General features: G+C 34.4%; 22 protein-coding genes across 35 annotated transcripts; 10 read left to right on the plus strand and 12 right to left on the minus strand.

Moving 5' to 3' along the window:
* Positions 1–2,696: 2,696 nt before the first annotated feature.
* On the minus strand, positions 2,697–20,269 carry LOC144843039 (exosome complex exonuclease RRP44-like). 2 transcript variants are annotated; one of them, XM_078699691.1, is made up of 21 exons: positions 19,905–20,269; positions 14,070–14,132; positions 12,837–12,931; positions 11,332–11,540; positions 9,866–9,954; positions 9,397–9,564; positions 8,822–8,977; positions 8,533–8,658; positions 8,168–8,305; positions 7,658–7,804; positions 6,982–7,098; positions 6,606–6,707; positions 6,160–6,309; positions 5,703–5,830; positions 5,512–5,598; positions 5,153–5,309; positions 4,531–4,751; positions 4,218–4,386; positions 3,729–3,887; positions 3,238–3,360; positions 2,697–2,901 (listed from the first exon to the last, which is right to left on the minus strand). In XM_078699691.1, exons 1-21 carry the CDS (start codon positions 20,121–20,123, stop codon positions 2,836–2,838), a joined length of 2,889 nt encoding a protein of 962 aa, XP_078555817.1. In that variant the 5' UTR covers positions 20,124–20,269; the 3' UTR covers positions 2,697–2,835. The 2 variants fall into 2 exon arrangements, with proteins under 2 accessions (XP_078555817.1, XP_078555818.1); XM_078699692.1 differs by lacking the exon at positions 14,070–14,132.
* Positions 14,971–18,961, plus strand: LOC144843059 (uncharacterized). Of its 3 annotated transcripts, none has more exons than XM_078699724.1 (2): positions 14,971–15,206; positions 17,021–18,961. In XM_078699724.1, the coding sequence occupies exon 2, from the start codon at positions 17,029–17,031 to the stop codon at positions 18,607–18,609; it is 1,581 nt and encodes a 526-aa protein (XP_078555850.1). In that variant the 5' UTR covers positions 14,971–15,206; positions 17,021–17,028; the 3' UTR covers positions 18,610–18,961. The 3 variants fall into 3 exon arrangements, with proteins under 3 accessions (XP_078555850.1, XP_078555852.1, XP_078555851.1); XM_078699726.1 differs by having other exon boundaries at positions 14,971–15,202; positions 17,012–18,961; XM_078699725.1 differs by lacking the exon at positions 14,971–15,206 and adding an exon at positions 15,773–15,852.
* Positions 20,270–20,318: 49 nt separating the features above from the next.
* On the plus strand, positions 20,319–23,073 carry LOC144843080 (nucleoside diphosphate-linked moiety X motif 6-like). Of its 3 annotated transcripts, none has more exons than XM_078699764.1 (6): positions 20,319–20,394; positions 20,796–21,041; positions 21,297–21,500; positions 22,025–22,080; positions 22,179–22,278; positions 22,659–23,073. In XM_078699764.1, exons 2-6 carry the CDS (start codon positions 20,831–20,833, stop codon positions 22,985–22,987), a joined length of 900 nt encoding a protein of 299 aa, XP_078555890.1. In that variant the 5' UTR covers positions 20,319–20,394; positions 20,796–20,830; the 3' UTR covers positions 22,988–23,073. The 3 variants fall into 3 exon arrangements, with proteins under 3 accessions (XP_078555890.1, XP_078555891.1, XP_078555892.1); XM_078699765.1 differs by having other exon boundaries at positions 20,327–20,453; XM_078699766.1 differs by having other exon boundaries at positions 20,331–20,385.
* Positions 23,074–23,519: 446 nt separating this feature from the next.
* Positions 23,520–28,043, plus strand: LOC144842916 (cytochrome P450 2U1-like). Its single transcript, XM_078699513.1, has 5 exons — positions 23,520–23,598; positions 25,298–25,564; positions 26,028–26,623; positions 26,984–27,311; positions 27,730–28,043. The coding sequence occupies exons 2-5, from the start codon at positions 25,303–25,305 to the stop codon at positions 27,924–27,926; spliced, it is 1,383 nt and encodes a 460-aa protein (XP_078555639.1). The 5' UTR covers positions 23,520–23,598; positions 25,298–25,302; the 3' UTR covers positions 27,927–28,043.
* A 1,121-nt stretch (positions 28,044–29,164) lies between these two features.
* Positions 29,165–32,106, plus strand: LOC144843491 (cytochrome P450 2U1-like). Its single transcript, XM_078700277.1, has 4 exons — positions 29,165–29,426; positions 29,839–30,440; positions 30,969–31,293; positions 31,522–32,106. Exons 1-4 carry the CDS (start codon positions 29,165–29,167, stop codon positions 31,716–31,718), a joined length of 1,386 nt encoding a protein of 461 aa, XP_078556403.1. The 3' UTR covers positions 31,719–32,106.
* A 1,586-nt stretch (positions 32,107–33,692) lies between these two features.
* LOC144843066 (vitamin D 25-hydroxylase-like) lies at positions 33,693–37,775 on the plus strand. The gene is made up of 5 exons (XM_078699742.1): positions 33,693–33,906; positions 34,364–34,655; positions 35,098–35,693; positions 36,650–36,974; positions 37,171–37,775. Exons 2-5 carry the CDS (start codon positions 34,394–34,396, stop codon positions 37,365–37,367), a joined length of 1,380 nt encoding a protein of 459 aa, XP_078555868.1. The 5' UTR covers positions 33,693–33,906; positions 34,364–34,393; the 3' UTR covers positions 37,368–37,775.
* An 864-nt stretch (positions 37,776–38,639) lies between these two features.
* On the plus strand, positions 38,640–42,595 carry LOC144842121 (cytochrome P450 2K1-like). Its single transcript, XM_078698498.1, has 5 exons — positions 38,640–38,741; positions 39,093–39,387; positions 40,369–40,970; positions 41,275–41,599; positions 41,762–42,595. The coding sequence occupies exons 2-5, from the start codon at positions 39,126–39,128 to the stop codon at positions 41,965–41,967; spliced, it is 1,395 nt and encodes a 464-aa protein (XP_078554624.1). The 5' UTR covers positions 38,640–38,741; positions 39,093–39,125; the 3' UTR covers positions 41,968–42,595.
* Positions 42,596–43,268: 673 nt separating this feature from the next.
* Positions 43,269–47,877, plus strand: LOC144842181 (cytochrome P450 2C44-like). The gene is made up of 4 exons (XM_078698580.1): positions 43,269–43,748; positions 44,892–45,490; positions 45,780–46,104; positions 46,764–47,877. Exons 1-4 carry the CDS (start codon positions 43,475–43,477, stop codon positions 46,946–46,948), a joined length of 1,383 nt encoding a protein of 460 aa, XP_078554706.1. The 5' UTR covers positions 43,269–43,474; the 3' UTR covers positions 46,949–47,877.
* Positions 47,878–48,384: 507 nt separating this feature from the next.
* LOC144843030 (sushi, von Willebrand factor type A, EGF and pentraxin domain-containing protein 1-like) lies at positions 48,385–75,827 on the minus strand. 2 transcript variants are annotated; one of them, XM_078699676.1, is made up of 37 exons: positions 75,355–75,827; positions 74,565–74,776; positions 73,980–74,162; positions 73,328–73,486; positions 72,583–72,768; positions 72,230–72,424; positions 71,311–71,505; positions 70,931–71,179; positions 70,358–70,600; positions 69,728–69,958; positions 68,886–69,184; positions 68,425–68,644; positions 67,576–67,737; positions 67,035–67,196; positions 66,423–66,584; positions 65,863–66,114; positions 65,185–65,339; positions 64,449–64,734; positions 64,002–64,266; positions 63,305–63,515; positions 62,675–62,825; positions 62,046–62,174; positions 61,740–61,856; positions 61,610–61,647; positions 61,339–61,437; positions 60,835–60,886; positions 60,108–60,344; positions 59,602–59,844; positions 59,137–59,379; positions 58,447–58,689; positions 57,715–57,951; positions 57,079–57,321; positions 56,434–56,676; positions 50,298–50,555; positions 49,856–50,179; positions 49,406–49,735; positions 48,385–49,229 (listed from the first exon to the last, which is right to left on the minus strand). In XM_078699676.1, exons 1-37 carry the CDS (start codon positions 75,813–75,815, stop codon positions 48,481–48,483), a joined length of 8,424 nt encoding a protein of 2,807 aa, XP_078555802.1. In that variant the 5' UTR covers positions 75,816–75,827; the 3' UTR covers positions 48,385–48,480. The 2 variants fall into 2 exon arrangements, with proteins under 2 accessions (XP_078555802.1, XP_078555803.1); XM_078699677.1 differs by lacking the exons at positions 48,385–49,229; positions 49,406–49,735; positions 49,856–50,179; positions 50,298–50,555 and adding an exon at positions 54,396–55,384.
* LOC144843043 (sushi, von Willebrand factor type A, EGF and pentraxin domain-containing protein 1-like) lies at positions 74,816–98,811 on the minus strand. 2 transcript variants are annotated; one of them, XR_013612217.1, is made up of 12 exons: positions 98,181–98,811; positions 97,384–97,595; positions 96,798–96,980; positions 96,219–96,380; positions 95,768–95,986; positions 94,825–95,022; positions 94,360–94,608; positions 93,967–94,209; positions 93,653–93,883; positions 92,446–93,404; positions 77,743–78,346; positions 74,816–74,850 (listed from the first exon to the last, which is right to left on the minus strand). XR_013612217.1 is itself a non-coding variant. In XM_078699696.1 (10 exons), exons 1-10 carry the CDS (start codon positions 98,639–98,641, stop codon positions 93,190–93,192), a joined length of 2,373 nt encoding a protein of 790 aa, XP_078555822.1. In that variant the 5' UTR covers positions 98,642–98,811; the 3' UTR covers positions 92,374–93,189. The 2 variants fall into 2 exon arrangements, 1 of the variants encoding a protein (XP_078555822.1); XM_078699696.1 differs by lacking the exons at positions 74,816–74,850; positions 77,743–78,346 and having other exon boundaries at positions 92,374–93,404.
* On the minus strand, positions 79,140–89,538 carry LOC144843492 (hyalin-like). Its single transcript, XM_078700278.1, has 11 exons — positions 89,361–89,538; positions 85,680–85,754; positions 85,330–85,560; positions 84,008–84,256; positions 83,608–83,850; positions 83,153–83,383; positions 82,705–82,896; positions 82,174–82,416; positions 81,771–82,013; positions 79,484–79,714; positions 79,140–79,219 (listed from the first exon to the last, which is right to left on the minus strand). The coding sequence occupies exons 1-11, from the start codon at positions 89,536–89,538 to the stop codon at positions 79,140–79,142; spliced, it is 2,196 nt and encodes a 731-aa protein (XP_078556404.1).
* Positions 98,812–100,665: 1,854 nt separating the features above from the next.
* On the plus strand, positions 100,666–114,255 carry LOC144843045 (uncharacterized). Its single transcript, XM_078699698.1, has 16 exons — positions 100,666–100,773; positions 101,421–101,705; positions 102,677–102,750; positions 103,233–103,353; positions 103,626–103,700; positions 108,035–108,123; positions 108,445–108,518; positions 109,531–109,771; positions 110,118–110,195; positions 110,504–110,564; positions 111,007–111,109; positions 111,682–111,800; positions 112,067–112,258; positions 113,264–113,383; positions 113,773–113,826; positions 113,973–114,255. Exons 2-16 carry the CDS (start codon positions 101,472–101,474, stop codon positions 114,201–114,203), a joined length of 1,866 nt encoding a protein of 621 aa, XP_078555824.1. The 5' UTR covers positions 100,666–100,773; positions 101,421–101,471; the 3' UTR covers positions 114,204–114,255.
* LOC144843078 (cyclic nucleotide-binding domain-containing protein 2-like) lies at positions 114,201–119,317 on the minus strand. Its single transcript, XM_078699762.1, has 10 exons — positions 119,229–119,317; positions 118,978–119,052; positions 118,624–118,715; positions 118,107–118,269; positions 117,700–117,783; positions 116,653–116,853; positions 116,298–116,373; positions 115,907–115,977; positions 115,188–115,331; positions 114,201–114,710 (listed from the first exon to the last, which is right to left on the minus strand). The coding sequence occupies exons 3-10, from the start codon at positions 118,695–118,697 to the stop codon at positions 114,570–114,572; spliced, it is 954 nt and encodes a 317-aa protein (XP_078555888.1). The 5' UTR covers positions 118,698–118,715; positions 118,978–119,052; positions 119,229–119,317; the 3' UTR covers positions 114,201–114,569.
* Positions 119,318–122,720: 3,403 nt separating this feature from the next.
* Positions 122,721–174,945, minus strand: LOC144843058 (TBC1 domain family member 19-like). 4 transcript variants are annotated; one of them, XR_013612219.1, is made up of 18 exons: positions 174,819–174,930; positions 173,692–173,808; positions 168,924–168,996; positions 167,852–167,973; positions 163,974–164,048; positions 159,886–159,949; positions 155,992–156,146; positions 153,893–153,965; positions 151,693–151,841; positions 143,890–143,964; positions 140,102–140,249; positions 138,839–138,916; positions 138,151–138,260; positions 136,859–136,950; positions 136,526–136,641; positions 136,020–136,183; positions 124,792–124,927; positions 122,721–124,602 (listed from the first exon to the last, which is right to left on the minus strand). XR_013612219.1 is itself a non-coding variant. In XM_078699722.1 (17 exons), the coding sequence occupies exons 2-16, from the start codon at positions 173,800–173,802 to the stop codon at positions 136,041–136,043; spliced, it is 1,584 nt and encodes a 527-aa protein (XP_078555848.1). In that variant the 5' UTR covers positions 173,803–173,808; positions 174,896–174,945; the 3' UTR covers positions 122,721–124,927; positions 136,020–136,040. The 4 variants fall into 4 exon arrangements, 3 of the variants coding, with proteins under 3 accessions (XP_078555848.1, XP_078555847.1, XP_078555849.1); XM_078699722.1 differs by having other exon boundaries at positions 122,721–124,927; positions 174,896–174,945; XM_078699721.1 differs by having other exon boundaries at positions 122,721–124,927.
* Positions 122,874–133,100, plus strand: LOC144842466 (cyclic nucleotide-binding domain-containing protein 2-like). Its single transcript, XM_078698912.1, has 17 exons — positions 122,874–122,957; positions 123,319–123,389; positions 123,783–123,966; positions 124,108–124,182; positions 124,293–124,381; positions 124,647–124,720; positions 124,918–124,973; positions 125,651–125,734; positions 126,171–126,235; positions 126,808–126,888; positions 128,248–128,308; positions 129,286–129,445; positions 129,986–130,116; positions 130,704–130,811; positions 131,088–131,135; positions 131,558–131,647; positions 132,957–133,100. Exons 1-17 carry the CDS (start codon positions 122,874–122,876, stop codon positions 133,098–133,100), a joined length of 1,605 nt encoding a protein of 534 aa, XP_078555038.1.
* Positions 174,946–175,384: 439 nt separating the features above from the next.
* Positions 175,385–195,468, plus strand: LOC144843072 (cholecystokinin receptor-like). The gene is made up of 5 exons (XM_078699752.1): positions 175,385–175,516; positions 190,185–190,583; positions 191,235–191,485; positions 191,825–191,942; positions 192,507–195,468. Exons 2-5 carry the CDS (start codon positions 190,199–190,201, stop codon positions 192,986–192,988), a joined length of 1,236 nt encoding a protein of 411 aa, XP_078555878.1. The 5' UTR covers positions 175,385–175,516; positions 190,185–190,198; the 3' UTR covers positions 192,989–195,468.
* A 2,210-nt stretch (positions 195,469–197,678) lies between these two features.
* Positions 197,679–201,672, minus strand: LOC144843029 (uncharacterized). The gene is made up of 6 exons (XM_078699674.1): positions 201,511–201,672; positions 200,823–200,855; positions 199,496–199,545; positions 198,811–198,976; positions 197,989–198,114; positions 197,679–197,795 (listed from the first exon to the last, which is right to left on the minus strand). Exons 2-6 carry the CDS (start codon positions 200,839–200,841, stop codon positions 197,767–197,769), a joined length of 390 nt encoding a protein of 129 aa, XP_078555800.1. The 5' UTR covers positions 200,842–200,855; positions 201,511–201,672; the 3' UTR covers positions 197,679–197,766.
* Positions 201,673–203,022: 1,350 nt separating this feature from the next.
* Positions 203,023–210,035, minus strand: LOC144841848 (kynurenine/alpha-aminoadipate aminotransferase, mitochondrial-like). Its single transcript, XM_078698108.1, has 13 exons — positions 209,915–210,035; positions 209,133–209,251; positions 208,365–208,464; positions 208,025–208,093; positions 207,782–207,911; positions 207,250–207,324; positions 206,826–206,938; positions 206,328–206,487; positions 205,927–206,009; positions 205,342–205,438; positions 204,844–204,970; positions 204,513–204,721; positions 203,023–204,137 (listed from the first exon to the last, which is right to left on the minus strand). The coding sequence occupies exons 2-13, from the start codon at positions 209,197–209,199 to the stop codon at positions 204,087–204,089; spliced, it is 1,281 nt and encodes a 426-aa protein (XP_078554234.1). The 5' UTR covers positions 209,200–209,251; positions 209,915–210,035; the 3' UTR covers positions 203,023–204,086.
* A 108-nt stretch (positions 210,036–210,143) lies between these two features.
* LOC144842350 (uncharacterized) lies at positions 210,144–223,236 on the minus strand. 2 transcript variants are annotated; one of them, XM_078698785.1, is made up of 19 exons: positions 222,937–223,236; positions 222,256–222,468; positions 221,899–221,998; positions 221,290–221,456; positions 219,349–219,531; positions 218,348–218,449; positions 218,078–218,200; positions 217,645–217,764; positions 217,247–217,402; positions 216,772–216,888; positions 216,327–216,443; positions 215,785–215,902; positions 215,230–215,307; positions 214,998–215,069; positions 214,458–214,523; positions 213,749–213,820; positions 212,474–213,498; positions 211,716–211,949; positions 210,144–211,180 (listed from the first exon to the last, which is right to left on the minus strand). In XM_078698785.1, the coding sequence occupies exons 1-19, from the start codon at positions 222,992–222,994 to the stop codon at positions 211,110–211,112; spliced, it is 3,192 nt and encodes a 1,063-aa protein (XP_078554911.1). In that variant the 5' UTR covers positions 222,995–223,236; the 3' UTR covers positions 210,144–211,109. The 2 variants fall into 2 exon arrangements, with proteins under 2 accessions (XP_078554911.1, XP_078554910.1); XM_078698784.1 differs by having other exon boundaries at positions 218,345–218,449.
* LOC144842467 (uncharacterized) lies at positions 223,116–229,174 on the minus strand. The gene is made up of 6 exons (XM_078698913.1): positions 229,129–229,174; positions 225,227–225,507; positions 224,652–224,793; positions 223,964–224,296; positions 223,226–223,350; positions 223,116–223,124 (listed from the first exon to the last, which is right to left on the minus strand). Exons 1-6 carry the CDS (start codon positions 229,172–229,174, stop codon positions 223,116–223,118), a joined length of 936 nt encoding a protein of 311 aa, XP_078555039.1.
* Positions 229,175–230,693: 1,519 nt separating this feature from the next.
* Positions 230,694–243,569, minus strand: LOC144843033 (NEDD4-binding protein 2-like). Of its 3 annotated transcripts, XR_013612216.1 has the most exons (15): positions 243,172–243,493; positions 240,342–242,253; positions 239,826–239,944; positions 239,015–239,103; positions 237,982–238,058; positions 236,081–237,354; positions 235,404–235,541; positions 234,982–235,235; positions 234,296–234,411; positions 233,875–234,052; positions 233,243–233,401; positions 233,061–233,128; positions 232,285–232,518; positions 231,036–231,774; positions 230,694–230,992 (listed from the first exon to the last, which is right to left on the minus strand). XR_013612216.1 is itself a non-coding variant. In XM_078699682.1 (14 exons), the coding sequence occupies exons 2-14, from the start codon at positions 242,222–242,224 to the stop codon at positions 231,717–231,719; spliced, it is 4,647 nt and encodes a 1,548-aa protein (XP_078555808.1). In that variant the 5' UTR covers positions 242,225–242,253; positions 243,513–243,569; the 3' UTR covers positions 230,694–231,716. The 3 variants fall into 3 exon arrangements, 2 of the variants coding, with proteins under 2 accessions (XP_078555808.1, XP_078555807.1); XM_078699682.1 differs by lacking the exon at positions 243,172–243,493 and adding an exon at positions 243,513–243,569 and having other exon boundaries at positions 230,694–231,774; XM_078699681.1 differs by having other exon boundaries at positions 230,694–231,774.
* A 1,120-nt stretch (positions 243,570–244,689) lies between these two features.
* LOC144841919 (polypeptide N-acetylgalactosaminyltransferase 10-like) lies at positions 244,690–264,963 on the minus strand. The gene is made up of 14 exons (XM_078698216.1): positions 264,910–264,963; positions 264,611–264,690; positions 263,994–264,199; positions 263,476–263,584; positions 259,004–259,148; positions 256,516–256,682; positions 253,745–253,930; positions 253,392–253,581; positions 252,179–252,299; positions 250,756–250,866; positions 249,232–249,453; positions 248,600–248,707; positions 247,894–248,043; positions 244,690–247,353 (listed from the first exon to the last, which is right to left on the minus strand). Exons 3-14 carry the CDS (start codon positions 264,171–264,173, stop codon positions 247,168–247,170), a joined length of 1,875 nt encoding a protein of 624 aa, XP_078554342.1. The 5' UTR covers positions 264,174–264,199; positions 264,611–264,690; positions 264,910–264,963; the 3' UTR covers positions 244,690–247,167.
* Positions 264,964–265,593: the final 630 nt, after the last annotated feature.

Genomic DNA, 265,593 nt, shown 5'->3' on the forward strand with positions numbered 1-265,593 from the left:
TTTGGGTGATTTTGCTAAAAATCCCTGTACTATAGTACAGGGATTTTTTCGAAAAATGACCAAATTTCGACCTTTTTATTTGGCGACATAAAGTGATCCCATGACACTATAAGATCATAATATGACACTATACGTGCACATATAGTAATATTAGTGCATATTAATTGGATTTTAAAAAGGTCGAAATTTTGGTGATTTTGCTAAAAATCCCTGTACTATAGTAAAGGGATTTTTTCGAAAAATGACCAAATTTCGACCTTTTTATTTGCCGACATAAAGTGATCCCATAACACTATAAGATCATAATATGACACTATACATGCACATATAGTAATATTAGTGCATATTAATTGGATTTAAAAAAGGTCGAAATTTGGGTGATTTTGCTAAAAATCCCTGTACTATAGTACAGGGATTTTTTCGAAAAATGACCAAATTTCGACCTTTTTATTTGTCGACATAAAGTGATCCCATAACACTATAAGATCATAATATGACACTATACATGCACATATAGTAATATTAGTGCATATTAATTGGATTTTAAAAAGGTCGAAATTTGGGTGATTTTGCTAAAAATCCCTGTACTATAGTACAGGGATTTTTTCGAAAAATGACCAAATTTCGACCTTTTTATTTGTCGACATAAAGTGATCCCATAACACTATAAGATCATAATATGACACTATACGTGCACATATAGTAATATTAGTGCATATTAATTGGATTTTAAAAAGGTCGAAATTTGGGTGCTTTTGCTAAAAATCCCTGTACTATTTTTATAGTACATGGATTTTTTCGAAAAATGACCAAATTTCGACCTTTTTATTTGTCGGCATAAAGTGATCCCATAACACTATAAGATCATAATATGACACTATACATGCACATATAGTAATATTAGTGCATATTAATTGGATTTTAAAAAGGTCGAAATTTGGGTGATTTTGCTAAAAAATCCCTGTACAGGGATTTTTTCGAAAAATGACCAACTTTCGACCTTTTTATTTGTCGACATAAAGTGATCCCATGACACTATAAGATCATAATATGACACTATACGTGCACATACAGTAATATTAGTGCATATTAATTGGATTTAAAAAAGGTCGAAATTTGGGTGATTTTGCTAAAAATCCCTGTACTATAGTACAGGGATTTTTTCGAAAAATGACCAAATTTCGACCTTTTTATTTGTCGACATAAAGTGATCCCATGACACTATAAGATCATAATATGACACTATACGTGCACATATAGTAATATTAGTGCATATTAATTGGATTTAAAAAAGGTCGAAATTTGGGTGATTTTGCTAAAAATCCCTGTACTATAGTACAGGGATTTTTTCGAAAAATGACCAAATTTCGACCTTTTTATTTGTCGACATAAAGTGATCCCATGACACTATAAGATCATAATATGACACTATACGTGCACATATAGTAATATTAGTGCATATTAATTGGATTTAAAAATGGTCGAAATTTGGGTGATTTTGCTAAAAATACCTGTACTATAGTACAGGAATTTTTTCGAAAAATGACCAAATTTCGACCTTTTTATTTGTCGACATAAAGTGATCCCATAACACTATAAGATCATAATATGACACTATACGTGCACATATAGTAATATTAGTGCATATTAATTGGATTTAAAAAAGGTCGAAATTTGGGTGATTTTGCTAAAAATCCCTGTACTATAGTACATGGATTTTTTCGAAAAATGACCAAATTTCGACCTTTTTATTTGTCGACATAAAGTGATCCCATGACACTATAAGATCATAATATGACACTATACGTGCACATATAGTAATATTAGTGCATATTAATTGGATTTAAAAAAGTCGAAATTTGGGTGATTTTGCTAAAAATCCCTGTACTATAGTACAGGGATTTTTTCGAAAAATTCCCAAATTTCGACCTTTTTATTTGTCGACATAAAGTGATCCCATGACACTATAAGATCATAATATGACACTATACGTGCACATATAGTAATATTAGTGCATATTAATTGGATTTAAAAAAGGTCGAAATTTGGGTGATTTTGCTAAAAATCCCTGTACTATATAGTACAGGGATTTTTTCAAAAAATGACCAAATTTCGACCTTTTTATTTGTCGACATAAAGTGATCCCATGACACTATAAGATCATAATATGACACTATACGTGCACATATAGTAATATTAGTGCATATTAATTGGATTTAAAAAAGGTCGAAATTTGGGTGATTTTGCTAAAAATCCCTGTACTATAGTACAGGGATTTTTTCGAAAAATGACCAAATTTCGACCTTTTTATTTGTCGACATAAAGTGATCCCACGACACTATAAGATCATAATATGACACTATACGTACACATATAGTAATATTAGTGCATATTAATTGGATTTAAAAAAGGTCGAAATTTGGGTGATTTTGCTAAAAATCCCTGTACTATAGTACAGGGATTTTTTCGAAAAATGACCAAATTTCGACCTTTTTATTTTTCGACATAAAGTGATCCCATGACACTATAAACTGAATATATGACTATACGTGCAGATATTTCAGGGATTTTTTCAAAAATTTCAAATTTTTTATTTTTCGACTGAACTGGTTACTATATCAAAAATTGGCATGCGCAGACACACATTATGTGTTGTGTTCTGTTATCTTAATGTTTGAAAAATCAATCAAAAAGGCCAAATTTAAACCATTTTATATTTTTACATAGAAACCTTTCAACAATATTTTCAAAAACACAGTTTTTGACTGCAGAATGCTGGATTATTATTAAGTATCAAATATCAAATAAGTTGACAATGGCCTTTCTGATAACTGTTTATGTTTTTAACTTCTTTGGTGGCGGCTCAGTAACATCAGCTGAACCAACACTGAAACCAGAAACCTGGATGAACACCATTTGAAAAAAATATATATATATTATACTATGTGCATGAGGTTTACACTCGTTTAAAGCTCTAGCTACACTAAAACATCAAACAAAAAAAGCGTGATATGCCCAAATATGGTAGTGATATGACATCATGTCTATATATGGGCACATCAAATTTTTCTGTAAAGTTTGATAGTGTAGACAGAGCTTAACAAAATATGTGCCAATTAAAAATAAATAAATGCCAATTTAAAAAACAAAATGTGACAATTTAAAAAAAAAAAACAAAAATATGGACCTAATTTACATTTAAAAACATACTCTCAAAACTTTACTTAACAAGCTTACCTTGGGTTTTACTAGTCTCAGCATTAACTTTTGATGCTGTACATCCGATGCATTGATGCTTAACTGAACAGTTACAGGATCAAACATATGTAACGACACATCACCAGCAGTTTGGCTTTGCTCCTAAAGAAGAGAAAAAACAAACATAGTAATCACAATCTTGATTGGTATAGCACTTTTCACATCAAAGCATCAAAATAAGTGGGTTTGAGTTAAGGCTCAGACAATATTGTACGACAAGGTATGACAAGTCGTCTCGTCGGGATTCAACTCCGACATCACTGACGCCAGGCCTCGTCGTACGACGCTGTTTGAGATGGTCTTTATAGTTACTAAAGCTCTATTATGCACTATTAAAACATTTATATGTGACAAAAAAATGTTATGTGCTCTGTGCACCATATTTGGCCACATCACACTTTTTTTGTCAAACTAGTTTGATAGTGTAGACTGAGCTTTAAGTAATTTTAAATTTAAAAATTAAATTTTACCTCTTCATTGTAAGTAAATAAACTTGATGCAGTTTTGTCTTCCGGCTTCAAAAACAAGGTGCCTTCTAAACCATATTTTGGGATGAAAACCTGCAGAGCGTTCTTTCTGACAAACATTACATAACCTTCCTCATCCTCCTGTTTGTTCTTGAAAAATATCTGAAAAAGCAAGAAAATACATGAAATGAGTGTCCATTGTCTACACTATCAAAGGAGTGGAGTTGTGGCTTGGTGGTTATGATGCTTGGCTACCACTCCAAGGGTCCTGGGTTCAAGTCCCGTCACATGTTGGATGGATCACCCTCATTAAATATGGTTAAAAAAAAAAAAAAAAAAACTAGGTACTTTGACAAAAAAAGTGTGATGTGCTCAAATATGGTAGTGATATGACATCATCATGTCCATATATGGGCACATCACATTTTTTTGTCACATAAAGTTTGATAGTGTCAGAGCTTTAGGGTTGGTGTACCCTTACGTGTTATTTACCTGTGTGTGTAATCCAACTGAAGCCCTACCAGCATACTGCGCCATTCGATGACGATAGTTGAGATTATTACATATAGCTTGGATCTTATTCTTTTGTAGAAGATCTGGATAAGACTTATCAGCTCTTATACACACTGCCAGCATACGATGCACCATTAAATCAGAATACCTATTTATATAGGAATTAAATCATCAATTTATTCTACTGCAGTTATTTTAATAATGTATGTCTTAGTTTGTTTTAAGGCCTATGAACAAAATTAATTAACATATTTTGTAGCCATATATCATATAAACTCCAAAATAATGTTACCTTCTAATGGGTGACGTGAAGTGAGTATAAATTGGAGCTGCTAAACCAAAATGGTGGTATTCTAAGTCGGGAAGTGTTCCACTACTAAAATATAACGCTTGTGTCATGCAACGCGTCGTCATCATTCGCAGTAACGTGTTGAAATACGGTAGATCTGGATTGACAGCCTTGTCTAAAGAATCTGATAAGGCTTTACCGCTGTCGATTACTATCGTGAAACCCTGTAGAAGAAGCATAACAATTCTTAAACAAGGAGCTTAAATGGGCACGAAAAACTATAAATAATAGTTATAATTGTATTCATGTAAGAGGTTTTAAGTAATCTGATTGGCTGATGCTGATGATGATGGAGTTAACGAGAAGTTAAAAACAGACGAGGCAGAAATGCTTTATATATAATTTGTAGGTGGTGAAAATTGAAAACTTCAGTCGAGTCGAGTGACTCGTCTGCCTACGGCTCTGAGTTTGACATTTTATAGCAAGTACAGGTTATAGTCACTGCTTTAAGATCCCACTATAAACCACTTATTTATTCTTTAATTATAAGGTAAGTAGGTTATGTATATAATTTAGAATTTTATTTAAAAAACTAAAAATCAATAAAAATTAATGCAAACTTCACCATAGATTTTGCAGCTTTGATAATTGTGTCAAAGTTTGACGGTGATGGGATCGGATGTCGACGTAACAGGGCACATTCTGGAAAACTTTGCAATATACGTTTTGCAACTGAGATGTTCGCAAGTAACATGAATTCCTCAACCATTGAATTGGTATCTCTATATGATAAGTGAGAAATATCATATCAGAATATATTAAACAAGAAATATTTCTTACAAAAAACTCTCATCTCATAATAACTACCGTCTAGCCTACATGCATCTCAATATTTATCAGCAAATGCATTCATAGATGCTCTTTTCCCAGACATGCTTTGGGATGTGTTCATGCACATTTAAATATAAATTATGGATGAAATACCTCATTTCCTTTGCTTGTACGTCGATTGGGTCGTGTGTCTCTGAGTCGATGTTAAAACGTATTTCAGCAGATGCTAATGTTAAAGCACTGTGAAGAGGAAACAATAACGATTACTGGTACTAAAAAATGTGATGATGATGTGATAAAACTACACACATCAACATTACAAAAGTAAAGGTTATGTTACATACCCATTGTCCATTCTTCCTCTTTTCAGAACCTTAGCTAATTTGTTTAGACTCCGTAAACTTTCTGTCAACGGATCTGTTTGTGATTTATCGTCGATCTTGAGTTGTGCTTGCTCGTATGTATAAGCACTCTGAAAAATATCATTTATTATTCTATTACGTAAAGGCACTCTGAAATACAATAACAGATGAAAATTCAAATAGATTTAAGCAAAAAGCTCAATCAAAATGATAAAGTAAAACAGCCAAAAAGAAATGCTAAGCTTTTGAAAAACATTATTATTACTTCATCAGGTCTGTAGTTGGAGACACATATAAAGCAGACATGAGCTGGATGAGTGGATAAAATAAAGGAAAGTAGAACAAATGAGGCACAGACTGGTGATGATATTTACATAAAAATTGATAATCATTTTACTAATCCCCTTGTTCCCCTTAATCCCCAATATGAAATATTTACCCTTGAGTTAATAACACTCTTGCAAAACCTTGTAGAAATGATCTCTGCGTCTTTCGTCACCTCCCAAAGACACGAGAATGCAAAGCGTTCTTCCTTCTCCCGTAACGAACATAGATTTGAACTCAGAAGGTCGGGAACCATGTCGATCCTCTAAATATACAAAAAACAGGTTATGAACAAACAAATTGTAAAAAGTAATGAAAAGAGCTTTACATTGAGTAACTATAAAAAGCATTCTAGACACAAAATAATCTCAAAATAAAACATGTACCAAGTACAATTAATTTTGTAATAGCAGATCTGTGCAGAAATGTTGCATATCTACGTTGTAAGATAGTACACAATATGGAGTCTTAATCAGATGCCATGAAACAAGATGGTGTCCACAACAACCAAGTTGTCCAAACTTCCTATATAAAACAATACTGTTTAGTAGTCAATTATACCTTGTCCACAAGATAAACAGTTGTTCCTCTGTTAGCTGCCTCATCGTCTAAAGCATTTCCTGGCTTGATAAAGTGACTAACATCTGCAATATGAACGCCAACCTTAAACAAATAATTTTTAGTTTTCATCATCATTACATTACAGTCTCAATCCAAAATTGTATAAAAAAACACAATAAAGATACATATAACATTTAGATCAAGAAGTACGCAGGTAATCAAGCTATCCAGGGCAGTCCAGGCCAATCTCCCAGACATGCTGCTTGTAAACAAATTACAATATGAAGGTTTGTTTTCAATAACTACCAGAGCTAAGGAATGATGGACGAAACCATAGTCAATACTTTCTATTGACTATGACGAAACTGATATTTACCTCAAAATGACCATTCTCTAATGTTCTACAATGTAAGGCATCGTCAATGTCAGTACAGCCCGGTGGATCAACACTGCATATGTCAAGATGACGCAAGTCTTCACGACTATCATAATCCTTTAAAAAAAATTATAAAATGTGTTTTTATTACCATAGCGGGAAACATAGACAAAGGGCTGCAGTACATTCATAACATAGATGAAATAATATAACTCAATTATTGAGGATATTTTATAATTTTAAATGTTTAAGTGAAATTTTTATTTTTGGATCTGATCTTTCAACTAGTGAAAACGATTTCTTGTTAATTCTGAAAGATTTGTTATCTGAGCAACTTGAAGCTAAGGTGGTTTCACCTTGTGTATTAATATTTATGCAAATTTTGATCAATGTTATGCTGAATTTTTGCAACAAAAGAAGTTTCCCTTATTATCATAAAAAAGGGCAGTATATATAATAAATATATTGGATATTATTTTCATCACTATATTTATGATGTGTTAAAATGCAGGTAAAAGCACTGTACCGAAGATTCCATTGACACGGTCCAAAAAGTTATACATATTTCCTTATTGAAGCTCTTAAACATTTTTTTTTTCATTTTGAGAGAACCAAACAGTTCATTCATAAAATAATAGTAATCATTTGATAGTCACAGAGACAAACACATTGCTACCTCTTGTGTGATGGCCCAAGGAAGTTTTGGCAAAAAGCTTAGAACGTTTGATGAAAACACTTCATGCGGGATGTCATGCTCGAGTAGAAGAACTTGGTTCTCTGTTTCACGATCTCCTACTTCACCCAGCTTCTTTACATAGTGACCCTACAATATCAATAATACAATATAAATTAGCAGAAAGCCATAAAATAACAATTTAAACATAACATGGAATTTTAGATGATAAAAGACTTTAAGCGGAATATATATAAAATGAATATAGGAAATTCTAGAGAAGCTAAGTTTGGGTGGAGGCCCGAAACCCAGGAATGCACTTTTTGTATGTGCATATGCAGTACACCAACTTTGGGATTGAGTTAGGTACAGTGAGAAGTTGTGATGAACTAATGACCTTAGATTAGAAGTACTTACTAAAGGATATCTAGATTCCTAGGCCAGCTGTCTATAGACACTACTAGTCTACATCCAAGTAGTGATTCCACTTGCCTTGTTTCTATTCATACTTACTAAAGGGTATCTAGAATTCCTAGGCCAGCTGTCTATAGACACTACTAGTCTACATCCAAGTAATGTTTCTGCTTGCCTTGTTTCTATTCGTACTTTTGGTATTCGTTTCTCAGCTGCTATAAACAAACGCCTCGTGCTCTAAAGAGAAAACAATTAAAATTATAAAATGATAAACTTTATTAAGCTCTGTCTACACTATCAAACTGTATGTGTCCATATATCGACATGATGATGTCATATCACTACCATATTTGGGCACATCACATTTTTTTGATATTGTAGACAGAGCTTTAGGTAAAAATAAGTTAACTTAGCTCCAAATATGTCAAGACACCTAAATTGCTATGGTATAATCTAGCACTCACTCCTTTTAGTAACGATTGTTGTAATATTCCACAGTACGGGCGCCAGTTGCGTTTGATTATACCAATCACTTTCCCAGTTGGTTCTCGGAGTTCCTTTCTCACCGGATTTTTTTTCCCATCAGATTCCTGTAGGACAGAAAGAATAAGGTAGGCTAAAGGATAGATAAAATATAGATTGGTAACAGAAATTAAAACACGAAGATATAATCAATATATATATCAAGTTTAAACAAATTGATAATTATGTAGAAACCATTAAAACTTAAGAAAGGCCAGCCAGCATACTTACACTTTCAAAGTCATCATCATTAAATTCATCTTTTTTTGAGTTATCCACCATTACTAGTGATGATGGACAAGTCCAGTCATCTTCTGGTAACATCTCTATGGCAACAACATCACCATGAACAGAACGGTTCAAATGGGACAAACCCTTGATAAATACCTGAGAGAAAAAAGCACAAAATTATGAAATTGGTAATTATATTGCGCAGATTTTGATAAAATTCCATAACTTTTCAGCTGTTTAATAACCCACCCATATGAACCCTGTTTAACGGACAACCTTATATTAAAAAAAATAAATAAATTGGTATTTTATAGTCCTCGAGAATAAACTGAGAAAATTCAGATTACGCCCTCTACAAACCCACGGCAGCCAGTAGTGCAGCGCATACCAGGAAGACGATCCCCTCTTTTTCGAATAGTATACTAAGTTATTTAAAATGCACTATATGTACACAGGACCAACGGCTTTACGTCCCATCCGAAGGACAAGGCAATGAGAGTAGAATACAATTAGTATGGTACAGATAGATTCGAACCCATGCCTATCGCATGCTAGCCCATAACACCATTACTCACTGCTTTATCTTGGTCCTGCACGTTTACGCTTCCTTCCGTGTAATTTTCTCTGCTTGCGTGAAACGTGCCTTGCAGGTACTTGCCGGATTTGATGCCAGCGTGAAGCACACTAGATATAACATATTCAGGAAACATCACTTTTCCTTGTACCATAATATCTGCATTTACCTTTAAGAGATCGAGTCAAAATCCATGTAATTACTATACTTGTTTAGGTACTTAGATTTCAAACTTAATCATATACTGGGACATATTTTGTTATTATAGGGGCGGATCCAGGGTGTTGGGCTAGTGGATTTTATTTGGATTTGGATATCTATCTTTGACATTTGTGTTTGCACTTCCACGTTTAGAAAATCCTGGATTCGCCTGATCTTCATAGATATTTTGTTAAACTTCCTTATTTTTTTAGGTTATTGCTTTACATAAAAAACGACTGCATAAACAATTAAAATGCTATTTTCTTTACCTTATCCATTTTTTGGTCATTATCAGTAATCAGAGCCAACCTATCAACCAGTTCTGGTTTACCAGTCAATGATTTCACATACTCATGAACTAAAAGAAGAAGTGTTAAGCCTTGTCTACACTATCAAACTGTGTGATGTGCCCATATATGGACATGATGTCATATCATTACCATACTTGGGCACATCACACTTTTTTTTGTCAAACTAGTTTGATAGTGTAGACAGAGCTTTATACAAGTATACAGCCTCTTTCACACAACCTTAGCAAAACTCTCTGGACATCAACACCAGGGCATCAACACAGGCATTTTGTATGGTGTGTGCCTTGGTGTATAAATTAAAGTTGTGTTTGGGGATGTTTAAACAAGGGGTATTGACAAATTTAAAGTACAACCTTTTAATACCATGGAGGTAAAAATAAAAGGAGAGAGCTTGGATGGTCACTCTTTTATCTATGCTGGCCGCAGCACAATTAAAAAGCAATAAAATTAATGGGATTACGTTAGTGTCCTTCTGATACTTACATCCAACACCCAAAAACACCCCAAAATCGGGACCGCGACGTTTGTCAGCTGGGTCTATTCATGGCGGTAAAAATTATTTTTTACCTCCATGCCTTTACTGTCTATCACTTTTAACCTTTATACAGACTAAAGTAAAGTTTTGCCTATATAGATATCATGTTACAATAAAAAGTTTACTTTCTTTTACCTATATAAAAATGAAATTATTGGTTTCTGTATTGCGCTGAATTTTGAATTAAAAATTTGTTTGTTTGATCGGTTTTTTCTTCTTTTTAATCTTTTTCACAACCACACACACAATGTCATGTGAGTACAACTGACCCTTTCACAGACTCTCTAATGTTTCACAACCTCTACAAACTCACACAGGTTTCTTGTATTGTAATTGCTAATTGAAACCATTATAGCAGTTTAGATTGCTTTTGTTTAAAGGTGACACAAGGTTGACAGTAGACAAAGGAAAGAATGTTTGAAATGTTTGTTTAGTGAGTGAGTGGCCGAGCGGTTAAGACAGTGGAACCGTAATTACGTAGCCATAACATCGGCAGGGGTTCGAGGCTCACTCACTCCATGGTTCTGGTGGTAGAACGAGTCTTCTCGGATAAGGACTATAAACTGTAGGTCCAGTGTACACATCTAGCTCGTGTGCACTTTAAAGAACCTAGTACATCTTTCGAGACGAGTAGGGGGTTACCCCGGTGTATTAGTACATCACAGCCACTGATCATAACTGGGCCCTCTGGGAGACCAGTCTTTGACTGAAGAGGTTACCCAGTATAAATATATATTTCAATCAATCAATCAAAATATATATATTTCATTCAATAGATCGCTCAAGTACTGTCCAAATATTGAATGAAAGGGTGTATACTAGGCTTATATGCATGTGCAGAGCACCGTCTCAAAAGATACACTTGCTATAATCAAAAGCAGTTGATTACTTGTATAAGCCTGCAGTCCATCTTCAACTGCTTTTTCTCTGTTGGCTTGATCATTTGTTAGAAGAATGACTTGAACCTGGTCCTGTTGATGATCAGGATGACGCTTGCACCCTTCCAGATGACCATTGAACCAGCTGGTAGCCTTTCTGATGGCACGGTCATTATAATCATTTGGAGTTTCTCCACCTTCCCTTTCTATATAGGTATCTCTAAAATATAAATATTATATAAAAAAAAACATAGTAAAGTTAAAAGAAATTGAAAGTTTATTCTTAATAGTAAGTTTACTTACCATCACTAAACATGTTTTCAGTTTCTGTTAGATTTTCGATAAAGTAATTAATAATAATAAAAGAATAGTATCGAACATATATAAAGCGCTTTTTACCGGAGTCTCACAGCGCAACATGAAAAGAATAACTATTGAAATAGGTGAGTTTTCAGGAGAGATTTGAATTGAAAAGGGAATGGCGTGTAACAGATGGAACGAGGAAGTTGGTTCCTGATCTCTGGTACCTGAGAAAAGGAATCCTTAGGTACAAACTTTAGGTTGGTTCTAGGTGGTGTTAACATAAGAGGATCCGTTTCAGAATGAAGGCCCAAAGTAGAAGGTTTAATGTAATGTTTATAAATTATTGGGTGGAACTATTTTTTATGTGTGAAAGGGGGTTAATTAAAAAGCAAAAGAAAAAACATTTAAATTTAGGTGTTTAACAGTGGTCCTAAAACAGACACCTAAATACTAGGGACCACTTTAATATATTTGAGTTAAAACTACCTGTCAGGTGTTAATACTAATATACACAGACATAAGTGACATTAAAATGGCATATTAAAAAAAAAATGTGTTTATTATATATATTATATTATTTTATATTTTTAGGGGTACAATATATCAATATATCTAATTAAGGTTTCTGCAGCTATTACTAAGTTTGATGTTGCTTATAAATTGGCATTTGTCAGTGCCTGATGCCGTACCAGCAAACATACTAATTTCTAATAAAAGAAAATGATCCGAGTTCTATCTTGGCATGTATTGTAGCCAAAGATAGACATACTTGGTTTTCTCATGGAGCATGGTTTTATTCAAGAGGAACTTAAAAACATTTTTATTTAAAATTATAAATCAATGTTTGATAAAACGTGTAATTATCGGAAGCTGTTAAAACGTTTATTGAGTGTTATAAATGATAAAACACAGGAAGTTGATTGATTGTAAAATACGATAATAGTTATTCACTTTGACCAAAAACTGGATCGAAAAAGAATGTAATTTAAAGCAAAAAATACTTAAATTGTCTGTCAGACAATGGTTTTTGGTTAAAATTAAACGTCTCTTTTGTCTTTTTATAAGTGAAATAATTTTTGTTTTGTTTCAGAAGTGAATAACTTTATTAAAACTGCAAAATGGCCTATTCAAAGTATGATTTTATTAATCTTCATTTTTCATGTTTTTTTTTCATCTTTAGACAGTTAAAAAAGAAAAAAAAACTTTTCCTTACTTGTGGTGTTCATTTGTAAAAACATAAAATCTCTTCTCTTTGTTTGCAATAATATCTTTTATTCTTTTGTATGCTGGTAAACTTCTATGCTTAACCTAAAAAACCAAAAAAATCTATATGATAAATTAGAGCATTAAAGGTCCACACAAGTACTATTAACAGTCTGTTTGTTTGTTTGTAATATTTATTGCTTTCCATAAAATACACAATACAATACAGTGTTTGAAATTATTAAAAACAATCATGTAGACCACTTTTTATAAAGCTCTGTCTACACTATCAAACTAGTTTGACAAAAACAGTGTGATGTGCCCAAATATGGTAGTGATAATAGGCCCAAATATGGTAATGATGACATCATTATGTCCATATATGGGCATATCACACAGACAGAGCTTTTAAAGGGGCTTATTTCATGATGTTCATTCTGCTGACAAAAGTGGGGTTATAATATAACCCCACTTATTTTTAAAAATCATTAATGTTGTTGCAAAGGTTTATATTTTATACTAAATACTAGAAATGTTATGCCCGGAGTCACCCTTTAAAATGAGAGAATAAGTGGGGTTATAATATAACCCCACTTAGTTTTTAAAATCATTAATGTTGTTGCAAAGGTTTATATTTTATACTGAATACTAGAAATGTTATACTCCCGGAGCTACCCTTTAAAATGAGAGAATAAGATAACCCCACTTAGTTTTTAAAATCATTAATGTTGTTGCAAAGGTTTATATTTTATACTGAATACTAGAAATGTTATACTCCCGGAGCTACCCTTTAAAATGAGAGAATAAGTGGGGTTATAATATAACCCCACTTCCTCACTCCCGGAGCTACCCTTTAAACTGCAATTTAAAATTCGCCTCAATTTGATATACAGTACATTTATTCAATCATATTTAAATTTTGCATTTACACTTTGAATTTTAAACTTGTTATGTTACATAGGTTATACAAACAGTGGGCTAATTCCTGATAGTATAAAATGTTATATATCATAATAAGTAGTACTCATGTTGACCCTTTGTCCCTGGCTAGTTTCCAATAAATATACATGAAGATATAAACTGAATACTGTACATTTATTTGCCATTGTTTTTACAAATTAAAAAATGACAAACACAAACAGTATTGGAATTATACAATGAAAACCATCTTGAATCAAGAATGATTTGAACACAAGACTATGATTTAGGAGGACATGCGCCAGCCTACAGTGCCATAACTCACCTCTTTCTGTACAGTCTGAAGGATGATCACATTTTTAATCAAGTCATCTTCTAGTATATCAATCTAAAAAATAAATTCATAATATAGAGTAAATAAACATTGATAATGTGACCTTTGTATTACATTAACTAATCTTTACTCGTCAGGGATCATCTAATTATTACTGAATTCATGTCGAACACTCTGCGACCTGTGATGTAAGAAAAATGGCAAAACACTCACACAGCACTAAGGTCGCTACGAGTAAATTTGTCTAAAAATGTTTTTTTCCATAAATTGCCATTGTAACATAACTAAATGTCTAAAGGGGATTAAAGGGTGCCCCCAACCCAAACGGTATGAGAATTGGTCATGTGGTTTAGGAGATCGAGAACAAAGTTTCTTTCTACGTAAATGACAATTATTATAATATAATAACAGTAGAAATCCTTTGGGACAGCTATGTGGGGGGGGGGGGAACACTTGGGGACAGAGGCAATGTATTAATAATATGGCCAGTCACTATTACTGGGACAATTTGTTTGGTCCTGAAGGTGTCCCCTTAATGGGTGTTCTACTGTTTATACTGTTTATACTGTATAAATTATTTTATGGTAACAACTAGAAAACACTTCAACTATGCAAAACAGGCGATTATAACCATTGTGATAATTCTTTAGTCTAATCATTGGCGCATAATCAAATTCAATACATGTAAAAATAATCTGATAATACCTGGACTGGAGGGTATCAACTAAACTAGCAATAAATCAATATAGGGTTCAAAGAAGGTCAATTCACACATATGCTTTCATATTTAATACAATCAATATAGAACATAGCTTGCTTCATTCAAAGTAAACAAGAGGTACCTTGGTTTCCGTTTGGTACTTCACATGTGTGGACAATGATTGGCTGCTTACCGCATGCTTAAATATTATTGAAAATCAGATATTACAGTGAAAACTACTAGGTCTTACTGATATCATACTATTTATGGTGTTTGTTTTTTTAAGGGAATTTCCGTAAATTGATCACAAGGAAGTCAGGTGTATTGAAAACAATCTAATTATCTGAAGGAGGAGGAGGTGGAGGACAGCTTACAGATAGTTTGCCATCATTTTTAATTTTTAACACAGAATAATTTCTTAAATGTAAGTCTTTAACTCCTTCAAATGCAATATTATAGTATTTTAGTAATATACATTGTCATAGGACAAATTAGTTTAGTTAGTTTTCATCTTTTTTTATTGAATTTTTCTGATATGATTAAGAGTATATCTAACGGCACTCCATACAAAATACATGAAGTTATTTTATCCAGATCATAAATTTAATTTGACCAATTTCAAACGCGACCAACGAACAAGTTAAAAACCATATGAGCAAAGTTTAATAACCATTAGGTGCATTTAGAGTAGTAAATTTATTTTTATCTATATTCATTTATTTACTGCAAACTGTTTCGTATTGTGGTCTATTTTCCAACACTTTGTACATTTTCCAAAATCGCAAAAAAAAAAAAAAAAATTTAGTTGATAATTGACATAAAAAACTTCTTATTAATTTTTAGAATGTAAAGATTTTTTAGAATGTAAAGATTTTTTAGAAATAAAGATTTTTTAGAAATTAAAATTTTTTTAGAAATAAATTTTTCCCCGCACTATGAATAGAACAATCTATACCAATTGAATTTGCTAAAGAATAATGTGATGCCATTAAACATACTAGTAGTACACACTCAGGAGTAAAACTGTGCTGCTGCATGCACATAACAAGAATATTAAGAAATCGCTACAGGTACGTTCATTTTAACATTACATCAACAAAATTACATTTTCCAGGGAAGCATACCATGCTAGCTAAAGCAGATAGCTACATAGGTAAAATAATATTATATGGTATGATATTATATGGTATAACACGAGATAAGATATCAATTATCATCAGTTTGTACTAGTGTGTATGTAGAATATGTGATGAGTAAAATTCAAGGGAAATACTAATTCTCTCCTTGCATTATGCAATTGATTTTACTGTATTTAAAAAAAATCAATTATAATCTTGACTACAATTGGTTAGAATTAAATGTGTGTTGATTAATTTGCATATATTAACATGAAAATTATTCAAATATTACACATACATGATATAATAATTAAATTCAATAGTAATAGAGAGGTTTTGCAACACTACGAATACGGTAACGAAAATGGATACGTCACACACCCGTATTCGTAAGCCAGTAAAAATCTGTTTCGCATGGCAACGAAATATTGACAAAATAGTTTTGTAGTTACGAATATGACTGGTGATATTTGTCAACACGAATACGCTTTACGAATATGAAATGGGGATCAGCTCAAAAGTTCACAAATGTGTGATGTATCCGTTTTCGTTATCGTATGGTTGCGAAATCTACCTGATGGCTATGAAACATGCCATTTGGTCGGCACAAATAAATTGAGTTTAAAAAACACATTTTTTGGCAAAAATTTACGTTCTAACATAGTCGAATGCTAAAAGGGTAATTAAAGGGTGCCCCCAACCCAAACAGGAGTAGTGGTCATGCGGTTTAGCAGCAAATAGAGAACAAAGTTTTGAGTTATAGATGTGTGTGTGTGTGACATTTTTAAAATTTGCTAAATAGCTAATATTAATAACCTAACAATTAGTATTTCCTGTCACCCATTGGTGTTTGTTGTTTTTGTATTATTCGATCACTTGGTTCCATGATGGTTCCGAAACGTCGATCTTCTTGTTTTTTGTTATTAAATTTTATTGTAAAGACTAGATATAGTAGAGATATATTATGTATGTACCAAAAAAAAAATTGCAGTTCGAATGTTGTCGAATGCCTAAGAGGATTAATAAAAATGGCACTTCCCATCTTGGGTATCTTTTCTACTAGTTCCAAATAATATAATAAATATTATTTATTATATATATTTTTTTTTTGACAGATTATACAGTATAAAGAATGGAATCGAATGTCTTATCTTTAGTCTGCTTTTGCTTGATGATAATGATGGCTGCATCCCAAATATGCACCGAAAGTGATACAGCGCCCTCGTGTACAGGAGGAACTACAAGTTGTATTTGTGAATTTGCAACCTGCATACCGAAAACGAATCCATGTCCTGATCAACAAAACTTAACCCTAGCGGTACCAATGTTTGGTATTATACCATCATACGCGTTTGAAAGTTACAAATCGTTGAGATACTTAGAGATAAGCAGTGGTATTGTGAACACTGTAAGTAACAAAGCGTTTTGGGGCTTGAGCAACTTAATAGCATTGAACTTACGAGATAATTTAATGACTGGTTTTACTAATGCTACCTTTGAAGGACTTGAATCATTGAGGCAACTCGACCTGTCTGGAAATGTTATTAGTGATTTTGATGACGGCCCTTTTAGCAGTATGAAAAACATCAGAGTTCTAAAACTTGAAAGGAACGTAGCAACTACTGTTATGAGAAGTACGTTTGCTGGATGTCAAAGGTTAGAATATCTTGACTTGACCAGCAATACCATCAGTCACATTGAAGGCGGAGCTTTCAACGAGCTTCAGAACCTCAAGGAACTACATCTGGGTGATAACTACCTTACTACCAGCATTAACCCAACAGCCTTTAGTGGGCTCACCTCACTTCAATACCTGATTCTAAATGGAAATTTTCTCCAGGGAATTCATCCAGGATCATTTAACTCGTTGGCAAATATCCGTTGGATTGATTTATCGCAAAACCAAATATCCATAATCCCAATGACGACTTTTGGGTCTTTGAAAAAACTTGAAACCCTCATTTTGAATTCCAATCAAATTGAAAGTATTTACGAAAAAACATTTGAAAACTTAACATCACTGACCACATTACATCTGTCATCGAACGAGTTAACATCGTGGTCTTTCGTCGACTTCCCGACGCCCTCAAATCTGAAGGACCTATTTTTATCAGACAATAGAATCTCCGAGCTTCAAGTGCCAACACACTCACCCAAACCACGATTCGCAAATTTACAATACTTGGACTTATCCAGAAATTCACTCTCAACATTTCCTGCGTTCTACTTGAACGATGCTCCGATACTCGGTCATTCTGATGGAACAGGTCACACCAGTCATACTCAACTTGATCTCCGTGACAATTTTCTGGGTTGTGATTGTGATTACAGAGTTCTGAATAGAACATTGGAGCAACTGGCTATGGAGTGTGTTGGTAATTATACAGAGTGCACCAACACATCAGTCACCTTTCTACCAAGTGCGAATCACGCTATTTACTATAAAGTATCTGGCAGCCCACTCCCTGTAGTAGTGTGCAAGGACTCCAATGATCAAATAGCGACAGGTATCTACAATGTCTCTGCACGAATCATATGGCTTTCTGCAGATAATATGGATGTTGATACTAGTTCGTACACGTGCATGATTTATGAAGACGACAGTGGGAAAGCCAACATGATGGAGACGTCTCCGACTGATTCCTCTTCCTACATCTTACCCTCGTTTACCAACATTATTACCTTAACTGCCATTCTGATTATGACAAAATAACTTGTAGTATCTGCATATAGTTTATGTACTATTTTGAAAGTAATAACTGTACTGTGGGATCAGACACAGTTTAGGTACCGGCCTTTTTAATGGGTTATTCCATTAAAAAAAGTAGGGGTGTGCATTGTATCCTTTGGTGTACGATGTATTTGGACAATATTTGACCCATACTCGACATGAGAATACTTAGTCAAATTTTCGCTTCAAAGTTTTCAACATTGTATATTGTAATTTTATGTATGATCACATATTTTGTGTACATAGGTTAATGAGTTTTTGCTATTGGCTAAATTCATTAAATAGATCTCTTTCGGTAGAATTTACAATGACCAGTTTTCGATCGATTTATATATAAAAAAAAATTGTTGTAATTATTAATTAATTGATTGATCAATTATGTGATTTTTTGGTGTACATATTTAATAAAATAAAGGAATGAGTATATTGACATGGCTAATTATATTTTCTCTTTAGTAAAAATTAAAAATTACCATACAGTGACCAATAATATAACATTAACAATCTTCTTTTTTATATTTTATCTTTCTATTCTAAAACCATCGACATCATGTAAATATTAACAATTTAATTAAATCAATTTAAAGCCCCCTTCCCTACGTTTTTTAGATCTAATTTAAGATCACAAACTATATTTAATGTAAAAATAATACTATATGGTCCTATTGCGATAACTTTTTTCGTCTTTAAACGGTTAAAAATGTGAAAAATAAGTCGATTCTAATAATTATAGCGGCCCGCTATAAATCCCAAAATGCATTGCGCGCGGATTGATATTTTTGTTTTTCACTTGTAATTCGCCCACTTTTCGATCGATCGTGCCGGCCAAAACAAATGGAAGACTCCTAACTTTTCAGCGAAAATACCGGGTTTTCCCCAATTTGTATCAACGGAGTCTGGCAAAAATAGAAAGACAATTAATGCAGCAACTATACAACGTCAGGCTAGGTATATAGCTAGCGTATGATGTTCGTACGTTACCGATGTTTACCAGCTAGGCCTACAAAACTAAGCCTAGCTAGGCTAGGCCTAAGACCGTCCACGAGAGGTCGATCGCCGCGAGCTACTTAGGTAGTGCATTGTTTCTCACTTTTTATCATAATTTACCATAAAACGTACATTTAAGACAAGGAATGACATGGTTTAATGTTTTTAAAGTGATATATATGTATTATTTTCCAAAAAACGTCCAAAATTGCAGGGAAGGGGTCTTTAAATAAAACTACACATACTAATCCAGACTCAGTGCCTAGAGAAGTAACTATAAATTAAATTACCTGATGAAGGAGTACATTTGTATCAGGAAGCAAGTAATGCGCAGTTTTCACCAGATCAGAATCTATGCTAGGCCTGGCTTCCAATGTATGCTCATCTTGACTGCAAGAACAACACAGCTTCGACCCGCACCAAATGTCGTCGCGAAGGTAGTGTTCGCGAACAACTTTTATAACGCCACCTTTACGGGTTTTCTTAACAAAACTTTTAGATTTTAACATTATACGATAATCAATCTATTTAATTTACTTGTGAATATTCTACGTCAAAGTTGTTTTAACCCATATAATAGCTTTTTTAGGCCATAAAGATGAAAACGGAAAACAGCAGCTAGGCCTAGGAATTCGGTGACCACATGTTGTTGTACATTAATATAACCCTTGACCTAGGGATCAAAGGTCATAATACATGACGGCGTGAGAAAGAAAGAGACGTGTTACGTAACGTCGTGGGAAGAAACTTTGTTTATAAACAAAACCATTAGTGTGTAGCGTGTGTATACCTCTGCAATTGTTATCTGATAATATTAATATAGGCCCTAGATAGTAGAGGTATGATGGAGGAATTAATTACGCTATGGTAGAGGAGACTAGAGGCCTGGCTGGTCGCTACTTACTACTCAGTACTCTAGTAGTAGTACTAGTAGTAGGTAGGCCAGGCCTAGGCCTAGGGGTGCTTGAGTTTAGAGAGTTAGCAGTTCCTACACAAGATGGACCAGTTTAATTAAAATATTAGGTGGCGCTAAAATTATATTATAATAGCCCCTTTATTAAATAGTCTACTAGCTTCGTAGTAGGGACCAGACCTGTATAAAATAGGGCCATATATGATATAGCATAGCTACAGAATTTCAGTGACATAAAATGTATTTTTTTATATTGTTGTTTTTGCAGATATAAACAGTCAGAATTGTTTTTTAATCTATGAGATGCAACATGCCAGGTTATTGAATTTTATAAAATGTAAACGCCATTTAAAAAGTAATAGGCCTAGTATCATTCATAGAAGACATATAACAACACATGATAGTAATGATATACTTGAAGGTGATGTTGACAGATTTAATGGCATCACCGTAGATGTCTCTAAGCTTGTTGCAAGGCAGGCGGAACATCAGCATTTTGGTGTCATACTGGCAGGTTTGTTAAGACATAATATTCTTCATATTTACACAGACCAATTGGACTTCAGCTTATTAAAAAGTTAGAAAATGAATGCAACCATGCATACTATTTAGAGATGAAAATTCAGTCAAGCCAAGAACATTTTTGAAACAATAAACTGAGCATAACTTTAGATATTATGATAATTTGTATATATTTTAAATTTTTTACAATTTTATTTAAATGTATACTGCTATTCAAATAAGAAATAATTGTTTTATTTTAAATTAGATTCAATCAAATCGTGGAATAAAGATGAACGTTCTTGTGCCTGGCTAAAAGTACCAATAGAATACAGTCATCTGATCAAGTCTGCGGCAGAACAGGGCTTCAAGTTGCACCATGCAGAGGGCGATTACACCATGTTGACAAAGTGGCTAGGAGCTGGGCCTAGCAGAGTACCAATGTATGCCACTCATCAGCTTGGTGTTTCAGGTACAGGACACATTGCTAGGATTGATACTCAGTGGGCAGACCCAGCAGTTGCACTAAAGGAGCGGGATCTCTACTTTTGACAGCTGAAATTAAATGACCACCACCCCTGAAACAGTGGCATAACGCAGAGGCCTCGAGGCCCTCTAACGCTAGAGGCATTTGTTTTTATATACTTTGGCAAATTGCCAAAGATAACCATAAGCGAATTCATTCACTATCCTTCTTAAAGGTGGCAATCTCGTTCACAAGACAAACATATACAAGATGCTCTACATAAACAAAGTCATATGACAGGACTTGAACCCAGGACACTTGGATTGGTAGCCAAGCATCATAACTACCAAGCCACAACTCCACTGTTGCATTGGGCGTTTTAGCCTTTTTCGACATCTTTTAATACCCCTTTTCCCTCCGAGCCCTGCTCAGGGGGCACTCATTAGCTCTGTGGCCCCCTGGGTTTAGGCAGTGAGTGCTCATAGCCGTTAAAAGTCACTGTTTAAATATCTATTATATTTTTAATTTAGGGTTTGTTTTAAATGAGGAGAAAGAGGAAGTTTTAATGGTACAAGACAGGCATAGAGTAAGTCTAGTTTTTTTCTATAAAGGTACTCATAATTACTAACAATTCATATTTTGTGTGTTATGTATTACCGTATAAATAACTATTCTTATTTTCAGATTTCAAGGTGGAAGTTTCCAGGTGGCTATGCAGATTTAGGAGAAGATATCTCAGATACTGCTGTCAGGGAAGTGTTTGAAGAAACAAATATACGGACAGGTGAATAAAAGCTAATTTACATACAGTACTTAACTAAATGTGCATTCACACTGCTAAATGTACTGAATTCACTGCTAAATGTGCATTCACACAACTAATGAGACATTCACTGCTAAATGTGAAATTCACACTACTAAATGAGACATTCACTGCTAAATGTGCATTCACACTACTAAATGAGACATTCACTGCTAAATGTGCATTCACACTACTAAATGAGACATTCACTGCTAAATGTGCATTTACACTACTAAATGAGACATTCACTGCTAAATGTGCATTCACACTACTAAATGAGACATTCACTTTAGGATAGGTTTTGTGTAATTCAAAATATTAATAATAGAAACATAAATATTACTATTTTTGTCTTATTGCAGAATTCCAGTCAATCCTCGCATTTCGACAACAACATTCTCTACCGTACAATTTTGGTCGGTCAGACTTTTACTTTGTTTGTCGCCTAAAACCTTTGACCTTTGATATCAAGCCATGTGAATCAGAACTGGTCGATGCACAGTGGTTAAAAGTGGATGACCTTCTAGCTTCCAACGATCATACACTTTTGTCAAAGCGTATGGCGATGCTCGTACAACACGGGTTAAAAAACCGGTTTAGTGACGTGGACATTGCAATGGACGAATTAAATTCAGTTTTTAAGGGTGCAACTTATAAATTGTTTCACAGAAAATTTACCTCAATTAGTTAACAATAATAAAAGTCTTCCAATGAATATTTAATTATAGCAATTACAAATCATATATAAACAGTATTCATGAATAATAACTTACATATCTCAGAATAAAATTTATGAAGAAAAGTATAAAGTGATTTTCTCATTTTTGATGTTGTATTGCGCCCTCTATAAATGGACATTTCATCCTAAGTAAAGTAAGTCTGAAGTTTTTTGTTTTGCTTATTTGTTTATTTTGTAAATTTATATAGTCTTCCAATTATTACAATTATACCAATTACTAATACTACACTACTTTGACATTGTTCATAAATAATAAAGTTATTTGCTTTTTTTGGCCTAAAATCATGTATAGCCTGAAATGATACGAATGATTTTTTTATGTGATGTATTGCGCCCTCTATAGAGATGAATATTATTCTGAAAAATGTGATTTGTTTGTATTAAAATGTGATTTTTTTTCTTTTTGTTTTCCTTCGGGAAGTTATAAACATACACACCTTGTTTATAGTCTTTATATCGTTATTATCTAACGGAGATGGTTAGATTGCTGACGAAATTTGAAGTGTTGACCAGAAACATATCTACCGTAAACTGGTTATTGAGAAGTTTTTATAGAATAAAAGGTAAGACAAATCTTGAAATAGTTAAACATATTACATGTTTTATTCTTATATATTGTACATTAAATATGTGTATATATGTATTATGTATGTGGGTACGCACGCATATGGATATAGATGTATGTTAGTATTGATATTGTGGTTGTATATATGTATTATATAATTGCTTTTTAGCGTTCTGTCTATACGTTACATTAGTGTCAATGTTTAGGAATGCTGTGTACATAACATACAAAATAAACTTGAATTATATAACCAAAACTATTAATGTTTGATTGTAATGATCAGTTCAAAGAAGGAAACAAATAAAAATTTAAAATGCTACAGTTATACCATTTAACACTCCTCAAAGAGAAATATATAAAAAAAAAAAGCCGTATTTACACTAGGGCGATAACAACCAACGATAAATAGATAGGCCTAAACATACATTTTTCTTGCATAAAACAAAAGAAATTATAAAAGTTTTCGTTCTAGATCATAATAATTTATGCTATTTGTTTTCATCAAAGACAGCGTAGATGGTTATCCTATAGTTCTAGAATGAAAACTGTTCAAATTTATTTTGCATTATGTATGAAAAATGCATATTTATCTAGTTAGTGTCGATTGTTATCGCCGTGTGAATGGGCCTTAAGTGTTGGTTTTCTTCCAGACTATTGATGGTTCAAAGAATAGTGTTGCATTTATTCCTAACTTGGCGCGCTAAGTGCAAAAACGCTATTTTACAATTTACAACAATGTTAAAACGCAGATTACAAAAACGTTGAAAAACAAATTTTTTAAATATTGTTAAAACGATTAATGTTGAAAATTAAAAACAAAAATGATAGTATAATAGATAATAGAATAGAATAAATCGTAGGACGTTTGTATGATATGCCTATATGAATGATATTTAAAACAAAGTACTTCCTTGTTCTACATTATATATTGGCTTTAAACTATAGTAATATAACGGATGAGGGAGTATCCTACTCAAAGAGAATAAATTATTCAATTGGATCTATGTTTACTTTATATTTGCCATTATTTAGTAAACTTGATGAGCTAGGCCAAGTAAGTTAAGTTGGCCAGACCTTACCCCTCTGATGTAAGAGTAGGGCAAACATCGAATTAATTAACTTTCCTCCGTCGACTTCTAAAAATATCATTTATGAAAGAATTTCTATTTTACTTCGTAGGACATCTTTTATTTATTATGGACCATATTCATGGAATATTATGCTTTTTAATCTTAAATTGTCAAATACTTTAGCTTCTTAAAAAAATATATAAACAATTATTAATTCATAGTTATGCAAATTATTGTTTGTTTTTTATTTATTTTTTTTCTGCACTTAGAAGAACTTATCTAAAGTGCATATCTTATACTGTTTTTCTACTTCCTTATTTCAGTCATCACCACATTTATTGGTAGGTTCTGACCTAAAGCCATTATGGCTTATTGTAATCTCCACACAACCTAATATTTCATTATTATTTATTAAAAAAAAATTGTATACACTGTGTTATATGTGAAATAAAACTGAAACTGAAGTAGCTTACTTATTTTGTGGTATGCCTATGTTGCGAGAATTGGTCAAATACCTTCAAAGATACAATCAAATGTTCTCTTGAAAGATTGGTGTTGGTGGTGGTTGTATAGTTGGGTAAATGTACAAGTATTGTTTTTTAAATCATCTCAATTTCTTAAAATCAGTAACCATGTCAGAAGAAACTAAGAAACTACCTGGACCTCGAGGAGGAGGACTCTTGGGAAGCTTAAGAGAGATCGGACCAAAGGCTCACGTGACTTGGACAAAGTGGTCTGCGACATACGGTCCTATCTTTAGAGTTGATCTTGGACCGCTGGGGGATAGTATAGTTCTAAGTGATTATAATGTACTCAAGAAAGCGTTTGAAGGCAACCCTGATGTGTTCGCTGGTCGATTCGTCTTGCCAGTTGTTAAGAAGGCAGGTTCGCACGGTAAGTTTACTTTTATCACATGACAAGAATCCATTACAAGTTAATGTGGAGGCATAGATGGAATTTAAATCCTGGGAGAATCTATAACTACTAACAGTAACATTACATGACGTGATAGAATATTTTACAATGTTAGCAAACAAAATAAATAATAACAAATAAATAAATACATAAATCAAAACTAACTGCTGTAACATAAAATAAATGAAAATATATTTCACTTAGGCCCTTACTGTAAGTTAAAAATGTTTGGGTTTGGTTGGCTACAACAATAAGATGGTTCTGGAGATCTGTTATTATGTGCAGTTGAGTTCAGTTGTCTTCATGAAACAATATCTCTGTAAGGATTGAGGCTCCTATTCCATGTCATTATACTCGAGGAACATGCAAAACGAAACATTTTATTTAACAGTATACACTATTACGTTTGGTATAACTGTACAAATGAACTGGTATTTTTTAGGAACGTTAAGTTGGGAAGTCGGCGAGATACATGAAAAACGTACACGATTTACACTGGCAGTTTTGGAGAAGCTAGATCTCAACAAATTGGCCCAGAATGAGGTGGAAGCATTTTGCGACATGCTTAAAGAGAGGCAAGATAAATCGCCTAGCACACTTTATGAAATGATCCACGAATCGAATATGAACATGGCACTCGCCTACACATATCAACGCGGTCAAAGATGTCCATACGATAATGAACAATTTCGACAACGAATGGCCTTAATGGACGATGTGTCAGAAGCGCGGGGGAACCTTATTGCCGAAAAAGTCAACTTTTTTCCATTTCTTTGGCACATAGGGTGCAGCAAGTTCAAACAAGTTCACGACGCCCTACGATCGAATATCAATCAAGAACTGTCATCACGTGATCCTTCTATAGGTACAGTGCAGGATCTGATGGATGGTTATTTAGCAAAGGTTGATGGGATAGATTTTCCAGCTAAAGAGTCTATTCCTCACATTATGAATTTCATTGGTGCTTCACTTTCGCTTAAGACCGCGATACAATGGCTATTACTACTTATCACAAAACACAAAGATGTCCAAACTAAGGTAGGCCTATATACAGCTACTGTATGTTGTTTTATTTCAACAAACTACTACGTCACATGATGAAAATAAGAGAGGAGTTGTTCCTTTTAAAAAAATATGATTTGTAACGTTATGATTCAGCTGATTTTGACAATTAACATTATTATAATAAATCAATTCAAACTTTGAAGCTTACCAAGTTAACAAAATGGTAAAACACAAACTCCGGGTTTAGCAGGAAAAGTTTTCCAAAGTTTGCTATTGTAGAGTAGACCTTGGCAAAGTTCGAAAAACTTTAGAAAAAAGTTTGCAACATTTGGTAAAGTTTGCTAAGTGTGCGGCATATATCAACATTATAGTAATTTTTGTATTTATATATAGATTCAAAATGAAGTTACGTCTGTGTTTGGTGATGAGGTTCCCACGATGGAGGGCATCGATAAAGTACCGTACACCAGCGCTACCATCCGCGAAACACTGCGTATCGCGTGTCCCGCTGCGCAAGTCGTACCTCACATGACACGAGCCGACGTCAAGTTCGAGGGCTATGACATTAAAAATGGAACTGTTGTATTTGGAAATATTTGGGGACTTCATCATGATACGAAATACTGGGAAGAGCCAGAGACGTTTAACCCGGACAGATTCCTGAACAATGAAGGGAAATTGGATCTCAAAGATGAAGAATCATATGTTCCATTTGGGCGAGGTAGGATATTTGTTTATATATCAAATATTAACAGGCGATTTTCAAAAGTTTGAGATAATACTACTGTAATAATGTAATAGAAGCGCAAGCATTTTAGTCTATGCAATGACATGGTTAAAATGTGTCATAGTCCAGTTATGAAATGTTTGTATTTTTTGCATTTGTATTTTACTCTTTTGGTGTCGTCTCTCTTTACCCATTGTATCATATTTTATTATGCTTTTTTATGTGACGACAAGCAAGAAGAATGTTGAGCCAGAGTGCTTGACGAAATAAATAATTGAATTAAGGGCGCTTCGTGAATGACACGCGTTTAAAAATGATAATTTCATTAGAATGTGTTGCTACGTTATCTATGAAAGAATAAACAACATGGCCTGAATTTTATTTATTGATTTATTGAAATGTTTTAATTTAGGAAAGCGAAGATGTCCAGGTGAGGATTTTAGTAAAAGAGTCATGTTTCTGTACATTACCAGCATCTATCAAAAGTTCGGATTTGAAGAGGTCGAAGGTCACCCACTTCCTGATGTCGATGATGGAATAATTCATGGAGGTCGACATAAACCTCCTCCCTACAAAGTTAAAATTGTTCCACGTTCAGACGGAAAATAAATAATATTTGATACTTCTTGTCTTTTAGTGGATTCTTCCCACTTTTAATTCATCAAAGATTTATATAAACATTTGTTTCTTCTTTACGAATTATTCTTTCTAAACATGTTTCCTAATTATGACTGACAATGGATTACCTTAAATATTTCCAAAGGTTTTTACAGGCGCGGCCTTGGTAAGATTATTCCTTAATCCATGGACTGACGCGCACGCCCTGTAGGAAAAAACTAAATTATTTTTTCTTGATTGGAACAACTCTTTTGTAAATTTATAATTAAAATTAATTGAATAAATGTTTTTCGTACAAAAATGTGTTTTTATTTCAAAGTCTTTTCTGATTTTTACTTATTTATACCGACACACACCGGTTAGTCTCTATAGGATATAATTCCATAAAATGTTAAAGGATTAAATATATATAATATTAATTATATAAATCCAAAGACAAAATACTGAACAAATGACAATGCGGTGGGTATCAGTGACTGGATCTCAATAGAGATACAAAAAAAAGCGAAAAGCTAAATCAAAACGATAAAGTAAAACAGCCGGAAAAGTTAGCAGAGCTTTCGGACAACACTAGCCCTTCATCTGTGCAAGTGAAGGTACCTGGACAAAGATAGATAGATATCTATATTCAATATCCGGGAATTATGGAGTAAATTATATTATTTAATACTTGTTGACCGTAGTTAAAATTATTGATTATAATCTTAACTTCCTAAATCTCCTTTAGATATAAAGGAGTGGTACAAAACCAGATGAAAAAAAAATTCTACATTCATACAGAACATGTAAGCGGACAAATAGGACACATTTTACTATCGTCGTACGTAGGCCTAAATACAACAAGATTATACATACAGGTACCGGTAGAGTATTGAAAGAACTATAGGGAGTATCCTACTCAAAGACAATTCAATTGAATCTATGTTTTTTTTATGTTTGCCATTACTGCATTTAGTAAACTTTATATAGGCTTGTTTGCCCTAAGGCAAACATCTGGCCAATTAACTCTCCCTGACACGAGAAGTTAATTCGCAGTAGTAGTTTTTTATATTTTAAGTTACTCCGTGGTATACCTATGTTTTGAGAATTTATCGAAATGTCTCTAATATCTAATAAGATTCTCTTGAAATACTGGTGTTGGTGGTGGTTGTTTAGTTGGGGAAATATGCAACTATTGTTTTTTTTTTATATCATCTCAATTTACTTACCGGTATTTACAATTAGTAACTATGTCAGAAGAAACTAAGAAACTACCTGGACCTCGAGGAGGAGGACTCTTGGGAAGCTTAAGAGAGATGGGACCAAAGGGTCACGTGACTTGGACAAAGTGGTCGGAAATATACGGTCCTATCTATAGACTTGATCTTGGATCGCTCGGGGATAGTATAGTGCTAAGTGATTATAATGTACTCAAGAAAGCGTTTGAAGACAACGCTGATGTGTTCTCTGGTCGATTCGTTTTGCCAGTTGTTGAGAAGGCAGGTTCGCTCGGTAAGTTTACTTTTATGGCATGACAAGAATCCATTAAGTTAATGTGAATGCATAGATATACTTTAAATTCTGGAACAATATATAACTACTGCAGTAACATTACATGACTTAAGTGATAGAACATTGTATTTGTTTGCAAGAAAAATAAATTAAATCAAAACTACTAACATAGAAAATATATTTCAATTAGGCCCTCTGTAAGTTAAAAAATGTTTGGGTTTGGTTGGCTACTTGTGGTATGATGGTTCTGGAGGTCTGTTATTATGTGCAGTTGAGTTCAGTTGTCTTCATGAAACAAGATCTCTGCAAGGATTGCGGTTCCCATTCCATGTCAATATACTCGAGGAACATGCAAAACAGTTTATGATGGTATACACTTGGTATAACATACAAATGAACTGATATTTTTTAGGAACGTTAAGTTGGGAAGTCGGCAAGATACATGAGAAACGTACACGGCTTACACAGGCATTTTTTGAGAAGGTAGATCTAGATCTCAACAAATTGGCCCAGAATGAAGTGGAAGCATTTTGCGACATGCTTAAAGAGAGGCAAGATAAATCGCCTAGCACACTTTATGAAATGATCCACGAATCGAATATGAACATGGCACTCGCCTACACATATCAACGCGGTCAAAGATGTCCATACGATAATGAACAATTTCGACAACGAATGGCCTTAATGGACGATGTGTCAGAAGCGCGGGGGAACCTTTTTGGTGAAAAGGTCAACTTTTTTCCATTTCTTTGGCACATAGGGTACAGAAAGTTCAAACAGGCCCACAGTGCCCTACGATCGAATATCAATCAAGAATTGTCATCACGTGATCCTCCTATAGGTACCGTGCAGGATCTGATGGATGGTTATTTAGCAAAGGTTGATGGGATAGATTTTCCAGCGAAAGAGTGTATTTCGCACATTATGAATTTCATTGGAGCATCACTTTCGCTTAAGCCCGCGATACAATGGCTAGTACTACTTATCACAAAACACAAAGATGTCCAAACTAAGGTAGGCCTATACAGTATGTTGTTTTGGTATCCACAAGTCACAGGAAAAAATAACAACTCTGTTAGTAGCTTTGTGAACATACTAAGATCTCACATGCTCGGTAGACATCTGCCATCTGGTAGACATCTGCCATCTGGTAGACATCTGCCATCTGGTACACATCTGCCATCTGGTACACATCTGCAATCTGGTAGACATTTGGCATCTGGTGGTAGACATCTGCCATCTGGTAGACATCTGCCATCTGGTAGACATCTGCTATCTGGCACGGCTCAGAGATAAATTAGCACACTTTACCAAACGTTTGTTTGAAAACTCTGAGTTTGTCACTGTTTGAAGAAGTTTGTGGCTTCGGAGTTTGGTAACATTGGTAAAAGACAAACTCGAACAAACTCCGGGTTTGCAGTAGTTTTCAAAGTTTGATATTGTAGTATAGACCTTGGCAAACTTCGCAAAAAGTTTGCAGAAATCTATCAATATTTGTGGGGTATATATTAACATTATAGTAATTTTTGTATTTATATATAGATTCAAAATGAAGTTACGTCTGTGTTTGGTGATGAGGTTCCCACGATGGAGGGAATCGATAAAGTGCCGTACACCAGCGCTACCATCTACGAAACACTGCGCATCGCGTGTCCCGCGCAAATCATACCTCACATGACAAGATCCGACGTCAAGTTAGAGGGATATGACATTAAAAAGGGAACAATTGTATTTGGAAATATTTGGGGAATTCATCATGATCCGAAATATTGGAAAGAGCCGGAGACGTTTAACCCGGACAGATTCCTGAACAGTGAAGGGAAATTGGATCATAAAGACGAAGAATCATATATTCCATTTGGGCGAGGTAGGATATTCGTTTATATATCAATTAATAACAGGCGATTTTCAAATTAAAAGTTTCAGATAATAACGAATACACTGTAGCCTATTGTAACGAAAACGGAAGGCTTTCAGCCAATGCAATGGCATGGTTAAAATGTGTCCCTTATTTGAGAAAGAATTAGCCTGGTGATGGAAGAGACTGATAATTATATTAAGCGGTCGTCAACGTTTTGTCAAATTTTATTTTTAGGAAAGCGAAGGTGTTTAGGTGAGGAATTTAGTAAGAGAGTCATGTTTCTGTACCTTACCAGCATCTATCAAAAGTTCGGATTTGAAGAGGTCGAAGGTCACCCACTTCCTGATGTCGATGATGGCATAATTCATGGAGGCCGACATAAACCTCCTCCCTACAAAGTTAAAATTGTTCCACGTTCAGACGGAAAATAAATAATATTTGATACTTCTTGTCTTTTAGTGGGTTCTTCCCACTTTTAATTCATCAGTGATTTATATAAACATTTGTTTCTTCTTTAGAAATTATTCTTACTAACTTAAATGTATTTTAAACTAATATTGTGACTACCGTATTTATATTTGGTCACACATGCAATTCGTGTATGAATTGTATATTTCACATGGCTATATAAATTTACTTCTACGCCTACATACATATATATTTAAATATGTTATACTTAAACGGCCGTAGTTTTACTGTATGTCATTTCGATTTGGGACGACCAAACTACGCCATGTGCGCATACGCACATATTGGAATGTGTCCGATTCTATGACCAGGCGTGACCACCGACGACACGTCGATTGTCACTTGACCTAGGTTGGTTGGTCCGTCGCCGTCGCAAATCAAAATTAGCTCCCTAAAACTGACACACTGATACAATAATTAGAACATCTTTTGTAAATTTATAATTAATTGAATAAATCATGTTTGCGTGCATAACAAAATGTTTTGCGTACAAAACTGTGTTCGTACATGAAAGAAATTCAGTTATACACAATCAATAGCTCATCTCATAGTCTTTTCTATTTATACATTTCTGACCGGAAATTACGACGAGATCAATAAGGATTTATTGCAAGATTTAGTGCAAGATTTTAATAATGGAATATAGGCCAATTATTTTTAAAAGATTTCTGGGCACCACGTTTTTTAAAACTGGTCGACAATTCAAAATTATTTTAGCTATTAACTTTAATTTGTTTCCGGACCGGAACCGTGCCGGAACAGGTATGAAAGACCCTTTATTCTTATAGTTTATATAGTAGGTTCAGAATGTGCGTGGTTAGAGTACTATGCTGGTGGATTATCTGTAACACAACAATACAAGTTGAAAGCTTCGAGACGTGTTCTGGAATTCGGCTTTAATGTTCCGTTACACAGGTGAAACTTTTTACTTATTATACCGAGACACACCGGTTATCTGGTCCTAAACAAGGGCACAATTCTGACAAAGTTTGTTTATTACATTTCTTCGATCATTTTGGTTATACTGACGTAGGCCTACATATATACGTTCAACAACGTAATGGCACAGTGTAGATCTAGTAGTTTATAGTCATCTATCACCCACTAACGTAACAACCAACCACTAAAGCTTGGTTCCCACTAGAACGTAACGCAAGGACGTAAACGCAACGCAAGCGTTTTAACCAATGACAAGCGAAGTTATAGACAGTTAGCAATCACAAGCGAATAAGCCATCGCTTGTGATTGGTCAATTCACTTGCGTTGCGTTACGTCCTTGCGTTGCGTCTCTAGTGAGAATCGAGCTTAATGTAACATTAACCGCTAACGTAACAAAAATCAACCACTAATGTAACAACAATTTAACCACTAACGTAACAAACTTCATTAACCACTAACAACAATCAACCACTAATGTAACATTAACCACTAACGTAACAAAAAATCAACCACTAATGTAACAATGATGGTCACTTACTTGAGGTGGTCGATTATAAGACGCGGTCCCTTACGAAATGTGGTCGATAATGTCAAAAAGCGGTCCCTTAAGAGAGATTGTGGTCGTTTAAGAGAGGTAACTTACGAGAGGTGGTCGTTACGAGGTGTTCGATTATGATAAGCGGTCCCTAATTAAGCTTGGTTCTCACTAGGATGCAACGCAAGGACGTAGGCCGCAACGCAAACGAATTGACCAATCACAAGCAACAGTTGGAATAAGCCTAGCTTTCGATTGGACATTTCGCTTGCGTTGCAGCTTACGTCTTTACGTTGCGTTCTAGTGGGAACCAATCTTTAAGGGAGGTGGTCGCTAATGAGGGTGGTTGCTTATGATGTATGGTCGTTTTAGGGAGGTAGTCACTTCACGAAAGGTGGAGACTGATAGCTATAAGTAAAGAGATTAGAACAGGATTTAGTATTCTTTGGGAAGTGCGTGGTAGGAGTATTATGCTGGTGGATTAGCTGTAATACAACAATAAAAGGGCATATGTAAATACAATGAATTGGAATGTGTTATTGCTCTTGAAAGCTTCGAACGAAACAGACGTGTTCTGAATTTGGGTGTAACGGTACAAACACAGCTGAAATCTTATTTATACCGAGACTGCTCTGGTCCTAAACCAGGGCACAATTCTGACAAAGGACACGTTATAAGTAAGTTTATTTGTTTAAGTTTCTTTGATTATCTTGGTTATACTAACGTACATATATATACGTTCAACATGCATAGTGTAGATCTAGTAATATACATATTGGGTGAGGGAAAACGCTTACGGAAAAAGTATTCCAAGATTCCAACACCTAGATCACGAGACTCGAATCTAACCTCCACAAAGACCACTGGTTAGCCTCATCAGTGTCAGAAACATCAATTTATTTGTAACATGCTTTCAGTATAAGGCCTAAAACCATAGCCTACATGTATTCCTACATTTATAACAAGGCCAACAGCCATTAAGTCGCGTGCTACAATGCATAGTGATACCGGACCGACAGACAGACCGACAGACAGACAGACAGACCGACCGACCGACCGACCGACATAGTGAACTATAGAGTCGCGTCCACGCGACTAATAATTAATCCTTATTTTATAAATCTCCACTTCTAGCCTACAGTCGTCAGTGGTAAATAAACAAGAATGTCAGAAGAAACTAAGAAACTACCTGGACCTCGAGGAGGAGGACTCTTGGGAAGCCTTAGAGAGATCGGCGCGAATGCTGACGTGACTTGGACAAAGTGGTCTGCAACATACGGTCCTATCTTTAGAGTTGATCTTGGACCGCTGGGGGATAGTATAGTTCTAAGTGATTATAATGTATTCAAGAATGCGTTTGAAGGCAACCCTGATGTGTTCGCTGGTCGATTCGTCTTGCCAGTTGTTGAGAAGGCAGGTTCGCTCGGTAAGTTTGCTTTTATGACATAGGATAAGAATCCATTACAAGTTAATATGGCGGCGTATATAGAATTTAAATTCTGGGAGAATCTATAACTACTAACAGTAACATTACATGGAATCAGTCATAGAACATTGCACAATGTTTGCAAACAAAGTACTGAAAATAAATATTGAAAAAAAAAACATAAAATAAAGAAAAATATATTTCAATTAGGCCATACTGTTAGCTAAAAATGTTTGGGTTTGGTTGGCTACTGCAGTAAGATGGTTCTGGAGGTCTGTTATTATGTGCAGTTTAGTTCAGTTGTCTTTATGAAACAAGATCTCTGCAAGGATTGCGGTTCCCCTTCAATGTCAATATACTCGAGGAACATGCAAAATTATATATATATATATGACAGTATACACTATTTGGTATAACATACAAATGAATTGGTATTTTTTAGGAACGTTAAGTTGGGAAGTCGGCGAGATACATGAAAAACGTAAACGCCTTATGCTGGCATTTATGGAGAAGGTAGATGTCAACAAATTGGCCCAGAATGAGGTGGAAGCATTTTGCGACATGCTTAAAGAGAGGCAAGATAAATCACCTAGCACACTTTATGAAATGATCCACGAATCGAATATGAACATGGCACTCGCCTACACATATCAACGCGGTCAAAGATGTCCATACGATAATGAACAATTTCGACAACGAATGGCCTTAATGGACAGCGTTTCAAAAGCTCGCGGGAACCTCATTGCCAACAAAGTAAACTTTTTTCCATTTCTTTGGCACATAGGGAACAGAAAGTTCAAACATGCCCACGATGCCCTACGATCAAATATCAATCAAGAATTGGCATCACGTGATCCTCCTATAGATACAGTGCAGGATCTGATGGATGGTTATTTAGCAAAGGTTGATGGGATAGAATTTCCAGCAAAAGAGTGTATTTCGCACATTATGAATTTAATTGAAACATCAAATTCGCTTAAAACCGCGATAGAATGGCTATTCCTACTTATCACAAAGAACAAAGATGTCCAAACTAAGGTAGGCCTATACAGTATGTTGTTTTGGTATCAAGAAACTAAATCACATGAAAATAAGAGATTCGTTCCTTTTAGAGAATGTTAGGAAAAAAATTAATGCAATTATGTTGGACGAATCCCACCCACTACTTAGTATTTAAAAATTAAAAAAGTTTAATTGAATAATTTTCTTTTTATATATATATTTGTAATTTTTATATGTATTTTTGTTTGTGTACGCCATTTGGAAAATTAATTTTCAACATTTGTTATGATGGACCAATAAATATTATCTTATCTATGTGAACATATAAAATCAAACATGTTCGGTAGACATCTGCCATCCGGTAGACATCTGCCATCCGGTAGACATCTGCCATCCGGTAGACATCTGCCATCTGGTAGACATCTGCCATCTGGTAGACATCTGCCATCTGGTAGACATCTGCCATCTGGTAGACATTTGGCATCTGGTGGTAGACATCTGCCATCTGGTAGACATCTGCCATCTGGTAGACATCTGCCATCTGGTGGTAGACATCTGCCATCTGGTGGTAGACATCTGCCATCTGGTGGTAGACATCTGCCATCTGGTAGACATCTGCCATCTGGTAGACATCTGCCATCTGGTAGACATCTGCCATCTGGTAGACATCTGCCATCTGGTAGACATTATTTTGCCACGGTTTACCCTTTGTTTGAAAACTAGTCTGAGAGTTTGCTCGAGTTTGCCAATTAAAGTTTTCTGTAAAGCCTAAACTACACTCTAGCAAAACTTTAGGCCTACCAATTGTTTGCAAACTCGAAGTTTGTCCTTGACCAACAAACTCTACTCGAGCAAACTCCGGGTTTAGCAAGAAAAGTTTCCAATGTTTGCTATTGTAGTGTAAAAACTTCGGTAAAAAATAAGTTTGCAGAAGTCTAACAACATAAAGTGTGGGGCATATATTAACTAGGTGTTTTTGTATTTATATATAGATTCAAACTGAAGTTACGTCTGTGTTTGGTGATGAGATTCCCACGATGGAGGGAATCGATAAAGTGCCGTACACCAGCGCTACCATCCGCGAAACCCTGCGTTTCGCGTGTCCCGCGCAAATCATACCTCACATGACACGAGCTGACGTCAAGTTCGAGGGATATGACATTAAAAAGGGAACAATTGTTTTTGGAAATGTTTGGGGACTTCATCATGATCCGAAATACTGGGAAGAGCCGGAGACGTTTAACCCGGACAGATTCCTGAACAGTGAAGGGAAATTGGATTTCAAAGACGAAGAATCATATGTTCCATTTGGGCGAGGTAGGATATTCGTTTATATAACAGGCGATTTTCAAATTAAAAGTTTCAGATAATAATACGAATACACTGTAATGTAGCCTTTCAACCGATGAAATGACATGATTAAATGTGTCTTATTTGATAAAGAATTAGCCTGGTGAAGCGGTCGTCAACATAAATAATTTGATTGATTTATTGATTTTTTTTTTTAATTTAGGAAAGCGAAGATGTCCAGGTGCGGAATTTAGTAAAAGAGTCATGTTTCTGTACATTACCAGCATCTATCAAAAGTTCGGATTTGAAGAGGTCGAAGGTCACCCACTTCCTGATGTCGGTGATGGATACATTTATGGCGGCCGACATAGACCTCCTCCCTACAAAGTTAAAATTGTTCCACGTTCAGACGGAAAATAAATAATATTTGATACTTGTCTTTTAGTGGATTCTTCCCACTATTAATTCATCAAAGATTTATATAAACATTTGTTTCTTCTTTACAAATTATTCTTACTAACATGTTTTTTTCAAATAATATTGTGACTACCGTATTTATATTTGGTCACACATGCAATTCGTGTATGAATTGTATATTTCACATAGTAATTGCTACGCCTACATACATATATATTTAAATGTTGTAGGCCCTATACTTAATAGAAAAAAAAGGCCGTACCGTAGTTTTACTGTATTTCATTAATAATAGGGAGCGTTCGATTTGAGACGACCACACTACGCCATGTGCGCATGCTACGTACTGTTAGATACAATAATTAGAACATCTCTTTTGTAAATTTAAAATTAATTGAATAAATCATGTTTGCGTGCATAACAAAATGTTTTGCGTACAGAACTGTGTTTCGTACAACAAGAAAGAAATGTATAGCTATACACAATACAGTAGGTCCTATCCAAGAGTATTGTTATACTTTCATGACCGGAAATTACGAAGGGTATACAATTAAGGATTTAATACTATTCAAGGATTTCGAAAGCCTTTTGTGCAAGTTTTTAGCATTACAACTCCCTGTTGTTAGCAACGGAATATAGGCCAATTATTTTAAGCCTATATTAAGGGTTGGAAAAAAAGCACCTGGGCACCAATTTTTTTTAACCTGTGCTTTTATTTATTTATTTTATTTATTTATTTAACAACATATTTATACAGGATAATACACAATCAAGTAGAAATATACTTTTGCATTGTGGTCCTGTCGTCAAAAACGGATACAAATTTAAATCTTATACAATTACAATTAATAATAATAGCAACAAAAAATAAAAACTGGAAGTTAAATGTTATGAAAAGAAATGAGATCTGTGCAACGATTCATAATAGCAAATTACTTACATAACTTTCTTGTGACACTTCATATTATTCTTGTAGTTTAGAGTTTCAGGATGTGCGTGGTTAGAGTTTTATGCTGGTGGATTAGCTGTAATACAACAATACAATGTATAGGAATGTGTTATTGTCCTTGAAAGCTCCGAACGAAACAGACGTGTTCTAAATTTGGATGTAACGGTCCGTTACAAACACAGGTGAAACTTTGACTTATTTATACCGTCAAACACCTTATTGGTCCTCAACCAGGGAACAATTGTGACAAAGGAAACGTTAGTATTTATTTTTCTTAACGGTTTTGTTTCGATAATCTTGTTGTTATACTGACATATGTTCAACAAAGGTATAGTGTAGATCTAGCTAGTACTAGCAGTAGTAGTCAACAACAATGGAAGAATAATCTAACTTTAGCTTCATCTCATTCTGTTATTTGCATTGTTGTTTTGGTAAATACGATGGGTAGCCTAAATACAATAGCCTTCTTATGGTCGAGTTTTAGATACAGTATGCCTCTGCTTACATTTGTTTGTTTGCCTAATAGTCCTAGTATATAATAATATGAATAATACTCTAGGTTTTGTTAGGGGGAGAACGCATACGAAAAAGTATTTTCAGATCCCAACACCTAAAGTGGATCACTCAACTCGACCGGAATCTAACCTCAATAAATGACCATTCATACATGGTTACTCATCTGTCTGAAATATTATCACTAGTTGAATTTATTTTTAACAGGCTTTCAATATAATGCCCAACTCTACATGTATGCCTAAATTTATCTTATAAAAATCTCCTAGCCTGCTGCAGTTGTCAGTGGTAAACAAACAAGAATGTCAGAGGAAACTAAGAAACTACCTGGACCTCGAGGAGGAGGACTCTTGGGAAGCCTAAAGGAGATCGGAGACAAGGCTCACGTGACTTGGACAAAGTGGTCTGCGACATATGGTCCTATTTATAGAGTTGATCTTGGACCGCTGGGGGATAGTGTAGTTCTAAGTGATTATAATGTATTCAAGAAAGCGTTTGAAGGCGACTCTGATGTGTTCTCTGGTAGATATGTGTTACCAATTGTCAAGAAGGCAGGCTCGCATGGTAAGACGCATACAATAGGGGCCTACCATCACATAGCCTTGAGTACAACTCAAGGCCATGTTGATTTGGAAAAAAATGACTAGCTCCAGTACAAATTGTCTTGTCTTACGGTAAGGTGGACGCGGTTATATAACTGAAGAAGGGAGGGGAAGAGCAGTTTTTTTGGTAGGCCTACATCGGAATGCGTAAATTGAAAATACTGTATAAACGTACTATAACCAAACGGATCCAAATGCTTTTACACATTAATGAACAAAGTTAAAATGAGGCCAAACCCGAATTATTCCTTCCTGTATTAGACAATACTGCAGTTTTACTGAAACTAAAATTATGCAAACATAATAACGAGCCAATTGAACGTTTGTTTACCACTTTCTAGGCCTTATCCTAACTTAAAAGCAATTTTTACATTAAAACAACAACAATTTGCACAATTAATAAAAATAATAATAAACAATATGATAAAAAAAGAAATTACAAATTAGTATTTAAATACAATATTGCATAGTTAACAGATGTTTAAACCTTTTAAATTAATTATTGATAATATATTTAACATAGTAGAATATGTAATATAAATAAACTTACTCTGTGTTATGTCCTGGAGTATACCCTTACACTAAACAAGATTTCTGCGAGGATCGAGGTTCTGGTTCAATTAGAAACAAGATCTCTGAGGGATCGAGGTTCTGGTACAATCAGAAACAAGATCTATGCGAGGATCGAGGTTCTGGTACAATTAGAAACAAGATCTCTGAGGGATCGAGGTTCTGGTACAATTAGAAACAAGATCTCTGAGGGATCGAGGTTCTGGTACAATCAGAAACAAGATCTATGCGAGGATCGAGGTTCTGGTACAATCAGAAACAAGATCTATGCGAGGATCGAGGTTCTTATAATGGTAATTAAGATGAACACTGATACAAAATACAATGGCATGTTGATGCGTGGTGATAGTATTACTAACTTTATTCATTATAGGTTCAATGGCTTGGGAAAACGGCGAGATATTTGAGAAGCGAAAAAACCTTATGATGAAAGCTTTCGAGAAGGCCGATATTGACAAAATGACTCAAAATGAAGTTGAAGCATTTTGCGACGTGCTCAAAGAAAGTCAACAAAAGTCACCTACCACTGTCTATCGAATGATCTACGAAGCGAATTTAAACCTGACTATCGCGTACTGCTTTCAACGCGGGAAAAGATGTCCATACGACGACGAAACATTCAGAGAACGGATTCGATTAATGAATAACGTTTTGGAAGCGAGGAAGAATCTTATGGCTGAGAAGGGGAATATATTTCCATTTCTATGGTCAACATGCCTGTACGGAAAATTTAGACGAATACACAACGAACAACGATCGTACATCAACCAGGAGCTGTCTGTGCGTGACGTTGGAGATATAGGCACAGTGCAGGATCTGATGGATGGTTACGTAGCTAAGGTCGATGGGATAGATTTTCCAGCTAAAGAGTGTATTGTGCACATAATGAATACAATGGGAGCTACGATTACGCTAAAGAACGCCATACAATGGCTAATATTGCTTATTACACGACACCCAGAGGTTCAAACTAAGGTAGGCCTACAGTTGTTTTTTGTTTGTTTACGATCGCGACGAATGCGTATAAATGCCATAGATGTCATTTCAGCGGATACGAATTAAGACGATTATGCTTTAAAGTGTAGGCCCTACACAACAACACACACTTAAAACATGCGCATGTACTGCAACAATGGACACATACCTGAAACATGCCTTATTTCTGGAAATAAAAACATAAAACATTAATCACTGACCTAAAAGGCCCTACGATAAAATCTTAACCTAATTTGAAATTTATAGCCTATATTTTAATGTATATCATGTTATTATCTTATAGATTCAAACTGAAGTTACGTCTGTGTTTGGTGATGAGGTTCCCACGATGGAGGGAATCGATAAAGTGCCGTACACCAGCGCTACCATCTACGAAACACTGCGTATTGCGTGTCCCGCTTCGCAAGTCGTACCTCACATGACACTAGCCGACGTTAAGTTCGAGGGGTATGATATTAAAAATGAAACCGTTGTATTCGGAAATATTTGGGGACTTCATCATGATACGAAATACTGGGAAGAGCCGGAGACGTTTAACCCGGACAGATTCCTGAACAGTGAAGGAAAATTGGATCTCGACAAAGAATCCTACGTTCCATTTGGGCTGGGTATGTAGACAATTTATGTATTTTACAGTACTGTAACGTATTACTTGTCATAGTACAACTCAATACACACGAAACGCCGCTTCCGATTCCTTCCTTTTCCTGTTAGTTTCATATAATTCAAATGCGGGAAACATTTATCAATTATTATTTGATCCATTTCAGGAAAGAGAAGATGTCCAGGAGAGACAATTGCTAAAAGGGCCATGTTTCTGTATATTGCCAGCATCTATCAACGATATGGATTTGAAGAGGTCGAAGGTCAACCACTTCCTGACGTCAATGATGGTGTGCTTTTCGCGGGCCTACATAACCCCCCTCCTTATAAACTGAAAATTGTTTCACGCTCAGACGACAAAAATAACAAATAATAATAGAATAGTATTGAATTACTTACTGATGAATAGGATTATCTTTAAACGTTAAAATACAAGAAAATAAGTACCTCGAAGTCTAAAATAAAATATTTTTCATTAATACATACTAATAATGTGAATATGAAACATTATACGGTATCTGGCTTCCAATTGTAAATTTTCTAAATTTTGTCTAAAAATACGTCTATCTATATTGTATTATTATATTATTAATCTGTAGTTAATAATTAAGCATGCATTACTCGAATAAAGCATGTGTCACAGAATCGGTTATTGTATTCCCATTTTGAAATTTAGTAACATAAAAGTTACAGAGGGGGAGAGATGATGCCATATATATGTTGTTTGTTTGTACATTGTAAATCTATTTTGATTGACAATAATTGGGTGAATTGAAAATGAACAATTTTTGGGAGGTGTGTGGCGTTTTGCCGAACCCATTGCAGTTCAGAATACGTACAACTGCACGGTAAACAGGCCTAGAATTTAAGAAGGTCGTACATTATACTTAAAGGGGAGCTCCGTGTATGCTCGTTCTGCTGTGCCGCTGACGAAAAATAAGTGGAGTTATTATCAATGTTTATATTTAGAATAAACAATACAAATTGTATAACCGGATCTACCCTTTAAGATACTAAAATAAAATGAAGTTTTCGAGCTTATTTCATTTCATGAACTGTTTATTATTTATGAGTGTTATTCAGTCTAGCGTGACCGAAAAGGAAGAGATTACCATAGAGCAGTACTCAGAACTTCACAAAGGAAAAGGCACTGTACTAAATACCACAACGAGGCTCTATTGTACGCTTGTGACTGCCGTGGTCACATACGGTAAACCACGACGCCTGAATATGTTATTGTGTTGTGGTTTTATGGTTGGCCTACTGATATTTCAATTATTATTCAAATATATGGCTTCTAGCAGTCATTTTAGTTGTAATATCAGCGGCATACTTCTATATTATATGTTTTCTTTCGAGGGGGCGGGAGGGGAGGGTGGAATGTCTTTAATTTTCATAGCTTTTAATGTCTATATTATAGTAATTCTTACTTTATCTCTTTTCACACATTGTCTTCTAAGGGAACAATATATGGGTAATGTAAATTCATGGAAATTACAAGCAAGCTGTTCTGTCCTCTCAGTCAATCAAAAGTTCCGTTAGCGCCACCAGTGAATGTTTTTTAAAAAGGGGATAATTGAGATCGCTGACCCTAAGGGAGTGTGATGTTTAAGTCGTATGACGTGTCATCCGGTGTTCCTCGAAAACACCCGGACATCATTTGACTTCCCTGAATACAATGAGGATTTGTCTTTCTAAACATTATTTATTTTTAAATATGGAGATACAATGGAAGTGGGATATCCCGGAACCGACCAATCAAATCGCAGAACTGAATACGTCACTATACGCTCTGTCTGAGTAATACATATTTTACGAGACAGAACGGCTTCTACTACTAGCACAGATAAACGTATGTTTATGTCAAACTAGTATTAATAATGGCAGACGGTAGTGATAAAGACAAGAGGGTTATCCCTGGACCCCGCCCAGCAGGCAGACTAGGGAACTTAAAGGACATAAAACCAAAAGCCCACTTAAGTTGGACAGAATGGTGTGCGGAGTATGGACCGGTGTGTCGAGTGGATCTGGGACCTCTCGGTGACAGTGTTGTACTGGGTAACTTCGATGTTATAAGGAAAGCATTTGAAGACAATTCAGATGAATTTTCAGCACGTTTTGTTCTACCAATCGCTAAAAAGGATGGAACAAGAGGTAGGCTAATTATTCAGTCGGTTTTACATCATTTGATGGGTTTAAGGAGGAATTAAGGGTGGGGTCAGATGGGGTTAATATTGGTTATCAGTCGACCATCCCTTAATTAAATTGAATTCACACTGAAAGCATAATAATCCCGGTTAGACCACAGGTTAAAGATATTTGAAGAAAGAGAGACTAAAGAAAGAGAAGAAGATTCACAATCACAGAAAGTGACGTGAATGTGTGTACCGGAAGTAAAAATATTCTAATGATGAGTCAATAAAATAAATAAAACAATTATTGTAGTCCTTCTATAATTCTAATGGTTTTGAATATATCAGTCAATTGATTGATTTTCTGCAATTGATTCCTTCGATATAAGCCTACTCAACAATTTTATTTTGAATTTGAATGTACTAAATCTGTCTACACTATCAAAAATGATGTGACCAAAAATGGTATAAATATATGGTCATGATGATAACTACCATTATTTGGGAATATCACTGCCATATTTGAGAAGGAAGGATATACTTATATCTCTATACTTCACTTAGATATACCGGACTTGTGTCCGAATAATTACTTGTGTTTAGCAATCGGAACTGTGCCGGAACTTATAATATTCCGGATGGAAATATCAGCTTGCTAGGCCTACAAGAATGGCATCTTACGAACACCAGTGCAATTTTCTAGCCTAAAATTAATTAATATTTCTCCATAGTAAAACCAAATGTGTAGGTCTAAACCTAAATGTTTGCGTCATCGACAAACTATTAGGGACGAGGCTGAGTGAACCCTAGCCTTCTCGCTTCTCACGTTGTATGAACTATGCCAAAATATGCAAAAGCCATTTTTACGATTCGCGGGGGTATATTTAACACATCTAACATTACTGAGTCAGAACAATAGTAGGTCTATATAGAATTGGTTCCACCAGGGTTCCCTGGTTCCACAAAGCCTCGTTTCGACAAACGCAAGCGACCAATCGCTACTGATTATTCAAATAAGTTGCGTCTACGCCATTGCCATGCGTCCAATTGCGAACCAAGCTTTATTATGTATAGGCCTAAGTACAAACACAGTTCATGTTAGTATTTTGTCTGCTTACTGCACACACACTATATAATCCCAAATCTTTTGTTATACAATATATAGGTACAATGACGTGGGAAAACAATGAAGTATTCAACAAACGCAGAGAATTATTAACAACAGTCATGGAACAAGTGGACATAGAGAAATTGGCGCGAAACGAGGCAACGGCAATCTGTGAAGTTCTAAACAAAAACAAGGATTCATCGTCTGATCTCGTTTATCGTCTGATGGAAGAAGCGAATTTAAACATGATATCAACGTTTTGTTTTCGACGAGAACAACGTTGCCCCTACGATGACCCGAACTTTTGTGAATTAAAGAAACGTATTGGTGAAATGAATAAAAAGCTGAAGAATTTGATGGCAGAACCAGCTAATTTGTTTCCAGCGTTGTGGGTTTTCTACTTCGGATTTCGAAGAGCGCGTAAAAACTTGCGTTGCCTTGTCGGCAAAGAGTTGGAGACGCACAAAGAAACGCTAGACGCGAACAGTGTACGGGATCTCATGGATGGATATTTGGCTAAGGCAGGTGGGATAGAGTTCCCCGCAGAAGAGTGTTTAGCTAACATAATGAACTTGATGGGAGCAACGATTACGCTAAAGAACACGTTTCAATGGCTTCTTCTACTTATCACCAAGCATCCAGAAGTTCAAACGAAGGTAATAATACGCTTCTATTTATCTGGCTTCTCCAGAGGCTCTACCGGTGGCGTAACGCAGAGGCCCCTAGAAACAACCCCAAAGTGGCCCTCCAATGCCTGTTTTTCCTCTAAACACTGCTCAGGGGCCCCAATAAGATCCGGGAGCCCTGGGTTTAGCATGTGAGCGCCCATAGCCGTTACGCCACTGCTCCTACCGGAATTCATATATCATAATGGTTCCTTCTTTTTCCCTGCCTAGACAAGTATAATTATTAATCGTAGCGGGTTGTAAATATTTTATTTTCTAGATTCAAAGTGAAGTCACGTCTGTGTTTGGTGACGACACACCAACGATGGCGAACGTCGACAAACTTCCGTACACTAACGCCACCATCTACGAAACGCTACGTTTTGCGTGCCCGGCGACGCAGTTCGTGCCGCACGCTACGCAATCTGATGCCAAGTTCGAAGGTTACGACATCAAGAAAGATACCGTTGTATTTGTAAACATTTGGGGACCGCATCGTGATGCGAAATACTGGGATGAACCGGAGAAGTTCAACCCCGATCGGTTCTTGGACAGTGAAGGGCAACTTGATCTCAACAAGGAGTCTTACATACCCTTTGGACTAGGTTAGTATCATTTATAACTTATTACCAGCTGGACGCGTACGCGTACAACAAGAATTAGTAATGTGACCAATCACGACGCGATAAATCGAACGAGCTGTCGTTGTGATTGGTCAGTTCACTTGTTGCGCCCAAGTAGTGGGAACACAGCTTTAAGCTACTTATTCACACCTTTCCGTTTTGTTAAATAATGAAAGATCAATACACTCGGAACTGATTCTTTTCTATACGCCAATGATTATGAACTTCTGGCAATGATTATTAATAAACATACCATATCTCGTAACCATTTCCGACACGGCTTCCTATAGTGTTTTGATTGTAAAACCATTAAGGAAATGGTAAAACAATGTGATAGATCGTAAAGCTATCCGAATACCCTTTTTTATATTATGCATTATCTACGCAACGTAAGAAAATGGCCTTCCAATAATTGTGTTTGCCCCCGCCTGCGTGAAATCAAACCTGCGATGTTTGCAGTACTGTTGCGTCGTCGGTTCCCACTTGTGATTACGCAATACAGCACTTTGCGTCGATACGTCGATGCGTTGCGTTCTAGTGGGAACCACGCTTAGGGAAATAATTTGATTGGCCTACAACGGAACGAGGCTGTGAAAAAACAGTTAATGTTGATAATTATTTTGATTTTGATTTAATTACAGGAAAAAGACGATGTCCAGGGGAGACGTACGCTAAGAACGCGATGTTCATCTTTCTTGCCAATATCTACCAACGTTATGGCTTCCAAGCAGTCGCTGGCGAAACGCTTCCAGACGTGGCCGACGGGACTATGAATATCGGACTTCATAACCCACCACCCTACAACCTGAAAATAGTGGCGCGATAAAAGTATACAAATATTACGGGACACATTTGCGTACAAATATTCAGTACCGCAATATGCTTTGACCGTCCTCAAGAGTGCTAATATACGTACGGTAGTGTACCGCAAACTTTACATTAACATTTGATTTCGCCATGCAAACCTTCAAACAATATATAATTCTCTTCGAGTTTATATGTTATAAGAACTTAAAATTGATTAGTTTAGTTTGATGTAATAATAATAATAAATGTTATATTGAGCTAATTGCCATTCCTTGCCGATTGTTTTAGGCATTACTCTTTATAGGCCTGGGTATGCCTGTCAGTCTGTCTGGACGTGGACACTAAACACCGGAAAGTCCGATCGTTAGTTTTGTGAACCGTTATAGGCTACTATAACTTATATGCCTATAGCCAGAAAAATGAGGTTATCTCCGTGAAAAAAATATTTAACACTGTGCTGTAATTATGTTCCAATTAAGGTCAGTATAAAGACTAGTTATGTAGGTACGACTGACACAATCTTGTTTTAAATATTTAAATCAATTATTTATTTCAAGTGTTCTTTACTTCGTTTTTACTTCACAATACTAAAAATATTGCAGACAGTAACAATGACATGTTTTGTCACTTGTGTGGCCTTGAGATTGAGATAATATCTAAGGTTTATTTAAACGCTTCATCGTGTCGTGTTGTTCAGATGAGGTTATAGTTGAATTCCTGCGCTGTGCCGCGGCGACAATCAAGTTAGGTACCTGTGGTATAATCATGGTGTAAAAAATACTCCATGGCATAATTATCCACGGGGCTAAAATACCAAACTTGACAAAACAATTATCGTATGACGAGCATCAACTCACAATTTTTTCGCCGGTATTTAGCAATCGAAATATTTCGATAAATGTTTCAGTATGTTTATATTTTATTTTATATCTTGTTTGTACAAAATAGTTGGAGAGGAAAATAAAAACATTGTTTCATGTGTATAACTTATGTAACCGTTCGCGGTCTTTGAACGACATATTTTTCTTACGCAGGCATATAATATATACGGTATAATAAACGGTTCTGCATGGTTTTACTTTTAGGCATCCTTTATTCGATCTAGACAAATAAAAGTGACGTCACTCAATCGGATCACAAAAAAAACATTTTAATAACCAAATACAAAGTTATCATTTCAAACAAACATATCGAAAAATACATCAGGATAACGATAAATACATCAGGATATCGAAAAATACATCAGGATAACGATAAATACATCAGGATAACGATAAATACATCAGGATATCGAAAAATACATCAGGATAACGATAAATACATCAGGATATCGAAAAATACATCAGGATATCGAAAAATACATCAGGATAACGATAAATACATCAGGATATCGAAAAATACATCAGGATAACGATAAATAATAACACTACAAACATCCAATTAGTAGACACAGTTAAAGTGGTAACAAATATGAGTATTTTAGTTACGAAAAAAAGTATTTGGTATTGCTTATCAAATTGTAGGCAATATCACTGAATAATGTTTAAACTATCATCTAATCTGTGAACATCTGACGTACGCTTGTTCGTTACTTGGGCAGTACTGTTCGACCCAACCACTGTGAACACAAAATGCAATCGAGCTTTCATCTCCGTCACACATCAAGTTATTAACCATTCCTTCGACGCATGACTCTCTATTACCCTTCCTATTTATATGTGTTTCACTGAAACTTTCTGGGTAACTGGACTCCGGGTAGCTGCGCTCGGCGTAGCTAGACCATTCTGAAGGAGGCTCCTCTGAGAAACCGACATCAGATCCCCATGCAGAACCTTTCGTGTGTTTGTCTTTCTTAGGCTTCTTCTTGCATTTTTTATCTTTCCTTCCTTTGCAATTGCTAGGAGGATATGTTTCTTCGGGAACACTAGGTATATCAATTGGGCCAGGTATATCTGAAAGACCTAACCCTTCAAGGCCTGATGATCCTTTTGGCCCACCTCTGGGAGGGTTCGGTCTTTCTCTTTCAGGCTCAGGCATGATGTCTTCTTCTCCTCTAGGCCTATCCTTTTGCTTTTTCGGACTTCTTCCATACCGTTTGTTGTAAGGAGCTCGACGTCGTCGTCCTCGACATTTTTTAGATGACGTCGTTGCTTCTAATACGCCTTCAAATCCTAACTGTTTACAAACGACCATGGCATCGTTTATATCCCAGTTATCTGCGCAGACTCCTGAGAATTCTCCATTTCCGTACACCTCTACCACTCCTTCATTTGGTGATTTACCTTTTCCTCTAATACGAACTATTAAATATAAGAAAAATGAAAATTATCAACATTTAAGTACAATTTGGTAATGTTCATATTCGTCAGGAATCACTGTTTAATAATAGCAATATGATATTGATTGATATTGATTGATATTGATTGATATTGCAATTATAATAATAGCAATATACTTAATGTTGACGTAACTGTACCTGGAATTGTGCACGTTATGCTGACGTCATCATCATGTGTGCAGCTATGACGTTTTGAAGAACCTCGTCTACAATTCATCAAGTGGCCTTCTCTGCCGTTACAATTCGCAGTCACTATGTGAATCGGACCGCTACCCGACGGGTAGTAGTTTGGTTCTGGCTGACTGGCTGCTGCGGAGCCAAATCCGAGCTGATTACACGCGACGTTAGCGTCAACTATGTCCCAGTTGTTGTCGCATACTGTTCCCCATTCATCGTCGTGGAATACCTCCAAACGTCCTTCCAGACGATTGTCTCCATCCATCAGCCTCACATCGCCTTCATATGCTCCTGTAATGATACAAGTAATCCATGAAAGCTGACAATAACACAACAAATATTTGTGTCAATATTATGTTTAATTACACCCTCTTAAAAATGTCAATAAAGATGGTACTGCAGGCTCTTTACCTTGGCATTTCACGCCGGCTACATTCCTTCTTTTGCTGCAGGAAGACGACAGATAATGCTTACAGTTCTCCAGGCTGGACTCAACGCCCGAGCACAACACCCGTTCTTCTACGGTATGACGTGCCTGTGTCTCGTATGAATTGCGTCGAGTTACAAGAATTGCACGCGGAAAGCCAAGCTGCTTGCAGACGACATTTCCCGCGTTGATATGCCATTCGTCGTCACATACGGATCTCCAGTAACTATCCCTGAAGATTTCAACGCTGCCTTCTTTGGCTCTGAATCCGGTAAGTCTTACAGGAGGTACGTCAACGTCGAGTACATCTGTGGGAAGAAAATGAGCCCGAGTATGAACAGTGAACAAAGACAACTTTTAAAACTTTAAATAGACCCTAATACAAAGTTTAAACTAGGTTAACAAATCATTAAAATGTCTACTTACAGTTTACGACGACTGTGAAGGTACAGGATGACGTCAGATTACTGCCATCTTGAGCAGTACACGTCACAATGGTTTCCCACTCACTACCAGCTCGGAATGGTGAACCAGAGCCTGGATCGCACCAGACGTCGGGGGTAAACAGTGAATTGTCCCTAGCAACTGGTTCTTCCCATGTTATGATCTGCGGCTTACTCTTTCTCTTCCATGTAACTGTGATGTTTACCGGGTGTGGACATTGGATCGATGGGGGTTGGGTATCTGTGGAGAAAGACATTAGGACGACATAATATTATGGACTCTTACAACCTCTTTGAATACAGGTATTTTTGAATTTATTAACTTATGATAATGTATTTGTTAATTATTAATATTATGAAATTAATATATTTTTAGTAATAAAAGAAAAAAAAAGTATTATAATTTAATAAATTATATGATATATTCTTAATTACATCGTCCTTTCATCTCCCCACCCCGTCAACCATAACCTCTAGACCACCACCCCAGCCTCGTCGTCATATATTTAGCACTTCACCAAAGGAAGGGATAATTACTATTCAGGTCAGGCAAAAAGGTGAAACATGCTACCTGTATTTATGTTAAATTACTTTATTTGTACGGTTTACGAAGTTCAGCTTCCGTGACCAAATTGTGTCAACTAATATAAAAGCAATCTATTCAGTAAATGTATACAGTGTTAATAACGAGACTTATACGATTTCTTTTTATTGTGAGTTGTTATAAACTTCAGGGTTACAATAACAAAGAATACCGAACACCATTGACAATTGTAACGCAATCAAAGGAGCGCTACATATTCAGGAAAGTTTACAAACTACAATATAAAACTAAGTTCCTCTTCTAGGCACAAATGTTCTTTGACAGGTTGGTGGTTGTAGGTTCCATACCAGTCACACAAACACTTCTCGTGCATTAAGACCAATTTACACAGAAGAGCGGTAAAGCGTGGTTCCTACTAGAACGCAACGCAGCGACGTATTGACGCAAAGTGATTTTGGAAACAAATGATCATAAGGAATAACATAGATTCTATATTTTTATTTCCGTTACCGGTTACTGTGTAAATTGGTCTTTAGGGGAGTAAATATGGGCCTCAGGGAGGATGATGATTCATAAATTCACTACAATTAGTGGTCAATATCAAGGCCGTGATTACCGATTCAGAAGGCTAAGTTCAATGTATTGATTGTTAAGAGATTAGTACATAGATCACGTACGGTACTTTGTGTTCTTCATGCATGGACTCAATATTTACGGTAAGTGGCGAAAGTGACAACGGCTTAAAATACTTGTATATTGCCTCCTAATTTCAGTAAAGAATACCTATACGGATGGTTAGTGAATTATTACGTAAAAATTGCAACGCAAGGACAGGATATGCACCATGCAAGTAGTTTGACCAATCACGACGCGATTGATCATCCGAACTGCCGCTTGTGATTGGTTAACTCACTTAAACTTGGCACCCACTAGCAACGCAATGACGTAACGCAACGTACGTGATTTGACCAATCACAAGCGATGGATCATTCGAACAGTGGCTTGTCATTGGTCTTGCGTTGCGTCTCTAGTGGAACCAAGCTTTACGTTGCGTCTACGTCGTCGCGTTGCGTCCCAGTGTGAATAGGTGTAACATTACAAACTTAGCAATTATTACTACACATGCTCTTGTACCTTATATAACTGGTAGTACAGTATACAAATACGATGTTTTGTGATTTACTATATCATCTACGGTACTGTACAATTTAAATATGTGGTAATTATGGGACTCTATAACCCATACATAACAAAGACGTAGCACTGGCCTACAAATACAAAGCTATGAACCTTTGCACTCTATTTCGACAAAAGTATACATAATATTAATTATTATTAGAGATTTGCTGTGTAAACGACTAACACGTCAGGTATAATATACTGTATTTATTAACTAGGTGAAGAGGAACAGAATTTCAATATTACAACGTTTCCTTGTCGGAAGCTATATTATTATAAATAGTGGACTAATGGTTTTCGTAGAGTTATGATAACTCGTAAAATATCAATGCAGTACTCAATTTACGGAAACTTAAAACTATAGTGACATGGTGTCATTATCATAAAAAACACCCTACTTTTTGTATCTTCCGGGTTTAGTGACGACACATAAGTAACAATGAGAGAAATCACAATAGGTTATAGTATCATTGGTTGAGTTAGGTCATGTAAGGGTCTATGGTACAGGCATGTGATGCTGTATCACGGAACTTGCCTATGATAATCGGCTACTGGAAGAAATCATCAGACGGTTTATAGGGGCTGGGTTCTAATACACGACGTGGTTAGGCTTAACTTACCCACCTGTATGCTAATTAATGTCACATTGTTCTGTATCACGGAACTTGCCTATGATAATCGGCTACTGGAAGAAATCATCAGACGGTTTATAGGGGCTGGGTTCGAATACACGACGTGGTTAGGCTTAACTTACCCACCTGTATGCTAATTAATGTCACATTGTTCTGTATCACGGAACTTGCCTATGATAATCGGCTACTGGAAGAAATCATCAGACGGTTTATAGGGGCTGGGTGCTAATACACGACGTGGTTAGGCTTAACTTACCCACCTGTATGCTAATTAATGTCACATTGTTTTTTCAGAGTTCTTTAGTTTTTAACTGTGACATGCAAATAATTTCATAGCGCGCGATAGTAACATTTAACTACTGTCACTTAATAGAGATTTTATTGATTAAATGCTGGTACGATATCACAGTACATCTCATTTATTTTAATACTCCGATGTCTCGAGAAATATTAGTCGTTCTTTCCAAATACGTTGCTTCAGTCTACCATCGCCTTCGTCATCCATGTTTCTTCATTATTCAATTACGCGTCTCTCAAGCTTCTCAAGTTCAATCTGGAAACTGTCCGGGCGTTGTCACATTTAGCATTTCCTTGAGAATCACACCTCAATATTTCCTTATTCCAGTACAAGTTCTCTGGGCATGTTTTTACACGATATCCGCAGTAGCTACAATGTATATATTTCGAACAATCCAAAGGGTGGTTGAGCGCAGCTCCATATCGATGGCTTTTGCATAAATTGAGCAAGTCAACATCAGCTACGGAAGCAAGATATTAATTGTTAGTGTAGGGTGCATATAACATGAGTCGTGCAGTGTGACGTGTACATGGAGGGGAGGTGGACAGGTACAGAGTCAATCTCCAGTTTTTAAACAAAAAATGAGAAGTGAGAAAAAATGAGAACACAACGATTCAGAAGTTACAGTAACGAATAATACGTACGCCGAGGAAATCGTACTCGGAATCTGCCCCGATGTTTCAACTAAAATCGGCACTTGAAAAGGCACACTTGAAAAGCCTAATTAAAAACCTGCGGTGATTTTTATTTTTAAATTAAATAGTACTATAATTATGTCAACCGTTATGTTGACCATTACAATAAAACAGTAAAGAAAACAAAAATACTTGGAAATTCCACCAAATATTGGCTCAGATGTGCAAAATAAGAATGTAAACGTTCATAAACATTAAAATAATATTATAATCGTATACACATAAATAATGCATATTCAAAAAGATAGAATCTCGACCGAACCAGAATTAAGTACACATTATTCAACGACATACATAAACCATGGAGAAATAAGTATATTCCACATTTAAATTAAAAAAGATAGCATCTTAGTCTAAACCAAACAGAATCAAATACATATTATTCAACGACAGATAGTTAAATAAATCACCATTAATAATGATGAATATTATTACGGATTAGACGATCTAAGATTATAATCGCACTATTAACAGTAAACTAACAATTTTAACGTTTGATACTATAATATCCAAGTCTAAAGGCCAATCTACACAGACGAGCGGTAACGGTAATACAAATATAGAATCTATGTTATTCCTTATGACCATTTATACACAACGCTGGTTCCGCTCAGGATAGATACAGATTGTACGTAGGACAAGCTACGCGGTTTTCCCTTTTACCGTTAGTCTGTGTATTAATAATTCAGATCTAATATTATTTTTCAACATAAACAAACAAGACAAAGAAGTGTTTCAGAAAAGCTCAATTTATTAACATATTTCAGAAAATAAAAAATTGCACGATTAACATGACAAAATACTAAATATATAATATTAAACAGCAAAAACACAGCACTATTTTAATCAAAAATGTATCTTCATTTCATTGGCTTAATACTGAATATTACCTATGTATGCATTACTTACTATGTTTTATTATTATGAGAAGCGAGGTTAAAGGTTAAACGACAATTACTTAGAGGCAATTACTTTTTTTTACCAACTGACAGTTTGGCTCATCATTTATTAGGGTGATACCATTATAAAAGTAGTTGAGATTATGTTATCTAATGTTACTCAGTAACAACAAATGAAGATTAACTTATAACAATACTGTGTAAAATTTCATTTAAGGCCAATCACATAATTTTAAGTCGTCCTTCCATACAGTTCCTGGTCCACATATGAAATGATACGCATTGCCGTACGAACACATATACCACATGTTAGGATCAGCAGGATCCGCAAACATCCCATCTCCACGTCCTGTACACGAAAACTCTACTATAGTGTTCTCGGTCTCTTCAACAGGCATCTGTCGATTCTCACAATCAACCAAATGCTCATGGTCGCAGACGGTTTTCTGGGCATGCCATTTGGTACCTTTCGGGCATGTGCGTACCCGTCGGTGGCCTTGCACATGACACAAAACAAACTTGGCACAATCAAAGGGATGTGGAAAATATCCGTAACGCTTTCCTTCGCAAAATGTATCGATGACACGTTTTTCCTCTGCCTTTTTCTCTTCATCTTCATTTACTGGTACGCTTATGACGTCACATTTTGCTATGCTTGGCCAATCACAGCGCCGTATATTCTCGTTCCAATGAAGGCCACTGGAGCATCTTCGCTTGTGGTAGCCGTAATATTTACATTGGATAAATTGCGAGCAATGCAACGGGTGGCCGAACATAAAACCATAACGTCGGTTTTTACACAGTTTCCGTAAGTCAACATCAGCTGGGGAAGTAAAATATTATTTGTTAGGGCAAAGTGCGTGTGCAGGGAAGGTTCGTGGATTAAATTTTTTAGTACAATTAATTCACAAAACAAGACAACAAGAAACAACAAAGTGCTGTGAAGACTGTGTTCAAACAAAAAGTAGATCTCGTAAGTCTCCCAATAATGGCGGGCGGAGTTTCCAGATATTTAAAGCAACCTCTCACCTTCCGCTACAGGTACAATTTCTCATGATTGGATATACAAAAGAAAAGATTTTGATAGCGCATACATTTCCCTTTTAAACCAACTAGGACCTTTTTGGTCAAGTAACTACTACACCACTCCACGCATTATACGGCCACCAAATACGTTGGGTCCTCTGGTACAGTATTGGAGTTTTTTAACTACACAAACAGAAACAGTCATTGCATAGCAGCCATGCACACTACTAAACCAATTAGCATAAATTTAATAATTCCAAAGTTGTTTATTGACGCTCTTTCCCCAAGGTCTCTTAAGGAAATCTACCAAGTTGCAGAATCTATCACATTAACTAGGACAGGTTCGTTAAGCATGCATAGCTGCGTCAATTACTGCTTGATACTACATAAAGTAATTATAAAACTCCCAGTGACAATTGGATAGGACAGGACGGTATTATAATTAGAAAATTACAGTGTTAGAAAAGTTCAAAATATTGGAATTGATAGAACAGAAGTGCTATAATAATTATTAATGATGAAATGCACTATTAAAGAGAGCGGTGAGTGGCCAAGCGGTTAAGACAGTGGAACCGTAATACCTTGCCATAATAACATCAGCAAGGGGTTCGAGCCCCACTCGCTCCTGGTGGTAGAACGAGTCTTCTTGGATAAGGACTATTAACCGTAGTGTACACATCTGGCTTATGTGCACTTTAAAGAACATAGTACATCTTTCGAGACGAGTAGGGGGTTAACCCGGTGTACTAGTATACACACAGCCACTGTCACTCATCAAGAGGGCCCCTTGATTAGGGTCACCCTCTATAAATAAGGTGTAATAAAATAAATAAATAAAGTGCTTACCTATAACTTTGACGTTGAAATAGCATTGGTTCTGATTCCCATACTTATCGATGGCGGTACAATTCACGACAGAGTCTCCGATAATGAAGCGCGAGGGCGACGTTGCATTGCAAAATGATTGTACTTCTTCGTTAGAGTTATCGGACACATTTGGCGCTTCCCAAGAAACTAATCCACGATTTGCGTTTTGCTCGGCGTCGACCGTGATATCATTTGGGCATTCAATAACAGGAGGTTCTTCATCTAAAAGTACAACGTTCAATTTATATATCATTATTTATTAATTTTATAATTTTTTATTTTTGCCCTACTGTAATTCCCAGTCTTAAAAATGTTATGACCTGCAGGATTTTATACCTCAAGTTAAATTTTTTTTATTTTATACGCATCAATTACACCAATCACAGGAGAGATAAGCTATAATTAAATACATATATAAATAATAATTTATCATTTTTATAAACTCGAGTCTCATTTAAGGCTTAGAGAGTGGAGTAGTATAGTTACAACCCTGGCACTATGTCAGGATTGAACCATGGACCTTGGGATTGGAAGGCAAGCATGTTAACCACCAAGCTACAGCTCTACTACATACGTTTCTTTATTATTAATCAACATATAAATGTAGGATTTTATTGAACTTACCAAAAACTTCAATATCAAACTTGCACACGGCGTAATTTCCAGATCTGTCAATCGCTTCACACATGGTTTCGGTTCGACCAATCGTAAACATGTCCAAGCGACCAGGAGTGCAATCAACGGTTGGCTCGATACCTGAATTGTCATGCACTCCTTCCAGGCTGAATTCCGGAATAGCCCACGGAACACCAGGTCTTGTTGGTATCCTCATTGGAGGTGGACAGTTTATAATGGGCGGCTCAACATCTATGTAAAAAAAATAAATTTGAATACAAATTTAGACCAAATATTTGATATCAACTCTACTTGACATGCAAAGGCTAACGTAAAGCTCTGTCTACACTATCAAACTAGTTTGACAACAAAAGTGTGATGTGCCTAAATATGGTAGTGATATAACATCATCATGTCCATATATGGGCACATCACATTTTTTATGTCACATAAAGTTTGATAGTGTAGACAGAGCTTTAGAGAGGTTTCGATTTGCCTAGGAACTAGTTAAATTTTTTTCACACGATTCCATGACACAGTTTGATTCTAGGTCCAAACAATGAACAATGACACCCTAGGTTGTCACAAATTGAAAACTCACTATTATCACTCAGCTAGGTAAAAAGGTCAAATAGGGGTCAATACCTTTTACAGTGATGACAAAAGAGCATGGTTGTACATTGCCAGATGAGTCGGTAGCCACACATGTAACATTAGTGTTACCAATCGGTAACCGTGGAGGCTCATCGCAGGAGACAGTCACGGGCAGATGGGAATTATCAGTCGCTTTTGAGACGTTGTGATTAGCATTGGCGTAACTCCTAGATGGAAGTGTGTTTAGTTCATAACTGGCTGGACACATTATTGTAGGATTCTCATTGTCTGTAAGATAATTGATTGGATGAGAAATAGTAGTCTAAAGCTCTGTTTACACTATCAAAATAGTTCCGACAAAAAAAGAGTAATGTGCCCAAATATGGTAGTAATATGACATCATTGTCTCCATATATGGGCACATCACATTTTTTTGTCACATAAAGTTTGATAGTGTAGACGGAGCTTTGATATCTACAAATAAAACACAGTTAACTATCTCTAAAAATCCTAAACAATATATAGATTTATAACCTATTACTTTATGTACATAAAGCTCTGTTTACACTATCAAAGTAGTTTGACAAAAAAAGTGTAATCTGTCCAAATATGGTAGTGATATGACATCATCGTCTCCATATATGGGCACATTTTTTTTGTCACATAAAGTTTGATAGTGTAGATAGAGGTTTGATATCTGCATATACAGATCTCTAAAATCCTAAACAATATATAAAGTCATAAACCTATTACTGTATGTACATAAATAACTTTTAGACTAACCAACAACTTTGACATCAAAGTTGCATTTTTCTGTGTTTCCGCTTGGGTCTTCTGCAAGACAGTAAACAGTCGTTGAACCAATTTGAAATTGTTGACCACTAATATGGTCACAAGCGACCTTCACAGTCTCTTGTGAATTATCATACGTAGAGAGGGCGTTCCATCTAGCGATACCATAATCCATTCTGGGTTCAGTGAAAATGATGACCTCTGCTGGACAAGTGATGGATGGACGTTGGTTGTCTGAATAAAGAAAATAGAAATATAAAGCTTTATTTTTTTGTTATAGCCATATTAAACTTTCAAAATTTATTTTTGAAATTTATAGATTATATTGTCTTGTACAGTAAATCCCATGTTTTGGGACCATTCTATCCAGGACACATCCCTATGAAGGGGACACTTATGAAAACAAAAAAATAAGAGATTATATATTTTAACACTATGGCCAAACCATACGAAGACATTCCTATATATTAGATTAACTGTTAGGCTTTTTCTTTTGTTATTTTATATATGTTTTTATATTTATATCTATATTTTCATCCTGTAATTAGTGTATACATGGATGTAAAAAAATAATTGTAAAAAATAAATAAAATATATGATCTATTAAAGGAATACAGCTGAGGGGAACTTTGTTGGGTACCAAAAGTGTCCCCCTAGAGATCTACTTTGTTTACACTATACCTTTAACATCTACATTGAATGCGCACTCTGCCTCGTTCTGTGCTGCATCAACTGCTTTACAGATTACAATACTCAATCCTATATCAAATGAACTGCCTTGCTGTTTGTTGCAAGTAACTACTGGGGCAAGCTCAGAGTTATCTTTAGCTGTTGGTGAATCCCATGTCGTGGTAACATATTGCTCATTAGGGAATGTGTTTAATTCTATGTCTGATGGACACTGGATATCTGGAGCCTGAGTGTCTGCAATAATAATTAAATTAAATGCAAGGTGCTTCAAATTGAGAAATATCAATATAATCAATATAACAAAATGATACTCTGTAAGTATGTATTATCCCCAAAAAACATGACAAAATTAGCTATTCCACTTATAAAAATAAAAAACGTTAAACTTGACCAAAAACCTGTTTACAGGTAAATATTTTTTTTTTAATCCAATTTTTCAAAATTAAATAAACTTACCAATAATAGTTACATTAAAGGAACATGTTCCGGTATTACCGCTGGAGTCGGTGGCCTGACAGTTGACCTTTAAACTACCAATTGATACGGAATGTCCACTAGTGTGATCACATGACGCTGTTAACAATTCAAATGAGTTGTCAGCCACTAATGGCGCTTGCCATGTGACTAAACCGTCGGCCTCGTCCAGGTTTGTTGGGAACGTTTGAGATGGTGGGCAGTACAATATTGGGTTTCCAATATCTGTAATAAAATGAAGTTTGAAATACTATATTATTAATAAGAAATATTTTTTGGTTTTGGTAAGGTATTTAAAAATTTAACTATAAGATAAATATAACTTTTTTTTTATTTTTATAAAAAATATTTTCTAAACTGTAGAAAGGTCCACAAACTGCTACTCATTTCAAGATAAAAGAGTTCTATGAGATTTGAACCAAAACCTTGTGATTGTAAAGCAAACAAAGCCCACCATAAAGCTACAATTCAAAATTTAACCTTGTTACCTGCGACATAAACTGTAAATGAACATGAGGCTGTGTTGCCATATCCATCAGTAGCAATGCAATTGACCTTTGACATCTGGAGCGGCAGAGCAGAACCGGACGGTGGGTAACATGCTGTTTTAACAGTACCCGAGTTATCATTAGCCTGTGGATCTTGCCATGTTACCTGTAATGTTGAGTCGACGGATGCTTTTGAGGTGATATTAGCAGGACAGGTAATTGTAGGTGGTACAGTGTCTAATAAAAGAAACAGATCAATCATTTATTGGGGGCAACTTTAGTTGCATTTATTAATATCATTTGCTTATAGTTGCTTTTTCCTAACCTTGGATCTGCCAAAAATTAACCGATCAAAATTAACCAATGAAGTGTTTTTTTGTTTTTTTTTATTTTGCTCCCGAAAAATTAACCAATAATTATCTCATTCAAATCAGATATTATCGAATAAATGTGATAATTTTTACCTTTGATTTGATGGATCGGTTAATTATTGGTAAATTTTTTTTATTTTGTAATAATAAAGGTTTCACAATAAAGAAAAATCAAGAGTATAAACAACAGAATAGAATAGATAGATATTAATAATGATAATTCTGATGTAACAAATAACAAATCATGTATAAATAAAACATGAACAAGGATTTTAACGCTTAAAAATAAAGTACTTATTCAAAAATAAAAACCTGTGTACGGACAAAACTGAAATATTTGAAATAATTGAGCCTACCTGCCACACAACATGTACAGCATCCGTCAGCACAGGTAGCTTCTATTGTTCCCTGGTAAAAAGTTATGATTTAGTTAAAAAACTGAAATTGCATCACAAAGATAAAATTAAGTTTTTACTTTTACTTAATGAATTCTTAGAACATATTAATTGAAGAGTGACTGGTGTACTGTATATATTGTAAATTGGTACACTAGTATTTTGTATATTGATCAAAATGGTGTATGTTAATAGGGAGGTTTTGCAACGCTATGAATACAATAACGAAAACGGATATGTCATACACACATATTCGTTTTCGTAAGCCAGTAAAAATCTGTTTCGCATGGCAATGATATATTGAGGGCACAGTCCAAAATATGACTGCAGTAAATTTCAACGAAGCTTAGCGTAACATCAAAGCGAGCTCCAATGATTCACAAATATGTGACGTATCTGTTTTCGTTATCGTATTCGTAGCGTTGTGAAACCTCCCTAATATAGTTTGATAAACTTAATACTTACAACAGGACAACTGATTGGCGGGCATTGATATGGGGTACACGTAATGATACCCCCTTGGCAGGTACATTGCTCACAGCCTACTCTCCAACTTTGATCATTCTAACAAAATAATAATCTATATAAATATTTTTCATAATGATTTGTTTTTTAAAATGTGTCTTATTATTATATTGTAAATTATCAATTTGTCTCAAATTGTTCTGATACATGAAATAAACTCTGAATGTATTTATTGGGTGAACAATTTATAAAATATACATATATTTCTTACCCTGTAAATTATTCCATTTTCTTCACAAAATGATGTATCTAAAAATAAAAAAAGTTAAATGTAAAAGTATATAAAAGTTGAAAATATATATACAGGACCATACTTATTACTATGGAGATATTATTATTACCTTTGCATGTGAGTCCCTGAAGGAAATAACCAGGTGGACACTGACATGTAAATGAGCCCATAGTATTTGTACATGTGTGACTGCAACCGCCATTATTAGTATCGCATTCATTAATATCTGAAAAATAACCAAAAATTAATCATTATAAATAAAATCTACAGCAAACGGTTGTTACTTTTAATAAATGCCTTTCAAATTATGATAGTGATGATAAGTTATAAATATATATATAAAAAAACAGGTAGAAAAACAGGTAGAAAAACGGTAATTAATTTGCCATAACATATTTGAAAATTTGATACATACCAAACTGACATGTCTTGCCTGCAAACCCAGAGGTGCAGTAACATTTAGCTATGATGCCAGATATGAGACAGCTAGTCCCTTGCTGACAGGTGATGTCACTACATCCAGTAGTGGGCACCACACAGGTTCCTAAAAAATAAAAATATTTTATGAAGTTATAAGATTTTGCAACCTCAAAAGTACAATGGTCTTACCACCACCATCACCACCAGTTTAAAGATAATTATGTTGTCCACCTGATAAAAATTTGTTTGTTGAATATGCTATTTTATTCCCTTTGACGAAAAATTTGATTGAACAAAATTATTTACCTGAAAAAACTGTAATTTAAAGCAAAAACACTGGAGGTCAATGGGGTTTTGGTTGAATTTATCAGTTTATTTTGTCTTTTTATAAGTGACAAACTTATTTTTTAAAGTTTGTTTTTCTACGAAAGTGATTGACTTTAGCAAAACTGCAAAATGACCTATTCAAAATCTTTTTTTTTTTAAACCTTCATTTTTCAAGTTTTGGGGGACAATACATCTTAAAGTTTTGCCTGTGAAGAGTTTGCAATGACATCAAAGGGACAAATGAGCTCAGTTTATAAGTTCTAACCTTCTAGGTAAAAATAAATAATATTATCAAACCTGCTGGTCGTGTTGTCGGTGCGACTGACTGAACATTGCCTATCAAACCTTCTTGTACTGCAGCCCATGCTAGGACATTTCCTGAGAACTTGCAGTCGGTGTATACAGAGTGGATCTCATTAGCAGTCATAGCATAATCCCATATATTCAGCTGAAAAACATAAGCACATTATTTATTGTACAAGTGTTGTTGGTACCAAAAATTAAGCACATACAGTTGGAATCACGGACAAGGTAAGTTATTACCTCAAAGTGTATGGCCCCCATCGGGGCTCTCGGCCCCTCTGTCGGGCAAATCCTGGCGCCACCACTGGTCACCAGGTAAATAATTAAGTCCCCCTTAAGTGGTTTGCATTAAAAACGTTTATAGCAGAAGAGAAATGTAAAGGTTCATTGGAAAATGAGGACTCTACAGACAAACCTTACACTAGAGTCAAGAAAGAAAGTAAAAGAGTGATGACAACAGAAGAGAAACAAAGAAAAAAGCTCTGTCTACACTATCAAATTAGTCTGACAAAAAAAGTGTGATGTGCCTAAATATGGTAGTAGTGATCTGACATAATCATGTCCATGCATGGGCACATAACATTTTGATAGTGTAGACAAGGCATAAATGCAAGTTATTCTTACCTGGTTTAGAGTACCAATAAATGCCTCATTGCGGACGAATGATCCTCCATAGCTATCCTGTTCCTGGCCTACAACAAAGATTCCTCCTCCTTTGATGACATGGCCGGATTGAAGGCCAGTTCCCTGTTTTTGTAGTACATCATTCATGTATATAAACCATGATCCGGATAGACTTTCCCAGGTCAATGCAATATGATGCCAAGCTGAGTTACTGTGAATATTAATGATTAGAGGTAGGAGTGGATAAAATTAAGTTGCAAAGGGGCTCCATTTTAGTCCTTTTTGGTATCCTCTACAGCTAGCTAATGTAATGTAGTTCGATTTATATAGCGCTTATACAATCAAAAGATTGTCCCAAAGCGCTGAGAGAAAAAAAAAAAAAAATTGCATTGGTTGGGATAAGGGTGTTGTGTTATAATTACACATGATACTAGATGTTGCACATCTAAATAATGTAAGTTTGTTTGAACTTTAATAATATACAAGACAAGTTTAAATTAAAATACAGTAGAACCTCTATTAAGGGGACACTTTCAGACCAGAAAGAGTCTTCTTAATAGGGATGTCCCTGAATAAGAATTGGCCATATAATATTGTTAAAACATATATTGCCCATTATTTTTTTAATAGAAAAGTGTGCTTTTACTTTTTGGCATGTCCCTAGGGTGTCTCCTTAATAAGGGGTCCCGAACCATACCTATTTGCTTGAACATATGTAAAAGCTGCTTCGCCATTGACATAGAAACTGAAACTATTGTAGTCTTGCAGCGCGAGTGCGTTGTCTACCACATCGCCCATGTCGTCCCTCGTTGAATACGATATCGGACAACCGTAGTTGTCTTTGTCTGCGGTTTTCATCCAAAATGCGATTGTAAACTCGTACAAGTCTGGGATGCCTCCTAATCGGCAATAGTTACTGACACTCGCTGACGGGAAATTTAAATCGTAATTTGACGTCAGTTCTGAAATGAAGAAAAAACAAAACATTGTAAATATAACAAGAATAGAAAATCGTAAGGCTGTGCAAACTTAGTTTTATTTATTTACTTCTTCTTTATACAAGCCCGTAACCACAAGGGGTTTCAAGGTTTCAACTTTTTTTCTTAAAGTGTCCTTTTAAACAAGAGAACAGTAATTGATTTACCTGTCTCACAGAATGTTCCAGAAAATCCAGAAACACAACGGCAGAAAAATGCATTGGCTCTGTCCTCACAAACACCACCATTTTGACAGACTACATTCTGGGTGGTGCATTCATCGATATTGACATCACATACAGCGCCAAGAAAACCTGGAGGACATGTACAAGTGAAAGCACCATTCGTGTTTAAGCACGTTCCATTATTCTGACAGGGGAAGTTGTCGCACTCGTTTTTATCTTGTTCGCAGCGTGGTCCTGTGTACCCTGGTGTACAGTAGCACGAGAAGCTCTATTAAAAAAATATTTATTAACAGCAATTTAAAAACTGTGATAATATTTGATTAAATAACTTAGGCATTCTAAAGCCCTGTCTACACTACAAAACTTTATGGGACAAAAAAATGTGATGAGCCCATATATGGACATGATGATATCATATCACTACCATATTTGGGTACATCAAAATTGTTTGTCAAACTAGTTTGATAGTGTAGAAAAGCTTTACATTGTTAAGGGAAGAGGGACATCAATTTTGCAATAGGTACTCAATATGATGCAATCAAATATATATATTAGAGGCACTACTTTAGCAATAGAAAATTTAGGTATGCAATATGATATATTAGAGGCACTACTTTAGCAATAGAAATTGGTTATTTATGATCTATGCACCATAGTAAAATAAAACACTATATTTAATGTACTAAGTATACATTAGTTCCTCTAGTAAGTAACTTACGTTAACTTCATCAATACAAGTAGCTCCATTAGTACAATTATGTGTAATGCAATCATTAATATTAACGGCACAGTTTGTTCCTGTAAAACCGGCTGCACATTGGCACTGGAAGGAGTTGACAGCATCGATACAGAGTCCACCATTGAGACATGAATCTATGAAAACAAGAGGTTATTGACAATGATCTACTGTATGGTTTCCATTATACATATTCATATTCTACAAATCTAAGATTTTTTCATTTCATTTCAATCTTTATTTCGTTAAAAAGTAAAACATATGAGTAAAATAAAAAGAAAATTAAAAATTACTGACGAAAATGGAACTAAAAAAACTTAAAATAGGTTGTACGAGTCCAGTTAAAATTTCAAATTTATTATTTTATTTATACTGGGTAGCCTCTTCAGTCGAAGACTGTTCTTGCAAAGGGCCAGTTATGGTTCAGTGGCTGTGTGCGTACTAGTACACCGGGGTAACCCCCTAATTGTCTCGAAAGATGTACTATGTTCTTTAAAGTGCACATTAGCTAGATGTGTACACTAGACCTACGGTTTATAGTCCTCCGAGAAAATTTGTTCTACCTCTAGAACCACGAAGAAATATTTATATAAAAGGTAAACTCAATGGGGATTTTTTTTTTAAATCTTTGAGAAATATATAATGTCCTTGATTTCATACCTAGTCCACAATCGTTGATGTTTATCTGACAATTGATCCCTTGGAATCCTACCGCACACAAGCAGTAGTATGTGTTTGTTCCATCTAGACAACTGCCACCGTTCATGCAAGGATTACTGAGGCACTCATTGACGTTGAGGTCGCAAGTTGAACCATAAATTCCGGGAGGGCACGAACACTGGAATCCATCAACAGTGTCGGAACAAGTAGCGTTGTTTTTACACGGAGATAACACCAAACAAATGTCAATATCTGAAATTATTAATATAAAATATCGTAAAAATTACCTTAAAAAACTTTTAAATACAATAGCACCTTTATTTAAGAGATAGCTTTGAATTGTCTCCTTAGTAGGGGTGTCCCTTAAGTATGGATTTCTCCACAGTGTTAAAATGTACATTTTCCTTTATTCATTTCACAAGTAAGTGTCCCCTTAATAGGGGTGTCCCTGAATAGGGATATCACAAAGAAGAGATCTAAAGTATCAAAAAGAAAGTTTCAGTAACCTGAAAAAGCATGATGGTGTCGTATAATTTAACTATTCTACGGCCAAAACTCACCTGCGCATTCCGAAGATGATGCCGCACCTTTAGCAGAGGTTGTAAATCCTTGTTGACAAGAATCGCATGACCTCTGACCTTCGTTGGATTGGTATTCACCAAGAGGGCAGAGTTCGCACGGTTCATAACCAGTTCGGGAGTAGTGTCCAGCTTGACAAGCAACTAAAATTAGAATAAATATTGTTTGCTCAATGATGGCATGATGGAAACTCGTCCTGTAAATGAGAGGTTGCTGGTTCAAATCTTAAATCAAGAAAAGCTTTTAAGTCAAAAAACTGAAAACTAGGGCTGGTATCAACCTTTCTGCTTACATCAATATAATTAAGAAGGTGAAAAGTAAAGTAACTTTAAATTTTAATGAATAATTTATCAAGAAATTTAAGATTTAAGAAACAAATCATGCAAAAATATTTGCTTAGGTTAATTTTTAAAATGACTTAAGCAAAATAAATTTCCTTAAAAAGCTTAAGATGATTTTTTTTCTGACAATCTGACCCCTGACATTTTAGACCAACAGAAAGTCAGGTTTAGGAGAGTTAATTGCAACATGTAATAACTGGAAGAAAATTGTTGAAATGCCTATCAAGTTTGAAAGATGTGATAGTTGCTTACCTGTGCAGTCTAATGCAGACGTAGTTCCAACATTCCATGTTGTCAAACCATCTGGACATCCTGCACACATGGTAAATCTTGGATTTGGTTGGAAGAAGCCTTTCATGCAGGCGACACAGGGTTTTAACCCGCTTGACGATGATGTTCCTGGTTCACAAGGTTCTAGTAATCAACAACAGAAAAAAATAAATAAAATAGAGAAATGCGATTTTGATCGAGAAGTAAATGTAAAGTTTCAATGGCAATAGCTTTGATATCAATCAAGAAAACTTCTTTTAGGTATTAGGAATTTAGGTAGAAGATTTAAAAAAAGTGTGATTGCTGTTATTAAATAATAACAAAATTGTATTTTTTAATTGAAAAACAAATTTATGTTAAAAAAAATAATTGAAAAAATAATTATAAAAAAATTAAATAATTATAAAAATTTTTTTTTTTCAAAATCAATAAAAAAAAAATCCTAACAAATAAAGAGAATAATAACTTTAGTTAAACTGGAAAGTTTTTAAGTCGTAATATTAATATATAATGTTTCTCTTACCTCTGCATTCAGACAATTGTTTAGTTTTAGTTGTCAGTGTATATCTATTGTTTGGGCACACTTTACATGTAGTCTGTGCTTCTATATCTTGATACATGTCAATTGGACAATCTTCGCAAGTTTGAGATCTAACATCAAAAAATGTTCCAACCGGACAGCTTACTGTAAAACAAATAGTAAAAAAGTAAAGAATTAAATATCAAACAAATATAAATAATATTTATTTTAGGCACATGTGGCCAAGGATTTAAGTCAGGTCTCGAACAGGCATGGTCCAACCACCCTCTAAAATTTGCGCCGTATTCGAGATTTGATGTCATTTTCAAGAGGGGCTTATAGGCATAGCCTAGCCTCGACTCCTTATCCAGAAAATGCTGAGATCCGGAAATAAGTAAGTAAACAAGGATTACCAATACTAAATTCATCACTGTTCTATCAGATACTGTAGGGGCTATTTGTGAACAAGTTCACTGGGGTAACTCCCTGCTCGTCTCTCTTAAAGTGCACATAATTGTGTACACTGGACCTAAGGTTTATAGTCCTTATCCGAGAAGACTTGTTCCACCACCAGAACTAGGAGCGAGACGGCCACAAACTCATGCCAATATTGTTGGATCCTCCTGGAGGTCCCTTTTATCTTTAAAAATATGTTTTACTCCTTGTTTGTTTATGAGGTGAATAAAGAGAAATTAACAGCGCCTGTCTTAAACGCTCAGCTAAACTAGTTCGACATACAAAGTGTGATGTGCCCAAATATAGTAGTGATATGACAACATTGTGTCCATATATGGGCAAATTTTGTTGTCACATGGGTAATGGTTGGTTATAAATAAATCAATTAACACTAACCACAACTCAGATTCCTTAGAACCTGTCCAACATCGCAATCAATTGTAATCTCTGACATCACAATATCCTGACTGGTTTCTGGAGCCAGAATTTCACCATCCAGTGGGATTGATAGGTTACCTGTTGTCACTAACTTTTGTATTGTGTTCACATATTCTTTTAGGGCACCTGTGACGTCTATTTCAGTTTCTTCAGGCATGTTACCCGACATCTTTTGTTGCTGTGGACAAAATATTTCATCATTTACATAAATAGTATTAAACGTTTTAAACCAATTCACAACTAAATTTCCTAAAGTGTATTCTCTTAATAAAGAGAATACAACTTTAAGAGGAAATCTTAAATTGACTTAAGTGAATAGGGGAATACATTCTGGCTACGTTATAGCTACTACTAACCTTTATACAGTATATAAACAAAAAACAAAATTATGATAAAAAATAGAATATTTCAAGTTTTACCTGGGCTGCACTGCCACTGACCGTTGCCGTGGCATTGACGGTAATCACATACAGGACAACTTGACGCCTTCTTCGTTTTGCTGACCCAACAGCGCCAGCACCGTCAGCTCCACAATACACATTCACGTTTTCCACTTTACACGTGTCGGGATCGTTACAGAGACCGGGAAAGATTGCATTTAAGTCTTGAAACTGACTGATCAAGTTATTCTGGATTTCCAATTTTCCTTCTGGTGACGCGCAATGGTCAGCATAGTACTGGACACTCAGATCAACATTAGCATTTGATGGAACCATTACTATTTAAAAAATAAATAAAAGTAAATTAGCCTGCTTGACAAATTAGAAATATTCATTGTAGAGTGGGGGTTTTCTTCACTTTTCCTGTGATTTGACAAAAATAATATAAAAATAATAATTTAAAATACACAAATACAATAGGTCTATTTAGAAGCATTCAATTTACCACTACTTAGGATCTAGTTAATGTAAATTAATTGTGTGCATATGAGGGTATTTGGCTATGTGGGCATTCTAGGCCACGTCATGACTGACGACGCAATATGTATCGCAAAGCAAAAGCTCCTAATTTTAATGGTATTAATGGGTATATGGTTGTGTGTATTCTAGTTCCCGTAATGATGACGCGATATACGGCATCGCACCAAAGCAAAAACTCCTTATTTTAATGGTATTAATCTTTTATATATATATAATATTTTGTTTTTGTTTATAATATAATTTCATACATAATTTATGTACAAATGGACCAGGACAAGTTTAATATTGATCTCAATTAAATTTCACTTTACGAACATTAAATAAAGATTAAATAAACCTACCAGAACAATCTGGCCATGGAATTACAAACTCCATTGTGGGATCTCTTGTAAATGATGGAAACAAAATCCATTCTGGCGTAGCACCAGTGGTAGAGCAGTAGTACAATTCCTCTGGCGTGCGTGAAAAGTCAAAATCCTTCTGACAGGAAGCGGTGCAGAATTGACCTCCAAGCCAAGTCTCACAAGCGAGAGCTCCATTCAGAGGAGAGGGATGGAATGGGCATGAATATTCTACAAAAAAAGTCATTTAATAACTATTAACAGTTCTTAAATATAAATAATTTTAATTGTACTTTTAATGAAATATATTTGTACTATTTTTCATATTTTAATATTGGAAAAAATTAATTAAAATTTTGAATCTGCAACAGTATGAATAGACTATGTGATGTGTCCATATATGGACATGATGTCATATCACAACTATATTTGGGTATATCACTACCATATTTGGGCACACAAACTACTTTGATAGTGTAGACAGAGCTTTAAGCTTTATCTACACTATCAAACTTTATGTGACAAAAAATGTGTGGACATGATGATGTCATATCCCTACCATATTTGGGCATATCACACTAGTTTGATAGTGTAGACAGAGTTTTACAGTAGTTATACATGTTTACTTACGTCTAACTTGTACAAAGAAAGTACAGACTTCTAAGTTACCAGCCTCATCTCTGCCCTCAATGCGTATTTCTTGTTTCTCTCCCCAGTAGAACTCGCTACCTGACTGCCTAAGGTGAGTGAGTATAACATCTTTGTTGGAATTATCAATAAACACTGGGTCTTCCCAGAATACATTTGTTTTAATTTCATTACTGCTTTCGGTTATATCTTCGGGACAGGATACTAAGGTTGGTTTTTCCACATCTGCCATGCACACAAAAGACAATAAAATAATGCATTTTATGACTCTGAAACTGCAAAATTGATGACACTTAAAAAATGCATTACAATACAGATCCCAGACAGGATCAAGTAATAACAATTGTATTTTTTACTTATATGTATATTATATGTTTTTATATTTCTGTCTATACTAAACCCTTTCTCTTTCCTTAATTAAATGAATTATTTACATGGCTGCAGTTCATCTATTGTAAAAAACACATTAATTTAACCAAGCTTGCCACAAAAGAAATGCCAATTCTTTAGTCTTCGTACTAAATTCTTAAATCATAAGAAACTTAAATTTCTAACCATTGACCGTTACTATAAAAGTACAAGGCTGCGACTCCAAGTTGTTGCCATCCGTTGCAGTGTATCGGACTGTCGTTTCACCGATTTCAAACGCATCAGCAGGATTGTGACTTGCAGTGATGACAGGTTGAAGGCCGGAGTTATCAGTCGCTAATGGGGGTACCCACATTACCACTGCTGAGCTTAAGCCAGGGTCATTGCCCTGATCTATATTGTCTGGACAGTTTGTCAGCTCTGGAGCAGTGGCATCTATTGAGAAAGAGAGAAACAAATCTTTGTTTTATCTTGGAGAGTTGAATGAGTGAAGAAAACAGTTGTCTAAGGTTAAAGACAATATTGATGGCAATGTTATTATTTCTTTTAATGACCACTTAACTTACCTTCACATTGTGGTGGCTGATCCTGTCCAGACCACGATTCATCAGCTTGACAGATGGTATTGTCAATGCCATTCAGGGTATATCCTGCTCTGCATCGATAGGTGCAAATAAACTTGTATTTCTGTTGTGAGCTCTGGCATTCTGCAGGACTTATTTCCACATTGGCAATTACAGGGAGAGGTGGGCATTCCCTTGCTGTAAAGATAAAATTGATAATAATAATTTTTTTTTCTATATTTCTCCTTTACTATGCCACCTAGATTGTTTTAGATCTAATTTAGTAGGACAGGAGGCGCCCGAGTCCGGGATGACAGAGACTGGTGCTGACCGGGGGTAAAATTAGACCGATCTCTGGTTAGCGATGAAGGAGGCGTATCCCTTTACTTCGGTTTGGCTTTTTTTGGAATGGTTGGAATTCCCTTTTTTCGTATTAGTTTATGTACAGCACTTAGAGGTTTCACAACATTAGGCGCTATATAAATCCAGGATATTATTATTATTATTATTATTATTATTATGTACAGTTTTCAAAAAGGATTTGAGACTACATAATAAGATCTTGAAATGTGCGATAATGGGAAAGAGTTAAGTTGTGATGTTAAGCTGTTGATTTTATGTACACGAAGAGAACATCTGCATAAAAAATAAGGGATAATTGATTTGTTGATTATGGGAAGTGTTTAATAATAATAGTCTGTGCTTTTGGATGAAGTGACCGTCCATGACTATGATCACTGTTAATGGATACTGGAGTGGAACACAGCAAGAATAAATTGTGTTTATTATTATCATTATTATTACTAGTTTAACATTAGGCTGTACAGACTAATTAGTCAAACAAGGACATAGTCTATTAATAGACTATGTCCTTGTTTGTTTTATATTCTTAAATGTTTGTAAATCTTGGAAGGCAACTCACCTACACACTGTGGTTCAACCCCTGACCATGTTCCAGTGTTATCTTGTGTTTGAGTACAAGTTCTTGTACTATCGCCCTCATTTAGTTCATATCCTTCGCTGCAGACCGTCTGACAGGTTGTGCCGATCTCAAGATCTGCGGATGAGCAATCACGCACTCCATTTGCAGGAATGGGCAGGGCGTCACATGTTATTCCTGTCAAAAACAAGGTGTTAAACAAAATGTTTTAAATAGTTTCAAGAGTAAATAAAGCACATATTCCACAAAGAATTTGGAACCATTTCCAGCTTATAAAGATCATTGCATGAAATCTTTTTTGCAGCCGCCAATTTGTAAAATTCAATTGAACTCACTGGTACATTGCAAGGGGTTGGCGGACCAAAGGCCATCTATGAGGCATGTAACTTCTGTAGCTGTTCCAGTAGTTTGTCTATATCCTTCTTGACAAAGGAATGAACATTTTGTATCAAGAACATTATCGCAGTCGGGTGGGAAAATATCTACTCCTGTGCGGCTCACAAGTTTTTCACATCTGATTGCTGGAGAGAGAAAAAATAATATATTTATTATTATATAATATTCTTTTAAATTAAACAATGCTAGCCCACATAAAACGAAAGTACACCGCCATACTGAGTAGGGCCCAGGCTAGAGAGAGGCTCTTGCCACCCCGACTCCCTCTCGATAAGCCTGCCTAGCTCTAGTAGGCTAGGCCTAGGAGGAGGAGGCTCACAGGGCCGATTATTTTATTACAACCTAATTACTAGAATCTAGAGGAGGCCTACTACTAGCCGTAGCAGCCTAGGCTAGTCAAAAAACTCCGTCTAAAAGTACTGTAGCCTCGAAGACACTCCTAATTGTTGTTAGGCTAAACTAGCCTAGTTAGGCCTACAGAAATATTTTTTTTTATTACACTTTAAAATACTTTTCAACTTTTCCGCGACACATGTTTCCCTCTCCGCCTCTAGAGCCAACAAACGCCCTCTACATTATTAGATAAGAAACAACTTTTAAAACTTTCTCTTCTGTTGCATGTGGTGGTCGTCGACTGGGGATCTGAAACCAGTGTTGTTGGTCCCCTATTTTTAAGTTACTCACCTTCGCATGGTACATCGGCTGATGGATCTCCGATGTAGCCGTCGACACAAGTACAGTCAGTTTTACTTGTACTTCCTTCAGATGCAGTGGTGGAATGCATTGGACATAGTGTACAGTCTTGATTGCTATAGGACCCTTTGTATGTTCCAATAGCACATTCTAATTGAGAAATCAATAAACATGCGAGTCAATAGCAGGCGATTTGTAACGTAATATTTATTGCTATACATTAAAGGAGAGAATAAAAGATCAAACAGCGTCCGATAGGCCTACAACAATCAAGGAAAACGTCTGATATTAACAGAGACTAATGGCCCTTTATAAGATTGGTACCCATTTGAACGCAACGCAAGGAGGTAGCTTGTGATTGGTTAAGTCATTTGTGTTCGCCTACGTCATTGTTTCGTTGTGTTCAAGTGGGAACCAATCTTTAAAGTTCGGAAGTTTGTTTCAGAAAGGTTTTTCAACATAAAACCAAGATATATTTACGAATATAATAATTTATACACAGAGAGAAATATAAATTTAAATAAATTTTAAAAAGGACAATTTTTTAAAATTAATAAATACATGAATTGACGCAGAATCTTAGAATTAAAAAGCCTACGATAGTATAACGAAACTAAGGTGGTAATAGATTAGGCCTACTTACTTGTACATTGTCCCTTAGTTCCTTCACCTGTATATCCTTCAGCGCATGCGCACTCTATGGAACCACTATTCGTAGCGCAAGCGCAAAGTGCGTTGGCATCACAACAGTCCGATCCAGCGCCACATATGGCATTACAAACAGACCCATCGATATTATAGTCCCACGAGTCCGAATCTTGCACATCTTAAAAAGGAAATAGACCAATTAAGTCACAGTAGTCCGAAGATAAACTAAGTATTTAGTACACTACCGTAAGTGGGAAAATTTCTTCTTTTTTCAGCTTTTCTACCTTGTTGATATTTTAAAAACAAATTTGGCTACTTACTAAATTTGGTAGTGCTAGTTTAGTTTTATGCGTTGGGCCTACAAATCAGGTTTAAAATTCTCATCAAGTTTAATTCAACCAAAACAAAAATTAGGGATGACTAGTCATCAGAGATATAGATAATATTGTTCTTTGCAAATACTTGTTACCTTTTTTAAAAACACATCCTAAATCTTGGCATTTTTGCACTTTAATCAATAAGGACATTTCAGAATATTATAAACTTAAAAGAAGTTAATACCAAATTAAGTTTGTCTCACCTCCTTTCAATCTAGAGGAAAGATCACTGATTTTCCCAAGTTGATCTAACAAGTATACGTTGCCCGGTGTAGCTATTCCAGTCAACTCGCCTTGGTTAATTCCTTCACCAAGCCCGATGGAAAATATCGTTATTCCTTTGGCCTTCATCGCGTTAGCTTTAACTACAGGGTCACCTCCATTCGATTGTCCATCAGTTAGAAGCATTACAAGCCTAGAGCATGCAATCAAATATATATGATCACACTTTTTTGTCACATAAAGTTTGATAGTGTAGACAGAGATTTACTTTAAAAAAAGATTGTGTCTTTAAAAACAAAACAATGGGCCTACATTGGTCGCCGAAAACACAAATATAAAGGAATACAAACAATGTGGAAAGAGAAAAGCACGAGTTGGTAAAAGTTGAAGAGTTACTGTGACAGTTTTGGAGTATCAAAGGTATCTTTAAAAAAAAACATTTCCTTCGGAGGATTAGGAGATTGAACCAAATCAATCAGTTCGGTTCTATACACCATGAGCCGGGATTAAACATAATCCCAGATAGAAGCCTATAAGGAAATACATTATTTTGTCAAGGAAGGTCCTGGAAAAAGGTAATATTAAAGATAGGACAATATTTGGAGAATTTCATGCCAACTTCCTTGTGTTCTTTTTTTCATACGCATCCAACAGCAAGTAACTCACCAATTACAGGATGGATAAAATATTAAACTAAGCACGTTAACCACCAAGCTACAGCTCCACTACATACTACTATATTTTGTCTATAAATATATTTTTCAGACTAACCTTGGAGCACCAGGCCTGCCATTTGCAAGAAGCTCGTCAGCTCGAGTAAGAGCTCCTAGAGTGTATGTTCCACCTCCAGTGTAAGGCAGAGCATCTTCAAGCTGTCCAAGAAGAGTACACTTATTTTTATCCGTCGCTTCAGTGATATGATCTATCCTCGTATAAATCTGCGTACCCGACGAGTACGACACGATCGCGACCCGAGCTGTATCCGCTGACACTGTGAATATTGTTGAAATCTGACGAACAAAGTCCACCTCTAAAGGCCATCTAGAAGCTCCAATACTACCAGAACTATCCAAAAGGAATACAATTTCACTTGGCGCGTTCTGGAATTCTTCGAGATTGGCTAGCAGTCTCAAAGCGTTTTCTTCCACTTGATCTTGGCATCGACCAAATGTTATAACAATTGCAAAACAGAGGGCCTGGCAGAGGCGGTATTTAGAGCCTAAAGACAACATGTCTTACGCTGGTGAACTTTACTGCTTTACTGTCCTTCGTACGTGATCCATTCTGCTTTTATACACTTCCTTAAAAACTTTCCTTGATGTACATTGTTTATTTTATCAATCGTTTCCGATTATCCCGGAAGAGGGGCTTGGTTAGGTACTTTGCAACTCTTTCCCGCACAGCAGACCGCATCCACTCCCTGGATTATAATTAATCCGAATGGACCTTAATTTAATTTGATTGATCGACATTTGTTCTAAACAGGGAGATGTATTTTACATCTCCCTGTTCTAAATAAGTAAAGGGAGAACTACGAAACACATATTCAAGTCAAAGTTAAAAAGCTTAAACAAATACAATGAATATATTATGTACGGTAAGAGATAACACAAGACAAAGAAGGCACGGTAATTGAAAAAAGTAAAAGATTATTTTCCTGCAAATTATGGTTTTGCTTGATACACACTGCCCACAATTATTAGATATTAAAACATCTGAAATAACTCTAGTAATGAAATAATCAGTAATATTGAAGAGATTTTTTTGTTTCGTACATTGTGGGACGTACTTCAGCTGCTCATTGTCTTTTGCTTACTCTGAGCATCTTCATGCTCTGAGCATGTGCATTTGCCCGCCGTGTGGAGATTAGATGCTACTAGATTATAAGCATTAGTTTTTAGACCCGGACACCATACGAATTGCAGAATTTTATATCACATTTATTTCTCCCAAAAATACGCAAAAAGAAAATGTTTTCTTATCGCACTGTACAGTTGCCTGGTTACACGTTATACAAGCACTCGCTTGAAACCAACGAAGCAATTACTATTATAGGCCTATTGGTTGTCAAAAATTGCTCTTTAAAGCTCTCTCTACTCTATCAAACTTTTATGCGACAAAATAATGTGATGTGCTCATATATAGACATGATGATGTCATATCACTACTATATTTGGGAATATCATTACCATATTTGGGCACATCACACTTTTTTTGTCAAACTAGTTTGATAGTGTAGACAGAACTTTAGATTGGTTCGCAAGTCGCAAGTGAGTTGACCAAGATCAATCACAGGCGACAGGTCGAATGGTTGATCACGTGTTGTGATTGGTCAAATTACTAGCGTTCTTGCGCTACGTACAAAGTGGGAAATCAAGCTTGAAATCAACGGAGAGAAACATGCATTTTAAAAATCTAAATGGACCTGAAGCAATAGAAACACCAGTATCAGGAAGTTGTACGAAATAATACCCGGATTTGGTCGAGGCAATTATTGGCAACTTTTTTGATAGATAAGGAAACTTTAATTTAAAACTTAAAGACTTACAAATGGGCAATCGGATGTCCAGACACTCGTTAATGCATCTTGTCACTAAAGGGATATTCCCAGTTTTGTTGTAAAAATAACGAATAATAAAAATGGAAAACAATCTTGTGCTTATTTCCGTCAAGTTTATTATAATGTTGACATACATGTTAACAGGTAAATGAGGAGGATTATGGTTAGGATATTTAAATATTCATTCAACATTTATATTAGAAACAGTTCAAGAAATAAAAGAAGCATCATTTACAATGTGGGATGGAAGTGATGGATGGTGGTGGGCAACCTAGAAATCAGTCTTCGGGCCGAAACCCTACATCAGATAAGATTAAATGTAACCGGGGAACAGCGAAATTTCACCCTTTCCAGCTGTAACATACCATTCTGATGAAGGATGGCGGGAAAACTATTATTCTAATCTAAAAAATGTAAACTTTATTTTCATGAGCAGAGTGACTTCCAGTTGATAAACTTCGGTAAACTGAAGAAAACTGGTCTAAACTTTTCTTGCCTAAAACCCTGTCTACACTATCAGACTAGTTTGACAAAAAAAGTGTGATGTGCCCATGCTATGACATCACCATGTCCATGGGCACATCACATTTCTTTGTCACATAAAGTTTGCTACTGAAGACTAGGCTCAACTCTTTCTGTTTTGGAATGAAACACACATGGGTCATAATGTGCAGTTTCTCATTAATTCGGGATATTCCCACATTTGTTTTTGACTTTATAAAGATAATGGAGAATAATTGTTTTCCCATGTCAGTGTAACTAATGACATTATGCTATATCCTGAAATGGGTTCTGTTAGTGAAAAGCAAAAGGAAAGAAATAGAAAACATTGGAAACATTATGACCTATTTCTAACAGCCAATATAAATAACATTAAGAAGGCAGTTTAAGCAATGAAATTGTAAACGCTCTTTTTCTTTCCGGTGTAACCTTTCGTAATTAGTCGTTCTCCTTTTTTCATCTTCGTGGAATAAACAAGGGAAAACACAAACTTCTATTCCTGTTTTCAAAAGGCCTAAATCTGTTTTACCAGGTCAGTGTAAAACACGGACCTAGAAATAATACCTATAAAACTTTAATAACAACTTAATTAAACTTGAACATCGGGAATAGTACATAAGTGAAAGGTATGAAGGAATGTGCAAGATCCTAAAGAAAAACAACAAAACAAGAAAACACATTTCAGAAAACAACTGCTTAGGCCTACAACATTATTACAACAAGTAGTATACGTGTTATTAGTTGAAATTTAAAATCTTGTTTTGTTTATAATATATATATAGATAATCAAAAATATCAAAATAGACAAACTACGTTATTTTGCTACCACTAGTATTTATAGATAAAGCCAAAATCAAAATACAGAAGCTATTGTTAATAATCGATCTTTTCAATAGCAACTTTAGTTCTTTCACCTGACGTGACTATGCTCCGTTTTATCTACGTCTATAGTTTTCATTGTAACATTACAGTATAATTCAACATCATTTCAGGATGCAATCTAGGAGTGTACGCCTCATAACATACGGTCTAATCCCGCCAATCCGTCCGGGTATAAAATCAGATATAAGCCGATAACATACACACGCGCTCATCTGCACGTAACAATTTACATGTACTAATTTCGATTGAAGAGATACGAAAACTCGATGGCAGAAAGGGAATTTTTTAAAATTTTAAAATAATAAATTTTGTAACTTCTGTGTCCAAACAAAAATCTGCATTTTCACCTTTCGGCAAATGTTAAAAAAGTTCAAACATCTTTTTTTCTTTATTTATTTGGTAGGCCTATTTTGACTTCCAATTTTGCAAATTAAAATACTATATTTGATACTATAGGCTACATTCGCTGATGAATGATAATCTAATTTGCAACATTATCCCAAGTCAACACCGTCACTTCCACAATTTGACGTTTTCCACTTTACACGTCTTCGGATCATTACAGAGACCAAGATAGATTGCATTCAAGTCTTGAAACTGACCGAACAAGTTATTATGGATTTCTAGTTTGGTTTTCCTTCTGTTGATGCGCAGCGGTCAGCATAGTACTGGACACGTTCGATGGAACCGTTACTTTATAAAACAAAAGTAGTAAATTAGTCTGATTCCACCATTTTCTTTAAGCATTAGTCATGGGCTTTATTTGGGTTTTGTGAATTTTACAAACAAATGTACCTGTATTACATTTTGTTTTCATCGCCGTGGAATTTAAAGTTTGAGCCCATTGCTTGTGTAATTTGCAAGTCTTCATGATTTAACAGTAAACATGACGTTAACATCTCAAGTAATCTTGATCTCAATAATTCACTATGATATAAAACAAATAGGATAACTTACCATAACAATCTGGCCATGGCATTACAAACTCCATTGTGGGATCTCTTGTAAATGATGGAAACAAAATCCATTCTGGCGTAGTACCAGTGGTAGAGCAGTAGTACAATTCCTCTGGAGTGCGTGAAAAGTCAAAATCCTTCTGACAGGAAACAGTGCAAAGTTGACCTCCAAGCCAGGTCTCACAAGCAAGGGCTCCATCCAAAGGAGAAGGGTAAAATGGGCATGAATATTCTACAAAAGAAAATCAGTGGGTAATTTAATTCACGAACCGTATGGTTTGACTGATGGGATGTTAAGCTGTTGGTTTTATGTACACAAAGAGCACATATGCACCAACAAAAGGGATAAGTTATGTGTTGATCATGGGAACAAACCGTATAGTTTGACTGAATACGTAGAGCGTGGCGTAGTGTGTTGAACGGCGCTCCGTAATAAACTGTTAATATCTACTTACGTCTAACTTGTACAAAGAAAGTGCAGACTTCTAAGTTGCCAGCCTCATCTCTACCCTCAATGCGTATTTCTTGTTTCTCTCCCCAGTAGAACTCGCTACCTGACTGCCTATGATGAGTGAGTATCACGTCTTTGTTGGAATTATCAATAAACACTGGGTCTTCCCAGGTTACACTTGCTTTATACGTATTACTGCTTTTAGTTATATTTTCAGGACAAGATACTAAGGTTGGTTTTTCCACATCTGCCATGTAAAAACAAATAATACTTTGTTTACCTAAGACTCTGAAACTCCAGAATAGATTGAAATGATACTTTTGACAAATATACAGATCCTGTAAGTAACAATATTACGTATATTGCGTGGTCATGCTGAAATCGTAAGAAACTGACATTCTTACCTTTGACCGTTACTATAAAAGTACAGGGCTGAGATTCCAAGTTGTTGCCATCCGTTGCGGTGTATCGTATGGTCGTTTCACCGATTTCAAACGCATCCCCAGGATTGTGACTTGCCGTGATGACAGGTTGAAGGCCGGAGTTATCAGTCGCTAATGGGGGTACCCACATTACCACTGCTGAGCTTAAGCCAGGGTCATTACCCTGATCTATATTGTTTGGACAGTTTGTAAGCACTGGAGCAGTTGCAGTTACTAATACATAAAGAATAATACATAATAGCCATAAATTGTTCACAATTTCATAATTCAGTTAGAATTTGAACTCAGGACCTCGAGAATGGCAATCAAGCATGTTAACTACCAAGTTATTGTGCCAATTTCCCAATACCATAACTACATTTTGCTGTAATTTAATAATAATTAATGCAACATAAAGGAGTTAAATTTAAACTTCAAATTAGCAACACAGATTTTTAGAAAACCGTAATTAAGCTAATCTATAAATTAATAATACAGGCAAATTATACCTCCACAATAAACATTCACGTTTTCCACTTTACACTTGTTGGGATCATCACAAAGACCAGGAAAGATTGCACTCAAGTCTTGAAACTGACTGATGAAGTTATTCTGGATTTCTAGTTTTCCTTCTGGTAACGCGCAATGGTAAGCATAGTACTGGACACTCAGATCAACATTAGCATTCGATGGAACCATTACTATTAAAAAAACCAAAAGTACTAAATTAGTCCGATTCCAACATTTTCTTTAAGCATTAGTCATGGGGTTTATTTGGGTTTTTGTGAATTTCACAAACATGTATTACATTTTGTTTTCATCGCCTTCGAATTTACAGTTTGAATCCATTGCTTATGTAATTTGCAAGTCTTCATGATTTAACAGTAAACATGACGTTAACATCTCAAGTAATCTTGATCTCAATAATTCACTATGATATAAAACAAATAGGATAACTTGCCAGAACAATCTGGCCATGGCATTACAAACTCCATTTTGGGATCTCTTGTAAATGATGGAAACAAACTCCATTCTGGCGTAGTACCAGTGGTAGAGCAGTAGTACAATTCCTCTGGAGTGCGTGAAAAGTCAAAATCCTTCTGACACGAAACAGTGCAGAATTGACCTCCAAGCCAGCTCTCACAAGCAAGGGCTCCATCCAAAGGAGAGGGGTAAAATGTGCATGAATATTCTACAAAAGAAAATTAATGGGTAATTTAATTCACGAACCGTATGGTTTGACTGATGGGATGTTAAGCTGTTAGTTATATGTACACAAATAGCACATATGCACCAACAAAAGGGATAAGTTATGTGTTGATCATGGGAACGAACCGTATAGTTTGACTGAATACGTAGAGCGTGTCGTAGTGTGTTGAACGGCGCTCCGTAATAAACTGTTAATATCTACTTACGTCTAACTTGTACAAAGAAAGTACAGACTTCTAAGTTGCCAGCCTCATCTCTACCCTCAATGCGTATTTCTTGTTTCTCTCCCCAGTAGAAATCGCTACCAGACTGCGTAAGGTGAGTGAGGTTCACATCTTTGCCAGAGTTATCAATAAACACTGGGTCTTCCCAGAATACATTTGTTTTAATTTCATTACTGCTTTCAGTTATATCTTCAGGACAGGATACTAAGGTTGGTTTTTCCACATCTGCCATGTAAAAACAAATAATACTTTGTTTACCTAAGACTCTGAAACTCCAGAATAGATTGAAATGATAATTTTCACAAATATACAGATCCTGTAAGTAACACTAATATTACGTATATTACTTGGTCATGCTGAAATCGTAAGAAACTGACATTCTAACCTTTGACCGTTACTATAAAAGTACAGGGCTCAGACTCCAAGTTGTTGCCATCCGTTGCGGTGTATCGTATGGTCGTTTCACCGATTTCAAACGCATCCCCGGGATTGTGACTTGCCGTGATGACAGGTTGAAGGCCAGAGTTATCAGTCGCTAATGGGGGTACCCACATTACCACTGCTGAGCTTAAGCCAGGGTCATTACCCTGATCTATATTGTCTGGACAGTTTGTAAGCACTGCAGTTACTAATACATAAAGAATAATACATAATAGCCATAAATTGTTCACTAATTCACAGCTAGTATTGGAACCCAGGACCTTGTTTGGAATGGAAATCAAGCACCAAGTAACTACCAAGTTACTGTGCCAATTTCCCAATTAAATATGCTTTTCCAAATACCATAGCTACATTTTGCTGTATTTTAATAATAATTAGTGCAACATTTAAAGAAGTTAAATTAATAATACCAGCAACACGATTTTTTAGAAAACTGTAATCACGCTAATCTATGAATTATACAGGCAAATTATACCTCCACAATAAACGTTCACGTTTTCCACTTTACACGTGTTGGAATCATTACAGAGACCAGGATAGATTGCATTCAAGTCTTGAAACTGACTGATGAAGTTATTCTGGATTTCTAGTTTCCCTTCTGGAGATGCACAATGGTCAGAATAGTACTGGACACTCAGATCAACATTAGCATTCGATGGAACCATTACTTTATAAAACAAAAGTACTAAATTAGTCCGATTCCACCATTCTCTGTAAGCATTAGTCATGGGGTTTATTTGGGTTTTTGTTAATTTCACAAACATGTATTAAATTTTGTTTTCATCGCCTTCGAATTTACAGTTTGAATCCATTGCTTGTGTAATTTGCAGTCTTCATGATTTAACAGTAAACATGACGTTAACATCTCAAGTAATCTTGATCTCAATAATTCACTATGATATAAAACAAATGGGATAACTTACCAGAACAATCTGGCCATGGCATTACAAACTCCATTTTGGGATCTCTTGTAAATGATGGAAACAAACTCCATTCTGGCGTAGTACCAGTGGTAGAGCAGTAGTACAATTCCTCTGGAGTGCGTGAAAAGTCAAAATCCTTCTGACACGAAACAGTGCAGAATTGACCTCCAAGCCAGCTCTCACAAGCAAGGGCTCCATCCAAAGGAGAGGGGTAAAATGTGCATGAATATTCTACAAAAGAAAATCAGTGGGTAATTTAATTCACGAACCGTATGGTTTGACTGATGGGATGTTAAGCTGTTAGTTTTTATGTACACAAATAGCACATATGCACCAACAAAAGGGATAAGTTATGTGTTGATCATGGGAATGAACCGTATAGTTTGACTGAATACGTAGAGCGTGTCGTAGTGTGTTGGACGGCGCTCCGTAATAAACTGTTAATATCTACTTACGTCTAACTTGTACAAAGAAAGTGCAGACTTCTAAGTTGCCAGCCTCATCTCTACCCTCAATGCGTATTTCTTGTTTCTCTCCCCAGTAGAACTCGCTACCAGACTGCGTAAGGTGAGTGAGGTTCACATCTTTGCCAGAGTTATCAATAAACACTGGGTCTTCCCAGGTTACATTTGTTTTAGTTTCATTACTGCTTTCAGTTATATCTTCAGGACAAGATACTAAGGTTGGTTTTTCCACATCTGCCACGTAAAAACAAATAATACTTTGTTTACCTAAGACTCTGAAACTCCAGAATAGATTGAAATGATAATTTTCACAAATATACAGATCCTGTAAGTAACAATATTACGTATATTGCTTGGTCATGCTGAAATCGTAAGAAACTGACATTCTAACCTTTGACCGTTACTATAAAAGTACAGGGCTGAGATTCCAAGTTGTTGCCATCCGTTGCGGTGTATCGTATGGTTGTTTCACCGATTTCAAACACATCCCCAGGATTGTGACTTGCCGTGATGACAGGTTGAAGGCCGGAGTTATCAGTCGCTAATGGGGGTACCCACATTACCACTGCTGAGCTTAAGCCAGGGTCATTACCCTGATCTATATTGTTTGGACAGTTTGTAAGCACTGGAGTAGTTGCATCTGTGAATACATAAAGAATAATACATAATAGCCATAAATTGTTCACAATTTCATAATTCAGTTAGAATTTGAACCCAGGACCTCGAGAATGGCAATCAAGCATGTTAACTACCAAGTTATTGTGCCAATTTCCTAATACCATAACTACATTTTGCTGTAATTTAATAATAATTATTGCAACATAAAGGAGTTAAATTTAAACTTCAAATTAGCAACACAGATTTTTCCTGCTTTTATTTTTGATGTAAAGCGCATTGAGAGCTTGCTTATATGCATTCGATGGAACCGTTACTTTATAAAACAAAAGTACTAAATTAGTCCGATTTCACCATTTTCTTTAAAGATGTATTGTCCCTTTGACTAATTCCATAAAAATTTGAAAAAAAAAAGATTTCGAAAAAAAGTGGGTATTTTTTAAGTATCATACTAGTTATTAACTTTCACAAAAAATTAGTCGAAAAAAAAATCATTTAACTGAAATACAGACGTTTTTTTGTTCAAAAAATAACTTTGACTTCCAGTCAGAGTTTTCGATCAAAACATCCCATAATGGAACGCGCTTGTTTGTTTGGCTACTCTGTATGATCTGTGTGAAAACACCTACTCAACCGTGACGAGTTGTAAACAATCCTAATTAGCATCATGCATAATGCATACTCGTGGTTTGAAATCTGTGTTTACTTTCGCTCCCGACGATTTTCCAGACGAAATGTAATCAAACTAATTTACCTGTTAATTACGTAAACTTGTTTTTGGCTCGAATTTTCGACTTAAAGTGAATAACTTTAATATTACTTTGATATGGCCAATTTAAATTTAGAATATTTTGACATTCATTTTTTTTGTGTTTCAAGGGACAATACATCTTTTAGTCATGGGCTTTATTTGGGTTTTTGTGAATTTCACAAACATGTATTACATTTTGTTTTCATTGAATTTAAAGTTTGAACCCATTGCTTGTGTAATATTTTATTTGCAAGTCTTCATCATTTAACAGTAAACATGACGTTAACATCTCAAGTAATCTTGATCTCAATAATTCACTATGATATAAAACAAATAGCATAACTTACCATAACAATCTGGCCATGGCATTACAAACTCCATTTTGGGATCTCTTGTAAATGATGGAAACAAAATCCATTCTGGCGTAGTACCAGTGGTAGAGCAGTAGTACAATTCCTCTGGAGTGCGTGAGAAGTCAAAATCCTTCTGACAGGAAACAGTGCAGATTTGACCTCCAAGCCAGGTCTTACAAGCAAGTGCTCCATTCAGAGGAGCGGGGTAAAATGGGCATGCATACTCTACAAAAGAAAATCAATAGGTAATTTAATTTACGAACCGTATGGTTTGACTGAATACGTAGCGTGTCGTATTGTGTGAAATATTAAAAGTAATCATACAATTACCCAACACGTCTTACTTCTTAATTGTCTCATGATTTTGAAATCCCTAATACATTCTTCGGGACCATAATTATCACTTTCACTTTCAACCGCTAAAAATACAATAAGAAAACTAATAATATTAAAATAGATGATTTATTTTGTCATAAATGTTACATTACGTTACAAAATAACAAATGAAATGATGATGAACATGTTAATAATGTAACATATTCTCGAACAAATCTATCTGGTTTCAAATGATTTATATTAGTATTTTTTTTACTTTTGGTAAACCATAAAAATAGACTTAGGCCTATTTTTGCTACGTTTCAGCCTTTAATTTTTAATTTTTTTATTAATTATTATTACTATTACCACTACCACTGTTATGTTTTAGCACTTCAGTGTAAGTGTAAGTGTCAGTGTAAGTAACAGTTTAGCCTACTAAATTATCTGTCACTGGTAGCGGTCCAGAGTAAGTGTTGGTGAGAGATAACCTGATAAGCAGAGTCTATTTAGAAAGATTCATTTTTACTTAAAGATGGTAAATCAAAACTTGGGTCCAAGCACTGTACATTAGATCCGATTACTAAGTAAGCGCAGGCCACTTACTGTTGTTGTATACATCAAACATCGTTCGTCATCCTAATAACCAACATTTAAGACAAACTTTAACAAATATTTACCATTATCCCCCAAAACATGGATCAGCAGGTAAAACCAAGAAAAAACAATCATCCTTGTCTTCAGTTCAGTTGATGTACAGTACACATGTCACATACAAAGTAATACGCTGGAAATGGTTGATTTCCCCAAAACAGATAATTATGAAACATTATGTATAATTCGGACGAATGGAATAATGTCACGTGATATTTAATGCATTTCTAATTACTATACCATCTTTATCATATTGTCTGAAATAAAATATTAAGTCAATTGTTTTTATTATTGATGAGAGAATCCGTTTTATAGATTATATTTCTATCAAAACAGTATTACTAAAAGCCACTATAGTCCAGTTCCCTATGTCAAAAAAAGTGCCTTCGTGTGCAGATCATGGGGAAAGTGTAAACATTGTGTTTTATGAATATTTGAATCATGCTGGTTATAAAAACCCATGTTGTCAAATTTCTAAAATTCAACTTTGACCTCTGACCTCAATTTGAATATTTTGACCCATTGAAAACAAAATGGTCATATCTTTGCAACGCTTAGATTAAATAAAATAATTTTAGTTTCAAATTATTTGGAAGATGCATATTAATATTCGGTCTAATGGAAAAGTTTATCCAAAAATGGCCGGAAGTATGATTTTTGGCATTTTTGACCTTTGACCTACATATGATATAACTTCGTAACTAACAGTTGGACAAACTTTAAATAGGGCTCAAATTATTCTGAAGGTATAAGTTTCTATTCAGTCTAATGAGAACTTTTTCAAAAAAATTACTTAAAATCTTTGTATTGACATTTGACCTGTACTGGTAGTACACATTCCTATAATCTCAAAAACTATTGGCCGTAAAAGGGTTTTTTTTGTGAAATTTTTCGAAAAATTTACATTTATATGTTGTATAATAACAACAGTTTATAAAAATGTAAAAAAATTCTATTTATGAAAACTAACTTTGTAATTTATTAACATCACTAGCGTTTGTTATAGTATTATAATGTGTTACATTTGCTGATTTTAAGCACTTCACATGAATTTATCAGAATTATGTGTATTTAATATGAAGTTTTATTTTTTTGATATAAAGAAAATTTAATTATCTATCAAATAAGACCATTTTCAAATTATTATGGCTAAAACTTAATTAGATACAGGGAAAAAAGTGTATTTTTACTTGTGTGAACAGCGCCCTCAATCTTCATTTTTTCCCTTAAAATACCACATTTTTATGTGGTTTCATAAACTTAGCTGGTTGTAACTTTGTTTCAAAGATTTTTTACAGTAACCTGTAATTTACATACCCCTTCTATAACATACTAGGTCAGTTTCTGAAAAAAATTTAGAAAAATATCCTGATAGCTTGATATTTTTGTTGAGGTTATTACATGATACATGCCAACAAAATATTTTAAATTTTGTGCTAAAAGTCCATCTTTTTGGTTTAATAAAATCTATCTAGCAGTATTACTACACAAATTTCATATTTTATTGGATAGATTTTATGATTATCTTTCCAATAAAATGTGCTGTTTGTGTAAGAATGTCTGTACAAGATTGTTTGTACTGACCAAAAAGATGAATTTTTAGCACAAAATCAAAATCCTTTTTAGCGTGTACCATGTAATAACCTCAAGAAAAATATCAAGCTATCAAAATGTTTTTTTCATTTTATCTCAGAAACTTACTTATTATATGGTAGAAGGGGTATGTAAGTTACACGTCACTGACAACAAATCCTTTAAAAAGTTACAACCAGCTAAGTTTATAAAACCACATAAAAATGTGGTATTTTGAGGGAAAAAATGAAGATTGAGGGCGCTGTTCACACAAGTAAAAATACACTTTTTTGCCTGTATCTAATTAAGTTTTAGCCATAATAATTTGAAAATGGTCTTATTTGATAGATAATTAAATTTTCTTCATATAAAAAAAATAAAACTTCATATTAAATACACATAATTCTGATAAATTCATGTGAAGTGCTTAAAATCAGCAAATGTAACACATTATAATACTATAACAAACGCTAGTGATGTTAATAAATTACAAAGTTAGTTTTCATAAATGGAATTTTTTTACATTTTTATAAAATGTTGTTATTATACAACATATAAATGTAAATTTTTCTAAAAATTTCACAAAAAAAAAACCCTTTTACAGCCAATAGTTTTTGAGATTATAGGAATGTGTACTACCAGTACAGGTCAAAGGTCAATAAAAAGATTTTAAGTAATTTTCTTGAAAAAGTTCTCATGAGACTGAATAGAAACTTATACCTTCAGATTAATTTGAGCCCTATTTAAAGTTTGTCCAACTGTTAGTTACGGAGTTATATCATATGTAGGTCAAAGGTCAAAAATGCCAAAAATCATACTTCCAGCCATTTTTGGACAAACTTTTCCATTAGAACGAATATTAATATGCATCTTCTAAATAATTTGACACTAAAATTATTTCATTTAATCTAAGCGTTGCAAAGATATGACCATTTTGTTTTCAATGGGTCAAAGTATTCAAATTGAGGTCAGAGGTCAAAGACAAATTTTAGAAATTTGACAACATGAGTTTTTATAACCAGCATGCTTCAAATATTCATAAAACGCAATGTTTACACTTTCCCCATGATTTGCACACGAAAATACATAGGGAACTGGACTACTATGCTAAAGGCCTGTGTAAGGTTGTGTTTGTTGACACAATTTCACAATTTCGTAGCGCAGGCGCAAAGTGCGTTGGCATCACAACAGTCCGATCCAGCGTCACATATGGCATCACAAACAGACCCATCGGTATTATAGTCCCACGAGTCCGAATCTTGCACATCTTTAAAAAGAAAGACCGATTAATTTGCATGAGGTAAGTCACACTATAGCATGGAGGTATAATACCTCCATGACTATAGTAAGACAAATCATTTCAGCCCTTCTTTTATTACTGTAATTAATTAAGCGAATATTACTTAGGCCTAATAGGTTTAATCAACATACGTATACACTAGTTATGTCACAAAATAAGTTCCAAACTACAAACATTTCCTCACCTCCTTTCAATTTCATAGAAAGGTCACCGATCTGTTCAAATGTATCTAATAAGTAGACGTTGTCCTCTGAAGCTATTCCAGTCAACTCGCCTTGGTCGATTGCTTCACCAAGCCCGATGCAAAATATCGTTATACCTTTGGCCTTCATCTCGTTAGCTTTGGCTATTCGATAGTCCATCAGTTAGAAGTATTACAAGTCTAGAAACAATAGAGGATTATTGTTGATTTGTTTAATAGTTCGAGCACGAATAAGCAGTGGTGGTCAATTCTTGACTTGTTCTTCGAATAATTCTAATATGTGGTATTACCTAACATTTATATTTTCTTATTTTAACGAATTTTATTCCATTCTATTTTAATAAATAAACTTTCACACTATGGATTCAATACCGTCGAAATAGATTGGTTCAGAAATTATCTGAGCAATAGAAAACAAATTGTCGTTTGCAACGGTAGTAAATCCAAAGCAACCAATATTGACATAGGTATACCCCAGGGAAGTTCGTTAGGTCCTATTTTATTTTTAATATTTATTAATGATATTTCACAGTACATCTCCCCTGGTTCTTGTAGTATATTTGCTGACGATGTTGCTATCTATGTTAATGAGTTCAACTAACGAAATCAATCAAAAGCTTCAAACTATTATGGATAATGTCAATACATGGTATGAGGGCAACAAACTAAGTATAAACCTAGAGAAAACAAAAGTTATGTTAATTCGAGGGCAACGTTCTAGCCCAGATGGTGATATTTCTATTTTCTTAAATGGTAAAAAGCTTGAAAATTCTAAGCACACTAGATATCTAGGTGTAGAAATTGACGAACATTTAACGTGGAACCATCATGTTAGTAATCTGTGTAAGTCAATTGGACACAAAATTACAACTTTTAACAAAGTAAGTAGATTTTTAAACAAAAGCCTGCTAGAAAAAATTTACAGAATGACTATACAGCCATGTAGCGACTACGCCATTTCTGTATGGGGAAATACATCTGCAACAAATATAAGTAAAATATTTAGGTTTCAAAAACGAGCGGCAAGAATAATTACAAAGAACCACGACTTCATAAACATTAGGGGTGAAAACATAGTTAAGCAATTATCTTGGCAAAGTTTTGAGCAGAGAAGAAATTACTCTCTTGCTACCCTTATGTATAAGTGTGTTCGTGGTGCTGCACCAGATAGACTTTGTAATGAAATCGAGATGGTAATAGACAGACATAGATATAACACGAGAGCTTCTGAGACATTAAATGTTGTTCCCCCGATACCAAACACGAATAAAATGAAAGAACAATCACTGAGGGTTGCAGGGGCAAACATATGGAATAACATACATTTTGACATTCAAAATTCAATTTCCATTAATGCGTTCAAATCGAGTTATAAAAACACTTTTTTTCTCTAAAGAAATACTTAAAAAAAAAAAAATTTAATCTGTTCAGTGTATTTTTTTATGTGGTGTATTCTTTTTTATGAACATCTTTTTAACTTTTTTTTGTATGGTATTTTTAATGTATGGTTCTCAAAGTTTAGTACTATTTTTGACTGTTTAATTTTAACATTTTTTACTATTTTAAGAAACTATGTATTAAATAATTTTATGAACATCTTTTTAACTTGGATTTTAATCATAATTTTGTATTTTTAATGTATGGTTCTCACATTTTAGTATTTTTTAGACTGTTTAATTTTAGCATTTTTTAAGAAACTATGTATTATATAATTATGTATATTGTTATGTTTTATGCTGGACTTTTTGAAAAACAACAATGTACCCTTTGTGGGACAACGTTGATATTGTCATCCAGTAGAAATATGTTTATAAATAAATAAATAAATTTAATTTAAAATACAAACTTGGCGCTTCAAGCAATATGACATTTTCAGTTTGAACAAAAATAAAATACTATATGGCCTATTTACTTTTTTCTTTTAACTGAATCTTTTTAAATACTTCCATGTATTTTCATACTAATGTAATGTAATGTTGTTCGATTTATAAAGCGCTTATACAATCAAAAGATTGTCCCAAAGCGCTGAGAGAAAAACAGAAAGAAATTACAAAGAAAAAAGATGGGTTTTTTGTGTTTTGAAAACTATGATAGAGGACGCATTTTTAATAGGATCAGGAAGATTGTTCCACAGTTTAGGAGCTGCAACTGCAAAAGCTCGATCACCATTAGGTCTTTTAAAAGGCGGCTGGGTGGAACAAAGTGCAGATGGATTAGTGGTCGACCTAAGAGATCTTTTGCAAACGGAAGATCTACGTATAATTAAATTGGAAATATATGATATACTAACTTTGGAGCACCAGGCCTGCCATTTGCAAGAAGCTCATCCGCTCGAGTAAGAACTCCTAGAGTGTATGATCCACCTCCAGTGTAAGGCAGAGCATCTTCAAGCTGTCCAAGAAGCGTACACTTATTTTTATCCGTCGCTTCAGTGATATGATCTATCCTCGTAAAAATCTGCGAACCCGACGAGTACGACACGATCGCGACCCGAGCTGTATCCGCTGACACTGTGAATATTGTTGAAATCTGACGAACAAAGTCCACCTCTAAAGGCCATCTAGAAGCTCCAATACTACCAGAACTATCCAGAAGGAATACAATTTCACTTGGCGCGTTCTGGAATTCTTCGAGATTGGCTAGCAGTCTCAAAGCGTTTTCTTCTACTTGATCTTGGCATCGACCAAATGTTAATAAAATTGCAAAACAGACGGCCTGGCAGAGGCGGTATTTAGAGCCTAAAGACAACATGTCTAAAGTCGATTTTCCACTAGGCGAATTTGTTCGCGCGAATCGAATGCGTCAGCATGCGTAGATAGGGATTTGGAAGATGGAAACATGAATACGCATGTGTATAAGCTGACGCTTTCGATTCGCGCTAACAAATTCGCCTAGTGGAAAATCAGCTTAACGCTGGTCAACTTTACTGCTTTAATGTCCTTAAAAACTTTCATTGATGCACATTGTTTATTTTGTCAATCGTTTCCAATTATCCCTGAAGAGGGACTTGGCTAGGTACTAAAATATAACAACTACAAAACACATTTCAGAAAACAACTGCTTACGCCTACAACATTATTACAACAAGTATATACGTGTTATTAGTTGAAATTTAAAATCTTTTTAGTGTGTTAATTAATTAATAATCAAAAATATCAAAATAGACAAACTACGTCATTGCTACCACTAGTATTTATAGATAAAGCCAAAATCATAATATAAAAGCTTTGACCTGACGTTGACTACGCTCCGTTTTATTATTCTACTAATGTGGGTCAAAGGTCAGAAATGGCACTTCCGGTCATTTTTTACAAAAATGTCCCATTAGACTGAATATATATATTTGTCAAGATTTAAGGACCTATTGGTGTTTGTTCTTATAACCTTTCACCCAGATATTTTGACCTTTCGCCACATTTTCAAAATGTGTAACCAAGCCAAAATGGATTGTTTGACCACCCTAAACCAATTTCTGAAGTCAAATTCTCTGGACCTCAAAGTGCATACGAAAGTTGATCTAGCTACTAGAGTAATACGAAAACCCGATGGCAGAAAGGGAATTTTTAAAAAATGAATATGCATGCGCACAAGTTGACATTGACTTCGTAAAGTGGAAGACGGGTTTTAGTGAGTAACATTTTGTAACTTATGTGTCCAAACAAAAATCTGCATTTTTACCTTTCAGCAAATGTTTTTTTCTTTATTTATTTGGTAGGCCTATTTTGACTGAAAATTAAAATACTATATTTGATACTATACTTTCGCTATATTTGAATGATAATTTAATGCAACATTTAAATCATATATAAAATTATCCCAAGTCAACACCGTCAGTTCCACAATAAACATTCACGTTTTCCACTTTACACGTGTTGGGATCGTTACAGAGACCGGGAAAGATTGCATTCAAGTCTTGAAACTGACTGATGAAGTTATTCTGGATTTCTAGTTTCCCTTCTGGAGATGCACAATGGTCAGCATAGTACTGGACATTCAGATCAACATTACCATTCGTTGAAACCGTTACTTTATAAAACAAAAGTACTAAATTAGTCTGATTCCACCATTTTCTATAAGCATTAGTCACGGGGTGTATTTGGATTTTTATGAATATCATAAACATGTATTAAATTTTGTTTTCATCTCCTTCGAATTTAAAGTTTGAATCCAATGCTTGTGTAACTTCATGATATAACAGTAACCATGATGTTAGCATCTCAAGTAATCTTGATCTCAATAGTTCACTATGATATAAAAAAAAAAGGATAACTTACCAGAACAATCTGGCCATGGAATTACAAACTCCATTGTGGGATCTCTTGTATATGAGGGAAACAAAACCCATGTTGGCGTAGCACCAGCTGTAGAGCAGTAGTACAATTCCTCTGGCGTGCGTGAAAAGTCAAAACCCGACTGACAGGAAACAGTGCAGAATTGACCTCCAAGCCAGCTCTCACAAGCGAGGGCTCCATTCAGAGGAGAGGGATGGAATGGGCATGAATATTCTACAGAAAATAAAACAAAAGGTAAGTTAATAACTATTAAAAATAGCAACAATAACAATAGACTGTGTAACATCTTTACTTACGTCTAACTTGTACAAAAAAAGTACAGATTTCTAAGTTGCCAGCCTCATCTCTACCCTCAATGCGTATTTCTTGTTTCTCTCCCCAGTAGAACTCGCTACCAGACTGCGTAAGGTGAGTGAGGTTCACATCTTTGCCAGAGTTATCAATAAACACTGGGTCTTCCCAGAATAAATTTGTTTTAATTTCATTACTGCTTTCGGTTATATCTTCAGGACAGGATACTAAGGTTGGTTTTTCCACATCTGTCATGTAAAAACAAATAATACTTTGTTTACCTAACTCCAGAATAGATTGAAATGATACTTTTGACAAATATACAGATCCTGTAAGTAACACTAATATTACGTATATTATTTGGTCATGCTGAAATCGTAAGAAACTGACATTCTAACCTTTGACCGTTACTATAAAAGTACAGGGCTGAGACTCCAAGTTGTTGCCATCCGTTGCAGTGTATCGGACGGTAGTTTCACCGATTTCAAACGCATCCCCAGGATTGTGACTTGCAGTGATGACAGGTTGAAGGCCAGAGTTATCAGTCGCTAATTGGGGTACCCACATTACCACTGCTGAGCTTAAGCCAGGGTCATTACCCTGATCTATGTTGTCTGGACAGTTCGTCAGCTCTGGAGCAGTTGCATCTATCAAAATAACGATAGCTCATTATTTTCAAACGATAAATACAATTAAAGCTATAATTAAGGCTGTAATTAAAGCCACAATTTTATAATCCAGAGTCAAGATTTGAACTCATTACTTTGGAAATGGTAGTCAGGCAACATGGACGACTAATTGTTAAGAAAAGCATATCTTACTAAGTACAAGTAAATCGTAAAACATCAGAGTCAATACAGTACCTTCAGTTCCACAGTAAACATTAGCATTTTCCACTTTACATCTATTTGGATCGTTACAAATACCAGGAAAGAATCTATTCAAGTCTTGAAACTGACTGATCAAGTTATTCTGGATTTCTAGTTTTCCTTCGGGAGATGCACAGCGGTCAGCATAGTACTGGACACTCAGATCAACACTAGCATTTGATGGTACTATTACTATTAAAAACAAAACCAGTAAAATTAGTCTGATTTAATTTAGGTTTTTATTATTTTTGTGCGGATTTCATTTCAAAAGTTTGAATATAATGGCAAATACATTTAGAATACGCGAAAAAAATAGTTTCACTTGCATATACAGTTATTATATTTCGTATATTGCTGTGATGGCGCAAATTAGAATTCGTTATGCATGAGTAAATTAATACATGACGTAATACATCCGGGCATAAATAGAGAGGATTGTGAGTAGGTAATGCGTCATGGTGTGTAAAAAGCCAAATATATAAAGGTGGAATGAATTAGCTGTACTTGACCGACATAAATTGTAGCTTTAATTTTGTGGTTTCTGCTTTTCTAATAAGAAGTAGTTTAATCTGTATGATTCGTATTACATATAAACATCAATGATATTTAACTGAACGCTGAGCTCGCTTTGCCAAGAGGGGTCCTTTGAGGTATGGCTGCGACAAATACCGACAGTACTGTACTTATTCTCCGCGGCGCTGTGTCTCTTAACCAAACATTTGAGGAAGCCAATTTATCTGAAAAATCAGTCATTTTGGATTATGTGATGCATGTACATTCATTCATGTAAATGTCATTTTTTGTACATTTCATTCATGTAAATGTCATTCTTCACCCAGAAGTTCAAATGCAACATACTTACACAGGACAATTCAATCTTAATTCACATTAATATAAACCATTTGTTAAAAGTACGACTAGGCCAGGACAAACTTACCAGAACAATTTGGCCATGGCATTATAAACGCCATTGTGGGATCCCTCGTGAATGATGGAAACATCGCCCATTTTGTGCCAGCACAAAAGTACACTTCCTCTGGCGTGCGTGAAAAGTCAAAATCCTTCTGACAGGAAACAGTACAGAATTGAATTCCAAGCCAAGTCTCACAAGCGAGAGCTCCATTCAAAGGAGAGGGGTGGAATGGACATGGGTAAACTACACGAGAAACAAAACGGTAATTTAGTACTGTCAACTTGCAGAGCAAAGTGACTCAAACCCAGAAAGCACTTTAACATTACTAAATACGGAAATCAGTCATTAACTTTTCCATCCTTATGTGTGTTTTATTATGGTAATTGTTGAGTTTTATCTTGTTCATGGTTTTCTTTTCATTATTCAAACAGATATTCAAATACTTGTAAAAGGTATCTAAATTAACACAACTTACGTTTTTGGCATGGTACATCGGCTGATGGATCTCCGATGTAGCCGTCAACACAAGTACAGTCTGTTTTACTTGTACTTCCTTCAGATGCAGTGGTGGAATGAATTGGACATAGTGTGCAGTCTTGATTGCTATAGGAGCCTTTGTATGTTCCAATAGCACATTCTAATTATGATTGGAAATAAGTTACAAAAAAAATAAATAAATAGCCTCAGTGAGAAATAAAAATTACATTAATAATTATTATATTAAAATGAACAATTATATATACTGTTTACAAAAACATTAAAAAAAGTCTCATTTTACAGCTCCAAGGTGCTTCCATGTAACTTTGTGTCTTGCTACTTCCCGAAGTCTCTGGAGATCACGACGATTTGACAGCTTGAAACCGTCTTTTCGCAACTCCAAGAAGATTTGTTTTGAGACGACCACACTTGGTTCCCACTACAGACGCACCACACGGAAGTAACGCAACGTTGACCAATCACAAGCGATGGCTTATTCGAACTGTCGCTTGTCATTGGTCAACACGCTTACTTGGGAAACCAAGCCTAAGTAACTGTTACGTCTTCTGTTACTTACGTGTACATTGTCCCTTAGTTCCTTCACCCGTGTATCCTTCAGCGCATGCGCACTCTATGGAACCACTATTCGTAGCGCAAGCGCAAAGTGCGTTGGCATCACAACAGTCCGATCCAGCGCCACATATGGCATTACAAACAGACCCATCGATATTATAGTCCCACGAGTCCGAATCTTGCACATCTTAAAAAGGAAATAGACCAATTAAGTCACAGTAGTCCGAAGATAAACTAAGTATTTAGTACACTACCGTAAGTGGGAAAATTTCTTCTTTTTTCAGCTTTTCTACCTTGTTGATATTTTAAAAACAAATTTGGCTACTTACTAAATTTGGTAGTGCTAGTTTAGTTTTATGCGTTGGGCCTACAAATCAGGTTTAAAATTCTCATCAAGTTTAATTCAACCAAAACAAAAATTAGGGATGACTAGTCATCAGAGATATAGATAATATTGTTCTTTGCAAATACTTGTTACCTTTTTTTAAAAACACATCCTAAATCTTGGCATTTTTGCACTTTAATCAATAAGGACATTTCAGAATATTATAAACTTAAAAGAAGTTAATACCAAATTAAGTTTGTCTCACCTCCTTTCAATCTAGAGGAAAGATCACTGATTTTCCCAAGTTGATCTAACAAGTATACGTTGCCCGGTGTAGCTATTCCAGTCAACTCGCCTTGGTTAATTCCTTCACCAAGCCCGATGGAAAATATAGTTATTCCTTTGGCCTTCATCTCGTTAGCTTTAACTACAGGGTCACCTCCATTCGAGTTTCCAGCAGTTAGAAGCATTACAAGTCTAGAACCAAAGATGATTATTCTTGATTTTTGTTTTAGTTTGAGCATGACATACAGAAATATAATGCTGACAATGGGGGAAAATGAGAATAAGCATTGGAATTGCTTTTTCCAGAATTCACTCTTTCTTGTTTTCTTTCTCGAATAGCCTAATTCTAAATGTAGTTGTTTTAGCTATTAGTGCAAAGGTTCATCTGGATCTCTGTATAGTATTGATAAATTTCATAAAGCTGTGTCGATGAACCAGCGAAAGCTCGAGTAAAAACATAAAAGTTTCCGATTTTATTCTCATTGGTTTTAGTTCTTTTTTAATTTAATGAATTTGATTTAAAATGCTTTCAAACAGTCTTGGCGTATCGTTTTTCACCAACAGCATATTTTGATAACAATATCATTCAAACTTGATCAAACAAGAGAATATCATTAGGCCTATTTACTTTCAACATTTTATATCCTTTTTTTATTTGATTGAATCTTTTTTTTTCTATTTGGTGGGTGTATCCCACATTTATTCTTTCCATTTATACATAAATTACATAGAATTATAGTCTTAATCCTGAATTATATTATTTAATTTTATACTAACCTTGGAGCACCAGGTCTGCCATTTGCCAGAATATTATCAGCTCGATTGAGAGCTCCTAAAGTGTATCTTCCACCTCCAGTGTAAGGTAGAGCATCTTCAAGCTGTCCAAGAAGCGTACACTTATTTTTACCAGTAGGTTCAGTGATATGATCTATCCTCGTATAAATCTGCGTACCCGACGAATACGACACGATCGCGACCCGAGCTGTATCCGCTGACACTGTGAATATTGTTGAAATCTGACGAACAAAGTCCACCTCTAAAGGCCATCTAGAAGCTCCAATACTACCAGAACTATCCAGAAGGAATACAATTTCACTTGGCGCGTTCTGGAATTCTTCGAGATTAGCTAGCAGTCTCAAAGCGTTTTCTTCCACTTGATCTTGGCATCGACCAAATGTTATAACAATTGCAAAACAGACGGCCTGGCAGAGGCGGTATTTAGAGCCTAAAGACAACATGTCTTACGCTGGTCAACTTTACTGCATTACTGTCTTTCGTAAGTGATCTATTCTGAATTTCATACCGTACACTTCCTTTCCTAGCAATCGTTTCCGTTCACCCTGGAAAAGGGGCAGGCTAGGGAATTTGCAAAACTTTACCGCACAAACCGCACACATTTTTGGGATTAGCCTACATATACAGTAATCCAAATGTACCTGAAATTGATATGGTTACCAATCAGGATTCTCACAAAATTCCAGTATGCATCAGCAAATACAAAACATACGATTCTGAAGAATGGCGATGGAACCATAAAAATAAACGGCCTACTATTATAGGTCTATTTTTTTGTTCTTGAGCAAGGGGAAAATAATTGTACAAAGCGTAACGATACGTCTAACTTTTTTGGGATGAAACACATTGGTCATCTCGGGATATTCAAAGATTTGTTTTTGATTGAATAAAGAATAAGAAGAAATGTTTAATCATGTGAAACATGACATACGTTATATAACGTCATAATTTTACACTGAAAATGCTATGCCAGATCTGTTTGTAAGAAGCAAATGGCAAGTAGAGAAAAAAAACCACGGAGCAGCATGACATTTCTTTTATTATTAACAATATATTTATATACAGTAAATCAAATTGGTTGAAACTAGAAAATAGGTATCTGAAGATTCTGGTGTAACCTTTTGTTACCTTTATGTTATAGAATGAACTCTATTTTGCCTTTGTCACTTGTTTTTATTTTTTTTTCATCCTAGGGAATAAAACTAATGTAATTATTTCCTTGTTCCTGTGTTTAAACAGATAAAATCCACCGGGTCAATGTGAAAAGGGCCATTATCCTTATCCTATCAAATATCCTGATCATATACAGCGATATGTGGTTATTATAAACGTGGAGTTTACTTATTGTGTGGAAAATGTTGTGAAATTGATAGGACCGAATTATTCCAATGAATGAGTGTGGTGAGTTTTTAAAAAATAGAGACAATTTTATCCATAATGGGGAAATTTCGTCCAGAATAAGTGTCCTAAATAGACAAACTGTCCAATATCAAAAAATCCGATTTGTTCAAAATGGGGAAATTTTGTTTAGAATAGCGAAAGTTGTACTACTGTATATTGCGTCACAAATAGAGAAACTATGTCCAATAGAGAGAAAAATCAAATTTGTCAAAAATTGGGAAATTTTGTCCAGCTAATAGAGAAAGTGCTGTGTCCAAAATGTCAAATATAAAGAATTGTCCCCTCAAAATGTATTTCCCTTCGTTCACTCCATAAAAAAAGTGTTTTCATCCTTGAATAAGGGGATCCTAAGGTTCTACTGTATTAGATAAACATTAGGACGGTACGGTAGTTTTGATGTATTGTTCGAAATGCGTGCTTGATAAGAGTGTACAAGTTATTGTTGATAAGATAATAGTGGTAAAATCCAAAGTAATGTGTTCGATAATAACAAGTGTCCACAATAGTATATATTTCAATAAACTTGTTTTACGACTTTTTAATGGCCCATTAAGTTATATTTAACATATGGGCATTGTTTGTTTTTTCTATTGAAGGCCTAAAAGTGAGAGATAGAATACTACAGTATATCCCGTCTTTGTGCGCCACAATAGTACCCTGCTAACCCACTACACACGGCACATAACTTACAGCAATGTTTTCTATGTCTTAAATAGTTCTTATCTCACACAATACAAACGTAAATATTGACTTGATAGCCAAAGAGCATTGATAATGACAATGAATAATCGATTAATATCAGAAGTATCGTAAACACCTCTCGACCTATGGTTCCATTCAGGCGATCAACAACAGATTGTGTTGTCTTCTTTAGTTTCATGTGTTGATATTCAATTTCTACAATCTGAAAAGTACACTAAAGATTTTATTGTATCACTCCCTTTCTATGTACATAGCGACCTGTGACTGGTTACTATGGAACATAAAGACAGGTAAATACTAGACTAGGTCACTACTTGACTATTATAGCGTTAGGCAAAGATTACGCTACCGTTATCTTTAGAACAGCGTGTTAACTTGTGTAAGATACAAGCTTTTGATGACCGCTCTACACAAACGGTAATCCACATTTCACCTTGTTCAAATCAAAGTGGATTTTAACTTGTATTTTCAGGTGAGTTGTCATTAACACATATTATAAATATATACAGTAAATCAGAATGTAAAAATGTATACTAAAATGCTTATTTTCAAACAAAATTATTATACAGTTATAGTTATTGAATGTAATAGATAATTGTAGAACGAGAGTGTAAAATTGAACTGAATTTCTAATTTTCAAACAAAAATTGAATGGAACTTAAACAATTACAGTAAATTAAGTTAAGGTACCATCAGGCCTAAACATAGAAAATTATTGACTATGGCCTAACATATATTTTTTGACAATTACTTTAAAAGAAATATTAAATTCTTTAAACAATAATAAAATTGGAAAGTTAACCAAAATGTTCAAATAATGGAACTATGTTTTTTGTTAATAAAAAAAAATGTTCTTGCCACTCACAATTACATAGTACAGTACTGTTGGTATTTGTCGCAGCCAGGCATAAGATCAAAGGACTGTTACGAGTTCCTATCTTGGCAAGGCGAGCTTAGTGTCCTGTTGTTAAATTTCCTTGGTTGTACCTACGTCTTTGCTTTGCGTCCAAGTGGGAACCAAGCTTTAGTTTCCATCTTCGATCACATCACATTTTTTGTCACATAAAGTTTGACAGTGTAGACAGAGCTTTACTCTCCGTGAATTACGTTTGTTTTCAGTCACTCAATCAATGCAGCTTAACACCAAAGACGCGTTCTTGTTGAATAGCAATGAATCTTGACACAGACCACGAGTTAGAACGCGTTCAACATTCGTCAACGCCGTACATCAAAAGACGAAATGCTGTTGGAGACATTACGGAAAATCTACACTCATCTCTACCAAACACACCAAACCACTACCACCACCATCCGGTAACACTCGTAGCACCAACCGGAAGTTACCATAGAATACCGGTACACAGACATACGCACCTCGCACGGAGTCCTATATTTGGAAAAAGGGTAAGCGACTGTTTAGGGTTTTCGGACAAAACCGGGAGGAAATTCGTCGTCAATCTGGATTTTTACGAAACATCTTGTAACTATTGATATACATTTTGTAACTAATTGTTTTTCTTCCTCAAGAGATCTGTTGGGACATATTAGCATAATTAGAATGGCGTAAAAACGTCAATATCTTGTAGGCTAGACTTGCCCTAAATCTGAATTGTCTTTTTTATGTTAGTCCACCAGTCAGCGTTGCGACGTCTGCCTGAAACAGAGTAGTATACACATGAAACGCTATATGTGCCAAAATATTTATGATTTTACTAAATATTAAGTCAAAACTTCGTCTAGAACCCAGACTACTTGTAGGCCTACACTTCTATAGTATTTCATAGCGGGTAAAAAGTTCTCAAAGTCATGTGTTTCTATATACAATCAAACGTTAATTTACAAACGACCTATCACGTAATATGAGATAACAAAAACAACTCAACCAGAAGAACACGCCTAAACATCACGCATTTCCGTTTACTGAAAGTTAATTTATCAACGTCAATACAATTAATGGGGTTTCAAATGTTATGTTCTATTTCTGGATGTACAATGTTCACAACATACACATTGACATCATGACGTCATGGGTCTTACATTACGTGTAAACATTCGTGACTTGAATAAAAGTTCATGTTATATCTGTACTAAACCTGAAAGACAAAAGGAAGTCGTATTCCGTCAGGCCATTCGTCAACAATGCCGATGGAAGTATACGCTAGAAGCCGCCGCAAACGGTTAAAGTATAAATCTGAACCAAAGATACTGTCATCCGATAATGGGAGCAGCGAGCTAAACTGTAAAAATGCAAACGTAAATATGTTGTATTGTTTAGGCCTAAGTATTTCTTATAGTATAGTTGTTGTTGACGGAATGGCACGTTAAATAAGTAACACTACGGCTGCATATTATTGCTATATCTTTTTTCTTTACAGGCAAAGATAAAGTTCATAAAAGCGGTAAAGGTCGTAATATGTTTAGTAAAGTTTTTCGCAATTATTTTTAAAAAGTAAGTTATGTCTAAAACTATTACGCCGTATTGTTATAGACCTTTTTTTTCTCTTTTGTGGTTAACCACCACCTTTATTCATTCAATCTTTCATACATACTTCGTTCACATTTCATTTTCGTACATTCAATTTCCGTTTTCTACTTTTTTCGTTATTTTCTGATTTTTACACTTTTAACCTTTATACATAGTGTTTTGATTTATATGCATACACATAAAAATCTACACTTCATTTTGTAAATGATATAATACATTTTAAAATACAGTATGTTTTGGAAACGTATGTCATGTCATTTCATAAATACAGACCTAGTGTAAAGTTTTAGCATCATTGATGGTAAATGGAAGGTTACAAATTTATATATACAATGTTTGTTTTTTTACAAGAAGTCAAATGGGATCTGACTATAAACGAAAGAGAACAATGTTATTCAACAAACTAGTCAACTAAAACATTCTAACATTTTTAATTTTTTTTTTAGAACTAAGAACCAACCAAAGGAGACAATGTCCTTTACTGAGATTGCGCAGAACTTAGAATCAGACACAATGAAATACTCAGGTCTGTCGTTTGACCCCAGAATGTACAAAGCTAAACGAGAGGTATGTCAGCAATATTAAACTAAACTGGTAACAAATTGGGAAGTGTATTTAACACATTTTTCATAAATTGAAAATGTTATAATAGACTAATCAATACTGAATCATGCTTGGTTTAATGGCGTAAATGAACCGCAAGCGAGTTGACCAATCACAAGCGACAATGTTGGTGTCCATCGCGTCGTGTGATTGGTCAAATTACTTGCGTTGCGCTTACGTCCCAGTGGGAATCAAGAATATTACTAATTATTTCGTAACATTTTGTATTTTGTTAGATAAATCTTAGTAATGATGTGAAGAACGTACTTACCGTTCCAAGTGTTTATAGATCAACAGAGCAATTACAAACGGTAAGAATTACACATTATTAATATAGTGATAAATAGTAATTCGGGACCCACAAAAGTGTCCCCTTAAAGACGTATTGTCCCCCCGAAAAATAATTTTCAACATTTTTTTTTTAATATGCCATTTTAATGTCGCCTAATAGTTATCCACTTGGACAAAAAATTGGATCTTAAAAAAAATTATTTACATGAAAAAACTGTAATTTAAAGCAAAAAATGGTCAAATTGGCTGCCAGCCAAAAGATTTTTGATTGAATTTAACCATTTATTATGTTATTTTATAAGTGAAAACATTATTTTGTTTATTTTTTTTCTACGGAAGTGATTAACTTTATTAAAACTACAAAATAACCTATTCAAAGTACCGTATGATTTAAATAATCTTCATTTTTCATGTTTTTGGGGGACAATACATCTTTAATAGAGGTTGGTCAATTTAACACTTTAAACATAAATACACATCTCCAACATTTTCAATTTTAATTATTTTTAATTTTTTGTTGTTGTTTTCATTCATCATATCATATTTTTTATCAATATCAGTTAACTTAATTTTAACCAAATGTTAAATTGCAATTTTGATTCTTTTTTTTTTTCTCTTTTTTAAGTACGTTAAGTCGTAGTTTTTTGTTTTTGTAACACATATATATTTTTTTTTTTTTTGGTATGTACTATGCAGATGATATAGACTCTAGCACCTCGGAACATGACCGACTAACCAACCTAATTTTTTCACCCTTTTTAAATGATTCTGACAATTTTACTACTAATATTGATCCTGATACACATTTTTTCTCTAACGACCAAAACTTATCTCAATACTACTACCCCAACTCATTCCCGAATACTAAATCTGACTGCTTTTCTACAATTCATTTTAACTCTAGAAGTATCCTTAAAAACATTGATCAAATTAAACAACTCTTAGAATCAACAAAGCATCAATTTGATGTCATTGGTGTAAGTGAAACCTGGCTTAAATATGATAACCCTCTTGTACAGCTCCCTAATTACCATTTTACTGCAAATCACAGAGACCATAAAGTCGGTGGTGGCGTTGCCATGTATATTCGTGATAGCCTTCAGTATTCCACAAGAAATGACTTGACTCTACACCCCTCTACATGCGAATCAATTTTTATCGAAATTACCAGACCAAATTTTAAAAACATCGTTATTGGAACAGTTTATAGGCCCCCCTCTTTTGACCCAAACACATTTTCAGATGAATTAGATTCTGTTCTTTCCACATTATCCAAAGAAAACAAGATTGTGTATATCCTTGGCGATTTCAATATTGACATTCTCAAATATGAATTTGATAATGAAGCCCGCCATTTTATAAATTCACTGTTTAGTAACCATTACCTTCCATGTATTCACAAACCATCCCGTATATCTAAAACCACTGCTACTCTGCTTGACAACATTTTTACAAATCAGTTCGATCATCACAACATAAGTGGTTTACTGTATTGTGATATCTCTGATCATCTTCCTGTTTTCAATATTTCTTTTATTAATAATATTCCAACTGGCTCAGATGGGGAAGAAATTCATGAGTTTAGAAAAATAAACTATACATCCCTGGAAAACTTTCGCATTGATGTGGCTTCACAACAATGGCTTTAAGTTATAAATACTGACGATCCCAACACTGCATATAACAATTTTGACAATAAATTAAAATCACTTTATAATAAACACTTTCCCCTCCAAAAATCAAAAAAAAAAAAATAAAATAAAATCCTGGATGACTAATGGATTGCTAAATTCAGTTAAATATAAACAGAAACTTTATTCTAAATTCCTCCACTGTCCTTCTGTCGCCAATGAAAAAACATACAAAAAATTTCGCAATAAACTAAATACTTTGGTCAAACTGGCTAAAAAATTACATTACAAGGACACTTTCATTAAACATAAAAATAATATCAAGGCAACCTGGAAAACCATCAATTCACTACTCAAAAACCCCAATAATCGAAACTCTGATATCTCTATCAACTGTAACGGTGAACTGACTAAAGATCCCAATACAATATGTAATGCTTTTAACAAATACTTTGTAGAAATCGGTCCCTCCCTTGCTAACAAAATTCCCAATGTCAACAACTCATTTAAAGACTTTCTGCCAAATCCAACTCATAATTCTTTATTTCTTAATCCAGTTGATGAGACGGAAGTTATAAAAATTATCACATCCTTTGAAACAAACAAATCCCCTGCCATTGACGATTTTAAAACTAAACCCATTAAATATGTCGCCAATTTGATCTCCTTCCCTTTATCCCATATTTTTAATCTTGTTTTAACTAATGGTGTGTTCCCAGACAGGATGAAGATAGCGCGCGTTACTCCTATTTATAAGTCCGGAAACAAATCTGATCTCTCCAACTATCGTCCTATCTCAATTCTTTCAATTTTCTCGAAAGCCTTGGAGAGAGTGATTTATGAACGTACGTCCTCATTCATAAATAAATACAACATTCTCTACAAAAAACAATTTGGATTTAGAAAAAGCCACAATACTGCATCCGCTCTAATCGACCTAACTAATAAAATTGTTGATGGTTTCGAAGACCGTCACCTCACATTAGGAATTTTTATAGACCTCTCCAAGGCTTTCGATACAATTGATCACAATATACTCTTATTCAAATTATCTCACTATGGAATCCGTGGCCCTGCTTTAAATCTCTTCAAAAGTTACCTCTCTAATCGTGTCCAATGCACAAAATTCTCCAATTCAATCTCTAATTTCAATCATGTAACTTGTGGTGTTCCCCAAGGCTCCTTACTCGGTCCCCTTTTATTTATTCTGTACATTAACGATATCTATCTTTCTTCCCCATTACTTGATTTTTACCTATACGCTGACGACACAACTGTCACTTATTCTCACCCTGAAATCCAAACTCTGTTTAATACTACCAACTCCCACCTAGAGATGTTGTCCCAATACTTTGCTGCTAATAAACCTTCTATAAACCATAAAAAATGTAACTTCATCCTGTTTGGGACTTCCCAGAAGTTAAAAAATGTTGACCCATCACTATACAATATTACCATTGAAAATATAAACATCCCCTCTGTTCAATCAGCAAAATTCTTAGGTGTCCATCTTGACTCTGGCCTGACGTGGAAAACACACATTAGTGTAACTGAAAACAAAATTTCCAAAAGCCTTGGTATTATTTTTCGTTTGTCTTCATATTTACCCCCTAATATCCTACGCATCCTCTATTGCTCTATGATTCTTCCCTATTTGAGTTATTGTAATATTGTTTGGTGCAACACATACCCCACAAACCTTAATAAATTGCATACCCTCCAAAAGAAGGCTATCAGAATTATATCTGGCGCGCCTCCGCTTTCCCATTCCTCTCATTTATTTTCAAATCTTAATCTCATCAAACTTAATGATATCAACTTAATTCAACAAACCATTTTTGTCTACTCTGCCTTAAACAACATCCTTCCTAACCATCTTTGTTATATATTTACTTCCAATTCCTTCTATCATTCCCATCACACACGTACTAAAAATAAATTATCTATACCCTCCCATAGAACAAATTTTTTCCAACATAACATTCGATACTCTGGACCCACCCTATGGAACAACCTACCACCCTCCATTTTAAAATCTGCTTCCCCTAAGATACTTCTCTCAAAATTAAAAAAATACACCTTTTCTACTTATTAAATATTTATTAATCGGTCATGTCTCGATCTGCAGTACCAACAGATTTTTTTTTTTTTTTTTCTGTTATTCATATTTTAGATTATGAAATTTATTATGATTTTCTTCAATGCATTTCTTTTCTTTTTTATTTGTGTTAAGGCTCGCCCAACACAAGATGTTACAAACATCTTTCTGGGCTTTTGCCTTCATTTTCTGATATACTTTTATAATTCTGTACAATCCTGTTTCTTGTTTTCCTACTGTATGTATTCAGATTTTGTAAATAAATGTCTATTGAATTGAATTGAATTGAATTGAATTGGTAGTGTTAAAACATATATACCCCTTTTGTCTGTTTCTAAGAAAGTGTTTTCTTAATAGGGTTCCCAAGGGTGTCTAGGAACTCAGATTTAGAAAACTCAGATATATCTGAGATATGAGTTTTCTAGACACCCGGTTCTCAATTGAGGAGTTCCATTGTAATAGGTGGTAATTCATTAATTTTCAATTATAAAGAAAACATTTTGTTTAAATAAATTCGTATTTATATGCGCATTCAAATTTTAGTAAAACAATTTAGCCGAAAATATAGCCTCAAAAGTAGGCCTTTCACGATTTTTTATTGGAAGATTCAATGCGGTTCTTTTAGGCACTTTATGGCTTACAAACAATGAAATCGTTTGCCGAGTATCCACTACATATGCAAGAAAAACTGGTGAAAGTGGCATGGTTTGAAAGGTAAAGGATTTGAACTTGTCTATAAATTATTAGTAATGTAACTAGGAAAGATACCCGTCCACCAGGGCGCACCCCTCCCCACTCCCCCAACCCACCTATGGGCGATTTTAAAGGAGGGGCTCTAATGTATTCAAATTCTTTATTGCAACAAGGTAAGCATTGTTGAATTTATTACAATATCAAGATAGCAATTAATAAAATAAAGAAAATAAAAAACAGCACTATGATCAAAAATTATCTGTTGAACATTTTTTTTTCATAAAAAATTTGTGCTTTTTTAGTGTACGGTATTACATCACGTGTTCTTTATTATTTTTACAGCGTACCTGCGAACAGGGTTATTATTCGGCAAGGGCATTACGCTGAGAACTTTTACTTTATCATTTCTGGATCAGGTAAGAACTAATTAGTCAATAACAATTTAACAAGGCCAACAGCCATAAGTCGCGTGCTAAAACGCATAGTGATACCGGACGGACCGACAGACCGACCGACCGACATAGTGAACTATAGAGTCGCGTCCACGCGACTAATAACTATGGCTAACATGATTAATTAACAGCTCTGAGACTCTCCTCAGTGCTCCCTTTTTATGTTTCACTGAAAGGAATAAATAAATAAAATAATAATACCAAATATTGCCCGGTAATACGAGAGAACATTATAGAAAGTACATACGCATTACTTCTCATATGCCGCTTACTATTTATAATCAACAAAGTCAAAATCATAATATAGGAGCTATAGTAAATAATGTTAGTGATCGTCAAACAAACGAAACTTTCAATATTTATTCCGCTGAGATTGATGAATAACTTGGCTGTCACCTATCGATCTATCACACATCCATCACACAAAGGGAAAGGTTTAAAGCCAAACTCGTTTAGGCGGCAGTGAGCAGGATAAATACAATATCAATTGTAAACATAGAAACCGAGGCGGTTATGTCTTTAATGTCGTGTTCCCCCAAGAGCTGGGAAAGAGCGTGACCCCATGATTTTAAAAAATATAATTTAAGCGAAGGACCTAAAGGTTACTTCTTTCATATATAAACATATTGAATTCCAACATTATTATGTTGCCATTCAATATGTTTAAATATTGAATTCCAACATATTAAAATATTCGAATAACACAATTTGTTTTTTAATTGTTACATTACACGGTTATTTTCTATATAAGAAGGCTGGATTCACCACACCAAAATATTTGTTGAGGGCATTTGTAGGGCATAGATCTGTTCACAGCAGTTACATAGAGTACCATCCAGAAAACTACCCTTGCGCAAACCGTGTGTCAATATAACATTCCGCGATGGATCGATTACGTAACTTACTGTTTAGAATAGCAGCTACTTCCTGCTAAATTTCTAATATAATATATATATACTCTTTACCTCCTTTTCAGTAATTGTTACAATATTAGAACAGAACCACACGACGGGTGAAGCAAGTCTCCGAACTGCTGCTGTTTTAAGGAAGGGTAGCTCTTTTGGAGAGCTTGCGTTACTGCACCATTCAAAGCGCACCGCTACGGTATCTAGCCAGGGAGCCGTCGAGTTGCTAGCAATTGGCAGGGACGACTTTTTTAGGATATTTATGAGAGGACAAAAACCCGGCGAAGAACCCGAACACATTAAATTCTTAAGGTCAGAAATAAAAAATATCTTCAAAGCATATTTAAAATACTTACTGATTATATAACTTTATTTGTATTACAATTATTTCGAAATAATCAATGCGACTACTGCCTTATAAAAAAACTCGAATGCGCATGCGTAATTATTTTCTAAAGTTTAAAAAAAAACGCATAAAATAATGGTTGCAATTTCGTAAATTAAAAAATAAAGAAAAATCATAAACACAATAGTATGCAAGTATTTTTAAAATATTTTTTTAAAATTTACACGTAATTTGAATGAATGAATAATACAAAAATATCACTACCAAAGTTTATTTAAATAAAAATAATTATCTTTTGTGTTTGATTCTCAGACCGTTACCTTTTATGAAAGAATGGCCAACGGAAACATTGATAGAGCACCCAGAAATGTGCTTATTTCACTTTTATAAGTAAGTAAAGAAATATATAAATACTGTACAAATTATACATTTCGGAAAAACGCCGAACGTTTTGCAAAAGAGCTTTTTCAACTCAATTTTATCTTAATTTGATTATGCTGTCGGAAGTTCGGCAACACTTCGATGTCAATCAAGGACGAAAGTTGGAAAAGCTCTCGACAAATCTGTAAAAGCAGCAGCTGATATACACCTCTTAAAAATCTGTAAACATTATTGTTACGTTTAAAACGTCATCATTACGTTTTACCTGATCATCCTTTCCGAAGCTTATTTTTTTCGAAATAATTAATTTTTTTTAGACGTGGACAAGTGATTGTAAAAGATAGCAACTCATCCGATTGGATTTATATTGTAAAATCGGTAAGTTGAAAGATTAAAAGTAATGTTGTGAATGTTTGTATAATGATATAAAATAGGCCTATGTACAATTATTGTAATGTTTTAGGACATACCGTTAAAACTTAGTTCACACTAGGACGCAAGGCAGGACGTAAGCTTAACTATTTGACCAATCACGACGCGATGGATTATTCCAATCGTCGCTCGTCATTCGTCAACTCACCTGCGTTTTGCGTACGCCTTTTCGTAGACTTGCCCCAAGTCTGAATTTTTTTTGAATTTCGATTTCTGTCTAAAAATGCAAACGCAAGTAGTATACGTATGAAACGCCATATGTGCCAAAATATTTATCTTTTTAGACTACTAGTATTAAGGCAAAACTCCGTCAGGCACCCAGACTAGCCCTTTCGTTACGTCCAATGGGAATCAGGCTTAAGAATTTCTACTATTGTTTGTTTTGCAGGGCAGTTGCCAAGTAATGAAACAACTCAAAGCTGTGAAACCAAAGATGCAACCATTAGAAAAGAAGAAGATTTCGTTACCAAAGATTCGAGATGATTTACAAAGTAAGGCTCTACATTTACACAATACATATTAAATGATGTTATACAATATTGTTGGTGAGAAGCAACAGGTTACCATACGCTAGTTATAGATACAATTTCAGTAAACAGCAAAACTGTATTACGGGGATACATCCGATACGAAGTGTCCACTTATAAGAGCTGTCCCATGAATAAAGAAATGTATCGTAGAATCATTCGTTTCACTGGAAATTGTCCTCTGAATAGGGGTGTACTCGGAGGTGTTCCCCGGAGGAGGAGGAGGAGGAGGACTTTGAAAATTTGGGCAACATTGAATCATGTAAAAAAAACAACGATATAGGTCAATGATAGAGTACATTAATCCAACATAATTTCAGGATGTAATCTAGGAGTGTTAGTAAGCCTAATAACATACGGTGTACATCCCGTCTATATCCGATCAATGTGCAGCCACTTGACTTAAATCCGTCCGGGTATCATCCGATTTGATACCAAGCAAAGTGCGCTCGCTATTCCTGAGTGAGATGCATCGATAATGCACAAATTGGAATTCAAATATGCATATCTTAAAATTGTACTATGTTGTTTTACAGGTACATCGAGTACAGATGACATACCGGTGAATGCAACACGCACAAAGCTAAGATTTGACCGAGACCACACTACACACAATTTACCAAGACCATCAATTGCAGAAAGCGACACAACCAGCGTAAGTGTTCATAACAAAGATCTCAAATAGCGTGCGCGACGCATGGTGGGAAGGGTTTGGGAGAAAACGTCACAACGCGTACGTCCGTGATTTGTTGTTTGTACGTACGCGTCGTGACGTTTGCTCCCAAACCCTTCCCATCATGCAATGAAGTTCCTCGGGAAATCAAGCAATTTGCGATAAATCTTCATAAGGTAGTGGTCTGATAATACTTTACAAAATAATGAAAACGATCAATAACAATTATAAAATCGTTTCTTTTCTAGATTTTTGATGACTTTAAAATACCTCACGATGTGTTTTTGACGCGATCTAAAACGGTAGAAAACATGTCTTATAACCAGTTTGACTCAAACAATAACATAGTTCCGACGTTAGACCCAATGAGAGGGATCAGACCGACAAATAAATCGTATTCTAAGAGCAACTTTCACCTAAACAAGACGTTGCCAGGCGATGTAAGTATACAGGTGAAGAACATCACCAATGAATAATCAAATCCCACAACGACGACCGATTTCACGACGAGTTGGAGTGTGACAACATCGTCGAAAAGATACTGTATCTTAGCACACGATACTGTACAAAAACCGAGCTTTCGTTTTAGAACGGCAGACGAAGAAGACGGCTGTGTAACGTGGACGTAATACCATGTTGTCTTCTTCATCTGCCGTCCCGAAAGAAAACGAATGCTCGCTTCTTTAAAGATGACATGAACAACTAAACAAACTCAGAAATGAGTTTGGTAAAGCTCTGTCTATCAAACTTTGTATAAAATATGATGTGCCAATATTATGGACACGATATCATACCATATTTGGTTATATCACTAGTCTGATAGTGTAAACAGAGGTTAAGAACAAATGCTATCAAGAAGGTCATGTCAGGCCTACATTGATAAGATAATACAGGAGGGGAATGGGCGTACGTACAATACATCACTTGTTAACCATTTTTTATGCTTGTCGTTGTAAACAGAATCTAAATGTTCGTTATATAAATCCACTGATCTGATTGGTCAATAGTCGTGTAGACTATTCCATTTCTGATTTTACACCAGTACGGTACGAAGGAACACCAAGGCCTTTATTCTTACTGTTACCTATATAAATCCACTGATCTGATTGGTCAATAGTCGTGTAGACTATTCCATTTCTGATTTTACACCAGTACGGTACGAAGGAACACCAAGGCCATTATTCTTACTGTTACTTATATAAATCCACTGATCTGATTGGTCAATAGTCGTGTAGACTATTCCATTTCTGATTTTGCACCAGTACGGTACGAAGAAACACCAAGGCCGTTATTCTTACTGTCACTTATATCAATCCACTGATCTGATTGGTCAATAGTCGTGTCGACTATTCCATTTATGATTTTACATCAGTACGGTATAAAGGAACACCAATCATTCGTACTGTTATAATACATCATTGGGATATTCGTCTTTGCCTTTTCAGATGGACACAGGGTATATCAGAATATTAGAAAACAAATCAAAACCGTGTAACTCAGCTACCGGTAAATTAGGTGTTGTCGTATTTGTGCACATAGAGACTCTTCAGAGAAAAGATGTTTTTGTGAGTATTATTTCATATACATATATACATTTTTTCATACAACTAAAAAATACGGAACTTTCGCCGATGAGCTATGCTCGACACGATCATGTTCCGAATATGAGCACTGTTTCTATAATTTGACAGTATTATTTATATACATAATTATATACATTAAATGTCAACGGCAAGTACGTCAAACCAAGGAAGAGGTAATTTTACTCTTCTTTGATAAAACATAACAAACTTGTCTTTTTACAATATATTGGCATTTTGGTATTTGCAGGGAAGTCATTTGTACAAACAGAAACTTATCAAGTGTGTGTTATTTCTATTAATAGAATATCGCTCAGTTTTTTGTTTTGTTTTTTTTTTCATTTATAATAAGTCTCTTATAATATATTTTTTAGGGATTATCAACAATCAGGCAAGAATTATTACACCAGCAGACTGGAGTAAGTCTGGTGAGTATTAGACTAAAGCTATACATTATATCCATCCATCTCCATTGGACAGATGACGTAATGCATAATTTACATAATTCCTAGGTCCTAGCAAATCGAAAGCTTCCCATTGGCTCATCATGTTTTCTTCTCTCCCATCCATCCAGGTCAGTAGAGGAGCCGAATGTGTCATGATAAACAAAGAGTTCTTTATAAAACATGCAAGCGAACGGGTTCTCAGGAACATTAGGAGCATATGTAACCCGTATCCTTCTTCAAGAAGACTCCAAAAACGTTTAGAACACCACGCTGTGTGGAACGAATTCAAAAACGAAGCTGTTGTCTCAATAATTCAGGACAAACGAAGAATGCGAGAACATACAACAATTCATAAATAATGACAAGAGAAAATAATTTATGATCAAAAAACGACATTTTAACTTACGCGGGTATTTAAAGCATTGATTTAGATATTTTTATAACGTCTATTCATTAAACCTCTAAAACTCAGACATCGTCGTACGACGAGGCCCGACTAACCGTCTCTTCGGGAGAAAGTTCAATATGTTTAAAGTTCTCCTGACGACCTAAAAACTACGTCTCGTCGAGATTCAACTCAGACAGCACCGACAAGTCAAGACGAATCGTCGGGCCTCGTCGTACGATGCTGTCTTTAAAAGGTGACATTTTGTTGGATCCAAAAGGTGTCCTCTTTTTAGGAGTTCTACTGTACTTACACATACTGGAATAAATCTACAAGACTGTTACCGAGGAGAGTCGCCTTCCTTAGTTTTAGTTCTAATTTTATCAACTGATTTCATTAACGTAGATTTCTTAAATCGTTCCCATTCGGCGTTGAGATGGAATTGATGTTGGAGCACATCCGGGCTAGGATATGGACGTATCTAATATGAAAAAGAAAATACGAAAAAAATACTTGATATTATGAGTAAATAAATGTAGACAGTCTCATGAAATGTTGGTTGTGTGTTTGACTCTTGGACGATACCGTATATAAGTATGCGGATAATATAGAGTTAAAGCTATGTTATTGGACATACGAATTACGGTAGTTTTTCCAGATTAGCCGACCTGTTACATTAGCCGACTTGACACATAATAATTCTCAATATTCTATATGGTGTCGTAATCTAAAGTGTTGGTTGTGAGTTTGACTCTGGGAAGATACCATATATTTATTATTATACTTTTCTGTGTATGCGGATATAGGGTTAGGGCTATGTTATAAGAGACACGAATATAGTTTTTCCGAGTTCATCCGATTAGCCGACTTATACAGAAGTTTATTAGAAAAAACACACATCGGTTTTCAATATTCTGTAATGTGCTATCATTGTGTCTTAATTTCTCTTAATACTCACCGTTCGTAAATAATGTTCCCGTAGATCATCTGAAAGGTGTTGGATAAAAAATCGCTTAGAGATTAAAATACACTCCGCTCCGTCTGACACAAGCGCCGAACACAAAGGAATTAGAATATCTTTGAAAATTAATTCCGCCATTCCCTAGCAAATTAAATTGTATTTCAAGTAAAAAAATAGCGTCATAGTTTTATAACCAATTTTTTATATAACAGTTGTTACTCGAACTATATAAAAATATCGCCTCTATTAGTAGAAGGCCTACAGTATTATTAAATATAGATATGTATAATTTGTAATCGCCTTGCATAACTATTATACAGAAGACGAAACATTCTCAACTTAATTTTACATGGTTCACACTAGGACGTAAACGCAACGCAAGCGTGTTGACCAATGACAAGCGACAGTTCGAATAATCCATCGCTTGTGATTGGTCAACTTACTTACGCCGCGTTACGTCCTTGTGTTCCGTCTCTTGTGAGAACCAAGCATTACCGCAAAGTTATTATAGCGAACTAGTAGTATAATTAAATACTTTCAAGTGGCTCAACACAGTTTCCGCTGAATAGGGGTTGGCCGTAGTTTTAAAACATATTATTGCCCCTCATTGTTTAGTGTTTCATTAATGTGGGTGTCCACTGAATAGGGTGCGCCAAATGAGGAGTTCTATTGTAATACAAAAACACACAAACATTTTACCTTATAATATTACTTACAAATATATCACCAACGTTAAGTTTCCCCAACTGGATATAGCAACTCCGACATATTATATCTTCAGTTGTCCCTAATATGAAGAAATGACAACTATAATATTTCAGAAGGCGGTTGTTACGTAACAACCGAAAACATCGAGACTTTCTCAAACACAAACTTTATTTATTTTTTGTACTGCAAACTTTAGACTTGGTTCCCACTAGGACGCAACGCAAAGATGTAAGCCGTGACGCAAGCGAATTGACAAACGACAGTCCGAATAATCCATCGCTTATGATTGGTCGCTGCGGCTTACGTCATTGTGTTGCGTCCTAGTGCAAACCAAGCTTTACTGACAACACAATACTGTACTATATCGTAATCAGAAAATGACTGTAGTACATTTTTTACCAAATTTATTATGATTTCCCACAGAGCAGTCAATACACAAGGACGAGTCCAGACGTTGTAAAATTCGGCACGAACCCTATGAAACAAAAAAGGGTTTTTTTTAACATAAAGGAACAGACAAGCGGTAACGATAGGCGGAAAACAGCGTAGCTTGTTCCACGTATAATCTGTATCTATCCTCAGCGATAACTGCCCGTCAGCTGCGTGCTGTGTGTAAATGGTCATATGGAATAACATTGATTCTATACTTTTATCACCGTTGCCGCTCGTCTGTGTAAAATGGCCGTTATGGTTTTCATTTTAACTTGTTCGCACAATAATGTTCCGTTGTCAATAAAATAAGGTTTTTACTTACCGATTTGATTACGTACAACCATTTTGAAGCCACGCTGTCGGGTGTGATGATCTTCCCCCGACGAAAGTAGGTAAATAAGCAAGTATTTGGTTTTTCGAAAGGTAGTTTATGAACTGGCCAATCAGAGAGTTGCTGGACAGTACGTAGGAATTCAATTACCTCAGGTGGCTGTTTGGTTTGAACGAAAATCGCCAAGAAATCCTATAATTATTATAAAATATGAATTGGTTAAAATGGAAAGCGAGTAATATAAAACTAAGGAAACCACGATATGTAGGCCTAAAACCCTTATTTCCAATGGCGTTCTTTACAAATTATACAGTGGTATACTAATAATACTTAGTTAAAGATGTATTGTCCCCCAAAAACATGAAAAATAAAGATTAATAAAATCAGACTTTGAATAGATTATTTTGTAGCTTTAATAAAGTTAATCATTTCTGTAGAAAAAAAAATGGGGAAAATTAATGTTTTCACTTATAAAATTACAAAATAAATGGTTAAATTCAACCAAAAACCCATTGGCTGGCAGCCAATTTGACTATTTTTTGCTTTAAATTGCATTTTTTTAGGTAAATACTTTTTTTTTTCGATCCAATTTTTGGTCAAAGTGGATAACTATTTGGTGACATTAAAATGGCATATTCAACAGAAACATTTTTAAGAATTATTTTTCAGGGGGACAATACATCTTTAAGCGTAACCTCACCTAAAACTAATGATTGAACTGAATAAAATGTGTAACTTAGTAATGTAGCCTATGTTACTCTACATACCATAAACTAATTTCTTCTAAATTTTCCCATAACCAGGGCAAATTTCTTTTCAAGATAAAGACTTTTGTTTCCGAACCTAACACCTAGCTCTTTGTAGACTATGCTTCTAATATAATCCTTAAGGATTATATTATATTACACAGACGAGCGGTAACGGTAAGTGGAGACCCCGCTCCGCGTTGCCATAACATAGATTCTATATTTGTATTACCATTCCCGCTCGTCTGTGTAAATTGGCCTTTAGGAAGAACATGTGTATAATGTATCTTACCTCTCTGTCAATGGCGAGCAATTCAACGTTATTCTGGCACCTGACGCTTGCATTACGGGTAGCATGATGAATTAAAGCAAGCTCCTAAAAAATAATAATGCTGGCTCTAAAAATGTTCAATAGTCTATTTACCAGGTGTCCCATCTTTCCCACGATTGTTTAAAGCGTGGCTCCCACCACTAACGACGTATTGACGCAAAGTGCTGCATTGCGTAATCATAAGTGGGAACCGACGACGCAACAGTGCTGCAAACATCGCAGGTTTGATTTCACGCAGGCGGGGAAAACACAATTATTGAAAGGACATTTTCTTACGTTGCGTAGGTTGCGTCGCTATTCAGGCTTTAAATCAGGTATATGTTTTCACAGAATAGATTTGTTCATAAAGAAAACAAACAAAGGCCTACCCCAAAACTGTCACCATTTCGTAGGAAAGCCACGTCATCAGTTCTCTTCTCGCCAGTAACCGGGTGTTTACTTGTGACATTCACAACTGCCGTCCCAGACAAAATTAGGTAAAACTGTTCGGCTCTATGTCCCTGGCGTATTATCAACCTTCCTTCTTCAAAACTAGGAAAGATTATTGAAAATTATATGGAGATGATGATAACATATAAACTCTATTTTGTCGTCATAAAAGAACAAACAATATACTTACGTATGATACTTTGTAACTACTAAAGGCCAATTTACACAGACGAACGGTAACGGTAATAAAAATATAGAATCTAAGTTATCCCTTATGACCTAATACATATTGAAATACATATAGTACAGCACATGTTTTCCTATTGGTTTACCACCCACTTAAGCGAGTTGACCAATGACAAGCGACTTTTCGAAAATCAAATCGCTTACGTTATGTTACGTCATTGCGTTGGTCCCTAGTGGGAACCAAGGTTTAGATTGTTCTTACAAACTCACCTCTCAAACCATCCTACTCGGACGATTGATTGTTGCATCTTGACGGGGAATTCCCTGAAGGTTGCCATACACATGTGTAAGGAAACCAGTGCCTAGAACAAAATATAAATAATAATATAATCTGTCTTATAAAATAAAAAGATTATACAGTATTTACTATTGGTTTGTACATTTAGAAGTGTATTGTAGGTCATAATCATTAGTACAGTATAATAATATGCGGCGGTCTTTCACAAGTTTTTACTTATTTGATTCAACTTCTCTTGATTTAAATACGTTTTTTCTTTTTATAATTTTATTTTGTATAAAAATAAATAAAGGTATATATTGATTCATTGATAAAATAAAACTTACGGTTTTAATATCTTCTTCTGAGCGATTTTCCGGCAATTGTATCAGTATTTGTTTCACATCTTTGTTCAGTTGTCTCTTTATAAAAAAACGAAAAAAAAATGGTAAACAGAATGAAATGATACGGTTAAAATATATCAATATAATCAGGAGTAATAGAATAGCATTATATACAAGAAACGGTCGCAGTGTAAATAGCCATTTCTGCAGATCTTTATTACGACTAGTTACCGTACAATGATGACGTTGTTTACCTGTCGTTTTGCTTTGTAATAGCTGACGTCAAAGGCCAATTCAGAAGTGTCTTCTTTGTTCGTAGTAGTGTAGCCAAATCTAAGGGCAATATTTTTCCTCCTAAAAATGAAATTAACAACTTTTTTATTTCAGACTATAACCAAAAATGTACATTTTAATGAGTACCTATTAGGACACAATAATAGAGTTTAGCTCTGTAGGTCTAAATGCCAATTTACACAGACGAGCGTTAACGGCAAGCGGAAAACCGCTTAAGCTTGGTTCCCACTAGAGACGTACGCCCAACGCAAGCGAGTTGACCAGTGACAAGTCACTGTTCGAATAATCCATCGTTTGTGATTGGTCAAATCACTTACGTTGCGTTACGTCCTTGCGTTGCGTCGCTAGTGGGAACCAAGCTTCAGGTGGTCCCACGTAAAATATGTATCTATCCTGAGCTCCGCGTTGGTTGTAAATGGTCAAAAGGAAAAAACATAGATTCTACCGTTACCGCTCCTGTGTAAATTGGCATTAACTTTTTACCGACGTTATGATGCGGATTTTATCCTACTTTTCTAAAAAATAAAATCAGTACACTCCTGTTGAATGGTCTACTACACTTTACCGGTTTGGATTTGCCGTCAAAATTATCTGAACTTTTCGTACTGCTTTCCGAAAACGGTCTAAACTCTGAAATGAAAAATTACCTAAGTTGTAACAAAACAATTAAACATTTCCAACAAATTTCATGGCGCAGTCAATTGTACTTTTGGACGGTATTATATGCCTAATACTTGTATATACAATACTATTGTGACGGTATAGGTACTTTTATACATTCATATTTATTCAGCAATACATTGTTATATTATACAAGAATTACAGGGATCTTACAGACAGAGAAATGTTTATTTTCTGTAGTCGTAAGACCCTTTGAAAAATAAATATCACAAAGAAAATCATGAAATAAAGTTATATACAAGTTGAGAAAGAAAAAAAAAATTAAAGTTAAATGACGTATACTCACAGTTACTTTATCACTACCTGTTCGGTGCTTGGTAACGGGTCCTGTAATAGCAAAATATGCTTGTAGCGAGTGTGCAGGCCAGGAAATCTGAGCATTGCGTCGTCGGCTTTCCATCGCAATAGTAGGCCTATATCACCACCAAGTAGGCCTAGCTCAGCAAACCAACAAGTTTATGGTAACCCATTAGCACCGGTTCGTTAAATCAACCTTCCACCATTTAGCACATCATTGAAATGTTTTTTCTTGTGTGTGCTTTAACATTATGGACAACTCACAGGTTGCCTGGGTTTTCAATGTATCTTTAAAAAATGTTAACATTTCTAACAACGGAGAAGATCCTTGATGGCCGAAAGGCGTGCTTATTACCACACTTAACATTGAGCAATGTATTGTTTCGTTTCGGGTTAGGTACCTGTCTTGGAGTATGTACCTTTTATATGAGGGTTTTAAGGAACCAGAAAGTTTACTTTTTAAACGGATGAGCTACAATTTTAATTTGAAGGTTATAATAAAGATCAGTTCGCCCTCTATATTTAATTTACTTTCTAAATATTTCTATTAGCGGTTGTTTCTTTTATTTCAACAAAAGGTTAGAGAACCTTTTTTGTTATCGTTGTCGCAACAATTGCGGCGGATTATTTTTAACGTGTTTCTTTGTGGATATGAAAAAAGAGAATGATTTCTTTACTCCATGCTTACACGAAAATTCAATACAAAGTAAACTTTTAAAGCAAATATGCCAAGAAACCAACTTATAGTTATGCAATCGGTATAATAAAGTATTATTATATTTTATATTATATATAATATATTATACTCAAGAACAACACGCCCACTTTCATATAAGTAACCTGTACATGAAACGTAAAGAAAGACAATACTGCATATGTAATCAATGAATAGAAATTGTTATAGTAATACATAAATCAAATGTAATTTTATGAGATATAAAAATGGTAATAAAGTAAAGACTATTTCGAGTTTCGTTATATCAAGATGCAATCTTTTGGTGTTTAAAACACCTTTCCCCCAATTCATCACATAACAAACTAATAATAAAATCGTTGTCCCCAGTGCTACATATTGCCTCGCAACCCCACGCCCAGGACCCAGCTACGTGTCTGCTTTTTGTTAACGGATTAACAACAGCACCGACAAGACTAAGAAATTGTTATATTGAAACATAAATAAAATATAATTGTATGAGATATAAAAATGTTTAGTAAAGACTATTTCGAGTCTCGTTATATCAAGATGAAAACACCTTTCCCCCAACTCATCAAATAACAAACTAATAATACAGTCTTTAGCCCAGTGATGTATCATTGTCCCCAGTGCTAACACATTGCCTCGCAACCCCACGCCTAGGACCCAACTACGTGTCTGCCTTTTGTAAACGGATTAACAAGACCACCGACAAGACTAAGACATCAGTATACCTAATCATTAAAGATTCATTAATAGTGTATACAGAGGTAGTCAAAGGAAAACAAGGGAGAGAATGGCAAGAGACACAAAAGGCACATTTAACAATGAACGATCGTTTCCCAATCAATAGCACAATTAATTACAAAATAACATGTAGGCCTATATGTTGAACGACCGAAGATGCAATACACATTTTAGAAGCTAATTACACACTGTACCTCAACTTAGGTAGTAACATCTACATTACCTCTATTTTATCTTTGTCTTTCTGTCTTTCCGGAGTTATTATTACTTATGTGCTTATAATCGAATATATGTAACCGTTTTTATAATAATTGTACCCTATTTCAGGGTCGTTATCTTGCGATTTGCGAATAAGGATTTGGCTGGGGTATGATATATGATATACAATAAAATTCGATACGGTAGCCGCTGAAAACACGATGTCAGGGAAGTTTAGGCGCTCTAGCACCAGGGTGAGCCCAGCAAGCTCAAATGACTTAAGAAGCAAGTAAGTATACACTATTATACGTGTTTTTACCCCCAACAGATCTAGTAACAATAAAGTGTAGATAACTAACCACTTGATCGATCCGGCAACAAAACATTTAAATATACTATTCACTAATGAGAGGTAACATGGTCATTAGGACTCAATTGCGAGATGTGTGTTTGTGTGGACATTTTTCACTGATTCTGTTTGTAGTAACTAAACTTGAGAATGCCTGTCAAATGGAAACAATATTTTTGTTAGTTCTGTGTAAATAAAATGGAAAGAAAGAACCTCGCTCGAAGGTAAGTTATCTGTCAGTAGAAACAAACAAACAAACATCTTAGTTCTACTTTAGTGACTGGCGTCCAACTATCATAACGAATTTAGACATAATTTGGAGTACGATTCTTAATCCTCTCCGTGTCTCTATACTTCTAGTTTAGCCACTCTATCATGACAAAATTAGAGATGATTTGTCAGAGCTGCAAGACTACAAGAGTCTCTGCTGCTCATGTTGTTATTTTTTTCTCAAAATACCACACACAGACGCAGAAACATACCACATATGCATTTAATTTTATTCTTTGTGAAAGTTGTCTTTTATTTATACGTTAAGTTTGTGATACGCACTGTTCCCATACAGTAATACATTATTATCAACATTATACTGTAATTATTAGACGGTCATTATGTATTGCACACGACGAAGCAAAAAAGATGGGGACATCGATCAAGGGGTGGCGGAAACATAACAGCTGGTCCGAAGACAAAAGAGGAAGCACACCGCAGGAAAAGCCCACAGTGAGTAAAATAAAAATGTGAATAGGATAGAGTGCTATATTCTAACAATCTTGTTCTTCGCATGCCCCAGAAAATCGTCCCCTTAATAGGGGTGTCACTTGTATAGGGGTAGGCCGTAGTGTTAAAATATATTATTGTTTATAGAACAGTGTCCCCTTAATAGAAGTGTACCTTGAATAGTGGTCGGTCGTAGTGTTAAAACATAATAATTGTACCTCAATGTTTCATAGAAAAGTGTCCACTTGGATAGAAGTGTACCTTGGATGGGGGTCGGCCGTAGTGTTAAAACATTATTGTCCTAAAGAAGGGAGTTATACTGAACAAAATATTATGTATAATAATATCTTGTCTTGTATTTTAGCCTTATCAGAGGTTTCGCCGAAAAGCAATGGCAGTGCGATGGCTCTGTAGAGTGTGTATATCAGTCATGAGGTAAGTATACACAGATGGTAATAATATATATGTATATAATAGATGTGATAAACTCTTTCCATCAGTTCCCATCAAATAAATGACGTAATAAAATGTGACGTAATAAATACATAACGTACGTAATACTAATCTAGTCACATTTACCGTTCAGGTAGACTGAAAACTGTTAAATTTACAGTTTTTTTATGTAAAAAAATTACATCCAACAGCTGTTTTACAAAAAACAGTAAATTTGTGTAAATTTCCGACGGATCACAACTTATTACTGTAAATTTCTGTACCTATTCGTTGGTTGCATTATCATTGATTGTAACTGTTTTCAAATGTGAGTATACCATACTCTTATTTCCTCTTCCGTTCCTAATCTTTCATTTGTATCCATCAATACTTCAGGGCTGCTTCTGAAAACGCGTTGAAAGGCAGCCTACTCGAGGTTATCGAGGAGATCGTGTCATCCGCAGAGGAGGAGGCAAGGCGAACCGGCAATGCTGGTCTTCTACAAAAAGGGATAGTCAGTTCGGCCTATCCTGATATGACATTCGACGCTTCAGACTTCCAAAGATTTTCAAAACGAGAGGTAAATTATTTTGCGTTTACAGTTGAGTAGTAACGCGTCATCTCTCGTGAGTACCACCGAATATCGCAACACTTTTATTTTGTGACGTATACAAATTTACACATAATAATGTTCTTTACAACCTTTTTGATTGTTTTTCAGGAAGGAGTTCCAAAAAAGACAATCGAATTTCTAAAACTACAAGAAGATGATCGAACACCAGAACATATTGAAAATGTAAGGTTCTTCAACATTTCGTCAATTACTACACGAATAAATTAATATCAAAACATTAAATTATTACAATAAAATATAAAACAACGGTGTTTGTTACTTTTTATTAATAGATTGTTCGTAACATGCAAACGGTCGAAGAGTTTGCCAAGTATCCTCCAGAAATTCAACGAAAGATGTCAGAGTTCGCGTGGTATAATAAGTAAGTACAATCGCATTGTTTCTACAAATGTCCCTGCTGCAGATTACCAAACCGATCGATTGTCATGTATACGGTTCTGCTCAGAACAGTGTACCAGTACCGAATCATTCAGTAATGATCAACAGATCTGCTGCTTCCATCTCTTTTACATTGTTTCTACAATGAGCATGCGCAGTAATATCTAGCATACTGAATCTCCTCTCTTACGCTTTCCTTCTATTCTTCAATGATATTAAATTACCATGCACAATTTCTATCCTTCCAGATTCGGACGAAATCGTGTTGTCATAAAAGAAGGCTATGTCGCGGAAGGGTTGTACATCGTGCTTTCTGGACAATGTATGTAAACTCAATATCAAATCATAATGTTATTACAATGATGTTGTTAGTACGAGTAAAGTAGGCGTTACCGTAAACATTATCCGGAATTCTTTGGTTTAACATATTTGGGTTTTCCCCGAAATCCTCCTGGAAAATCCTGTAGACTTGATCAGTTTGCATAGAACTTCCTTACATAATATTGTTGTATCTTTCAGTGACAGAAACCTATGGAGGACAAACATATATACTTAAAAAGGGAGATAAATTTGGGGTAAGTTAAGTTAAGCTCTCCCAAAACTGAACTCCCTCAATACAAGAAATCCTTGCGCAACCGGTCTACTAATAGAAATTTTCTCCCGCCACCGGACTCACTGAATATCGAGAACTCTCCCAAAATTGGACTCCCTGATCACCAGAAACTCACAAAATGTGTTCATATAATGTAAAATATATTCTGAAAGTTTTAAGAAAAAACATAAATTTCAGTCAAGTATCTAGGTGGGAGAGAGTTGAACGCAATTTAGTGCAAAGAGAAAAACTATGCAGTGAAAATGCTGAAAATGAATGTGTAAAAGAGTAAAAAGTAAAACTTAAACTATTCTTGTTGTTTGTTATATGTAAATGCAAAAAAAAGACGTCCCAACCAAACTTAAGCTCTTTCTACACTATCAAACTTTACGTGACAAAAAAATGTGATGTGCCCATATATGGACATGATGATGTCATATCACTACCATATTTGGGCACATCACATTTTTTGTTGTCAAACTAGTTTGATAGTGTAGACAGAGCTTTACACTCGTCAGTTCGTCATGTAGCTGCTCACAAGCAAAAGACAAATGGGGCTTGGGAAAATTTTTAGACAATAATATCAAATTAAATTAAACTGATGAATATGTTTATAGAATCGGACTTTACAAATAAATATCTTGCTTTTCAACTCCTCAGGAAAGTGATATAATACGTAACTGTAGACGAACTAGCACAGTAATGACAAAAGACGTCGTGGAGCTATTCTGCATCCACAGTGAAGTAAGTACAAACGAATAATAATTAGGCATTATCTCTTATTAAGCTGTAAAGTATAACAACAAAACACTTTATTCACTACGACACCTGAACTCAATCGGCGTATTCAATCGCGTTTACATTAAGTATATTGAGTTACACGGTCAATTACGCATTAAAGTTGGTCACGGCAACGCGTTCCATAATCGGAGTGAATGCTAAACACTCTAGTTGTCCTCGTGGGGACACTCGGAACTAATACGACTAATCATTTTTAGTAAACAGACCGATAAGCACATCGATTCGTTAAACAATCCAAGTAATCTTAACACATTAAAATTGAATGCGTCTCAATTCTAACGTGTGTCCTAGTTCTGGGAACGAGTTACGCGTCTGTAAGTGTGTTTCAATTACTCTTAACCAATATCCTTTTTAATATTATATGTGTTTGATTTTGTAGGATTACCCGGAAGTGTTTGACACGAAGCTGAACATCACTTCAGAGGATGTTATGAATTATGTCAGGTAGGAGGATAAAAATAGAAACGTAATAAAAACAATTAAACAATAAAGAACTTCCCTTTGATTGTTGCGCGCGCGCGCGTTCAAAGTTGACAATAATCTTACGGCTTTGTGTTTAGTCTGACGGATTTTGTCTACACTATCAAAATTTATGTAAAAAAAAAAGATGTGCCCATATATGGAGATGATGATGTCATATCACTGCCATATTTGGGCATAGCACTACCATGGGCACGTCACACTTTTTTGTCAAACTAGTTTGATAGTGTAGACAGAGCTCAAGTAAATAAAAAATGATTATGCTTGCGGTTACATCACAAACTATTCAAAAGACATTGAAAAAAATATTTGCCAGGACCACAATGCAAAACAGGTTTTTCTTTTACCTGATTGTGTAATCTTGTATAAAGATGTTGTTAATAATAAAAAATATCACGTCTAATGGTCGCATTATAATCTATTCGTTCTGGTGACGTTACATAGCTCTCATTGTGTCGAACAAATGTCCTCCACAAGTAGCAAAGTTATAGGAAATTGTAATCGTTTTGATCAATATTTTATTTGTTTATTTTTAGAAAGATTCCAGTTTTCAGTGTATGGCCCGGTATTGATAAACTGATGGATTCGCTGTTAAACTGGGGGATACAAAATTACAGGTTAGAACGGAAAGAAACATAGAATTAATTTTGATATGAGAAGGCCTAGAACCCATATTTTATCCTTGGTTGTCGCCTGGAACTGTACTAGAATCCGTCAAAATGGTGTCAAGGAATCGATTAAGATAAAGCGCGACGCAATGTCCTCGCATGCGCACAATGAATTACTAGAACGCATATGGTGTCGATGGTTGTCGCCTGGAACTATACTAGAATCCGACAAAATGGTGTCAAGGAATCGATTGAGATGAAGCGCGTCCCAATGTCCTCGCATGCGCACAATGAATTACTAGAACGCATATGGTGTCGATGGTTGTCGCCTGGAACTATACTAGAATCCGACAAAATGGTGTCAAGGAATCGATTGAGATGAAGCGCGTCCCAATGTCCTCGCATGCGCACAATGAATTACTTGACGTATATAGCCCAAGGCATCGGAAATTTAAAGCTCCCAATGAACTGTATTTCACAGTTAACAGAAGTATTTAATACGATAAATGTTGATATAAAGTTTGCAGTACACCACGTATATTTCCATCTATATACTTTGATCGTCCTCCTGATCGAAACGTCGAGAAACTCAACAGTTTTTTCAGAACTAATATACGTGGTGATGTACCGCAACATTTTTATATCAACATTTGATTGCAAACCTTCAAACAATATAATAACGATAAAGTAAACATTTGTTAACCGTGTACAGAATTCACTACAAAAAGCACTGTATAAAGGCCAATTTTCACACAGCAGTCGAGCGGCAACGGTAAGCGGAAACTCGTAGAATTTGTATTATCTATGCTGAGTGGAAACCGTCCCTCCGCGTTGTGTGTTAATGGTCATAATACTTGGTTCCCACTAGGACGCAACGCAAGGACGTAAGTGCAACGCAAGTAAGTTTACCAATGACAAGCAAATGTTCGAATTATCCATCGCTTGTGATTTGCCAAATCACTTACGTTGCGTTACGTCCTTGCGTTGCGTCTCTAGTGGGAACCAAGCATTAGGAATAACATAGATTCTATATTTTTAACCGTTACCGCTCGTCTGTGTAAATTGGCCTTAAATGTATGGTTTGTCCGACATCCTAGTCTCTAAGGCGTGGTTCCCAGCAGGACGCAACGCAAGGACGTACGCGCAACGCAAGCGAGTTGACCAGTGACAAGCTACTGTTCAAATAATCCATCGCTTGTGATTGATCAAATCACTTACGTTGTGTTACGTCCTTGCGTTGCGTCACTAGTGTGAATCAAGCTTTAAAGTAGAAATGCTATCTTTATATAACTGCATATATATAGGCCTAGGCCTAATTATGTAACGTAATGCGAGTGCTAGAAACTAACATTTTCATTTCTTTTAAAGGGCAGGGCAATTGATCGTAAAAGACAGTGAAAATAACGACTGGATATATATCATCAAATCGGTAATAATCAACGAAATAGAAAAGGAAATGTATAGATTATCTAAAAATAGTCTACAATGTGTATATTCCGCAGCTATGATTGTCTTATTTTTCTCTTTTTACTTTTACTACTTTTTTTTAAAGTATCTTTTTCATTTTCAATTTACCGTTCTAGTTTTTTTCATATAATAATTTTACGAATACCTATATCTGAAAAAATCAATTGAACAGTATTATTTGCAAACTCAACGGTAAATAATTTATTGTAATCCAATCCAATTCCCACAATTTATACACGTTTCGATTCGCAAGAAAACAAACGATAAATAAAATGATCAAGTCCATCAGAAAGAGCCTGAATCCCTGATAGAGATTTACTTTCCTCATTACGACGGACATTGAAACTTGGTATGATAAAATGATAAACCTAGCAAGCTGTCACAATAATACGTTGTCGGAGCAAATCATGATTAAACATTCCATTCGCATTATGATCGACAGAATATAACAAATGCCTGCTATTCCCGCTCATCTAACGAAACTCTCACCTCTGCCTACACTATCAAACTTGATGTGACAAACAATGTGATGTGCCCATATATGGACATGATGATGTCATACCACTACCATATTTAAGCATATCACTACCATATTTTGGCACATCACACTTTTTGATAGTGTAGACAGAATTTAAAATTTGGTTCCACCAGGACGCAACGCAAGGACGTAAGTGCAACGTAATGCCTGTTTTCCACTCTAGAACGCAGCGCAAGGACGTAAGCGCAACGCAAGTGATTTGACTAATCACAAGCTTCCGAGATTTGGTCAATCCACAAGAGATGGATTGTTCAACAAGGCCATATTATATGCATGGCTGGAACAGTCGCGTGCGCAAATTTGAGTTAGTGTTTACCGACCGACCGACCGACATAGTCTACTGCTTTGCGTTGAGTCTCTGGGAACCATTCTTAAATAATTGTAATCTGCTTACTCAACAGGGAAAATGTGACGTATTGAAAAAGTTAACACCGGGAGTGTGTACTTTAGACGAGAGCAGAAAGTTTTACAAACGATACAAAAAAGCGCAAAGTGCTCTAGCAATGCAAAGGATCCATGAACAACAAAGTAAAATTATGAATAAAAAGTCAGAACCTAAAGGTAAAATATTTCCTCAGATAAGAATATACCACTTAACTATAAATCCTCTGTCTACACTATCAAACTAGTTTGAAAAAAAGTTTGATGTGCTCAAATATGGTAGTGATATGACATCATCGTGTCCATATGGGCACATCACATTTTTTCGTCAGATAAAGTTTGATAGCGTAGACAGAGCTTCTTAAGTTGTTGCTTACAATCTACATAAGTATTTATTAGAAGTACAAATCCTACCAAACCCGTTAAAATCGTTATAAAAGTTGTATTTCACTGATGAAGATGCAGTTAGCACTCGTGTTAGCACGCTATAATTAAAATACGGCTGGTAGCATTTGGTGACTTGGTATGGTTTGGTATTTAGGAGGATCCCATTATATAACTGTTAGGAACCGGCGCGCGTAACGTATTAATTCTGACTGACGGATTTTAGTTTAAACAACATTGGTCGATACTCGATACGTCGATACCGTACCAAGCAAAGCTTACAATCTATTGAATGGTTAATGATGGGTTTCTATTTTGTTTTGTGTATTTCTTTAGTTACCTTCCTAACTCTTCCAAACTCAAGTCCAAAAAGAATACCCAAAATAGAATTGATGAATATTGATGAGGAATCTGAATCTGACAGACACCAATACCAAATGGCAAACAACAATGCGTTACTGGATATGGTATGCGTCATGTTCAATACATAAACTAGGTATAAACTAGAGGTGTAAACTAGAGGTATAATCTACGCATAACTTACATAAACTGAGGTATAAACTAGATATTACATAAACTAGATATAAACTAGGTATAACTTACATAAACTAGGTATATCTTACATAAACTAGGTATAACGTACATAAACTAGTTATAAAGTAGATGTTACATAAACTATGTATAAACTACGCATAACTTACATAAACTAGGTATAAACTAGATATTACATAAACTAGGTATAAACATAGGTATAACTTACATAAACTAGGTATGAACTAGATATTACATAAACTAGCTATAATCTAGGTATAACTTACATAAACTAGGTATAAACTAGATATTACATAAACTAGATATAAACTAGGTATAACTTAAATTAACTAGGTATGAACTAGATGTTACATAAACTAGGTATAAACTAGGTATAACTTACATAAACTGAGGTATAAACTGTATAACTTACATAAACTGAGGTATAAACTAGATATATAACGCTGTGCATTATATTTGGTATCAATTAAATAATAAAATGTGTTTGTTTGGTTTTGTTCAGACCGACATATCGGAGAAAGAAGTACTGAAGCAATTCGTTCAAGAAGGTAGTTCCATGACCACACCGTATTGCGTCCGTGTTGCTGAGTTGGAGGCCGGTGACGTGTTCGTAAGTACAGTAATACTATTATATAATTCTAATAGATTGCATGCCGTGTGCGAATCCTGTACCCGCGTGCGTCATTTGCATAAAGTTGGCCTAAATATGTACCACAGGTACGAGGGTTATTGGTGGTAAACAAGTAAGTTCAGACTAAATTTGAAATTGGACAAGCGACCGCACATTACATTATCGTAATTTGTATATCTGCGAAACCTCTACTCGATGAGCTGTTGTATTATTACGAGTGACGCCTAATTTATGTTTAACTTCTTTTTAATTCAGGGTCTTTTGTCGACAATTCCCGGATGCAAAGGGTCCCAAGTTAGCTTGGTGAGTATAAAATACCTTCTTAATTGTCTCACCATTATCTGGCTATTGTGACGATAGCACTCGTAGAATCCCTCCACTAAGAGGACACTTAACCGAGAAACAAACGAGAGGAAATATATTAACTGCCAGCCTCAGGGAACTTAGACGCAACCCAAGCGCACAGTAGTAGTTTTGACCAATCACGACGCGATGGATTACCCGAATGTCGCTTGTGATTGGTAAATATACTTAAAGTTGGAATTAAACTTTAGGGGACATTGTTTGGGGTCCGGAAGGGGCTCTACACACCACTGATTCGCCACCATTAATGTTGTAGTGCATTTTCTAGGTTCACATAGCCTACCACAGTTTAGTTACTACGACGTACGTCAAACATTGTTAGCTTGGTTTCACACATAATTATATTTTACCTATCGATATAGGTAAGCCAAGGAGCAGAAGCGATTCGTATCAATAAACAATTTTTCCTGAAATTTGCAGATGAAAGAGTATTCACACAGATAGAGATGAGGGTAATTATTATCATTGGATTATTTCATATTTCAGAGACATAATAGGCTATGTTATCTCAATGAAAATGCATTTGTATTGGCTGCAATATAACGACGTAAGCAATACACACTGGCTATCGATTTTGTGTACGTCGCGTATTGAGTTGAGAAATTCTCCTCTCTTAGTCACATCAATTCGACATGAAATCCCACCAAATAATAGGCGGCTTCGCATCTCTTTTGGTGTAAATCTCAACCTGTTATATTCTTACATTACACGACTTATTGCATCAACTAGTAATGCTCAACTTAAATTACATTTCGATTTTAGAATAATGTTCATTTAATCCCATTATGTTGCATGTTACAATGCCTGATTAAAATCAAATTAAACTAACGCAAATAAACGACGAGGGCTAGAAACGGGGCTTTCAAAGTAATATCGTAAACAAGTTTTTTTTAATAGGCTATTATTAATTCGTTATTGTGTTACAATATTTAAATTCTTTTAAACAATCAAAAATAAATATTAACTTAAAACTAACGATCACAAGAATTGGGTTTTAACCTAATATTGTAAACACGTTTATATTGATATAAAGCTCTGTCTACACCATCAAACTTTATGTAACAAACAAATTTGATGTGCACAGTGTAGACAGAGCTTTATAGATTTTTTTTCCCTTTGAGATGACGATTATATTCAAAAATCAAAATTTCTTTTTAAAACGGCATTCGCGACATTATTCTTTCAAATCTATTTCCCCCCCCCCCCCCCAAAAAAGTTTATTTCCCCCAAGGAAATTGGCAAGGATATTGCGAAATCTTTTTAAACACGTTTATGTTAATATAAAGCTCTGTCTACACCATCAAACTTTATGTGACAAAAAATGTGATGGGCACATATAATGGACATAATGATGTCAAATCACTATCATATTTGGGCATATCACACTTTTTTTTTGTAAAACTTGATAGTGTAGACAGAGCTTTATAGATATCTTTTTTCCTTTGAGATGACGATTATATTCAACATTTCTTTTCATTATTCTTTCAAATCCATTTCCTAAAAAAAAAATTTGCTTGAAGCTTACCTTAGCCAAGAAAATTGGCAAGGATATTGCGAAATTGTTTATGATTACATCTTCTTGAATACTTATTATTATTTCTTTTAAATATACCTATTTAGAACGAGGCTATACCTTAGCCAAGAAAATTGCCTCAGTGGCCTTCATACGACAAAATTGGCAATGAATGTTGCTAAATCGTTTATCGTTACATTTTTCTCGAATAATGCTTATTATTATTATTTCTTTAAATTATCTTTTAGTACGAGGCTTATCCTAGCCAAGATGATTGTCTGAGCGTCCTCGATATGACGAGTAAATGGCAGAAATGCAAACGCAACGAGTTTAACAAAACTGTACATGAAGTGCACACCAAGATACAGACACGGAAAGACTCAAGAAGATGAAAAAAACATCATAATTGATTTTTTATATTGATTAAATAATGATGAAGTAATAAATAATGTTGTGGTTATACAGTAATTAATACATAATACTGTATGATTAAATTAAGTTGACTGCGCACGTCACTATGCGCCGAGGAAACACGAGGGCGCGGTCAAGTATCCAATAATAATTGAATTCGATCTGACGTTTCTCCAGCGTGCGTTACGTATGAATGCACTAAACTTCCCTTTCTTCCGATGGTGGAAAAACCTTATTATTTAAGTTTACAAAATCTTGACATAAAAAAATATACCAGACCCGTGAACATCTGAATTCGGACGAAGGACGATATAGTTTTATATTGAGTTTTCTGCCACTCAGTGTAGGCCTATATTATTTTGTGCAGCAATAGAGTGGTACTGCATTGTGTAACATTTAGCTACGTAAAGGCCAATTTACACAGACGAGCGGTAACGGTAAGCGGAAAACCGCGTAGCTTGTTCCATGTACAATCTGTATCTATCCTGAGCGGAAACCTATGTTTATTACCGTTACCGCTCGCCTGTGTAAATTGGCCTTTAAACTAGCGAAGTACGGGGGTAGTAAGTCCGAAGTGGGAGTACAAGGTCTCACGAACCCACGTAAATAATGTTAACATTAAGCCTACGACGCATTCTGGAGTTTGTGTATAATAATATACATTGTGGGCGAGTTCAAGTCTCGGTTGGGTCTCTACTTTCACTCACAGCAATTTCTTATCTACAAGTATTTTAAATATTGTATTTCACTAATGCCACTGTGAAATTTATACATTTATCTTCAATAAAAATTCATACATATTAGAAGACCAAAAGATAAAACTAAATTTAAAAAAAAACATCATAAAAGTCGATTCTTGTTACTGCATCTATTTGTAATAATTATTATGTGATACAGCGTTACATGCGTGTATCATAAAACAAAGGTCACATGTGACACTATATACAACCGTAACGTGAAAAACAATCACATGTGACATAGGTTACTGTATGTGTATGATTTTGTTATTTACCTGGTTCCCACCCACCAAAGGTAGCAATAACCACGTCCATAACAAATTTAACCTAAGAAAATAACTAAGCATAGGCATAAAACAAATGACACATATCATAAGCTCCGTCCACACTATCAAACTAGTTTGACAAAAAAGTGTGATGTGCCTAAATATGGTAGTGATATGACATCATCGTGTCCATATATGGGCACATCACATTTGTTTGTCCCATAATGTTTGATAGTGTATGGAGCTATATATTCAGATTCATATATATTTTTTTTATATAATCTCATATGTTCTCTGTATATATTGTAACATTAAAAATTATTTCATGGCACTGCAATCACATTATTGTATGATTTGTATGTAAGATATAAGGGCCAGAGGCCTAAATATTGCGGAAATAAAACCCCGTTAGGGGAACGAACGAACATGTAACGCACATATGATGCTGTATCTGAGAACCTGTCTATGATACTGGACAAATATTGTAAATGCAGTGGAAAAAACATGTGTACCAAAGTTTTATGAATGTTCTGTAACAAAACCTCGCTGCAGAAAGAAAGATTTCTCCAAAACTATGAAGAAAATACAATTACATACGGTAGTAAGTTAAAGCGCTATGCTGACTTTAAGTTAAAGTGTCGCGCTGACTTTAATAGCAAAATAAATTTAAATCACACCTAAAACTTGATCAGGCTAAAGCAGATTTGTTTATTGATGGCAAGTTTAATTTGGCCGTAGCTTTATCAACTGTAATATAAAAGATATCCTGAGACGTCAGCAATTTAAATCACAATCTCTTTGTAAACGAGTTAAATAGCTTTATATATCAAACAAAACCAAATAGGACAGGACACTTGAAAAAAAATTAAGTGGTTAAGAAAGTCTTTGAAAGATTCAATTTCCTTCTAAATGGTTTTGTTTGCTTTCTATATAAAAATCTACCGTTTGTGATATAAACAACGATAGTGTCAATTTTGGAAATCAAAGTGAGCTTTTACCTTCTTCATTATATGTACCTTGCTGTTAAATTAAATTAAATACAAAACGAGGAGTTAGAGGTTGATTTATTAAGAGTGGACAAGTTTGGAGTCAGTTCCGGATCTGACAATAACACTCGACACTTTTCCCATTAATGGGACAAACTTTATCAGGAAAAACATTACAAAAACTTTTACTTGCATAAAAAAGTATTTGTACCGAGTACTTGGATATTGATTTTTAGAAGATGTTCCTCTTTTTTTTTTTCATTCCCAATATGGAAATTGAACAATAGTAACGAATCTGACCTGTATGAGGGCACGAGTCAATATATTCAATCTCATTACATTGTGCTTCAGATGGGACATTAAGACATTGGTCTGATGAGACAGAGGACTAAGTGCCATCTTGTGTCCACATGCAATATACTCAATCTCATTACATTATGCTTCAGATGGGACATTAGTGTCATGAGAAGACAGACGACTAGGTGCCATCTTGTGTCCACATGCAATATATTCAATATCATTACATTGTGCTTCAGATGGGACATTAAGACATTGGTCTGATGAGAAGACAGAAGACTAGGCGCCATCTTGTGTCCACATGCAATATACTCAATCTCATTACATTATGCTTCAGATGGGACATTAAGACATTGGACTCATGAGAAAATAGAAGACTAGTCGCCATCTTGTGTCCTCATGCAATATACTCAATCTCATTACATTGTGCTTCAGATGGGACATTAAGACATTGGTCTGATGAGAAGACAGAAGACTAGGCGCCATCTTGTGTCCACATGCAATATACTCAATCTCATTACATTATGCTTCAGATGGGACAGAAAGACATTGGTCTCTCTGACCGTTGAAATTTGACATTAAATAAATAAATAGTAATACTATTAAATATTTACCGTTGTAGCCAAGTAGATGCATCAACTATTTGAGAAGAGGAAGACTTGAAGCAATGGCAATACTTTCATCGTCGTAATGTCAGCTAACACGGCTTCAGCAGCGGCATACGATGACGTCTCCATCAAGTTCACACGACGAAAAGAAAATATAGCTGCTGCAAGGACTAAGAAAGATAACAACATCGATCTTGATAAGTTGATTGTTAAGACGTAAATTTGTTTATTAAAATAATAAGTAACCTGAGATTTATAATATCTTGATCCACGTAATATTAGAAGTTGCATTAAAATAATAGGAATTAAAGTAACATTAAGACTTCTTAATTCTCTACTTAGTAATTTATTTTCTCGTACATGATAATAAAAAAAAATTTCTTTTGAATATCATGCTTGAATTTTATGATAGAAAAAATGAAAAATTAGCTAATAAATTTTTCACATGTACATATTTAACTGCATATTTGATTCTTTTAACTCTACTTAAAGTGAAAAACATTGGTGCGTACCTGCTAATATTTCTAATGTACCATAAGCCAGAATACGATCCCATAAATATAGCAACTGATCAGCGGCCAGGTATCCTGAAAAAGCTCGCATCAACCATTTAAATGCAATTTTTAAACTGTAATAAAAGAAAATTATTATTTATAAATTGTTGGTAAATTCAATCCCAAAGGTAATAAATATCTTTATACACATGTAACTGCAGCAATTTGTGTATTATGTCATCCCATTTTAATGATTTAAAAGTACTATTGCATGTTCAGTTTTTTTTAATGGTTCTGCTCGATGGAAAGTTATCTGTTGCTATCCTTTAGGATAAAACATGAGCAACTTACGGATGAGCTCCTTTTTCTTTCAGATGCAAAAATAACTGCGGTTGTCGACACTGCAAAATAGTCTCAAACTGCACACAGATTGACAATATTCCCTAAAAAATAATAATAAATAATCCTATATTTTAATTAATAATAATAATGCATAAGATTCTGGAAATTTCAAATTTACTGGTAAAACTGATTAGGAAACCAAATTCCAAGGCAATCCAAAGTATTCGATGTAAGCTACAAAGCAAATACTAAAGCTCGGTCTACACTATCAAATGTTATGTGACAAAAAAATGTTCCCATATATAGACATGATGATGTCATATCACTACCATATTTGAGCATGCTGTATCACTACCATATTTGAGCATATCACTACCATATTTAAGCACATCACACTTTTTTTGTCAAACTAGTTTGATAGTGTGGACAGACCTTATTACATATGTTTTAAAACATAGCCTAATCAAATATCTCAATAAAACATAAACAAGCCAAAATATGAAATCATTATTCATAATTTGACTGCTTAAACTGCAAAGAAAAAAAAGACAATTTATTCTTTACTAACTCTAATAAAACTTGACAATGTGTCAAATGTGGTTCATTCAGTTGAGAAATTGTTTAATATCAAAGTTAAGCAGGTCAAAGTAAAACAGCACCTCATTTATGTATATATTACAAAACGAATGAAAATTCTTTGAGGTTTTTATTTACTTGTTTGCAATTTGTTAGCTAGTAGCCTGCGGCATCTTTTGAACATGTCAACATTTCGTAGGGATCTACAACTTGATAATGAATGTAAATTGACAGGGTTCTTTGAAGTACCCAATTAGAGAAAGTTATTAAATAAAAGAGGTTAGATTGGTTACAAGAATCAAGTGATTCAATTGTCTTTTAAACTATGTTTAAATTCCAATATGTGACTTTGGCAATAAAGTGGCACAAAGGTGTTTTGAGATATGGGTTAGTTATAACATGGAGGAATTATTTAGTAAATAATTTCTCCATGGTTTTAAATGTTTCCCTGGGTGTATCCAGGCCATTTGATTGGTTAATTACAATCACATGTCATTCAGTATTAGTTCCAATGAACAGTGATAAATTTAACAATGATAATGAACAGTACTATTGACCTTTTTGTAAATGCTTTAGGAGTTTTGTGAATTTTGTAATACAAATTCAAATTTTGCTAAGCACTTAATTTTAGTGTTTTGGTACATTTTGGTAGCATCCATAAACTCCAGTTTACAGTTTTGGTAATAACTATTTTTCTTTTAACTAATATTTTTAAAATGTCTCACCTGTTCATGAGAGGATATTGTGTGAAGTCGGTGAAAATGACGGCAATAAAGTTCACGAAAATTAAAATACAACTTCACTGGATCATCGAATACAAAACAGAGTGGTACAACTAATAAGTAAAAACGCATAACATTAGTTGAAACATTCAACTAAACCACTGAATTACTGTACATATATCTGGAGCAATATTGACTCGGTTAGTGGAACAATATTGACTCGGTTAGTGGAACAATATTGACTCGGTTAGTGGAACAATATTGACTCGGTTAGTGGAACAATATTGACTCGGTTAGTGGAACAATATGGACTCGGTTAGTGAAACAATATTGACCTGGTTATTGGAACAATATTAGCTCGGTTAGTGGAACAATATTAGCTCGGTTAGTGGAACAATATTGACCCGGTTAGTGGAGTGGAACAATATTGACTTGGTTGTGAAACAATATTGACTCGGTTAGTAGAACAATATTGATCTGGTTATTAAAGATTTAAAATCAATTAAATATCAATATTTATCTTTTTATTATTAAATCTTTAACTAGTCTTTAACTTAATTTACAAAGTACTTCTGGTTATTGTTACTGAATGAATTAATACAATTATTATCTGATCTGATAATTGAATGATGATAATAATATTGATGATAATGATTAAGATGATTGGAATAGCATTAACTACTGTACTTACGTAGCATTGAAAATCCATGGAAAGGAATGACACCATTAGGGGGGTAAACAACGGAATAATCGTCTACACCTAACATTCCTTAAAGTGAGAATAAGTATGTTAAATTATATAGTGTTACACAAGGAAAACACTTTAAAATTTAAAAAATCTCCTATCTAAGTGAATACAATTAAAGGGAATACTTAAAGATTTATTGAGTTAAGTGAAATACTTAATATTTAAGGGAAATATCTCACTTAAGTGTGATTGGTGAATACAGCCACCCTGGAACTCAAGGATTGAACCCTAGACTGTGGAATTGGAAGGCAGGCATGTTAATCACCAAGCTACAGCTCCGCTACTATTCTATTCACTGACTGACTTTAAATCTAAGGATTTAACAGACCTATACATACATTAGGCAGAAGTTTTGAAAATGTAAGAAAAAAAATATATATATAATCTCATGAATTATTCCCACTACCATACAAAAAAAGTGATGAAAACATTTGTTTGTCTGCAACGTTGCAGAAGACTAAAAAATAAGATTACGGCTGGCGATTGTGACAAGTATTACGTGAGAAAATTAAATAAAACTCCACTTGAATGTGCCAAGAAAAGAGCAATAATGAGAAGGAAATCTTCAGAGTCGTTTTAAATTATAGTGATGCATCGTCTACTAATAGAACCAGCACTTGCTTGATACCAATAATCCTACAACGCAGACCCTAAATTAAATAAATGAGCCGTGGTCGTTGACGTAAAGAACTCACTGGATTACGGAGTATACATTAAATCACTTTGATGCTATCACATTGAAGAGGTTGATGAAATATTTTCAACCATATATCAAATCACTTCTTTCACAGTAAAAGAATATATTTTCAATCATTGTAGATTAAAACACCGTTACAGTGGAAAATAATTATACAGAGATCATTGTATATCAATTCAGTGACAGAGTAAAGAATATACAACATCACTGTATATTAAAACCTTGTGCACTCACGGTGTCGTAAACAATACACAAAATCACTGTATATTAAACATTGTACTGACGTTGTCGTAAAGAACATACGAAATCACTGCATATTGTATCGACATTGTCGTAAAGAATACAAAATCACTGTATAATAAACATTATACTGACTTCATCATACAAAGAATACATAAAAATAACTAGACATATATAATAATGACCTGCTTTGCACTGAAGAACACACTAAAAGTTAATTGGTTGAAAAATAACATTGTTATGGAGTAAACAAATACAAAGAAACAAACCTCGTATATATGACTTAGCGGGAGTTGCGGAACTGTTAGCAAAATGTTTGAGGATGTACGTATCGCGACTAAATAGGAATAAAACTTGATAGAGATTATCTTCAAAGACAAAGTACTGGTCGTCATTTGTTGCCGTCAATTTTACATCCTGGAAAAAAAAATTTAAATCTAAATGTGTATGGAAAAAAATAATCATAAATGCGATGTGCTTTTTTAAAGATGAGGAAAAAAATCACAAATAAATTCCCTAACAATTTAAATTTTGATTGTGATAATTTGCACTTCTAAAGCTCTGTCTATCATAATCAAACTATAATTTGACAAAAAAAGTGTTCCCAAATATGGTAGTGATATGACATCATCATTTCCATGCAGTATATGGGCACATCATATTTTTTTTGTCACATAAAGTTTGATAGTGTCGGCTGAAGACTTTTCTTTTCCAACAAGCTTTTTCATTTCATTTTTTTTATTTTACTTCAATTTACGTACAGCACCCTGAGAGCCTGCCTATATGTGCTATATATAAGAATAGTAAAACTATTATATTTATAGAAAAAGTTCTCAATTTAAAAGATGTTTGTTATGGTAGTTTGAGCACATCTCCATATTTTCATAAATGTTAGTTATGGCAATCAAGTTCTTGTTGAATTCGAAACCGAAACCGTTCATACCACGAGTAGCACAATTGAAAAATCATAACTAAATCTAGTTTAAAATAACATGGATTCATTATAAAATTTTTACTAGTTTGACAAAAAATAAACATAACATAAAGTTTGATAGTGTAGACAGAGCTTTATATTGAATAAAATACAGTTTACCTCTTCAATATAAAATATACTAAAATCTCACTGACTTCCTACTATTAAACTTTACTGTATGTCGTGACCAAACACACTTTATTTTCTTCCGTTTCTTTGTTTATACATACTTTTCAAAAACAATTCCATGGAATTAAAATTATCTATCTATGAGAACATTCAACTTGTGATATCCGTCAAATAAATCCCTTACATCATGCTGGTATAATGCTTACATAAACTGAACAATTATTGAAGCTTACAGTTAAGTCTTAAACTCAACATAGGCCTTCAAAACATAATCTTTTTGTTTTAACTTTACATACAAAAACATAATTTACTTAAACTAATGTATTTTTTTTCTTTGAACTTTATATTAACTGTTGACTATGATCAACTATTCTTTGAAATTAAAGGGTAGCTTCAATTTGTTGCCAATTTAACTTTTTATTCTTTTTAATAACACAAACTGTAAATTGTCTTTAAATAAATAATAATCTTTACTTTATGCATAATATTTTTTTTCCCAACATTTTTGTAAGTCTTGCTTAAAGCTTGGTTCACACTTGGTTATATTGTTTATTATTTTTAAAAAATGTTTTTTTTTTTTAAATGGGCTTATGTCATGATGATCGTTCTTCTCGTTCACTTTAAAGTGATTCTTTATTCTTTGCAATTAAGGGGTAAGGGGACACTATCCTATGAAACCAACTGGGGCTAATATATGTTTTAATATTGTGGCCCCTATTCAGGGAACATTTTATTAAGTCCTGAATCTGTCCCCTAGTTAGAGGTTCTACTGTAGTAAGGAAGAACTTAAATCTATTGGTCAACTTAATATTGAAAGTCGGGTTAAACAATTAAAACTAAACCATGTTCACAAAATATTCAACAACCAAGCCATTCCATAAATGTACACACACTTCTCCAAGACATCCACCATCCAAAATATCACAAGAAGAAGCTCTCATACAATTCTACCTGTCTAAATCAGACACATATATCAAAGACACATTCTTCTACACAGCAGCACAACAATGGAACCTATTACCACACATTTTAAAAACCATTTTTAGCAAGACAGATTTTTAATTTAAAGTAAAGGAATATTTAGCAACGTCTCATGAATGAATAAATGACACTTGTATTTTAACTTACTGTAAGACTTTAAAGATGTATTGTCCCTTTGTCAAATTCCAAAAAAAAAAAAAAAAAAGATTTCGAAAAAAAAGTCGGTCATTTTGAAGTATCATAATAGTTATTAACTTTCACCAAAAATTAGTCGAAAAAAAAATCATTTAACTGAAATACAGACGTTTTTTGGTCCAAAAAATAACTTTGACTTCCAGTCAAAGTTTTCGATCAAAACATATCTCATAATGCAACGCGCTTATTTGGCTACTCTGTATGCATAATCATAAAACTTCCTCGCGATCTGTGTGAAAACACCTCCTCAACCATGACGAGTTGTAAACAATCCTAATTAGCATCATGCATAATGTATACTCATGGTTTGAAATCTTTGTTTACTTTCGCTCGCGACGATTTTCCAGACGAAATGTAATCAAATTAATTTAGCTGTTAATTACGTAAAATTTTTGTTTTTGGCTCGAATTTTCAACTTAAAGTGAATAACTTTAATATTACTTTGATATGGCCAATTTAAATTTAGAATATTTTGATCTTCATTTTTTTGTGTTTCAAGGGACAATACATCTTTAAAGAATGACTTGTAATATTATTTTAATAATCAATTTTATACAGTATGCTTTTATATGCTATGTTTTATTGTTTTACTGGTTTAATATTTTATTGTTTGTATGTATGTATATAATGGACCCCAATGGAAATAAGCTGGAATGATATTTACCGGCTTTTTGGGTTATCAATGGAAGACTACCATATGTTTTAATTGTTCTTGTTTACCAATTGTAATGTATATTTGTGTACTTCCGAATAAATTCAAATCAAATCATACTAAAGCTTGGTTTCCACTGGGACGCAACAAAAAGACGTAAGTGCAACGCAAGTGAGTTGACCAATGACAAACGACGAATAATCCATCGCCTGGGATTAGTCATAATACTTGCATTGTGCCTACGTCCTTGTGTTGTTTCCTAGTGGGAACCAAGCTTTAAGCAAAATATTATGCATTAAGTAAAGATTATTATATATTTTCAAGACAATTTATAGTTTGTGTTATTAAAATGAATAAAATGAGAAATTGGCAACAAATTGAAGCTTAGGACAGTAATAAAATATTTGATAACTTACAACTTACAACTTTACTTTTTTATAACATTTTTCAGCTAGAACTTTCTTAAATTTGCAATTGTAAACCTTAGGCCATGAGATTAATAAATAATTAAAAACCATAAAATAGTGAATGTATGTTCATCTGGCAGAAGGCTTTCATTAAAAGTTGATAACTTAAAAAATAATGATTGCTAATTAATTACCTTTGACCTTTGATCAATAATTAAAACCAATAAAATATCAATATTAATTATAGTACTTTGTATCAGTTCTGTTCGTCTCAAACAAACATATACATTGATTAATTAATAATGTTTAATATATATCTTAAAGGAGAATTTTGTCTCTTTTATTTGAATTTTTTTTTTATACAAAGTTATAACAAATAGTGATAAAATTGAATCATCATTTTTCCGGATAAACAGTGGAGCATTATTTTATCATTATGAGAAAAAATTAAAAAAAAAAAGTTTTATATTATTTAATTTATTTTGGTATCTTTTTTGCTTAAGCTCTGTCTACACAGCTATCAACTAGTTTGACAAAAAGTATGATGTGTCTAAATATGGTAGTGATATGACATCATCATGTCAATATATGGGCATATCACATTTTTTTGTCACAAAAAGTTTGATATTGTAGACAGAGCTTTAAGGATCGGTTAAAAGACAAATAAACCGAGGTGATTGCATGACACAGATATTACAATAAATATCTATAGTTTTATACCTTGTACATGAGGTCGTCCACCAACATGTCATGTTGTATAACATACTTCTTTAATTGCTCATAATAAAGACAATCCTGAAACAAAAAACAACAAACTCATTATCAAACTTTAAATTGAATTTGTAATTGCTTTGAAGAAATAACTATGAAGAAAAAACTCTTTTTATAACATACTGATTGAATTCATGTCAAATTTCCATTGTATGAAGCTAAGAAAAAAATGTTTGCATAAAGCCTTGTCTACACTATCAAACTTTATGTGATGTGATGTGCCCATAATATGACATGATGATGTCATATCACTGCCATATTTGGGATCACACTTTTTTGTCAAACTAGTTTGATAGTGTAGACAGAGCTTTAAGATAAAGTATAACTTAATTTATTCTAAACTTTAACTAGAAGAAAGAACATTAAAACTGATTAAAACTACACAGCAGTAACAACATTTTAAAATAAATAAAAATGTTAATAATCTAAATAATAGGCCTCTATTTTTTCTAAAAACTATATGGAGCTATAGTCATAATTATAGTTTACTAGTCATATTTATAGTTTTTTAGTCATTATAGTGACACACAGCTACGTACCTATTGTGTCTAAAAGTCATTCTGTACATGCTCAAATGTTTAGGAGCGTATGCAGAATGACTTTTCAACTCAACAGTTGTATTAGTAGCGTGGTACGTTGTAAAAATGAAAGGATATTATTGACATTGTCTCACTCAATCTGCCTGTTACTAGGTCAAATAAACCACAAAATCATAATATCTTCTGTTACAACTCATCAAATGGTTTCAGCTAAAAAAACCTTAATAAATCCTAAGACATTTAAACAAATTCATCCGGAAAAATGAAAAAAAGAGATTATACTAAGTTGTCACTCAAAATCTGATATTAAGTGAAGTTGAAAGTATGTTAGGTAGTCCGCGGAGTGTTGTGAAATTACCTGGGGTACGTAGCAACGACTGTTTCAGAGAAAAAAAAATGAATTTGTTTGAAAAATCTGTGACTTAATATAAAATAGGCCTATCAATATTGTTCTGTATTCGCTTTTCCTGTATTGAAATATCAGGAGTGTAAAAGGTAATATGTGGAAAACATTCTACGGTTCATAAGTTGATATTTAAAGGTCACAAATGATTAAGCTTTTTGGAGATTTTATTTTGCAATTTAAGCGTTATAATTATGATTTAAGACAGTATCGATACAAAATCAAAAAGACAAAGTTATTTATTTATTATGAAAAAAACAAAAAGGAATATGCATGGAGCCAGAAATTTGTCTGTTTTATAGTTATTATAATTTAACAACAATACCATAAAACATTTTACGAGCATCCAATAATATAATTTATTTTATTACATTATTATGGCACCGCTATTCAATTTCTCTTTTTTTTGTTATCAGGATCAATTTATTCAAATTGAGGTAAGCATCTTTTTTGTTGGATGAAACCCACCACGTTCTAAGGTATAAATGTTAATATGCTGAGAAATAATACCTCAACAACCGAGACACAGCTATAGTCATTAGGAAAGAAAACACCTGCATTTATAGCTCCATGTGTGGTGGGGTGCTCGCAATAAAAACTCACAGGCACGTGAAAAACAAAAACAGAATTGAGTTTTGCCTTCTGGACCAGATTTGGATGAGTTCCTCCACAAGGTAGGAAAGTTTTTATCAATTAAAAAAGCATTAAATTGCCTTTAATAGACAATGGGCTTTTGGTTAAAATTAACAATTTATTTTGTCTTTTTATAAGTGAAATAAAGTTATTTTTTTCTACAGAAGTGAATAACTTGGTTAAAATTACAAAATGGCCTATTTAAAGTCTGATTTTACTAATCTTCATTTTTGGGGGAGGTGGAGGACACTACATCTTTAACATAATATTTTATACATATTTACTATATTAAAATTATTTTCTGGATTTATCAATTTGGATAGATAGTAAACAAATGAAATAGTAGTATTTGTTGGATTAACAAATAATGACATAAATAATAATAAAGAGCAGTTGACAACTTAAAAGAAATGTTCATTTTTAGCGACTACTTGGACCAGGGAGAAAATCTCAATATATTTTTCCCCAATCAATACTTTCAAAATTGCAATACATTTCTTTGCATATCTATTACACTATGCCACGAGTCTGATGGGTTTTGGTGTGTTATTATACATAGGAGATTTATTACTGTTGGTTTAAACTGAGCCTTCATAGAAAACTCATTTTTAAAATCTCAAGCAAAAATCTTCTACTATCATCTTAAATAATTTCATTTATCTTCTTTAAGTAATTGATAATGTTTAGATTAAAAACAGTAAAACTATCAGATTGTTAGCTGATTGATTAAAATAGCTGCCACATGTAGGTCACTATATAAAACTACATAAAGCTATGTCTACACTATCAAACTTTTATGTGACAAGAAAATGTGATGTGCCCATATATGGACACGATGATGTCATATCACTACCATATTTGGGCATATCACCACCATATTTGGGCACATCACATATTTTTTTCAAACTAGTTTGATAGTGTAGACAGAGCTTAATAAAAATGAATGTTTTAGTATTCAGTAGAATAATCCCTATTAAGGGGACATCTTCGGGATGCAACAAATATTATTCTTAATAAGGAGTGTCCTTTAATTTCCCCTTGTTTGTTTAATAGAAAAACATTCTCTTAATAGGGGTGTTTCCTTAAAAGAGGTGTGGCCCATGAATAGGGGTGTGGCCCATGAATAGAAGTTGCCCATGATTGCCTCCTTTTGATTTCATGAGATAGTGTTAAATACGGGTGTCCTAGAGGAAGTAAAGAGCTCCAATATATATTTCTGAATCTATTTGTTTATGCGATATTTTGTGTCAAATATTTAGCCGCGATGGCAGCATTCGTCTTAAAATCTCCGATTACGCAGTGATATATTTCATGATTTGCTTGGCTAATTTGACGAATTAAATGCATTTGACGTGATATTTGTAGAAGATAAAACAATCAATACTAGACTGGCAGCTGTCAGAGACAAGATAATTTCAAATGTCAGTATGAAAATAAAAAGAAAAAAACTGTGTCAGTAATCATTCTACTACAGTGTACTTGGTGTATATTGTGTTGCTGCTGAAGACCTAGTTTAGGTTGGAGGCTCTCAAGTCTGGGATGACCGAGACAAAACTGGTGCTGACCTGGGTTTAATTAGACCGAAAGCTGGTTAGTGATGAGGGCGTATTCAAATACTTCGGTTTAGGTTTTTGTTTTTCAGCATTTTGTATGTTTTTCTTATAGTTTGTATCATTCATATTGAAGATGTCAATTGTCACCAAATAAACATTTTTTTTTTTTAATTTTGGAAATTTTTTTTCTAGTAGTTATCAAATTATCATTCTGAAATTATTCTGATATCATTTTTGGTGTACAAAACGTATAAATTATTTTATGTCCAAATAATTTTAAATAGCTATTGGAATATAAAGGCAATTATATTTTTGAAAAATTAAAACCGATGACAGTTATGAGAAATAATATAAATATTTGACAATTTGTAAAAATTAATGGCATGGTACCTTAGGCACAAAACAGGGTTCAGTAAGGGTCCTGTCACAACACTAATATAATTTGTCAGTCAGGGTGACAACAACTAGATATATGTTGATAACTTATAGCTACAGTATACATTTATCATGGCATAATTACGTCATAAATAGTGTCGTCTATAAAACTGATAAATCACCGGAAACGTTATACATTACAGTTTTTAAATGTTGCTCTTGATAAAAAAAAATTTGTTCTGAACTTCTGGAGAAAGTAGTGATAATGCAGAAACGTGTAAAGATTAAAATTGAGAAAATCTAAATAAAATTGCTTTATAGTTTAAAGATGTATTGTCCCCCAAAACATGAAGAATTAAGATTGATTAATACAGACTTTGAATAGGTTATTTTGTAGTTTAATAAAGTTAATCCTTTTTGTAGAAACAAAACTAGAAAAGTCTTCACTTACAAAATAAATGGTTAACTTCAACCAAAAATCCATTGGCTAACAGCCAATTTGACTACTTTTTGCTTTAAATTACAGTTTTTCATGTAAATACATTTTTTTTTCAATCTAATTTTTGGTCAAAATGGATAATTGTTATGCGAAATTAAAATGGCATATTTAACAGAAACTTTTTTAATACATATTTTTTCAGGGGGACAAAATTACATCTTCAATATAGAAAATTTAAATATCCTTTCCTGATAGATCATGAAATGAAATGATACAAGGCAATGGCTAACAGACTATTTGCAGTATTGCCCGTCTAAATGGTGATGTTCAGGAATAGGCCCACCACAGAGACAGTACGGTAGTTCATAAATCAAATGATGTAGTAGTTCACACAACAGGGTATCAAACAAGTAAAATGACTTGTAGATAAATAAATAAATGTATGAATAATTTAAGTAAATCAATAAATGAAAAAAAAAAAGAGGACAGACATGTGAAAATGACTAATTCTTCTATTTCAATTATCTGTCTATTTGATATATGCCAATTATTGAAAATCAACGATTTGATAGTTATTCCTGCTGGGAGTCTAAGTTACGAGCCGTCTTAAATAGCTGGTGGTCTCAATATTGGGATCTTTAAAAAAAACATCTGAGATAATACCTGTTGGAATATGAAATAATATGATTGGAAAGTATAAAAGGTCAAGGAAAACAAAACAAACTTTAGACATACTATTTACTACTTCTCTTACGCCTAGTGTTTTAACCTACCTTTGGCATATAGTTTTACCCAAATTTGTATAAACAACTAATTTCAAACGCAGTCTCTCTCCCCACAAATACCCTTTGGGTTGGCTTGTTAAATTTAACTTTTCAGAAATTCTGGTATTGTAACCCAAATGTATTTTTTTGGGCCATTTTTTGAAGATTTTCAAGTTTTTGGAAGGTTTCCCCATAGAGTCGACTGTACACCTTTATTGGATTTTCCAACAAATCACTGTACATTATCTCCACATATGGCATTTCTGATTATCTTCATAGGCAAATTCTGTAATACAGCATCACATACATATCACATGTGCTGCCTGTATTAATATTATGTTAATGATTAGGCTTGATACATGTGTATTATATAATTTGCCTATGATACCGTTCAAATTCTAGATACAGAAATGAGAATCGGTTAAATTCACTCAGATTCAGTTTAATATAAATGCAACTGAAAAACTTTTATCCAAATTTGAAGTAGCTTAAATGCATTTTTCTTCCTTTCTGAATTTTCATAAATAATAAACATTTATTTAAGATTTAAGTGTACACACAGTACATTCTTTTACGTTGATAAATTAATCAAACTTTACTTTTATTGGCTTTGGTATTTTCTTTTAGAATAAATAAAGAAATAAGTTTACAGTTCAACATCCACAGATTATTTTAGTTGTTGTCCAATGAGAAATGGACCAATTACTTATTTTATTGGCTTCTTCGGTATTTTCTTTTAGAATTAATACTAAAATTGTGTTACAGTTCACTAAACACAAATTATTTTGTGCAGTTAAGTTAAATTGTGCATTGAGAAATGAAAAAAAAGTGAAGTCTATTTATTGGCTTTGTATCATTGAAGATGGAATTTTATTTTATTGCGCATTAAGAAATAAGTATTTTTATTGACTTTTGGAATTTTTCTTCCAATTTATCATTAACGATTAAATTGTCTTCAAGTTCAATCTCTTGACATAATTTTCTTTTAGTTGTGCGTCGATAACAGAACATTATTGTAACGCATTTAGATTGGCTTTGTTATTTTTTTATTCTCTTCCTACAATGATGAAATACTCATACAGTTCAGCATCCATAGACATTATTTTTGTCAAAGTTGTGCATTGAGAAAACCAGCTGCATTTACTTAAAGTTTAATTCACATCACGGATATTGGGAAATGGCAAATAAGAATACTAACATAATGATTTATTGTGCTTTTGTTTTCTTACTACTTAAAATGATCATCTTCGTTAACATTTTCCGGCATCAAACGTTGCACTTTCTATCATGTCGTTTTTCATTGAGTCATTTTTCAGGGAATAATGGCTTTTCTTGCTAACATTCCTACTCCTTAAGGTCATTCTATTTGCTGTGCAAAGTTCTGTCTACACTATCAAAGTTTATGTGAAAAAAAATGTGATGTGCACAAATATAGTAGTCATATCCCCCCCCCCCCCCCAAATATGGTAGTGGTATGACATCATCATCATGTCCATTATTTGGGCACATCACATTTTTTTGTCACAAAAGTTTGATAGTGTTAATAGACAGAGCTTTAAATTTTCATGCTCCGTCTACAATATCAAACTTTATGTGACAAAAAAATACCATATTTGGATATATCACTACCATATTTGGATATATCACTACCATATTTGGGCACATCATACTCTTTTGTCAAAATAGTTTGTCAGTGTAGACAGAGCTTTATAGATTAGTTTTAGTGAGTGATATTGTGTTTATTTCCACTAGTATTACATACAGATTCTCAGCCAACTGTATCTTTAAAGTTTGTCTAGTGCCATATAGGCAAATTCGCCACTAAAATTAGATCGCATACTACCAAATTACCCATTTTCCAGCCCTGCGTTATGTAGAAATTGATGACACATGTACAGTTTGCCTTTAGAAGATAATAATACAGCAAAACCAACAAAAAATGCAACTATGAAACAGTAAGAACTACAAGTGGGCCAAATGAAACATAAATCTGTTTTAACTGGCAATTCTACTAAGGAAAAATTTAGAGTAAGAGCAATTTGTTAAGGTAATTTAGTGAAATACCAAATTTGGGCCAGAAATTACACTAACTGATGAGAAGCCAAATGAAGACAAAATGCCAGAAACTAAGCCAAGTGGCCATCATCAACGTTTGAACTCTGACCTTTTCAATATATTCGTTAACATGTTTAATGCCGATAGCACAAAAAAAAACACAAATTGTACACTTAAAACGGCTTATCTAAATTTTTATATTGACAACAATAATGAAAAGCACTAGAAATCAAAACTAAGAAAAAACAAAAACATATGTGAAAATAAAATCTAGAAGATATAAAGAATATCTAGAAAAATGTAAAAAATAAATCAAAACAAACTTTTGCATTAAACTGTCAATAAAAAGGAAATCATCTGTTTTTTTTAATTTTTGAAACATTCAACATTTTTTGTCCATCACTATTGGAATTTATTGCAATTTACAAACATTTGAACATTCTTTGTCTCAAAATTTACATTAATGTTGTTGAAACTAGGACTATATGCATTTCACTTTGCGTGTTTGCTGCATTGAATAGTATAGTAATCTTAATATATAATTGATCTTAATAAAATCATACTTTTTATTAACAAAAATAAATAGCATTATGAAAAATAAATATTCCTTCTTTCACAGTCAGGGGTGGTGTTGGAAAGGGTGTGGAGGGAAGAAAAACATGGGATATGAGAATCCTCTCTTAAAAAATTCAAAAAATAGCCATAGCCAAGACAAAGCTTTTACCGTTTCTTTACCTTTCAAAAAAAAGAGGATGTGGATGGAACTTGAGATTCTTCTTCTAAAGGCCGATTTACACAGAAAGTTGTAACGGTGCGGTAAGCAAAATATAGAATCTGTTATTTCTATTATTTACACAAAATGTGGAGCGAACAGGTGGTTGAGCGGATTCTACGTGACACAAGCTACTCAGTTTTCCGCTCACCGTTACCGCTCGTCTGTGTAAATTTGCCTTAGGTCAGTTGCTTAGAATTCCGAAGAGTGAATACTTACTACATCATCTGTCGTTACACCCAGGATGTTAGACCAGATTTCTGATCTCAACGTAGTCGGGCATCCTTGCTTTGCGTACAACTGTGCCAAAGGAGACTGATTCTCATTAATAACTTTACGACCAAATTTCACTGCCTCATTCTCAAATCCTAACACAACAAACATAAATTACAGTACAATAAAAATCTTTTATACATGTGCCAGTAAATCAGGCCACATCTTATTTGTATGATTTACAAGGCGGGGAATTATGAACGTACTGCCTTAATAGTACATACCCCAATCTAAAGCTCTGTCTAGACACTAAACTAGTTTGACAAAAAAAAGTGTGATGTGCCCAAATATGGTAGTGATATGTCCAAATATAGTAGTAATATGACATCATCATGTCCAAATATAGGCACATCACATTTTGTTGTCACATAAAGGTTGATAGTGTAGACAGAGCTTTAAATTTTCATGAAACGTACTTTTTAAGCCCCGTTTACACTATAAAACTTTATGTGACAAAAAAATGTGATGTGCCCATATATGGACATGATGATGTAATATCACTACCATATTTGGACATATCACTACCATATTTGGACATATCACAACCATATTTGGGCACATCACACCTTTTTTGTCAAAATAGTTTGATAGTATAGACATGACAGCTTAATTAGAAACGACTTCAGGCAGGTGAAAACATAATTATATGTTGTCCTTCATATGGATTAAACTATTAAACAACTATAAATAGCCATGGTTTCAAAATGGTCTTTAATAAGAGGACGACATTTACTGTTAGTTTCAAGAGACCAATTATGCACACAACATCTGCGAGAATGGTAATGTTGCATTTCTGCCACATAAAACAGTTTTTAATATCGTCATAAAAATAGGTGGTAATGTACCGACAACTCTTGTAATGGGTTACAACACGTTTGTGAAATCTTTAATTTTAAAGTCGCTTAATGTTTGAGATTTTTGCATATATCGGAGTATTCCGTGATAACATTAACTGATAATTGTATATCATTGTAAAGCCTTTTATTTTATATCCCTTCAATTTGTAAGCACCATCAATTTTAACATTTCATTTCCGCCGAAAAAGCCCCTTAAAATTAAGGCCACACAAAAATATATATAATATATAGTAATAAAACCAATGTGAGGCAAACTTAGAGACACGCTGTCTCAACATAATCTATAAAAGCATAGTAGGTGTTATGAAAATTATGTAATATGAAAATTATGAAACCATGACTTAATCCATAGTTTAAAGTATCATCCAAAAACTGAAACACATGTCGCCATTGTAAGAATAAAGTTTTAAATCTGGATTTTAAAATTTTAGAAAATTTTAGACAATATAAGAATCAAATGGTCGAGCGGTTAGAGTAGAGGCACCGTTTACTGCATCTACAGAGCCAACAATATCGGCATGGGTTTGAGGCTGACTCGCTCCTAGTTCCAAAGTCTTCTAGAATAAGGACTATAAACCGTAGGTCCAGTGTACACAGTTTACCCATGTGCACCCAGTTCATCATTTGAGATGAGTAGGGGGTTACCTCGGTGAAATGGTTCACAAAATAGCCACTGTGTCAGGGGATTACCACCTATCTGATAGGACAGTGATTAATTTACTATTGATAATCCTTGGCCACATGTGCCTAAAGACTAAAAAAATTATAAAATATGAATGCTATAGCCACCATTTTCTAATAAAGTAATATTTCTAATATTTTTCCACACTATCATAACTATTAGAATAATTGTATCTTTAAGGTAGCCTTGATTTTTTCAGATTTAATAATTTTTCTGTGTATTAGCTTTTTGCCATAATTTTGGTAAGATTCACTGACTTATTACCCTAATGGTGTCTCTTAAAAGTTAGTAGTATTTTTCCCAAACATAATTATTTATGGCAACATTAGGTACCTTGTTGTAAGAGAGATATTTAAAATAAAAGCTCTATAAAAGTGTTTATCACAAATTTGATACTAAAAAATTTCTATAAAGTAAAAAATATGACTGGACCTAGTCTAGACGGTGATTTAATATATTTAATGTATTTTGGCACACATGGCATTTCATACCTATAATACTTGAGCTTTACAGGCCAAAGTCAAGAGTTTATTGGTCAACTATGATGTACTAACAACATAAAGACAATAACTAGATACTTGGGGTCAAGTGCCTAAATTGACCATACCTGCACTTAAAGAACTCAAATTCTCCACTCCAATCTGCGCGTTGTTAGGAGACAAATCACAATAACAGCTTTTCTGTAAAAAATGTGTACTTTATTTATAATGAAATTATAATTTTGATATATATGATAATAATTACTTAAGTTATTTATGTCTTTGTCACTAGAATAACAAAAGGAATTCGGTCAATTCATTTAGGATCCCTTGATTGTTATTGCAGAGGAAGATCTACTCAATTTAACATACATGATATATTATCATGAGTTTCAAACTACCTAATTTATATGTAGGTCATCCTATTCACTTTTAAATGTCAAATCATTTAACATTAAAACATTAATGATGCCTAGAAACATTCAATTTTATTGGTTAAATTACTCTTAACGAATATTTATTTTGTGCCTGAGGAAATTATCCTCAATTATGTCAAACATATTTATATTTCTAAAGATCTGTCTACACTATCAATCTTTATGTGAAAAAAGAAGGTTTTCCCAAATATGGTAGTGATATGCTTAAATATAGTAGTGATATGCTTAAGTATGGTAGTTGATATGCTTAAGCGATGGTTGTGACCAGTCAGTGGCCTGTCTGTTATCAGTCAGTCATCCAGGGCTCACTCAATGGTCAGTCTGTTAGTCAGTTGGATCATGGTACTTTAATTTACATAAAAATTACAAAACATAAACATTATTGCAGTCGATAAAATTTTGCAGTTAAAATTCAAAAGATTTAGTCTATGTCTATGGTCGTCTGTTGGTACTATAGGCTGGTCAGCAATTCCATTAGTGTTAAGTTGCTGGTCAATGGTCAAGAGTTTAAATGGTTTATGGCTAGTTTCTGCGGTCAGTCATCCAGGGTTCAGTCAGTCACTGAGGGATCGGTCATTCAGTTCATCTGTCCATCATTTAGTCATTCGTTGACTTATAATCAATAAATCAGTTTTTTATTTTAGCAATATATCGTACCACCTGCACGTTTCAAAAAAATTGAGTGAGCAATTAGACGCATACGTTGCACAAACAAACATACTAAACATGATGACAGTCCTTAATTGATTTTAGTGTTTGTATTCAGCTAGAAGCTAGCTCAAGTACTGACAATCGCAAAGTAAATGTATTGCTAGCTAATTACAATTCACCGTGAATGTTGATTTTAGCAGCCATATAGAAGAGTACTGATATTATACATAATGATAATGATCCTATGTACAATCCTTTTTCTGGACACCTCTAATCAGGGGACACCCACATTAAGTGGACATCTCTATTAAGGGGCACCTTTAAGCAGGGGACACCCATATTAAGTGGACATCTCTATTAAGGGGCACCTTTAAACAGGGGACACCGATATTAAGTGGACATCTCTATTAAGGGGCACCTCTAATCAGGGGACACCCATAAGTGGACACCTCTATGGGGCACCTCTAATCAGGGGAACTTCTATTAATTGTACACTTCTATTAAGGGATACCTCTAATAAGGGGACACCCATAATATGTGGACACCCATATTAGGGGACACCTCTAATCTGAAGACACCCATAATAAAGTGGACACTCATATTAAGTCAACAACTCTATTAAGGGGGACCTCTATTAAGGGGACATTTCATGTGAAACGAACACCCATACATTTAGCTAAAAGGGGTACTCTGCTGGATACCAAAGGTCTCTCTTTAATAAAGGTCCTACTTTAGTTTGAGTTTACTACCATCAGCTCGGTGGTCCAATGTATGATTACATGCTAAAGATCTGCAAATCATGTGTTCGATATAAAGTACATTTTTCATGCTTGGTTGAGCACCAATGATGCAAAAAATGATGGTGATGAACTAACTTCCAAGCCGTTGGTAAGAAAATGAGTGATTACTCAAAAGTAATAACGAATAAAGGAAGTATAAAATGAATGAGCTACAGGGTTTTAAAAAAAAAAAGAAAAAAAATTGGACAGTACAGAAAAAAGTTAGCCTAGAGTTAATTCCTTACTAAAGATAAATTTAAGTTGAACGAGTGAACTAGACGTGCGTATCGCCCACGGTAAATTGATGGCCTCAGATGACTGATTACGACCTTGATTTATAATAGGTTATCGATATCTTACCAATTCTGCTATAGTCTTGACCTTGAGAGGAATTTGAATTAATCCCCAACTTTTCTGCAAGGGATTATGGGTCAGCTGTTGATGTGGGTTTTTTACGGTTACCAATGCATCAAGGAAATCTTTCGGGGCGTATACCGGTCGAAACGCTGTCAGATCTGGTGGTAAATAAGAGGTAATGCAATTTGTAAGGCAATTATGATCGTGTCACTTTTGCTTCATTGTAATTTTAAAATTCCTAGGAGGGTCGTAATACAAAAATAGATTGCTTGAGAAAAATAGATGGATTAACAATGTATTATGGCCAAAATATAATTTTCATAACATGGCTCAAATTTCATAAAAATTCTTACATTATTTGTAGAGCTAATACATTTTATCAATCAATCGATAGTGAATGAAGGTATTGAGTATCAGTCAATAAATCATTCAATCAATAATCAAACCTAATCATCTAATCATCAACTCATCCAAAAACAATGTCAATAAATTATGTATTTTGACATTTCCAAAAATGAAAAATGATGGAAAAAAAAATTCATTCCAAGCAGATGTTGACATGCTTAGTGGGTGATTACAAAAACATTGATAGCAAAAATAAAAACTGGATAATAAAAATAAATAAGGATAATGATAAGAAGGATAGTGATAATACGTAATCAAATATTCAACACCTTTTGTACACTCCACTCTATAAAGCTCTGTCTACACTATCAAACATTATGTGACAACAAAATGTGATGTGCCCATATATGGACAAGATTATTATCACTAGTTTGATAGTGTAGACAAAGCTTTAACAGTACCTGTAGCACAATTATAAGTCTATATAGAATTTCTTCAATACTTCAGTTCACATTACCATTAAAAAAAAAAGATAAGTTACAGTAATGTATTATATAATAAGATATGATGGAATATGATGATATTGGGATGAATGGATACAATAAAGATAACTTTACAAACAAAGACTTTCTTTTATCTTTGCTTGTAGATTGTGTATACAGTAGTTTGTGAGTAATTTGTGTCATTACAGATTTCCCTAAATGGACCGATACTAAAAATTATTCAACATATTGAAATTAAGAGTTGGAAAAATGAGGTGGGAACTATCTAATGTGAAGTAAAATAACTAAAAAGTATAGGATTAAAGCTCTGTCTACACTATCAAACTAGTTTGATGTGCCCAAATATGGTAGTGATATGCTTAAATACGGTAGTGATATAACATCATCATGTCCATATATGGGCAAATCACATTTTTTTGTCACATAAAGTTTGATGGTGTAGACAGAGCTTTATGTAATAACATTTACACTTATATAGCATATATTTCAATGATATAACTCCATAATCAGAGAAACTTTACATACTGTCATAACAGTGTTTGAAATAATATAATTTCTTCAAACTGAAAGGTTTAATTATATATTGAGATGGTTTTAACTGGAAAATAATTTTTGTTAAAATTGTTTAAAAAATACACTGGAATTATTTAAAATAACAATTATTTCACAAATAATTTCTATAACAAAGACAAACCACCTGCTATGGTTTTTAGAAATCGCAGCAAAAATGTGGTTAAAAAAGAAATACTATGTACATGTATCCGGCTAAATAGTGAGAGATAAATGTTTAATGTTTAGTGAATTTTACGTTAGTTTTAGGGCTCAAATTTTGCACGGCTGCCTTTCAAGAGAATATGCTTTTTATTATAAAATGCTGTTTGGTTATTAAGTAATATTTGATCAATCTTTTTAAAATTTGTTTTTTTTTGTGTAAAATTGACCTTTCAATTGATTGGCAAAGTATAATTAAAGAATATACTAATATACACATTTTAATTTGCCACAGCAATTTATTTATGATCTACTGTATCTAAATAATACTGCTCGAATTTGTACAAAATTGTTATAATAGAACGTTTTTATATTGAGAAAAGTGATGATGAATGTGAATACGACGGCGTAACCCGGAGCAGATGTTAATCTACGCAAAGCATAGGTTAACGTAGGACGATAACATCATAACATTGATTCACTAGCAAAAACATAATAATGTATAGATATGTCGGACATAAGCTGAGTATATTTACCCATAAAAGAGAAATAAAAGAGTCCACTTCAAGTCAGCTAAGTAAATATTGAATGTCTGGTGTAGGATAATTAGTGAGCGCGTTCTAAGTAACCAGTTTTAATGATTTTATGTTTGACCAAAGCAATTAAAATGTCAACGCATCGTGATTGGAATTAGTCAAATCAAAGTACGCAACTTAGTGTTAACAGTAGTTTTTGGAATATTTCAAATTCTGTAATTGGTCAGTAAGCTCTGTTTAACTTGATTGAAATTGATATTTAATTAAAGAACTATGTTTACACGGAATTAAATTGTGGTCTATCGGAATTAAATTGCGGTCTTTCAGAATCAAATTGCAGTCTATCGGAATTAAATTGCGGTCTATCGGAATTAAATTGCGGGCTTTCGGAATCAAATTGCGGTCTTTCGGAATCAAATTGCGGTCTTTCAGAATCAAAGTGCAGTCTATCGGAATTGAATTGTGGTCTACCGGAGTTAAATTGTGGTCTATCGGAAATAAATTCCGGTCTATCAGAATCAAATTGCGATCTATCGGGATTAAATTGGGGTCTACTGGAATTAAATTGCGGTCTAGCAAAATTTAATTGCAGTCTATCAATATCAGAGTTAAATTGTGGTCTATCGGAATTTAATTGAGGTCTATCAGAATTAAATTGGGGTATATTGCAATTAAATTTTGGTTTACATTGGAATTAAATTGTGGTCTATCGGAAGTAAAGTGGTTACATTGCAGTTTAGCTTTGTTGACTATTGGAGTTATGACAACAAACAAAATCAGTGTAAATACATTCAAGGACCATACAAACAAATCATGTTTTTTTTTTTATTGATATTTGCATTTTATCTCAACAACAACCATTACAAGATTACGTTTTATAATTACTTAATGGAAGAATAGACAATATTAAATCTTGTATCAAACAAAGCCACCAACACAAAGTACCTAGATAATCAACTGTGACATTTACATTAATGTCAATAATAAAAAGCAACCCATCGTTAATATTCTACGGTGGTATCATTTGCATGTTTAATGTAATGTAATCTAGCCATGTTAAACATTAAATTACTGTGCTTACGTTGAGTTCGCTACAATCAACACATCCTTTTAGACTGCAGGCTAAAGCTCGGACAGATGAACCACAATTATGACTGCTAGATCCATGACTTAGACATTATCTGTATGTATACAGAATATTCATAGCTCAATGAGTAGCCTTAAAATTGATGTTTTGACGCCGCACAATTCATAGTATTGAGTGCCTTGTTTAATATCTTGTACCCTCTTCACATCGCCTAGCAAAACTTTGGGGCGTCAGCACCGGCATTTTATATGGTGTGCGTAAACTCCAGAATTTATTAGATGTGTATTTAAAACTTTGACCTTTCGTAGTATTGATTGTGACTAATGTCTTGTCAATACACTGTACAGTAATATTATTAATACAATGTCTTAATAACTGACATTATTACAATGTCTTAATAACTGACATTATTACAATGTCTTAATAACTGACATTATTACAATGTCTTAATAACTGACTAGCCCTAACCCTAACGCATTATTTTGTACCCAATGAGCTATGAAAAAAAACAAGGATCACTTCGCAGCATGCATGACAGCCCGTGACTGCCCGTAATGAAGCAAAATGCATTTCTTTAAAATATTGTCTGTGTATACTAAATAGAGTACAGTAAGTTGTTTTGTCCTAAAAATGTTAGGATAACCGTTAAACCATTAATAATTATAAGTCCTTTAGGATAAAGGGTTGATATGGTTTTGATGTGTGGTTACCTTACCTGGTTCGTCAGTTCCGAGTTCATTCCATGCATTTTTCAGTTCTTTTTGTTCACTAAGACCTCTCTGCAAAAACAAAAAACAACACATTATAAATCAAAATAAATGAACAATAATTATTCTATTGTTTCCGAAATTCCCTTGATTATTTCCGATATCGAGGTAATTTTTATCCTCATTTGCATAGGATAGTAGTAAATATAACATCAAGAAATACTGCACGAAAAGTCTTCACTAAATTTATCTACAAATTGTGACATAAATCACAGTAATACAACTTAATACGATCGTCATTTCTGCAACATTTTTATAAATGCGGTTTATTTCGAAAAAAAAAATGTTTGTGTTTAACTTTTCAACTAATGTGTAATTTGCATATATGTGATAAAATTCACAAATAGGCTGCTGACAGAAACATACGAAGCTTGGTCAAAGGTCATAGGAATAGATGAGACTTTAAGATGAAATTTTGATAAGAGTTTTTGAAAGTAAATTGTATTTTGAGCTTTCAATGGATTTTCACATCCGTATAAAGGAGTGATAATGTTAGACTCCCTGGAGCCAATGTGTTATGCTGGAACACGTCAAGTTGTGATATAACTGATAAATTACTATGTTAGTAATAATTTCAGGAAAAAAATGCTTTTAACTTCGGTCAACTAATATGACAGAGTTTTTTCGTCAACGTGAAGTGATTCTGTTTTGTCAAATTACTAGATGATGATGTTCTTATTCCACAGTATGATGGAATTAAATAATTCTGATGACATTTTTGACAAATGTTATTATACAAAAAGTTGAATTTACAGAAATTGTCAGATCACACCTGTTGTATTCTTGAGTAAAAAAAGTAACTATTTTCCCAAAAAAATTACAACCACCAAAATCTAGTTTTTACATTTGTAAAATTAGGAAAATTTTTAAAAATCTACTAGAAAAATTCTACTTAGCTGGTGTGAATTTTAAGCCCTGAGATATGATGACGACAATGATTAGAATTTGTGATATCATTTTACACCCTGTGATATGACGACGATAATGATTACAATTTGTGATATCATTTTACAAAGATATTTTTTTAAACAATGTTTTGTCCGATAATGATGATGATAATGCTGTCTTGAAATATGAGAATGCCGATTATGAGTTTACGATGATTATAGAGCTGATACAAGGATGATGAGATTGTCTAGGCTATCAATATTATTGGTAATGATAATACAAGAAAGATGGGTTGATGATGATGATGTTGATGATGATGACAGGGTACTTCTTAATGAGAGGATGATATCTGTTTAGAGGATGTTTTGGTCAAGTCTCCCTTCCATCACAATATCAATATTGATGATGTAATGATGACCTTTTGATGAGGTCGGTAAAAGATGACCTTTTGATGAGGTCGGTAATAGATGACCTTTTTGATGAGGTCGGTAAGAGATGATCATTTGATGTTGTTGACAAAGTAAAATGTTTTTGTCTTTAAAGATACATGTTTTGAACATTTCTATTTGAAAAAAAAAGATTTTATTACAAATTAAATGATGAATTCAAGTAGAATTTCTATTTCATCTACGTCATATGATTGCTCTGAGCAAAACTATTCTCTTTACATAAATAGTAATCACTCTTATATACTATAAAAGCAGTTTGTTTTTACACTGTTTCAAATTTATTCTTAGTAATCTAATTTTTCAAAATACTTTTTTCTTGAAGATTTTTTTTCTTATTTTCTTATTCTTATTTTTAAAACATATAGGGAAAGGATCAGTACTGTATTCAGTCCTCCTTTCTTCAGATAAACCAAATAAAAAAAGATTTAAAAGGAAACAATTAAGACTTTAGCACAATTAAACAAATCATCCAAAAATGGAAACGAATCGTGGAAAGCGTAATGTCGGAAAACATTTCAAGAGATTCTTCAGATATATTCATCTATTCACCACACACATCTTATAATTTGTGAGAGAGTAATTTTTACTGATGTGATTGAAAAACATGAAAATTAATATGATAGAGTACAACATCTGAACTGCCTTCATTACTAAGAAAACATTAAATAACAAGAATTACACAATATCGACACTTGAGATACAACTAAAGTTAATATCTACATCTTGTAATAATAAGATATTTTATAATCATTGACACGGTCTCTAGCAACAGAGATACTGAATTATAAACTGTAAACTAGTACTTGATCTAAATATGTGCAATTTTTATTGCCTTTTGAGACAACTTAAACTCGTTGTGTTGGATACAAATTGATGACAATGATGAGATGTAATTTAGTCAACACTGAGCAAATATTAAAAAGGAAATTTTGATGGTAAAATTAATGTTTGTTGTTTTTATCATTGAACAGCTAAAATAATTTACTTACAAAAAAGCGTTAAATATGAAAATTATCATTTAAATAACAGTTCTATTTATTTGATTCAATTTTCAGTTACAAACAACAACATAAAAATATACATAAGATACTGTATATAAAATTGAAAAACTGTGTTGTGTAAAAATATTTAGGTTAATTTCCAAGGATAAGCAAATTAATTCACTATCCTTCTTTAAATATATTATTTATTTAAAATCGTATCATTCTAAATTATATAATTTACAATCAACAACATTTATTTAGAAACAGTTCATGAAATAAAAACAGCATACATTAATTACAATAACTTAAATGGTAACATTAAATAAGAACTGTTTCTGGGATCAGAAAAAAAAGTAAAAAAACTTGTCAAATACCAACCCCTAAACAAAAACAACAAAGGAGCAAATCATTAGCTAATAATAGTAGATCTATAAATTATATTCCTTTCAAATATGTTCTACTTTGTTTCATTATTTAAATCTAGAAACCCAAATACGATTAAGTCATTAGCAAATTTTATTGTATTGCTGTCAAGAAATGAACATTTTATTAGTTTTAAGGCCACTGGCCTATACAGAATAAAGTCTCCATTTGAGGAGAGTTGAACCTGAACTTGAAAATATATACTGTGATGTACAAAAAGTCTTTGGGAGTGGATTTTTTTTTGTTGTTTTTTTTGTCATTGAGAAAAAAATCATGACATCTGATGGGATTTGAACCCATGACAAGCATCTTAACCACCAAGCTACAACTCTCATTCAAACGTGAAAGTCTATAAATAAATTAGCTGCAATAATGATGAGCTTTCCCTGAAGCATACAGTATTCTAGAATTAGCTTTCAAAATATGACTTGTATTCTTTATTAAACCTTTACAATAACATCACAAAGCTGACGTATCCTGCATCCTAATGTAATGTAAACACACAAATCATGATGATATTTTAGTTATGTTTTGTTTATAATCTAAACCTCATGAAATATGTTAGCAAAGCTCTCTTGCCACAAAATTAAGTTGGGGGAAAGAGGCGACTCTTATAAAAAAAAGAGAGGGGGGGGGGGAACTATATTGGACATAAGCTCTCTCTACACTATCAAACTTTATGTGACAAAAAAGTATGATGTGCCCCAATATGGTAGTGATATACTTAAATATGGTAGTGATATGGCATTATCATGTCCATATATGGGCACATCACATTTGTTTGTCACATAAAATTTGATAGTGTGGACAGAGCTTAACTCTTTTCTAGAAAATGTTTTCTTCTTGATATCCCCTGTTCGCACAATCCCCTTTCTCATCCTGTTAACATGCATTTTCTATGGCAACACAAATTAAATTTGTATCAAAGTATTTGTTCAAAAACTTTTTTTTAAGAATGTGAACTATAAAAGGAATGATTAGCAAATCATTATCAGTAAAATTGAATTTTAAAAGAAAAACAGCAAGTTTGTACTTTTGTTCTTATACAAATTTTGCTAAAAATTTTGAGCATCCATACATGGGACATCAAATGACCGTAATTGTACCGGGAAGTTTTTAAACTACAGTACCCTGTACCACTGTACCTGCCATTTTGGATTTACTTATGGCAATCAAATGGTATCTAAATTTCCACTTTTCTTCATTTTGTGTCTTGTGTGTTTTATGTTTTAGTAAAGATAAAAAACAAAATGACAGAATTATTTTATGGAAAGTTATATGTAAAATGTTTACCTTTCTTGCCAATGGAATAGACAACTCTGTACACATACTGTTTAAGCTTTTTACAATTCTTTTCTCCCAATTTAACTGTAAATAAAAAAATAATATATAATTGGTAAGCATAATATTCTGTATGTGTCTCTGGTGTTTTTCTCAAACTTTTCACAAAACAACCACGATAGAATATGCAGATGTTGAGTCAAAAAGTCAATCTGCCCACGCTCAGAAACATATGCATGGAGCGACTGTTAGACTCAATAGAAGCTAAGTACTAGCATGGCACGTTAAGAAAACGGTCGATAATACATGAATAGATGAATAAATACCAAAAATTAATTGCAATAAAAACCAAGATATTATAACATATTTTAAGATTGTTTAATGAACCACCAGACAATTCTATATCCACCAATTCATCTATCTACATTCATCTCACTCACTTCATTCCTCCAGCCATACACTAATCTTCCCACTACCCACTCGCCATTCATTCATCCTTACTTGATCATTTCAATCAGAATACATTAAATTAGCCGGGGCATTAAAGCAATTTAACATTATGAAACATTAAAAGAAAATCAAGCTTTGAAGTATAATAAACTACTTAAAAAATGCGCATAACAAAACCAAGTTTGCCATTAGAAGGAAACCATTGTCCCCTAATCATAAACACTTTTTATTATTTAATAAAATATAACAATTTAAAGAAATCTATTGAAATTGTAATCCTTCAAAGTGCAAAGATTAATATTAATACGTAAACACATTGTTTGTAAATAGGATTATTTTGTGCAAGAAGCATTTTCAAAAGACTAGAAAAAAAATCTTATCATTATAAAGATTTATGTTACGTTGGCCTTGGATATATGGGAATTTGATCAATTTAAAAAAAAAAAAACTATTGAATAAAGAATATAAGATTATCGTTTAAAGATAAATCTTGAAAACAAAAATGATTTGAAATATAAAGAGTATGAGAGTGTTATTAAAAATGTTATACCATAGTCTATGTTCAAATCCTAGGTAAATTTGAACCCTGATTAACTCCCTGAACAGGGGTGTGACCTGAATATGGGTGTGGTCTGAATAGGGATGTGCCCTGAATATGGGTGTGATCTGAATAGGGGTGTGTAGTGCCCTGAATATGGGTGTGACCTGAATATGGATGTGGTCTGAATATGGGTGTGGTCTAAATAGGGGTGTGTAGTGCCCTGAATATGGGTGTGGTCTGAATAGGGGTGTGTCCTGAATAGGGGTGTCCCAAAACAGGGGGTTCTACTGTATGGTATCAGTTCCCACATAAATTTTACTTTTACAAAGAATTTACTTTTTTAATGCTTAATAATTTTATATAATATTCTTTAAAAATGTTACAATCACAATCATCAAACTTGAAGACTAGTCAGTCTTTTTTTTTTTTTTTGAAGACTAGTCAGTCTTTTTTTTTTTTAATTCAATTTCCTTAATTCTATTTTATTTTGAAAATATAATACATTTTAAGAGAGTACATAGGACATCGTTAAAACATAGAAAGAAAACCATAAATCTTAAATCGCGAGATTTGATATTTTTTACATTTAAAAAAAAATTATAATGGGGTAATGGTAATCAAGAAAATGTAGTGCACAAACTTTTTGTCGACAACATTCTAATTGCAATGCGCAATAAATTATTGTTGTTTCTTTTTCTGGAAGTTATAAATGTTCATTTTAATTTGTTGCAATTGAATGTCAAGATTATTGATATTCATGTTTTGTATTTAACATTCTTTAATACTTTTGCCGCAATCCATAAGCCATAAAAACGACACGTTCAATCGAGACACTCCTTGACCGGTTCTGGTGGTAGAACAAGTCTTCTTGGATAAGGACTTAAAAAACTGGAGGTCCCATGTACACATCTGGCTTATGTGCACTTTTAAAGATCCCATTTCATTTTTCGGAAGGGTAAGGGGGTTACTTCGGTGTACTGGTCCATCTCAGCTCTTGTCATTAAAGACAAATGAATGAGCACGTCGGTTCCCACTTCTTGGTGTCAATACGTCGCTGCTATGCGTCGCTAGTGGGAACCACGCATTAGGAGAGAAGAAAGTTGTTGTGTGTTTTTTTCACACCTGGGCAAAAATCAGCAAAGTAGGCTGCAAGTCGCAGGTGATTCCCCCACATTTATTTATTATATTATATTTCCATTTATTATAAAATCAGATATGGTATAGTACAGTATTAGTGTACTGTAATGTAATAAAAACGTAGCCATTTCTAGCTACAGGAGAATTACCATAGAGTGCTGGCAGTTAGGCTCTGAAAACCATAGCCATAACATCGCTACAGGTCCAAGGCTTACAGTACCTCAACAGTAGTTCTATTAGAACAATTCTTTTCGTATTAAAACTTAAAACTGAAGATCAAGTGTAAACATCTGGCTTATGTACCGGATGCCTCTCTTGGAAGATTTTGCGAAATGCTACAATGCATTTCATTTATGGTATAGTTTCATCATATTTTATTTATTTATGTTTATTTGAAACATTTTGAAAGTGAACAAGTATTAAGTATTGTAAAATAGCCTCCAAGGAAATAAATACTCATTCTGCTGACAATCGTTGCGTGTAACATTCAGCGAGTTTGATTGACATACTGAAAAAAATATTAATTTTGGCTAAACATAAAACTATGTCAAACAGAAAACTGTGTCATTAAATTTGCAGTTTGTCAATTTAGAAAAAAAGAAATTCTATCATAGCAATATTAATCGTTTATTGCTATGAAATATATTTTTCAACAAGTACACCAAAGATTGGCCGTTGGCGGAGTGGTATGGAGCGGCAAATCAAAAATAAGCCTCAGTTGGAGTTGATATCAAAAAGCTTTTCCCAACAAACCTTGACTGACCTCTTAGGTCAAAGGTCAATACTTTGCCTAGCTATACAGGTTAAAAATATTAAATACCAATTTTTACTCTTTAATAAAGAAAAGGGTAAAATCTCAATAGCATGGCAATCCTTGAACAAAAGTTAAAAATTGCAAACACACTTACCTGTATCTTTTAAGAAGTTGATTTGAATGTTTATTTTTAATAATAAATATTTATTAACTATATTTGTTATCATATTTTGTTATCACATCATTGCATAAAAACAATCTGTGGGACTAAATGACAGCAATTCAAGAATAAATAAAATTTGATTTTCTCCTGGTTTTATCTTTATTATCTTTCTTTATGTTACTTAAACCTCAACAATTAAAGCTATGTGGTGTACCTTTTTCTCAGGATTTAGTTAAATTGTTTAGACATTTTACTTTTTTTTTTCTTGAGAAAAATGGGGTTTTTTTTCTTGAGAAATAAATGGGGTTTTTTTCTTGAGAAATAAATGGGGTTTTTTTCTTGAGAAATAAATTGGTTTTTTTTCTTGAGAAATAAATTGGTTTTTTTTCTTGAGAAATAAATGGGTTTTTTTTGAGAAATAAATTTAATTTTTTTTTTCTTGAGAAATAAATGTTTTTTTTTTTTCAGTAATAAATGTTTTTTTTATTTCTTGAGAAATAAATGTTATTTTTTTCTTGAGAAATAAATGTTATTTTTTTTCTGGAGAAATAAATGGGTTTTTTTTCACCTGTAGACTGTTAAAAATAGAAGATATGTATTTGTATTAGTTTTAAATGCATCATGTCAAAATATTCTACTACAGTAACTGCAGTACATTTCGTTTACTCTAAACCTTTTATACAGTAATTATAGACAAGCCTGACACTGTTACTGTATCTCATAAAATTCTATAGTACATTAAAACAAAAAACAAAATTGTAAATTATTGCTGTGCAATAAACAAATAAGTAGTTACTGCAGCAACTGCAGTACTGTAGAATAATTTGTACATGATGCTAACTCACCTGTGCTCTTCTTATATAAGCTAACGGTTCCTTAATATGTTCCAATGGCGCGTCAGGGTTTTCCGTTGGCGGAAACTGGCTAAGTTGCTTATAAACAGCATTCTTTAACAGTTTCTCTTGTCCTATTAAAACAACACAAACATTTGATATAATAAAGCTCTGTCTACACTAGTTTGACAAAAAGGGTGATATGCCCAAATATGGTAGTGATATGAAATCATTGTGTCCATGTGCACATCACATCATTTTTTGTCACATAAAGTTTGATAGTGTGGACAGAGCTTAATACAGATATTGTATAGTTTACTGTATTACAATAAATGAAATAGGATTCCTAAAATCCTTTAATCAAATTTGCTGGTGAACATTTTAAAAGATCTTTACAAAAAGCTGGGATATTCCATGTACAGCAAATAGTAAAATTACAGAAAAAAAAAAATATTACTATAGGAAAAGTTGCCAAGTAAAGGCTACAGATGGAATCCATCCCTTCTTTGGGCCACCTCTATTCAAGGGTACAGTACTCCTATTCAGGGGACATCCCATTAAGGGGACACTTTCCTGGTGGAACAAACAAGAGAAAATTCAATTCAATTCAATTTATTCCCACAATACACAATAACATACAGAATAATAAATACAATGAAGTAATCCTGTGGGGTAGGGTCTTATAAGACAGAAAGACTTTAAGTTTGACCCACCCCAAGATATAACAATAAATACGAATATGAACAAAAAAATACATAAACTAATAATAAATAAAAGAAACTTTGTATGCTTTCAGCTACAGCCAACTCGTATTTAAAGAAACACCCTAATTAGCATATTAAGGGGATCACTTTGTTGGGCCCCAAATGTGTCCCCTTAATAGGAGTCCTACTGTATTATTTTATTTGTTTATAGCATAAATTGGTATTCCATCTGTACTCTTTTAATATCTTAATTCAGTTAGCATACATTTACTTCATCTTTATACCATTCCAATGACTATTTATACTGTACACTTTGATGCTAAATAAAGTATACGAAAAACATACATTCTGAGTGATTAAACACAAAGAAGATGAATTACCAGATTCACGGAAGGCCCTACGAACTTCGTCCTTTAAATTTGCAAGATCTACCTCTGGGTTCAACACATGTGCCTATAAAAAAACAATCAAAAACAAAATTAATGAACAATTAAACTTTCATTTCTAGCAAAGACCTTTATAAAGAGTTAAAAAGAAAGAGCTATGCACTTTTTGAATCAATATTTTAAATGTTAATTGACAGATTCTTATTGTGTATCACATGTATCATATATGGTAATGATATGGCTACATTCTATCTACACACAGTTTATTACAATAAAGGTATGAACCCAAGTCTTCTGCATGCTAGGCAGGCACCCTCCCACTAAACCACATGTGGTAATGATATGTCTACATTCTATCTACACAGTTTATCACTAAAAAGGTATGAACCCAAGTCTTCTACATGCTAGGAAAGTACCCTCCCACTAAACCACATGTGGTAATGATATGTCTACATTCTATCTACACACAGTTTATTACTATCAAGGTATGAACCCAAGTCTTCTGCATGCTAGGCAGGCACCCTCCCACTAAACCACATGTGGTAATGATATGGCTACATTCTACCTACACACAGTTTATTACTATCAAGGTATGAACCCAAGTCTTCTGCATGCTAGGCAGGCACCCTCCCAATAAACCACATGGTAATGATATGGCTACATTCTATCTACACAGTTTATGTACCTGAAGTACATAGCCCATATCTGTCGAGAACCAAATAACACATTAACAGAACGAATGCTCTTTGCACAAGCCCGAAAACCATACTGTACTATCGTGACCCCTGGATTCAATTAAGCAATCTCCTTCAGTGCGATCCTAGTCAAGCTAAGAAGCTAACCCAGTCAAGGAAGCCCTTCAACAGTTGAACCCAGCATATATTTGGATGCTAGAGAAGACTGCCTCTTGGATGCGACTGGCATCAGTGGGAGGAACAAAACTGTACTGTACTGTACTGTATGAAACCAAGTCTTGTACATGCTAGGCAGGCACCCTCCCACTAAACCACATGTGGTAATGATATGGCTACATTCTATCTACACAGTTATTTTATATTTTCTACTTCATTTTAATGGAACTACATACAAAGTATCTGATTTATTATTAAAATGTAATCTTATAGGCTTAAGAGCCCAATGGCAAATTGTGAATGATAAAATATGGGTATTTTTATTACCTAATAATTACGTTAATGAATAAAACAGCTATGTAATATGACAACAGATCGAGTTGTACGATATAATATAAAAAAGCGGTATTATCAATCAACGTGTATATCGTTAAGTCCAATCTTTAGAATTGTTCAAAAGTGCTCAAAAAGCAATGTTTCGACTCACTGGACCATACAAAATTTATCAATTCACGAGCCCATAAAAAATGACAAGCATTAGACTATTATAATACTGTACAAATAATAGCATTCTTTTATTTGTATTGGCTTCTTATCGTATTCATTTTAACAAGAGAATACAACACTTTATGCAATGTTTTGAATGAGAGAACGCCGCAAAAAAAAAACCAATACAGCATAAATTTTGTATTAATTTTTTTTAAATAAAATACATTTCTTTATTTTTAAGTTTTGATCATTTTTTATTTTATATATATAAAATCCCAAGGCAAATTACTGAAAAAATGACAATGCTGTATCATGTGGCTGGATCTCAATGGAGAAAAAAGCGAAAAGCTAAATCAAAACAATAAAGTAGAACAGCCAGAAAAGTTAGCAGAGCTTTCGGGCAACACTAGCCCTTCATCAGAGCAAGTGCAGTGCAAAAAATATATATATTTTTTTTTTATTTTTTTAAAAAGTTTTTATCATTTTTTTGGTCAGTTTTCATTTTTTTGGATAATTACTGTACAGTACAATAGTAATAACAGTTTTTATCATTTTTTTTATAATTACAGTTAATAGTAAATTATCAAAAATAAAGTGGTTTGGCCTATTACTACAGTACCTACAGTACTGTAATACCATTTTACATTGACTATTATTCACAATTTTAGTCATTCATAAAATTGTGTTATAGAGTGTTTTCTATTGCCAAGCAAGACATAATTGTTTGACAAAATAATTTAATTTATTCAATGAAAAACTTTGAAGTATATTAAAATTACAACTATACAGAATAACACTTTGTTGTGTGCCAAGGTGTCCCCGTTTAATAGAGGTTCTATGGTATTGGGTTGGATTGGCATGACCTGAAAGAATATACTGTAGTTTAACTACAAAACAACACTTCACTATGGTACAAACTAATAACTATTGTTTGCAAAGAACTGGCAAAACAAATACTGAAAATGAAGAGATATTGTTGTACTATTAGTGAAATGATCAAACACAGAAATCGCAATTAAAATTCTTTCAAGATATGCATACAAAGTAGTGATTTTAATTAACAGTTGACACACAATATATGGAACTGATTCAGTTACCAACTCTGTACTTTCTCAAAAGATTTGATATTAAAAAATGCAAAATAAAAGACAATACAGCCAGTATACAGACATGTGCAAGTTGAACAAGAACTAGGTCATATTTACATACAGTAAACTATCATACAGAAAGTGTTAAATTTGCGCTTAATTAATTGATAGCCAATAGTTAGTAGTAGAGATTGATGTACTTGAATAGATGTAGTTGTAACTCAAAGGGCGGGCCTGTTTCTGCTGTATACTGAATAACCGTTTACTGTGAGAGTATAAAAATTATTGATATCAACTGCATGTTGTGCTTCCTAAAAACTTAACTAAATATGTAATTAAAAAAGAATTAACAGTAAGCAGTTGTTTCAGGAATATTTAAGCAGACAATTACTAAAATAGCAGAGAATCATCAGTGATTTGAATTTAAATTATTAGTGATAGCAGATTGTAGCTTATTATTGTCAAATGTTGAGACTTAGATGGCACAATGGTTAAAAATAGACATGTGATGGGTTTCAGAGAGACATTTTTTGTTTGATGTCCTTTAGGCAAAATATTTCACTTTCATTGTCTCATCCTTCGGATCAGACTATAAGACATTGGTCCTACATTCTAAAAGTTACAGAATTTGTCAGATATACTGTATACAAAACAATAACATGTTAATAATAATAATTGGTGTTGTGGTAACAATTTGTACTGAGAATATTTTAACGATATTTGACGGAGAGGGTGTTTGAGGAGTTAGGAGTACCAAAATGAATGGGAATTGTACTGGGATTAAACTACTGGGTGGGCGAGAGGTACCTGCTGGGTGGAGGGGGAGGGGGGAGGTTGAGTATTTCTAGAGTGGGTATTTCATCTAGTAGACAGTATAAGTACAATTAAGTACGAGGAGGAAGGGCTATTGTCGGTTTATCCAGGTAAGCTAGGCACGAAATAGACTAAGTACAACTGTATTAAACTCACAGAAGTTCACAGATTTCAATTCTTTGATTTAAATGTTTCGTGATGACAGTTCAACAAAAACTTTTTATTTAAAAAATTATTATTTTAAAAAGTCAATGTTTACTCTATCCAGGTATTAAGTTTACAGAATGTATGAAGATCTCATAGGAGTAAGTGTCAATGAAAATCACAGTAAACATGTAAGCAACAATAAATTTAACTTGTTTGAAGTGACCGGCAGCATGTTAAAAGCTTTACTGGATTATACTACATCAACTTCTGTTCATTTGCAATTAAAACCAGTCGAATAAAAATTGATTTTTTCCGCATTTACTTAATGTGCAAAAAAAATGTAAACAGTTTTTAAAACATTAAACATTCTGAATTGTTAATGTTCAGTACTTCAATTTCACTTTAAATGATTGTTTGTTGAGCCGACTGGAAGGAAATTTAAAAGTTTTGTCATAATGTTTTGTTTTTAATAGAATTAAATGGATGAGTCTAGACATTTTTATGATTAAAATTATATTTATTCTAAATCGCCTGTTGTCAAGTTAAAATGAGCTTACGTTATGCTAATTTATTTCACTGCAAATTTACTAAATTAATATTTGTACTACACTAGCTTAATAGTATTGTGCTTTATTTTGAGATACGTCGACAAAATGCAAAAACTTTTGTGGAATAAATTTTTTACATGTATCCTAGCTGTCTCAGATATTAAACAAAACATAGACTTTATAAAATTATAGCCGGTATTGTTCTAAATCTGTCTCTTTGCACGTCAAAATGAGGGTTTTCCAATCATTATCTTTCAATTTCTTTCACACACACACAAGCTTAAACTCAACGGTTTCACTTTGGAATAACATCCAGATTTACTTCATTGTCACATGCCCTCTTGCGGCAACTCAGGGTAATTCAATTTATCACTAAAGCGTGATTCTAGGTTGTTCTACTAAAGTTAAATTAACTTAATTAATGATTTTAATATACCTTTCCTAAAGGTAAACTTATTGTACCATATTGCGTAGTGGAAACCGACGATGCTGCAAAAAAGTATGCGCTGTGTGGTATGTCACAGTCTACACTACAGTAACTAACAGTGATACATAATCAAGCAAGGTTGAATTCAGGCAGAATACAGTGCTTTGTGTCGCTTGATTGTGTCCTCGTGGGAACCACACTTTAGGTACATTTCTAAGTTTACCTGAATTATTATTAACCATTAATTAAATAATTACCTTTAGTAGGACAAGATAGCAAATGAAATACACCCTCTATTAATTATTATCAGTTTTTAAACTTATTAACCAAAATTATGGGTATAAAATTAAATTAATTATTTTTCTTAAATTAAAGTACTGTATTGTCTTTTTTTCTTACTTGAGCTGATTTCTTGAGTTGTGTATTTAAGGATGCCTGGTTTAGCTCTTGCACAATGTATGCTACCTTAATAGCCGTCTCCATCTCAAAAAAATTTATGACTTCATTCATCCATACCTGGAAAGAAAGCAAAAATATTAAATCTGATTTTAATTACCAAAATGAATTATTTTGATGAAAATATCATGCCCAACGGGAAGAAAAACATATTAGAACTGAAACGCCTCACATGAGTAGATGTGATGAGATTTAATTTTACTTTTATTATTTGAATTTCTGCTTTGTACTCAATCTTAAATGACATAAAGATGAAATAGTTTAATATAAATTTTAATATAACAGCAACTTCTCCATCAACCTTTTTAATAATAAAAAAATAAGCAATGAAAGATTAAATCAGAAATGTCCATGATGCCACAAGCAATCATTTTTTCAAATGTAAATCATTCAATGGTAATACTAATTGAAATGAAAGCAAGTATAATGCGATCAATCAAATATTATTTTTAATCATAATAACACTGAAATATCAATTTAAAATTGTAGTTTAATTCAATCTTAATAATCTTAGTAGTAATAAAAAATATCTAATCAAATTAATCTATAATAATAATATAGTATTAAAAGTAGTAAACCCGGCCTAAGTCGATCAAATTATTAATTGTATTTCTAAGTTCTGTCTTTACTTAAAAGTTAAATTATTATTACATGTACAGTACACTTCACACACGGTGGATCAGAAGGTTCCCAACTATTTAACTAAACTCTCTCTGCCCTTATTTATTATCATAACATAATAATATTTATTTTACTACTACTACAAACAAGTTAAAAGTACTTAATTAGGCCCTACTTTAGCTCTACCTAGTCTTCTAGAGGCTAGTCAGTCTTCATTGTTATATGCAATATATATATACCCTACCCTGGATACGCCTCTAGCTAACTAGCCGGCGGAGATAGCCCCCTCTACTACCTACTACTAGTACAGTAGTACTATCTAGTCTAACCAGCCTAGTAGGTAGTAGTAGAGTGAGTCGTGCTAGTCTAGCCTAGTTAAGTAGGCCAGCAGAGGCCTAATACTAGCTAATTTGTGTAACTAGCGGTGTCTCTTCCCTAAATATACTTACATCTTACAAATTAACGTCAGATTTAGACAAAATTGAGGTTTATAGTCTATTTGTGAAGGCTAAACTGTACTGTGTACCTTTTTTAAACACTGTTTTGAGTGTGTTGTTATACGTCCGCGTAGCGACGATCTTACTGCGCTTCTAAGTCGAAACTCATGAAATTGAGTTTCAATAGAGTTTTAAACGCGTTAACTTAAAATACTTATAATGTCAAAAACAGTATCATATAATATTATAAGTCGTAATTGAATTATGTATTATTATTATTGTATAATTCATTTTTTGTGTCTTATATTTTCTAAATAAACTGCTAAATATAACTAAATTGTTAAAAAAAATGCACATTGAACTCAGACTTTGCTCGTAAAATAACATTACATTAAATAATAATTACGTAATTTTACGTAGTTTATTTTGTTCCGTTTTATTCAGTATGTCATATACATCCATTTTAGCGTAGGCTATAGAAGCCGCACGTATCAGTAAAATCAAAGTGACGATAAAATAACAGTAGGCCTACAGTTTGTGTCAATTTAAAGCACGATGAATCTTCACTCTGCAATTGGTCACTTGTATATGTGACGTCACTTAGCGACAGACGACATCAACTCCCGTTCATTTTTTCAAACCAAATCAAATCTTTCGTTCACTGAACTACATCGCATCTTTTATCCTCCAACAGAGAGACACAAGTTTAGGTAAGTTTTTATTTCGTTTCCTTTTTCATGTGAAGGTAGGATGCGATATGTGTGTTTAGTTATACGCATAGAGTAGCCTGGCTCTCGCATAAAACATCTATGAAATGCGAGTATTTGAGTATGGTGATGTGATTTGTTTGTACATCTCACAATTGTTTTTTAACCACACTCTAAAATACAATTTTCAAGTTTTGATATTATTTATCAAATATTCTTAACTACAATGTTGAAGTAATACGAAGGGAGATGTTCAGTTTTTACTGATGTTTATTTTCAAGTAGGCGCTAACAATTTTAGGTTTGCCACACAAAATTCAATTTGAACTCATGTGAAAGTGTTCCTAGATCTTGTATTTTTTGTAGCCGTGTTTTTAAGACACATGGCATCAATGACTAATATTGTATCAGTTTACTTCACTGCTGGTGTACTCGATATTGAGAGATCAATTTATACCATGCTATACACTTTTTATACTTTATTTTATTGAACTTTTTGATTTATATGTGTGGCGAGTAATTGAAATGGAAAACATTGTGTTCGCAACTTTACGGGAAAAAAGGAAATATTGTTACTGTGATGTTTTGGATTGCTTAACCCGCCGCTTTGAAATCACAATGGAATTATGTCATGCTGCTATGAGATCCCATTAGTGTATATGAACTGCATGTTAGAGGCACTGCACCTTTGTTTAATTTTCTAAAATGTTTACGCTATGTCATTTTTTAAAAAGTATTTATTTTACCCTGAGCAACAACATAAACCTCATGGGATGCTGTAGTAGAGTGAGAGACAGTTAGGTTAGTTAGTATTATGAAGAAAATTGGTAAATATTTATTTAGATGCAACGGTATGGGGCCTGTTGCTGTAGAAGAGGCGATACCGTATACGTACCGATCTGTTGTTCATTTTAGATTGTTAAAAACTATAAACATAAAAAAATCGACATGTTTTAATAATGCTTGGTTCCCACTAGAGACGCAACACAAGGACATAACGAGTTGACGAATCACAAGCGATAGATTATTCGAACTGTCGCTTCCTTGGTCAACACGCTTGCGTTGCGTTTACGTCCTTGCGTTGCGTCCTAGTGGAAACCAAGTTTTATTTGAAAAAATCTTTATCAAGAAATAACATGTGGTACTGTAACAAATGAAGATACCAATAAATCAAATTATTGTTATTATAACATTGCTTCTATTCAAAGAGATAAATCACGAGGAAGAACCAGATTTACTATAAATATGTCTGATCAGTGTCATCTTAACAAATCCCATTTGACGTAAGCTGCATGAATATTATCATATTAAATTACAACGATGTGGAATTAAACAATCAACAACTTGAAAATCATTATGATCGGTTGTCACCAAGATAATTTATAAGAAAGCCTTTAAATAGAGCGTATTAATATATAAATCGCATAGCGTATTAATATATTTATTAATCGGTGTAAATCTTTGATACAAGTATGATGTTTCATTTAATCCCAACACGACGTCAGATCATTACCAAAAATAACAGAGAGAGAAATGTAAACAATCAACAACTTGAAAATCATCCTTTCAGATCAGCTAATTTTCAAGAGAGATTTTAAATTTAATGTATCAATAATTATTCGGTGTAAACAATTTGATAAATTGGTGTTTTTAATATAATCCCAAAATGTCAGAGTGGATATTACCTTACAAAAAATTAATTGACAATGACAACTTCTTTTATTTTCTTTGTAAATAAAGGAGATAAATAAACGACAAGTTAATAATTACAAAATTGATTCAAACAATAGAATGCAATGTTATGTCCAAGATGAAATGTTGCGACAGGATAACATTTCTTGAAAGCAGAGGGTCCAGTAAATCTGATATAAAAACGATAATATCAAACAAATCTTTTTGAAATAAGACATATCTATAGTATTAATTTTTGTTGGTCAATTCATTTTCCATCTCAACAACCTTGGTACCCATAACGTCACACTGTAAATACTTTATTTCTGAAGAGAAACTTCTTATTACGAAGATTGTTATTAGTATATATTATGCTGTTGCAGTCAGAATTAGGCATTAAAATTTATTGGAATTTGTCTAACGATCTGTATATACTATCAAACTAGTTTGACAAAAAATGTGTGATGTGCCCATTGAATAATTATTATAGTTGTATGACGTCATCGTGTCCATATATAGGCGCATCACATTTTGTTTATCACATAAAGTTTGATACTATAATAGTGTAGACAGAGCTTAAGAAATGTAGAAGACCTCCAATCTCACGTTGATTCAGGTGAAGTCACCTTTCTTTTCAACACAACAATTTACTTTGTTGATATAAAGTTTGCGGTACTCCACTACACGTATATTAGTTCTGAAAAGAACTGTTGAGTTTCTCGACGTTTCGATCAATATGCTTTGATCGTCCTCAGGAGTGAGAACAACTTAATTATCTTATTCAGGTATATGATTGTTTCAGATTATATTCAACTTGTTTGTCAAATTGTAAGATCTTTACAGGACAAGAATTAGAAAGTTGTCCGATATTGTTTCTTATTTACGTATAAATTACACAAAATGTAATTAAGTAACGAGTAATAGAAGACGTGATGGATTTGTAATTAAATATACTTGTTTTTTTGTAATATACACCCTTCAAGTTGTATCCATTTTTTAACGTAATTCTGTTAGCTTTGCCATAATTATCTATCCATATATATTTATTACTTTAATTACTGTGCTTTTAAATTGGACCCTAATTCAAATAGCAGGTTCGTTATTACAACAAAAGATGGGTTTGGTTCTCTATTACTAATAAAGCTTGGTTCCCACATTGACGCAACGCAGGGACGTAAGTAATTTGACCAATCAGACGCGATGGATTATCCGAATTGTCGCCCGTGATTGGTCCATTCTGCGTTGCCTGTACGCCATTGCGTCACGTCAAAGTGCAGGGAACCAAGTTTTGAGATGTTCGAGATTAGAATCAAGAATCACTCCAATTTCTAATTATTTTCTGATATTTATTTATTCCCACATAAAAACTATAATCAAATACAATGTTTTTTTTATCATTGAATTGTACATTGAGGTTTGTTTCCAGTAATAAGTTTTTTTTCTATATAAATCTTAATGTTTAATAATATCGACCTCAACGATTTGTCCTTACTTTGCTTTTAACTTTCAACGATTTAAGTCTTCTAAGTGTTCTTAAAAGTGTATGTAGGGTATGTGACACACAAACACGTGAACCTTACTTTATTGTGAACCACCATTAGTCAATAATATTTGTGCAGAAAATGTACTGAATTCAACTTATTTAAAACAATTTCCTTAATTTAATAGATAATTAGAAGTGTATTATGAAAAATTATTTGATGAAGATGAACTAAAATAATATTCTTTACTTACGTTTGCCTCTCTCCATCCAGGTGTACAAATGGGTATACCTGGTAAGATCAAGACACAGCTTTGCGCTGATTACTATAGTATGTTTCCATACGTGTTTGATCCGGGGTAATACTATAGGTTTCACAGCATTAGGCGCTTTATAAATTCACGATATTATTATTATTATTATTCTCATCTTGTTAAAACAAACAAGCTTTGGTTTACTGCCGTCTTGGAAAATAAATAATGAAATACGTAGTAGCTAGCTTTTTGTATACCGTATTATAATAAGCCTAGGCTAGATTCACTTAATTCATAATGGACCTAATCAATGTGATGTTACCTTATGAGTGTTAGACTAGATTTTACTTAATTTATAATAATATGTCTCAAGGAGATAATGACTTCATTATATCATCTACTGTAGTGATTCAAAAAGAAGGTAATTCATATTGGATGGCATTTTAATATCAAAGAAATCTCTTGATTTAGAAAAACGAATTGGAAATAACTAGGCCTACAGCTGAAGTAGAACGATGAGAAGAAAAAAGAGCAACCACGTTCTCGTCCTTGAGGAATGTTTAACATCAATTTCAACCAATGATATGCCGATAACAAACATTCGTTTCAACAAAAACAAATACATTAGCATGTATGAATCAACTACGTAAACATGCGTAATTTACTTTGCGTGACATTGGTATCATTAATTTAAAGCAATGTTGGGGAAACAAGACAATAATCTTCAACCAAATAAATGTCCAGGGTCACACAAAACAGAATAATAAGTAAATACATAAAAAAGGGATTGAGTAAACACAACTTCGTTGTCATCCTTATCCTCAAAACATTTGTTTTCAACGACTAAACCGATGTCAAGGATAGATTTTAAAAACAACCAATAAATGGACGCGTAAATACTAATAAACGACGCAGCAGCTATTGTACGCGAGCAGTCTTATTTGTACGCGCGTTTCAACATTATGATGTCTCTGGTGTCGCTGAAGAAACAACAATAAATACACGCGCAAATAATAACAAAGGACGCAGCAGCTATTGTACGCGCGCCGTACTAAGTTTTGTACGCGCGGTTCAACATTATGATGTCAATGGTATCGCTGAAGAAACAACAATAAATACACGCGCAGATACTAATAAACGACGCAGCAGCTATTGTACGCGAGCAGTACTAAGTTTTGTACGCACGGTTCAACATTATGATGTCTATGGTATCGCTGAAGAAATAACAATAAATTAACACGGTTTATGTAAACATGTAATAATAATAATAATAATAATAATAATTTATTGAAACTACACCTTTACAACGGTGGCACCCGTTCATACACGGTGCGTTCTATATACAGATAGACATTCAACAGATACAAATTAATAAAAACAAACAGATACAAAATAAAATTATCAACCGCCGACTCGATCGCTATCGTAGTCGTACGGCACTTATGCAAAATACAATGAGTTAAAAAGAAAAGAAATACAAACAATTTTTAAGTAGTACAGTAACTGAAAAAAAAAAAAAAAAAAAAAAAAAAAATTGTACCAAAATTTAAAAAAAAAAATAGTAATATTAAAAACTCAAAATAAAAAGATCTCTATACCGCAACAAAACAAAAACATTACATGCTATCTGCGAGTTGTATAAGATTGTTTCGTATTTTCCATGATCTTGCTAGGTATACTTTACAAAATTTGTCAAGACTCAATAGAACATTATTACTGAGGGGAAGTGTATCCGTCCCCAGAACATATAACATTTTTTCGTCATTGTTACTGGTGCAGAATGTTTCCCAAACATCTAACTCGTTATGAAAAATTAAGTCTTGTTTAAGTATATTTAGCTGTTCTTCTCTTACACATTGTAATGCATCACAACTAAATAAATAGTGAGATATGTCCTCTATATTTCCAGAGTTACACAATAAACAGAGACCATCATTATCCACGGTCCATTTACTTAATTTAAAATTTAAAGGGAGAGTATTGGAACCCTTTTTAACAACATTGTCAATATGCGGATGTTCACATAAATTTCTTGATATTAGCACTCCTAGATATTGGTAGGTGTCTGTTTCTGTGATGTGATGTTTGCCAAGATCCCATTGTTTATATTTATTTATCTTTTTTCCAAAAATCAAGACTTTTGATTTTTCATAGTTAAAATTAATTTTCCAATCATTTGAAAAATCACCTGCTAATTTAAGCATCTTTTTAAGGTCATGCTCATTATTGGCAATTAGCACGACATCATCAGCCCAGAAAAGACTACCCATCCATTTATTTTGGATCTTAACACCAACATTATTTGACTCTAACAACTTCTTAAATTCATTAATAAAAATGGAAAAGAGTACAGGAGATAGAGTACATCCCTGTTCCCTGATCGATTACAAATGAATCAGTAGAAATGTTTCCAAATTTTACATATCCTTCAACATTTTTATATAATTTGTCAATAAGTTTCCATATATTACCCCTAATACCACAGTTCCATATAGCTTTTAGTAGCCCTTCTCGCCATACACTGTCGAATGCCTTTCGGAAGTCCAGGAAGGCCATATAGGTGTTTTTCCCTTCTGCAAATCTGCAGGCAGCAATACTTTTTAATGTAAAAATGTGATCCTCACACCTATGCTGTGCGCGAAAACCTCCCTGTACTTCCGAAAGGACATCCCCTTCTTCAAGAAAATCAGTTATTGAGAAAGCAATAATCCTATTGAAAATCTTAGATATACAGGAAGTCAACGAAATACCTCTATAATTATTTAAGTCTAACCTATTTCCTTTTTTGAAAATAGGGATAATAGTAGATTTGTTCCATTCATTTGGAATTTCTCCTAGTTCGATAATTCTTTGGAACATAAACAAAAGAGAGTATTCAATATAAACACCCCCATTTTTAAGGAGTTCGTTTGTAATTCCGTCTGGCCCTGGCGCCTTATTATTTTTGGCATGTGCAAGAGCAATTGAAACAGTATTAATATTTAATTTGATATTATGTAGGAATGATTCCGAGTGTTCATTACTATTTGCATTATTATCATTAATATTAGTATTATTAGGATTGTCTGAACTTAGATCGGAACGTACCTTCTGGATAAACATCGACGTGTTAAGTGAGATGCAATCAGACATATTCATATGCATTTTTCCTAGAGTTTCCCAGTATTGTTTTACTGTTTGGTTCATTTTAACCTTTTCTGTAATAATTTCGTCCGAAAAAGGTGATTTAATACAACTGACCACTTCCTGTTTATGTTTAGGGCCTCTTAGGGCTTTCCAGAAATCTTTACATCTTGGTCCACCTTTATTAGCAATTTTAATTGAATTATCGACTCTTTTCTTGTTAATCTTTTGTTTAATTACATGTGTAATTACGTAAAATACACCAGACTGCGGCGAACATAGAATAATTTGAAATGGCGCCGTTTGTTCGATAGCCATTGTTGCTAGATAAGATTTTAAGAGCTGTTAACACTAATTAACGGTATGCATTTAAACATTTTTATTCGAGGACGTTTGTTTCCGCTTTTTGCAAAACATAAAGCTATTATTTTTGGTATTGTTCAGATTATAATGCTCGTAGACGCACATGTTGCTTTTATATCCCATCTGCTTTAGACCTAATTAAGATAAATGCCAATATTTTACTGTTTTTTTTTATATTGGAATTAGAAAAGAAACTTAATTTCGTTTTCTAAACACCGTGATACAGTGACGGATATATATATATTTGCTGTGCTACAGAAAATTAAGCATAATTTGTTTTTAGAGAAACGACAAAATTATGTATTAAATCAATTAAAAAGGATGATAATTTGTACGGGAAAAGCAATTTGTTCTCACTTGGATGTGACGTAACGGAACGACGAGGCGCAAAGCAAGTAATGCAAGTTGCATGAGATGGATCAAATCACTTGCGTTACTTTTCGTTCTTGCGTTGCTGCATCAGTGAGAACCACAGACGAGCTTTAAGTGTAATAAGAATATAGAGCCTTATTCCTTATGACCATTTACACACAACGCGGAGAGGACGTGCGGTTTCCGCTCAGGATAGATACAGATTCTACGTAGGGGACAAGCTACGCGGTTTGCCGCTTACCGTTACGGCTCGTCTGTGTAAATTGGCCTTTAATTGGTGTGTAGATAAGGAAGTTGTAGCGGCATAACCAGATCTCTGATATTTAAATGGTAGCCGGCCCTGGGTTTAAGACTTATATTGCTTATTATGAAGTATCAACTTTTGCAACAATAATAACCTTCTTATTTTTTAAACGATTAGAAGCAAAACTAGCGTCGTGAATTAAGCCACTTAAAAAAAAGTGTGTTACTACAGAACTAAAAGATAGGAATTAAGGTTATTATCAATGTTGTTGCTAAGGTTTAGCGCTAGCTTCTAATGACTAGCTGCGACACCTAAACCAATTTGACACAAATACAAACGTACATTTTGAATTAACAAATCGCATGTGCCGGAATGTATTCTCCGGTGCAAATACGTCACTCGTTCATGATGTGAGTATTGTTATCACACGAACAATAATGATTTTCTTATTCACTATTAAAGATTGTTATTTGCCGATACATTAATCGTTTCTGGTAATCCCCAATGCGCCGATAACTCCGTTTGGTAATTTACTGAATGGATTTTTTTTTCAGATAGCGCGCTTAATTCATAATTAGAATAGGGGATTTTGTTTTGTAATAAATCTATGTTCCCCAGGGTCCCTAAAATGTATAATGTAATTTATGGAACGGGCTTGAATCTGAATTTACGCGCACAGATCGTTGCATTTTGGAAAGTGATTTGTTAATCTAGGGTGGCGATTTGTAAGCCCCTTACTGCGTTACGCAATCAACTCGACACAACAAACCACACCAGACATCGATATCTGGCGACTGTTTTATCTTTTAACAGTACAGAAAAACACCCGATCGTAAATTACATAATTTGTAACACCAGCTTTCTATCAAATATTCTGGATTTGTTAATTAACCTTTTTCTTTGCAAATTTAATTTATTGAGATTTTATTCAAACAGAATTGGCAAACACTGGGATATGCGCTATCTAATTCGTCTATGATTGTATTGAGCACTGTGTAGATAAACTAAGCGAATACACAGTAAACATAAAAACAAATTCCATTAAAATAATAATATATAATTCTACCTGATATGTTTACACAATTAAACCGTAAGGATCTAGTTAGATTGTACGTAGTGAAACATGTTAGTAAATTGGTTTGTTTAAAGCAAGTCACAGCGAATAGATACAGCATGTGTATAGCTAGGTTTCAACGAGCTGGTGCCTATAATACTTAGAAAACATTGAAACGCTTTTTGCGTTCAGCCTACATTTATGACGGCTTTGTACCGAAAACTATTCTGTGCGTGCATGTGTTAAACGCATTATTATTTTGAGCTCACTTGACACACATACACAAACGCGTTACCAAGCCAATAATAACGCGTGACAAACGCATTAACCCTGATACAGCAAATGACACGTTTTGAAGCGTTCTAGTTATTGATATTAATATCTAGTGATGGTGGCGTCAGTTATTCGAAGCTCGATTTCATAACATTCCTATAATGACTACGAAAATAAAATAAATATGTAATAATATCTGTCCGTTCTGTTTACGTTTACGATTATCGTAATTATTTGCTATTTCGAAACGTTTAAGGCGATGGAAAGTGTGCGTGCATGCCACGATCTCTGGACAAGGGTTCGTCCTGCTTCGTGGAATCTTAGCAGAAAGGACTCGATCCCGTAGGCTAACCTAATTCTATATTTTCATCGTTGGTGTTATGAAAATAATAGTTTGGGTTGTAATGACGAATGAAGACGCCTGAAATGGCATCTGTTGTGTTAGCAATGAAGACAAGTAATAAAAATATCAATTAGAGCGAAATAATATCAAATTTATCAGTTGAAAGTACAACTGCAATTGAAAATATTATCGGTTTATTATTATAATAACAGACTATACGCGCGACTCTGTTAAAATACTATATGAAAATTAACAAGTTTGGGCTCCAGACTTTGGAGCCCAGAATAATTAACAATTCCGTCCATGTAGACACTATTAACAATTGGTAAACTACATTGATAATATCGGTAACGTTAGCAAAATAATCGTCAGTAACATAACAAAGAGACAAAAAGTAGACGCGCGCGCGCGTAAAATTCGTATACTATCAACATTTGAACGCACTGAACTGAAATATTGTAAGTAAGCCTTAAGTTCTGTCCACACTATCAAACTTTGAGACAAAAAAAACGTGATGTGTCCATATAGGGACACGATGACATCATATCACTACCATATTTGGGCATATCACCACCATATTTGGGCATACCACTACCATATTTGGGAACATCATACATTTATTGTCAACTAGTTTGATAGTGTAGACAGAGCTAACAATAATAATGACATGTCCTGTTTAGGTTACTAGTCTATATACAACATTGATGCGCAATCACAGAAATCCCTACTCCATAAAAACTTAAACAAAAAAAAAGTAAAAAATTTACGAGCGTGATAATGTAGACAGACAGTTGCTATATTGAGGATTTATTGTAAAATGGGAATGCTATTATGAAAGTTAATTGTATGTTGTAGCAATGTGTTGGTTTTCGCGCACGGGATACGTGGCTGTTGTACCTAGACTTCCTGTACTGTTTCAATAAAAAGGAACTCTAGGCGTGCTTTACATGTACGTTTAAACAAGACAGGAACTCGTAACAGTCCTTTGATCTTATGTCTGGCTGCGACAAATATCACAGTACTGTTTGTATAATAATTATATTCTCCGGTGTCTGTCAAGATGCGTGGAATTGATCGTGTCGCAACCACAGAAAAACCCTTTGATCTCCGGATCTCATCCTACCATGCTTTAACTGCAGTGGACCGAATTAACGCAATTACCATGAGATTGCGTTGCGAACGCGCAAAACGCGTTTAATCAGTATAACCACACTTTCCTGATGTGATTCACTCCCCAGAGTGCTCAAGAAAGTTTCTGTTGCCGGCCACGAACACTCTTGCCCTAGACATTTCACAATGTTACGCGCAAGTTTGACACATGCGTCTGATTCTTATATATTGAGTTATAACAATTCCTTAAGTAACCATTAGAGAACAGATTGACAACGAAGATAAATACGTGTAATGTTATGTAATGTGCTAAGTGACCATTACTATAGACAGTAAGAAATTCACGTTATAATAATAATCGCATATAAAATAGAAAAATACATTGTTTATGCATCAAATGTAGTCAAGTACGAGTTGGCAAATGTGGGTCACATCCGTTACCTTCGTCACGCAAAGCCAATAATGTTCAATCAAAAGCAAGATGTTTACGTTGACTTACGCTAACTTTAACACCTTTAAAGCTTGCTTGCCTCTTAAACGTGTAGGCGCAACGTAAGTGATGATGATCCGCGCGTTGTGATTGGTCAAATTGCTTACGCCCTTGCGCTGGCTAGCCCAAGTGGGAACAAGCTTAACGCTTCCTCATCTACTTAGCCACTACACTATAAAGACCCGACATACGCAATTTGACACGCGCGTTGAAAAAGCAACTGCTTTAATTAGCGTGCGTTATTATTCCCCGCCCCTTATCGTGCCATAATGACGATTTGTGTACAATACTAATAAAATGAACGAAAATAATAGTTGTGTAATAAAGAGATACTTCGATGGGTAATATATAACCTAAACACTGATATATAACTTAAACACTGATATATAACTTAAACAACAATATAGAGGCGTTTAATCGAAATTATAAGACTCACGTAATAATTATTTAAGAAAAATAGTTATCCCGTAATTGTCACGGTTTACGTTTATACAGCGATGATGGAATTTGTGGACACATATTTAGTTATTTTGCGTTTATTATAATAATATAATATTATGTGACAATAAATTGAATCTTGAATATTGTACGCCTGGCAAATTACCACTTGTTTTTGCCTTTTAAATCATAAGAATTTAGAATCCGCAATCTTTCGCCACTCGACAGGTCTAGCATAACCCTCGTAAATCTAAGACTATACGTACGTAGGCACGCGTACGTTTCAAGCTATACCGAAAACGACAATCACCCCAATAACTCTACGTGTTTGTTTACCCAGCACACCAACATACCCATGTTAATCTATATTTCACGAACTTACTTCGAAACCTAAACATAAACATAACATAGGAATTCTGTGGCTACAAACTATTCGATTTGTTTATCATCTAAATCACTATCGGCATGTGATCTGTTATTTTGACGCTTTTATGAAGCCATCTAGTTATCAATTAAGTGAGCAACTACATCTGCGTATAGTTTCCATTCCTCTTGCCTCATTAAAAATCTACATTTTATATTATTCCACGGTCATGTATTACAACTAAAACGCATTGTATATACCACTCTACATTATAATACTCCATTTCTCTTCAAAGTCCACCATCTTAACATGATAACCTAATTTATTAAAAGGACACAAGGTTTTCCAACTCCTTCTCTATTGTTATAGTACTTCAGGTTTTAATTCAATAAACACGGTTAGGTTTTTCAGTAATTCTAACCTTTTCAGATCAACAAACTAGGGGCAGACCTATGTTGGTTTAATCTTCTCAGGAAGACCATATTCAATATTTGTTGCATTTTTCAATTGACTCATGGAATACTCAGCGTTTCATCAGGTTTCCAGAACATACCTCAAATATATCTGAGTTTTCTAGAACTAGCTCAGATATCTAACACCCCAGCCCAGTAACCAACACTAGGCCTACAGTACACACCCCCACCCTTTGGGATATCCCTATTCAGAAACGAAACGAACGAATGAAATATGTGTTCAGGGGACATTCCTATTTAAGAGGACATTTTGTGTGTCCCCGTAGTTCTATTGTAGTAAAGTATTAAAAGAATATTGACAAACTGTATTAAGAGGACATTTTGTAGTATGGGTCCCCGTAGTTCTATTGCAGTGCTTTATTATAGGAATATTGACACACTCTATCAAGAGGACATTTTGTTGTATGGGTCCCCGTAGTTCTACTGTAGTGCCTTATATTAAAGGAATTGACACTGAAGGTACAGGTACTGCAGCCTACTTTATATTTCCCGAGAAATGAAATATGAAGGTTGTTTAGAGCTGCATATGAAACGTACATTGTATTTCAATGACGTCACAATTCGACGATATTATTAATTATTACTGCGATATTATTAGCCTAAACGTAAAAATAAATGTTTTGAAATAGTACAGAGCTAATGATAGCGAACTATAATGCCCTTGTGGAAAGTCGTAAATTGTAGTAGTGATAGAATCGTCAGGAAAGAGTGAAAGGTATCATTAGAAGCAGCTGATATCCGCGGCGGTAGATTCAATAAAACCGTACTGACCACAAAGTGAAGCCATCGCTAAAATATTCATTGGACAATTAGACAAAGGACATTGCAATCGGTTACCATTTTTTAAACATGTTTAGCCAAACTGAGCAATATTGTTCAAATAATGCATTCACATTATCCTCTATATTAAAAAAAAAATTAATTCAATATAGCTTTGAGTATTCAAAGCTATAATGCGTACATACAACCAGATCCTGCTGCGGGATCCCCGGTTCATTATTCTACTGATTGCATTGAAAAAGTCTATCAAGGAGTTTTATCCAATATTGTCAACGTGGTCTGATACAACATTTCCTATCTGCTCACGTGATTCTGGGAGATCGTAGACTTGCCCCAACCCAAATCTGTGTTATTGTCTTTTTATTTATGTTAGTCCACTAGTCGGCGTTTCGATTTTTGTCTGAAAATACAAACTCATGTGTTATACGTATGAAACGCCATATGTGCCAAAATATTTATCTTTTTACTAATTTCGGTCTAGAACTTAGACTAGGAGAATCGTTCTTTGGTTCCAAATTAGACGCAATATAACGCAAGGACGATGGATTATCTGAACGGTTAGGTTCTTGTGATGGGTCTCTAGTGGGAACCAAGCTGAAAAAATGAAAGTATGCGTATACAAATAAGTATACTCTGTTGATTCGTAGTTGTTCCAAGGCAATACTCAAGCCTTGGATGTTCTTACCGATTAGTGTAGCAATGTTCGTCTAGCTATCAAACGGTAATTGGACTCACTATTACATCATCGCTCAATCATCAGCGTATAAACCCATTACGTCTCAATTTCGTAGATTCCGTTTCCCGTTGTTAATTCAAATATAGAAATATGATTAATAAACCAATAAATCTAAACTATGTGGTCAACATCGATCGACGAATGTTATTCTATTTAATTATCTCCATTACAAATAGTAATTATTCCCAATACGTTTGCGGCAAGATAATATTACCAGAAAAAGTATACGCGAACGAGGACATCGAGCCGCACGTTCAAAACGGGTGTCACGTGATAATTATGTAAATTAAACCGATTGAATGATATATTTGAACATACTCCCATCATCTGTTGTCAAAGCTCAGTGAGAATGTAAACATTCTGTCATATGATTACGAAGCAATTTTACTTTCGGTTTATTTTACAAGCAAAGATTACACTGAGGAATTAGGGAAAATTAGGTTTATTTTCATTAAATAACTTCAATGGGCTCAATAAGAACGAATATTTCAAAATCGATGTGTATTCTAAGCCGACATTAGGTCTATAATTTAGATTGTAATGTTCTTGAATGTTTTACTTGAATGATGTATTCCAAAGGTCACGTGCAAATCGTTTAAATGACATTACTGAGTGTAATGAAATGTTGAGTGAAAAACCCAACAATGTCAATACGACGTCAGTGACTCCAATAATAGATACACACGCTGTATGATATTTAAACTCCTGTAGGCTACGCATGCAAAAAGTTGACCAATGGCGAATGACTAAAACGAGTTGACCAATGATTGGCGAGAGTTCGAATAAACCATCGCATTTGTTGTGATTGGTGCAATATCTTAAGCTTGGTTCTCACTAGCACGCAACGCAATGACGTATCGCAACGCAAAGTGATTTGACCAAAAACAATCGATGGATTATTCGAAAAGTCGCGTGTGATTGGTCGACTTTGCGTCTACGTCCTTACGTTGCATTGGTAGTAGGAACCAAGCTTTAAGTTGCGTAATACTTCCCTGTTTTGCGTCTCTGGTAACCAGCATTACTAGTGTTTGCCATTATTAAACATTTTATACAATATTGTAACTCTTTTAAACCTTTAAAATTAAATCTTTGCATATCTTTCAGGAAGAAGTATCAAAATGAATAACGAACTTACAATTGACAACTTGACCACTAATGACCCGCCATACGAAGTCTTCACACCATTCTCGTTGGCCGATTATACCACAGACTATCCACCAACTGACGCGCCACGAGCAGTGCCCATGCCAACCGTTTATTCCGCGCCTCTAATCACACTCTACAGTATCACCTTCCTCTTAGCAGTCGTCGGCAACATCTTGGTCATGGTAACCATTGTGCAGAATAAGAGGATGCGGACTGTTACCAACGTGTTCCTCTTTAGCTTATCTGTCAGTGATCTCTGTGTCGCTCTGCTCTGTATGCCGTTCACTTTGGTTGGGAATGTATTACGGAACTTTATTTTCCCGTATTCACTGTGTAAAGTTATCCTGTATTTTCAAGGTAAGAAACATGAATATTTGCCATTTCACCTGGCCTAGCAAAACTCTGGAGTTTACACACACCCGGGTGTTAGTACAGGCATTTGTGTCTGTAAACATTTGCTATCTTGGAAATAATAAGTTCAGGCTTATTTGGTTGATTTTCTCGTTTTTACCTCACCAAGAGTTTTTAAAAGAAAAGGAATGGTAGGCTATATATAATGCGGGTAATATTAATTGTTCGTTTACCACTAAGGCTCTTTCTAAATTCTTAACGACATTTTTAACTGAGACTGTCGTTGCCTCCTCTCTTCCAATTCCACATTTTCCAACCGTTAAGTACGATAAAGGTATTGTTATTATTATGTGGGAGGTGAGGGCGATACATAACGGTCTGCGAATACACATACCACGCTTGTATGTAGATATGAACCTAATGATAGAGATATCGTGTATTCAAAGTATTCAATACAGCCAGACATGTATATAGATGACCTGCGATAGTCAGTTAGAGTCTATCTAGTGACAGCTGCAGAATCGGGTGTGATCTGAAATGAAATGTGCTAACACGTTCTTAACTATACGACATGCGTATGTGTTGGGGTGTGGGGAAGGTGCAAACAATGTGATTACATTATCTATGGCAGTTAACACCAATGTTTATTCATTGCAGGTATCAGTGTAAATATATCAACTTGGACGATGGTAGCAATATCAGTGGAGAGATATTTTGCCATCTGTATGCCACTTAAATCACGCTCTTGGCAGACTAAGCGGCATGCTTACATTATTATACCCAGCATTTGGATCTCGGCTTTCCTTATATTTACACCAACTGCTAAGTTTACTGATGTTATAGAGACGAAGGCTTTCAAGATATGTCAAGAAGTGTGGCCGAGTGAGCAATTTATGAAAGTATATCTGGTAAATATTACTCTTTTTTGTTGAAAATAGTCTTAAGTAAAAGAGTGAAAATCCACTCTTTTGAGGAGTGTGCTTAATAATTACTCTTAAAAGAATGAAAGTCACTCTTAACGATTTTCACTGATCAAAGTGTGAACTAATTTTTTACATCATTTCAGTCACTTTTAGGCACTCTAAAAAAGAGTGAACTTTTAGATTGAAAAAAATTGACATTTTTGCTTTGTACTGCGATAACAAACTATTTAGATTTGTTATTAACCGGTTTCAGTGACACTGCTGATTGAGCGCTTGGACTAAAAGTTGGAATAATTGTTGATACTTTTTAAATTCTTTTCACAGACCAGTTTGCTGTTGATTTTGATGGTCATTCCTTTTTTTGTAATGGTACTTGCGTATGGATTGATTATTGTAGAACTTGAAAAGGGAATGAGCCAGATTAAAAGAGCAACTATAAAAGGTAAATACGTCAAGAATAGGGAGTTTTCGAACTTACGACCCAGGAATTATAGTTACATTGTGCGCATGACAGAACACTGGGATATGCTTCCACACTCATTAATCAGTTTTGGCGGATTACTGTAGGTTCAGGCGATGACCAACGAAACATTCTTAGGTCATAGGTCGTCACATATCGAACGCTCCCTCCTTTTTTTAAATCTTCTCCATTACCGTAAACGAAATACAATAATGGAATACCCGCATGTAATCTCTTGAGGCACGTTCAGACTTAGTTATTTACCCGGGTAAGTTGGTGACCTACCCGGGTAAGTTGGTGACCTACCCGGGTAAGTTGGTGACCCACCCGGGTAAGTTGTGACTTACCCGGGTAAGTTAGTGACCTACCCGGGTCAGTTGGTGACCTACCCGGGTAAGTTGGTGACCTACACAAAAGAAAGCGATAATTGTTCCATGAAGTCGACCTATCCGGGTAAATAGCTAAGCCTTGTAGTTCTTCAATTATTTATTTATGTTTGTAATGAAGAATGTGTATATTAATAAATTATGTGTGTTTAACTTTCAGAGAAAGAAAATATTGGTACGAAAATGACAACATTTAAATCAACGCCCACAAAAGAACCGAAAGAGAGTAAACCGAAGGCTTGTGCCCCGCGCAACACGTCGTCGAATGCTGCAAAGAAACGGGTAGTGTTTATGTTAATAATCATCGTCGCTTTGTTCTTCGTCTGTTGGACACCATCTTGGGTGATAAATATCTGGTACATCCATCATCCTGCCTCCGCAACCAAAAGACTTGACCCTCTTTTCATTTCTGTGATGCGCCTGCTGACGTACGTTTCTTCCTGTACTAATCCGATTGTCTACTGCTTCTTAAACAAGGGTTTCCGGCAAGGATTTCTGGAGGGCTTCGGTTTTTGTATTGGGCGTAATTATAGAAACAATCCATCTACGCGGAATATGATTATCAAAAGTAATACAGCGAATACGAATAAACAAGCGCCGACGTCTGGATTTACAAACGTTTCATCGGAATCGGATTCATAAAACGGAGGAAATAATGAAGATCGAATGACGTCTTCATGACAAGAAACGAATTTGAAGTAGCCGACAATAGACGCGGTAATAGTGTACATTTGACATTGCAACGCGTGTAGGACGACATGGATGACGAAAATCTATTATAAGACAGACAGACCGACCGACAGACCGACAAGCTTGTTGTAATGTCAACCTTTTGTGCTCACATATTCCAATTCCAAAACATAAGCTGCGGCCAGTACGGTTTTCAGTAATATACAAAGCTAAATAAACTTGTTTGTGACGCGTTTATATCGGTGTGTGACGAAAATTATACCATTACAGTATAAGCTTGATTCCCATTTGGAAGCAACGACCTCTCAACGCAATTGAGTTGACCAATCACATGCGACAGTTCGGATGATCCATCGTGTCGTGATTGGTCAAATTAGTTGCGGTGCGCTTACGTCCTTGCATTGCGTATAACCAAGCTATACTAAAAAACGAGCTTCAACGTATCTACTACATTTGTCAAAACTAAGCATTTTTAAAATTTACAAGAGAAAAATTTGTAACTGAAATATATGAAATATAGTACTGTACTTGGAGATTACAGAATTACGTTTGAATGTATATATTATTAGGCCTATTATTTACGTGTACTGAATAATGTGAGGAACTCGATTATCTGTACTGATCTCCATATATCAGTATCGGTCTAGTATCAAACAATCTGTAACACGCGAGGCCTGTATTAAAGTTATTGCCTATGATACAGACGTCACTTGTTAGACAGAGTTTGCCTACGATCCTGGGAAAATTATAGATACAGTATCGGTTAAATTATGCTCCCAAGTGCAAATTTTAGGTATGTTTTAAAAGAATGCAAAATAATACAATACTTTAATATGGAAAATATTATTTATATACCTGTATATAGAAGGACTCGTGCATAATTTTAATTAAGAAACAATGTAATCGACAGATGACTGGACAATATCACTGCCAATGCACAATACAACAAATTACATGCGTTTGTGCCGAGTGCAGCACTATGAAGAGCGGCACCAACGAATATGAAGCATAATTTATCATCGTATGCGCTTGTTGGGATAGCTTTCGCGACTACGCAAAATATTGGGTTGTTAGTCGCGTGGCCTTATCGACAATATGCGCAAGTAAGCTTGATTAGGCCTACACTGCGCGTACCGCGTAGGTCAATCTGAAATGATATATGACCGACAGACAATCGACGGACTAAACCATAAATGGCTATTACACCGAGTCTAAAGCTTGGTTTCGACGCATTCATCGCAAGTCATTTGACCAATCAAGCCGCCACATTCCCGGGCTGTCGCTTGTGATTGGTCAATTCACTTGCGTTGCGCCTACGTCGTTTCGTTGCGTCCAATGAGAACCAAGCTTTAAACGAAATTCAGGGTGATTCAACATGATAATATTTCAATTTCAATTGCTTTATTTTACTGTAAGTGCTGCAGTTGAGTAACCAACACTTAAATGCCGCGCTACACTTGTTCATTACATACAGAACGTGCAATATGCACGTATTATTACCTGATAAAGTGAAATTGAACAACGAATTAACCTACAACTTGTCACAATGCTCCAATTTGGCTTACTAAAGGCTGCGACTTGTTCGATAATTTCAGTGCGTCAATTTGGCTACCTTGAGCCTAATTCCATTAAGCTCTGTCTACACTATCAAACTTTATGTGATAAAAACATTTGATGTGCCCATATATGGAAATGGTGATGTCATATCACTACCATATTTGAGCACATCACATTTTTTTTATAGTTTGATAGTGTAGACAGAGCTTTAGGCGAATATTATCGAAGAAGTTGACTAATGAGCATGCGTATTAACATTTTCATCTACTTTTTTGTGATGCGAAAAATTGCACAGCCAATCAGAACTAAAAAATGCTCGACTCGCGCGAATATATTGCTAATGAAGACGGGCTTTATAGAGGCCGCGACTTGTTCGATGCACAGTTATTGTACATCATTTTGTATATAGTTAAATAAATGCTTAGGTTTGGTTCTTCCTAGACAAAGGTCTATATGCATGGCAAATTAGCTGTGCTCGGTGCAAACACGTATAATAAGGTTTAGTAAGAACCAAACCCGATACATTCAAATCTTTTACCTAATTAATATATTTAATCTAGTAGTATAGCTGATTTTGTTATAAATATTAAAATACAATATTCTTATATAAATATAAACCGAGAAACGGTATCTATGTTATGAAATGCTGAATACGAATAAAACAAGTTTGTTTTTAAGAATAATGAGAGTTCTAGTTTAATTATCAGGCATTGTCCTTCAGGATTTGCCAGCGCAAACATTTTTCTTTAATGCGTGGCCTACCGTATCGGAAACATTGCGCACAAATGAACTGGTGAATTTATAACCAATTCAAAAATCACAAATGAGGCGCAACGTTTTAAAAAGCCATGACATTGGTGTTTTAACATACAGCTCTTCAATAAATTACGTCATTTTAGACAACAGTAGAATAGCTATTTAATCGTGGTTGCCACTAGAACGCAACGCAGCGATGTATCGACGCAAAGTGCTGTATTGCGTAATCACAAGTGGGAACCAACGACGCAACAGTACTGCAAACATCGTAGGTTTGATTTCACGCAGGCGGGGGCAAACACAATTATTGGAAGGGCATGTTCTTACGTTGCGTAGATCAAATTACGTTGCGTCGCCAGTGGGAACCACGCTTAAGGGGACACCTTCGTGGTCCAACAAAGTGTCCTTTTAATAGAGCTGTACCCTTAATGGGGGTGTATCCTGAATATGGGTTGGCCGTATTTTTGGCCATATATAATTATTTAATTCCCTTAGTAGGTTACTGTATTAGTAGTAGTAGTAGTTTAATAATATGGGATATATATTAATAACCTATTCCCTAACTAAATACGGTATCTTCAATGGGGTGGGCTAGAGGGTGCAGCACAGGTACACGTTCACCCACCAATTTTCTTCCCCTACACATGTCGTACGCGTCCAGTATAAAAACAATGTGAATATATACTGAACTCGCCTCTCCACGCGCGTTCTAACCAGTGCAGTCTACTATTCCCTTAATTTTACCCAAATTGTGATCGCACTTTGTATCACCTTTAGTCCTTGATAATAGATAAAAGCATAACTTATGATTTATGAATATTAACTGTGATAATTTTAGATTACCAATTACGTATACGTATATTAAATTAATATGAAATACGACACCAATAACTGCAAAGGTATTTCGGACAAAAATTATCTCCCAAGGCTAAAAGCAATTTTAATCCGCTATCACTAACATCTAGGGCTAGAAAGTTTAGGCCTACATTTACATCTAGGGCTAGAAACTTAGGCCTAGATTGGGAATTAGGGCATTGAACCTGCTGATAGATATTCACAACTGTTATAGCCTGCCGTCGACAATTACTACCGTTAATATTTATAACGTAACGAGCCATGACAGTAAATATGCGAGTTTCAATAATAAAGTACAGTTACTTCTAACGTGGCATGAATCTACTCGTTATTTTGTTACTGTATCCTGTTGTACAACAATGGATTGACACCTGACTGGAGACTGACAGAACACATTAAATTGGATGTCAACGGTTTAGAACTAAGTTAAGCACATGCTTATCATACGGGTCGTATTGATAGACTGTAGGTATAAAACACTTGGATGAAAGTGATACTTTTCACGTGGATCCTGTCGAAGATATCAAGGTTCGATCCGACTACTGTACGGAGCATCTTACTACATTTTCTTTACATCTATCTGTAGGCCTACCGTTCTCGTGCGCGCCCAGGCACCCAATTTTTCTTCCGCCGCAATAAATCATCTATAAGCATGACGATTTATAGGCCTACGTAACTTTGCCAAACACTTCGAATCATATCATAGGTTTGCGCCGCGCAGTGCAACTGAAAGATCCGAGTTCAAAGTTCACTGCTATCCGACAACATTATTAAACAGCAATTACACACACAAGATGGTTAAATCCATCCGGGCGTTAAATACGACTGGAATTTAAGTTGATACGTGCTGAACCTACAGTCTTTCTTAACCTAATTTATTTTGCAATTACGAATGAAATAAACGCCAGAATTGAAAATATTCATATCTTCAGTTTCTGTATACTTAATACCGACTGTGTTAGTTCCCTTGTAATTGCTAGTTCACAAGCAATAGTTCGGATGCACTCAAGCAACGCAAGGACGTACGCACAACGCATGTATTGTGACCAATCACAAACAAGAGTTTGGATCCGTCGCTTGTGATAATGTTTTCTGTCGTTTTACGTCATCTTAATGGGAACCAAGCTTTAGTAAATTTCAAACTGTAAGGTTCGCAAGTAGGCCTGTTCTTGGAGGATGTACAGAGATAGTCGAGAAGGGGCGAGTCGAGAAGAGGCGTGTATTATGGGGTCTAAGTGAATGGCGATATTGGGAGGGTTGTTCACTTATACATACAAGTTAATAATGCATGTAAATGATAAAAACTAATAGGATAATGAGATGATAAAGATATGATGGTGGTGATAATCTACAATATTATTACGGGAGGATTTTGACGATTGTTGATAAAATATAGACAAAAATACCGATACTAAAGTTACTAGTTTTATTTCATTTAATAATAAAAACAATTTCAACAATTAAACTTGATACATAAAACTCTTGATCTCAATTATTCTATGGTGCGCCACAATCGACAAATACTTTTGTGTTTTGGATTCCAAAATTCACGTAAATTGAAACTACATCTCCCATGTAAACTTTTCTCTTCCTAGAAATATAAAAATATATCTTCTGAGAATTACTCTCAATTAACAATATCGATAATCAGTCTGTTCACACTAGGCCTAGTCAAACGTTCCGCAATCGTTCCATTTGATTCGCAGGCAGTATGAACATTTTAAACATTGTAGTATACTGTTTAATCATATATAGTCCTACGTTTTTTTTATCTCACATCTTACCTATTTCTTTGAGAAAGGATGACACTTCTCGGTGGTTGTTCCGCTTGGCTGCCTCATAAGGGGTTTTCCCTTTATCAGAAAGAGCTTGGAGATCCGCGCCGTTTTCTACGAGCCACTTCACAGTCTCTGTGTAAACATAATTGCAGAAAGGAATACGTTTCAGTAACATAAATTCCAAAGCTCTGTCTACACTATTAAACAAGCTTGACAAAAGTGTGATGTGGCCAAATATGGTAGTGATATGCTTAAAATGGTAGTTATATGACATCATCATGTCCATATATGGGCACATCACATTTTTTGTTACTTAGTTTGATAGTGTAGACAGAGCTTTAAACAATCTTTCACACTTTGCTCAAAGTCGATTTCAATAACAATAAAAAAGATAGAGTACAAAAACAAGGTTATGAGCCTACAAGCAATGCACTAGAAATGTGAGTTTAAATTGTATAAAACGCCTATCAAATTAACGGGTTAAAAGGAGAACAGAAAACATTAATACAAAAGTAAATTCTTTATCCGGCCGGATAACATCGTTAATAAAATGTGATATAAATATAATTTTCGATTCAATACAAATTTCACCCTAGACTATCCCCAAACCACTGTCTGTATTTATTGTCTTTTTTATGTAATAATCCACTAGGCAGTCGCCGTTTCGATTGAAAATGCGAGCTCATGTATTATGGGTATGGAACGCCATATGTGCCAAATATTTATCTTTTTACTAATTTCGATCTAGAACCTAGTCTAATTTAACCCAACTATTGTTTACAATGTACCGCATATATTTTATATGTTAAGCCAAATACTTATACTTACGAATGTGGCCATTGCTTGCAGCTGCATGTGTTGGGGTGAACCCTGTGACGTCTTTAATGTGGATGTTGCCACCACACTCTATCAGATATTGCAACACTTCCAAATTCCCGTTTGCTGCAGCCTTGTGAAGTGCAGTCTTTCCGTATTTGTCTGTTGCATTCACATTCTGAAAACAAAAGATCTTGCGTGTAATATTAATTGAGGAGTGGCCGAGCGGTAAGAGGCAGGGAAACGCAACCCATAGCTATAAAATCGTCTTCTCGAATAAGGATGCATGTTCTATTGTAGGCCTTAACTTAAAACCGATGTAGTGTACTGGTCCATCATCCCCGCTGTGGGAAAAACGACGTGACCCTTTGGGGAAAAGCATGGTTCAAAAGTTCAAAGCGTTTGAATGGCGTGCGTAATTCAAACCAGTTTCAGGCTTCAAGGCACTGGGTATTACGTGGTACATAGGCCTAATATCGTTAATACATCGATAATTATTAAGAAAATTAATAGTTAAAGCTTTGTTCCCACTAAAGACGCAACACAACGACGTAACGCAACGCAAGGGATTTCACCAATCACAAGCGTTGTATTATACGAACTGTCGCTTGTCATTGATCAACTCCCCTTGTTGCGCTTACGTCCTTGCGTTGCATCCTAATGGGAACCAAGCTTTATTCACCCCTTCCCTGCTTACCTGGCCTTCTTTAATCGCATCCTTCACATACTGTAACGTGCCTATAAATGCTAATAAAAATATATATACTTTAAGTGACCACATACTGAAAACTTATAATGATGATAATAATCTACGTCATAGGCCTAACATAAAACTTTTAAAAATAAACACAATTTTCAAACTCGTGAAGTTTAATATAACCAGCAGTGAAAATAAAACTTGGTTACAAAAAAAGACAAAATGCAAGGACGTAAGCGCAACGCAAGTGAGTTGACCAATCACATCACGGTTCAGTTGATCCATCGCGTCTCGTGATTGGTCAAATTACTTGCGCGGCGTGTTAGGTCGTTGCATTGCGTCCGACTTATTTTCGATACTTGTTTACTATGTGAAAAATCAAAGTAGCACTAGGCCTATTATTTTTAAGTTAAAATGACATGTCACATATAACAGTGAATAAAACACGTAGTATCCGAACAGTGAAATACTGATAGTATTGGACATCTTGATGTACAAGTGTCAGGTTGTTTATGTAAAGTGTAATTGACTATCGATTACCAGTACAATAATCTGTGTTTTAAATGTCACGTTTCTGTTAGGTAACATTATTATGCTATTTAACCATTGTACACGAATTGACATTATAACTACATCTAAAGCTATATACAGGCCGCTGGTTGATTTTTTTTTTTTTACCATATTTAAAGAGGGTGATCCATCCAGCAATTTCTGATCATTAGGGACCCTCAGAGGTTCACAAGACAAACATATATACAAGATGCTCTACATAAACAAAGTCTTATTACAAGTCTTTGGGAGTGGAGTTGTAATTTGTCCTTAGAAAAAATCCTGACATGTGACGGGACTTGAACCCAGGACCCTTGGAGTGGTAGCCAAGCATCATAACCACCAAGCCACAACTCCACAATCATGAATGCAAGAATGGGATAGGGAATCGATGGAATGGACGATCAAAAGATGGAAAGTGATAAGGAAGGCATTATGAGAAGGGAAAGAGTATAAAGGAAAGTGAAGGGATCGGAGGAGGGGGCGGGAATCGAGAGAACGGAAGGAATCGATAGGGGAGGGGTAGAGAGCGGAGGGATCGAAGGGGAAGGGGTCGGGAGAAGGAAGGGGATAGAGCAGAAGGAATCGAGAGGAGAAGGGTAGATAGAAGGGAGGGGTAGAGGGCGGAGGGGTAGAGAGAAGGAAGTGGTAGAGGGCGGAGGGATCGAGAGGGGAGGGGTAGAGAGGGGAGGACGCGAGAGGGTGGTATTAGTTGGTGGGTTATGTAATTGATATAATATTATAAGGACTGTCAAGACGCGTCCAAAACTCCACTCACCTCCTTCGTGAAGATCCATGCTTGCTAAAAGACCTAAGTAAAAAGAAATGAAAGATACACAATATAATAGTAATAGTATAGATGTTTAATTAAGACATATAAACCAGAAACTGTTGATTAAAATACCGCCAAACGGGCTTATTACATCGGAAATAACAAACAGTATCACAACACTAAATCAATCAGCACCCAACAATAATAATTATAGCCTTCTAAATAAAAAATCAGAGTTTAAAAGGTAGAGACAATTATTAAATCTCTTTTTCTGTCCTTTTAATATGTTAATCAGCCATTGTAAAATATGTTCCACATTTAAATAATAAATAATATTAAGCAAAAAACTATTGTCAACCTTAACAACAGCAATGGACGTCATACGGTAATAATAATAGAATAAATCGTATTCTCATAAATAAGTGAATTAATATCTCTAAGCTAGCTACATCCACACTAAGTCCGGATTCCGATAAGCTCAGATTCCGGATGAAATTGAAAATTGTGTGATCAAAATCCGTACGAGTTTTCTCTGGCCACCGGACTGACCCCAGGGTCAGTATTAGTTAAATAGGCCTATAATCAATGAAAACAGTACGACAGAATCATAGACTACAATATTATATAGGCCTACTATATAAATCGGAAATAGGCCTAGAGATTTATTGAGCGTAATAAATTAAAATTGTCTTACCAGTGAAACCGAGAGACTTTTAATACCACTCGGAGATGCTGATTGTAGGTCTTCGGAACGTACAGTATTAATAATTAAATGTTACTTAGCAACAGAGGACAGACCATTATAAATATTCACGTTATAATTTGACAATTGACTACCACCTATAGATTGTGCATCATAATGTACGGTAATATAAAGCGGCGAATCTAATATAGATTGAGTTATTATTATAATTGTATTGTACGATGACGATGTACGTATACATTGTACAGTATTTCAAATGCCTTGTCTACACTATCACTGTGTCAAAGAAATGTGATGTGCCCATATATGGTTGGTAGTGCTATGCTTAAATATGGTAGTGATATGACATCATCATGTCCATATATGGGCACATCACATGTTTTTAAGACATAAAGTTTGAAAGTGTAGACAGAGCTTTATGCTTGGTTCCCAATAGAGACGGAACACAAGGACGTTATTCGAATTGTCGGTTGTCATTGGTCAACACGCTTGCGTTGTGTTTACGTCCTTGCGTTTCGTCCTAGTGGGAACCAGCTTTAAGCGCAAAGTAAGTATGACCAATCAAAGCGCGATGATTGGTCATATTACTTGCCTTGTGCCGCACGTCCTTCTGTTGCGTCCTAGATGGAACCAAGTTGAAGTAATCGATATTTCGAAAGTAGGCCTAAAATAGGAGGCTTACTCGTTACTACTTGACCAGATGTATTTTATATCTCTATGACTGGACAGTCGATGTGAATGGCCGGAGAGATGACTAGTGTTAGAGTACACTGGGTCAACGCACTTAGCACATATACGTCTAATGTAATTAATTTATCCGGTAAATTAATGATAAACATGTGATATCTAAACATAGGTTTTTTCAATATCATCAAAATTACGGCTTAGATACGACGACATCAATTGGCGCCGAAAACATCGTAGACACTTTCGAAGGAAAATTGATTAAAGCTATTTAATTTATTTATGAATTGACTCATAAATCATTGATAAATTAAAAATCATCGATATATCAAAAAAAGAAAAAATACTAATATTAAATTCAATAAAGAAAAGCAGAAAATTACTACTCGACCGGGGTGACGGCGTTACGGCGTCTAGGCCATATACACCAAAGCAGGGTGCTAAAGCACTTTATAGGGGAATATTTAAAGGGTTAGAATCAGTTTATTAGAGTCTAGGGTTAGGGGCGCGTGTGGTACTACTGTAGCGTTGTATAGCATGTGGTGCGCGTGGTAGGCCCCCATCAAAAACGCGTAGAAAAAACTCGTACTTTTTTACTCGCGTCCTTGTACTTTTTCGTCAGCGTCTTATTTGCGATCATTTACTTTATGTGGTTAAAAATCAAGAATACAGAAAAACAGCTGCGCTCGGCGCCGCACGCATTCAATTTGTTTTAATTATAATGCATTATGATATATACTGTCGTATATTGTGATTATTATTTATATACACATGTAAATATAGTCAATAGATCTAAAAAAAATTATTCCGTATTTTGAATTGTCAACCGTGATTTAATAATGACCTCATTATCAGTACATTTAAAATAACAGTCCTCAGGTTATATCACTAAAACTGTCAATAGTCCATAACTACTTAATCATAAAGTATAAATTTGCATACATTTGCATACTTCGTTGTAAATCTGTTCCAAGTCTCTAGTTACTGTCTTTTTTTAATGTTATTAGTTCACTAGTTGGCGTTTCGATGTTTGTCTTTCCAGCTAAAGTATTACGTATGAAACGCCATGTTTGCAAAAATGCTTACCTCATTGGAGGTTATGCTTGCTCATTAATTTATTTGGTACCTATTCTTATTTAGCGAGGTCTTATTTATTTACGCAGGTAGGTTTGAGACTTACCTACCAAAGTAACAGCTTAATCCGGGTAAATAACTAAGTCTGAACGGGCCCATATGGATAATTGTCAAATTAAATGAATGTCAGTACCCATTTATACACCTGGGTGAAAACGTACTATATGTAGTGTCTTTAATCGGACGTGAGCAATTTGTACAACATTGAGATTATTTAACATCACTGTCAAGTGACAAGCTGTACGAATTGAATTATTTAATATAAATAAAATCTTGGGTATTAGGTTCAATTATTAGATTAGATTATTAGATTTCAAACATTATTTCAGAATATACTATATATAATTGTTATCACTGCATTCATTCTATTCAATTACTTTTATACCCTGTGTTTTTTTAGTTTATAATTAAGGAACAGTTTTATAAAAATACACCTCCACCACCTTTATTAAATGACACCTTCGAAATAAAGACCGTTTTATATGTGACCAATAAGAACAAAACTACTTAAAAAAGACAAGATCATATGTCCGTATTCATTTAAGGAGATATTTCTCTTAAATATTAACTAATTCACTTAAGTCAATAAATATCTTAAAAATTTCCCTTAAGTGGTATTCACTTAGATAGGCGAATTCTTAAATTGTAATGGTGTTTCTTTTTGCCTAAAGTGAATGGTGAATATGGCCACTGGCCTTTAATTAAAAGTTGTTCCTTATTTTGAATAAATATGTATAAAATATAAATCCTTACGATGACTTCTGAGCCTCAATGATTAAACTAGCAAGTCGCTTAAGCCCCTGCAATAATAATGATAATAATAATGAAATAATTTTAATAGCAACTCAATAAATTTTGCATAAATTTTAACTTTTATATTATATTATATGGAAAATAATTTCTCAACATTCTCAACATCCCCATAATGTTCTATACCTTACCCATAATGCTCTACACCTTACCCATAATGCTCTATAATTTACCCATAATGCTCTATACCTTACCCATAATGCTCTACATCTTACCTCATCCATCTGCTCATCAGTCGCTACCGAGTAACAAAAACTTACCCATAAAGCTCTACACTTTACCCATAATGCTCTACACTTTACCCATAATGCTCTACACTTTACCCATAATGCTCTACATCTTACCCATAATGCTCTACATCTTACCTCATCCATCTGCTCATCAGTCGCTACTGAGTAACAGGCACGTACGTAAGGTGACGGTTTTGAATCGTCCGTACAAAACGATATTCCTGGCACAAATAGGACTTCTTTTTCCACCGCCTTTTTCGTTATAAGGTCATACGTATCGTCCACGCCGAGTAAACGAAACCAGATGAACATGCCACCTCGAGGCGTACTCCACTCTGCTAAACCTGAAATAAAATAAGAATAATCAAATTGTACACCCACTCTGTAGGCGACAGGTCGTAAAAGGGTTGGGTTGGTATATGGGTACAGATTTGTTGTCAAATTTGTAGATTTGGATAAAGCCTACCTGTTAGATGTTTTTCAGCTGCTCTAAGAAACGTATCTCTCCTTGATTCATAAAAATCTGACACGGTTTGAGTGTGTTCCAAAAACCGTTCCATACCCCATGTCTCAAGTAACTTATACACAAACATCTGATAAAGGAACAGAAATAACATTATTTTTTAAGAAAATTGATCCTTTTTAAATGAAGTGACATTGCTATTATGCGTAAAAAAAAAAATGTAGAGTAACTATATTTAAACTACAGTAGGAGAAGCAACTCTAACTTTAATTTTGTAACATTGAGTAATTCATTTTACAACTTTTTGACCTGGCTCCACCAATTTAAATATTAAATTCACCCAACTTGTATATAATATATTGAGAATGATTGAACACATAGCATGCAAATCACTAAGCTAAAACCATACCTCTATACCGGATTATGAGATTTGATTTTAAGCAAAATTAACACATTCTGTACATTTTTATGATGCTGCAAAATTCTCTTATTTTACTTTACCTGAGACATACCGCTTGTATGTAATACTGAGGCCATCAAATGGTAGTTAATTCTTTGTAATAATGCTTGTGGACCCGTTACAAATCCAATTCTCAAACTACAATAAAAAATGATGATATAGTTTTTAAAATGTCAACAATTTGTAAGCTAAATACATGCTACATTCTTTGGGTTCTAAATTAAATGTAATACTATAAGCCATTGTATAATCATCAACCTAATTATAATAGACAAAACACTTTGACATAATCCATTTAATAACCAGGTTTTTAGAGAACATAGAACTTGATCTATATAACTGTGGGTACATCCATCAAAATAGAATAAATAATACAAACATCACTGTCATCACAGTCTAATTCATGCTGTGATAACTTTTGCAACTACACAAAATTCTTAAATTGGAGTAGTTAAAGCAAATAAATTTGCAATATATTCAATAAATGTTTATGGAATTTGAAAAAGTATTCATATACGTATTCATTTTAGTGTAATCTTATTGATTAAAAAAAAATACCTTAAAGTGTTACAGGTCAAAGGTAATTGTCTTAGGTCAATAATAATAAGAAAGAGTTTTAGCCTTACCCTGCTGAAAGAACTTTAGAAAAGGAATCAAACCGGAGCACTCGTCCATCTACATCTAGAGATAGGAAACTGGGGACTTTTGGCTGTGAATATGAAAATTGCCAATTTTTTGTTTAGTCTCCTGATTCAATAAGGGTTTACACTATCAAACTTTATGTAACAACAAAATGTGATGTGCCCATATATTGACATGATGATGTCATATCACTACCATATTTTGCATATCACTACCATATTTGGGCACATCACAACCGATATTGTAGAAACTTCAGCTCTGTTACATTATCAAACTAGTTTGGTAGTGATGTGCCCAAATATGGTAGTAATATGCCCAAATATGGTAGTAATATGCCCAAATATGGTAGTAATATGATATCAACAATAACAGAATGTTGTCAAACCTTATTAAACTGTAAGAAATAGTAAGGATCATCCTCCAGAATGATAAAATTATACTGTTGAGCTATCTCATAAATCTGCTGTTTTCTGTCCAATGGCAGCCCACCACCTGTTGGGTTATCTCCATTAGGAACTAGGTACAGCACCTTAGGAGCATCTAGGCTACAGTTAAATAACAGTAACATTTATATAGCGCACATTTCTATCATAAAAATATACTCAGAATCGGAGTCTTAAATCAATTAATAATATTACTTTATAAAATGAAATTTAAAGTGTAATAAAATGTCTTAAACTGTCTCTTAAACCAGGGAAGAGCAAGACTCACTATTCCCTCTTGCTTTAACTGCCTTTTGTCCAAATTTGTTAATGTCATTTGGCCAATTACTCTCAATTGTTGGCACAACCACAGAAAACTAGCAATCAAAGTTCTCTCTTTGATATAAAAGTTCTTTGTTGTGAGCCACAGGTTATGACCTCGGCACTGCTACCAAACTCACCTGGAGTTAATATTATCAGGTGACCATTTAGATAACGCATTTTTCAAACTATCAACTCGTAACCCATCACCATCAGTTTCCACTGGAATAAGGTTAACCCCCAATGGTTTTAACTACAAAAAAAAACAAAAATGATCAAATCATATCACAAAAATAAATATATAATTTGATATAATGTATATAAAGTATTATAGTGTGCTATGTCATTTTGCTAGTTTTAGACCTCCCCAACATGGAAAAATGAAATATCAGATTTAATAAAAGTATGCTCAAACTATAGAGGGCACTATAACATTTTGAAAAAAATATCAAACCATAAAGGATGCTATTAAAAAATCTAAAGATATTGGCATCTATAGTAAACATGGGAATGTCAGGCATAGAGAGAGAGTAGTACTAGTTCATATAAAAACATAATATTTACCATGGCACTGGCTCCTGAATACAATGGCGAACCAACTAATACATTATCCCCAGCTGAAAGAAGCATTTCACATGCCTACGACAAGATGAAAATGATATTTTAATTTTGTGCTTTCATTGTATTAAACAAAGTGAAAAAATAAATTTATTGGTAATTTATGAATAAATTATATAAAATTTTGGAAGGAGTTAATGACTTTAATGAAATTTACTAAAATAAAGACAAGTAGTACAATAATACAATACTGACTGATTATATAAAGTTTGGGAAGAAGGCCAAAATATATTTGCAATAAGACTTTATAACTACCACTCAAAATGATTCCTTAAAAAAAAAGTCAAGTAGTACAATAATATAATACTGACTAATCATTATATAAAGTTTGGGAAGAAGGTCAAAATGTATTTGCAATAAGACTTTATAACTACCACTCAAAATGATTCCTGAAAAAAAAAAGTCAAATACTATAGAATACAATACTGACTGATACAGTGATAAATTATATGAATAAAAATACATAAATGTCACATACTGTACATAACGCATGTTGACTACCATTTGTAACTGTCAACTGTATTTGATTCTCGTCGTTGGACGCCCTCGTCGGAGGCTGGTGAAGATGGTCTTGCAATTTTAACAACCATTGATTTAAATCAGGCAATCTAATCAGAATAAAATAATAATAAAGACATTTTACAGATCATTGAAGTTAAATTCTCCCTAAAAACTTCTTTATTATACAATTAGCCTAAAAACTTTTCTTGTGCAGACTTACCCAGACGTACTAGAATATTGCAATGCCTGGCCCATGGCTTTAGAATCAATAGTAATGGTACTTCCATCTCTAGAAAAACAATATTCAATATATTTTTGTTATAAAACATTTAATACAATAGACAAATTGACATAAAGAAGATAGATAGTTTTGGTTGAATTTAACCTTTTATTTTCTCTTTTTTATAGGTGAAAACATTATTTTTTTGGATTTAACTTTATTAAAACTATTTGAAGTATTTTTTCATTAATCTTTAATTTTCATGTTTTTGGGGGACAATAACTTTATGGGGTTAAACATGGTCTTATAAATCCTGAAATAAAAGATATTTTATAATTACTTCATTTTTATGTTTGCCTCTTCAAATGGAAATAAGTCACTGTTTGGGTATCCATTTGCCATTGTAATCATGGTAGGTGGACTTTTATTTATAAGTTCAGCTTAAAAAAATAAAGAAAAACATTAAAAACTTTGTGTATGCTGTTGGCAAGAATACATAAACAGGAACAGATCCTTGTGTTAAGCTCTGTCTACACTATCAAACTAGTTTTTAAGACAAAAAGTGTGATGTGCCAAAATATGGTAGTGATATGCTCGAGTATGGAAGTGATATGACATCATCATGTCTATATGGGCACATCACATTTTTTTGTCACATAAAGTTTGATAGTGTGGACAAAGCTTTATATTTGAAATTTTAGGCAATAAAACAAAAATAATCCAGTTCATTTATCTTGAGGTAAAGGTATACCTCGATTGTAGTATACCGTATATCCTCGGGTATAATCTCACTTCGGGTCTAACCTCACCCCCTACTTTATGTCTGATTTCACAAACAGGCATATCCCTGGGTATAGTCCCAGTATTGACTTTTCATCTGGATGTAGGCCTCTCTCTAGCTAGTTCAGATGAGTTTTTACAAGAAATGCTTAACAATCATTTTTTTCTGAACCAGGCTTTCCTCGAATATAGTCCCACCCCACAAATTTCGTGTTTGAGGGGGTGGGATTATACCAGAGGATATACGGAATTAGGTTGTTTCAGAAGAATATTAATATCATAATATTCATGTATTACTGCTAAAGTCACATGAAATAAGTCAACGTACCAAGCACTCTCAGAGGTGAAGGTTTTCTGGCCCTGCTGATGCTGTTTAAAAACCGTATGTAATTCATTTTTTATAATATCAAATTATTTATAAAATAAATCGTTGAATATAGCGGTTTCCTGTAAAAAAAAGTTCTAAACGTATTATATTAACACTAAATATTTAATTCATTTAATATTTTAAAAAATGTTATGATTTAAAACTGGCTTTAACAAATAATTCTATGCCTATGATTAAATTTGTTACTTAAATACTAGAATTAATATTTAGTTTTAGTTAAAAGAACCACCAGGTAAAACAACTTTGGTTATCTATGCCATACTGCAAGTTTAGGTCTGTCTGAGGATAGTAGTGCCTACTAGCTTGGAGGGCCTACTAGGTTTCAGAGTTTCTTTCACTCTAGGCCTAGTATATAGGCCTATAGGCTATAATAGGCCTAAGCCTAACTAGTTAAGATAGGTCTTTTTATGATGGTTACATGGTGACTGACTGAGTGTATGCTAGCTGGGGTAGAGAGTAGAGTAGTGTAGTAGGCGGCACTCCACTCCACTCCACTGGTGGCCTAGGCCTCCTACAAACTATTCATAGGGGATAGGCCTTGCCCTCCTGGACGTAGCCCTAGTAGTAGTAGTACAATAGTAATACAGATGAATATCAACTCTAGGCCTAGCTAGGCCACAGTCCTATTCTATATTATTATTATATTATGTAACACGGTAAGGCGCCAAACAAATTCATGAATATATAACCTGTTTTCTCTCTAATCAACATAAAAGTCCTACCTGTATTTACTATATATCTAGGCCTAGGCCTACAGATAGAGATAATTTAGCAGAGCGTTGTAAACAACGTACACGTGCAGTTGTTTACTACTGTCTGTTTACCTCCGGTGTGGTACATACATAGACCACACGTCGGGAAGTCGAGTTGTAAGCAAAGTGCACCCTCTATAATAGTTTAAGGTACAAGTTGTCAAAGTCAAAAACATTAATGAGAAACAAATACGGTATATGTGCGTGTACTATTTTAATTAATATAACAAGAGAAAAACCATTATTGAACCCAAACTTACACAACTATCTATTTGTGTTTTACGTGCTTGAAAAGCAATGAACAATCAGTGTTATATACTTTGTGGGCCCATGAAAGGGACTAGGTAAGCGGTAAATTTTTCAAAAAAAGGATGGTGCGGCCTCATTTACTAGTTTTATTAGTATTCACAAAAATACGAGTTAAACAGATCATCTTTGTTTTGCACTACAATAAGTCACAAAACGTTACTCCGCTTCGTCTTATATTGATGTACTGTACAATTACTAAATACCTTACTCGGCTTCATGATTCATGACGTTGACTGTACAAAGTCACAAAACGGTACTTAACCGCATACATTCTTTGACTTATAAACTTTACAAGCTACAAAACGTTACTTAACCGCTTCTATCGTTAACGTACAAACTTACAAAACGTAAGTCATTTGCTGTTAACTTGTTGTTTTTGTCTGCACCAGAAGGAGAGTACTCACATAGTGACTTCGTCACTTTTCTACAATCCGCCAGACTGGTGTCAGTTTTTTTAGTGTTTGTATTTTTTATTGTATTATTATATGTCTTCTAGAAAATAAATGAATTGAATTGAACATTACTTAACCGCTTCTATCGTTAACGTAGGCTCGCGCCTACAAACTCACTAAAAACGTTCCTTAACCGCTTTTTTACTGTCACAAACGAAATGAAGTTACTGATAAATATTTTGTTACTGAACATTACATTTGGCATACGGTTTCAATACGGTAAAGTTAAATAACGATTATGAACTGTACAATATTGTTTGTTAAATTATCAAATACATTGATGCAAGTGACTAAAAACTATTGTTAAGTTATTAAACGATTTCTCTATAGCTCTAGCTTAAAAGTATTTCTTCTTTTCGTTGCCACCAGAAAAAATGTTGACGCTGCGAATATCCTTAGATATTTCATTTCTGTAAATCCGCTTCTTTTTCGTCTATAATGACTGAATCTTGATTGTTGTTCACAGGAATATTACCTGTAAAGTAGCAAATAATATTAGTGTGTTCTTAGTTTACATAGTACTTTTAATTCGTGTAGACTGATGCTTGGTTCCCACTATAGACGCAACACATGGAGGTAACGTATAAGTGAGTTGACCAATCACCAGCAACGGATTAATCGAATGAGTCGCTTGTCATTGGTCAAACACGCTTAAAGCGTGGTTCCCACTAGAACGCAACGCAACGTAACGCAGCGACGTATCGACGCAAAGTGCTGTATTGCGTAATCACAAGTGGGAACCGACGACGCAATAGTGCTGCAAAATCGTAGGTTTGATTTCACGCAGGCGGGGGCAAACACAATGATTGGAAGGGCATTTTCTTACGTTGCGTAGGTTACGTTACGTTGCAAGTGGGAACCAAGCTTTAGCGTTGGGTTTACGTCCTTGCGTTGCGTTTACGTCTTTGCGTTGCGTGGAAACCAAGCTTAATAGTGATTTGGCCAAAGTTAAAGTTATGCCGAGACCTAACCCCGGGGTTATAATTATTCGTCCATGTATGTAGGCCTACCTTGTTTTGCCTCAGATGGTTTGGCAGAACCTTGTCGACACTTTTTGATCGTTTGCACCGCTTGTAGGTACTGTTCCTCAATCGATTCCAGCTCTTCGTCTTTAATACCACCTCCCTCACTTGTTTCCAATCTGCTTGAGATAAGTACAGCCCTCTTCGAAGATTGTCGCAAGAACGGCAAAAGTTGTCGTTTTCTAAGAACGGTTTCTGGCAAGTCGGATAGTTGAATGTTATCTTGAAAAATACAAAATAAAAAACAACTTAAAAAGTGTCGAATTGTTGTCACTTCCTCTTATACGGATGTCATTGTTTTATGTAGTGGTGCTGTTGTCGTGAGAGGAAAGAAATCATGGTACTGTGTAAGAGTTTAGACAAGATTTCAAACACCGGAAACAGATTTGTACCAGGACCATAATAAACAAACATGTAAACAACCAAGTTACAATGCCATTTAAAACTTACCCTTATACGTAGCGAATCCTGGATTTTTGAAATAGGCAAAGTTTTACGTTTTGCATTGTAATTTTCGAAATTTAGACCCGGGAGCGGGATGATGTTCATCAATCAGCCTTCAAGGGTATTCAAAAGAATTATTGCTCATGAATTAAACCTTATAGATAGGCAATCTAACAACATGATGCTGAGATAGGAACTCGTACTATGTACATATTATTCTCCGCGGTTTGTTGCGTGGAACTGATCGTGTCGCGGCCACAGATAACCCATTTGATCCACGTATCCTGTTAGATTATACTTACCAACTTCTTTCTGCTGTATACTCATGGTTGATGTCTCCGATGCCAATGATTTCTTCTTTGTGTCACTAGACACGTAAGATGAAAACGTGTATAGATAAGGGTTGAGAGCTGAATTCAATGGTAAAATAAAAACAGCTGTCCATGCCACGACGGTACCCGGTATATCAAGATTGTCCACAGAACGCGCCAAAATACCCATGATGATGATTGGTAGCCAGCACGCCATATCCGTCAAAACAATGAATGCCATTTTGGCTGCCATCTTGCGTTCCCTTTTCTTGTTGTCTGTTGACTGGTTAATGTTGTTCTTTAAATTGTTAGATGATTTCTTAACACTTACGTACATCGTTATGTAACAGAATGCCATCACCAGAAAACTCAGCGAATTCACTCCGAAGAAGAAGGTCATTGCATAGCCAGGAGCAGGAATGGTGTGATGCGAGATCGGTAAAGCTAAACACACGGAATTCGCGCCGTAAAACTTGTCTGCTTTTACGAATATAATCGGCGCAAAAGAAACAACGAATACCAAAATCCAGCCTAAAACAAGAACGCGAATGGCGCTCTTCGGTCGCAGTTTGTATCCGCCGAACGGGTACACAATGCAAATAAACCGATCGACTGTTATGACTGTTAAAATGAAGACAGACATCTCAGAAGAGAACGCAGCAAGAAACCCAGCTAAGCTGCACACAAAGCTGTCTTTCCATTTCTTAGCATAATCTATATAGTCACCGTAGTAATAAGCATCAGCTGACGCTATCACCAGTAGATAGACACCCATGAAGAGATCAGAAACCGCAAGATTTTGAATCAGGTAACCCTGCACCTTGTTAATTTCTTTAGATCGTAAACGCCAGACCAATACAAAAATGTTTCCTACGAAAGCGCTGACGCCCAGAATCCAGATGAACGCTCGTAGAACGGGCTCCTTCATCAATTCCTTACAAGACGAAAATGGATCTTCTTCCGGGTAGCATTCATCAATCCCTGTATCACAGCAGAATTTACGGTAATCGGTTCTCCTGAAAGCATTAAAAAGTTGTATTCAACTTCCTAGAGCATCAGTACAATATTAATAATAAAAATATTTATTCGGTCTCAGGAGTGAGAATAGGCTAAAGCCCAAATAGATTCTGCACTCACTCCACACAAACAAAATATAACCTTACATATAAGAAAATTAAATATTGTAATACTTATATAAAACTATAAATAATTATAATTAATAAATCATATTTTAGGCCAAAATATCTGATATGGTATTCAACTTACAGAAGAGTCAGCTGTAAATTTTTGAACGTATCAACGAGAACTTCATCTCCGATGGGATTAGCTTCAATGTCACTGAAATAATGCATTATTATTAATAATAATACCCTCAGTGCTGTATCTCCACTGTATCATGGGAACATTTGGTAATACAGCATTCCATGCGTACAAGCATACAATAATGCACATTAAAAATAGTGTTTAAATCTTAAACATCTATTTTGTACCCACTTTTTCCACACATTTAGCCTTTAAACACGTTGTTACATGTTTAGCGTGTTTAAAACCTAAACGTGTTTATAGCTACATGTTGTTTTCCTCCACTCGTTTAGCAGTCAACATGTCACTATTATGTTTAGCGTTGCGTGCATATGATTTTACTGTGTCGGAAAAAAGCTCCACACATCATGAGCTCCACGCATGGCAAATTAAAAACGTTTAAAACCTAAACGTGTCTTTATATTATTGCTCCACATGTTTAACAATCAACACGTCACCGATGTGTTAAGTTGGATATATACAACATGTTTAGAATGTATTTAGAACCTAAACATGTTCATATTTAAACATGTTCATATCTAAACATGTTTAAGGCTAAATGTGTGGGAAAAGTGGGTACAAAATAGATGTTTAAGATCTAGACACTATTTCTAAAGTGTGAATAAGCATACATATGGTTTTTATTTCTATAAACGTAACAGTTTTTACTTACACTTTTCTGAGAGCTTGTGTTAGTACAGTGGGGGGAATACGGCGAATGTTGTTAAAGCTCAAGTCGCTAAAAAAAATATTTCATTAAGTTTAATTTTTTAAATAGTTACTTAATACTCAATTTTAAATTACAAAATATTTTCGCAATTGTAGCATTCACCTCCGACAATAAGGTTATGTTTTCGCTATCTCGGGTCATATTTTGTTTCATCATGTTTTTGCCTCAACGGTAATAACTTAAATCTGGATCCCATTAGGACGCAACGCAAGGTCGTAAACGCACCGCAAGCGGGTTGACCAACGACAATTGACTCTCTGAATAATTAATCGCTTGTAATTGGTCAGATCACTTGCGTTGCGTTGACGTCACTGCGTTGCGTCGTAGCTGAAAGCATAATTGAACACTCGATTAAACAAATGTCGTAAACAATTTCTCTTACACAGACCTTCTGATACGTTTATGTACCAGAAACGATCGAATTATAATGACTATTATAATAATAATTAATAATTATTTTAAAAAATCGAAATGAAATCTTACAGATTTCTTAGGTTAAACAATTCTTTAAACACATCAGCAGGAAGAGATTCTATGTAATTGTGCGACAGATCTCTGGAATAGAAAAAAAGGATAGAAACTACAAATATACATACTACTTTATTATTGTTATTATTTTTTAGAAATGCTATTTGACCTAGCTAAGATAGAGACGTTGAAGCGAACATTAAGTGTTATCATACAAAGTGTACTACATGCAATTTTAAATACTTACAACGTGTGAAGAAATGTAAATTCATTAATCATTTTAAAGAAATGTGTTGCGTTCCTTTGAAAGCATCCGCTTAGATTTCTAAAATGAATAAAAAGTAAGAAGAATTGAACGTCTTAACCGTACAGAGAGTTGAATATTTAAGGGCCATAGGTGGGTTTGGGGATGGTGGTCTGAAGTATTGAAACTTAGCTGGTTCCAGTGGCGTAACGCAGAGGCTAGGCCCCTGGTTTTGGAACCCTAAATGGCCCACCAACGCTGGAGGCCTCGGGCGTTTTTATCCTTTTCCCGACATATTTTAATATCGGTTTTTAGTCGATGTCGGTCGGTTGGTCGGTGGGTCGGTCAGTAAATACTAACTTGAGCACGCGACTGCAGTCATGTATATGGCCTTGTTCCTCTCGGCACTGCTCAGGGGCCCCTGGGTTTAGTCAGTGAGCGCTCATCATAGCCGTTAACGCCACTGGTTCTCGTATGCTGCATGACACATGAAGGTGTTCTATTATGGTGTAGAAGGGAAGAATGTAAAAGTATGTTCAGTATTTTACTTTTACTCACAAATATCTAGCAGACACCGGAAGTAGCTGCACGTCAGCGAGGCTCAAATAATTTGCCGGTGACGTCACACAATCTACTACAAATCCCGAACAAGTGCAACTTGGCGGGCATGAGATACCTACAATATAACGGTTAATTTAAAGAGTAAAATAAACCTGAAATATGTATCAATTGCGCGAACAAAAAACGTTTTTAATATCTGTGAAATGTCATCAACAGAACAATAATTATAAAATATCTTTATAGATTCCACAATAACATTGGTTGGTTTGTAGGTTTACTCAAATGATTATTAAAGCGTGGTTCCCACTAGAACGCAACGCAGCGCGACGTATTGACGCAAAGTTCTGCATTGCGTAATCACAAGTGGGAACCGACGACGCAATAGTGCTGCAAACATCGTATAGGTTTGATTTCACGCAGGCGGGGGCAAACACAAGGATTGGAAGGGCATTTTCTTACGTTGCGTAGATTGCGTTACGTTGCGTCGCCAGTGGGAACCAAGCTTAAGTCATAATACGACGTTACAACTGCTAACTTACCACAAAACTGTTCATCATCACCGCTTGGACAGTGCTTTACACCATCACATACTTCCAATGGCGATAGGTATTGCTTGGACGAGCGACAGCGGTAAAAGTTAGGCAGTACATAATCATCTGAAGCATTATACAAACAAAAGTCAATACGTTTCATATTGTATCGCTGTATACTAGTAAAATTGAAAGTGACGCGTCTTTCTACCAGAAACAACCAAAATTGTGTGATGATATAGAGGGCGGTATATACATAATTGGTTTTTTTTTCTGGCTCTCAGTTTTCGTAGCCAGGATGAGCTCTCTATCCCAACCGTATCCTCGTGCGATACAAGGCGTGTCGTCAAACATCATCTAGCTAGCTAATGACTAGATGTTTTTTGATAAACAGATGATAATTAATTAATTTCTTTTTTTTTCCTAAATATAAATGACAAAAAAAGGGGCATACCGCAATGATTCTCATCCTCTCCATTTGGACAGTCCCATTCCTCGTTACATCGTAGCCTTAACGGAATACAGTACGAATCCGGGCATTTGTACATGTAAATCGAACACTCAAATGTTTCTGTTGGATGAATAACATAATAAGTAATAATTACATCACTTTACATTCATGTATTTTCAGGGAAAGATGACGACTGTACGCGAGAGTGTATAGCGCTGTTAGACCTGCTTTATGCACTGTATCTATTGTAGCACAGATCTTAAAATATGCTGTATGTACTGTATCTACTGTATATTTTAAAATATGCATCCTCCATAATATATATGCGTGGAAATAAAAACCAACTGAATTGAAGGCATTAGCCTTGAATAGCGCCAACTGTTATTAAAGACGTCTGTGATATCAGATGACACAAAAACCATCTAGTGGAGTTTAATCGCGCGCGCACACTTACAAACGGATAAACCAAACTTCTTACCGCAATTTCTTAGGTGTGTCATATCTCTGCACCCAACTTGAATTCCGTATATATCAATATCATATATGCATTCTAACGTCTTATTATAGCAGGCACCATTATCACAAGCGCCTTCATCTTTCGAACAAAAATCGTCGGATGCTGCCATTCTATATTCTATATGCAAATTATACAATTATTTTATTTTTTGCTAGTGTCATAAATACACATAAGAGGTGCTTTACTTGACCAGTGTGACGCTTCGCTTTGCTGTGCGTTATGACGCTTTGTTTATGCACATGACGCTCTGCTCTGCTCTCAAAAGCTTCATAATAATAAGGAATGAATGAAACGGAGCCTCTGCAGAGAAAACGTTTATGCCATTATCTTTATACATATTTAATATGTACAGTCCTTACCACATTCATCGTACTCATCTTCATGATTTCTACCTGGGCAGTCGACTGTCCCATCACATTCAGCGTGCTTTGGAATACAACTACCATCATAGCACTGGATAAACCCAGGTGCACAGGCATCTAATATTAATAAGACAACGAGCATTTAGCGGTGCGTTTGAGCAATGAGCGCTCACTGGCTAAACCCAGAGGCCCCGGAGCTTATGGGGGCCTCTGAGCAGTGACCAGAGGAAATTAAAATATGTCAAAAAAGGCTAAAAACGCACGAGGTCTCCAGTGTTGGAGGGCCACTTAGCGTTCCTAAACCAGACCTATGCGTTACGCCACTGTGTCTAGTGGGATTTTCGTTGACGCACAGTTATCATAACGTAGAGAGTAAGCCTACTAATGTGCATTCACTACATAATGAATTACAAGAAATTGTTATTTTTACCACAATATTCATCTTCGTCCTCATTTTTTTCACAGTCTTTGACGCCATTGCAAAATAAGTTTTCATTTATACAGTTTCCACTTCCACAAGCCTTTTTACCGTATGGACACGTGCGGGTAAAGTCTAAGAAAATACATTACCAATAAAAATTATAATTTATAGATACAATAAAGATTAACTGCGCACACACCTTCAATACTCTCAAATGTATAATATTCCTTGTCTTACCTTATCGGTAGTTTATTAAATAAATTATTAAATACTTACTACAGGAAATTTCATCACCACCCGTATTGCGCAAATCCTCTTTGCCGTCACACAACAAAGACAGTGAAACGCATTTTTGCTCTTGTTCTGACGCGCAAAACAAAGCTGAAAACACAAAATGTTGAATATGTCGTATTCTGGGTTCCAGACTGACTTAATATTGGTAAAAAAGATAAATAGTTTGGCACATATGGCGTTTCATACGTATACTACTTTCCAGACAAAACTCGAATCGACTGGTGGACTAACATAAAAAAGACAAAAAAAAACACACTTGAGGCAAGTCTAGATATGTGATCGTTAACAATTTTTGCACAATTCATGGTTATGAATTCTTCAAATCTGGTCTCATTGAAAAGGGACCGAAATATATTTATTTTTCAAATCGGTTATCATTACTATTATTTATTCAGGCAAAAGATAGTTTCTACAAGTCATAGTATTGCTGTTTCGGGTCCTCATGTCTGGAACAACTTAGATATGACTTTTAAAAATGCAAAATCCATCAATGTTTTAAAAAAAAGTTGTATCTAATTAATAAGTACAAATCTTAATTTCTGCCGATGTCAATGTTATTTTATATTTATATATTGATATATTGTATATATCCTTTTATAGTTTTAGCTGTTTAGTTTGTTTAGGTCTTCAACCTTGTACAAGCTTTTAGCTTTTTGTTGTTGATCCTTTTAATCTTTTATGTATTTTATCTTTAACATGTTTTATAATTTTTATGTTTTTTTGATGAATAAATGAATGAATGAATGAAAAAAAAAAAGAAAAAAAAAAGATACATTTACAAAACTAGCGTTTACTCTAACATTTTACAAAATATAATGCACATTAAACAAACACGACGTAAGGAGATAAGATATCATGTCAAATTGAAATGTATACGGTACATCTCAAATTGTAATCTCAATTCTCTATATCCGGAGTAATCTCAATAATTAGAGTAAACTCCGATATATCTGATATTGAGATCTCACTCTTCCCTAATAACTTACTTGGTTCTCTTTCTTGGCACATAGCTCCGTCTTCATCAGATGCGTCAGCGCAATCGTTCACACTATCACAAATAAACGCGTCAGCAACGCAATCTCCAGACTTACATCGGAAATAATGAGATGATTGACAGATCGACGGTTCTTTGGGATCTTCAATAGTCATACTCACATTCTTAATGAATACTGAGAAACAAAATGATAAAAATAATGATAAAAATAAGTGTCAAAGAGGAGCGATGCAGAACTTCTTTTTATTTCATGTGATTCTCGTATCTTGGAGTATTCAGTTAAAGGGTTTGTTAGGGGTGTATGATACATGCTTCACATTGTGTTTTTTCGCATGTGATGATGTATCACGAAATTTGCCTATGATTACAGATTTAGATACAGTACTGAGAATCAGATCCTTATTTGACCATTATTTTGAGCCTGTGTACAGTATAAACCACGGTGGTTATTATGACGGCGGTTATTATGCGACGGCGTTTATTATGTGACGGCGGTTATTATGTGACGGCGGTTATTATGTGACGGCGGTTATTATGTGACGGCGGTTACTGTGACGGTGGTTATTGTTTGACGGTGGTTATTATGACGGCAGTTATTATGTGACGGCAGTTATTATGTGACGGCGGTTATTATGTGACGGCGGTTGTTATGTGACGGCGGTTAATGTGACGGCGGTTATTATGTGACGGCGGTTATTATGACGGCAGTTATTATGTGACGGCGGTTATTATGTGACGGCGGTTATTATGTGACGGCGGTTATTATGACGGCAATTATTATGTGACGGCAGTTATTATGTGACGGCAATTATTATGTGACGGCTGTTATTGTTTGACGGCGATTATTGATTGCAATGGTTATTATTGCTGTACATCAATGCAACAAACAAATGTCAGGGTTAAGTTACTACAAACAAACGAAAAAAGGGTAATTAAACAAGCACACGATGTTGACGGCTTCGTCGATAACATGGTAAATGACTAGTTTATCAGCCAAATATATAGTATGTTTGTAAATGTTCTAAATTAAAATTGACGGTTTATGAAACCTGAAACATATTCTTTTCAATCACCATTATCATATTGTGTAATTTTCAAGTTTAGTTTGGTAATTTTGACGTTAATAACATTTCTTGTTTCAATATTCATTAGTGAACGAATCAATAACAATATCAAATTGCTTGACACTATTTTGTCGAGAAAATAATTTTTTCTAAAAAAAAAATTAAACCAGTACAACATACCAAGATTTGCAATTTCGTTTAGTTCTTTTAAATCATTCTATAGTCTTTATATTATTATTAATATTATTATTTGCATATTCTTCCAGGCAGGGATTTGACTTTTAGGACAATTAAAAAATATTCGTAAAAAAATTACTTTTTGGCACACATGGCGTGTCATGATACTTGATGGAATTCTTATTGTAATACCGATTTGTAAAGATGTTCGATGTACCACCTTACCTCCCGATTCTGCGGCTGTCACTACAGATAGAGATTACCTTAATATCACGTTGTCAATAGGTTAATATCTACAGACAAGATATAACGTGCCTGTATTATAGTTAACCTACTGACAAAGGTAATTTAATACAGGTAGACTCGATTTCCGATGACTTGCGAGAATCAGTTATGGTCTATCTAGTGACAGCTGCAGAATCGGGTAACTTTTGAATCGTTTCACGGAATGGAAGACGGCGGCGCCGTTCAATTCTGTGTACAATTTTCTATTGTTTAACAAAACGGAGCCGTTATCGAAGCCTCCCGTTCCTTAAAACGAAACGAGTGTGATGTAGCTATATCCTCCATCGTTTTCTTATGTTTGCACTACAACGAAGCGCTGGTGAAACTAATGTTAACAATGCAGTGTTTATGTATATAGTTGGTCAGACATGTGCATTGAGAATGTATACAATGTATATGGTACTAACCGTCACTTGTTATTGGTTTTTGGCAGACGACATATGTGATTTTTTTGCGAGAGCATGCGATATCCCGCCATTGATCCGTTCTTGCAACCGTCTTCATTCTAATGATCGTACATGCATCGACCATACTGCTACCAGGGTGACGGGACAAGAATTCGCCGCTAGTGTATCTAAAAGGAATAGATAACATTCTTTACTCAAAACAACTTTTAGGACCATGGGTAACAACATGAACCTCATGGTGGAGCCTTTCAATTCCAAGCTCCAGGCAGTAGCGTAACGGCTATGAGCGCTCACTGGCTAAACCCAAACCCTAAACTTATGGCGGCCCCTGAGCCTGGCATTAAAATATGTCGAAAAGGCTAAAAACGGCCGAGATCTCAAGCGCTGGAGGGCCACTGAGAACCTAAACCAAGGGCCTTACGCCACTGGCTTTAGGGTTCAAACCTGACCTGGTCAGAGTTGTGTGACTCATGACTGTTTCTACTCCATTCCCTAAGCCTCAACATGGGACAGATATGTGTATGTGTGTGACGGATGTATGTGTATGTGTCATAGTGAGGGTCCGCGTGTTAAAGCATGGATTAACCCAAACTTGTAACTTTTACTTACATAGATGACAGATACCAACTCATATAGTTAGCTGGTTGGCGGGTTATCCATCGGAATCGCTGATGGAACTTCTGATCTTCTGAAGAGTCTCTTTGCAAACCTTCATAAATATTTAAACGATATAAACTTAATGATGATGAAGATGATGAAACCATATTATTTTAGACGTGTATATGGGTACTGCTTTTGAATGTTTTGTTTTGGCGTCCCTGACACAAGCTTTTGCTTTTTTGGTGACGCCACCTTTTTGGAAATAAATGTTGATTTTGATTGATTTTGATTGAAATGCCGATAAAAATGGACGATATCGCAAAATCAATTCAGTAGTTATAGACAATAATGAACACGTTTTCTTACCTATAGGGATATATCCACCTATGATATCAGGTACTTCGGAAAGCAGCAATGAATGTACAAACTGCATTTCATCGTGTGAACGTATGTTAGTGATATTACCATCGTGTTTGTCTATACAATAGTGATATGCTTGATACCAAGTGATGGGATCTTGTTGTCTCTCTAGTAGATAGCATTGGTCATTGTACTTCGTCCAATTTTCTGGACAGGAACCTAAAAAGACACAAATTAATTCAATGCAATGACGTAAAGCAACACAGTATGGTTTCCAATCACAAGCGACGTATCTTGCTAACTCTCGTTTGTCAAATTACTTTCGTTGCACGTACGTCCTTGCATTGTGTCATGTGCGTAATTCAGCCTAGTTAGGCTACAAGGCACAGGTCATTCATGTATATTATATAATATACAAAATGAATGCATAGTTAAAGCAGTAGGACCACTAACAGCCGTGACAGAAAAAAGTCTACCTGTCTACCAACTAGTTTAAAGACAGTACTGCGAGATGCCCAACATTATCGTGTCACAGGGAGACTACCTGTCTACCAACTAGTTTAAAGAAAGTACTGCGATATGCCCAACATTATCATGTCCATATATGGGCACGTCACATTTTTGTCACATAAAGTTTGATAGTGTAGACAGAGCTTTATAGGTAAAGTTTGATACATAAAAAAATACCTTTAACGTTCTTGTCAATCAATTCTGGTTGAAACGTTCTTGTCGTATAACGAATCATGAATCCATTTCCTGAAGATTTGCCACCAACCTTCTTGTATATTACACGTAAAAAATGAGTAAGCGAGTCAAACTGCTCGTCACCTCTGCATACTTTAGGATTTACCGCATCTCCGTCAGTCTCACCGTTTCTTAAAATCGAAAACTCCAGTGATGCTTCCGAGTCTACCTCGCATGATCCATTTAAGCCTAGATCGAAGTCAATGACGTCGATATGAACGTATGAACCAACGGGCACCTCAATTTCCCACTGTATCTCAACACGTTGACGTGGGTATGATGCAATAAATGCACTTTGCATATTACAGGTGTGTATACAGTCGTCGCATCCACTTCCAACTTCACAACCTGGAGTATCTGTAAAAAAAATGTATAAATCTAAAGGCAAATTACTGAAAATAATGACAATGCTGTGGGTATCAGTGGCTGGATCTCAATGGAGATACAAAATAAAATTAGCAAAAAGCTAAATAAAAACGATAAAGTAAAACAGCCAGAAAAAGTAGCAGAGCTTTCGGGCAACACTAGCCCTTCATCAGTGTAAAACGAAATGTATATAAATATTTGTAACGCAAGGGCTAATACTAATACTGTGCATTTAAATTAGATCAATATCTGTCTGTACGTATTGCTGTTGGGAAGACTAGGCGTTCAAGGTAAACGCGTTTTTATTGCTGTTGTGTGGACTCTAGGCGTTCAAGAGAAACCCGTTTTATTGCTGTTGCGTAGACTAGGCGTTCAAGAGAAACGCGTTTTATTGATGTTGCGTAAGGTAGGCGTTCAAGATAAACGCGTTTTATTGCTGTTGCGTAGACTAGGCGGTCAAGAGAAACGCGTTTTATTGCTGTTACGTTCAAGATAAATGTATGTGTTCATTGCTCGTATTGTACGATCCGACGTCCACCGTTCATTTCTTCCATACATACCTCGCGCTCTTCACTCCTATACAAGGCGTGTGTACACTACTTACCCACTGTAAAATAATCCGCCTCAAAATAGCTCTTACTTTCTCCATCTTTAACTGTCAGTATTATGACCACTGTATAATTGGATGACCTCACATGTGGCATCTTATCCCCGCATCTTTTTCCAGTTAAAGTTTGACGACGAAACGCGTTATCCATCACTTCCAAACTGTCTTCGTCACATTCGCCTTGGTTGGATTCTGACTTGATGTTAAACAGTTTAAACTGAATTTCAATGTATTTAGTTGTATCAGTCGTGATGGTGTATCTGTAGCTAGTCTGTGCCCACAAGTCGTGAAAAACTTCTGACGATATGGTACCATTGGTTGAGCTGTAAACTAAAACAATCAGAAACACATACACAATTATTAGTAATGTACCACACCCATTCAATTTATTTTTGTAAACAAATTGGAAAAAAACTTTAGGTATCAGAATTTCATAATATATAGATCGTATTTACTGTGTAAATCGGCAATTTTATAGCGTGTCATGTGACCTTTAATATGATTTCCATATGGGACGACCTATGACCTAAGACCAAGTTACGTTATGCAATTCATTGCAGCATGCGCGCGCGGGAACGGATTCTTCGACAAAAGTTTTGTCGGCTGCAAAGTTCGCCCTGGACCGGCATAATATTATGTTCTGGTCGTCACAAATTGTTTCTAGTATGAATAGTATTTTACTTACAATTTTCTGTAGGGATGGGACATCCATACATCGTAAAATCAAAAACTGCCATACGTGCCGGTGCTGTCTTAATATTTAGTTGGAGAATATTCGCAAAAATCGTCATCTTAAAAACAAATACAGCTACACCGTTCTCAACATTCTGAAAAAAAACGACGATATAATCCGATTACTGCTACTACTATTTAATGAATATTTGTAAAACAATTCCTTTTAAAACGTATTTAAAGCGTGGTTCCCACTAGGACGCAACGCAGCGACGTATTGACGCAAAGTGCTGTATTGCATAATCACAAGTGGGAACCGACGACGCAATAGTGCTGCAAACATCACAGGTTTGATTTCACGCAGGCGGGGGCAAACGCAATGATTGGAAGGGCATTTTCTAACGTTACGTAGATTGCGTTACGTTGCGTCTCTAGTGGGAACCAAGCTTAATATACTATTGGAAGTAGTAACGTACGGATAGCCAAGAACAGTCCTACTCTACGAACCGAATTTATCCAGGGACCAGTTTTGGAAGAAGTTAGGCCCTACTTCTTTAAAATGTGTGAATCAAAAGAGATTTTTTTTACCTTTGTTATGTTTCTATGTATCAAAGACTCGTTGAAAATGTGTCCATCTTGACTGAAATTCAAACGACTTATTTCTATTTTGGTAATTTCTGGGAGGCCTGGCCACTGTTCGAAACGGATGCCCGTTACCGCGTACAACCGGTCCAGGTTGGCCCTCAAAAGGTGATGGCCTGTACCATTTGTCTCAAAATCACAGTGTGTCGGAGTGCTGGCAATACCATCACCATCGATCGATGCAGTTACGGCATCTCTTTGTAAACCAACAGGTTCGGGAAAACTACCTGAAAAATATTGCTAAAAAATACCATTTGTGTTTTCTAAAGCCTAGTATCGTACCGTACGTAGTCATTGAAGTAAGTTCTCACTTGGACGCGACGAAAGGAGGTACTTGCAACGCAAGACCTGTCACGCACCATGGATCATAATTCATCGCGTAGTAAATTACTTGTGTTAAGTTGCGTTTACGTCTCTGCGTTGCGTTTGGTATTGGGGAAGTAATTTGACCAAGCAATGGATCAGACAAACTGTCGCTTGTGATTGGTTAAATTAATTGAATTGCGCGTACGCCCTTGCACTGCGTCCTCGTGAGAACCAAGTTTTAATGACATCTACTTATGAAACGCAATTGATGACACGAATTTATTTCGATTTTTTAATTTCAAGAACGTAAAGCTTTACCTTTATAAAGCGTGGTTCCCACTAGCGACGCAACGTAACGCAACGTAACGCAACGTTAGAAAATGCCCTTCCAATAATTGTGTTTGCCCCCGCCTGCGTGAAATCAAACCTGCGATTTTTGCAGCAATGTTGCATCGTCGGTTCCCACTTGTGATTACGCAATACATAACTTTGCGTCTATACGTCGCTGCGTTACGTTGCGTTGCGTTCTAGTGGGAACCACGCTTTATCAACCCCTGAACGCGCGCATTACAAAAAAATGACAGTTCGTTGTATAACTTAACTAAAGCTTGGTTCCCACTAGCGACGCAACGTAACGTAATATACGCAAGGTAAGCAAATGCCCTTCTAATAATTGTGTTTGCCCCCGCCTACGTGAAATCAAACCTTCGATGTTTGCAGCGTCGTCGGTTCCCACTTGTGATTACGCAATACAACACTTTGCGTCGATACGTCGCTGCGTTGCGTTCTAGTGGGAACCACGCTTTATGAAACGCAATTGACGGCACGAATTTATTTCGACTTTTAAATTTCAAGAACGCAAAGCTTTGACTTTAATATTATCAACCCATGAACGCGCGCATTACAGAAAATGACAGTTCGTTATATAACTTAAATAAATAATAAATCAACCTTCAATAAAACTTACAATTCAGTTCTTTAGCAGCAGAAGTTACACATAACATTACAAAAACCAAGAGGTATACTAAGCTGTCTTGACTCGTAAACTGCTCCATTTCAAATACATTGAAGCAAGACGTGACAGTGTTATTATATAAGATATTACATTAATCAGATTGTCAATACACCCATGTTAATTATGGGTATTTGTTCCGGTGTATAACTGACGTATTATAAACTAATGCCATGTGACAGCAATGCACACGACGTTTATTTTTCAAATTAATTGCTGTCACGTTATAAGTTTTAGTTTTCATCAGAGAAAATTAAACACGATGATATCTGAGACAACAATTTTCTCATAATACATCAACAATTGGCATGAGTGTACAATGTGTGTAAACGCATGTCTCATCGTATGCAAAAACGTTGACAAGGTAAAGAATAGACAACGCTGAAATGGGAACACAATCAATTACAGAACAATGGATACGAATATTTTACTGATAAATTAAATAATAATCGAATTTTTCAATTAGTTTATAAGAGTCGATTTATTAATAACAAGAGTGCCGCACAAAAAAAAATGAAAGAACTAAAGCTTGTTTCTCACTAGAACGCAACGTGAGCCGCAACGCAAGCGAATTGACCAATCACAAGCAACCATCGCTTTTGATTGGTCTATTCGATTGCGTTGTTGCTAACGTCCTTGCGTTGCCTAGTGGGAACTAAGCTTTAACGTGTGGAGGTGTGCCTTTGTACTAGCACAATGACGATAAATAAGGGTCTGAGCTGGAGCAGGCTAAAGTTGTCAATGAAGCGTATCAACAAGCTATAGCATCACGACACAGTTAAAATCATAGAGGTATAAAAATAGACCTTATCCCTAATACTTTAATCATTGTTTTTTTAAGTGTCAAATTGGAAATAAGGCCCTTCGCTACGTTATAGCTCCATGGTTAAATCATATCTGAGATAACTATAGTTATCTCCGAGCATATAGGCCTAACTTTTGATGTTAGAATAACTAAAATAACATACACCAGACAGGGCAATGGGTATTATAATGTTTGGCGGATGCGCTGCTTGAAACTTAATAGGCCTAAAGATCTTTAAATTACGTTCTCACATATTAGTCAATAACTGTCAACGTTCAATCAGTGTTCTTATTTGAATAAACCACTCATCATAAACGATCAAATTGCAAATTTCAATTTACTGCTTACCAAATTTACCAGTTTTTTATCGGGTTTCCTATTTAGAAGAAAAGGGGTTTAATATAACATGCGTCTAAAGCTTGGTTCCCACTATCGACGCAACGTAACGCAATCTACGCAACGTAAGCAAATGCCCTTCTTTAAGCCTGGTTCCCACTGCAACGCAACGTAACGCAGCGACGTATTGACGCAAAGTGATGTATTGCATAATCGCAAGTGGGAACCGATGACGCAATAGTGCTGCAAAAATCGCAGGTTTGATTTCACGCAGGCGGGGGCAAACTCAATGATTGGAAGGGCATTTTCTTACGTTGCGTAGGTTGCGTTACGTTACGTCGCTAGTGGGAACCACGCTTTACATAAACAAACGCACGACATTCTCCATTCGTCCACCTGAAGTACGACGGCTGTTGAAATAAGTGCGACGCTGACACGTGACCAATCAGTAAGACTTGTTCGACAATTATAATGGAGACAATACAGAATATTATTTTACGAATTTGACTCCGACACGTGACCAATCAGCAACTCAAACAATTATTTGATTTTTTCAAAAAAAGATTGCGCTATACGGTAGAACTTAATTTGCCGCCTTAACGCCAAATTAAGTTAGGTACCTAATTTGGCAGTGGAACCTAATTTGGCGTGACACCGGATTTCGCAAAAGAAAAATATCAGAGCGATATTATATCGATGCCCCGCGCGCCTATTATAGGGTATATTATAATGCTAAAGCGTGGTTCCCACTAGAACGCAACGCAGCGACGTATCGACGCAAAGTGTTGTATTGCGTAATCACAAGTGGGAACCGACGACGCAATAGTGCTGCAAACATCGCAGGTTTGATTTCACGCAGGCGGGGGCAAACACAATTATTAGAAGGGCATTTGCTTACATTGCGTAGATTGCGTTACGTTTCGTCGCTAGTGGGAACCACGCTTAAAATGAGGCGTTGTAACACATAGATTACTGCGTTATGGGACACCGCATTAATTTCTATTTTGCAGAAATCATATTAGACAACATTCAATTTCACTCCCACTTTTTTTCATCATTGTATATTAGCATAACATTACTTTATTATTATATAGCCTTTTTTATTTTCCAACTGTCTTAATAAAAAATATGAAAAAATAACTACACAACATATATTTAATATTAATTCTAATAAAACACTGATTTTCCCAACGTTATCCTCAAACCGTTCGTACCTTAACCAACATGCAGTGCGTGCGGCGGAGTACGGTTGTCTGAATGCGAGTGTGTTATGAATGGCTAATAAACTTTAAAATTAATACTAATAAAATAGCAGTGCGTTTTACATTTGAATAAGCAAATCAGATTTCATTTTCTGCGGTAAAAATATGATACTTTGCCAATTCTTACCAACAAAAGCATACGTGACAGGTATGACAAAAATATCAGTTGCCATTCTTAAGTCATCTCATGTAAATAAGTAACTACACCATGACAGGTACTTTAAAAAATGAAATTGTCTGGTAGGAGACATGATAATATCTTACAATACAAGTACTACAGTCCTTTTGGAGACACCCCTATTCGTAAAGAACTAGGCCAAACATAGCAGGTTTGATTTCACGCAGGCGGGGGAAAACACAATTATTGGAAGGGTATTTTCGTTACGTTGCTAATGGGAACCAAGCTTTAAAGAGGCACTATACCGTAAAACGAATAAGGGCAGTATTATGTTTTAACACTACGGTCAACCCATATTCTGGGGACACATCTATTAAGGGGATGCTTTTGTTTTGTTGTCATACTCGTGTCGTGTTAAGAAATTAATTTATTTTAACTACTATTAACCTACGAAAGAATACAAGTGAAAGACAATACTAAGGCACCCACATTCTTTCGATGTTGAGTGCGAACTTTTTAGGAAAACTCTACTACAACAATACACCGATAAAACATGCATTCACACAGCACCAATGTTATCCAGGCAGTTTCATTTTAGATTATTTACAGACTAGGAATTATGTACAAACGTGGATACAGCATTAAAATTATTTACAACAAATGCTTACATTTTCAAAAAAGCACAAAATAATACATTTGTCTATTTACAAAAGCTTGTAAAATTATACAAAATTGTCCTCATAATTCTCAATTAACTATTCTTATTATAAAAATATTTTCAAAAATGCAGATATTTTCTTTTTACTAATTTTGAATTCTAAATATCATAGGTTGGTCTTTCAAAATATCAAAATAATTCTTTAAAAAGCTATTTACAATTGAAAGATCCATTAAAATTAATATTTATATCTTTTGATCATTTTGTAACTATATACTAAGGGGAATGGATCAAGCTCTTGGTGGAATTAAAATGAAAATTATTATATTATATGTACATACAATTTTTATTATTAATTAATTACTTTAATACATAATGTATCACACAGTATGAACTATGAATGACAACTGTAAAATTCAACCTTCTAAACCCGTAAAAATCATTTGAAGAGAAAGTTTATAATTTGATTCGATAAATCTATGATAATCTAAATATATTATGGAGTTTTCAATTGCACTATGTAGTATTAAGACTACAAAGCAATGAAGCGTAACAATCATCTGCACATGCTCACAAAGCATTATGTGATTTATTTGGATCTATATGGTATACATAGAGTTGACCTCTTTCTTTTACAGATCCGTGGAATCACTCACTCCATAATTCCCGGAAGCTGTGACCCCCTGAAAGACGAGCAATGTTATTGTTATAACATGGTTAAATTCTCATTAAAATACAAAAATACCTATATACTATACTTCCCATATTTCCCAAAAAAGTCCTTATTCAACTCCCATATTTTATATTTATACATCCCATATCCTTCTCATATTTTAAACATATCCAAATATAAACTTCAATATAATTATTTTTCACTTCCCACATTCTATACTTCCTATAATCTATACTTCCCATCTACTTCCCATATTCTATACTTCCCATCTACTTCCTATATTCTATACTTCCCACATTCTATACTTCCCACATTCTATACTTCCTATATTCTTTACTTCTCATATTCTATACTTCCCATCTACTTCCTATATTATATACTTCCCACATTCTACACTTCCCACATTCTATACTTCCTATATTCTTTACTTCACATATTCTATACTTCCCATCTACTTCCTATATTCTATACTTTCCACATTCTACTCTTTCCACATTCTATATTTCCCATATTTTATACTTCCCATATTCTATACTTCCCATCTACTTCCTATATTCTATACTTTTCACATTCTACTCTTTCCACATTCTATATTTCCCATATTTTATACTTCCTATATTCTATACTTCCCATCTACTTCCTATATTCTATACTTCCCATATTCTATACTTCCCATCAACTTCCTATATTCTATACTTCCCATCTACTTCCTATATTCTATACTTCTCATCTAATTCCTATATTCTATATTTCCTATATTCTTTACTTCCCATATTCTATATTTCCCATATTTTATACTTCCCACATTCTATACTTCCTATATTATATTACTTCCCATATTCTTTCTGTACTTCCCACATTCTATACTTCTATATTATTTTTGTACTTTCCAATTTGTTTCTATATCTCCCACATTCTGTACTTCCTATATTCTATACTTCCTAATTTCTTTCTATACTTCCTATTTTCTTTCTATACTTCCCATATTCTATACTTCCTATTTTCTCTCTATACATCCCACATGGATACACCAAGAACAATTGTCATACAACTAAAAATTAAAATTCTTGAATCTTGTACTACAATATTACCCAAAAATATTTCGAGATAAAACTTAAACACCAAGCAAAAACATCAACAACTACAGCACAATACCATTACATTAATTTGTTCTACATATTATAAAAAAGATACAATGACGAGGAGACTATAAGACGATGGAGATAAGATTTTGATGATTCGTTGTATCATCATTTGAAATGTGAATCAGCATATGATCGGCTTTAGGGAAATCTTGACAATGCCTGGAGTATTTTCATAAAACCTAGTAAAACAACAAAATAATTAATATTAATGCAATAATGAACAAAACAAGAATTAATAAACAAATCAGCTAAACAATAAATATCAATTAATTTATGTTCTAAACAATATTATGGTTTTTTTATCTTTTCATTCAAATATATTTGGAAAACTGCATTCCTAAGAATTGAACAGCAGTTACAGTTACTTCATGGCAACAGAAACAAAGTATAAACATATATGTGCATCTGCATTTTGCTTTAAGAACCAGAGGTCACATTTATCAAACTTGCTTAGCAAAACAATCATTTTGACTTTCTTTAAGATGATTTTGGTTAAGTCACTTTTCAAAATAACTTTAACAAGTGTGCATATTTGTTTGTGCTAATCTTAGATAAAAGTCCATTTCTTAGGATAAAAAGAACTGGTATGATAAAAAAAAAGCATAATTTTTCACTTAAAAAATATTTAATTATCTTTACACTTAAGTGAAAAGATTACTAAAAGTCAGACATGGAGAAAGAAAACTTACTGATAATTGTGTTTTTTGAGATGTTCTTGGACAGCTTGTCTAATTCTAGCAATACCTTGAGGGCTGTTCTTGCCTCTCCCTGTTATCACAGACAAGTGGAGAGTCTTTGGCTTTTGTTCCATCACCTTCAGTTCTTGCTTCTTTTTCAACAAAGCTTCCTGCAACACATTGATGGCTTCATCAACGTGAAAATGATGCAAGTCTAGAATGTTCGACTTCAAATAATTCTTATTTCTGAGTTAAGTGGAGAAATAAAAATAAAATCATATTAAAAATGGCATGTACCGATTTCTTAAATAGAGTTATTCACAGTGTTTGCAAAGTAGGTGAAATATATCAATGCAACACAAATATATAAACTGAAAGACACACAAAATATGATGAAGTAAACAACTTTTTTATTAAATATGCAATATATTTTGTAATAGATAACATAACAAAAAATATGCAGAAAATAATGTAAACATATGTCGTAGACAAAACAAATATATACATTAAGAAAACATTGGGTACTAAGTATAGGCCAAAATATTTTTTTAGTTTATTTAGGTGACCAACTAACTTGGTCTACCTTTCAATCAGTATAGATATTTCATAGAAACATGGTTCTGGAGTATGATAAAAACAATGTGATATAGAGTTGGTTATAACTACACTTTATGCTACAAAAAATGTGATGTGCCTGTATCACTACCATATTTGGGCACATCACCCTTTTTTGTCAAATTAGTTTGATAGTCTAGAGATTCTAAGTAAAAAAAAAAATGAAAACTCACAAAGTCTGATGAATTCTGTTAGCTGCATCTTGATTTGCCTCTTTGATTTTCTCCTTATGTTCACGACCCTTCATTAAAAGAAGACCAACATTAAATTTTTGTTTTGACAAAGCTATACTATACACAGAAACATATTTGATCAAAGTGGTGACAATTTTTAAAAGGAAGATGCGTTAACTAACCTTTTCGGCATAATAGGAAGCAAGTTGTCCCTGTCCTTTCTGGTGTGCCTCAGACGCTTTTTGTAAACATTCAGCCTGGAGTTGCCTGTGCAGAATCGCATTCACACGGAAATCAACATACTCTGCATCGTCCGGGTAATCAATATCTAACTCTTCATTCTATTTATGTAAATAAAAATTGATTTATAAAACATTGTTAAAATTATCTTGGTATTATGTATATAAACAATACAATAACAATATTAAAACATTAAAAATGCAATTTCGTTATTGATTGATAACTATTGGCTTATATTGTGTAAAAAACTATAATCAATTTTTCTTCAAGTATTCTCAATGTACTTTAGAACGTCAAAGTAGGGCAAAACATCTGACCAATTATATTCAACTAATGAAAGCAGTTGAGTAACGTAGAGGTCTGATGTACCTGGTTTAGGGACGCTAAGTGGCCTTCCAACACTGGAAGCCTCGGCCGCCTTTTTCAACATATTTTAATGCCTTATTTCTCCTCTTGTACTGCTCAGGGCCTCTATAAGCTCCGGGGCCCCTGGGTTTAGCCAGTAAGCGCTCATAGCTGTTACGCCACTGAATTAAAGTAACTACTGTAAGTATTATAAATTTATTGATTTTACTGTGTCAAGTTGATGGTCAACCGTGTCAGAGGTCGTCTTCTGGATATCTTCTTCCGCCTGAAGCAGCAGCTGTCTCTCAAGCTCTTCTCTTGCTTTGGCAGAGAGAACAATGTGGATTGGTTCAGGATGCAAGTTGTACGAGCTCTCAATATTACGAATGGTATTACTAAGATTGTACCTATAAATTAAAATATAACTTAAAATAATATTCAAATGTATTTTAATTTACAGTATGACTTTATTCTGGGAAAAGTAAAGATTAGGACACTACTCCAAGGATTGAAGGGTTCAATTACTAAGTATCCAATTAAAAGTTAAAATTGTCATGTGTTACTCCACATGATGTAAACAACAAGTTGAACTGCTGTTGACAAAAATAACAAGATTCCCACTGTAGCACAAAAAACCTCTCAACACTTACTGGCTAGCAGAGAAGAGGTTCTCTAAAACATCTTTATCAATTTTTGGAAATCTTTTGAACAGCATGTCTCTTTTAATTTTTGTAGCAAGGAACGATTCATCTGGTAGTGGCTGAAACTGAAAAGAAAAGTATGATGTCAGTTGTCACCAAGTATTAATGTATACATCAATCAATTGATCCATCAATCAATTGATCCATCAATCAATTGATCCATCAATCAATTAATCCATCAATCAATTGATCCATCAATCAATTGATCCATCAATCAATTGATCCATCAATCAATTGATCCATCAATCAATTAATCCATTAATCAATCAATTCTTCAATCTTTCAATCAATCCATGCACCAATCAATCACAGTCAATCCATCAATTAATCCATCAATCAAATCAATCCATCAACCAATCAAACCATCAACCTATCCATCAATCTGTTAATCAATAATTCACTCCATTAATCACTCCATCAATCAATCAATCCATCAATCAATCAATCCATTAATCAATTAATCCATCAATCAAATCAATCCATCAACCAATCAAACCATCAACCAATCCATCAATCCGTTAATCAATAATTCACTCCATTAATCATTCCATCAATCAATCAATCAATCAATTAATCCACCAATCAATCAATTAATCTACCAATCAATCAACATCAAGTTAATACAGTATACATACAAGATCGTTCACTAGTTGTAGATTTCTTTCTTGATCCATAATCTCTCTTAGACCAATCTCCTCACTGCCTTCCTTCAAACCAGGTTGGTGGTAACTGGCCGTGCCATCCGGCATAATGTCCACCATGTTGGCCTGATAGTTGTGACCGCTTCTTAACCATGGTCGGCGCTTCAACGTGGTCAGCTTTGCTTCTTGCACCTCTTTCATGTGGAGGTAGTCTTCTTCTTGTTGTAACTTCTTCGCAAAATCTTCGTCTAAAAGAGTTTTGAAAAATTAGAATTACTACCAACAGGGTCGGTCGCAGAACTATTTTAAGGGGGTTGCCCAAGAGTCCTCAGAGGGCCGTAGATACGGAGTATTTGCGCCACAGGCCCCCCACGGTATATGGTTGTAAATTATTACTATTGATATTGCAACTCTACCTGCTTTTAACTTTCCAATGTTGGTAGATCTGTTCTCAGCTAAATATTTGTTCTTTAATGTTTCCAGCCACGCGTTGTAGATCCTTGATGCAAGGTCATGTTGTACAGCTACTTGTAGGTCTTCCGCAGCCGCCAGTCCTAAAATAGTCCGAAATTAAACAATTCTCAAATTCATTTAGTCAAGATTTTAGAAACTAAAGCATATAAAGCAAGCCACGGTGACAATCTCAACTCAAACAGCATGTTTCTGAATGTGGTATTTCACTCTAGAATGGTTAGTAGTGGTGTAACGCTATGAGCGCTCACTGGGACCCAGAGCTTAAGGGGCCCAGAGCAGTTCAATGCAACTACCCAGATTAGGATTGCTAATCCAGGGGCCTTTGCCCACTATATTACGCCACTGGTCAGTACCCACTCTATTTTTAAGACACTATAATTTATAGGATATTCTAATATATGTGTACAAGTTAGAACAGTTAAAAGGGTCTTTCACACCTGTCCTGGCAATGCTTTGTTTTCTAGATGCTCCACGCAGAAATCGATATGCACATGACACAACAATGAAAAATTGATGTGCGCTTTGATTTGCCGTGCCAGAACAGGTGATAAAGACCTTTTAGCCAAGTTGATTGTAAAACAATTTTAGTAAAACAACTTTAATAGGAATATTATTTTACCTAAATCTGCATATGATCCGTCTCCAAATCGCTCATGTAATTTCCTTAAAAACGATGCATCTAGTTGTAAAACAAGAAGTCTTTCCACTTCTGGGTTAGTGTCTTTAGCAATATTTAAATTATCTTGCACTTGTGAAGCCTTTGATGCAATATCCAAATCAGTGGCGGTGTCAGAAGGAATACAAGGATTCGCAGCAGAGCTTTCCTCTTGTAAAGCTGTCGCTCTTTCCTTAGAAGGTTCTGTCAACAAGCTATTGCCAGCAGATGTCGTTTGCTGTGCAGGGCTACTATTCGGTTGACATAAGTTCGAGTCTAATAGAATTTCGCTAGCCCATTGGGTGTTGTTATCACACTGCTCAAGAACGTGCAGAAGATCTTCTTTAGGGACAGAAGGAAAACAATTTAGAAATGTTTTGATTTCTTCATCATAATAATCATCAGTCTCAAAGTCCAAGGTCATTGAACCTTTATCTAGCATCGCTATTAAAGGAATGCCTGGTGCCGAGTCGCAACACTCACTTGGAATAAAATTGGAACGAACAGCGGTTAAAACAGTCACATTCTGAAGTGAATCTATATCTTGAAGTCCAGCTTCGATTCTCTGCAATAAAGCAAAGTCTATTGGATACACATTTACTGCAGCAGCTTTTCGAGTTACTGCAGCAACTTTGTGATTTGATTCTAATTGGTTCACATCATCGAAAAATATGTCTGGTTCACCCTCAAACGAATCTCCATGTATGTTTCTGTCGATTTCGTCATCATCACTTATTTCTATTTTATCTTCTTTGATAAGAGAATGAATACGTTTCTTATTACTAATTCTCTTGGTTTCTGAACTAGTTGCTTGGGGAAGTGGTCTATCAGGGGGCACTTTCTTAATCTTCACCTCTGACCTTTGATCTACGGAACTTTCCTCCGTAGTGTTAAAATCAGCGTAGATGACAGGTGAAACAACGTTCCCCAATTTACGAACATGTGTTAAGCGCTGTTGAGCTGTTGACATTTGACCTCTCTGTGCCTCGGGTTTGTTGACATCGTTTTCCTGCTTACAACCATTTTTTATTTGGTTGTGTTCAGTCCGTTTGTTCAAACCTTTTTGATCACAATTGTCATTATTTGCGTTGTTCTCGGCTACGGTTCGTGTATTGTTACTTTTTACAATCATTTCTGAATCACTTTTCCATCCCATAACTTTTTCTACTGTCATTTCTGGATCATAAATGTCAAGTAATGATATTATTTTTTCTTTTGGAACCCCATGAACACATCGCCTGTTAAAAAAAAACATATAAAATATAATGCAAATAAAAATTAATTTATAGATACACTTATAAATTAATTTTAAAAATTAAAAATTCTTTAATTAATTAAATTTACGAAATTGCTCCTAGAAACCACTAAGATTCAGTCATTTCCAGATGAAGACTTGTTGACAGCAAGCTGAAATGTCATATTTACTTACAGGTTTAATGTAAAGAATGGTATACAAATGATTACGATAAATAAATACTTTTAAAGATGTATTGTCCCCCTGAAAAAATATTTTTTTACATTTTTTTGTTGAATATGCCATTTTAATGTCACATAATGGTTATTCACCTTGATCAAAAATTGGACTGAAAAAAAAAAATGATTTACCTGAAAAAACTGTAATTTAAAGCAAAAAATAGTCAAATTGGCTGCCAGCCAATGGTTTTTTGGTTGAATATAACCGTTTACGTTGTCATTTTATAACTGAAAACATTTTTTCAGGGTTTTTTTTCCACAGTGATTAACTTTGCTAAAACAACAAAATGGCCTATTCAATGATTTTATTGATCTTCATTTTTTTATGTTTTGGGGGACAATACATCTTTAAAGCAAACAAATATAAATCAATAACTATTATATAGTCTTACTTTGCCAACTGATTTGGATTACGTTTCCATGGCGTATCTGGTGTTCTTATCACAACATAATAATTCATCTTTTTTGCCTTTTAAAAGAATAAAAAATACAAATGATGTGATTTCATTCTAAGCTTCCATAAAAAGTCAGAATACATCCAATAGATTAACAAATAAACTTTCAATCTACAATTTTTTTTATTAAAAAGCAATTTAAAATTAACGTTTAAACGTGACAAAATGACTAAAGTATTGAAAGAGGACATGTTATGGTTTACATCGTCCTGGTCACATTAACTGGTCCCTAATTAGAATTAATTAAGATAAGGGTTAGCTACACATTATGGGTTGTTATTGGGTCATAGCAAAGTTCTCCTTTATTATGATTTAAATATTTATTTTTATGACGTAAGGCATACTGTTTTATCATGTATTGTATGTATAACATGTAACAGGCTGAAAAGTGAAAGAATAGATACAATAGAACTCCTCCTTTTGCAGTCCTATTATTGACTAGACACTTTCCTATGAAACAAACGAGAGGAAATGTAAGTTTTAACACTAGGTGTAATCCCTAGCTTTAACACTACAGTCAATTCCTATTCAAGAGACACCCCTATTAAGTGGACACTTTGTATAGTCCCAAAGGTGTCCCCTTAATAGGGATTCTACACATAACAATAAACTCCATTTTGAAAAATTGTAAAACATACATATTGCTTGTACACACTATTAGATCTTTTTAGCTTGTTCATTGTACATTGTTAATGCTTACTGACCTTGTAAATCATTTGTAAAATCATTATGTGGAGAAGTAGTTAAGTTCTTAGAATGCCTTTGTATGCATTAGTTCATAGTAATTGCTAATGCAGGATGCAAATAAGAGATTTCAATCATGAATTCATATAACACATAATGTTTAAACCATAGAACTCTAATAAACCGTTTGGATGGCAATAACCAATTTATTATACTATGGCTCAAACATTTACCCTCTAGCGATTGGTTGAAATAATAATCTACTATTCAAACATGGAGAACTTACCATGTCTATGTATGGCCTCATTTCATGTTTTTGTATGTGTGTATTATCAACTATCACAGGAGTTATTCCTTTCTCTAAAGCCTCATGGACTGAAATAGAAAATTGAATACAATTACTGTAAGCCCTGTCTACACTATTAAATTTTATGTGACAAAAAATGTGATGTGCCCATATATGGACATGATGATGTCATATCACTACTATATTTGTGCATATTACTACCATATTTGGGCACATCATGCTTTATTTGTCAAACTAGTTTGATAGTGTAGACAGAGCTTTGGAATACAATGATAAACTTGAATGCTGAATTATCAAATATTTGTTTCGTTTATTTATCATATGCATCCAACAGCGAGCACAAACTCACAAATTACAGGATTGATAAACACTTTAATAATTTATCGTGCTTATAAACTAAGTCTTATTTGAGGCTTAGGGAGTAGAGTTGAAAGAGTCGTTAGTTACAACCCTGCCACTAGGTCAGGATTGAACCCCGGACCATGGGAATGGAAGGCAAGCATGTTAACCACCATGCTACAACTCCACTTTATTTCTTTGATGAGCATAAAATAAATACAATAAATTAAAACAAAAACAACAAAGAGATAAAAAAATGCTGGGCAGATAAATAAGAATGAGAAAAAGCTGCCTAACCGAGATTCAAACTCGGAACCTTCTACTTGATAATATGCAGGTGCCCTACCATTAGATCACTGAAGCTTTTATTGGACAGTTAATTCAATCAGATAGCGACGCTTTAACACCGTCAGTATATGAAATTTTAGAATATTGTTTGAGTTGTACAAACCTCTTTTCTGGTTCCATTCATGTGCTTTTGTTAACAGCTCTCTTTTATACTCGTAATCTCCATTACGTTTCATGAAATAATCATCTGTACTGTAAATGACTCCCTCTCTCTGCAACTTCCTAAAAAGTTAAGCAACTCAAGATTAATTGGCAGGCATAGGTGATCTACGGGGTGAGGGGTACCCCTAAATTTGGAAAATTATAATGCAAAATGTAGGACATTAGGAAGTTCAGAACTTCATTACACCTTTTACCTCTCCCTCACCACCAAAAAAAAACTTCCACCCCTATTTCAAAACCCTGGATCTGTTGCTGGCAGGGGTGTAGGCCTTTTTCAGTATTTATAATAATATAAATAATACTAATTTGTAATGCGCCAATTCCAGCAGTAAGTGATCAAAGGTATGAGAGAGCTCAATTTGAAAGAAAAAGATGAGTTTTCAAGGCAGATTTAAAGGCGGTAGTAGAAGAACATTAATTTCCATTGACAATAATACAAATTATCATTATAATTTACCTGGCTAATGTAGTCTTTCCAGATCCTGGAAGGCCTCTCATCAAGCATAACACTTTACCATCTGGTAATCTTTCTGGTTCTTCAGGACCAGTCATTTCCGTCTTCTTCTGAGCTTTGTAAATTGTGCTTCGAATCTTCGGCCAGATTGGCACATCACCGACATTCACTGGTTTTGGTATCATTGACTCCTCTTTAGATGATATCTTGGATGGGGCATTGTCGATTATCACAGATGTTCTATCACTGTCATTTTCATCAATGCTTTCTTTACTTGACTGACCTTTTGGTTCTGAATCCTTCTTCTTACTTTTATTCTTTCTTTTCTTCTTCTTAGTACCTGGACCGGCAGTTGTTGGTCTGCGGCTCAAAACTGGACTACCAAGATGACTATTCGGTGGTGTAGCATTTGATTGCATGTAATGGTCAGGACTGACCGGTTGTACAGGTAGTAAAACATAAGGAACAGTACTTACTAGTACATACTTGCTTGCTTCATGCCCATTAGGCTGTTGAAAAGCTAACTTTCCACCAGAAGATGGCACTATCAACTGAACCATACCTCTAGTGTTCTTACTAGCCTGTTCTTGCATCATCGGTTTGGAGAATTCTAAATCACCACTAATGCTATCTGAATCTTCCAGTTTCGGTTCAGGAGTTGTTGTCGTTCTTGGTACAAACTCTTTAGCTCCAGCATTTAGCTGCGAAAGACTCATTCTTGCTTCGTGCAAAGCTTCTTCTTGTTTGTCAATAAATATCTGTTTTGGCATTTCAACCTTCTCATCATCAAAACGCTTGCCAAAGTTGGACATTTTGTGATTCTCAACGCTCAGGATTTTTCTGGAGCCGAGAATAGAATCAAATTCGTCATCTTCCTCATCCTCATTATCTTTTATATTTGTAGTTGAATTAATTTCATTGAGCAAGACATCCATGTCAGCATCCTCTGTCATGGCATTAACTCCGTCAGAAAGTTCATCTTCTTCTGGAATAACTTTTACCATTGTTTTATCAGGAACATCAAGAGAAATGTTCTCGCATTCCATTGTAGGAAGGTAGTTAGCTCTTTCTTTGATGGATGTTAGCATCGGATTGCACAAAGTAGCTGGAAGAGATTTTCGTCTTTTCTCAGATTGCTGCTCTGGTCGAAGGTTATTTGAGGTTATTTCATGAGATTTTGCTTTCTTCTTCAACCTTGGTGGCACTTGATACTTTTCATGATAAGTTTTCTTTTTTCCAGCAACTTTAGAGTCTGACTTTGCTTGATGTGGTGATTTAGGTTGAAGTGGTGATTTAGGTTGATGTGGTGATTTAGGTAGTCCTTTTGGAGATCTTGGTCCAGACTTTGGAGACCTGGAGACATTTTGTTCCATTTTCGGAGATTTTGGACTTAAACTTAAAGGCTTCTCAATGTGAAATGTGTCCATACGTGGAATGTTGATTGGTTGTGACATTAATTGTCTGAACTGCTCTGTTTTGTCTAATTCCTCCACAATTGGTTGCTGTATCGGACTTGTATCGATAGCGGTGTTCGAGAGTAAAGGTCGTGGCATGTCAGTTGATGGGTAATTAAACCCAGGAAAGTCAACCGGCGTAAGTAAAGGAGCACACCCAACAGATTCCGACCTCTCATGACGCATACCATTGCTGTCATATTCTGAATGTGGTAAAGAGGAAAACAACGGAGGAACAGTCACTCTTGTATTAACAGGGCTTTCATTGATGACCTTTGACCTTTCAAATCCAACCGGCTTATTTCCAACTGGATTGCCAAATGTGTTGAGGCTATTCCTCATCATTCCAGACGATAGGAATGGATCATCGGAATATTCCATTCCGTCCTCCTTGATTTGCGAGACCAAAGACGGACGGACTGAGTCAGACATTGCAATAAGAGCATCAAGAGTTGGTTCAACTAAATTAAAAGCAAAAATTAATTAATCAACAAAATTGTATAAAATTATATTAATGAATAAAAATGACATTTTCTATATATATGACAAAATTCAATATAGAGTAGAATGACATGACATGTAAAACATGTGCACAGACTGGATGAAAAATGACATACTATGAGTTATAAGCTCTGTCTATACTATCAAACAAAATGTGCTCTTTACATTATATGGACATGATGATGTCATGCCACTATCATATTTTTCAAACTATTTGTGTGCCATGTTGGACACTGTCATCCCCAGTTGTCAATAAAGAAATAATAATACTGTAATAGACAGAGATTTAGAAGTTAGTAAGTGCAATTTCCAAAAAAATATTAAAACATTCAATAATTCAAAAACTTTAACCAACAGAAGGCTTTCAAATGAAGTGTTCAATTTAAGTCCGCTGGGCATTAAAACCCACAGCGGACCTGTAAAACATCCTAGTAACTGGCCAGTCAATTTTTCAGACAATTTTATATACGAGTTTAAAAATATTGAATGATGGCCAGTAAACCAGTTTTGTTAATGGCTGTGTTGCCAGAACCTTAATAATATGGATGACCTTTGAATGGCAATGTACAATTGATTTACATCAGGCTGTGAAATGTAGAATGACCACCAAAATTAAAAATTAAAAATATTGATACTGTACAAATTGGTTAACAAGAAAAACAACACCATTACATTTCCATAAAATACACACATGAAGACATAAAATGTGTAATTACTGGTCTGATTCACTGTACTGGTAAAATTATTAACATCAACAAAACAAATATTTACAAACAAACTGACATTGTCATTGTGAATGAATGATTCAATAGGCCTAGACAATTGTCTGCAAAACACAACAAATGATTCTCGATTTTGTCAGACGAAATGTACATCACCTTTCCCATCATTATTTAGGTACAATAATTCTACTACTTCTGGTGTTATCGACTCCTTGAACATTTCTTGCAGTTGACTTAATTGAGCCGCGTCAAGATCATTACCGCAGGCATCTTGATCTGCCATCAACATGGAGCTAGGCCTAGGCCTATCCTTCTGTGTCGGGCTTCCGGGTAGCGCACGACCTCGGCGATGGTTTTTCTTTCTTGGCATTGCAAATTGGGTACATCGTTTTGCCGTTATTTGTTGATAAACTCCTTATTTTCTATGTTTGCATTAAAGGAAACATAACACATAATAAACATAATAACAATACATTTCTTTAAAATGATAAACTTACATAGAAGCAGCGTTTATGTTCGTCTTTCAGTTTGTAAACATTTCGCTACAATTTACGTTTCGTCCACAAAAAACATGGTGGAACAATTGTTAGAACGCCCTCTCTAATACAGGTCCGATGATCCGTCGTGCTAAAAGTTGATGAACATTATAAACACTCGAAAGAAATAAAATACAAGATTTTCAGCTCCAGGAAAACACAGTTTAATTATTCATTTACATGAAGGCCTAGTTAATACAAAAAATACCTATATGTTTGTTGATATGCTTGCAAAATGAGCGCAAAGTTAGGCTGGCAACGTGGAACACAAAAATCAAAAAGTGTTTAATCCTTTTATACCGGATACTTAAAACCGTCTGAAACCGGATTAAATAGGACCCTGTTACTTTTGCGGTTGCAGTGTCGTAGCCTATGTATCAATATAAAAGGAAATATTCATTTTTCCGTCGAAAATGAAACAGTTTAAACTTGTTGTTTTTCATGGCTTTTAGAACAATTTCCGCGTGCTATAAGAACTTATCAGGACGTGTGCGGTTTCAATACACGCCTACCTAATAAACCAACGCAATAAAAAAACAACTTGCCTTGCCTAAACCAGTCATTTCACTCTTCCCTGCACAAACAATGTAAAAACAAAAAAATAAGTTGGTAGTATAGGTGCTACACCACACAGAGAACAAAACCTATATTAGTAAACTGTGGAACAACACCAACTGATGTCATGTCCTACCATGGGCAAATCACACTGTTTGTCACATAAAGTTTGATAGTGTAGATAGAGCTTTAGCTTGAAAATTCGAGAAACTGTTTTCAACAAGTTTTCCAACTTTGCTATTGTCGACAACTACTTGACAAACTTCGGCAAACAGAAGTCTAAGCCTACACTGGAAAATTTTAGTCTGCAAACTCTGAGATTGAAAAAACAATTTGTTGGTAAAGTTTCAGTGTGGACTATGCTTAGCAAGATTGCCTTTGAATGCTGCTAACCACAACCGGAAAGAAAGAACAGTGTTTCTAGCATATTTCTCGGAAACCATTACAGTTAAAACAGACGTGTCATTATATACAAGGTAACAAAAGAAGTCTGTATTGATGAAACCGGTGAGGTATACCTGACAAATAAAACGAACATCGACCTCTTAAAGAAAACAAAGACCCGTTTTAAAAGTTACTTAATTTATTGCTTATTAAACATGTCTACATAAAATAAATTATCAAGTCAAAAATAATTATTTGCTATGCATACATTATAATGTGTTTTAATATAACAGTCTAATATATTAATATTGATAATTTATCGGCAATTCAATACATTTAATGGCTTATCTGTTTTAAAATAACTATTTGATTGAAATAAAAAACATATTTAATTTATTATCATAATGCCATTTATGATGTTTAAATATGAACCTTAATAATATTGCACATTTTGTTTTCCTAAACATTTTTTTTCGTATGCACAAATGACTCCCTGAAACAAACAAGATTATATTTAGGGAGCAATGGATCATAAGGCCTACATTGGACGTCTATGCGTTAAATGTACGACGTCAATGCGTTGAGTGTACGACGTCAATGTGTTGCGTGTACGACGTCAATGCGTTGCGTGTACGACGTCAATGCGTTGCGTGTACGACGTCTATGCGTTGAGTGTACGACGTTTATGCGTTGCGTGTACGACGTCTATGCGTTGCGTGTACGACGACGCGTCCTTGCGTTGCGTGTACGACGTCTATGCGTTGAGTGTACGACGTCTATGCATTGAGTGTACGACGTCTATGCGTTGAGTGTACAACGTCTATGCGTTGAGTGTACAACGTCTATGCGTTGAGTGTACGACGTCTATGCGTTGCGTGTACGACGACGCGTCCTTGCGTTGCGTACACAACGTCTATGCGTTGCGTGTTCGACGTCATTCTGTTTTTTGTAATTAGTTTTTTTTTCAAATGAAAAACAAAACGACAAGATAAAATATTTTTAAAAACAGCAACAAAAAAATACATGAAGTTATAAATTGAGTTTGAAAACAAATTGTTTGGATATCTATATAAGGCATAATAACAATACAGTATAAGGTAAAATATTAATATTGTAATTATACATAATATATAAAATATAATTTGAACTTAAATAAACACAAACAAGGTTTGTTCCAATTAAAATGGTTAAATTAATTAAAATTTTAAATAATTTTAATTTAAGCAAACAAGTTTCAATAAATAATAAGCTAAAAACAACAATTATTTGAATGATAATCTTATTTGAGATTTCAATGTTAGGTTTTCACATTTTTATAACAACGTTGTACAGTGGTATTTTTAAATTTAATAATTTCCGGTAAATACTAAATATAAATAATAAATATAGTTTATTATCATAAATTTCTTAAATTTTCACATTATTTTAAAAGCCCCATTTACTCATGAATTATGCATAAAAATTTGCATAACTAGCACACAATTAAAGAGTTGACAACGGGGAATGCATAAAACAAAAGTAATACATAAATGGAATGTTCCAAGAGGTATATAACATACCTAACTACAACAATAATAATAATAATCATTATAATTATCTAATTATCTTTATCAAAACAGCAACACTTTAAGCTCCGTCTACACTATCACACTTTATGTGACAACAAAATGTGATCTGCCCATATATGGACATGATGATGTCATATCACTACCATATTTTGGCACACCACACAAGTTTGATAGTGTAGACACAGCTTCAGTTGAGATGTGAAGCTACTTTGAATAAAAAATATTAAAATTTAAAATAAACTACAACAAATAAACCTGAGAAAGGAACACTGGAATAACCAACGACTCAGAAAGCTCGTCTAGAACCATGGGATAGCCAGGTACGGCTGGTGTGGATTGCTATAAAGGCTTACGCTTAGGCCTGACTTGCTTTGATCTAAGACTTAAGACAGGCTGATAGTGAAACTTATACGACAGGTGGGACGTCATGATTTTTTTCAGTTACATTTTAATCGTTTTAGTAAATAATTGAGTTGAAAAATATTCATTCTGGGCAATTTATTGTATAGTGGTCTAATGGTTAGGACGTCTTCCTGGTTCGAATCTCGGTTTGGGAGAATTTCTCATCTTTATTGTTTCAAATTTATAAATCACTTTTCATTATATCACCAGGCGAATAAATGTTCTGTGTGTTTTGTTTATATATATTCTGTATTGTATATAGTTCAGCTTCATTGTATGTATCTAGGAGTGTTCCCTTACACAGAGCTTGTTCATAACTTTTCTCCACCACTGCGATGGTGTTTGTAAGCCTGCTTGGAGGAGGCTTAGAATCAACATCAATGTTGTCTCAGACTTGATCTTAATTTGTAAGGGGAGCATTCCTAAATTTAAGACCATTATTACAATTCATCTTTGGTTTTCCAAAAAGTCCAATTTTTAGAATTAAATTTACCCAATATCAAAGAAATTGGGACTTAATCATTCTGGTTTTGGGAGAGTTTCTGGTATTCCAATGTCGGAAGAATTGAATGTCGGCGATTACAGTACTCTCATTAATACCCAGAAACACTCATTACCCACAATACCATCTTCACACGATGCATGATATATATGAGTATAAAGGCACATACTTCATTTGGTTAAAACTAAAAAGAATATCTTCAATGCTAACTTGCTATCATTATGGGATATTTCTGGTTTAATTTTTGTAAAAGGTTGTGATCCATTGTTTCAAATATCCATTTTTGCGATGTTTTTGTTTTACTACATTTTGAAAGGAAAATACTTGGTTTAGAGGTTGTGCTGCTGTCTAAGCAATGCCGTGACATTTTATGGTACAGCAACTGGTGTTCCTGCAAAGTAAACAAAACGTTAAATGTACATAACTCACTAATTAGTAAATGAAAATACTGTAAAGTATGGTTGTATTTCTTAATTGGAATTGGGCGAATGTTACAAAAGTAAAACTTTGTTCATAGATCAGACTGACATAATTTAGCCTGGAGGACGTATAATTGTAAAATAATTGTAAACTGCACACAACCAGTGGCGTAACAGATATGAGCACTAATAATTGGATAACTCCAGGAAGCCCAGAGCTTAAGGGGCCCCAGAGCATGAGCAGCCCAATGCAACTGCCCACCGTTGAAAGGCCCTTTATGAGTATTAAACCACGGGCCTTTACCCCCTGCATTACGCCACTAGAGTGGAGTTGTAGCTTGGTGGTTATGATGCTTGGCTACCAATCCAAGGGTCCAAGTCCTGTCAGTGTCAGGATTTTTCTAATGACAATTTATAACTCCACTCCCAAAGAATAATAAATATTAAGACTTTGTTTTATGTAAAGAAGGATAGTGAATGAATTCGCTTATGGTTATTATTATACTACTAACCTGATTATAAACCCATAGTTGGTTGCCTCCACTCCCGTGGCAGGGGAATAGAATAGGTTCACCTCCTTCATGACCGAATGGGTAATCCACGCATTTCTGTAATTTTGATGACCCTAATCTCAGGTCATCGTGCCAAGTAATCGCAAAAAACTAAAATATGCACAAAAAACAGAATTAAATCTCAAATTAAGTTAAAATAGACAGAGTTTACAAGGCATTCTTGACTTAAAGCCTTGTCTACACTATCAAACTTTATGTGAAAAAAAATGTGATGTGCCCATATATGGACATGTCATGTCACTACCATATTTGAGAATATCACTACCACATTTGGGCACACCACACTGTTTTTGTGAAACTAGTTAGATAGTGTAGACATAGGAAAACAATTTTTTTTAAACTTCAGAGGACATGGTTCGTGGACTATACCATTTCAGAGAGGGTTTTCAGCAAATTTTCTACTTTTCAACTCCTATCGCGCTCTTCAAGGAGAATAGGCTATTGTCGGTTTATTCAGGTAAAAGCTAGGCACGAAATAGACTGGTTAATTGAACATGATTTCTTTCAATCCTAAATTCAGGTGCAATACAAATTATTCCCTCATGTGGATAGTTTTAAATAATTTTTCTTTTTAAAGAAAAAAATATATCTTAAATCATAATCATGATCCACACTCTCTATATAATAATGAAGTATATTCTTCTACCTGTCTACCGGATCTTGGTGAGGGCGATTTAAAACATTTTTCTAGTTGGAATTCAGATTTCCTACCCATATTGACAGTAAGGCACATGTCAGAGGCCACAGAGCGCACCTGCAAATAATGGAGAGAAAAAACAAATATGTTTTTTACACATTATGGCTGTAAAAACTGACCATGTCATTAAATAAAAGGAATTTTAAAATATTGTGTAAAGTTGATGGTTTTGTTGATATTTTTTTTGATTCCCTTGCTTGTTTCCGTCAAAAGGTTTTGTCTAATGTCAGTAATATCTAAATGTTGTCTTGTTATTTGTTGTTTTTTGCTTGTACATTTTATTATATTTTATGTCTTTCAACCCTGTTAATGGTGACATATGGTCACTGTAGGGTGATGATGAAATAAAATATTTAAAAAAAATGAAATTAACTGGAAAGTGGTTCAATACTATATATTAACATATGTTACAAAATTGCCCACCCCATAGTTTTTTATTGTATTGTTTTTGCTATGTTAACAAAAACAATACACCTCTATTAGAATTGGTAATGGTACTAGATGACCAACTATTGTATTTACTTTCTCAATCTCATTATATCTAACCCCTTGACCTTCTTCCAATGACCCCACTGACTTACCTGACCCTCCGCTGCGTTCTTTGGCTCCACTGGTGGGTAGTACTTAAGAATATCTGGTGCAATATTTTCCATAAACCATGTAAAATTATGACAATTTAATCGTTTCTTTAAATTTAACTGGTCTGTGATATCACCAAAACTTTTCCCTTTAAGGTAAGGTCTACGATCGTAGAAATACTGCTTCCAATCGTCCATCCATGTCTCAATAACTCGCATTAAATTCTGATAACGATAAATTTGATAATAACTGGTTTAACAATATGATTTATTTTACAATTTAAGCTATGGATGGGATCATCACCGGATGAACTTATACACAAGATTCTCTACATAAACAAAGTCTTAAATGTCTTTGGGAGTGGAGTTGTTTTTTGTCATGAAAAAATCTGACGGGATTTGAACCTTAGACTAGATCGGTAGCCGAGCATCTTAACCATGGAGATACATATATATAAGAAAATACAGAGCAATGTAAACTATGAATACACATACTAAACACACATTTTCTCAATTTAGTTGTGGCTTGGTGGTTATGATGCTTGGCTACCACTACAAGGGTCCTGGATTCAAGTCCCATCACATGTCAGGATTTTTTTCTAATGACAAATTACAACTCCACTCCCAAAGACTTGTAATAAGACTTTGTTTATATAGAGCATCTTATGTATATGTTTGTCTTGTAAACAAGATTGCCACATCTTAAGGATAGTGAATGAATTTGCTTATGGTTATCCTTGGCAATTTTACTAAATATAAAAAAAAGCATATAAAAAGGTTATTTAATCATTTATTGTTGATAGGATGCCGATTAATATTGATCACATATTATCTGACTATGAATATCATGATTAAATATTTATTATAGTCGACTGCGATACAACTCAATAATGACAAAATTCGTCCCATGAGATTTTGAGACGAGTAATTAATATGTGAAAGTGAGCAGTCTAGGTCGCTCATGCATAAACTTCCGCAGCATTTGAGTATAATACTTTTGGATGAGAAGATCATAGCATTTTATCTCTAGGGATTATTATATATGTGTCTATACATATATAAATATATCAAATGTGTGTTACTACAATATTATAAATCTTTTGAGGTATTAGGACTAAAAAAATGTGTTTGTCAACCATTACCCACATTTTATTCACAAAGGGAAAAAATATTTAATAGCTGGCATCTATGCACTGAGAGGAAATCTAATATTTCTCCATTTTGTTCATATAGATATCGTCCAAATTTCCCCATCCCACCATTTAAAATTTGTGTTTCACAACTCTATATTTATTCATTAACATATTTTAATGAATGCTGAACTCATTTAGCAGCCGGCCACAATGTTTATGACTTGTTTACAGCCATGAATTTATTTAACATATTTTTAAAAACATCATAACTTCAGCAGCAGGTAGAAAACCAATCTTTCTATGACTTTAAATTAACTTTACGATAAAAACTCACTGTTAAGTTTACAACTGTTGATCGAAAAAGTAAATTCAAGTACAGGTATTTAAAACAAACCTTATTAATGACGCCACCACCACCCGGAACAGAATACGACATAAATTTACGATAGACATGACCGACACGAGAGCAAGGAACATCTTCCATCTCCCCTCCACACATCCAGATCTGAAAATTTAAATATAAAAAATAAGTCCATTTATTCTTTGCATGCGATGTTATACACAACATACCAACAGTGGTATTAGTAATCTATGAGTGTTGCTTAGCTAGATAAACAACCCTCCTGTCGTTCCATGTGTGAGGGCATAGTTGGCAGATTAGTCCATTATCATCAATAATCAATACACAGCTAATACAACAACAGTACACACATGTGCTTTCAGAAGAGAAATTAAACAGAGACACGCTTTTCTTCCTTTCAAAATCTGTAATTACTTTGATTAATAGACCATGATACCAGGAATTAAAAAAAACTGTATTCAATTTAGCTTAGTTTTGCTGTGGCAAAGTTCAACATCCTATATGGCAAGCCTAGGTATATAGTAGTGCATGCTAACCATAGAGGTGAGTGACACAACCATGAAGGCATGTTGTAAACTCTTTTTTTTAAATTGTTTTTTTTATTATATATTTAGGGAAATTGCCAAGGATAACGATAAGCGAATTCATTCACTATCCTTCATAAAGGTGGCAATCCTGTTCACAAGACAAACATATACATGCTCTACATAAACAAAGTCTTATAACAAGTCTTTGGGAGTGGAGTTGTAATTTGTCATTAGAAAAAATCCTGACATATGACAGGACTTGAACCCAGAACCCTTAAATTGGTAGCCAAGCATCATAACCACCAAACCACACCTCCACTCATGTAACACTGCAGTCAAATTGCAAGGTAATTATTCATTACCCATGATTAATTTATTCAAAAGGTAAATTACAGATAATCATTTAATTTGCTTTAATTATAGATAATTTGATTCTTGGCGAGCATCGTGTTTTTGGTAAGTGGTGAGAGGAAGAACACGATAAGAATTAATTTATAAATCTAGGTGTGGGGGAAATACTTATCATTCTTTTCAAAAAGACAAGTTACATTTAGAATTTATTGAACATTTTCATCTCACGAACACCAACATTTTGTAATGTGTAAGTCTATATATATATTGGTATATGCTGTCATTTTTTGTGATGATGATGGTGATGAAATTGTGATAATATTGTGATGATGATGATAATATTGTGATGATGATGATGATGATATTGTGATGATAGTGATGATATTGTGATGATGGTGATGATATTGTGATGATGTTGATGATATTGTGATGATGGTGATAATATTGTGATGATGTTTATGATGTTGATGATATTGTGATGATATTGAAGGTAATATTATGATAACATTTAAAAAATGTTGATGATCTTCTTGATGAATGGTTATCAAGAATTAATATTGCAGCTATCAAGATGATACCTTGAATGATATGTCATACTGCTCACCGCCCCATACATCCAATCCTTTATCGTAGCCTCCTAATTCATCCAGGAAATATTTTCTATCAACGGCAAACAAACCTCCGGCCATAATTGGAGTCCTGCAACAAAAATCAATAACATTGTTAGCTGTGTATAACTCAATAGACATTGATATCAAAAAGGTAAATTTCAAACATTGGCATCACGGTCCTTTTAAAAAGACAAACTCTGCAAATCAATATTGAAATTAGTAGTTTGTGTAACTCAATCAACCTCAAACTACCCTCGATAATAAATGGATTAGTCCGTCACAGAGGAAGGAAAAAAAATGGGTATGGAAAAACAATGTGTGGGAAAGTCATATCTCAGAAGCCCATGGGCTTCTTTTCAAGGTTTTATGGTACTGTATCACAATATACAGTTTGTATTGGTATGATGTAAACATTGACATATTTTTAACTGCCAGTTTTCAGAGGCTTGTTTTCGTGTTTTGTACTTTAATAATTTGATTCTGAAACTGAAAGTTCTGGTATTCGTAAGAAATTATAATACTGTAAAAACGTTGTAACTTATGCATACAAAGATTTTTAGAAATGCATGGTAGAAATATTTGTATTTATAGATCAAATTATGAATTAATTTACATAAATTGAACAATGATGAAGAATTCATTCAAATTTTCCGTATAATATTGCTATCTAGATGTATACTTAGTATTAAACGTATAAACAATAATTAATCCATATCTCAAAATATAAAAATAAACTATAAATTATAATATAAAGTAATAAAAGTTAATAAACACTCTGGTGTCATTTGTTCTCGAATATGGAAAAAGAAAAAATTAATTATTTGTGTGGGTCTTTTAATAATATCTCACACTCACAGATCAATAATTTCTGAATATTTCATGTACAGTATAGAACTACAATGAACGATGTCTATGTGATATGCACCATCTTAAGCCTCAAAATGGCTTGTTCAAATCCTATATAAAGCTCTTTCTACACTATCAAACTTTATGTGACAACAAAATGTGATGTGCCCATTTATGGACATGACGATGTCATATCACTAACATATTTTGGCATTACTACTATATTTGGGCACATCACACTATTTTTTGCCAAACTAGTTTGATAGTGTGGACAGAGCTTAAGAGGCAAACCCACAAGGGATGCTGAATTATAATAAAATTGAAATACTCGTACCTAAATGGTTCACTATTATGAACCCTTCGGAGGCGTTCTTCTTCGTTTATTGGTATCCTTTTGTAGTAGAGTTCCCAATCAAATGCCCCGCGCATTGCGTCCCCTGCTTGCGTCTCGTAATGCCAGTCATCGTTCCCGATTACGTCAATCATCGGGCACACTATTCGTTTTTTATTCAATGCAATACGCTCTAATAAAATTATAAATATATTAAAAATAAATAAAATGTAGTATAAAAAGATTAATATTTATAGTATTATGCATCTATAAAATGATATATACTTTGAAGTAGTCAGGTATAAAAAAAAATTGGTAAAGTCTAACCTGATAAATTTTTCATAACTTTTTCTTACCTAGTAACGGTGGCAACCAATTTACATTGACCTCACAATGTGAATCGAGAATTAGTATGACATCACCAGTTGCTGCCATGGCACCGGCTAGACGTGTGCGAATCAACCCTTCGCGTTGTGCATTTCTTAAAATCTTGACCTTAGGAAAGTCGGTCATGTACTTCTCCAAAGGTCCTTTTAAAAATGCTAATAAAATGAAAACAATAATTTATTTTTATTTAATCAGAAAATATTCCTATAAAAAGTGAATATTAATTTTTACCTATGCAAATATAATACAAGAGCAATTTATCCAATTAAAACAAAAACAAATTTAAATTAAGGTACTGTACACAGAAATAGTACATTTTAATGCATTGTTTAAAAATGTATTCATATTCCACAAAACACGAACATGAATAAAAAATAATAAAAATGCATTTTATCACAAAGTTTACCTCCTATACCCCAAAGTATTCAGAATTAAAGCTAATATATTATATATTTAAGTTTGTAATTTAATAAGCTTGATATAGTAGATAAATTAAAATAAAGGTAGATATTTTATCAAAGCCATTCTGTTGTATAAAATGAAAACTAAAATATATTTAATATATTCGAGACAGATCTAAATCAATAGGCTGAAATAAAAACTATTGTGTATCGTGCCAAAACAATAAATCATATATGTAGCTTTATGTCAAAGATTAAAATCCTAGATAGCACTTGAGAGACTAAAAGGCTCAAAAGACAATATTTTGTATACACAGTTGCAGTCATTCCTTTTTAGCTTAATATGTCATAGTCTAGCTTCATATTCATGTGTAATAACACAATCAGGGCTTGCCATTAATGTCATTACTATTTCAACTGTAGCTAGGGAAGGCTAGGGAAGGGTATCAACAATATGTGGGTGAATGTGAAAAACATACTTTTCGATAGCTAGATGTTTTTTGTTGGGTGGATGCTGTGTAATTAGCCTATGTAAAGCTTGGTTCCTACTAGGACACAACGCAAGGATGTAAGCACACCGCAATTTGGATAATCCATCACTTGTGATTGGTTAAATTGCTTACGTCGCTCTTACGTTGTTGCGTTACGTCCTAGTGGGAACCAAGCTTTAGACGCCCTATAAAAGTGTTTTAGGATGGATAGAACTTAAAGACATTGAAGGTGGGTGCCCTGTCTATGTCTGTCCAGCACCATTGCATCTAGTACTGTACTGGGCTAGTTAGCTGTTGATATCACTAGTCCATGCCATTTCGCTAATTACTATCTTAACATCGTAAACTGCGTAAAGTATGTAAATTTAACTCTCTTCAATTCAATATTATTTTATAAAAATCAAATTTGCATACACTAATAAGTTTTAATTATTTAAAATATTTTTTATGTACAGTATATGCAAATGGTGCATACTGTGGTGCATAATATTAATTAAACACAGCATGTAATACCACCCACGCTGGCTAGTTTTTAGACGTTTAATCAATGTTTCAAACTCTAATAACGTTAAGCTCTGTCTACACTATCATACTTTATGTGACAAAAATATGTGATGTGCCCTATATATGGACATGATGATGTCATATTACTACCATATTTAAGCATATCACTACCATATTTGAGGACATCAAACTAGTTTGATAGTGTAGACAGAGCTTTATGTGAAACTGAATACCATGCATCTCTTTGATTTACCACTGCTTCTAAATTAATGTTCTAGTAAGAGTAAGAAACATAGCTTGATTAATAATTAGTTAATACCAAAATTAATCCAGAAACCAATCTCCTTTTGTTTGCTTACATAATTGGGCTAGTGAACAAAAAAATCTAGTATGATGATGAAAAAAGATGTCTTTTTGTAAATATTAAGCTTTGTCTACATTGTATAAACTAGTTCTGACAAAAAAAGGGTGATGTGCTCAAATATGACAGATTTCATTTTTTTTAAATCTTATTTTATACCATAAAATATCACCATGCACTGCAATATAGTTTTACTCTTCATTTATCCTATATTTGATATCATATTTTAATACCAACAAATATGTGATGTTTACTACTAATATAAAATTATTTTATCTTCATTATATATTATTCATCGGTTAATAATATTGATTAGTTCTTTTACCAGTATAGCTTCTATGACAGCTGGTGTTAGCAATATACAGTAATGTACATCGTAACATTAATGTTTGTTAATAATAGTTTATTAGTTGTCAGGAAATAATCATTGAACACAACATCTGGAATACACAGCTACACAATACTGCATTGTGTGCCTAAAGCTCTGTCTACACTATCAAACTAGTGTGACAAAAAAAGTGTGGTGTGCACAAATATAGTAGTAATATGCTTAAATATGGTAGTAATATGACATCATCATGTCCATATATTTTTGTCATATAAACTTTGAAAAACTGCAGTTTTTATGTGTGGATTTGTAATAGTAACTGTATTTTTTTCTAAACACACAAAAAAACACTGGATTTTAACATGGACATTCAACTCTCCTAATACCAGACTCCCTCAAAAACTGAAACCTACCAAAAAGACAGATAACTGTCCTCTGTATTTCAAACACTACACAAAAAATAGGAACCTGGGAAATTTATGTCTCTTGAGAAAATTATCAGTTTTGGCAGACTTGACAGACTACAGTAAACGGTATTATAAGCATAATATTGAAATAAACCACATCTTATATTTATAGCTATATTATTTTGAAAACTAGCAAGAAAAAATACATATAATACATAATTTTGCCACTAAGCTATAGCATAACTCACCTTTATCACTAAAGTCATCGACCAATATTATCTCGTGCAGTAGTTGCGGAGGTGAACGATTCATGATACTGTGTACGGTACGCTTTAGCGTTGACATGGCCTCGTTGTGAAATGGAATTATAACACTAGTTGTTGGCAGCTTGGATAAATATTTCAGCTCTTTACATCTGTTTGTAAAATAAAAATATAATATATATTTAAATGATATAAAATAATATAATAAATAAACAGGCCTATGGTATTAAATACTGAAAAACAATTGAATATTACCATTAATGACCAGTACTTGAGTACAATCCAGCCACATAATTTAGACAGAATTCAGACACACGATTTTAGTAATCCATTGTTAATACAATTACAATATGAACCCCACTCCCCAGTTTTCACAAAAATTCATACCTACAGTAAGCCCTGTGGGACTATACTCGGGTCAAATAAGGTACATACAGTATTGTACAGTTGTGGCATGCTGTATAAAGTAGACTACCCGAAACATTATTAGAATAATTATGTTTGAAAAAAAAAATAATTGTATTATAAGTTAATTTGTATTATAAACTAAATTAATTATTTATTATCTTAAAAAAATAAAATGTAGTACAAAAGGTACAGATTCTCAGTACTGTATTAATAATCGAGTATCAATGGCAATCTATAGAAAACAGTGTCACAGTATATATCACATGAAACCTGTATCATGGCCATTGCCTAAATATTGCGAACTTGGTAAAAACATGTACAACCTAAATCTTGAGGTCAATCTAAAGATTTGCTTGAGGTCAATGTAAGGTCAACATGAAGCATAAAGTTCTGTCTACACTACAGTATAAAAGAAAAAATGTGATGTGTATATATATGGATACGATATCATATCAATACCATATTTGGGCACATCACACTTTGTACTGTAGGCAGAGAATACACAAAATGTATTTATTTGTGGGAAAATTACTAAAAAGTCTAGGGTACGTTAGATGACTAATATATAACTTGTGTTTATTTGCTTTATCTGCTTCTTAAAGGAAGGAAATGGTTGACAGTTAACTGAAATACCTAATTTCATAATAAATATGCTATCTAAATGGACATACCGCTGATAATTATATGTTATGGGATATTGATTAATTTTTGTTAGCACCTTGTCAATAATAACCTTGTGTTAATTGGTAATGATGAATGAACTTACGCTGTTAGGCTTAATTTTTTTTTTTCCATAAAAGGATAATGAAATAAAATGATTATAAAAGGTCCGCGGAAGTCAGTACGTAGAAACCACGTCTGTTGATTCATTTCAATCTATTACAAAAGGTCAGATCCCGCTAGGACGCAACACACGTAAACGAAACGCAAGCAAGTTGACCAATGGAAAGTGATAGTTCAAATAATCCATTGCTTGTGATTGGCCAAATCACTTGCGTTGTGCTTACGTCCTTATGTTGCATCCTAGTGGGAACCAAGCAATTTAATATTGAATATTAATAGCAAAATCATAATTGAAATGGGATTATACTGAGGTTATATATATTGTATAATAAAAATACCTAATGATTTGAAAGGAGACATTTCTTTATCTCATCATGAAACAGTGTTGTCTAATAAAATGTGCAATCTGTATAAACTAGTGTCTTTATTAATCATTGTTTTTTTTTACATGTTATTTATATATTGTTTTGCTTCATCCTCAAAAAACATCTTTTTTTAAAATAAAATAAAGAAACCTACAATCACCACCAATACATCACTTTTAACTTCATATATAAACTACTTGCCAAGTTCGTACTTATTTTTGTTGTTAGTCTGTCAGCCAACATTTTGATTTTGTCTTAGCTTAATAATTATTATACATATGAAACGCCATGTGTGCCAAAGTATTTATCTTTTTACCAATATTAAATTAAAATTCAGTCTAGAATCTAGACTACTTCATAACATGTGCAATAATTTTGTGCACATCTGTCAAAATCTATCTACTAATATTCATACATCATTCACGTTGAATGAGTGACTAACGCTTTTATTTATTGGCAACTTTAATCGGCACACTAATCTTCAGCTGACACACTGGTTTTCAGAATTAATGAGAGTATTAACCCTAATAGCCGTATTTAATGTCATTAAATTAATAGCCGTTATTGAAAATTAACTGTTATGTTATGATCTAATGCTAATTACATTATATGTTATACTGATATTATATATTTACCAGTAACTAACGCTTTGAGTATATAGATAACCTAGCAAAATTGAGTTGATTTTTTGTAAGACCAGTCTTTCTACATTTGATAATCAGACAGACTAAACAAAATGTAGCTTAACTTGCTAACAAAATGTAGCTTAACTTGCTAACAAAATGTAGCTTAACTTGCTAAAAAAATTAGCCTTGGGCTTGTATATGCATGTCATTGTGGTGAGAATTTTACAATAAATTCTAGAGTATAGGATTTAGGAAGGAATTGACTGGTCCAACAAAAGGTAAAACAACTACCTGGGATCCCTGATATCAGGAATGGCACGGTCCAATGACACCATATCGCTGACACGGAGGTTGAATCCATTAGCAGCAAAGTCTTGATGTTCTGTCTTCTTCATTTCTGCATTCAATTTAATTGGAATCCCATGTTCACCTGGTCCTAAATTCAAATAAGATATCGTATATTAATTAGTAAGAACACCAACATTTTGATTGCCATGGATTATTGTCCTAAACAATGTAGACATGATGATGTCATAGCACTACCATATTTGGGCATTACTACCATATTTGGGCATATCACTACCATATTTAACTGTGCCCATGAAATCAATCTACCTACTGTACACGATCAAACTAGTATGATGTGCCCAAATATGGTAGTGATATGATGTCATCATGTCCATATATGGGCACATCACATTTTATTTATTATTCTACTGCAGTTACTGCAGTAACTACTATTTTGTGTATATCATACACATTGGTTATTGTAGTGACTGGCTTATAAACTCATGCAGTTACTGCAGTATATAATGATTTTGACATGGTGAAAGTTTTCCTTTGAAATTTAAATTTTTATAAATATCAGACAAACATTTATTTTGATAAAAGAGAAGTCATTCATCATAATATAGTGAAAAACAAAGTACTAAAGCTAATAGATAAAACACATTAAAGATTTTTTTTTTCTGATACATTCAATTCCGAGTCAAATGGGCTGCTTTCACATAGTGTGTGCATCTCTTTAATATCTGAATGTGACGTCTGTGATAATGTTCCACATATTATCAGGCAGAAAGTTGGAACATGCACATTTTTTTAAATAAATGTTTGAAAGAATGAAGGATTAAGCTCTGTCTACACTATCAAACTTTATGTGACAACAAAATGTGATATGGACATGATGATGTCATATCACTACCATATTTAAGTCATTGTTAATACTATCATGATTCTATATCGTTTTTTCAAACTGTAATTCATTCGTCTAGCCTCCTTTGTACTAAAAGAATACATACGGTATTTTATGGAAAGTCAATGTAGAGTCAATAAGTTCAGTAGCCACTCTCTCCTTCAAAAGGAACACTCCATTATAATAGTCCTTTTAATATGCATTCTGTTACTAATATTACCATTAATTTCTTTCCATATTCATTCAAGCAGAATACAAACAATTCAAATGATATATCCAATTCAAGGCTTGTGCTATTATTAACCTATTATACTATAATATACCTACTGTATTTACAAATAATTTTTTTTTTCAAAGAGGAAACATAACATTTGTTACGTAGGGAACATATGAATTTCCTCAACTAAGGACTGAAAAAAATATTTATTTACATAAATGTTTACATTTTGTCCTACACCACTCCACTCTGACAATTACAGATACTCACTAGTACAGCATCTAATAATACAGTACTCAAGTCTAGATCAAATAATATTTAATTATAATTTTTAAAAAATTAACTATCAAACAAGATATCATGCTTTATTGTGCTAATGGGTGGCATAATAAATATTGATGATAATTTTCCACTAAATTTCTACTAAACAATAACATATTGAGCAGAGTTAAATATAGTGTTGTTTGTACTCAATATAGTATCAATAATATTGACTGTTTTATATGGACCTGAATCAAACACTTAAGAGCTCTATCGGACACCATATGTTGGGCATGAAAAATGTTTGCTTTTTTAATGTTCGATTATAGACAAAACCATAAGAATGCTATACGGTATACTAAAAAATTTTGAATTTTATTTTTAAAAAATACTGTACAGCAGGCCTTGTCTTTTAAGGCGAGCGAGTGCGATCACTCACCTAACACACTCCTAAACTGCCTTTGAGGAGTGTGTTAGGTGAGTGAGTGTGATCACTCACCTAACACACTCCTAAACTGCCTTTGAGGAGTGTGTTAGGTGAGCGAGTGCGATCACTCACCTAACACACTCCTAAACTGCCTTTGAGGAGTGTGTTAGGTGAGTGAGTCCTAACACACTCCTAAACTGCCTTTGAGGAGTGTGTTAGGTGAGTGAGTCCTAACACACTCCTAAACTGCCTTTGAGGAGTGTGTTAGGTGAGTGAGTGCGATCACTCACCTAACACACTCCTAAACTGCCTTTGAGGAGTGTGTTAGGTGAGTGAGTCCTAACACACTCCTAAACTGCCTTTGAGGAGTGTGTTAGGTGAGTGAGTCCTAACACACTCCTAAACTGCCTTTGAGGAGTGTGTTAGGTGAGTGAGTGCGATCACTCACCTAACACACTCCTAAACTGCCTTTGAGGAGTGTGTTAGGTGAGTGAGTCCTAACACACTCCTAAACTGCCTTTGAGGAGTGTGTTAGGTGAGTGAGTGCGATCACTCACCTAACACACTCCTAAACTGCCTTTGAGGAGTGTGTTAGGTGAGTGAGTCCTAACACACTCCTAAACTGCCTTTGAGGAGTGTGTTAGGTGAGTGAGTGTGATCACTCACCTAACACACTCCTAAACTGCCTTTGAGGAGTGTGTTAGGTGAGTGAGTGTGATCACTCACCTAACACACTCCTAAACTGCCTTTGAGGAGTGTGTTAGGTGAGTGAGTCCTAACACACTCCTAAACTGCCTTTGAGGAATGTGTTAGGTGAGTGAGTGCGATCACTCACCTAACACACTCCTAAACTGCCCTTGAGGAGTGCGATTTACAACACGCCTAAATTTGGTAAACTTCTACACACCAACATACAAACAGCACACCTACAGCACCCCTGAATGTGTTGAGGAGTGCAATTTGTAGCACACCTACAATTTTCAAAAGACAAGGCCTGGTACAGGTACTTTTTTAACATGATCATTAATTAATTCAATAATTTTTATTCTGTACTGACCTGGTTATTATAAACCCATGTGTTCTGTAAGAGATTTGTACTTTAGTATTAATCTCTGTCTTCTTTACACTATCAAAACTAGTATGATGTGCTCAAATATGGTAGTGATATGACGTCATCTTGTCCATATATGGGCACATCACATTTTGTTGTCACATAAAGTAGTTTGAGTGTAGACAGAGTTTTTCAATCATGTTAGATCAATATATAGCTATAATAACTATATTAATTATGGTCAAATATCAAATTTAAAAACATCTGATCATTCTAAATAAACTTATTAGGTTGTTTGACTTTGAAATTGACTTTCTCAACTTCCTTTTCTAAAAACAAATTGATCTCCTTGCAATTTAAAGATCTTATTGTGACAGTCCCGGTAGATAAACATTTACAGTTTTAGTACTGTACAGTGTCAGCCTAACTTGGTACCAGATAGTGACCTACTAAACAATTGAAGGTCAATTTCCATCATCAAAACAATATAGCGAAATTTACATAGAGAAGCTATCAAAAATACATTATAAGAATTATTGATTTTATATTTCCAAAGATATGCATTGTGTGCGTAAATTATGGAGATATAAATAAAAGTGGATGATACCCACAAAAGAAGAATAAAATACAGTAACAATTTTAAAATATGTTTTAATAGAACCAGATAAAATATTTAAAGAATTGGATGGATGGATGGTTTCGGCGGGGGATGTTTGTCAGGGGGATATTCTGGATGGACCTTTAAACATTGTATCATCTACTGTAAAGCTCTGTCTACACTATCAAACTTTATGTGACAACAAAATTTGATGTGCCCATAAATGAACATGATGTCATATCACTACCATATTTGGGCATATCACTATCATATTTGGGCACATAACACTTGTCAAACTAGTTTGATAGTGTAGACAGAGCTTTAAGCAACTAATACTTTATTTTATTTAGTCATTTAATTAAGATCCTCATCCCTACAGACAACAAGCAAGATATACTCTACATCACACAATAATGGTATATAAACAATATTCAATATCTCTCTGATAGATAATTAATTTGATCTACTTTTTTTTATACTAACTAATCATAAACCCGCTGTACTGTATCTAATATAAGTGTCAAATTATGCTAGGAACGTCCAATTTTAATAATCTTGAATTTCTATTCAACGTTATTTTCATCCTTTTCTATCTTCAACAATAGGCCACGCTTTCAACGTATTCTATTAATAGCATCACATTGTCTAAAATTCTCGTTATCTGAATTGGTTTCCAACAACCAATAATGGTTCTTGTAAGTACAGCGGTTTTGAATAAACTTTTACAATCATTGGTTGGTTGGCAACTAATGATTTTAAATACCACAGAGATTGCTTCTCATGCAAAATTATTATGATTTAGCATCGAAAATAAGTATAACATTTTAATTTTGTGAGTCAAAATTCTATGTAAAAATGTTATTTAACTTTGAGAAATCATGCCTACATATAAATAAAGACAATTGTCCGTGATTAAATTAAAGTCTGTTTATGGAACATTTTTTGTAGTGTAGCTACAAAAAACAGTGAGAAAGCCTTTAATACTTTATGTAATACAGTGCATTAGAGTATATTTACCTTCTCTATGTTTATCAGCTTCTATCTGTGTGTAATTATGCCAGTCAATTTTGATATTATCTCCATAGTTTAATACTTTTACATTTTTATCTCTGGTCCTTATATGCTCCTGTGAAAATAGCAGTAAAAAATCTAAATCTGAATAATCTATTAATAACCAAAAAGTTTATGATAAATAAAATGGACATAGGGAATTGGTACTTTTTTATACAAATTTTACAAATTTGCCGTTGAAAAATAAGGGGACCACCTTCCATCTCCTAAAAGTTCCTCATCCCAGCATCCTCGTCAGTGCACTTATTTAGTAGGGATAGGATTTACAGTTTACAACAGTGACAATAACAATAATTATTAAATAGAGGTTTTAATATCTAAATAACAACAATGTTTGAAAAAATAATTTCTGTTTATTTTTATTTGGTAAAATATTAAGATAGTGAGCTTAAACTTCAGCATATCACCGGTTAACGCATTATATTATTACGAATATTCACAGGACTGTTAGTGTTTTACATTACCTGAGGATTTTTGATAACATCATCCACGATATTTGCTGCTTCGCGTACATTGAATACGTTGTCAGCTGACTTTTCCTTTTCTTCGGAGTTGAAACCAACTTTGAGCAAGAATGGACCAATCATAAGTAAGAGCACCGCCATCCCAGCATACTTTACAATGCATTTTGGACGGAAACGCATTTCTAAAATTGTTAGTTGTTGGTCTTCTGTAAAAAATTGGTGTGGACAATGTTTACTTAATATACAGCAACTTTTATTAGCATTATATAACTAGACAGTAAGTTGTTTAAATAGACCCAATGCTTAAATTTTATAATTACATTTTTAAAAATAGACTGCTAATTATATTTTTGGATCCAAAATATAGGTTGCATACCCTACCCTTTCAAAATATAAAGTTGGGGATACTATGTTGGTCCTGACCTCCCTGTCTGGATTGGGATAGAATCATCAATAACATTTAAATTAGCTTATCAAGGCCTAGGCCTATCCTAGATTGTATAATTAATAATAATTAATCCTACCTGTACCACTGTCTGTATGCTAGCCTCTATTTTAACCTCATTACAAAAAAAATCGATTTATGAGTATACGTGGTATTTCCGGTATATTCTTACCTGAAACAATGAACTAGATTTGCATGGTAGGTAGGCCTACGAGAACTGTCCAACAATTGCTCCTACGGGTACACACAATGCTAAAAAACAAGACCGGTGAAGTAGGAAGTAAATGCACCAGAGTGTGTCCGCCTAGCCTAGCCCATCAGCTAGGAAAGAGCTGGGAGTTTATCGAGGAACAAAACAACGTAAAAAGGAACATGAACAAATCAACTAATATCTCACGTCATTGTAGCTCACAACGAATGATGAACTGTTGTTTAGTGTAATTAAGTTATCGGTCAATATGAAATAATTACCATAACAAAAGTTTATCCCATGTGCTTCTGTTGATATAGTGAGAGCAACAGCAGCAGTCAAGTAGCTACAGCGCAGCTCACATTACGACTTCTCGCCAAGTCAAAAGTATTTTTGGTTACAGAGGGCGCTAAAGGGTTTATAACTTTTATCAAAAGTTACAAGTATTACATTTTTTTTATGGTAAATATACTTATATTTCTTGATTTTATAGGACGGTATAATACGTCACAGGTGGAAAGACCAGTCCCCCGTGTCACTCTCTCAAACCTTGAAAAAGATACAATGCAAAAAATAGAACGTTAGTTTAAGTTCAGCACTCAATTTTACCCGAAAAAAATTTAAGCACAAAGTAGTAAAACACCGATTTAAGTATGTCTTATTAACATGGAATTTTACCCATCGTCGAGTGTATAATAAAAGCCTTTAGAACACACAGTTTTAACCGTGAAGGTATATCTAATTTTATACCTCTTTGATTTTAACCATAGAGATATTCTCTATGTTTAACCATGGAGTGGTTGTTAACCGACCATAGATTAGGCATCAGATATCCACCTAATGTTTAATCATGTCTATCTCGTGGCCGGCAACATCGGCGGCTAGTAGAAGGGTAATGCGCGACAATATAATCTTTCATTTGTCAAATAAAAGCCTTTAGAACACAAACATTTTAAACCGAGCAT

This window comes from Antedon bifida, chromosome 5 (assembly GCF_963402885.1).
Source record: "Antedon bifida chromosome 5, ecAntBifi1.1, whole genome shotgun sequence".
Lineage (NCBI taxonomy): Eukaryota > Metazoa > Echinodermata > Crinoidea > Comatulida > Antedonidae > Antedon > Antedon bifida.

Coding starts and splice junctions, on each gene's coding strand:
- LOC144843059 (XM_078699724.1), top strand. CDS start 17,029: ATGGAATCGAATGTCTTATCTTTAGTCTGCTTTTGCTTGATGATAATG.
- LOC144843039 (XM_078699691.1), bottom strand. CDS start 20,123: ATGTTAAAATCTAAAAGTTTTGTTAAGAAAACCCGTAAAGGTGGCGTT. Junction 12,932..14,069: donor TTCAGACTGTACAGAAAGAG/GTGAGTTATGGC, acceptor TTGGTTTTTTAG/GTTAAGCATAGAAGTTTACC. Junction 7,805..8,167: donor GGAATTCTAGATACCCTTTA/GTAAGTATGAAT, acceptor TTGATATTGTAG/GGTCACTATGTAAAGAAGCT.
- LOC144843080 (XM_078699764.1), top strand. CDS start 20,831: ATGCAACATGCCAGGTTATTGAATTTTATAAAATGTAAACGCCATTTA. Junction 21,042..21,296: donor TTTTGGTGTCATACTGGCAG/GTTTGTTAAGAC, acceptor ATTTTAAATTAG/ATTCAATCAAATCGTGGAAT. Junction 22,081..22,178: donor TGGTACAAGACAGGCATAGA/GTAAGTCTAGTT, acceptor TCTTATTTTCAG/ATTTCAAGGTGGAAGTTTCC.
- LOC144842916 (XM_078699513.1), top strand. CDS start 25,303: ATGTCAGAAGAAACTAAGAAACTACCTGGACCTCGAGGAGGAGGACTC. Junction 26,624..26,983: donor ACAAAGATGTCCAAACTAAG/GTAGGCCTATAT, acceptor ATTTATATATAG/ATTCAAAATGAAGTTACGTC. Junction 27,312..27,729: donor ATATGTTCCATTTGGGCGAG/GTAGGATATTTG, acceptor GTTTTAATTTAG/GAAAGCGAAGATGTCCAGGT.
- LOC144843491 (XM_078700277.1), top strand. CDS start 29,165: ATGTCAGAAGAAACTAAGAAACTACCTGGACCTCGAGGAGGAGGACTC. Junction 29,427..29,838: donor TGAGAAGGCAGGTTCGCTCG/GTAAGTTTACTT, acceptor GATATTTTTTAG/GAACGTTAAGTTGGGAAGTC. Junction 30,441..30,968: donor ACAAAGATGTCCAAACTAAG/GTAGGCCTATAC, acceptor ATTTATATATAG/ATTCAAAATGAAGTTACGTC.
- LOC144843066 (XM_078699742.1), top strand. CDS start 34,394: ATGTCAGAAGAAACTAAGAAACTACCTGGACCTCGAGGAGGAGGACTC. Junction 34,656..35,097: donor TGAGAAGGCAGGTTCGCTCG/GTAAGTTTGCTT, acceptor GGTATTTTTTAG/GAACGTTAAGTTGGGAAGTC. Junction 36,975..37,170: donor ATATGTTCCATTTGGGCGAG/GTAGGATATTCG, acceptor TTTTTAATTTAG/GAAAGCGAAGATGTCCAGGT.
- LOC144842121 (XM_078698498.1), top strand. CDS start 39,126: ATGTCAGAGGAAACTAAGAAACTACCTGGACCTCGAGGAGGAGGACTC. Junction 39,388..40,368: donor CAAGAAGGCAGGCTCGCATG/GTAAGACGCATA, acceptor TATTCATTATAG/GTTCAATGGCTTGGGAAAAC. Junction 40,971..41,274: donor ACCCAGAGGTTCAAACTAAG/GTAGGCCTACAG, acceptor ATTATCTTATAG/ATTCAAACTGAAGTTACGTC.
- LOC144842181 (XM_078698580.1), top strand. CDS start 43,475: ATGGCAGACGGTAGTGATAAAGACAAGAGGGTTATCCCTGGACCCCGC. Junction 43,749..44,891: donor TAAAAAGGATGGAACAAGAG/GTAGGCTAATTA, acceptor TACAATATATAG/GTACAATGACGTGGGAAAAC. Junction 45,491..45,779: donor ATCCAGAAGTTCAAACGAAG/GTAATAATACGC, acceptor TTTATTTTCTAG/ATTCAAAGTGAAGTCACGTC.
- LOC144843030 (XM_078699676.1), bottom strand. CDS start 75,815: ATGTTGTCTTTAGGCTCTAAATACCGCCTCTGCCAGGCCCTCTGTTTT. Junction 67,738..68,424: donor TCTAAGGAATCTGAGTTGTG/GTTAGTGTTAAT, acceptor TTTGTTTTACAG/TAAGCTGTCCGGTTGGAACA. Junction 65,340..65,862: donor CATCAACGATTGTGGACTAG/GTATGAAATCAA, acceptor TTGTTTTCATAG/ATTCATGTCTCAATGGTGGA.
- LOC144843492 (XM_078700278.1), bottom strand. CDS start 89,538: ATGGACTATCGAATAGCCAAAGCTAACGAGATGAAGGCCAAAGGTATA. Junction 85,755..89,360: donor TTCTATGAAATTGAAAGGAG/GTGAGGAAATGT, acceptor TTGTATTTTTAG/CGGTTGAAAGTGAAAGTGAT. Junction 79,220..79,483: donor GCCATGGCCAGATTGTTATG/GTAAGTTATCCT, acceptor TGTTTTATAAAG/TAACGGTTCCATCGAACGTG.
- LOC144843043 (XM_078699696.1), bottom strand. CDS start 98,641: ATGTTGTCTTTAGGCTCTAAATACCGCCTCTGCCAGGCCGTCTGTTTT. Junction 97,596..98,180: donor GGCAGACCTGGTGCTCCAAG/GTTAGTATAAAA, acceptor CTTTGGTTCTAG/ACTTGTAATGCTTCTAACTG. Junction 96,981..97,383: donor TTCCTCTAGATTGAAAGGAG/GTGAGACAAACT, acceptor TTCCTTTTTAAG/ATGTGCAAGATTCGGACTCG.
- LOC144843045 (XM_078699698.1), top strand. CDS start 101,472: ATGAATCTTGACACAGACCACGAGTTAGAACGCGTTCAACATTCGTCA. Junction 103,701..108,034: donor CAACAGAGCAATTACAAACG/GTAAGAATTACA, acceptor CGGTTCTTTTAG/GCACTTTATGGCTTACAAAC. Junction 108,519..109,530: donor CTTTATCATTTCTGGATCAG/GTAAGAACTAAT, acceptor CCTCCTTTTCAG/TAATTGTTACAATATTAGAA.
- LOC144843078 (XM_078699762.1), bottom strand. CDS start 118,697: ATGTGTATGGCAACCTTCAGGGAATTCCCCGTCAAGATGCAACAATCA. Junction 116,374..116,652: donor GGTTGTACGTAATCAAATCG/GTAAGTAAAAAC, acceptor TTTGTTTCATAG/GGTTCGTGCCGAATTTTACA. Junction 115,978..116,297: donor GGGAAATCATAATAAATTTG/GTAAAAAATGTA, acceptor TCTTCATATTAG/GGACAACTGAAGATATAATA.
- LOC144842466 (XM_078698912.1), top strand. CDS start 122,874: ATGGGGACATCGATCAAGGGGTGGCGGAAACATAACAGCTGGTCCGAA. Junction 125,735..126,170: donor TATTCTGCATCCACAGTGAA/GTAAGTACAAAC, acceptor TTGATTTTGTAG/GATTACCCGGAAGTGTTTGA. Junction 130,812..131,087: donor TGGAGGCCGGTGACGTGTTC/GTAAGTACAGTA, acceptor TTTTTAATTCAG/GGTCTTTTGTCGACAATTCC.
- LOC144843058 (XM_078699722.1), bottom strand. CDS start 173,802: ATGAATGAAGTCATAAATTTTTTTGAGATGGAGACGGCTATTAAGGTA. Junction 167,974..168,923: donor TAGGGCCTTCCGTGAATCTG/GTAATTCATCTT, acceptor TTGTTTTAATAG/GACAAGAGAAACTGTTAAAG. Junction 164,049..167,851: donor CTTATATAAGAAGAGCACAG/GTGAGTTAGCAT, acceptor TTTTATTTACAG/TTAAATTGGGAGAAAAGAAT.
- LOC144843072 (XM_078699752.1), top strand. CDS start 190,199: ATGAATAACGAACTTACAATTGACAACTTGACCACTAATGACCCGCCA. Junction 190,584..191,234: donor AGTTATCCTGTATTTTCAAG/GTAAGAAACATG, acceptor TATTCATTGCAG/GTATCAGTGTAAATATATCA. Junction 191,943..192,506: donor TAAAAGAGCAACTATAAAAG/GTAAATACGTCA, acceptor TTTAACTTTCAG/AGAAAGAAAATATTGGTACG.
- LOC144843029 (XM_078699674.1), bottom strand. Junction 198,977..199,495: donor ATGCGATTAAAGAAGGCCAG/GTAAGCAGGGAA, acceptor TTTTGTTTTCAG/AATGTGAATGCAACAGACAA. Junction 198,115..198,810: donor TGCAAGCAATGGCCACATTC/GTAAGTATAAGT, acceptor ATGTTTACACAG/AGACTGTGAAGTGGCTCGTA.
- LOC144841848 (XM_078698108.1), bottom strand. CDS start 209,199: ATGAATTACATACGGTTTTTAAACAGCATCAGCAGGGCCAGAAAACCT. Junction 207,325..207,781: donor GTCAACATGCGTTATGTACA/GTATGTGACATT, acceptor ATCTTGTCGTAG/GCATGTGAAATGCTTCTTTC. Junction 204,971..205,341: donor ATACAAGCGGTATGTCTCAG/GTAAAGTAAAAT, acceptor TTCCTTTATCAG/ATGTTTGTGTATAAGTTACT.
- LOC144842350 (XM_078698784.1), bottom strand. CDS start 222,994: ATGATTCGTTATACGACAAGAACGTTTCAACCAGAATTGATTGACAAG. Junction 221,999..222,255: donor AGGTGGATATATCCCTATAG/GTAAGAAAACGT, acceptor ATATTTATGAAG/GTTTGCAAAGAGACTCTTCA. Junction 217,765..218,077: donor GGACGAAGATGAATATTGTG/GTAAAAATAACA, acceptor TATTAATATTAG/ATGCCTGTGCACCTGGGTTT.
- LOC144842467 (XM_078698913.1), bottom strand. CDS start 229,174: ATGGCAACTGATATTTTTGTCATACCTGTCACGTATGCTTTTGTTG. Junction 224,297..224,651: donor TCCCATCCCTACAGAAAATT/GTAAGTAAAATA, acceptor TGATTGTTTTAG/TTTACAGCTCAACCAATGGT. Junction 223,351..223,963: donor GGCGGATTATTTTACAGTGG/GTAAGTAGTGTA, acceptor TTTTTTTTACAG/ATACTCCAGGTTGTGAAGTT.
- LOC144843033 (XM_078699681.1), bottom strand. CDS start 243,385: ATGCCAAGAAAGAAAAACCATCGCCGAGGTCGTGCGCTACCCGGAAGC. Junction 238,059..239,014: donor TGAGGCCATACATAGACATG/GTAAGTTCTCCA, acceptor TTCTTTTAAAAG/GCAAAAAAGATGAATTATTA. Junction 235,542..236,080: donor CGGATCATATGCAGATTTAG/GTAAAATAATAT, acceptor GGACTATTTTAG/GACTGGCGGCTGCGGAAGAC.
- LOC144841919 (XM_078698216.1), bottom strand. CDS start 264,173: ATGCGTTTCCGTCCAAAATGCATTGTAAAGTATGCTGGGATGGCGGTG. Junction 252,300..253,391: donor CATAATAGTGAACCATTTAG/GTACGAGTATTT, acceptor TTTTTGTTGCAG/GACTCCAATTATGGCCGGAG. Junction 249,454..250,755: donor GTGGTGGCGTCATTAATAAG/GTTTGTTTTAAA, acceptor TATCGTTATCAG/AATTTAATGCGAGTTATTGA.